Source organism: Triticum aestivum, chromosome 5B (assembly GCF_018294505.1).
Source record: "Triticum aestivum cultivar Chinese Spring chromosome 5B, IWGSC CS RefSeq v2.1, whole genome shotgun sequence".
Lineage (NCBI taxonomy): Eukaryota > Viridiplantae > Streptophyta > Magnoliopsida > Poales > Poaceae > Triticum > Triticum aestivum.
In genome coordinates this window covers 237,441,969-237,730,326 of record NC_057807.1, presented here as the reverse complement: position 1 = coordinate 237,730,326, position 288,358 = coordinate 237,441,969, and the positions used below count along the sequence as shown (strand labels likewise).

Here is a 288,358-nt window from a genome sequence, read left to right as displayed (position 1 = left end):
CTCGATTACATGATGAATCTCATCCCATTCCTCACCGACCTGCGAGCCTACAAAGGAATTACTCATTCCCGGTGGGGAGCATCATGGAACTAGAGATGGAGATGGGTTTGTGATGACGAAGAACAAAGATCCCCCTCTCCAAAGCCCCAAACGGACTCCAGATCAGCCCTCCCGAGGAAGAACAGGGCTTAGCGGCGGCTCCGTCTCGTGGATCGCGATAATTCTTTCTCCCTGATATTTTTTTCTAGAAATATGTGATTTTATAGTACCAGGGGGGTCGTCTGCAGGGCCACCAGGTGGGGACAACCAACCTGGGTGCGCCAGGAGAGGGGGGCGCTCCCGGGTGGATTGTGCTCACCCAGGTGCCCCTCTCCTGCAGGTCTTGGCTCTAGAAATTCTTATTATTGTTATAAAAAAATCCTCGCAAAGTTTCCTTCCATTCTGAGAACTTTTATTTATGCACAAAGACAACACCATGGTAGTTCTGCTGAAAACAACATCAGTTCGGGGTTAGTTTCATTCAAATCATGCAAATTAGAGTCCAAAATAAGAGGAAAAGCGTGAGAAAAAGTCGATACGCTGGAGACGTATCAACTCCCCCAAGCTTAAACCTTTGCTTGTGCTCAAGCAATTCAGTTGATAAACTTAAAGTGAGAAAGAAAAAAAATTACGAACTCTTTTGCTCTTGTTTGCATAAATAAGCTTAAACAGCACCCAGGTTTTCAGCCAACATTATAACTAACCATGTCAACAATAACATTTAAAGATTATAATGACTCATATCAATGACATAATCAGCTAGCGAGCAATAATAAAATATCTCAAATAGCAACACGTTGTCCAAACAACCATGATATAATATGACAATAGTGGTATCTCGCTAGCCCTTTCTGAGATCGCAAAACATAAATGTAGAGCACCTCCAAAGTTCAAGCAGCGAGTAAACATTGTAATTCATGGTAGAAAAGATCCAGACATGATGCACCCAACATTAGCTACACATAATGCATAAATCATGACAGCTGTGCTCTACTCAGTTTCTGGCGCTTGTTTTAGAAGGTGGTGACACAACTTAAAAGTAAATAGGTAGTCCCTTCGCAAAGGGAAACACTGATTTGCAGAGGTGCCAGAGCTCAATTTTTAAAACAGAGATAAATGATATTTTGAGACATGCACCCTTCTTATTCACTTCACGACCATCAGTTATCAACATCTTCCATGCTAAGCACGCTAGTGGAGGTTCCCAAGCGGAAATGTAAAGGTTTTGACTCCATTGGGAGTTTTTGTTTAATTATTTCAAAGATGAACTCTTTTTCATGTTTGCAGTTTGGGACTGGGCATCCCTACGCCCATTTTCTCGTGCGATGGTGAGTGAATAAACACTCGACCTAAGAATAACCCGCTTAGCGTGGAAGATACCAACCACCTCCTGTCATTCCACAAATGATCCAAGCACACAAAAAGGATAATTTTTAGAAGTTTTTAGAGGTGGCACATGCAAATTTACTTAGGATGGCAGGGTAATACCTGATATAGGTAGGTATGGTGGAATCATCTGGAATAACTTTGAGTTCAAGGTTTTTGACGTACAAGTAGAGTTCCCACTTAGTACAGGCAAAGGCTAGCAATTAAGATTGAGAAGCGGCCAGCTAGAGAGCAACAACGATCATAACCATGCATTATGCATAAGTAACATTGGACACTAGCATGAGTAGGATATGAACACCATGAACATAAATATCATAGAGGCTATGTTGGTTTTGATTCAACTACATGCATGAACATGTGCCAAGTCAAGCCACTCGAACATTCAGAGGAGGATACCATATCATCATACTACATCACAATCATTTTAATGCTATGTTGATATCCAAGATAAATCATTATCAACTCTCAGCTACTTATGCATGGCATGAGAAACTATAATCTCTAATTGTCATTGCAAACATGTTTAATCATAATGGGCTGAATCATGGATACTAGGTTAAACATATTTACAAAAATAGAACAAGTCGAGTTCATTCCAGTTTCTCCCTACCACGGCCAGTTCATCAGATGTCATCATTATTGCCTTTCACTTGCACGACCGAATGATATGAAAATAATAATAGTGCAAGAGTGCCATGGACTAAGCTGGAATCTGCAAACATTGTATTCAATAAGAGAAGACATGGTAAAATGTGCTCTTATTAGTTCAACAATTATTCATATGAGAGCCACTCAACATTTTAATCGTGGTCTTCTCCTTGGTAAGACTCGAATAAAAGGAAAAGAAATTTAGATGAACACACTGAAATATTTTTGGAGGTTTTGGTTTTCTAGAACGGGCAAGTAAAAGGGGAAAGCAAAAACGAGAAAAACTATTTACACGGGAAAGCTCCGGACAAGCAAAAGAAGAACAAGGAAATCTTTTTGGATTTTCTTGTTAGTACTACTACTAAGCATGCATAGAAAGTAAATTACTACAACCCGTGTTTTGGTTTTTCTAAAAAAAATCAAACACACAAGAAGAAAGCAAGAAAATAAATCTAAGCATGGATAATACAATGAAAAAGTGTGAACACTGACAAATGAAGTATGTGGACATGAATATAATGTCGGTGGGAACACCAACTCCCCAAAGCTTAGGCTTTTGGCCTAACTTGGTAGTCGATCAGTAGCATGGAGGGTAGTAGGGGTGCCGAGGAGCGGGCATCCACTCATCCCACTGCTGAGTCTCCTCCCGTGCTGCCTCCGCAACAACCTGAGCATTCCAGTAGGCAATGATGTGTGCAGGAATAATCCTGTATCCGCCCCTGGCAACAGGATCAAACAAAGCAGGAGCAGACAATGGAATAATATCACGAGTGTTTACACTAAAAACCAGGTTATAGAGAATAGGGACGTTAGGAGATCTGTCATCAGTAAAATGGTGGTGATCCATGGCTGCACGGTCAAGGTAAATTGTGGTCAGAGGGTAATCATGAGGGTGTATCTCAACCTCGAAGTGAGCCGCCAAACGAGTAGCATAAATCCCACCATGCATTTTGCCCTGAGACTCATTAAGATGGAGGCGACGAGCCACAATAGCTCCCAAGCTATAAGTGTTGTCGCTCTCTAATGCACGACGTAAAACAGCAAGGTCTGGTGAACTAAGTGCACCCACCTTCTCCCTACCCAGCAAGCATTTTGCAATGAAAAGTGCAAAGTAACGAACAACAAGAAAATGTAAGCCAGCGACAGTAATGGCTGACACTCGTCTCTCATTCCCCACCGTCAAAGTGCGATACAAGGCCTCAAACTCGGCCGGCCTAGGCTCAGCCAAGCTCCTATCAGAAGGGATCATGCATATGTTACAAAATTCAATAAGTGGTATCTGATGGTTTTCAGCATATAAATCAAAGCTCACTTCAGGAGGATTATTCCTAGGCAGGAAAGTAAAACTTTGAACAAAGATGTTTGTGGGATTTGGTGCTGATCACACTCATTTGTAATGAAGTTGGTGAGGCTGGCATCAGCAATATATTGCATGAACTCCTCAAAAATTCCATCCTCTTGTAGGAATGGTGTGTGCGGCCATTCGCACGGCTGTACTTCCGCCAACCTCTGAGGGTGGAGAGCACTGTCAGAAGACTCCCCAATAACACCCTCAAAGTTCTTCCTCAAGCCAAACTTCCTGAAGATATTCATGTACGCGTACAATTTTCTGAAAATAAAATTTTTGTGGTGACAAAAATTTGTCAACAAAACTTCACAAGATTGATAGCAACTACTCCTAGGGATACATAGAGGCCATAGCAAGCATTCAAACTACTTAGAACACTAAGAATTCAACATGCAAGTTCATCTACAAAAGCACCAAGAGTAGCTAATTATTCAAAGTATAAACCACTAAAACAAAAACTAATTCGACAAATGGTGGAGTCACATACCAAGCAACAATCCCCTGAAACAGTTTCAGAAACGGAGCTTCGATCTAAATGATCGAAATTCGCGGGTTTGAGCTCAAGAACATGGGATAGAGAGAAGTGGTGATTTTTTTTCTGAAGGTAAGTGATGATGTGGGATAAAGAGATAATTGAAGGGGCCCACGTGGGGACCACAACCCACCAGGGCGCGCCTGGGGGTCCTGGGGCGCCCAGGTGGGTTGTGCCCACCAAGTGCACCTCCCTCTGGTATTATTTGCACCAAAAATTCATAAATATTCAGAAAAAATCCGTATCAGGTTTCCAGAGCATTCTGAGAACTTTTATTTTTGGATCATTTTATATTGCACGGGAAATTCAGAAAACAGACAAAACATGACATTTTATTTTATTTAACTAATACAAGTAGGAAACAAAAAGTAGGGACACAAGGTAGTGCTTACTAAATTCATCAACTTCAAACCGTTCAAAAATGATTCATTAATAAGGTTGATCAGGTCTTATTAACAACCACTTTTGATTAGCATGAAACCGAAGAACTTTTGTAAATCACTAAGTTACCTCAATGGGGATATGCATTTCCCCAACAATAAGCATTTCATATTTCTTTTTGAAAGTAGGTAGAGGTATTTGAAAACTCCCAATAGTGATTGTTAGAGATTTTTTAATAACATTAATACCATTCACTTGGATTTGTTTCTTCAGAAAGTGCATCGTATGCTCATTACCATTAATATGAAAAGTGACCTTGCTTTTATTGCAATCAATAACAGCCCATGCATTATTCAAGAAGGGTCTACCAAGGATAGTCGACATGTTGTCGTCCTCGGGCATCTCAAGTATAACAAAGTCAGTCAACATAGTAACATTAGCAACAACAACGGGCACATCCTCACAGATACCGATAGGTATGGCAGTTGATTTATCAGCCATTTGCACAGATATTTAAGTAGGTGTGAGTTTATTCAAGTCAAGTCTTTTATATAAAGAGAAATGCATAACACTAACACCAGCTCCTAAATCACACAAAGTAGTTTTCACATAATTCTTTTTGATAGAGCGAGGTATAGTTGGTATACCTGGATCTCCAAGTTTTTTAGGTACTCCATATTTAAAATTATAGTTAGCAAGCATAGTAGAGATTTCAGCTTCCAGTATTTTCCTCTTATTTGTTATCATGTCTTTCATATACTTTGCATAAGGAGGCATTTCAAGGATGTTAGTCAAGCGAGTACGCAAAAAGACTGGCCTCAGCATTTCAGCAAAGCGTTCAAATTCTTCATCATATTTCTTTTTAGTTGACTTCGGTGGAAAGGCATAGGTTTTTGAACCCATGGTTCTCTTTCTTTACCGTGTTTTCTAGCAACAAAGTCTCTTTTATCATATCTTTTATTCTTAGGTTGTGGGTTATCAAGATCAACAAGTGGTTCTCTCTCAACATCATTATCTGGTTCCTTATCATTATTTGGTTGAGTGTATTCATGAACCTCATCATTGTCTTTTTCATTATCACTGGGTGGATGTTCATTACCAGATTGAGTTTCAGCATCAGAGATAGAAGTTTCATTTTCATTATCAGGAGGTTTGTTTATTTCAGGTTCACTAGAAGCATGCAAAGTCTTATCATTTTCCTTTTTCTTTTTCTTTTTAGAAGGACTAGGTGCAATAGTGTTATTTCTTTGCGAATTTTATTCAATTCTTTTTGGGTGTCCCTCAGGATAAAGTGGTTCCTGAGTCATTTTACCTCCGCTAGTTGCAAGTCTAATAGCAAAGTCATGTATATTATGATTCATTTCATCAAGTAATTCTCTGTGTGATTTAGCAACTTGTTCTAACTGGGTTTGAACCATAGAAACATGTTTTGCAACACTCCTAACACCATTTGAGATTCTAAGTAACAATTCACTTAAGCAAGCAATCATATCAGAGTTGTATTTCAATTGTTTCATAACATTTGCATTGAAGTGATCTTGCTTTCTAAGGTAATTATCAAACTCATAAAGGCATTGACTAGGATGTTTATTATGAGGATCATCACTATCATTGAATTTCATTAAAGATTTTACCTCTACCACCTTAGGTGGTGGTGGTGCTTCAAGCCCATGTATTTCTTCAATAGGTGGTAGATTTTTAACATCCTCCACTTTAATACCTTTTTCTTTCATAGATTTCTTTGCCTCTTGCATATCTTCAGGACTGAGATATAAGATACCCCTCTTCTTTGGAGTGGGTTTAGGCGGTGGTTCAGGAGTAGCCCAATCATCATAATTTATCAATATGTTATTCAATAATTCCTAAGCTTGAGCAATAGTTCGTTCCCTGAAAACACAACCAGCACAACTATCTAGGAAGTCCCTAGAAGCATCGGTTAGTCCATTATAGAAGATATTAAGTATTTCATTTTTCTTAAGAGGATGATTGGGCAAAGCATTAAGTAGCTGGCAAAGCCTCCCCCAAGCTTGCGGGAGACTCTCTTCTTTAGTTTGAACAAAGTTAAATATTTCATGTAAGGTAGCTTGTTTCTTATGAGCAGGAAAATATTTTTCAGAGAAGTAGTAAATCATATCCTGGGGACTACACACACAACCAGGAGTAAGAGTATTGTACCAAGCTTTAGCATCACCCTTTAATGAGAAAGGAAATAATTTGAGAATAAAGTAGTATCGAGTTTTCTCATCATGAGTAAAACGAGTGGCTATATCATCCAACTTAGTAAGATGTGCCACAACAGTTTCAGTTTCATAACCATGGAAAGGATCAGATTCAACCAAAGTAATTAACTCTGGGTCAACAGAGACTTCATAATCCTTATCAGCAATAACAATAGGTGAAGTAGCAAACTCAGGATCACATTTCCTGCTCGCATTCAGAGATTTTTCTTTATACTTGTGTAATAATTTCTCTAGGTCATCTCTATCCTTACAAGCAAGAATATCTCTAGTTGCCTCTTCACTCATAACATAGCCTTCCGGTACCTTAGGCAATTCATATCTAGGAGGGCTAGCTCTAGAAAGTGTTTCAGGAGTTTCAGTTTCAAGCTCATCATCAGATTCAACAACATCATGTTGTATTACTCTAGCAATTTGTTCATCAAGAAATTCACCAAGTGGCACATCATCATAAGCATCATTCATAGTAGAAGTAGCATCATCAATAACTTGCGACATATCAAAATTAATAGCATGTGGTGGTGTTGCAAGTTTACTCATAACAGAAGGTGAATCTAAAGCAGAACTAGATGGCAGTTCCTTACCTCCCCTCGTCTTTGAGGGAAATATCTTAGTCTTAGCATCCTTCAGATTCTTCATAGTGATAAATTGATAATAATCCCAAGTGACTCAACAAATATAGCTATGCTCCCTGGCAATAGCGCCAGAAAAAGATCTTGATAACCCACTAGTATAGGGGATCACAACAGTTTTCGAGGGTAAGTATTTAACCCAAATTTATAGATTCGACACAAGGGGAGCCAAAGAATATTTGAAGGTATTAGCAGCTGATTTGTCAATTCAACCACACCTGGAGATTAATTATTTGCAGTGAAGTGATCAGTAGCAAAGTAGTTTGATAGTAGTGAAAACAGCAACGGTAACAGTAACAGTGATAGCAGTGTTATTATAGCAGTAACGATAGCAGTAGCAATAGCAGTAACTTACCAAATATATGATAAATTCATAGGCATTGGGTCGGTGACTTGTTGGATGATATTCATCATGTGACAGTTATAACCTAGGGCGATACGTCACTAGCTCCAGTTCATCAATATAATGTAGGCATGTATTCTGTAAATAGTCATGCGTGCTTTATTAAAAGAACTTGCATGACATCTTTTGTCCTACCCTCCTGTGGCAGCGGGGTCCATATTGGAAACTAAGGGATATTAAGGCCTCCTTTTAATAGGGAACTAGAACAAAGCATTAACACATTGTGAATACATGAACTCCTCTACGGTCATCACCGAGAGTGGGCCTGGTTGTTGTCACTCCAGGGTTGTTGGATCATAACCATAGTAGGTGACTATAACTTGCAAGATCGGATCTAAAACATGGATATAATGATGAATTCATAAACGACTCAGATCTGAGTTCATGGCACCCGGGCCCAACGTGACAAGCATTAAGCATAGAAAAGTCATAGCAACATCAATCTAAGAACATAGTGGATACTAGGGATCAGGCCCTAACAAAACTATCTCGATTACATGATGAATCTCATCCAACTCCTCACCGACCAGCAAGCCTACGAAGGATTACTCGCTCCTGGTGGGGAGCATCACGGAATTGGCGATGGATATGGGTTGGTGATGACGAAGAACGAAGATCCCCCTCCCCGGAGCCCCAAACGGAGTCTAGATCTGCCCTCCCGAGGAAGAACAGGGATTGGCGGCGGCTCCGTCTCGTGGATCATGATAATTCTTTCTCCTTGATTTTTTCTAGAAATATGTGATTTTATTGTATCAGGGGGTCGTCTGTGGGGCCACCAGGTGGGGACAACCCACCTGGGCACGCCAGGAGAGGGGTGAGCACCTTGTTGGGTTGTTCCCACCCATGTGCCCCTCTCCTGCAGGTCTTGGCTCTAGAAATTCTTATTATTGATATAAAAAATCCTCGCAAAGTTTCCTTCCATTCCGAGAAAATTTATTTCTGCACAAAAACAACACCATGGTAGTTCTGCTGAAAATAGCGTCAGTCCGGGGTTAGTTTCATTCAAATCATGCAAATTAGAGTCCAAAACAAGAGGAAAAGCGTCAGAAAAAGTCAATACGTTGGAGAGTATCATGCCCTGGAGTGCTTGCTGCTTGTTTTTGGAATAGAAATTTGTATCTGTTGTCTCAAAATAAAGTCGGCCCACCTTGTAGCATGGGAACTTGTTTTTTCGACATGATCTCATCATCGAAGATGCCCCTTCACTTCAAAGGTTGCTCCTTGATTCTATTATAGTACCTCCGCAAATAACTATAGTCTCTGCGCCTAAACTGGAGACCTTGGGTGCAATTCGTGATCCTTTTAGATGGTTCAAGATGGTGTTTGGCTCCACACCTATTGAGGTACTGTATATTATTCACGTAAACATTTGTAATCTACTTTTTTCATTCGTGCGCATAAGTATCATCTTGGAGTACACTTTTGGTACTAATATTGTGTTCTATGCTCAATGAAGTGTCTATCCTATCAGTGGTGGTGGATTCTGTCAAGACCTTACATATCAGTATGTGGTGTTTTGATCTGAACATGATTATTGGCTTGCTGCAATGCTTTCCATGTCTGGAGAATTTGTATATAAAGGTGATGATTTGACGCACATTGAAAGCTCGTATATAATGTACTATAATTAATCGTTCAGCTATCACTCTTTCAACATAATCTTTTTAGACATTAAGTGTTTTCAATCTTCATCTCTATTTAGGCACTAACACAAGGAGAAAAAAGTACAACCAATCAATGGTTCAAGAAGCATTGGGATTTTCTCAGATCTCATGACATTCGTTTGAAGACAGTAACGCTGGAAGGATATGCAACCAACAATGCAAACACTAGCTTTGTCACATTCTTCATGTTGAATGCGAGGGCACTATTGTCCGTGAGGATTAAGTTTTTCGACAAGAAATTTCTTATGGCTACAAGTGTTGAACAACATAAAAAGAAGTTCCAGGAGGACCTAAGGGCTTCTGATCATGCTCGGCTTCTATTTACAACAGATTGTCATCATTGACCAGTAGAATTTCTGGCCCGGGATCTTGGTTTTATGGATCAGACCAATCCATTTTATTGTGACTGTCGAAAACTTTGGTTGAGTTAGATGTCATTGTATTGTTCAATCTAGATTTTGTCTAAACCTGATGAGCAATTAATCGTCGTGATTTTGTACTATTTGTAAGCTGGAGTTAGATATTGTTGCCCTTTTCAACTCGGCTTTGACCCAGATTTTCTTTCATACCGGGCCAATGGCTTTCCATTTCTTTAATTAAGACATAAATATTATAAGAATTCACAACATAGGGAAAGAACCTCACTCTCGCGGGATTCTTGAGATCTTTGTTCATTACAAAACCGCAAGTTCTTAGCGCCCACCAGCACCCACAAACTTATTTTCAGCTAGCACACCAAATAGGCTGTAATTCTTAATAAGAAAAGTAGCATGGTAGTGACAGATTTGGATTTCTCATTTGGGACCCACGAGGAAAAAGCCTATCTAGGGCGGTGTCGACTCGATAGTAAACATCGAGAAACCTGGTTTTAAAATCACTATAAATCGAAAACTAACCTCAAAATCATGAAACTTGGCATGGTGTTACGACATAGCATGAACATGCTATGGTAAACAATTAGTCCAATTTGGGACAAGTTTTGGTACAAACTTCTTACAAACCGGAGCTTCTCTCAAAAAGGCTCATGGTTCCGAGAGGGACCTTGTCACATATGTGTGTGAAACGACATACGCTGTCTCTTCCCGCCTTGATTTATTTTACAGAGGCAACATGCAACTATAGTAGCGTCGTCCTAAAAACATGAAATTATTCATGGTTCGTTTTGCCATTTTATACACTAATTGAGTTTTCTAGGCATTTTGGAACATACTTTGGTGTGTGCAAAAGGTCATGTGTGTACTATCCACATATGTAATTGGATGTTCAATCTATTTATCGAATCAAGTCCTTATAAGTTATAAGTACATATGTTGTTGTTCTGTGTGCAATGACATCGCACACGGACCATACTAGGGAACCCGTCGGTGATGATTTCATCAATCACTGACAATTGTCTACCACCAAGCGTTTGCCCACAACACACGTGGCTTATTAGCAGCAATCGTCTGTCTTATTATAGGTCTTCGCACACATTTCTGATTACAGACATGTTTGCCGTGTATCACACACATCTTGTTAAATTGAACCATTTATGTTCTCTTGGCTCAAAGTAGATAGTTCATCCAAGTGAACCATATGCCGTATATCGCACACACCTTGATATGGTTGACCGTTTCTTTTGTGTTGCCTAATCACAAACAATTCATCCGAGTGAACTATATGGCGTATATCGCACACGCCTTCATCTGGCTACCCGTTTCTTTTGTTCTGCCTCATCGCAAACAGTTCATTAAACTCAACCGTATGCCTAGCATTGCACACGCAACTAAAATCTGAACCGTGTTTGATGTATCCGCCATCGCAAATGTTTTGCACCTTTTTTGACAGGTTTTTTACATCAACATTTGTGATTAATGTATCGCACACAGTTTCGTCGAAGGGTCTCTGATCGTAGTGTCACGTTAGTAGCATCCTGCAGTAGTGTATGTACCTACAAGCAACAAGTCAATATTAGAAGCTAACAAGTGTCCAAGCCTGGATTTATATGCACTGCATTATGGAACGACGGGGGGAGTACAAGCCGAGGGATGAAACTAACCTCGGCGGAAATTGGTGGCCACTCCTGTTGTTGTCCTGCATAAGTAGTGGAAAGGGATGATAAGTACAACAACCTTAACATCAAACAAATATAGCAAAGGTAAACAACATCATCTCCAAATGATAGCTTGAATGTGTTGGTTTCGGCATGGAGTTAAAGCAGATATACAATGGAAGGCAATGTTACAGACAATAGGCTTAACAACCATCAAATATTGCAATACAAACTGGTATTGTTGAAAATGAATAAAACGTAGGTAATTCTTAAACATCACACTGGATAAATGTGTAAAACTGAAATAAAGGGCATGTGTTAACTACACCAGGCATAACTGGAACCAAATATAGCCGTTCAAACTGGTATTGATGTAGTCGAGCAGCACAGTTCTGACTTGCACATAATGAACATCACATTCTGAATAACTAAAATAAACAAGGCATAAATGATAAGTATAACAACCAAATAGCCATTGAAAAATGGAGAGAGTCTCACTGCAACCAACCTAACAAGCAAATACGGATAAACATGGCATATGTTGAAAACTAGACAAATGCTCACTTCAACCAACCTAACAAGTAAATATAGATAAACAAGGCATCTACTTGAAGACTGGACAAATGCTAACTGCAAACAATCTAAGAACCAAATACAGATAAACAAGGCATCTGCTTGATAACTAGACAAATGCTCACTTCAACCAACCTAAGAACCAAATACATATAAACAAGGCATCTGCTTGATAACTAGAAAAATGTTCAATTCAACCAACCTAACAATGAAATACAGATAAACAAGGCATCTACTCACTATAAACAACCAAATATAGCCGTTCATGAAACTGAAGTGGACAATATTCATACTTAAACATCACATAGCCCTATTGAACAATACATTTTTGCATAACTGAAATAATTAAACATGACACAGTTAAAACACCGCACGACAAATGCTACTACAACAAATGGTACGGGTTCGCAAGCTAGAAAGGGTAAGATTTGTTGATAGGATGTTGCCTCACATGTCATGGACGGGATCCTTCCAGTTGGAAGAGCACAGACCCATGGTGTGCTCTCTGATGTCACAGATGGTCTGTTTCACCTTGGAAGAACCTTTGTGGGTGCCCTCCTCGTGGTCGTGGTCAATGAGAACTAACTTGACAATTGAGGATCCCAAGCCGCCGTCGTAGAACGCGTCCTTCAGAAATGACAAAATGGGCTCGATGGCATACAAGGATCGCAAATCCTTGACCATGTGGCGGAGGAAATCAGCGGCAGGGTTGTCGAAGAGATTGACGGTGGTTGAACCAGAGGTGTTGGGGATGGACCACTTAAACTATGACATGGCCCGCGTGAAGCCGTCGTTGTCGACGAGCTTGATGTCGTAGCCAGCTTTCCCGAGAGACAATAATACGCTAGCCCGCTAACATGAAGCCTTTGGCATGCAACATGGTCAACGTCTTCGCCGGCTTCCGCGATGACGTGTTGCTCCGGGATCGACGGGTCGGGGTGAACGGTGGCCACCTTGATGATGTTTGCTAGAGAGGCTATGATAAACCTCTTCTGGGCTGAACGCTTGTCAGGCTGCCCGGGATACGTGGTCGAGCTTAGGCTGCGACATTCTGGAGCAGGGGATGTGGATCTGGCGGGGAGGGACACCACATGCCTCATCTAAAAACTCAGGGGAGTGCGGCGACAGTATGGGAGTCGCTGGGTAACTTGAACTTTATTATCTAAGCTAGGAGGAACGGGCAGACCGATAGGGGTTGGCAGCGGCAGCAAGCTAGGGTTCGAGGGGGGTGGGAGGGGGCGGGTGGGGGACTGTGGAGGGGGGTGGTGTTTGAGGATACGCCTGCCACTAAATTTTTTAGTAATGGTGGGTGGAGATGGTGGTGGACGAGGGAGGGTGATGGTTCAAATGCCTCGGCTCCTGCAATTTTACTATAAGGTCGGTGTTGGAGGAGTGTTGGCGACGGTTGAAGTATGGCAGCTACTAAAATTTGGGTAAAGGAATTGATGCGGGGCGGGAGTACCCAAGATTGCGCACGGTCCAATAAGAATATGTGTGTATGATAATAAGGAAAAGTGGTGGAACCGCCAAGTTTTGCAACGCTCAAGGCGGGTAGTTTTTTTTTAGATTTCTAGCTAGCTGGTCTATCCCACACGGTTCGTCCCAATTTTCAGACGCAGACGTGGAATTCGATCTAAATAAACTACCCACCTTTAGCTTGCACAGGTGGTGATTTTACAGCGCACTTGCATCACACACGATTAAGCTAGTACCTCCACCTTTGCTCACTCTTGCGCAGTTGTGGTCAGTTTACAGTGCACTTGCGTCGCACATGGTTGAGCCAGTACCTCCACCTTTGCTCATGCTTGCGTAGTCGTGGTGATTCATAGCACATTTGCATCGCACATGGTTCATACATTATACCCGTGTCTGTTGAGCGTCATCAGAGTCTTTGCAGCAAAAAAGAGTTAGAGAGAGTCAGAAGACAGCCACACCAGCATGTGGCCCAAATATATATGAGTGAAAAGGGTGGTATGTGATGTTCAAAATTCCAATGCACAACTTTGACCGCGCAGGCCCATGGTTGGGCGCGTCATCGAAGATCGATGAGAGGGGCCAGATTTAAGAACCACCTGTAAGTGGCCAAATATAGGTAGGAATATAGGGTGTGATGTTTAAAACTTTAAATACACAATGCACAACTTTGGTGGCACCTGCCTCACAAACTCGTAAGCACCATTGGATATATCTATAATGACATAATGTCGTAGCTAGCTAGGGTGCTTGACCCACCTCCCACTTCATGTTAGCGGGGCGGATGCACGTAATGATACTTTGGTCATACATGCATGTATCCATGACCTACCATAAGACGGACCAGTGAATATATTGTTTGGTCAAATGACAACTATTGTTGTCGATAAACTGCCTGGTCCAATAGATTGAACCATCATAAAAAATCGCACGAGAGGGAGTGCAAAATGAGCACCTCTTGCATGGGGCCCAAAATGATGTACGTTGGAAGGGGTGATTTGTGTTTTCAATATAGAATAATGTACAATTTAGATGTGGTTCCTAACTCTCGATGCAGACAACAACCATGAAGGCCAGGTAGTTAAGGAGGAGATACGTAGGGTATGGTGTAGGTCGAACCTAGCAATCCGAGCATCTGGGAGGGAATCCTGACAATGCATGAGCTCAAGGTTTGGTTGAACGACATGTGACGGTGACCGACCCTAACACGAACTAGGAGGAATCCATTCATGGCCAACACATACCCCTCGTTATCCATCACAGGTATGATATATATACACTCGGGGAGCCCACAAATATTCGTGTCATCACAAAAAACCGCACAAGGGAGATGTGGTCGATCAGAAGACCCAGTATACACTGCATGCGGCCCAAAAATATGTATGGGTACGGTGGTGTGTGATGTGTTTAAATCCCGAATACTCAACTTCGATGGGCCAGCAACTATATTACAAACCAAACACCGTACCCGACCCCAAGACTGGTTCAATGCATACAATGTCGATTTCCCAACTTCGAGGCGGCGGCGGGGGGGGGGGGGTCGTCCAACTCATGCGCTCAAACTTTATTTGGTCTAACATGGCACACATAGCAATAGGAAACCATCATGGTCAAACCCTTCTCGTTGTTGGGTCAAAGGGATACATTGTGTGGGCCCCCTCATTATCGGTCAAGGATAATACATATACCTCTGGGAGCCCACAGATATGTGCGGCGTCTATAAACCGCACAAGTGAGACATGCTCAATCAGAACACCCGACCCCCAATACCCTGCATGCGACCAGAAAAAATGTTTGGGTCTGGTGTGTGATTTGTTCAAATCCTGAAAGCACAAGTTCGATGAGGCACCAACAACATCAGTAACATTACAAACTGAACATCGTACCCCCGCGGCCAGGTTAAAGACGTACGATGCCGGGAATGCAACTTCGAGACGGATGGGGGGGTAGGAGTCGGTTGCCATCCAACGCATGTGCTGAAACTTGATTTGCTCTAACATAGCACACGGAGCAAAGAGTAAAACCTTCTCGTGCGTTGAGTCAAAGGGATAATTTGTGGGGCCTACAGATGTCGATCATTCTTTGATTTTTAAGAACAAAAAATAACCAATAAAAAATAGTCTACAAATTAGCGAAACTAGGATCCCAATATTTATATAATTGCCATGACATGTCACTATAGAGTCAATCATTCTTCTGATTTTTTAGAGAAAAAAACTAACCAATAAAAACATAGTCTACAAATTAGCATAACAAGGATCCCAAGTGTCGTGGAATTGTCACGGCAGATGTCCTAGTGTGAGGACTTAGTCGTGAAGCCAATGCATCAATGTGGTAGATTGAGAGGGGTTGGGCGGAATTGAGAGATGCAACATAAGACAAGGATTTAGACAGCTTCGGGCCCCGGGAAACATCATCCAGTAATAACCCTACATGCTATTTGTGGCTAGGTCTCATTATGATCAGGAGCGAGTTGCCGGTAAGCTGGATCTTTGTGTCTAGCCCTAGAGATTGTTTCTTCTTGCTTGTCCCTCTTGGGGTGCCCTACCCCTCCTTATATAAGTTGGAGGGGCGGGTTACATATGGAGTCCTAGTAGGACTTGGACTATTCTATAACAAGTGGAATCCTAGTCTGTCCCCTTAAGGGAAAACTCCTTGTGTCTTTCCTCATAAACCGGCCCACCATAGCATGAGCCGGCCTTCTAGGCCTTGGGCCTTGTCATCCGTCTAACCTGCCCGCCGGGTCACCAGTGAGTCCCAATGTTTAGGCGGGTTGCCCATAAACCGCCAGGTCTGGGTGGGTCGCCAGTGAGTCGCCAAGCCTCCGGCGGGTCACCAATGAAACACCAAGTCCGGCCGGGTCATACTTCCGACCGGGTCATACTTCCGCCCGGGTCATACCGCGGGGTATATCCCCGACATTATCCCCTAGTTTAATTTGGGTTTATACATGTTAAACTGATCCTGTAAAATAAACACAAGAACAAATTTGATAGGTTGTGCTCCGGTTTAAATATTTTCCTGAACCGGCACCTGATCACACTTAAGTCCTTGTCATTTCCTCCTGGATGTGTGCTCAAGATCTTATGGCAAATCTCCTTTAACAGATATGTCCAAACTTTGCCAATGCAAAAAATCTAGGCACTTCTTCTGAAAAATCCGGGTCAACAGGCAGCTTTATAACCAATTGGCTGACATTGGCTCTTGTAGAGAAATATCATAAAAAATAATCCATTTGAGTCGGCCTTCAATGCTCTGACTTGACAAAAATATTGGTCTTAAAATATTCAACTGATATTCAGCTGGCTTGTAGATCTTGCTGATTTATGACTGCTAAATTTGTCGGGTTATGAATAAATGATGTCGGGTCATGTAATTGTTGCTGATGTCGGGTCATGATTGTTGCAGACATCGGGTCAATCTAGTCTGCTCAAAACTGAGAATTTAAAGATTTTTGTCCCTTATATGCATATCACCTGTAGCGCCAAGTGTCGGGTTGTCATGCTTGCAGCAACCTGGGACTTGTAATTGTCTTACGCCCATAAAAACTTCAACCAGTGTAGCCCCCAAGGGCCGGGTCATTATGCAATAATGAGCAGGGACTTTTGTATATAATTCATTGATAATAACATTATATAATATAATCTCCACCATGGGGCTTGAACCCACGTCCACAAGGTTAAGAGCTTTGTACTCTATTAACTGAGTAGTGGACCTTTCAATATAATGGATTAATGCTTGTGTACCTTGAATTTTTGATAGGAGCAATTGGTAGCCCCCAAGGGCCGGCTCATTACAATGTGATGAGTCAGGTCTTTAATAATGTTGAGTAAAAAATGTCTTTGCATTAGCCCCCAAGTGCCATGGTGCATGCTGGCAGTGACATGGGACTTGCATATTTGATATGATCTCAATCTAAATAATGTAGCCCCCAAGTGTCGGGTCGTAAGCCTGCTGTGACTCAGGACTATTCCTTCCATTGTACAATAAATCATATCCATTGATAAAATAATAGCCACTGCGCTAAAGAGACTTTGAATACCTTATCTGTTGACAAGTAAATCTGAAGTTTAAATACCCGATGGCTCTTGGCTGATGACGATTTAATACGCCTCCATTGTAAGCCGGAATTTTTATAACCCGGTGTCTCTTAGCCTTTGAGAAAATCCAGAAGGATAATCATTTTGAAGCATCAATTTTAATAATGAGCTTGAACTAAAGCATTTATATAAGTCATAATTCTGCAAATCCTGCATAGAGTTTAAACAACATATGCCCTGGCGACTTAACGTCAAAAGCCAAGGTGGGTAACAACCCAGACATAATATATTATTTATGCAAGTATGGAAAAGACTAGAATTAAGGCCATTCAAGCCTAAACATACTGGCGATTTAATATCAAGAGCCAGGGCGGGTTATCAAACCTCGCATATTTATATAATCAGGAAACCATACCTATGGAAATGGCTCATACTGCCGGCTTACATCGCTGTATCCAATAAGGGCAATAATCCAATGATTGATAAGCACATGATTCCAATGGCGTAATCCAATGGATACCGGCGACTTAAAGTCGATATCCAGGGTCGGTTTAAACATAATCATGTATAAACAACATCATACTTGTGATATTGAATTTGCACTGCCAGTTTATGTGACCTGCGCAGTAAGGGTGATAACCCAATCTTTAGAAGCCAAAACTTCCAAATGTTTATGATTGTCATACGCTGGTAACTTATCATCCAAAGTCAAGCCGGGTTAAATAGAAACCACACATATATGCTTCAGATATGAGCAAAAAGTATCAAGATAAACCCAAAAAACCGTTTCAAAAAACTCAAGTCAAAAAGCGAGAAAAACAAGGCTTCTGATTCGAATACGATCAGTAAGCCGGACCAAAAGGGGTTAAGCTATGATTCGAATATGATTAGGAAGCCCCCTAGTGGGTTTGGCATTGCGCCGATCAAGAGGGTACCGACAGCTATGTTCTCTTTGGTTCGAATACGACCCATGTTTGAACATGAAGCCCCCAAATGACCTTTGAAAGCACAAGTGCTCCCTGTGTGATTTTGGTAATTTATGTCAACATATCTCTTATTGGACTAATACCTTTACCTAGTATGTTTCAGATAAGTTCAACGATGGAGTGGCATGGACTAGAGGAAGTGGATCCCTCAAAATGCTAAGGACAAAAGGATTGGCTCAAGCTCAAAGCTCAAGACTCTACATTTTCTATTTTAGTGATCCAAGATCACATTGAGTCTATAGGAAAAGCCAATACTATCAAGGAGGGATGAGGTGTTGCTTAATGAGGTCCTTGCTCAAAATGCTTAGTGATATGCTCCAAAGCCCTCAACTACCTTCTCACATCCACCTATGACTTAAACCAAAAGTTAAACTCGGCCCCACCGATTCTTTCTATCCGGCGCCACCGAGTTCAGATGTCATAGCCACTGCCACAAACCCTAGGCAAAATGGTCTCACTGATAGGGATCTCGGTCTCACCGAAATGGGATTGTAGTCTCTCTGTTTATCTTATTACCAAAATCGGTCCCACCGAGTTTGAGTAATCGGTCCTTCCGATGTTACTAAACTCTCTGTTCCCTTTTCGTAACATTTCGGTCCCACCGAGATGAGTGAATCATTCACACCGAGTTTGCGTGACGAACTCTCTGGTTAGCTTATTACCAAAGTCGGTCTCACCGAGTTTGTGTAATCGGTCTCACCGAGATTACGTTATTCCCTAACCCTAACCATATCGGTCCTACCGAGTTGCATGTCGGTCCCACCGAAAATCCGAATGGTCACTAGATTTGCTAAATCGGTTCGACCGAGTTTCTCAATTCGGTCCCACCGAGATTGGTAAGTTGTGTGTAAAGGTTAGATTTTGTGTGGAGGCTATATATATACCCCTCCACCCCTCTTCATTCGTGGAGAGAGCTATCAGAACATGCCTACACTTCCAACTTACATTTTCTGAGAGAGAACCACCTACACTTGTGTTGAGGTCAAGATATTCCAATCCTACCATATGAAGCTTGATCTCTAGCCTTCCCCAAGTTGCTTTACACTCAAATCTTCTTTCCACCAAATACAAATCCTGTGAGAGAGAGTTTTTTTTGACAGTGAACGACAGTGGGAGAGGCTCTCACTGACTTTTGTATTACTCATAGGGATACAATTACCTGTGTTTTACCATGGGTTTTCAGCCCCCCAGCCATTTAAGCTAGTACCAGCACTAGTGGCCTAAGTTTACAATGTAGTCAGATAGGAAAGGATGAAGTTCCTCTCTGCAGCTATGGGTCACCAGCTCCAAAAGATGCTTGAATCTAGCCAGCCATGCCCTGAAGGAATGCTGGACCCCTCTGAAGTGCTGGTTGTTTCTCTCCATTCACAAACTCCATGCAGCAAGCAGAAAAATATCCATGAATAGGGGCTGCCTCCAGCGCTCCCTACCCCCATGTAGCAAGGCTAATCTGTTGTCCCCACCGGCCAAGACATTCCAACTCTACTCCAGCACTATTGATTGAAAGGGCACAAAAAGAACAAGTGCTCCACTGTTTCCTCTGGAGGGTTTTGGCAAAGCATGCAAGTGTAGGTGTCTCTGGCGACAGCAAAATGGCTACATTTTAACATGTTTCTGGTATTCAGACAATCCACAAGATGCAGCCACCCAAACAGTTTGAACTTGATCGGGCTCTTGGCCTTCCAGAGCCAACCAAACGCATCATCAGCCACGATCTGTTTGAAACAGTGATCATAGTACTTCGTGGATGAAAAACGCCTGAGCGTGCATTCCCAAAATTCACAACTGCCATCGGCTACTGTGACATGCACCGATCCCTGCTAGATCTCTCTGATCTCCTCCCTGGCCCGGAACAAAAGCGGCAAGCTAAAGATCATGGCTGGGTCAGTTGCAGCGAGCACCTTAGCAATGGAATCATCCTCATTCAAGAAGAAAGAGAAAGGCCGCGGATACATATCCGTTAGCGTAGAGTCATCTCCATGAAACCAGACATCTTTCCAAAACAGAGAGCTAGAACCATCCCCCAGGACAACCTTGGTGATTCCTCGAAAGACCCCGCTGAGTTGCATCACGTCCTTCCACCAGAACGAGCCCACCGCATCTGCTGCATGTGGTACCTTGTTTCTATAATATGCATCCCAAACCAGCTCAACCCAGGGTACATCCTCATGGTTGTAGAACTTGAATGATGTTTTAGGAGGAGGGAAACATTCTGTGTTTTGATATTTATAACACCAAGGCCTCCACAACGCTTTGGGTGACATACAAGCTCCCAGGCTGCAAGAGAGTTGTTTTTGACACCATCTTCAGAATTTTTTGCCCAGAGGCAATATCTTCGCAGTTTGTCCAAATGCTCGATCACTTTGGGATGCAGTTTGATAGTGCACATAGCATATATCAGCATCGAAGTCACAACCGAATTTACCAAGGTTAGCTTGGCCCCGGATGGCATCAGTGACAAGGCAGTGGATGTCTTCCTCCCAATCGTGTGCACCAACGGCATGAGGTCAAGAACACTTGGCCTCGTCGTCCCCATGGGGAGGCCAAGATAGGTGAAAGGCAAGGAACCAACGGAGCAGTCGAACACCCGAGCCAAATCGCAGGCATGCTGATGATCAATGTTAATGGGTATAAGCGTTGATTTATGGAAATTGATCTTCAACCCAACGGAAGCCGCATAGTCCTCCAAGATTGATTTCATACGGGCAGCCTATTGAGGACAAGCCTACATCACCAAAATCGTGTCATCTGTGTATTGGACCACAGGGAAATCACCCGTACTATTGCGAGGAAGAGGAAGCTCAACCAAACCACGAACAAAAGCATCATTGATTGCAGCTTGGAGGAGGTCAGCAGTAAGGACAAAAATCAGCGGCGAGAGAGGATCACCCTGCCGCACGCCACATTTACAGTTGAATTTCCGACCAGGAACTCCATTAAGGAGGACAGAGGAAACCCCCGAGCCAAAGATTGATTCCATCCAGCCGAGCCATTTGTCATCAAAACCCATGTGCTTAATGATCTCTAACATTGGGGCATGCTCAATCGTGTCAAACGCTTTAGTAAAGTCCAGTTTTAGCAGGATTATCTCCCACGCCGAGGTATGGCACTGGTGAATATATTCAAACGACCATGCCAAGCAGTCCTGAATAGTCCTCCCCTTAATGAAACTATATTGGTTTTTGTGGATGATTTTTAGGATGACTTTCTGCAGCTTGTTAGCCAAGATCTTTGTAATGATTTTAAGACAACAATTCAATAGAGTAATTGGTCTATAATCATTGGCAGTTTCTGGGGAAGAGATCTTGGGGATCAAGGTGATGTAGCCCTCACTGATGCTGGTGATATCTAATCCTCCAGCATGAAAAGCATGGCAAAGATCATAAAAATCTGACTTGATGATTTGCCAGCAACTCTTAAGAAAACAACCGTTGAACCCATCAGGGCCAGGAGCTCTGTCATTTGGCATTTCTTTAATAACAGCATCAATTTCTTCATTAGAGAACGGTGCTGACAGTTGATCTAGCCCTTCAATCCGACGAATGATCCTAGATAGATCAAAATGCATGCTAGTGGGTTTAGAAGAACCCAAACGTTCTTTATAGGTTTTGAAAAGCACCCCCTCCTTGCCAACATGATCATGGATTTCCACAACATCATCTCTAAGTACGGCAATAGCATTATGCCTGTATCTCTCCGTGGCCAGAGATTGAAAGAGCTTGGTGTTCTCATCAGCAAACCTGAAGTGTCTGACCGTACATCTTTTCCTCCAATAATCATTCTGATATTTGAGCAAAGTCTGAATATGAGATTTCAGAATCTTCCTGAAGTTTGACTCATGGATGTACAAAGGTCTTTTGTCTTCTAGGTTATCCATCACAGCCAGAGTCTCATTACTGTTTTGGATCATAATTTTAAGCTTCGAGACACCCCTGCTCCATCTCTTGAGATCATATCTCAGTGTTTTAAGCTTTTTACAGATGCGAGAGGCAGCATTCGGGGCATAGCATGGTTTAGACCAGGAGGTAGCAACTACATCAATAAACCCTTCAAGATTAACCCAAAAATTCTCAAAGCGGAAAAGCTTGGACCTGGGAATATTAGACTCAATGGTAACCACACACGGGATATGATTAGACACCGGTTTCCCCAGGGGCAAAACCATCGTGTTTGGGAAAGTGGTAGTCCAACAGGAGGACGAAAAAAACCAATCGAGATGTTCCAGCAGGTGGTCATCCTGCATATTGCTCCAAGTATATGCTCTGCCCTTAACCGGCAGCTCCATCAGAGATTGTGCTCGAATAATTTCATTGAATAACAACATGTCTGCAGCGTCGCCCCCAGGTTTGTTTCTGTTACTCGTGGATTGAATAAAGTTAAAATCCCCTAAAATAAGCCAATTCTCATCATCAGGTATATTCAGGACAAAAAGCCAGTTAGTGAAATCCACCCGACGCTGACCAGAACAGGGACCATAGACATTGACCAGTTTCCAAGAATCATTGGATTGAGTAGCAACAAAAGAGATACCCACAGCAAAAGAGTCCACATACCAAGGCGTGCCCATAAACACAGAGTTGTTCCATATAATAATAAGACCACCCGAGGCCCCTACTGACGGTGCAAACACAAATTTATCGAAATGCTTGGGGCAGAAATTTTTAATAAAGCAAGATCAAAAGATTCGCGCTTAGTTTCTTGAATACATAGCACAGAACAACCGCTAGTATCAATAGCATTCCTAATAGCCAAAAGTTTAGCATCAGAGTTGATGCCTCTGATATTCCACGACAGCACATTCCACAATTTATTCATAAGCAAGATAGAATCCAGTCGCCTGCTCCAGCAGACGAGCACTGATCATCCAACAGCTTCTCGGGGGAGAGAGCATCCTGTGCTATCCCGCAGCGGCTCCCCATCTGTTGAAGATCTTCAATCCATGTTGGAGGGGGCAAACATCAGTCGTAGCCTGCACAGGAGCAGCAGCCAAGGAAACAACAGTGACAAAAGAAGCCTCTCGTGGCTTCACATGCGACTTGGGGCACTTAGTGTCAGAGACATTGTTTGTCTTGAAACCATCATACTTGTTGGATCGATTGCTTCTTCTAACAGCGGTGGTGCCCAGTGGCATTAGTACATTGCGGGGCCAAGGAGCATTAAACAGAGACGAAGAGGCAATCACCTGGAGAGCATTAGAACCTGACATGGGCACCGACTGAAGCGCAACATCTTCAGTGACCAGCTGTGTGATCGCCTTGAGACCAGGAGAGCGAGCAGCCATCTCCCAGTCAGCATCAAGCAGTTCAGCCCTGGGGTCCGCAATCTGGTGCAGCATAGACGAAGGAATAATGGCAGCACCCAACTAGAAAGTTGAACTAAAGACCGTAGACAAAACATCAAATTCAAGAACCATGTTTTCAAGCCAGGCAACATCAGCAATATTCAGTTGGAGCTGCATAAATTTGAAAGGGTTGAGGGGAAACATAACATCCTTGGATCGCTGAAAGGTGATAGTGGGCGTATATATGTGTTTGAGCATCGACCCCATCCAAAGCAATAGCTCATAATCCACAGCAACAAGAAGCTAACCGAGTCCCCTCCAGCTCTGACAAAAGCAAGTCTGGCAGCAGGATCTCCCTGCATAAAACCATGAGTCAGCGCATCCACCACCTGAAACTCAGAGTTAGAGGCCCAAACATCAGACAAGTTGTCCTAAATATTGTGTTCCGGGTCCACTCCATCCATCAGGGAAGGCCCGTCATATTGAAAGGAAGTTTTGAAACTGAATCCTGTGTATGGCGGAGGAACCACAAGTCAGACACCCCAACCATTTTCCTGAATGTGCTCCTGAGCTTCCGGGGCATTCCAAGCCTCATCATTTAGAGCAGCTTGCATAGTCATCTCATTGATTCATGCCTGCTGCATGAGTGTGTAGTATGGAAGCTCATATGGGTGGGGTGATGCATTTAGAAGAGGAGGAACATCTTCATTACCAACCAAGTTTGGGATGGTGTTTCTACCATTCAGAACGTAAACAGGCACAGACCAAGAACGAGCAAGACCTGGCAGCAAACCGACCCTGGTAACCAAAAGGCTGTGTGGCACTTCAGCAACATCTTTGATATGACACTTAACAAGAACGTGAGCTTTGTTGTGTCCCGGGCGTGGCCAGACAAGCAGTTTTCCAAAATTTGAGACAGCCTTATGAATATGATGTTCAGTCTGATAATCCCTTGAAAAAGCAAGAAACATGACCCAAACTTCATATTCAAAAGCAGGCATGCGCATATTGAGACTTTCGTCATGAGGGGTTAGAGAAAAAGTGGAATCCTCTGTCAGGGCGTGAGGCCCCTCTCTAATGGCAACATCTCTACTTTCCATGTCCGCAAAAACCACACATCCAATGCCCAACGGGTAGATAAAATCATCTACCAAATCAAACTCTAAATCGCCAGTAATAATGCGATAGACCACAGCTAGCCAAAACTCCTTTTGATGATGGGACTGGAGGATGGTCTGAAACAATAGCATACCTATCATGGTTGAGGGGCGGAGCATCCACCACCATGACATGGCGCTAAACTCGATGAGCAGGGCCGCGGTCGAAGGTCGATCCCTCCGGAGCGAAGGCAAACGGGCGCACCGGGAAGTTCGCCATAGCTTGAGATGTCGGATGTTGGGTATCCGCCTGGAGAGAGGTCACCGGAGGAGGACCAAGGGGTTCCGAGAGCGGGGGCGATGGTGGCGTGGGTGGTGAGCTCGAGGAAGACGTCGACTGACCCGATTGGGGGTTTTGGCAGGCGGAATTGACTACACCCTGACCAAGGAGGCGTAGCGTCAAGCAATGGGGGTTAGCCACGTCCGAGGAGCGTGGGATTTTCTATTTCTGTTTCCAAATCCAGCGTGCACGCGTATCCCTAACAGCACGGGCCATACCAACAATCATAGAATTACCAACCACAGGCATACCCGCTTCACCCTGAGGCAAGATCCTCTTAGATTTTGTTACTTGTGATCCTTTCATGGCACATGCTCATGGGTGTTTCTACGTGAATCTAAACAAGAGCAATCATCGGAAACATCTCCACAGCATTGGCAAAAGTACCCAGTGCAAGAATCTGCGACATGACCGAGCCGATCACATAAAGAACAATGTTTAAGCCGTTTGTAAATATAGTCTTTCGTAGGGACATATGAAACTTGCACCATAAGCTTGACACTTTCATTATCATAGCCGGCCTGCCAACCATCCAAGATGGAAAGAAGAGTATCATCCGGGATTGAATCTCATGATCCAATATTGAACAATCCACCATGAAAAGAAGGCAACTTGGCCGAGATATTGGAGGAGACAGGTAGAGATATGGATCCATTCTGAAAAACATCCACAGAAACCGGAGCCAAAAAACTACCAAAAGGGATCTGAACTGCAGGGTCACCAGAATGTAAGTCCGTCGGCGGCGGAATCAAACCCAATTTTTGAAATACAGGCAGAGATGCAGGATCCATAGGCACATTAAGTTGTGAATATAACCATTTGGATTTGATAGCCGGACCCGGAGCCGAGGCCAAACTAGTCATCTCAAAGTCCACATGCCATGAGTGCGTCCGAGGGTGAGAAACCGTACCCCAGTGAAGATGAAAATGACATATAAAATCCGACCAAATACGATCACGTAAACCAAAGATGAAATGAACCACACAATTTGGAGCCACTGAGAATCGAAAGTGACGATCACCCAAACGTAAGACCTTGAAACCATCACTGAGCCCGCCAATACATGACTGGAGAGCCAAACCAACCGAGTCCTCCGAGAGGGGAAAAGAGGCCGAGGAGAAGGAGACTTCAAGAAAGAATTCCTTGGAGCCGGAGTTGGGGACGAAGTGGACCGTAGATCCAAACCATGCACACACATGTGCCTCAACCTTAAGGCCGGGGGAGAAGTCCCAATGGAGGAGGCCATCCATTAGGGTCGCCGGAGGGAGATCGTAGGGTTAAACCCTAGAATCGCCATGGGAGTCGCTAGAGGAGGAGAGGCTGGAGGTGGGAGCCATCATTGAGAACCCTGTGAGAGAGAGTTGAGTGTTGGGGAGACTATCATTTGAAGCACAAGAGCAAGGAGTTCATCATCAACACACCATTTGTTACTTCTTGGAGAGTGGTGTCTCCTAGATTGGCTAGGTGTCACTTGGCAGCCTCCGACAAGATTGTGGAGTTGAACCAAGGAGTTTGTATGGGCAAGGAGATCACCTACTTCATGAAGATCTACCCCTAATGAAGCAAGTCCTTCGTGGGCGACGGCCATGGTGGGATAGACAAGGTTGCTTCTTCGTGGACCCTTCGTGGGTGGAGCCCTCCATGGACTCACGCAGCCGTTACCCTTCGTGGGTTGAAGTCTCCATCAACGTGGATGTACGATAGCACCACCTATCGGAACCACGGCTCAAAAATCTCCGTCTCTCCGAATTGCGTTTGCACACTCCAATCCCATCCCTTTACATTCTTGCAAGTTGCATGCTTTATTTTCCGCTGCTCATATACTCTTTGCATGCTTGCTTGATATGTATTGTGATTGTTAAACTTGTGCCAAAACTCCACTCAAACTTAAAGAAATTAAAAATTGCAACTTTTGGTACATAGTGTCTAATCACCCCCCTCTAGACACCTTTCTCGATCCCTTTCAATTGGTATCAGAGCTTTGGTCTCTGATAACCCGAAAGTGTAGGGGATCACAACAACTTTCGAGGGTAGAGTATTCAACCCAAATTTATTCATTCGACACAAGGGGAGCCAAAGAATATTCTTGAGTATTAGCAGTTCAGTTGTCAATTCAACCACACCTGGATAACTTAGTATCTGCAGCAAGGTATTTAGTAGCAAAGTAATATGATAGTAATGGTAACGATAGCAAAAGTAATATTTTTGGGTTTTGTAGTGATTGTAATAATAGCAACGGAATAGTAAATAAGCGAAGAACAGTATATAAAAAGCTCGTAGGCAATGGATCAGTGATGGATAATTATGTCGGATGCGATTCCTCATGTAATAGCTATAACATAGGGTGACACAGAACTAGCTCCAATTCATCAATGTAATGTAGGCATGTACTCCGAATATAGTCATACGTGCTTATGGAAAAGAACTTGCATGACATATTTTGTCCTATCCTCCCGTGGCAGCGGGGTCCTAGCGGAAACTAAGGGATGTTAAGGCCTCTTTTTAATAGAGAACCGGACCAAAGCATTAACACATGGTGAATACATGAACTCCTCAAACTACGGTCATCACCGAGAAGTATCCCGATTATTGAAACTTCGGGGTTGTCGGATCATAACACATAATAGGTGACTATAGACTTGCAAGATAGGATCAAGAACACACATATATTCATGAAAACATAATAGGTTCAGATCTGAAATCATGGCACTCGGGCCCTAGTGACAAGCATTAAGCATAGCAAAGTCATAGCAACATCAATCTTAGAACATAGTGGATACTAGGGATCAAACCCTAACAAAACTAACTTGATTACATGATAAATCTCATCCAACCCATCACCGTCCAACAAGCCTACGATGGAATTACTCACGCACGGAGGTGAGCATCATGAAATTGGTGATGGAGGATGGTTGATGATGACGAGGTCGACGAATCCCCCTCTCCGGAGCCCCGAACGGACTCCAGATCAGCCCTCCCGAGAGAGATTAGGGCTTGGCGGCGGCTCCGTATCGTAAAACGCGATGAAACATCCTCTCTGATTTTTTTCTCCGGGAGATGGGATATATGGAGTTGGAGTTGAGGTCGGCGGAGCTGCAGGGGGCCCATGAGGGGGGGGGCGCCCAGAGGGGGTGGGCTCGCCCCCCACCCTCGTGGACAGGGTGTGGGCCCCCTGGTCTTCATCTTATGCCCGCATTTTTTATATTTTCTGAAACTTGTCTCCGAGGATTTTCAGGTCATTCCGAGAACTTTTGTTTTCTACACATGAAACAACATTATGGTAATTCTGCTGAAAATGCGTCAGTCCGGGTTAGTTTCATTCAAATCATGCAAGTTAGAGTCCAAAACAAGGGCAAAAGTGTTTGGAAAAGTAGATACGTTGGAGACGTATCAACTCCCCCAAGCTTAAAACTTTGCTTGTCTTCAAGCAATTCAGTTGATAAACTGAAAGTGATAAAGAAAAACTTTTACAAACTCTGTTTGCTCTTGTTGTTGTAAACATGTAAAGCCAGCATTCAAGTTTCAACATATATTATGAACTAACCATACTCACAATAACACCTCGGTCTCACAATTACTCATATCAATGGCATAATCAACTAGCGAGCGATAATAATAAAACTCGGATGACAACACTTTCTCAAAACAATCATAACATGATATAGCAAAATGGTATCTCGCTAGCCCTTTCTGAGACCGCAAAACATAAATGCAGAGCACCTTTAAAGATCAAGGACTGGCCAAATATTGTAATTCATGGTAAAAGAGATCCAGTCAAGTCATACCCAATATAAACCAATAGTAATGAATGCAAATGACAGTGTGCTCTCCAGCAGGTGCTTTTTAATAGAAGGTGATGACTCAACATAAAAGTAAATAGATAGGCCCTTCGCAGAGGAAAGCAGGGATTTGTAGAGGTGCCAGAGCTTGATTTAAAATAGAGATTGAATAATATTTTGGGCGGCATACTTTCACTGTCAACACAACAACTATGAGATGGTTGTATCTTCCATACTACATGCATTATAGGCAGTTCCCACGTAGAATGGTAAGAGTTTATACTCCCCCACCACCAACAAGCATCAATCCATGGCTTGCTCGAAACAACGAGTGCCTCCAACTAACAACAATCCTGGGGGAGTTTTGCTTAATTATATTGATTTGCTTTGATCTTTTTGGATCATGGGACTGGGCATCCCGGTTACCGGCCCTTTCTCGTGAATGAGGAGCGGAGTCCACTCCTCTTGAGAATAACCCACCTAGCATGGAAGATATAGGCATCCCTAGCTGAAACATGAGCTGCTCAAGCATACAAAACAAAATTTCATTTGAAGGTTTGGAGTTTGCTACATACAAATTTACTTGGAACGGCAGGTAAATACCGCATATAGGAAGGTATGGTGGACTCATATGGAACAACTTTGGGGTTTAAGGAGTTTGGATGCACAAGCAGTATTCTCGCTTAGTACAGGTGAAGGCTAGCAAAAGACTGGGAAGCGACCAACTGAGAGAGCGACAATAGTCATAAACATGCATTAAAACTAATTCACACCGAGTACAAGCATGAGTAGGATATAGTCCACCATGAACATAAATATCATGAAGGCTATGTTGATTTGTTTCAACTACATGCGTGAACATGTGCCAAGTTGAGTCACTCAATTCATTCAAAGGAGGATACCATCCCACCATACCACATCATAACCATTCTAATAGGATGTTGGCACGCAAGGTAAACCATTATAACTCATAGCTAATCAAGCATGGCAGAAGCAACTATAATCTCTAAATGTCATTGCAAATATGTTTACTTCATAATAAGATGAATCAGGAACGATGAACTCATCATATTTACAAAAACAAAAGAGGTCGAGTTCATACCAGCTTTTCTCATCTCAATTAGTCCATCATATATCGTCATTATTGCCTTCCACTCGCACGACCGAATGATGTGTATAATAATAAGAGTGCACGTGCATTGGACTAAGCTAGAATCTGCAAGCATTCAATTCATGAGAGAAGACAGGGTAATATGGGCTCTAAGTTAAACAATCATGCATATGAGAGCCACTAAACATTTTCAATATGGTCTTCTACTCTCGACCCTCAAAGGAAAGAAACACTACTGGAATCAGGGAATTTGCCATCTGCTTGTTCTTTGCCGTCTGCTAGCTGACGGCAAAGAGGGTCTTTGCCGTCTGCTTTCAAAAAGCAGACGGCAAAGAACTGGCTGATGGCAAATATATAGTTTGCCATCTGCCATTTCTTTGCCGTCGGCCAGCGGACGGGAAAGGACCAGAAGGCAGATGGCAAAGAGTCCAACTGGGCCCCACTGGACCCTGCAGCTGATTAGGGCAGATGGACGAGTCGTTAAGCAGACGGCAAAGAAGCACTCACGCGGATCAATCACCTGGATCGATGAGTTGGCAAGATCTGAGACGCACGCTGATCACTCCGTCGGATGCATACCCAACCCACCCACGATGCACGCGCCCCCAGGGAAACACCCACGCACCCCACGTCTCACCCCACCCCACAGTCTGCCTTATCCACGTCTCACCCCCACCCCACCACGTCTCTCTCTCATCTCTCTCCCTGCTCTCGATCCACTTCCCCCACAAGCGCTCGCCACCACCTCGCCGGAAGTCCCCGGCCTCGCTGGCCGCCATCGCGCCCGCCGGCCATGGCCCGGCCCCGGCCTCGCTGGCTGCCATCACGCCCGCTGGCCATGGCCCGGCCCCGTCGCCCGTCGCTCCCGGCTGATTCCTCTGCGCCCCGTCGCCTCTCGCCCCCGTCGGACTCCTCGCCCCGTCGCCTTTCACCCAGGTGACCTCCGTGCCCCGTCGCCTATCGCCCCCGCAAGCCTCGGCCCCGTCCCCCCCAGGCCTCTGTCGGCCCCGGCGCCGTCACCCTCCCTCGACGCCGCACCATATTCTGCCTCAAGGAGCAGCGGCAGGTCCTCGAGCGTCCATGGTGGCGGTGGATACTGTGGTTTTTGTGCTGATTTTGTGTAGATGGATAATGTGGTATTCATGTAAATAGAGTAATTTCGTGTAGATTGAGCAGATGCAAATCTATTCTATGTAAATAGACTAATTTGGTATTGTGAATTTTGTTCATTCGTCGTCGATTGTTGGAGCAAAGCGTAGATGGGTACTGTGGTGCACTTGGGCTGCTGGTTCACTATATTTTAATAAACAAAATCCTTTTATGTCTCTGATTTTAATAAACGTGTACATGGACATTTTTGCCGTCTGTTATTAGTCGGCAGATGGCAAAACATTAGTTTGGAGGACGGCAAAGCCTCCGTTAGCACCTAACGTGGCTAACACCCACTATTTCCCATCCATTTTCTTTGTCGTCCGCCATTGACGGCAAAGGCCTCTTTGCCGTCCGCTGCAAAAAGCAGACGACAAAGAAGGTGTTTGCCGACCCTCTCTTTGCCGGAGTTGTTTGCCGTCCGCCGCGGACGGCAAAGCTCTTTGCCGTCCGCCGTCCGTGCCTTTGCCGTCCGCCGTGGCAGATGGAAAATACTGGATTCCTGTAGTGAAAAGAAAAGAAAACAATTTACACGGGAAAGCTCCCAACAAATAAAAGAAGAACGAGAAATCTTTTTGGGTTTTCATTTTAATTTCTACTACAAGTATGGAAATTAAACTAACTAATTTTTTTGGTTTTTCTTAATGTTTATCAAACACACAAGAAGAAAACTAAAAAAATAAAATTAAACTAGCATGGATAATACAATGAAACAGTATGAGCACCGACGACTAGAATAGTGTATGAACATGAATGTAAAGTCGGTGAGAAATACGTACTCCCCCAAGCTTAGGCTTTTTGCCTAAGTTGGTCTAATGCCACGGACCGCGGCTACTCTCCCCGGTGTACTGAAAGGTGAAATCAGGATACCATTGGCTGGCCGTCTCCTCCGGATCCCACTGATAAGATGATGCACGATAAGGGTCCGGTGAAGGTTCCGGCTCGGGATCAGGCTCTAGAGTGGATGCTTGGCCTCGATGAGCGTACACCGCTTCCGGCGTGATGAGATAATTATCTGCAGTCAAATCAAACAACAAAGGTGCAGGCAGAATAATAGTCGCATTGTGTTTCTTATTAAATCTCAAGTTATACAGGAGCGTCTTATCATCATTTTGAACAGTAAACTCGTGTGCTACCATGCTCGTGTAATCTAAAATATAAGAAGGCAAAATTGTCTCCTCTTCCTCGTAGTGCCTAATAGGTATCCCAAAATGTCTAGCAAGACGTGCAGCATAGATACCTCCAAAGATGGGGCATTTTGTACGATTCAGGTTTAAAAGTTTAGCAATAACGACGCCCATACTAAAACTATTATCACCAAACAAGGCATGGAATAGAATAATAATATCTGGGACACTGAAGTTTCCACTATTTCCATGACCAATGAAGCATCTACTAGCAAATATGGCAAAGTAGCGTAAAACAGGAAAGTGTATGCTAGAGATTCTCGCATCGGAACCCTTCCTTGGATCCCCTTCAGTGATAGTGTTAACAAAGCCATCCACATCCCTAGGATGTGGTTCCTCTAATTTCCCCTCAAAGGGTATCCTACATACCGCACAAAAATCAAGTAAAGACATTTCCCTGAATTCATCATATAAATGAAATGATACTGAAGGCGGTGACTTCTTAGGATAATAATAAAAGTTTTGCACGAAAGTATTGGTAAGTAAGAGATATTGATCGATCCGGTCGTGGAGGAAATTGGTGAGGCCTGCGTTATCGATCAAAGAATAAAAGTCTTCATGAATTCCTGCTTCGCTCAAGAAATTATCGCATGGCCATTCACACGGCCGTATTTCCGCATGCGAGGAAGATTATATTTGCCCTTTTCCTTCTCTTTAGCTTGTTTTTCCTGGGAGCCTTGGCTAGAAGAGCCCCTAAAAAATCTCTTTAACATTTTCTGAAAATTTCTGAAATTTTAGTAACTTCAAAATAAAAGTAAGTAAAACTAAACAAGATTAATAGCAACTACTCCTACAAGTGCTTAGAGCCTATATCATGCATTAGAATTACTTGGGACCTCATAAATTTAACATGAAACTCAAGAACAGGGTCACCAAGGCAGCAAGGATTTGCAATGAATAAAGAACTAGAACAAAAACTATTTGGACCAATGTAGGAGTCACATACCAAGCAACAATCTCCCAAAGCAGTTTTGTGAATGGAGCTTTGAGCAAGGAGATTGAAAATCGCAGCAAAATGAGCTAGAACTCGTGCTTGGGCTGGATGGGGATTTTTTTGGGAAGAAGATCGAGTGTGTGGGTCCTGGCATAAGTGGAGGGGGGGCACCAGGGGCCCACGAGATAGGGGGCGCGCCCAGGGGGGTGGGCGTGCCCTCCACTCTCGTGGCCTGGTGCTTTCCCCTTTTGCAGTGATTTCAGTGCCTAAAATCCTCAAATATTCCATAAAAAATCATACTAAATTTGCAGGGCATTTGGAGCACTTTTATTTTCGGGATATTTTTAATTGCACGGATAATTCAGAAAACAGACAGATAATATTATTTTTGCTTTATTTATTTTAAATAATAGAAAGTAGAAAGAGGGTACAGAAGGTTGTGCCTTCTACTTTCATCCATCTCATGATTATCAAAATGAATCCACTAACAAGGTTGTGTTTCTGCATTAGGTTCACTAGAAGCTTGCAAAGTCCTATTATTTTTCTTTTTATTCTTCTTAGAAGAACTAGGAGCATCTAGATTATTATTCTGAGAATCTTGTTCAATTCTCTTAGGGTGGCCTTCAGGATACAAAGGTGCTTGAGTCATTTTACCAGTTCTAGTAGCCACTCTAACAACAAAGTCATGTTTATTATTTAGTTCAACTAGCAATTCATTCTGAGCCTTAAGTACTTGCTCAGCTTGAGTAGCAACCATAGAAGCATGTTTACTAGTGAGTTCCAGTTCACCCTTAACTCTAGCCACATAATCATTCAAGCGTCCTATCATATAAGCATTATTCTTTAATTGTCTACTAACATAATCATTGAAACTTGCTTGTCTATCCATGAAATCATCAAATTCATCTAAGCATGGACTATGAAATATAGTAGACGGGATTTCAACTTTATCATATCTATAGAGAATTTACCTTCACTACCTGTGTCGGGTTATCAAGACAATATAGTTCTTCAACAAGCGGTATATTAAGACCATGTATTTCTTCAATAGGAGGTAAATTCTTAACGTCTTCAGCTTTAATACCTTTCTCTTTCATCGATATTCTTTGCCTCTTGCATATCTTCAGGTCTGAGAAATAGAACACCTCTCTTCTTCGGAGTAGGTTTAGGAATAGGCTCAGGAGTTGGCTCAGGAATTGGCTCAGGAAGAGTCCAATTATTTTCATTAGTCAACATATTGTTCAATAATAATTCAGCTTCGTCTACTGTTCTTTCCCTAAAAACACAACCAGCACAACTATCCAAGTGGTCCTTGGAAGCATCGGTTAGTCCATTATAGAAAATATCAAGTATTTATTTTCTTAAGATGATGATCAGTCAAAGCATTAAGTAATTGGAGAAGCCTCCCCCAAGCTTGTGGGAGACTCTCTTCTTCGATTTGCACAAAGTTATATATTTCCCGCAAGGCAGCTTGTTTCTTATGAGCAGGGAAATATTTAGCAGAGAAGTAATAAATCATATCCTGGGGACTACGCACACAACCAGGATCAAGAGAATTAAACCAAGTCTTAGCATCACCCTTTAATGAGAACGGAAATATCTTAAGGATATAATAATAGCGAGACTTCTCATCATTAGTAAATAGGGTGGCTATATCATTTAACTTGGTGAGATGTGCCACAACATTTTCAGATTCAGTGCCATAGAAAGGATCGGATTCAACTAAAGTAATATTCTCAGGATCAACAGAGAATTCATAATCCTTATTAGTAACAAAGATAGGTGAAGTGGCAGAAGCAGGGTCATGTTTCATTCTAGCATTCAGAGTCTTTTGTTTCATCTTAGCTAACAATTTCTGAAGATCTGATCTATCATTGCAAGCAAGAAAATCTCTAGCAGTTTCTTCATCCATAACATAACCCTCAGGAAAAATAGGCAATTCATAATTAGGAGGAGAACCTTCATCATCACTTTCATGAATAACTTCATTTTCAATAATTTCATTCTCCCTAGCCTTAGTAAGTTGTTCATCAAGAAATTCACCTAACGGCACAGTAGTATCAAGCATAGAAGTAGTTTCATCATAAGTATCATGCATAGCAGAAGTGGCATCATCAATAACATGCGACATTTCAGAATTCATAGCAGTAGCAGGTTTAGGTGTCGCAAGCTTATTCATAATAGAAGGAGAATCTAGTGCAGAGCTAGATGGCAGTTCCTTACCTCCCCTCGTAGTTGAGGGATAAATTTTAGTTCTTTGATCTTTCAAGTTCTTCATAGTGATCAGCACATATAAATCCCAAGTGACTCAGAGAATAGAGCTATGCTCCCCAGCAACGGCGCCAGAAATTAGTCTTGATAACCCACAAGTGTAGGGGATCGCAACAGCTTTCGAGGGTAGAGTATTCAACCCAAATTTGTTGATTCGACACAAGGGGAGCCAAAGAATATTCTTGAGTATTACCAGTTGAGTTGTCAATTCAACCACACCTAGATAACTTAGTATCTGCAACAGGGTATTTAGTAGCAAAGTAATATGATAGTAATGGTAACGATAGCAAAAGTAATATTTTTGGGTTTTGTAGTGATTGTAATAATAGCAACAAAAAAGTAAATAAGCGAAGCACAATATATGAAAAGCTCGTAGGCAATGGATCAGTGATGGATAATTATGTCGGATGCGATTCCTCATGTAATAGATATAACATAGGGTGACACAGAACTAGCTCCAATTCATCAATGTAATGTAGGCATGTACTCCGAATATAGTTATACGTCCTTATGGAAAAGAACTTGCATGACATCTTTTGTCCTACCCTCCCGTGGAAGCGGGGTCCTAGCAGAAACTAAGGGATATTAAGGCCTCCTTTTAATAGAGAACCGGACCAAAGCATTAACACATGGTGAATACATGAACTCCCCAAACTACGGTCATCACCGAGAAGTATCCCGATTATTGTCACTTCGGGGTTGTCAGATCATAACACATAATAGGTGACTATAGACTTGTAAGATAGGATCAAGAACACACATATATTCATGAAAAAATAATAGGTTCAGATCTAAAATCATGGCACTCGGGCCCTAGTGACAAGCATTAAGCATAGCAAAGTCATAGCAACATCAATCTTAGAACATAGTGGATACTAGGGATCAAACCCTAACAAAACTAACTTGATTACATGATAAATCTCATCCAAGCCCTAGCGGTGAGCGTCATGAAATTGGTGATGGAGGATGGGTGATGATGACGATGGCGACGAATCCCCCTCTCCGGATCCCCGAATGGACTCCAGATCAGCCCTCCCGAGAGAGATTAGGGCTTGGCGGCGGCTCCGTATCGTAAAACGTGATGAAACTTCCTCTCTGATTTTTTTTCTCCGCGAGACGGAATATATGGAGTTGGAGTTGAGGTCGGCGAAGCTGCAGGGGGCCCATGAGACAGGGGGCGCGCCCAGAGGGGGTGGGCGCGCCCCCCACCCTCGTGGACAGGGTGTGGGCCCCCTGGTCTTCATCTTTTGCCAGCATTTTTTATTTTTTCTGAAACTTGTCTCCGAGGATTTTCAGGTCATTCCGAGAACTTCTGTTTTCTACACATGAAACAAAATCATGGTAATTCTGCTGAAAACGGCGTCAGTCCGGGTTAGTTTCATTCAAATCATGCAAGTTAGAGTCCAAAACAAGGGCAAAAGTGTTTGGAAAAGTAGATACGTTGGAGACGTATCAGTCTCCATTGCTTTGGTTTAATCACCATTGGAGAAAGATGGATGAGTCTACTTTGGGGAGTCTTAGACATAGAATGCCTATACTTGATGGAGAGTACTTTCATGAGTGGAAAAATGAGATGCTTGTGATTTTCAATCAATATCATTTGAACAAGTACATTGCTAGCCCTTGTGCACCTCATGTTGATCCTATGCATCCTACCCTTGATGAGTCAATTGGCATGATTCGCAATCTTAGAACTGTTAATCTTATCACTAGAGGCTTGCCTAGAAATTTGATTGGAAATTTGCCTACTCTTGAGTGTGCCTACACTATATGGAAATTTCTTGAGGAACAATTTCCGAATTATTCCTTGAAAAATCTAGATGAAATTCTCCATAAATCTATTGCCTTGAGTAAGATTATGATTGGTAATTGTCTATTTGAAATTACTAACCTTATGCGTGCCAAAGGAGATGTTCGAATCATTAGCGGTATTATCTTCGAAGCTACTAGAGTTCATAAAGGAAATCATTGTCAAACTCACTCTAACGAATCACCCTCTCTAGGAATTGATCCACCACATGAGGATGTTGAACATGGATACTATGATGAGGATGATGATGATGACTTTGATCTTGATGATGCAATGAGACACTTTGGTCTTATGGCAAATCTTCGGGGATATATGGCAGGTGGAAAGGAATGGGTTCTTGATAGTGGATGTACCGATCACATGACCAAAGATAAAGATATGTTTCGTGAGCTTGCTGAAAATGACGACCCTCGAAAGTTTGTCACTTTTGGTGACAACTCAAAGGGTAAGGTGGTTGGCGTCGGTACGATGGCCATATCACATGATAGCTCCATAAAAAATGTCATGCTTGTTGAATCTCTTGGATACAATTTACTTTCAATATCTAGACTTGCTGATTTCGGCTTCAATGTCCTATTTACTGAAGTATATTGCCAAGTGTTTCAGAGAGATAATCATAAAATGGTCTTTACCGGCATTCGCAGAGGTATCTTTACATTGTTGATTTCACTAAAAAGGCTCAACCTAGAACTTGCTTCATTGCTAAATCTTCTAAAGGTTGGTTATGGCATAGATGATTAGGTCATGTGGGCATGCGAAACCTTGACAAGCTTATTAAAGGTAATTATATCCTTGGCGTTAACAATGTCATATTTGATAAGGATAGACTTTGCAGCGCTTGTCAAGCAGGTAAACAGGTTGGAGGAAGGCATCCCATGAAGAACATAATGACCATGAGTGAGGGAGTCCTGGATTAGGGGGTGTCCGGATGGCCGGACTATGACCTTTGGCCGGACTCCCGGACTATGAAGATACAAGATTGAAGACTCTGTCCCGTGTCCGGATGGGACTTTCCTTGGCGTGGAAGGCAAGCTTGGCGATACGATATGAAGATCTCCTCCCATTGTAACCGACTCTATGTAACCCTAGCCCTCTCCGGTGTCTATATAAACCGGAGAGTTTTAGTCCGTAGACAGACAACAATCATACCATAGGCTAGATTCTAGGGTTTAGCCACTCCGATCTCGTGGTAGATCTACTCTTGTACTACCCATATCATCATATTAATCAAGCAGGAGTAGGGTTTTACCTCCATCGAGAGGGCCCGAACCTGGGTAAAAACATCGTGTCCCTTGTCTCCTGTTACCATCCGCCTAGACGCACAGTTCGGGACCCCCTACCCGAGATCCGCCGGTTTTGACACCGACATTGGTGCTTTCATTGAGAGTTCCTCTGTGTCGTCGCCTTTTAGGCCCGATGGCTTATTCACTCATCAATCGCGATGCGGTCCGGGATGAGACTTTTCTCCCCGGACAGATCTTCGTATTCGGCGGCTTCGCACTGCGGGCTGACTCGTTCGGCCATCTGGAGCAGATCGAGAGCTACGCCCCTGGCCATCAGGTCAGGTTTGGAAGCTTGAACTACACGGCCGACATCCGCGGGGACTTGATCTTCGATGGATTCGAGCCACAACCGGGCGCGCCGCACTGTCATGATGGGCACGATTTAGCTCTGTCATCGGACAACGCCCAGAGCGTCGCTCCGGTGTCCGCTCCGACCATTAACTCGGAGCCCACTACACCAGTCGGGGATGGACGGTTAGACGCCACCCCGGAAGCTGCAATCTCTATGGCGATAGAGCCGGATACCAGCTTAGTCCCTCGCAAAGCCCATGACTCCAAGGTGCCGGACTCCGATCCAGACTCCGTAAATCCCGCACCTCTTCCGATTAAGCCCGATTGGGCTCCGGTCATGGAGTTCACCGCCGCGGATGTCTTTCAGCACTCACCTTTCGGCAACATCCTGAATTCGTTAAAGTCCCTCTCTTTGTCAGGAGAGCCCTGGCCGGACTACGGCCAACACGGTTGGGATACGGACGACGAAGAAATTCGCAGCCCACCCACCACCCACTTCGTAGCCACTATCGACGATTTAACCGACATGCTCGACTTTGACCCGAAGACATCGACGGCATGGACGCCGATGAAGGAGACGATCAAGAACCAGTACCTATAGGGAACTGGAAAGCCACCTCGTCATATGACATATACATGGTGGACACCCCTAAAGCGGGGGATGGCGAGGAGAGAACGGAGGATGACCCCTCCAAGAAGCAACCCAAGCACCGACGTCAGCGGCGCCGCTCTAAGTCCCGCCAAAGCAAAAACGGCGATTCCGGCACCGGAGATAACAATACGCCGGACAGTGCCGAAGACAACCCCTCCAGCAGGATTCAGTACAGGAGGACGAAGGAGCCAGCCCTCATGAGAGAGTGGCCGACAAAGAGGATGAGGACGACAATTACATGCCTCCCTCCGAAGACGAGGCAAGCCTCGACGACGATGAATTCGTCATGCCGGAGGATCTTGTCGAGCAAGAGCGTTTCAAACACAGACTCATAGCCACGACAAGCAGCCTCAAGAAGAAATAGCAGCAGCTTAGAGCTGACCAAGACCTGCTAGCCGACAGATGGACCGAAGTCCTGGCGGCCGAAGAGTATAAACTAGAACGCCCATCCAAGAGCTTCCCGAAGCGCAGGCTGCTTCCCCAACTTGAGGAGGAAGCAACAAAACCTACATCACCAGGGTACGATGCGCCCGATCAGCCACTCCGTGGCCGCGATAGAGAGGCCTTCAGGCCCTCGACCCAAGCCGCACCCCGACACCGCTCAAAACATACTAGGGTACGGGGAGACACAACAGACCTACGAGACATCTTGGAGAATAAGGCAAGGCAAACAAGATCGATCTACGGATCGCATGGGCGCCCCGCTTCACGTGACGCTAGCCATCACGCTGGACATAATAAGTATGGCCCGGCCGAATACAACAGACCAAGCTCGTCCGAGCTGCGTCGCGATATAGCCCAGTACAGGGGCGCCGCACACCCACTATGCTTCACAGACGAAGTAATGGATCATCAAATCCCCGAGGGCTTCAAACCCGTAAACATCGAATCATACGATGGCACAACAGATCCTGCGGTATGGATCGAGGATTATCTCCTTCACATCCACATGGCCCGTGGCGATGATCTACACGCCATCAAATACCTCCCGCTCAAGCTTAAAGGACCAGCACGGCATTGGCTTAATAGCCTGCCAGCAGAGTCAATCAGTTGTTGGGAGGACCTGGAATCCGCATTCCTTGACAACTTCCAGGGCACGTATGTGCGACCACCAGACGCCGATGACCTAAGCCACATAATCCAGCAACCAGAGGAATCGGCCAGACAATTCTGGACACGGTTCCTGACAAAGAAAAACCAAATAGTCGATTGTCCGGACGCCGAGGCCCTCGCAGCCTTCAGGCACAACATCCGAGACGAATGGCTTGCCCGGCACCTAGGACAGGAAAAGCCGAAGTCTATGGCAGCCCTCACGACACTCATGACCCGCTTCTGCGCGGGAGAAGACAGCTGGCTAGCTCGTAGCAATAACATAAGCAAAAGCCCCGGCAATTCGGATAACAAGGATAACAACGGCAGGTCACGCCGCAACAAGCATAAGCGCCGCATTAACGGTGACAATACTGAAGATACGGCAGTCAATGCCGGATTCAGAGGCTCTAAACCGGGTCAGCGGAAGAAGCCATTCAAACGAAACCCTCAGGGCCCATCCAGCTTAGACCGGATACTTGATCGCTCGTGCCAGATACACGGCACCCCCGAACAGCCAGCCAATCACACCAACAGGGATTGTTGGGTGTTCAAGCAGGCAGGCAAGATAAGTGCCGAGACCAGAGACAAGGGGCTACATAGCGATGACGAGGAGGGGCCCCGGCCGCCGAACAACAAAGGACAGAAGGGATTTCCCCCGCAAGTTCGGACGGTGAATATGATATACGCAACCCACATCCCCAAAAGGGAGCGGAAGCGTGCTCTCAAGGACGTCTATGCGCTGGAGCCAGTCGCCCCAAAATTCAACCCATGGTCCTCCTGCCCGATCACTTTCGATCGACGGGACCATCCCACCAGCATCCGTCACGGCGGATTCGCCGCACTGGTCCTAGACCCAATTATCGACGGATTTCACCTTACCAGAGTCCTAATGGACGGCGGCAGTAGCCTGAACCTGCTTTACCAGGACACAGTGCGAAAAATGGGCATCGATCCTTCGAGGATTAAACCCACAAAGACAACCTTCAAAGGTGTCATACCAGGGGTCGAAGCCAGCTGTACAGGCTCGGTCACACTCGAGGTGGTCTTCGGATCACCGGATAACTTCCGGAGCGAGGAGTTAATCTTCGACATAGTCCCATTCCGCAGCGGCTATCACGCCCTGCTCGGACGAACCGCATTTGCAAAATTCAATGCGGTGCCGCACTACGCATATCTCAAGCTCAAGATGCCAGGACCTCGCGGAGTCATCACGGTAAATGGAAACACAGAACGCTCTCTCCGAACGGAGGAGCACACGGCGGCCCTGGCGGCGGAAGTACAGAGTAGCCTCTCAAGGCAGTTCTCCAATCCAGGCGCCAAACGTCCGGACAACGTCAAGCGAGCCCGAGGTAACCTACAACAAATCCGGCTGGCACGTTCCGAGCAAGCATAGCAGTGCGGCCCCGACCCCAGCCCCCGCCAAACGGCAATGCTGGTACCACGCGTACATAATTACGCCTTAGAGATACCATGGGCATAAGGGGAGGGGCACAACAACGGCACGCCTAGAATGCGGCTTAACCGCACTAGGGGGCTCCCTATTTCGCCGTTTTCCTTTTTCACACACTTTCAGGACCCAACTATTCGGAAGGCCTGTCCGGCAATACTATCGCCGAACCAACGATGCAATAGCCAGGGAGGAAGCAAGCTACGTCAAAAGTCAAGGTGGTCTCTATAACGAGTTTAAATACCTGTTTCTCTTACAATACTCCAGCTTGCCCCTGAAGGGGAATATGTCAAATACTCCCATCTCTTGCTTACCGCACTTTTTGTATCGTTCTGCTTTCGCAGCAGCCCTTTTTTAATGAACAATATATAGCCCTTACCTATTATTGTACTTATATATTTTTATATATGCAAATATGTTCAGTCATGACACTATGCAAATGTACACTTTCGTACGGATAATACACCAGGGGCTTACAACACCCCATAACTTGGTGTGAGAAGACCGAACACTCTAACAAGTGCGGCACCCCGAACTTATAGCACTATATGCATCGGCTCCGAATCATGTCTTTGGTCAATAGTTGGGTTTGCCCGGCTCCCATGTTTTGGTACCTTACGTTCCGCATTGTTGGCTAAGGTAGCGCTGGGAGAACTACTGCGATTGTGCCCCAGTTGAGCTGGGTTAACACCTCAGTAGAGAAAGCTAAAACTGACTGTCATGATAGTGCGATAGACCGGTCGCTGTTCGCGAGGTTTCTTCGAGTCCTTAAAGACTTATGCCGCTTCGAGCGAGGAACCGGACTTATCCGGCCTAGGCGTGGATAGCGCCCCGAACTCGGTTTTCCGAATACTAGGGGCTTCGCCGAAATTTAAAATTATAGAATTCTATGGCTAAGTGAGAGTGATAAAGCATTATAAGTCCGACGGCCTGGTTCGTTGTGCTGAACGCCTCCCTAGACAGACCCAAGAATGGGAACAAGAGCGCTCAGGTTTATCCCGAACACCCCAACACTCGTGGCTTGGGGGTCGAAGCCGAAGACTTGCATATCTCAGATTTGATAAACGGCCGCACAGAAGGTAATATTTTAAATTAACAAGTGTTGCTTAACGCATATGAACAAAGCTTCAGCGTATAGGATAACAAATGCGAGTGTACTCAAAAATTACATCTTTGGAGCACTCATCCGCTATGCGGCGGGCACCCTTCAGAACACCGTTATAATACATCTCGGGCATATGATACTCCTTGCCCGGCGGTGGCGCGTCCGTCAACAGCCTGTCCACGTCTAGCTTGCCCCAGTGCACCTTAGCACGGGCAAGGGCCCGGCGGGCACCTTCAATACAAACAGAGCGCTTGATGACCTCAATCCACGGACACGCGTCCACTATCCGCCGCACCAGACCGAAGTAGCTCCCAGGCATGACTTCTCCAGGCCACAGCCGAGCTATGAGGCCCTTCAAGGCCTGTTCGGCCACCTTGTGGAGCTCAACCAGCTGCTTCAGCTGGTCGCTCAGGGGCACCGGATGTCCAGCCTCAGCATACTGAGACCAGAACACTTTTTCCGTCGAGCTCCCCTCTTCGGCTTGGTAGTATGCGGCGGCATCAGACACACTACAGGGCCTCCGGATTCGGGTAAGTAGAAGATAATTAACTTTTACATTTTTGCTTTGCATAAAGAATGCCTTACCCGCCGCTATCTTCTTCATCGCTTCGATCTCCTGAAGGGCCTTCTGGGCTTCGGCCTTAGCGGTCTTGGCACTCTCAAGAGCCAAGGCAAGCTCAGACTCTTGAGTCTTCGAGTCACGCTCCAAACTCTCGTGTTTTTCCACGAGAGCCTGGATCTCTTGCCGCACCTCCGCCACCCGCGCCTCCTGCTTCTCTCGCTCGACGCGCTCCAGGGCCGCACTCTTTTTGGCCTTGGAGACCGCCTCTTTCAGGGTCGCCACCTCGGTCGTGGCTCCTGCAACATTAACGTTGGTCCTGTTATTATTATTATTATGCAACCAAGTATTTCTATATACATTTACAGGAGGTACTACGTACCCTCTTTATCCTCGAGCTGCTTCTTGGCACGGCCGAGCTTGCTCTCGGACCGCTCGAGGCTTTCCTTCAAGGCATTGACCTCCGCAGTCAGTGCGGCAGAGGTCAGCAGCGCAGCCTCCATTCCCATATTGACATATTTCTATTAGACTCCTGCGTATATCTTTTAAGATACTCAGTTCGGCTTTTCTTTCCGAACACCGAACTAAGCATCAGGGGCTACTGTCTATGCGGTAACATTTTTTATATATGTTTTTGAACACATACCTCAAAGCCCGTTAACAGGCTTGTGCAGGCTTCCGTCAGCCCGCTCTTGGCGGACTGAACCTTCTAAATCACCGCACTCATAACAGTGCGGTGTTCTTCGTCGATAGAGGCGCCGTTGAGCGCCTCCAGCAAATTGTCCGGCACCTCTGGGTTGACAGAAGTCGCCGGCGTCGCGGACTTGCCCTTCTTGTGAAGGCGCCGCCTGTCGGACTCTGGAACCACTGATGGTTCCGGACCAGTGTTCGGCCCAGGGACGGACTTAGATCCCTCCGGGGCTTTACCCCCTTTGGGCTGGGAGTCCGGAAGGTCGCCTTGTGGTGCTTCCAGGACCACCTCCTCCTGGTTTTGTCCCCCACGGGACTCCGCCTCAGCATCGTCTGTAGGGAGAGGGGAGGAGGCCGTCGGAAGTGAAGCGCTATTCACATCCGACGAATTCAGAGATCCGCTTGACGAATCGCCGAGCTGAGCTCTGGGTGGACTGCATGATTAGCTTTGGTGTTAGAAGCTATCAAATAATAAAGGAGTACAATAATTCATTCGGGTAACCAGACACTTACGATTTTGCCAGGGGCTTGACCTTGGAAGGCCAGTCCTCCTCGCCGTCTTCGGCGTCGGGGGCATAGTCCAGTAGTAGGGGCTTCCCCTTCTTGGGCCCTCCGGCTTCCCCAGTTGGGGCGGCCTTTCTCTTCTTTCCTGCCCCCGCTAGAGGGGGAAACGCATCTTCTTCTTCCTCCTCCTCATCTTTGGAGGCGGAGGGCGCGTTGGAGCCGTCGGGCAAATCCGACGGCACCGGGCGCCGGGAACTCTTTCGGGTCCCCGTGGCCTTCTCCTTGGCCTTCTTCTCCGGCACCATGTGGGGTGCCGGAACCAGTAGCTTCGCTAAGTCTGCGTCTACTGGGCCTTCGGGCAAAGGGGCCGGAAAGTCAAACTGTCCGGAAGTCCTCTTCCAATCTTGTCAAAGGAACGGGAGTTTAGATGCCACATAAAGTCACACTATGAAATTCGGGTATCCCGTAAGGGATTAAAGGTAAGCTTACTTCAGAGGCTTGACGTTTGGCGCAGAACCCGCAATCTTCGGTGACGGGAGGGGAGACCTCGGAACTCTTGAAAAGCACCTTCTAGGCGTCCTCGTGCTTTGTTTCGAAGAGCCGGGATAGAGTCTGGTGCTGGGCCGGGTCGAACTCCCACAAATTGAAGTCCCGTCGTTGACACGGGAGGATCCGGCGAAAGAGCATGACCTGGACCACGTTGACAAGCTTGACCTTCTTGGTCACCAGGTCTCGGACGCAGGTTTGGAGTCCGGTCACCTCTTCCGGATTGCCCCACAACAGGCCCGTCTCTTTCCAAGATGTGAGCCGGGTGGGGATGCCGGATCGAAATTCAGGGGCCACTGCCATTTAGGGTCGCGCGGCTCGGTAATATAAAACCACCCAGATTGCCACCCTTTGATGGTTTCCACGAAGGCACCCTTGAGCCAGGTGACGTTGGCTATCTTGCCCACCATGGCACCTCCGCATTCTGCCTGTCGGCCTTGCACGACCTTCGGCTTGACGCTGAAGATCTTCAGCCATAGGCTAAAGTGGGGCTGGATGCGGAAGAAGGCCTCGCACACGACGATAAACACCGAGATATTGAGGATGAAGTTCGGGGCCAGGTCACGGAAGTCCAGGCCGTAGTAGAACATGAGCCCCCGGACGAACGGGTGAAGAGGAAAACCCAGTCCGCCAAGGAAATGGGGAAGAAAAACAACCCTCTCATGGGGCCTGGGGGTGGGGATGAGTTGCCCCGCATCTGGGAGCCGGTGCGCGATGTTGTTAGACAAGTATCCGGCCTTCCTTAGGTTTTTGATTTTTCCCTCCGTGACGGAGGAGGCCATCCATCCACCTCCCGCTCCTAACATGGTTGGAGAAGGTTGAGGTGGAAAGTGCGGGCTTGGGCGCTGGAGCTCAAGCGCGCAGGGACGGATTAGTAGAGGAGGAAGAGGGTGTTAATGGAAAGGGTGGATTCTTATCCCCTTATATGGGCGGCCAAAACTACGAGCCCCCACCGGCCTAATAAAACTCGCTTATCCCCCAAGCGCCGCAGTTAATGGCGCGGTTGGGTTACCCACACCCGTATTGATGAGAATCCCGGAATAAGGGGACACGATCTCTGCTTTGACAAGACGTGCCAAGGAAACTGCCTCGCTAAACACGCTGAGGTGGAACAATAAAATAAATAAAGAGCCTGGCTGTGGCATGATGTCACGCCATGGAATGCGTCAGCGGATCCGATTGATACAAATATTATTCTCTCTACGAAGGAATGTGGAACTTATTTTGCAGAGCCGGACACTACCCTGGTGTTCAACATCTTCTATGAAATATTCGGAGGAGGAACCCGCCTTGCAATGCCGAAGACAACTTGCGCGCCGGACTCGTCGTCATTGAAGCCTGGTTCAGGGGCTACTGAGGGAGTCCTGGATTAGGGGGTGTCCGGATGGCCGGACTATGACCTTTGGCCGGACTCCCGGACTATGAAGATACAAGATTGAAGACTACGTCCCGTGTCCGGATGGGACTTTCCTTGGCATGGAAGGCAAGCTTGGCGATACGATATGAAGATCTCCTCCCATTGTAACCGACTCTGTGTAACCCTAGCCCTCTCCGATGTCTATATAAACCGGAGAGTTTTAGTCCATAGACAGACAACAATCATACCATAGGCTAGATTCTAGGGTTTAGCCACTCCGATCTCGTGGTAGATCTACTCTTGTACTACCCATATCATCAATATTAATCAAGCAGGAGTAGGGTTTTACCTCCATCGAGAGGGCCCGAACCTGGGTAAAAACATCGTGTCCCTTGTCTCCTGTTACCATCCGCCTAGACGCACAGTTCGGGACCCCCTACCCGAGATCCGCCGGTTTTGACACCGACAACGAGGAGGCCACTCGAGCTACTTCATATGGATCTTTTTGGTCCCAACGCCTACAAAAGTCTCGGTGGAAATTCTTTTGGTCTAGTTATAGTTGATGATTTTTCAAGATTTACATGGGTGTTCTTTCTCAATGATAAATCGCAGGTCAAAAAGATCTTCAAAAACTTTGCGAGGAAAGCCCAAAATCAGCTTGGAGTGAAGATCAAGAAGGATCGAAGCGACAACGGAACGGAGTTCAAGAACGCAAATGTGGACACCTTTCTTGACGAAGAAGGGATTTCACATGAGTTATCGGCTACGTACACACCTCAAAAAAATGGAGTTGTTGAGAGGAAGAACCGGACGCTCATCGAAATGGCAAGAATGATGCTTGATGAGTACAAGACGCCGAAGCACTTTTGGGCGGAAGCGGTTGAGACAGCTTGTCATGCAACAAATCGCTTGTATCTTCACAAGCTACTCGGCAAGATGGCATACGAGCTCCTCACTGGTAACAAACCCCAAGTTGGATACTTCCGAGTATTCAGCTCAAAGTGCTACATTCTTGATAAACATCGTTGCTCTAAATTTTCTCCTAAGTCTCATGAGGGATTCCTACTTGGTTATGGCTCAAACTCTCACACTTACCGTGTCTAGAATAATTTCACCCGAAAGGTTGAAGAGATGGTAGATGTGAAGTTTGATGAATCTAACGGCTCACAAAGTAGAGAAATTGCCAACTGATGTAGGAGACAAAGATCCTTCGGAACCAATCCAAGACTTGTCTATTGGCAAGGTTCGTCCAACGGAGGTTGTTGGGGATATAACTACTGAGTGTAAAACCGCCCAGGAGGGGCTGGTTCACCCTCAACTATATTGAAGCCCATGAAGACCCAGAAGAAGGCGCTTCACTAAAGAAGCTTAGAGGCCCGTAGCCCAAAGGCGGATTAGGGCCCGTAGTGGTAAACCGCCATGGTTATGTAACTTGCATTGTAAGTTAGGAAAGGAGAGACCGAGCCGGACACTTGTATGAGCCAGCCTCGGTACTCTGCAAACCGGCCGGGCGTCAACCTGTGTATATATAGGGACAACCCGGCGGCGGTTCAGGGACAAGAAACAACAAATCGAGAGCCAGGCATAGCGTGTTTTGCTCCCTGGCAATCGAGACGCCAATAATTCCACGACAAAGGTGAAGGAGAGTACCTCGTCCGTCCAAGTGGAAGCTTCTATCTCACGATAAGGTGAACCAAGAGTTGATACGGAAGCATCCACAAGTGGGACACACCAAGACGAAGAAAATGAGGAAGTGCACCAAGATGAAGATCAACAACCTCCTTCTCCACCACGACAAGAGAATGACAATGTCAACAACAATGAAGAAGGCCAAGAAGAAGAACAAGATGAAGAAGATGTTCCACCAAGATCCAAGCAAAGGCTTTCACGAGTTCTAGCAAGAGTTGCCAGAGACCATCCCGTCGAGCAAATCTACAATGATATCGAAACCGGGAGAATCACTCGCTCTAAAACTTGTTTAGCTAACTTTTCTGAACACTATTCATTAATCTCTAGCATTGAACCTATGAAGGTTGAAGAAGCATTGGAAGATCCGGATTGGATAAACGCCATGCATGAAGAGCTATACAACTTTGAAAGAAACCAAGTTTGGACATTGGTTGAGAAGCCCGACAACAACCACAACATCATCGGTACCAAATGGGTGTTTCGCAACAAGCAAGATGAAGATGGACAAGTAGTTCGCAACAAAGCACGTCTCGTCACCCAAGGCTACATTGAAGTCGAAGGTATGGTCTATGGTGATACATACACCCCCGTTGCTAGACTTGAGTCCATTCGCATCTTACTGGCCTATGCTAATCACCATGATATCACCTTGTACCAAATGGACATTAAAAGTGTTATTCTAAATGGTGAAATAGATATGTTAAGCAACCTCCCGGCTTTGTCAATCCTAAGAAACCTAATCATGTTTACAAACTTTACAAAGATCTTTATGGTCTTAAACAAGATCCTAGAGCTTGGTATAAATGCTTAACCAAGTTCCTTATTGAAAAAGGCTTTGAGATTGGAAAGATTGATTCTACTCTTTTCACTAAAAGGTTTAATGGAGAATTATTTGTGTGCCAAATTTATTTTGATGATATTATATTTGGATCAACTAACCCTCATTTTAGTGAGAAGTTTGGGAAGTTAATGTCGGAGAAGTTTGAGATGTCTATGATGAGTGAACTCAAGTTCTTTCTTGGTTTGCAAATTAAGCAAACTAAGGAAGGCACCTTTGTCTCTCAAATGAAGTACACCAAGGACTTGTTCAAGAAGTTCAATATGCAAGAATGCAAAGGTATGAGTACACCCATGCCTACTAGTGGACATCTTGACTTGACTAAGGACGATAAACCCGTTGATCAAAAAGTTTATCGCTCTATGATTGGTTCATTGTTATACCTATGTGCTTCACATCTCGATATTATGCTAAGTGTGTGCATCTGTGCATGATATCAAGTTGCTCCTAAAGAATGTCATCTTAAGGTTGTGAAAAGGATAGTGAGATACTTAATTCATACACCAAATTTCTGCATTTGGTATCCAAAGAGGTCCTCATTTGATCTTGTTGGCTACTCCGACTCGGACTATGCCGGTGACAAGGTTGATAGAAAGTCCACTTCGGGTACTTATCAATTTCTTGGTAGATCTCTTGTGTCTTGGTCTTCCAAGAAACAAAACTCGATATCCTTATCCACCGCCGAAGCGGAATACATTGCCGTTGGTTCATGTTGTGCCCAATTACTTTGGATGACCCAAACTCTTAAGGATTATGGGGTATATGTGAAACATGTTCCATTACTTTGTGACAATGAAAGTGCTATCAATATTTCTCACAATCATGTGCAACATTCTCAAACTAAGCATATTGAAGTTCGTCATCATTTCATTCGAGATCATGTTGCTAAGGGTGACATTGACCTTAAGCATGTTCACACCGATAAACAATTAGCAGATATATTCACTAAACCACTTGATGAGAAAGTGTTTTGCAGGTTGAGAGGTGAATTGAACATCATTGATGCTTCAAACTTGGAGTAGGAACTCCATTCGTATACATGCAAGGCTTTAGCCTATGACTAATCCTTGATATTTCTCTTATGATGATAATCTTATGTCTTGGATATATTTGCACCTTGCATGTCATCAAACCCTTGTAGGTACTTGGGTGAATCTAAATCTATGAGATTGCAACACACTCACATCTTGAGCAATCTCTACATCACCAAGTCTCTACACAACAGTGGTTGAAGACAAGGAAGCACGAAACCATTCAAACATATCCTTTTGACAAATTCTAGTTTGAACTTTATGATTGTCATTTTGGATACACAAGTGCTCTTCCTTGCAAAACTAACCCATGTAGGTAGATGAACTCACACTCCAAGTGGTGCTCCTAACTCTTGATGAGCTACATCAACCTCGAGCAATCCACACAAGTTCAACTACATGATCCTGATCAACACCACCACCCAAGGTATGTTATTCCATCTTAGAGAAGCTTTACTCCAAGACATGAGTCAAAGCAACTCAACAAGATGTGAATACATCAAAATGCTTAAACGAAAAATGGCAACCCCATTTTGAGCTTAAACGATGAGTATGACCTATGATCAAGTGATCTCACTTGACTCCTATGTCAATATACTCTAACATAGGTGACTTTGTCGCTGACCATTACTAGATGATGTCCTCTCGTGTTCTTTTCTGTGCTCTTGCATTTGTTTCATGCATATTTGTTTCCCCTTTCAAAAAAAACTTCATCTAGATTTCTTTCTTTCTTTTCTTCGGCATTTCTTTGGATCCAACTCCTTGCAAATCTTTGTGAGATCTTAATTGTCTAGTGAGCTGAGGTGACAAGTGTTTTCTCTGTGATGAACTCGGTCACACCGACCTATTGTTTTCGGTCCCACCGAAACCTTTCGGAGCAACCGAAGCATACAACTCGGTGCCACCAATTTCACAACAGGAAAAACATCTTGCCACTTGTTCCTGTGTTCTTTTGATCCAGCTCCACTCAATGTATCTTGTCCTCTACTAGCATCACATTTTACTTGCTGCTTTGTTTTGTGACTCAAGGATCAAACCCATTTGTAACACAAAATTCCAGAAGGACCCTTCTTGGAAATTGATGTCAAAGGGGGAGAGAGATCACATCAAAGCTTAATCATATCTCTAGGGGGAGAGAATACTCAAGGAGAGAGAGTAATCTTGAAGGATCCCAGATGCTTGGTGTTCAAGAGGAGAAAAGTCACATGTCTTTAAGAGAGAAAAAGACATGTTCATATTTGTTTGATTTCTTAGCTCTGTTTCTTTTCTTTGAGCTCTGATTTTCTGTGCCCTATCTTCTCCCAGTATCCCATGCTAGATTCAGGGGGAGCAAGACATCTAAGAGAAGAGAATCCTTGAATTCATTGCACATGTTTACCTTTGGGGACATGTCTATATCAAATGGAGTACTCAGTACTTACTCTCTACATGTCATCCCAGTCTTGGTACTCTTGTGATTCCTTTTTGTTTGCTCTAGCTAGTAGGTGTATCTGTGTTATCTAACCTTATTTTCGTAGGTTCATTCCATCCTAAGCCAACGCAAGACCACAAGGTAAGTATATGCACCACAACCATGTGTATGAGGATCTCTTGCTGATGTACATACTGTTTGCAAGAAGGACTCATGAGCATGAAGGTACTTTTCCCATATTCACATCTCTTGCTCTGATGCATATAGCCAAGATACATGTAACACTTTGCCTTCTCTGTCATGCTTATGCATTCACATGCTCCTATATTCCATATTTACATGATTACATACATGTAGGGGGAGCCTATGCTTGTTACATGTCTTTCCGAAGCTTTACTTGTTATTCTCTATATATTTATCTAAAGCTTTGATGTATGTTGTCATCAATTACCAAAAAGGGGGAGATTGAAAGCACAAGTGCTCCCTGGGCGATTTTGGTAATTTATGTCAACATATCTATTGTTGGACTAATACCTTTACCTAGTATGTTTCAGATAAGTTCAACAATGGAGTGGCATGGACTAGAGGAAGTGGATCCCTCAAAATGCTAAGGACAAAAGGATTGGCTCAAGCTCAAAGCTCAAGACTCTACATTTTCTATTTTAGTGATCCAAGATCACATTGAGTCTATAGGAAAAGACAATACTATCAAGGAGGGATGAGGTGTTGCTTAATGAGGTTCTTGCTCAAAATGCTTAGTGATATGCTCCAAAGCCCTCAACTACCTTCTCACATCCACCTATGACCTAAACCAAAAGTCAAACTCGGCCTCACCGATTCTTTCTATCCGGCGCCACCGAGTTCAGATGTCATAGCCACTACCACAAACCCTAGGTAAATCGGTCTCACCGATAGGGATCTCGGTCTCACCGAGATGGGATTGTAATATCTCTGTTTAGCTTATTACCAAAATCGGTCCTACCAAGATTACAATGTAAAGTCTCTGTTTCCTTTTCGTAACGTTTCAGCCGCACGAGATGAGCGAATCGGTCACACCGAGTTTGCCTGACCAACTCTCTGGTTAGCTTATTACCAAAGTCGGTCTCACCGAGTTTGTGTAATCGGTCTCACCGAGATTACGTTATGCCCTAACTCTAACCATATCGGTCCTACCGAGTTGCATGTCGGTCCCACCGAAAATCCTAATGGTCACTAGATTTGCTAAATCGGTTCGACCGAGTTTCTCAATTCGGTCCCACCGAGATTGGTAAGTTTTGTGTAACGGTTGAATTTTGTGTGGAGGCTATATATACCCCTCCACCTCCTCTTCATTCGTGGAGAGAGCTATCAGAACATGCCTACACTTCCAACTTACATTTTCTGAGAGAGAACCACCTACACTTGTGTTGAGGTCAAGATATTCCAATCCTACCATATGAATCTTGATCTCTAGCCTTCCCCAAGTTGTTTTCCACTCAAATCTTCTTTCCACCAAATCCAAATCCTGTGAGAGAGAGTTGAGTGTTGGGGAGACTATCATTTGAAGCACAAGAGCAAGGAGTTCATCATCAACACACCATTTTTTACTTCTTGGAGAGTGGTGTCTCCTAGATTGGCTAGGTGTCACTTGGGAGCCTTCGACAAGATTGTGGAGTTGAACCAAGGAGTTTGTATAGGCAAGGAGATCGCCTACTTCGTGAAGATCAACCCCTAGTGAGGCAAGTCCTTCGTGGGCGATGGCCATGGTAGGATAGACAAGGTTGCTTCTTCGTGGACCCTTCGTGGGTGGGGCCCTCCGTGGACTCGCGCAGCCGTTACCCTTCGTGGGTTGAAGTCTCCATCAATGTGCATGTACGATAGCACCACCTATCGGAACCATGGCTTAAAAATCTCCGTGTCTCCAGATTGCGTTTGCACACTCCAATCCCATCCCTTTACATTCTTGCAAGTTGCATGCTTTATTTTCCACTGCTCATATACTCTTTGCATGCTTGCTTCATATGTATTGTGATTGTTAAACTTGTGCCAAAACTCCACTCAAACTTAAAGAAATTAAAAACTGCAACTTTTGGTACATAGTGCCTAATCACCCCCCTCTAGACACCTCTTCTCGATACCTTTCAACCTTGAGACTTATTTAACGACTCTGATTCGAATACGATCAAAGTCGGACCCAAAAAGGGGTTAAGCTATGATTTGAATACGATCAAGAAGACCCCTAGTGGGTTTTGCATTGCACCAATCAAGAGGGTACCGACAGCTATGTTCTCTTTGGTTCGAATACGACCTATGTTTGAATAGGAAGCCCCCAAATGACCTTGAAGCGGGGTGTCTATGTCTGAGTTGTGCTTTGCAACAGACTCTCTTTGGTCCCTTTAATTTTTCTGAGAACTCGAACTTGTGAGTAATGAATTCTTCTTGAACCGAGCATTGAACGGATGTTTGAAAGCTTCAAAGCTTTGTGGTAGACAGATTTCCCTTGAGCCGGATTTTAAACCGGATATTGAGTTTCAATGCTTTGTGAGAAACATATTTTTAAACCAAAATCTTCATTTTGAGCCGGAAATTTTTCTGACGGCCTTTAAACTGGCAACATTTACCGAGCCATGTCCACGGAGCCCCTGAGTCTTAAGACGACTCAATAAGTTGGCTCGAAATTCTCCATAGTTGACCGTGATATAGACCGGTTTGAGTCATGCATGGAAGAACTTGCAAGCCAAAGTAACTGCTCTTTTTAAAGGAAATAATATGTAATATAAAATATATAGGACTGATTTCACCTTATATGTTAGTCTAGTGATTATCCACCACGGAGTTGATGATCACCATGGTGAAGCTGAAATCAATCACGGGTGAGCCAGCCGTGGCGTTGTAAGCCAGCACGGACAGGCGAGTTAATCGTAGGACCGATAAACCGTGCACACGGGCGAGTCAACCATGTTGTGTTGATGTAGCGAGGGCGGCGACTTGCACATGTATCCGTCGAGCAGCATGGCATGGACGAGCGCTAGTGCAAAAATAATGTTGGCACATGCCCCTCCGCAACACCTTTGTAATGAATAATGGTCCTCGAAAAAATATCACAGACCAGAGTAACTGTTCCCGGATGAATATGTATTGAAAAATAAATAGGACAAATAGGACCTGGTATTTTTGTCAAACAAACGAGGATGCTGGTGTTGAATGCATTTTCCGGTAGCTTGGCGCGGTACAGATGCTCGCACGGCCTCAACAAGCCTAACATCATCGCTGGGTAATTTTTCTTGAACGAACAGTTGATCTTCTGCTGCAGTACTGCTTTGTATATGCGTAGTACCAGGCCTCCATGTAACCTGTCCTCCTTCATGTTTTTCTTATCTCACATGTTGTTTGTACGTGGAACGCTTTGATTGAACTGCCATCAATGCTTCAACGCATGCACGCACAGGTTGCTAGTCATGATGCCCCCCATGTTGTGACTGTCAAATACGTGGAGGGATAACTTGATCATGTGGAAAACACTGCTTTTAGACCGGAAGAAAAATGACAGAACGTCATCCGCCTCCCTCTGCTGATACATGTCATCTAGACTCCATGTACTGCTTCCTTTCTTTGCACTTTATCTCCTCCGACAAACACACATTTTTTGTTTTTCTTGCTCGCCGCCTGTATTCAGAACCAGAATCCTCCTCCCATTTACATTCGCAGCAACAGCAAAACAACACCGACGACCGGCCACTGGCGGGAAACATAGCGGTAGGATGCAGGCACCACCAGCCGCTGCAACCACTCCACTCGCTTTTTCACCACTGCAGAAGCGGTGGTAAAGTCACAGGAGCAGGTGGCCATGGAGGCGCGGGCCTTGGCAGCGGAGACGGCGCTGGCAAGGGAGGATTGCAGCAGCAGCAGCTTGCAATCGAATCCGCGGGTGTGGTGACCCGGCAGCCATGCACAGGCAAAGTTCACCGTTGGGGGAGCAGAGATGGTCGCGGAGACCCGACGGCCCGGGCAGGTGGAGCCAATCACGGAGACGGAGGGCGGCACCAGCCCTGGACGTGGCGGCTCAAAACATGGCGTGGTGCGCAACAGTAACATCTCCAGGAGGCGAGGCACAATGGCGATACGGATGAAAGACGAATAGGATGGTGACTCGGACGGACACCGAGGTGCGACGGAGACTTGCGGAGTCCTTTGGGCAAAAAAAATAAGCCTGAACTACGGCTGAATCCATGGCAACAGTAGTTTGGCGCAGCTGTAGGTAAGAAAGCGAGGCGGTTCAGGACGTCGCAGGCTCGCGGAAACAACGGGCGACGAGGCTACGACAGGCTGGGCCCGACTCAAAGATGGCGGCTTGGGTGGCACGAGGCGGAGGCACGTCGTCGGAAACTTGAAGGTGGCGGCAAGCAGAACCATGGTGGCGGAGCGGCTCGACGCACGGTGAGATCGCGGGTGGCTCGACGGCTGCCGCAAGGCCACGGCAGTGGCTCGGTGCAGGCGGGCCCGCAACAGAGCGGCGGCTCAGGCAGATGCTGCGGCGAGGGAAGCCATGGCAGGGACCGGCAGCTCAGGATATACGCGAGGGGTGCAGGCAGCTCGAGGCATGGCGAAGCAAAGCCGTATCTGTTCCTGAGTCATGGTCGTATCAAACTCTAGGTCGTGGCCCTTCTTTCTTTTTTTATTTATACATCCCTTTGATTTTCGTGCCTATATTGATACTAGCACTTTGGCACGATTAGCAGACCCCGTAGAAAATTCTTCTGCCGGTCTTGATCGGATTAGCTGCAACCCTAACGCGAACTTCTGTTCGGCCCAAAGGTGTGTGGCAACAGCAGCAGAAATCGAATTTCGATGTACCGCCACCCGCGGCGCCATACACACCGCAACCCTAATCGTCTTCGATCTCAATCTTGTATATGCTTTTTCGACTTGCTCGTCATTGACGCAGATCCTTTTTTCGTCCGGAAAATTATGAACTTTTTGATCCCTGGAAAACATCCCTTCAAGAACTCAACACCACGGTGTGCAAGCCCCACGGTGGGCGCCAACTGTCGTGGAATTGTCACGACAGATGTCCTAGTGTGAGGACTTAGTCGCGAGGCCAATGCATCAATGTGGTAGCTTGAGAGGGGTTGGGTGGAATCGAGAGATGCAACATAAGATAAGGATTTATACAGCTTCGGGCCCCGGGAAACATCACACGGTAATAACCCTACATGTTGTTTGTGGCTAGGTCTCATTATGATCATGAGGGAGTTGTCCGTAAGCCGGATCTTTTTGTCTAGCCCTAGAGATTGTTTCTTCTTGCTTGTCCCTCTTGGGGTGCCCTGCCCCTCCTTATATAAGTTGGAGGGGCGGGTTACATATGGAGTCCTAGTAGGACTTGGACTATTCTATAACAAGTGGAATCCTAGTCTGTCCCCTTAAGGGAAAACTCCTTGTGTCTTTCCTCATAAACCGGCCCACCATAGCATGAGCCGGCCTTCTGGGCCTTGGGCCTTATCATCCGTCTGACCCGCCCGCCGAGTCACTAGTGAGTCACAATGTTCAGGCGGGTTGCCCATAAACCGCTAGGTCCGGGTGGGTCGCCAGTGAGTCGCCAAGCCTCCGGCGGGTCACCAATGAAACGCCAAGTCCAGCCGGGTCATACTTCCGGCCAGGTCATGCCGCGGGGTATATCCCCGACACCAAGGTTTATATAATCGCCATGACAGGTCATTATAGATACATTTATCTCTATAATGACTGTGTCATAGCATTTAAATGAAGCTTGAGATATGCAACTTCCCACCGGGTCACCCATCCTTAGACTACTCCAGCCCGAGCACACTTAACTTCTGCGTTCTATTCGACTAGGCTAGCGGATGGTAAACCACCCCTTGCTGATAGGATTTGCCTCCTTTCCTTTAAGGTGTTTCACGCTGGTCACGCTATGGGACCTACTCCCTCCTATCACACACATTTGTGCTTTTAGAAACTATGTACGATATTTACGTAGCAGGTGTGTCACCGCCTAGCCTTCAATGAGCACTGACACTGGCAGCAAGAAAAACATGGGAGAAGAGGCGGGAAAACGATGAGAGGAGTGGCGGGAAATGGTAGCGTGTTTGGATATATAACAACATTAATATAGAAAACTTAGTAGAGAAGGGAGCATGAGCTAGCACGACGCATGCACACCGTGCTTACCCATATACTGCATGTGCTGTTGGAAGGGATGAGGATTGCCGTTCGATCTGGGATCATCCAACGGTGTAGACATACAATTCATGGGGTTTAGGTTCTGGCCAATCAGAACGCATGACTCAGATCGCGCGCCAGCATGGGGGGCATCAACCACAGTTCGGTAGGTACACGGCTTTCATGAGTGAACGGTGTGCTATTTGAAAACATTTCGTGAGAAGAATCTCAGTTTTAGATCCCCGTAAATCCAAAACTCGCTTGAAAATCATGAAATTTGGTGAAACGGCTAGTTATCAACTAGAGGGGGGGTGAATAGGCGATTTTTATGAAAGTCTTCAAAGCATGGGAGTTTCGAAGACAAACAATAGAAATGACACTATTCGTATGCAGCGAAAGGTAGACTACACTAGACAAGCCATAGTCAAGTATTCAATGAAGTGAAAGCACGAAGACTATTAGCAGCTAGGTAGTAAGGATTGGGATGGAACATAGTATGAAGCCAATCAGGACAAGTAGTCACACAGTGAAGTCAAACAGATAATACAAGCAGGCAACAACTTCACGAAGACAAACTGTAGGTAAAGAGGAGTGAGAGATAGAACCAGTAGCTTCGGGAGGACAGGGGTTTGTTCGACCAGTTCCACTTGCTGTGACAACTGTATGTCTGGTTAGGGAGGCTGAGATTTAACTCAGAAGACTGTGTCTTCACCTTATTCCCCTTGAGCTAAGGACTCTCAGTCCCCGCCCAATCACTCTGGTAAGTCTTCAAGGTAGACTTCCAAACCTTCACAGACTTCGTTCACTGGCAATCCACAATGACTCTTGGATGCTTAGAACGCGACACCTAATCGGATGGAGGATTCACAGTCCTCAAGTGTAACAAGTCTTCAGATCATGCAGACAGAAATACTTCAGTGATGCCAAACACTCTTTGGGCTCTGGGTGGTGTGGGCTTTGTCCTCGCAAGGATTCTCTCTCAAAAGCTTCGGAGGTGGGTTGCTCTCAAACGACAAAAGCCATGTACTAACTCTGAGCAGCCACCAATTTATGGTGTAGGGAGTGGGCTACTTATAGCCACTGGGCAATCTGACCTGATTTGTCCGAAATGAGCCTGGGTCACTAAGGAACTGACACGTGTTCCAACGGTCAGATTTCAAACACATGCGACAGCTTGACTACTTGGGATACAAGTAAAGCTGACTCATCCGACTCTGGATAAGATTTGCTCTCATTGTCTTCGGTCGAAGACATAGGATTTGGTTGAGCATCACTTCAGTCACTCTGACTTTGTTCACTTGGACCCCACTTAACAGTGCGGTGGTTCCTATGGCTCAACAAAGAAGAAAGGAAACAACGAAACAGCTAAGTCTTCACGCTCCATAGTATTCATGCAATGTCTTCTCATGTAATAGTCTTCAAAGCGAATAGCTTCACAGACCACCATTGTCTTCAATGTCTTCACACATATTTAGGGGTCATCTCCGGTAGGTAAACCGAATCAATGAGGGACTACTAGTTGTGTTATCCTGCAATTCTCACAAACACATTAGTCCCTCAACCAGGTTTGTCGTCAATACTCCAAAACCAACTAGGGGTGGCACTAGATGCACTTACAATCTCCCCCTTTTTGGTGATTGATGACAAACTGGTTGAAGTTTTCAACGGGGATAAAAGTATGTGAAATTGTAAAGGATTAAGATATCATCTTCATTGATAGCGAAAAGGCTCCCCCTGAAGATGTGCATATAGCTGTTTTGCGTTGGAATGCAAATCCACATGGCAGGTTGTACTTGTGGAGATCCTCTTCACCATATGAATACAATTCATCATGCATGAATAGATATACAATAATAATGACATGCATAATGAAAAATGGTGTCTGTGGAATGGCTTCATGCGGGATTTATCATCGCATCACAGAATATCAGAAAAAGTAGCAGATGACCATCAAGTTTTAAGTGTTACAACCCAAAGAACCAAATGTATCAAAAACGAGAGTTGTAAACACTTGATAAAAATATAACAACCACCCATATGGACCCGCTTGAAGACTATAAACATATGCTTCTCCCCCTTTTGTCAGTAAGGACCAAAAAGGTTTGAAGACATAGTCTCTACTCGTTCCCATGAGGAGTAGGTGAGGTAGCAGGGTCGTCGTTAAGGTTTGGTGGTGCATAAGAACCATGTGCAGTGTCGATGCGCACCAAAGTTGGAGGTGGTGAAGTAGCATCATTGGTGTCATCAAGGACTCTAGCATTAACAGTTGCCGCGGAGGAGGAGTACTCTGAATCTTCAAGGGCGGGGTTCGACGCAAGACATCATTCCTGGGTGGATTGGTGTCGAACTTGAATCTCTTTGTGAAGCCATCGTCTTGAAGATCAGCTCAGCACTGAGCAATGTCAAACTCTTCCATACCCTCCGACTAGTTTCATGAGTGACAAAGGCATTCATGGTGGCAAGGTTGCGAATGTGATTGATATCCACCAAGTGGCTTTGCATCTGACGCTTTAGCCAGTAATGATGCTTATCTTGTTTCTGATGCAAGGCCACGAGAAGCTCTCGGTCATTGAGTACACGAGATCGCTTTCGATGTCTTGGAGCAATAGTGCTTTCTGTGGCTTCAGTACGAGCACGACGAGTATTTCCAGCAAGCGGATAAACACGAGCAGCAGCTTGAATGCCTTCAACATGCTGAGTGAAACTTTGACGATCAGCATTGTGAAGATATATTGCCTCCTTGGCAGGCTCTGGGTATATGGCTTCGACTAACATATCAACCTCTGGCAGGAATATGAGATGGTTACTTGCAGATGGCTGATAGTTGACAGTGGAGTGAAACTTGATCAGTCGCATAACCCATGGAGCATAGAATTTCATACCAAATATGTCTGAGCCAGATGCAGCAAATTGACGAATGAAGAAATCCTGAGGATTGAATCTTTTGCCATTGAGAATATAGAAGACCAAGGTCTTCATTGTACCTTCAAGCTTTGCTGAGGAAAAATGTCATTTGATGGGCCATAGAGTTCGCCTAATGATGTGATAGATGGTGCGGGGCAGATACTCTAGGGCTTCAACAAAGAATTCCTTGGGATATTCAGCATCTTGTGGCAGTGGCTTCATCATCCTCAGCATTTGGCTCATGTTGTGCTCTGGCTTCTGAAAGATGCTCTCCAATGCATCGCGGTGAAGCTGACAACCAGGTTCATACAGTTCACCGGGAGTGGACAGGCCAGTAAGCTCAATGAGATAAAAAGCTTTGGCTTCATGATGTACATTGTCTGTCATCCACTCAAGGATCCATGTCTTTGGATCCCTGTTGTAGCCGCGAATGTGGAGAGTTGCATAGAATTGTAGCAGAAGCTCTTCATTCCAATTCTCCTTATCAGTGACAAACTGGAGAAGGCTTGCATCTCTGAAACAGTCAAGTGCTTCTTCTAAGGAGGGCAGGCCAGCAATGGCTTCGGAATCCAGACGCATATGAGGAAATATGCGCCCTTGGTTGTATAGAACACAGGAGTAATAGCTGCGTTGCTAATAACTCCAAAACCGATCAGATGATATTCTTGACTTGGAATATGGGTTCTTGGCTCTATCAAAGAAGGTGTTGTGTGCAATGAAGCCATTGACATTGAATGATCCTGGTGCAGATGCAGTACCTGGAAACCTTGGCAACCTTGGCTTTGGCTTCTGAACCTGAGGCATGTGCTCCACATAATAATCAAACTGAGGTCCGGGAGCAGGCGGAGGAACCAGAATTGGCCATCTTATAGTGACCAGCTCGCCTTGATAGAATGCTTGCTCAATGGTATGAGGCCTTGGAGGTAGTACAGGAGCAGAGGCATTTGCAACGGCGTCAGGCTGCACATTAGTGGCAGGTGCATCATTGGCTTCATGTATGGTGTTGACTGTAGGCGCCACATTAGCTTCAGCCATGACAATGTCATTGGTGTCAGTAGTGTTGTTGGTGGCCGCCTCAGGATTTTCAACCTCCACTTGAGTAGCTGGAGGGTCGGGCACACATACGTTCTCCTCGAGGACAACTTCTTGGTTGGTAGGGAGTGTCGCAACACGTTCTTCTTCTTGATGTGGTTCTTGTCTTTCATCGGCTGATGCAGCCGGAATGTCTTCAGTAGCATTAGCTTCTGACACGAGAACCGTCACAGAAGGATTGTCTTCAGGGAACACTTGACGTGCCACTGAGCTGGACTGGTGAGAGTCTTCTTCTGTGATGGTTGTCATGGAAACCGATGGCCTCAGGCCTTTGCGAAGCCGTTGAAACACGGGCGACGCTTTTGGAGATGGTATGGTCTCCATGTAATTGTCATCATTCACCATTGGGCTGGTGACTTGCGCTAGTGGAGGACGGGGTGTACTTGGTGAATCTTGAATTGGGGTTGCTGGTTGGGGGCGATCAGCCCATTAGGCATCTTGAGAGATTGGCGTCAAAGGACGACCAATACTGATGAGTTCACTGTTCATGAGAATAGGCGACGATACCGTCTGGCGCTCGATCTGAGGAAGGACTTCATCATCATGCACATTGTCTTGGGGACCAATGTCTTCAGTTGTGATGGGGTCAACGACTGGAACTTCTTGAGCTTCAGGAGCCTCTGTGGAAGCGGGCTCATGAACTATCACTTGACGCTCTTGGTTTTCGGATGCAGGACGAGCATAATAAAGGGGCTCGACAATGAGGGGCTCTTTGGGAGCAGCCCAATCTTTCTTCTCTATCTTTCTCTTCTTGGCCAATGGAGGGTCATCAGTGGTGTTCTTGAACTTGCGCTTTCTGGCTTCGGCTTCAGTTGCCCTGGTTTTCTTCAGTTCTGAAGTCACTATGGGGACCTTAGGCTTCGAGCATGTCATGCTGGCTGGGAAGACAACGCGGGGTTCTTCCCGCCTTGATGCTTCAGATGGGGCCACAATAGACTTCTTCTAATTGGCAGCTAGCTTGTGGTCGATGCCAGGACGCCCAAGTGCCTTGCGCTTCTCAGCCTCATTGTAAGCTTGAACACACATGGCAGCGGGGTTCTTCATCCATTCCCGAGAGCCTTTGGCTTCTTCACGTTTCTTGCGAAATGCCTCCTTGAGGTCGTTCAGCATCAGCTTGAATTTCTGAACATCAGCCACACTAAGCTTGGACATGTGCTTCTTGAACTGTTCTTTCTCATAGTCAATTTTGTTTTTCAGTTCGACAATCTTCTGAGCCAAAGCCAGCTCAGGAGCAATAGTGCCTTGGAAGGCGACGCTGATGCCAATTGGGAGCTGAAGTTCATCAAAACTGAGATCTGGGTTGTCAAACCACTCATCAATGAAGTTGTCCAGAATGTTCACATCGAAGAGGGGCAGATCATTGAAGATCTCCGCCTCTTGCTTGCTCTTTATAAGCTGCTCAAGAGCATCGTCACAAAACTCGTCATCTAATGACAGATCAATGGCTTCAGATTCATTCCATAGAACGGCAGCTGGTGTTAGTGCTTGACTAGACCTCTGAATAACTTTCTTCTGAGGCTTCTCTTTCCGTTTGGAGACGCGAGATTGATCTTCTGATGATGCTAGTGGCTTCACTCGTGAAGCCTTTGGTGCAGCAGTAGGTTTTGAAGCCTTAGATTTCTTTTGCTTCTGCGGCTTTGGAGGAGCGGGAGCTTCATCTGAATCTGCATCATCAACAGAGTGATCCACATTTGCACCTTGGACAGCAATGTGTGAGAGGAGGCCTTCGAAGTTGTAGAAGGGGCCTATTCTGTTTTCATTGGCTTCACGGGTTCCATCTTCCCGAGGAGCAGAAGGACCAGGGTTGAAGTCAAGTCCAAATGCCTTCTTGTTCTTCACAGCAGAATCTTTAGCAAACTGGAAGTTGCGTTTAAAAACATATTGTCATCACGACACCACATCAGAGAAGAGGGGTCAGCATTCTCTGGTTCTGGGCCGCGTACCATACAAGGATAGAATTCTTGTTTAATGGCTTCAGAACGGGACTGGGGTTGAAGATTTTTGTATAATATATCTCCTCAAGGCTGATTGATAGCATTATTCTGAGCATATTCAGCCATGACATATCTGTACTTGAACCATTCTTCAGCCCAATATCTTCGAATCCATTGGATTCGAGTTTTGTGTTCACCATAGGTTTCCTCAGGGTCTGTCTTGTACATCTCATGCAGATCTGGTGGCAAACCCTTGGAGGTATTCCCACGGTGCTGTCTGCCACCCTTTCTAGCTTATTTTTCAGTAGCCATGAAGCCTAAAGTGAATGGCTTCAGAACGTGCAAAGGCTTCCGACGACTGGTCAGACAAGAACTGGCTTTAGGAGAATTTATGTGACTCTGTAAGAACTCTGCAAATGAATGCAGACTATGAGAACCAAGGGATTCTCCCACATACATGTACCTATGACAACATTAGAGGTGCAAGGGAAGGGGAAGAGGTCATATGCATTCTCAGAAGATTTTGAAGATAAATTAGTTTGAAGACATTGACCTCATAATGCGAAGACATTCACTTAATCATTGAGTGTTTCTAGATTTGTACAAATCCAGGGATAAGTACAAGTGAGGAATCAAACTTGTAGAGAGGCATAAGTGAATAGACTAGGCATAAAATGAGATGCAGAACTGGAAAGACTCAATTTTGAATTATAGAAACCACTTTTGGTAAGGAAGGATGAATCTATCAGATCAAAAAGATAGTAAAAAGTGAGTTTTAATTACCACATGACGAACTGCTAGACGAAGCGAAGTTGGAGGCCGAGAAGTTCGATCTCCCGTGCCCTAACTTGGTGACGGAAGACACCTACGGCGGCGGCGGAGAAGATGAGGTCCGCGGCCGGCGTGAGGACGACATCGGAGAAGTCGTGGCAGCTAAGCACTTCATCGCCGGCGTCGTCGAGAGATAGCAGTGGTGCTAGGGTTTGCGAGAAGTGGTTAGGTGGAAGAAAGATCTTGACCGCGATGGGATTGGTATTTATAAGGAAAGGGACAACACAGCGCAATTACGCAGGTGCCCCTGGCGGTTCACATCTGTAGGACACATGGCAAGCATGCAACACCTTGGAAGTTGTTCCATGTTCCCACGCACGCCTGGATTGTCAGGGTGGTCGTTCCGAATTCTTCGGATTTCACGCAATAAAGATAGAGCATTAAAAGCAGACATAAATGTTTGTCAGATTGACTTCAGCTGACAAGGTCTCAGTGAAGACAATTGACAGTTTTCAATAGAATGCATATGATTTGGATAGATAGAGTTGAGGTAGAAGCATAGATAGGTTAGGGTCTGATCACATTCACTTAGATCAAAAGATTCAGCACGAAACCATAGCTATAAGTGAATGCTGTAGAGGACAGAACACAAGTACGTATATAACTAGTATATGAACAAATGAAGATAAATATGAACTTAAGTCAAGGATGAAGATAAATCAATTACGAAGACTTTGCAAACATAACACCAAGAGAAACACTTCAAACAGAAGTTTGGTGGTGGCTTTACCCACCGTATAGGAAGTATTAGACCCAGATATGGCGCACAATTATCGTGGCGCTCCGAAGTCAAATTCTGCATTAATGTATTCACACTTAGAGTGTATGTCTTCATTGATTGAAGATATACGTTTCTTCATGTGTTGCACATCTAAGTCATCAAAATGCATAAGTGTTAGGATGTGTGTCCAATTCACAGGACATTTGAGGATTCCAAGATATTTAGCTTACACCGCAACTTGCAAAACCTTTTCTCATCCAAGGGCTTTGTGAAGATATCAGCCAATTGTTCTTCAGTGTTGACGTGAATGATATCAATATCTTCCTTCATAACATGATCTCTGAGAAAGTGATGATGAATCTCAATGTGCTTAGTCTTTGAATGCTGAACTGAGTTGTTGGCAATCTTGATGGCACTCTCATTGTCGCAGTAGAGTGGCACATTCTTCAGGTAAATACCATAGTCCTTGGGAGTTTGCTTCATCCAGAGAAGCTGAGCACAACAAGATCCAGCAGCAATGCATTCAGATTCATCTGTGGAGAGACATACATAGTTCTGCTTCTTTGAAGACCAACATACAAGTGATCTTCCCAGAAAGTGACATGTGCCTGATGTGGACTTGTGATCAACCCTGTCACCAACATAATCAGCATCTGAGAATCCAACTAGGTCAAACTTTGGGCCCTTTGGATACCATAATCCTAGTGTTGGGGTGTAAGCCAAATATCGAAGAATTCGCTTCACAGCTATGTGATGTGATTCCTTTGGTGCCACTTGGAATTGTGCACACATGCAAACACTAAGCATTATATCTGGCCTAGATGGACATAAATAAAGCAAAGAACCAATCATGGAGCGGTATTGTCGGCGTTCTGGGAACGGGGGTCCCCAGACTTGCCTGCCTGCGGCCTGCGGCGTGGCTCAAAGGGGGGCCCAGCATGGCCCATCTTCATCAACACAAGCTCAAGACCCTCGCGAGGGGCTAAGCCTCGCGGGGTGGACGACAAGGAGCTTCCTCAGGCACGGCCTTGTCAGGCTAGCTCACGAGGAGGCGGAGAGTTCAAGGCGGGGTACCTCGCGAGGTGCCCATGACGCAAGCCATGACGACCGAGGGCGCCGCCCGGGCGCCAGCCCGCGTAGTGTCCTTCTTTCCTCTTTGGTGCAAGGGGAGCAAGCGCATGCGAGAGCATCAAGCAAAGGCATCCATTTCGGTGCAACAAGACCAAGACCAATCCAACGGCAGGATGGAGGTCACCGTGGAGCCCAAGTCGGCGTCACCACCAGAGCCTTTGACAGGCGAGGACCAACTTTAGTCAGGATAAGTGTACTAGATGTTCCCATTCAAATTGGCCAATTGTTGGCGCCCTTCCCGCTCAATATTTGGGAAGAGGCCCAGGGCCTTCGCCTATAAATAGGACTAGCCACCCACAGGGTAGAGGGATCTAGAGAGGAATCTGGGGATAAGATAGGCATCTAGAATCAATCCTTCCAAAGGGACAACACCACCACAAGAACAGACCCTCACGAGGATGTTCTTCCTTGTATTGTTCATCATCAGCCCAAGAGGCAATCCACCACGCCACACACTGGAGTAGGGTATTACACCACAATGGTGGCCTGAACCAGTATAAACCCTATGTCTCTTGTGTTGTTCTTCTCGTAGTTTAGATCCTAGCGATTCGGCGAGGAACAGGTAGGTAGAAGGCGAAACCTCCGCGCGCACCCCAGTGTTTGAACCTCAAGGGTCTGCCGGAACCCTAAATCCGACAGGTATACCTTTTGATCGAACTCTTTACCATTGGCGTCGGGACCTAGATGACTTTTGGTTGGCATTGGCATCGTATATCCTTTGCAGTCTTGCATTCCAAACTTCTTCAGGCAATCTTAGATATTTTTCTTGAGAGATGAAGATGCTGTTGCATTGCTGACGGATTTGGAGACCCAGAAAGAACTTCAGCTCGCCCATCATGGACATCTGATATTGCTCTTGCATCATCTAACCAAATTCATCATTGTATTTCTTGTTGGTGCAGCCGAAGATAATGTCATCCACATAGATTTGGCACACAAATAGTTCACCATCATATGTCTTCGTGAAGAGTGTAGGATCTAGTGAACCAGGTTTGAAGCCTTTGTTCTTCAGGAAGTCTTTGAGAGTGTCATACCAAGCACGAGGGGCTTGTTTGAGGCCATAGAGTGCCTTGTTGAGCTTGTATACCATATCAGAATGTTTAGAATCTTCAAAGCCAGGAGGTTGTGCAACATACACTTCTTCTTCTTCTTCTTCTATTTTGCCATTGAGAAAAGCACTCTTCACATCCATTCGATACATAATGATGTTGTGATGATTTGCATAGGCTAGCAGTATGCGAATGGCTTCAAGCCTTGCCACCGGAGCAAATGTTTCATCGAAGTCAATTCCTTCCACTTGAGTGTAACGTTGTGCAATGAGACGAGCTTTGTTTCTGACTACTTGACCATGCTCATCTTGCTTATTGCGATGTATCCATTTGGTGCCAATGATATTGTGCTTTCGGGGATCAGGATGCTTGACCAATTCCCACACATTGTTCAGCTTGAACTGTTGAAGCTCTTCTTGCATAGCTTGAATCCATTCAGGTTCCATGAAGGTTTCAGCAATTTCTTCGGTTTTGAGATTGAGACGAATGCAAAATGCCCACAAAAATTTGTTAGTTGTGTTGCTCTTTGAGTAGCTCTTGAATGAGTGAGTGGACCAGGTGCATTGATGCTGTCGATTATCTTCTCAATCTATACTTCATTTGAAACACGAGGATGAACAGGACGAAGATTTTGCTCATTCTGATCAATGTCATCATTTGGGGGATTGTCTTCAGGTTGAGCATTGTCTTCAGGTTTATTAGATGCAGAAATGATCAGTTCTTCTTCCGTCTGATTCTCAGATGGTATGGTCTCTCCAATTCCCATTTTCTTGATTGACTCACTAGGGGGTAATTCATCTAGCACATTTGGCAGGTTCTCTCTTTGCGAGCCGTTAGTCTCATCGAACCGCACATCCACAGTTTCAACCACTTTATAGTGAAAGAGGTTGAAGACTCTGTAGGAGTGCGAATCCTTTTCGTAACCAAGCATAAAACCTTCATGTGCTTTTGGTGCAAATTTTGAAGTGTGATGTGGATCCTTGATCCAGCACTTAGTACCAAATACTCTTAGGTAACTTATGTTTGGCTTCCTACCAGTTAGGAGCTCATAGGAGGTTTTCTTCAGAAGCTTGTGAAGATAAACACGGTTGATGACATGACATGCAGTGTCAATGGCTTCAGGCCAGAACTTCCGTGGAGTCTTGTACTCATCAAGCATCGTTCGGGCCATCTCAATAAGAGTTCTGTTCTTGCACTCCGTGATGCCATTCTGCTGAGGTGTGTAAGGAGCAGAGAACTCATGAGTTATACCCAAAGTATCTAGATACAGGTCGAGGCCGGTGTTCTAGAACTCAGTGCCGTTGTCGCTTCTGATGTGCTTGATCTTGACGCCATAGTTCATCATGGCACGATTGGCAAAGCGTCTGAAGACAACCTTCACTTCAGTCATGTAGAGGATTATATGCACCCAAGTATATCTAGAGTAATCATCAACAATGACAAAGCCATAGAGGCAAGCAATATCATTGAGAGTAGAGTAGTGAGTACGGCCAAATAAGTCCATGTGCAGCAGCTCGAAAGGTTGAGATGTAGTCATGATTGTCTTCGAGGGATGCTTGGCCCTGGTCATCTTTCTAGCTTCACAGGCACCACACAGGTGATCCTTCTTGAACTTGACGCCTTCGACGCCCACGACATGCTTCTTCTTCGTGAGAGTGTGCAAGTTCCTCATATCAGCGTGTCCTAGCCTTCGATGCCAAAGCCAGCACTCTAAAGCTTTTGCTAGAAGACATATGGCCATCTGCAGTCTAGCTAAGAAATCTACCATATACAGATCATCTTTTCGATACCCTTCAAAGATTAGAGACTAGTCAGATTCCATTAGTACAAGGCAATGATATTTTCCAAATAGCACAATCATATTTAAGTCACAAAGCATTGAGACAGACATTAAGTTGAAACCAAGGGATTCAACAAGCATCACGTTATACATGTGTTGATCCCTTGATATTGCAACTCTACCTAGACCCAATACCTTGCTTTTACCAGTGTCAGCAAATGTGATGTGACTCTTGTCTGATGGACATAGTGTTGAATCCATCAGAAAACTTCGATCGCCAGTCATGTGATTAGTGCATCCACTGTCCATAATCCATTTTTAAGCCCGAGGTGTCGTAGCCTACAGTGCATTTTGTAGGATTAGCTTCACCAAGCGAGTTGTGAAGCAGAAACATTTGATGAACAAGTGGAACATGGAAATTCAGGTCTTGGTTAGGATAGATAGGATGAGTGTCAAGGAATCCCAAAACGAAATACATAGTATGATCATTTGGGCATTTTATCTTGCGCCCTACAAGATTTTTAAGGTCTCCAGCATTTGCTTTGGACGCCTTTGATTTCCAGCTGGAGACCTTTCCCTGCAAAAGAGAGTTAAGTTTTCTTAACCACCCACATTTTTAGGGGTGGCTTAGAAGCAATGAGTCTAAGTGCAGCATCTGAGAACTTCGGCTTCGGAGCCCTAGTAAATAGCCTAGCAGGGGGTGAATAATACTCATATAAATAAGCAGAAAAATTATTAGTTCTATGAACATAGTGGTTTGATGAAACACGCTCAAATTCATGGGTCTGAATATGATTTCCTGCAAAACATTGACGTTAGGGTGACTCGGATGAATCCTCGGTCTGTATGAAGCTTTTGGACCATATGAAGCCTTTGATATGGGGTTTGTCTTCTTCACAGTTGGTATCATGATGACATTCACTGGAAGATTCTCAAGACATCTATTGGTTACCCATATCTTCTTCATAGGTGGCCCATTCCTACAGTTAGTACCAATATACCTGGCAAACACTTCTCCATTCTGATTTTTGAACAGTTTATAGTTTGCATCAAAGGATTCATCAATGATAATAGGGTTAGCACAAGTGAAACCAGATAGGGTGGATGGATCCACTGAAGGTTCCTTTGCAGCAACCCATGTGGGGTTGGGGTACTGCTCAGGCTTCTAGTAAGATCTGTCAACATTCATTTTCTTCTCGAACCCAACACCCTCTTTCCTAGGGTTTCGGTTCAGAATCTGCTTTTTAAGGAGATCACATAATGCCTGATGCCCTTTGAGACTTTTGTACATCCCTGTCTCAAGTAGTGTCTTCAACCTGTCATTCTCATCAGCAATAGTAGTGGTATCCTCAACAGAGGGGTTAGTTACCACATCAGCAGTTGAAGATATTTCAACATTAGTAGCAGTAGAACATTCAGCAATAGAGGTAGTGTTATCATGCTCAATACATTTTAGACATGGTAGTTCAAATCCTTCCTGAGCAGAACTGACCTGTTGAGCGCGAAGTGACTCGTTCTCCTTTTGAAGATCTTCATGAGCCGATCTCAATTTCTCAAGTTCCTACTTCCTTTGAAGATAATCATAGGAAAGTTTTTCATGGGAAGTTGAGAGTGATTCATGTTGACCTTCAAGTTCCTGGTACTTAACATGAAGATTTTTTATGTCTTCAATTAAGGACTGAGACTTCGTCATTTCCACGTCCAACATGTCATCGCTTTTGTCTAACAGTTTTTGAGTATGTTCCATAGCTTTCTGGTGTTCAGTTGCAATTTTAGCAAGTGTTTTCTAACTAGGTTTGGATTCACCATCAGAGTCATCTTCACTTGATGTCTGAAAGTAAGCATCACATGAGTTTACCTGTAATTTTCCGGCGAGCCGAACACGACATCTAGTGTGATTTTTCCTGTGTAGCGTACTTCCCGACTAGGATTATTCCTCTAAAGGTTGTGCTGCTTCGCTCAATGCGGCTCCAGTAAATTTCCATTCTTTGGAGGGTTTCCTCGTAGATCAGGTTTAATCCGCTGCCGCCATCCATGAGTACCTTGGTAAGATGAAAGCCGTCCACTATCGGACTGAGGACCAATGCGGCTGGTGCTCGGGCTGTTCGGAATTTAGGTTCGTCGCTGGCATTGAAGGTGTAGCCGTGTCGCTCCATGGATTTGTTGTTGCTACTTGGTAGACTTCGGCGAGGCTGCGGATTGTTCTTTTCCGGATGTTATTTGATGTGAAAGTCTCGAAGACTGTTAATACCGTACTGGTACTGTTGGACTGGTTACCCGGGGCTAGAAAGCCTTCACCACTTTTGGCCACCTGCCGTAGTATCCAACATGCTCGAAGGCTATGTGTTGGAGTGGCGCCTTCTGTACTATGGATTTTACAGGGTCCGTTGAGCCATCCCTCCAGTACGGTTCCGTGCCCTTTAGGGTTTTTTTTGCTTGTTGGCTTTTAACCCAGGTGCTTGAGTATGACGCACCCTTTTATTTCTAACTAGGGTTGTGTTCAGGGCCGGATTGTCCCAAAACCTGGTTTCGGTTTTCCAGGCACTCTCCATCGCACATTATTTTTGTACTATGGTCGCTATGTCGGCGAAGCGTGTAACTTCGCGACGACTTATGGCGTTCATTATTCCCTTGTCCGTGCAATTGTTGCAGAAAATTGAGATTGCGCTTTCCTCACGGCAGTCCTTTATCCTGTCCATAACCAGGAGGAATCTGGCCCAATAATGATGTACTGTTTCATCGGGCTCTTGCCGTATTTGAGATAGATCGCATATGTTTGGGTGGGCGGGCGGAATTAAATTCGGAACCTCGCCCCCTCTAAGGCTCAAAGGCCGAGAAGTTTCCGGATTTGGAAGCTTGGATTGCTGGATGTTGTCCAACAAATCTGGTCCGATGCCTGACTTTAGGTCCAGTACTTGATTGACGTCCGTCCCTCCACGGGAATCCGGCATGGAGGGATCGGGAATCCGGACATAACTAGTTTTTAACATAGAAGAAGAGTCGCCGCGTTGTTCTTCTACCACAACAATATGGTGGGTAGCCTGGGGAGAGTTAATTTCTCTCCGATCGGTTTTAACCCTAATCTGATCGTAGTCTGTGGCGACTCCCAGGGCGGCAATGCGACCCAAGAGCTCATTTACGGAGGAGAGCTCCATCGGGTCTAGCTGCTCGGCGAATTCCGAGTGGACGTGAAGATCACTTTTGATGACCTGAGAGGTCATTGTCGGAGCAGTGGCCGAACAGGCGGTCATAAGAAAACCGCCTAGCCGGATAGTTTGGCCGGTGGCCAAAGCTCCCTTGACGACGGTGCCGTATTTAAAGACAGGAAAAGGCATCCCTCCTGATTGCGACGGCACAGAGGAACTCTCAATGAAAGCACCAATGTCGGTGTCAAAACCGGCGGATCTCGGGTAGGGGGTCCCGAACTGTGCGTCTAGGCGGATGGTAACAGGAGACAAGGGACACGATGTTTTACCCAGGTTCGGGCCCTCTTGATGGAGGTAAAACCCTACGTCCTGCTTGATTGATATTGATGATGTGGGTATTACAAGAGTAGATCTACCACGAGATCAAGGAGGCTAAACCCTAGAAGCTAGCCTATGGTATGATTGTTGTTCGTCCTATGGACTAAAGCCATCCGGTTTATATAGACACCGGAGAGGGCTAGGGTTACACAGAGTCGGTTACAATGGTAGGAGATCTACATATCCGTATTGCCAAGCTTGCCTTCCACGCCAAGGAAAGTCCCATCCGGACACGGGACGAAGTCTTCAATCTTGTATCTTCATAGTCTTGGAGTCCGGCCGATGATGATAGTTCGGCTATCCGGACACCCCCTAATCCAGGACTCCCTCAGTAGCCCCCGAACCAGGCTTCAATGACGACGAGTCCGGCGCGTATATTGTCTTCGGCGTTTGCAAGGCGGGTTCCCCTCCATGTTCCATGTGTTTGCCGAATAGTGTCCGGTTTCTTCATAAATGTTGCGCTCCTTGGCTTCCACGTCCAATAATGGCCCTCTTCCACGTGTTGTATGAATGCGAAAAGCCAGGGTATTTTTACGTTTTACCCCCCTAGCTGCGCGAATAAGCCGCCTATAAGAGAGGCGAGGATCCAGATCCGAATCACACCATCCTCCTTCCGCAAGTACTCATTGAAGCGCATCTGACAAAAATCCATTCCAACATGGACAGTCGATGCGGCTCCTCTTCTCGCGCTCCCAGTCCTCAGCCAGGAGATTGGAGGAGATGCTCAGTCCCGCATAGCGAGTTAGTGACGCTCCAAGCAGAGGGATACCTTCCCCCAGCCTTTATGGTTCCGGTTCGAGCCGGACTGGCCACCTACAAGGGTGGGAAGCAGGCGGAGAGCATCCCCAATCCCTCCAAAGGAGAGCGGGTATGCTTCGTCCCCTACTTAATAAGGGGACTCGGATTTCCCATACATCCGTTTCTCCGGGGGCTCCTGGAGTTCTATGGACTCCAACTTCACCACCTTACACCTGCCTCCATTTTACACATCGCGGGCTTTGTAGCTCTTTGCGAGCTGTTCTTGGGCATCGAGCCCCATTTTGCGCTGTGGAAGAGACTGTTTTGCCTCGTACCCCATTCTCATGAGGGGTCGATATATCAAGTGGGCGGAGCCGAAATATGGCGCATCGCCAGGACCGGATATCTATCCGGAACCCCGAAGAAGGCGTCCGAAGACTGGCCTTCGGAGTGGTTCTATATGGAAGACGCCCCGCTGCCGGATCCAGTTCGGATCGGCCTCCCGGAGTTTAGCAACGCTCCTCTGAAGAAACGCCTGAGTTCGCGCCCGCGGAGCCCTCAACGGGAAGATGATAGGAGCGTCCAATATCTGATGGGCCGGATACGGTTACTGGCCCATTCCGGATTAACCATGATTGGAGTCATGGCCACATGCATTATGCGAGGGGTGCAGCCGCTCCAATATAGGGGCCACCCCATGTGGGATTTCAACTGGGAGAATGACGCCACCCGTCATGGCCGCAAGGGGCCGGGATCGGCCGCCGATCTGGTGAAGATCCTGTCCGGCTTGTACAAGGGGGAGAAGGAGGACTTCCTCCGCACGAGTCCATTGAATGGATTCTCCATGAATAACCCTCGGAGTTGGGTAAGCGGACGTTTATATATCCGATCCGTGCTTTCAAAGATAAGTGTCTTACTTTATGATTTCGATGCAGGAACTGCGTCGGGATGTGGAGGGCATAGAAAGCCCGACTCCACAACCCGAGGATCCGGGAAGATCCCTTGATCCGGCCTCCGGAGAGGATCCGGACATAATGGTGGAACTGATTGACGGGGTGTTCCACCAGCTCAGCATAGACAATGCTCTAGTCGCCATTACGGCTGACTACCCCGGTTTATCTCCGGCTTCCCAGGTGAGTACGACCGAAGTCCTGACACCATTACTTTTTTAATGCTTATTTCTGACCACCATGTACCAACGGTGCTTCGCAGGAGGTGCCTTTACGGCGGGAAGCCGAGCCTGCGGCGACTGACCAACCAGGGTCAGTGCAGCCCAGCAGGCGGAAGAGGAGTGCGGCGCGAATTGAAATGTCGCTGCAAAGGTATGGCACACCATTGTCTTTTAAGGGAAAGACTCCTGGGAGGTATATTAATGCTCATGATTCTTCCAGGAGAAAGGGCGCTCGCTGGACTGAGCCCAGAGAGGTTGCCAACCAAGCCTCCGCCAGCCAGGCTCCAACGCCTGGTCCGGAGGGGGAGGCGAGCGCAAGGCGCGAGCCGGATGCTCCTTCAACGGAGGATGCCGACAGGTTGTCCGCCACCAGGTCTGAGGTGGAGAGCGCCATGAATCACAGGCGCCGTCGGACAGTTCTTCGTGACACGTGTTTCTCCCCAGAGGCGTTGAATGCCTTTAATGCGGGAGACGCGTACCTCCATGCTGCTCAATATGGTTTAACCAGAGCCATGGAGCAGTATGTAAAAGACATACGGGTGAGGAATTTTAATAGTTATATATGCCAGTAGCCCCCGAGACTTAAAATAGTTAAACTAACTGATTTAAGGATCATTTGTTATGCAGGATCTTATAGAGAAGAATACCCACCTGTCCCAGGAGCTTCAAGAATGCAAGGCCCAACTTGAGGCCGCACTAGCCGCTGCCGGGGGAGCCACAGAGACCCCCTCTGGTAATTCATATTTCGAAAGGAGAAGTAGTTTATGAAGTGCGGTGTGTGTGTATAGTCTGACAATAATATTGCAGAGGGTGCCGGACTAGATCCGGACAAGCAACATCTGCTGCGCCAGCTGAAGGCCGGCGAGAAGGTGCTTATGAGGGTGCAGCAGGAGAGGAACAAACTCCAAGATGCCAACACCCAGCTGGGCGAAGAACTAAAAGATGTTCGGGTCCAGCTGTCTAACTCCGTAAAGGAGAATCGGCGGCTTCGTCGCGGCATTTACAGTAAGTGCTTGAGCAAACTCTTTTGAAAAGAAGAGTTCGGCGAGGAAGTCGATTGACAGAAATGTGTCTGTAGGTGTGCTCACGGGTCGTCCGGCGGAGGAGATGCCTGGTTCCACGGGAGACCCTCTTCCCGAGCTGCTGCAACTGCACGAACGTGTTCGGCAGGCGATGAGCGGCGTCGTTCAGGCCTTATGGCCTTCCGTCTCCCTACCCGAGGGTCTTGGAGGGCTTGCTGAGAAGCTTCAGGGAGTACGGCAGCGTTTCCGTCTGTGGAAGATATCGGCCTGCCGTCAAGGCGCCAGGGAGGCCTGGGCCATGGTGAAGACGCGGTACACGAAGGCTGATCCAAACCACATGGCCGAGGTCGGACCTGTGGGGCCCGATGGGAAGGAGATCCCTGTGAGCCTGATGTACGGCCAAGTAGAGTTGGCCGCGAAATATTCCCAACGGGACTGTAAATTAGACAGCCTGTTAGATGGGATTGAAGAGGAGTACAATCAGTCAGTTTGACGATGTAATTTAAAATGACATGTAAAATGCCTTCTAGCCGGATTGTAGATCGTTTGTCTTTGCGGACCTTTTCGCTTCAACCTCGGGACCCAACAGTCCGGAGTGTGTCCGAATACCCTTACGGTTATACAAAAACCGGGGCATGCATGGAGACAAGGCGTAGGGGTCATAAGTGCTTTATCAGACAAGTGCCCAACTAGCTATGTTATATTACATGGTTAGTAAGAAACATCTTCCAGGGAGAATAGTTCCGTTAGGGGTTCCTTTCCCTGGGAGGCATGCCCTAAAGTGCATGTCCGGACTGCAAAAAGAGCAGAAAAAGCATCTGGGGGCAGATAAATAAATAAGTAATAAATCATCTTTCAGGTCACCGACCGAATATTCCCTTAAGAACGCTAGCCTTCGGCTTCACCCAGTCTGAGGTACACATCCGGCTGACCCGGCAGTAACAATCGCAGAGGTGCTCCCTTTACCTCCTAGCCGAACAATCGAGAACGTAGGGGTAAGCACAGGAGCCAGGCAACCCAGCTTGGCCAAAACTTAAGTCATATCGATGCATATAATGGTGAGGAAACGGTACATGCGGAAGTATGACACATGTGTTGGGCATGAAGCCCATGTAAATAAGCTTCTGTTAAAGAAGCCCCCAGGTATAACGAGTGCGAGTAGCACATCAAGTGAGTGCGAACAAAGCGCAGATCAGCCCTCAAGAGGCTTGTACTGAAAGAGGGAGGAAAAAGGAGGGAAAACAAAGACAACGAAAAAATATGAAAGGTGGACGGAGGAAGGAGACGAACTCTGAGTCCGGCGCTAGGCGTAGAATCTTCGGAGACGGGCTGCGTTCCATGGGTTTGGCTCGAGTCGGTTGTTAGATGCGTTGCGTAGACAGTATGCACCAATGGTAAGGACTTGTTCGATGATGAAGGGACCTTCCCATTTGGGCTTAAGTTTGTCCTTTTTCTTGTCCGGCAGGCGTAGAACTAGCTCGCCAACATTGTATGTTTTGGCCCGTACTTCTCTGCTTTGATATCTTCGATCCTGCTGCTGATAGAATGCGGAACAGGATTTTGCCACGTCGCGCTCCTCCTCTAAGGCATCCAAACTGTCCTGCCAATCCAACTCGGCTTCTCTTTCTTCGTACATGCGCACGCGAGGTGAGTCATGAATTATATCGCAGGGCAAAACTGCCTCAGTGTCGTATACCATAAAAAATGGTGTGAATCCGGTAGTGCGGTTTGGCGTGGTCCGCAGCCCCCAAAGTACGGAGTCGAGCTCCTCTACCCAGTGCGTGTTAGATTTCGTGAGGGACCGCACTAATCTGGGTTTAATGCCGCTCATGATTAGACCATTTGCTCGTTCCACTTGACCGTTAGTTTGAGGGTGATAGACTGAAGCGTAGTCGAGCTTGATGCCCATGTTTTTGCACCAGAGTTTAACCTCGTCGGCCATGAAATTCGTGCCGTTATCAGTGATGATGCTGTGGGGGACGCTAAAACGGTGTACTACCCCGGATATGAAGTCTATCACAGGTCCGGATTCTGCCGTTTTAACCGGCTTGGCCTCTATCCATTTGGTGAATTTGTCCACCATGACCAGTAAGTATTTTTGCTTGTGGGTTCCCTCTTTAAGGGGTCCAACCATGTCAAGCCCCCAGACCGCGAACGACCAAGTGATGGGTATAGTTTTGAGGGCGGTGGGTGGCATGTGGCTTTGATTAGCAAAGAGCTGGCAACCGACGCATCGTTGGACTAAGTACTGAGCATCTGCCCGGGCTGTCAGCCAATAAAATCATGTACGGAAGGCCTTGCCTACAAGGGCCCGGGCTGCGGCGTGGTGCCCGTCGAGTCCGGCGTGAATTTCAGCTAGGAGATTTCGCCCTTCCTCTTCGGAGATACACCTTTGAAGGACTCCGGTTGTGCTTTTCTTATAAAGTTCTCCCTCATGGACCTTGTAGGCTTTAGATCGCCAAACTATGCAGCGGGCCTCATTTTGGTCTTCGGGAAGTTCCTGCCTGATTAAGTAGGCTAGGAATGGTTCCGTCCACAGGGCAATTACTGCCATTATTTCGTGGGTTGAAGGTGTTATTTCATTGGCTGAGCCACCGATTGTCTCAGAATGTTCTGTGTTGGGTGGTGCAGTTGGTTCCGGGTTGTTATTTCCGGACTCCTCTTCCCATAATACAGATGGCTTAAAGAGCCGCTCCAGGAAGATGTTTGGAGGGACGGCATCGCATTTTGCGCCGATGCGTGCCAACACGTCTGCTGCGTTGTTGGAGTCTGTGTACATTATTTGAAGTACGTATTGGACTGTGTCTCCAGTTGGGGACGTCAAGACGACGCCAGCCCCCAAGCCAGCCAACATTTTGGAGCCGTCGAAATGCATGATCCAATTGGAATATGCGCCGTACTCTTTAGGGAGTTCGGCTTCGGTCCATTCGGCGATGAAGTCAGCCAAAACTTGCGACTTTATAGATCGCCGTGGTTTGTAGGTTATGTCAAATGGTAAGAGCTCAATGGCCCATTTTCCAATCCTGCCCGTCGCGTCGCGATTGTTTATAATATCGTTGAGAGGTACTTCGGAGGCCACGGTTATGGAACACTCTTGAAAGTAGTGTCGCAGCTTCCGGGATGCCATGAACACCGCATACGCTATCTTTTGATAATGTGGGTACCGGGACTTGCATGGAGTTAAGACAGTGGATACATAGTACACTGGTTTTTGAGGGAATTTGTGCCCTTCCGTTTCTCGTTCAACGACGAGTACGGCGCTGACAACTTGATGTGTTGCCGCGATATATAATAACATAGGTTCGCCCAGGTTGGGCACGGCCAGGACCGGATTTGTTGCCAATATGGCCTTAATTTCTTCGAGTCCGGCCGTGGCAGCATCCGTCCATTCAAAGTGTTCGGTGCACCAGAGGAGGCGATAGAGGGGCAGCGCCTTTTCTCCCAAACGGGAGATGAAGCGGCTTAGAGCCGCCACGCATCCAGTTAGTTTTTGTATTTGTTTGAGGTCTTTGGGATATCCAATTGTGACAGAGCTCGGATCTTGGCTGGGTTTGCTTCAATTCCTCTACCGGATACAATGAAGCCCAAGAGCTTTCTGGCTGGTACGCCGAAAACACATTTTTCTGGGTTGAGCTTAATGTCGTATGCTCAGAGGTTGTCGAATGTAAGCCTCAAATCGTCTACTAGAGTTTCGACGTGTTTGGTCTTAATGACCACATCATCTACGTATGCCTCCACTGTTTTGCCTATCTGGGTAGCCAGACATGTCTGAATCATGCGCTGATATGTTGCGCCTGCGTTTTTGAGTCCGAAGGGCATTGTGTTGAAGCAGAATGGTCCGTATGGAGTAATGAATGCCGTTGCGGCCTGGTCTTTTTCCGCCATCTTGATTTGATGGTATCCGGAGTATGCGTCGAGGAAGCACAATGAATCGTTCCCTGCGGTAGCATCGATGATTTGGTCGATGTGGGGGAGGGGGAAAGGATCCTTTGGACAGGCCTTGTTAAGGTCTTTGAAATCGACACAAAGGCGCCAGGATTTGTCCTTTTTGGTACCATTACCAGGTTTGCTAGCCAGTCCAGATGTTTTATATCTCTGATGAATCCGGCTTCTAGGAGTTTGGCTAGCTCCTCTCCCATTGCCTGTCTTTTGGGTTCGGAAAATCGCCGAAGAGCCTGTTTGACTGGCTTGAATCCTTTTAGGATATTTAGGCTGTGTTCTGCCAGCCTGCGTGGGATTCCTGGCATATCTGGAGGGTGCCAGGCAAAAATGTCCCAATTGTCCTGAAGGAATTCTCGTAGTGTGGCTTCTACATCAGGGTTTATTTGTGCCCCAATGGAGGCCGTCTTTGTGGGGTCCATTGGATGGACCTGGAATTTGACTATTTCGTCTGCTGGTTTGAAAGAGGTGGATTTAGACCTCTTATCGAGTATCACATCGTCCCTATCCACCGTGGAGCGCAGCGCAGTGAGTTCCTCTGCCGCTAGGGCTTTGGATAATGCCTCTAGGGCCAGTGCGGCTGTCTTATTTTCAGCGCGGAGTGCTATATCTGGATCACGGACAAGAGTGATAATTCCATTGGGCCCGGGCATTTTAAGCTTCATGTACCCATAATGGGGTATAGCTTGGAAGATTGTGAATGCCTCTCGCCCTAACAAGGCGTGATATCTGCTGCCAAACGGGGCCACTTGGAACGTGACTTCCTCGGACCTGTAATTGTCCGGCGAGCCGAACACGACATCTAGTGTGATTTTTCCTATGCAGCATACTTCCCGACTAGGGCTTCTTCCTCTAAAGGTTGTGCTGCTTCGCTCAATGCGGCTCCAGTCAATTTCCATTCTTTGGAGGGTTTCCTCGTAGATGAGGTTTAATCCGCTGCCGCCATCCATGAGTACCTTGGTAAGACGAAAGTCGTCCACTATCAGACCGAGGACCAATGCGGCTGGTGCTCGGGCTGTTCGGAATTTAGGTTCGTCGCTGGCATTGAAGGTGATAGCCATGTCGCTCCATGGATTTGTTGTTGCTACTTGGTAGACTTCGGAGAGGCTACGGATTGTTCGTTTCCGCATGTTATTTGATGCGAAAGTCTCGAAGACTGTTAATACCGTACTGGTACTGTTGGGCTGGTTACCCGGGCTAGAAAGCCTTCGCCACTTTTGGCCACCTGCCATAGTATCCAACATGCTCGAAGGCTATGTGTTGGAGTGGCGCCTTCTGTACTATGGATTTTACAGGGTCCATTGAGCCATCCCTCCAGTACGGTTCCGTGCCCTTTAGGGTTTTTTGCTTTTTGGTTTTTAACCCAGGTGCTTGAGTATGACGCACCCTTTTATTTTGAACTAGGGTTGTGTTCAGGGCCGGATTGTCCCAAAACCTGGTTTCGGTTTTCCAGGCACTCTCCATGGCACAGTATTTTTGTACTATGGACGCTAGGTCGGCGAAGCGTGTAACTTCACGACGACTTATGGCGTTCATTATTCCCTTGTCCGTGCAATTGTTGTAGAAAAATGAGATTAAGCTTTCCTCACGGCAATCCTTTATCCCGTCCATAACCAGGAGGAATCTGGCCCAATAATGATGTACTGTTTCATCGGGCTCTTGCCGTATTTGAGATAGATCGCTTATGTTTGGGTGGGCGGGCGGAATTAAATTCGGAACCTTGCCCCCTCTGAGGCTCAAAGGCTGAGAAGTTTCCGGATTTGGAAGCTTGGATTGCTGGATGTTGTCCAACAAATCTGGTCCGATGCCTGACTTTAGGTTCAGTACTTGATTGACGTCCGTCCCTCCGCGGGAATCCGGCATGGAGGGATCGGGAATCCGGACATAACTAGTTTTTAACATAGAAGAAGAGTCACCGCGTTGTTCTTCTACCACAACAACGTGGTGGGTAGCCTGGGGAGAGTTAATTTCACTTTGATCGGTTTTAAGCCCAATCTGATCGTAGTCTGTGGCGACTCCCAGGGCGGCGATGCGACCCAAGAGCTCATTTACGGAGGAGAGCTCCATCGGGTCTAGCTGCTCGGCGAATTCCGAGTTGACGTGAAGATCGCTTTTGATGACCTGAGAGGTCATTGTCGGAGCAGTGGCCAAACAGGCGGTCATAAGAAAACCACCTAGCCGGATAGTTTGGCCGGTGGCCAAAGCTCCCTTGACGACGGTGCCGTCTTTAAAGACGGGAAAAGGCATCCCTCCTGATTGCGACGGCACAGAGGAACTCTCAATGAAAGAACCAATGTCGGTGTCAAAACCGGCGGATCTTGGGTAGGGGGTCCCGAACTGTGCGTCTAGGCGGATGGTAAGAGGATACAAGGGACACGATGTTTTACCCAGGTTCGGGCCCTCTTGATGGAGGTAAAACCCTACGTCCTGATTGATTGATATTGATGATGTGGGTATTACAAGAGTAGATCTACCACGAGATCAAGGAGGCTAAACCCTAGAAGCTAGCCTATGGTATGATTGTTGTTCGTCCTATGGACTAAAGCCATCCTGTTTATATAGACACCGGAGAGGGCTAGGGTTACACAGAGTCGGTTACAATGGTAGGAGATCTACATATCCATATTGCCAAGCTTGCCTTCCACGCCAAGGAAAGTCCCATCCGGACACGAGACGAAGTCTTCAATCGTGTATCTTCATAGTCTTGGAGTCCGGCCGATGATCATAGTTCGGCTATCCGGACACCCCCTAATCCAGGACTCCCTCAATGACCACAGATGATGTCCCAGACTAGCTTTGAACTTCTTGACATCAGCAGGGGTGACACCTTCACCAGTCTTGGGAACGCCATTCTTGACGACATACCATAGATCAACATCAATGGCTTCAAGATGCATGCGCATCCTATTCTTCTAGTAGGGATACTCAGTGCCATCGAAGATGGGGCACGCAGCGGAGACTTTGATTATCCCTGCAGTCAACATAGCTAAAACACCAGGTGGTTACACCAAATCACACAGAACAAGGGAGTACCTTGCTCTGATACCAATTGAAAGGGCTAGTTATCGACTAGAGGTGGGTGAATAGGCAATTTTCATGGAAGTCTTCAAAACATGGGAGTTTCAAAGACAAACAATAGAAATGACACTATTTGTATGCAGCGGAAGGTAGACTACACTAGACAAGCCATAGTCAAGTATTCAATGAAGTGAAAGCATGAAGACTATTAGCAGCTAGGTAGTAAGGATCGGGATGGAAGATAGTATGAAGCCAATCAGGACAAGTAGTCACACAATGAAGTCAAACAGATAATGCAAGCAGGCAATGACTTCACGAAGACACACTGTAAATAAAGAGAAGTGAGAGATAGAACTAGTAGCTTCGGGAGGAAAGGGTTTGTTCGACCAGTTACAGTTGCTGTGACAACTGTACGTCTGGTTAGGGAGGCTGAGATTTAACTCATAAGACTGTTTCTTCACCGTATTCCCCTTGATTTAAAGACTCTCAGTCCCCGCCCAATCACTCTGGTAAGTCTTCAAGGTAGACTTCCAAACCTTCACAGACTTCGTTCACTGGCAATCCACAATGACTCTTGGATGCTTAGAAGGCGACGCCTAACCGGCTGGAGGATTCACAGTCCTCAAGTGTAACAAGTCTTCAGATCATGCGGACAGAAAGATTTCAGTGATGCCAAACACTCTTTGGGCTCTGGGTGGTTTGGGCTTTGTCCTTGCAAGGATTCTCTCTCAAAAGCTTCGAAGGTGAGTTGCTCTCAAACGACAAAAGCCGTGTACTAACTCTGAGCAGCCACCAATTTATGGTGTAGGGGGTGGGCTATTTATAGCCACTGGGCAATCCGACCTGATTTGTCCGAAATGACCCTGGGTCACTAAGGAACTGACACGTGTTCCAACGGTCAGATTTCAAACACACGTGGCAGCTTGACTTGGGCTACAAGTAAAGCTGACTCATCCGACTCTGGATAATATTTGCTCTCATTGTCTTCGCTCGAATACATAGGATTTGGTTGAGCATCACTTCAGTCACTCTGACTTTGTTCACTTGGACACCACTTAACAGTGCGGTGGTTCCTATGACTCAACAAAGAAGAAAGGAAACAACGAAACAGCTAAGTCTTCGCGCTCCATAGTCTTCATGTGATGTCTTCCCATGTCATAGTCTTCAACGTGAATAGCTTCACAGACCACCTTTGTCTTCAATGTCTTCACACATTTTTAGGGGTCATCTCCGGTAGGTAAACCGAATCAATGAGGGACTACTACCTGTGTTATCCTGCAATTCTCACAAACACATTAGTCCCTCAACCAGGTTTTTCGTCAATACTCCAAAACCAACTAGGGGTGGCACTAGATGCACTTACACTTGGCATGGTGTCACGACATGGCACATATATGTCAAGGAATTTTTTTTGTCCATTTTGGCGCAAGTTTTATTACAAGCCTCTTACAATCCGTTGCTTCGCTCAAAGAAGCCTCGTGGTCCCGATAGGGAAACGTGCCCCCCTTGTGGGTGAAACGATAATCACTACCTCTTTTCGCCTTGTATTTTCTTCTACGGGCAACATGGAACGACATGATATCTGTGCTGAAATTTAAACTTATTCATGGTTCGTTTGGCCTTTTTATACACTAATTGAGTTTCCTAGGCATTTAATGTCCATAATTCAAATCTGAACTACAAATACATGCTCTAGTTCACCAAAATGGCTAGAAAAATTATACAAGTGTCCTTGGGTGCATGTTTAGGTCCCATGCCAGGAACGGGAATGAATTACAACCGTACCGGCGTCCTGGCTCGTCCTCAAACATTTGGAATCTTGGTTTTTAAATCCCCATAAATCCAAAACTCACTGAAAAGTCATGCAAGTTGGCATGGTGTCATGTCATGGTATATATGTTGTGGTAAAAACATTGTCCAATTTGAGCCAAACTTTATTACAAACCTCTTACAAACCGGAGCTTCTCTCAAAGAAGCCTCGTGATTTCGATAGGGAAATGTGTCCCCCATGTAGGCAAAACGGTAATCTCTGCCTCTTTTCGCCTTGTATTTTCTTCTATGGGCAACATGGAACGACTGGATATCTGTGCTGAAATTTAAACTTATTTAGGGTTCGTTTGGCCTTTTTATACACTAATTGAGTTTCCTAGGCATTTAATGTCCATAATTCAACTCTGAATTACAAATACATGCTCTAGTTCACCAAAATGGCTAGAAAAAATATACATGTGTCCTTGGGTGCATGTTTAGGTCCCATACCAGGAATGGGAATGAATTACATCCGCACCGACATCCTCGCTTGTCCTCAATCATTTGGAATCTCGATTTTTATATCCCCACAAATCCAAAACTCACCAGAAAGTCATCAAAGGTGTCATGATGTCATGTCATGGCACATATATTTCATGGTAAAAACATTGTCCAATTTGTGCCAAGCTTTATTACAAACCTCTTCCAAGCCGGAACTTGTCGCAAGAACCCTCGTGGTTTTGATAGGGAAATGTGCCCCCTTGTAGGTGAAATGATAATCGGTCCCTCTTCTAGCCTTGTATTTTCTTCTACACGCAACATGGAACAAAGAGAGATTCGCCCGGAACTTTGAAATTATTCAGGGTCTGTTTGACCTTTTTTATTCATTAATTGAGTTTTCTAGGCATTTAATGTCCATAATTCAAATCCAAACTACAAATGCATGCTCCAGTGCACCAAAATGGCTAGAGAAAGCGTACATGTGTCCTTAGGGTGCATGTTTAGGCCCATGGAAGGAATGGGAATAAATTCAACTGTCTCGGCGTCCTGTCTTGGCCACAAACATTGTGAATCTTGGTTTTTAAATCTCTGTAAATCCAAAACTCACCAGGAAATTATGAAACTTGGCATGGTGTCACTACATGGCACATATATGTCGTGGTAAAATAATTGTCCAATTTGGGCCAAGCTATATTACAAGCCTCTTACAAACTAAAGCTTCTCGCAACCCTTGTGGTTCTGGTAGGGAAACATGCCCCCTCTTGTGGGCGAAACGATAATCGCTGCCTCTTCTTGCCTTGAACTTTGTTTTCTATAGGAAACATAGAATAAAAGGAGTGTGGTGCTGAAATTTTAAACTGTTCAGGGTTTGTCTGACCATTTTATATATTAATTAAGTTTTTTAGGCATTTAATGTAGTCCATAACTCAAATTTGAACTACAAGCACGTGCTCCAGTGAAGCAAAATGGGTGGAAAATAGTACATGTCTCATTGGGTGCGTGTTTAGGTCTCATTGAAGGAATGGGAATGAATTACAAACTTCTCGTCGTCCTGAAACATTGAGAATCTCGGTTTTTAATTCCCAGTAAATCGAAATCTCACCCAAACATGAAACTTGGCATGGTTTCATGACATGGCACATATATACCGTGGTAAAAAAATCGTCCAGTTTGCGACAAGGCGCACACATCAATAGCCAACGACGTCCTTGTGAATCAAATAGTTGACATGTTAATATCGCAAATAACTGTATATATGAACCGTGTGTTCCCGTAACCATTTAAGTGCGGCCACGCATCCCTGTTTTCCTATGGGATAGTACTACCTCCTTCCTCGTTCATTGGCCATCTTTGTATTTGTGCTAAAATGTAACCATACTCGATGGCGTCCGTGCAGTTGTTTGATTAGACAGGACGAGCGCGAGTAGTTCGCCGTGCAGGCTCGATAGGACGCGTGCGAGCAGTCCGCCGCGCAGGCTCAATGGGACACGTCCAGCCTGTCCACCTTGCAGGATCGACTGTACACGTGCGAGTAGCAAGGCCGCCCATGCTCACCGGGAAGCGAGCTCTTTGACCTTCATCCACCAGCCGCCTGCCCCGCTCACAAATTCTCCATTTATGGCGGCCGAGCCGCTGTTTAACACACGGTTAATTAAAGCACCTGGACGGAGGGTGTTTTCTTGTGATCACATGGCCCCGCTCAACGTAAGCATTTGCTTTGTTCATGTTTTCAACTCGTATTCCAGCCTAATTTAAAATGCCACATAGGGCAACGGATAATACGACGACAAATAAAATGGCATTGGATAATAAGATCACAAATTTATTATGGCACTGATAATAATTGTCTTACATATTCCGGATAATTTAAAATTCCACATGCGGCAAAGCCCGGAAGACACGGGGGCAAGAGAGGAAGGAAATCGTAGACAATGATCTGGGTCGCTACTGTCTCTACTCCTCGATGGATCATCGGGCAACGATATCCTGCAGCTCCTTCTTCAATTCCTCACGACTTTACTTGAAAGCAGCCATGGATTCCTCCACCTCCTGCTCGCACTCGATCCAGAGCTTCCTCAAGTCACCCATCAGTTCCTAGATGACCGCTGTTAGCGTCATCCCCGAGGCACTGCTCTGCTCATGCAGCATCTTCCAGCCAGCGGCCTCCTCCTTCTCGGCGAGCGCCTTGAGGAGCTTCGCATTGTCACCCATGAGTTGCTCGACGAGGTCGGTCGCCTTCTCAACCAAGGAATTGGTTATCTCAAGAAGCTTCATCAATCCGTCGACCAACTCCTGCTGCTTAATGAGGCCAGCGAGAATGTCGTCGTCGCCGGCCAAGGACTTCAGCAACGCCATCTTGTCGCGATCGCCGATGTGGCGAGTGCGCTTGTGAGAGCCCTCATGTGCCCGTGAGAGCTCGTTCAAGGGCTCCACGATGCGCCGGGACATCTTTGTTGCGGCTGCCGCTTGGCGGCGGGACCTCTCTAGTGCTTCCGCGTCCTTGGTCTTTGCTGTCTCGTTATATGTCCACCCGAAACTCCTCTACCGGTCATGGCAGAACGACTTCATAGGAAAGACCAGTTTTGTGGAGGAGAGGAACTGTGAAGTGATTTTTGAGTGGGTAGTTTTTATAGCATGGTGGTAAGTGTGAACACATATTAGTTTGATCGGTGTGAGCGGATTTGCAATTACTTATTGCGTTGTAATCTGCAATGTGATGAGAAACAAGGTCAAAATTATTTGATGGTTCTGGGCCTACAAAGCCCATTTCTGATGTTCTGGCTCATCGCAAATAGTTCTTATGGATCAACCGTATGCCACACATCGTAAGGCCGAAATGTGGGCCCGTGTTCTCAGATGTACGCGTACATGTCTGCCCACTATCACACACGGTCAAGATATCACCATCGTATCCGATGTATGCACCGTAACGCCTCCCATGGTGTGCCAGAAGGTTGACCATGCAGTGCTCGCCGTTGAGGCGGCCGCGACATGCTATGCTCGCGTCCGTCCATGTGTTTTGCTCACCATTGAGGCGGCCATGGCGCGCTTCGCTCTGGCATCCCTGCGCATGCTCTGCTCTCCGTTGAGGCAAATTTACAATGGCAATGGTTAATAATTATGTTGCATATTTAGGATAATTGAAAATGCCACAGGTAGCAACGCCCAAAACACTCATGACCAACATATACATACAATTTACAATTACAATAAAATATATGCTAAAAGGCTGAGATGGAGGCCTTTTGATGACGGTCTTCTCGGACTCGATGATTAGCATAGCACCCTTGCGGCCGTTCATTCCAAGTGTCCCGACCCGCCTCCGCCTATAGAGCTACTGGCACTGGGAGGCTCTTGGGGCTGCTTGGCCTCTTCTAGAAGAGTGTGCAATCGCACACATGATATGTTTGCGAAAAACCGCTCCATTTCCTTGCCTCTGGCCTGCTAGCAAATTTTGTCCATCACTTGCAGCCTCAAGATATCACGTTGGTGATGTTCTACTTTGTTGGAGACGTCAACTCTACCAAGGATCAGCTCGAGCCTAGCCACCACATCATCGTGATCGAGGTTGACACGGCCACCGCGGGCAATGATGAAGCCGCAGGCTGGCTATGTCTTGACTGAATCGCAGAGGTCCTCTGCCCATTCCTTGTGGGGCATCGGGCTTTCGATGAGAACTGGTGATGGCGACTCTTCGGGTGAGTCATCGATCATTCCGCCGAGCAGCTCTGGATCTTTTGCATGGTGGATGGTGATAAGCCACAAGTATAGGGGATCATTTGTAGCCTTCTTCGATAAATAAGAGTGTCGAACCCAATGCTACCTCTTGAGCTTGCGTTGGTTTTCCCTTGAAGAGGAATGGGTGATGCAGCAAAGTAGCGTAAGTATTTCCCTCAGTTTTGAGAACCAAGGTATCAATCCAGTAAGAGACGACACACAAGTCACCGAATACCTGCACAAACAATCAAGAACCTTGCAACCAACGCGATAAAGGGGTTGTCAATCCCTTCATGGTCACTCGCAAAAGTGAGATCTGATAGAGATAATAAATTAAATATTTTTGGTATTTTTGTTGTATAGATTTGAAAGTAAAGATTGCAAAATAGTAAATGGGATTCAACAATATGGAAAACAGATGCAATATAATGGAAAAGAAACCCAGGGCCCATAGCTTTCACTAGTGGCTTCCCTCGAGATAACATGTATTACGGTGGGTTAACAAATTACTGCCGAGCAATTGATAGAAAAGCGCATAATTATGAAGACATCTAAGGCAATGATCATGAACATAGGCATCACGTCCGTGTCAATAGACCGAAACAATTCTGCATCTACTACTATTACTCCACAAATTGACCGCTATCCAGCATGCATCTAGAGTATTAAGTTCATAAGAACGGAGTAACGCATTAAGCAAGATGACGTGATTTAGAGGGATAAACTCAAGCAATATGATATAAACCCCATCTTTTTATCCTCGATGGCAACAATACAATACGTGCCTTTGCTGCCCCTACTGTCACTAGGAAAACACTTCTCCCATGGAAAGAAAGATAAATCTAGTAGGCCAAACTAAAGCAATAATTTGAAGAGACTTGCAAATATATCAAATCATGCATATAAGAATTCAGAGAAGAACCAGATAATATTCATAGATAATCTTGTTCATAAATCAACAATTCATCAGATCTTGGCAAACACACCACAAAAGAGTATTACATCGAATAGATCTCCAAGAACATCGAGGAGAACTTTGTATTGAGAATCAAAGAGAGAGAAGAAGCCATCTAGCTAATAACTATGGACCCGAAGGTCTATGGTACTCACGCTTCATCGGAGAGGTAATGGTGTTGATGTAGAAGCCCTCCATGATCGATTCGCCCTCCGGCAGATCACCGAAAAAGGCCCTAAGATGGGATCTCACGGGTACAGAAGGTTGCAGTGGTGGAAAAGTAGTTTCGTGGCTCCCCCTGATGTTTTTAGGGTATAAGAGTATATATATAGGAGAAAGAACTAGGTCGGTGGAGTTACGAGGGGCCCATGAGGGTGGGGGCGCGCCAACCGCCCTGGGCACGCCCTCCTACCTCGTGGACGCCTTGTTGTGTCTTTGACTTCAACTCCAAGTCTTATGGTTTGCTTTCGGTCCAAGAAAGATCATCGCGAAGGTTTCATTCCGTTTGGACACCGTTTGGTATTCCTTTTCTACAAAACTCTAAAATAGGCAAAAAAACAGAAACTGGCACTGGGCCTCCGGTTAATACGTTCGTCCCAAAAATAATATAAAATAGCAAATTAAAGCCCATTAAACGTCCAAAACAGATAATATAATAGCATGGAACAATAAAAAATTATAGATACATTGGAGACGTATCAAGCATCCCCAAGCTTAATTCCTGCTCGTCCTTGAGTAGGTAAATGATAAAAACATAATTTTTGATGTGGAATGCTACCTAACATATTTATCAATGTAATTTTCTTTATTGTGGCATGAATGTTCAGATCCGAAAGATTCAAGACAAAAGTTTAATATTAACATAAAAATAATAATACTTCAAGCATACTAACAAAGCAATCATGTCTTCTCAAAATAACATGGCCAAAGAAAGCTATCCCTACAAAATCATATAGTCTGGTTATGCTCTATCTTCATCACACAAAGTATTTGATCATGCACAACCCCGATGACAAGCCAAGCAATTGTTTCATACTTTTGATGTTCTCAAACTTTTTCAATCTTCTCGCAATAAATGAGCGTGAGCCATGGACATAGCACTATAGGTGGAATAGAATGGTGGTTGTCGTGAAGACAAAAAAGAGAAGATAGTCTCACATCAACTAGGCGTATCAACGGGCTATGGAGATGCCCATCAATAGATATCAATGTGAGTGAGTAGGGATTCCCATGCAACGGATGCACTAGAGCTATAAGTGTATGAAAGCTCAACAAAAGAAACTAAGTGGGTGTGCATCCAACTTGCTTGCTCACGAAGACCTAGGGCACTTTTGGGGAAGCCCATCATTGGAATATACAAGCCAAGTTCTATAATGAAAAAATCCCACTAGTATATCAAAGTGACAACATAGGAGACTCTCTATCATGAAGATCATGGTGCTACTTTGAAGCACAAGTGTGGAAAAAGGATAGTAGCATTGCCCCTTCTCTCTTTTTCTCTCATTTTTTTATTTTTTTTATTTGAGCCTTTTCTCTTTCTTTATGGCCTCTTTTTTTCTCTTTTTTTTTAATTTTTCGTCTGAAGTCTCATCCCGACTTGTGGGGGAATCATCGTCTCCATCATCCTTTCCTCACTGAAATAATTCTCTAATAATGAAGATCATCACACTTTTATTTACTTACAACTCAATACTTAGAACAAAATATGACTATGTGAATGCCTCCAGTGGTGTACCGGGACGTACAATGATTCAAGAGTGACATGTATGAAAAATTATGAATGGTGGCTTTGCCACAAATACTATGTCAACTACATGATCATGCAAGGCAATATGACAATGATGGAGCGTGTCGTAATAAATGGAACAGTGGAAAGTTGCATGGTAATATATCTCGGAATGGCTATGGAAATGCCATAATAGGTAGGTATGGTGGCTGTTTTGAGGAAGGTATATGGTGGGTGTATGGTACCGGCGAAAGTTGCACGGTACTATAGAGGCTAGCAATAGTGGAAGGGTGAGAATGCGTATAATCCATGGACTCAACATTAGTCAAAAAGAACTCACATACTTATTGCAAAAATTTATTAGTAATCTAAACAAAGTACTACGCGCATGCTCCTAGGGGATATATTGGTAGGAAAAGACCATCGCTCGTCCCCGACTGCCACTCATAAGGAAGACAATCAAGAAATAAATCATGCTCCAACTTCATCACATAACGGTTCACCATACGTGCATGCTACGGGAATCATAAACTTTAAAAAAAGTATCTCTCAAATTCACAACTACTCTACTAGAATGACTCTAATATCGCCATCTTCATATCTCAAACAATCATAAAGAATCAAACTTCTCATAGTATTCAATGCACTTTATATGGAAGTTTCTATTATACCCATCTTGGATGCCCATCATATTAGGACTAATTTTATAACCAAAGAAAATTACCATGTTGTTCTAAAAGACTCTCAAAACAATATAAGTGAAGAATTAGAGATCAACAATTTCTATAAAATAAAACCACCGCCGCGCTCTAAAAAGATATAAGTGAAGCACTAGAGCAATAATGTCTAACTCAAAAGATATAAGTGAAGCGCATAGAGTATTCTAATAAATTCCGATTCATGCGTGTTTCTCCAAAAAGGTATGTACATCAAGGATGATTGTGGTAAACTAAAAAGCAAAGACTAAAATCATACAAGATGCTCCAAGCAAAACACATATCATGTGGTGAATAAAAATATAGCCTCAAGTAAAGTTACCGATAGACGAAGACGAAAGAGGGGATGCCTTCCGGGGCATCCCCAAGCTTAGGCTTTTGGTTGTCCTTGAATTTTACCTTGGGGTGCCTTGGGAATCCACAATCTTAGGCTCTTGCCACTCCTTATTCCAAAATCCATCAAATCCTTAACCAAAACTTGAAAAGTTCACAACACAAAACTTCAACAGAAAATCTCATGAGCTCCGTTAGTATAAGAAAATAAACCACCACTTTAAGGTAATGTAATGAACTCATTATTTATTTATATTGGTGTTAAACCTACTGTATTTCAACTTCTCTATGGTTCACACCCCCCGATACTACTCATATCTTCATCAAAATAAGCAAACATCACACGAAAAACAGAATCTTTCAAAAACAGAAAAAGTCTGTAGCAATCTGTAACTTTCGAATACTTCTGTAACTCTAAAAATTCTGAAATAAATTTGTGGATGTTAAGAATTTGTCTATTAATCATCTTCAAAAAGAATCAACCTAAAATCACTCTTATGTAAAAAATGAGGGCTATTCTCGCGAGCGCAAAAGTTTCTGTATTTTACAGCAAGATCGCAAAGACTTCACCCAAGTCTTCCCAAAGGTTCTACTTGGCACAAACACTAATTAAAACATAAAACCACATCTAAACAAAATCTATATGAATTATTTATTACTAAACAGGAGCAAAAAGCAAAGAACAAAAATAAAATTGGGTTGCCTCCCAACAAGCGCTATCGTTTAACGCCCCTAGCTAGGCATAAAAACATGAATAGATCTAAGTATTGCCATCTTTGGTATGCAATCCATAAGTGGCTCTCATAATAGATTCATAAGGAAATTTAATTTTCTTCCTAGGAAAGTGTTCCATGATATTCCTTAAGGGAAATTAGAATCTAATGTTTCCTTCTCTCATATCAATAATTGCACCAATTGTTCTAAGGAAAGGTCTACCAAGAATATTAGGACATGTAGGATTGCAATCTATATCAAGAACAATGAATTCTACGGGCACGTAATTCCTATTTGCAACAATAAGAACATAATTTATCCTTCCCATGGGTTTCTTAATGGTGGAATCCGCAAGATGCAAATTTAAAGAACAATCATCAAATTCACGGAAACCTAGCACATCACACAAAGTTTTTGGAATCATGGAAATACTAGCACCCAAATCACACAAAGCATAACATTCATAATCTTTAATCTTAATCTTAATAGTAGGTTCCCACTCAACATAAAGTTTTCTAGGGATAGAAACTTCTAGTTCAAGCTTTTCTTCATAAGATTGCATCAAAGCATCAACGATATGTTTAGTAAAAGCTTTATTTTGATTATAAGAATGGGGAGAATTTAACACGGATTGCAACAAGGAAATACAATCTATTAAAGAACAATTATCATAATTAAATTCCTTGAAATCCAAAATAGTGGGTTCATTGTTATTTAAAGTTTTGACCTCTTCAACCCCACTTTTATCAATTTTTGCATCTAGATCTAAAAACTCTGAATCATTGGGACACCTTTTAACTAAAGTTGACTCATCGCCAGTCCCATCTTTATCAAGATTCATATTGGAAAACAAAGATTTAATAGGAGTCACATCAATCACTTTTAGATATTCATCATTATTATCATGAAAACTAGAAGAACACGCTTTCATAAACGAATCTATTTTAGCACGCATCCTAGCAGTTCTTTCTTTGCACTCATCAATGGAAATTATCATGGCTTTGAGAGACTCATTGGTATCACGCTTAGGTGGAATAGATCTAAGACTCAAAGAATCAACATCAATATAAATTCTATCAATGTTCCTAGCCAACTCATCAATCTTAAGCAATTTTTATTCAATCAAAGCATTGAAATTCTTTTGCGAACTCATAAATTCTTTAACACTATTCTCAAAATCAGAGGGCATCTTATTAAAATTTCCATCAGAGTTGTTCTCAGAATTACCATAATTATTAGAGGAATTACTAGGAAACGGCCTAGGATTAATATTTCCTCTATACGCATTGTTACAAAAATTGTTCCTACCAAAAAAATTCACATCCATAGATTCATTATTATTCTCAATCAAAGTGGACAAAGGCATATCATTAGGATCAGAAGAAACACTTTTATTAGCAAACAATTTCATAAGTTCATCCATCTTTCCACTGAAAACATTAATCTCTTCTATCGCATGAACTTTTTTACTAGTGGATCTTTCGGTGTGCCATTGAGAATATTTAACCATAATATTATCTAGGATCTTAGTAGCTTCTCCTAAAGTTATTTCCATAAAAGTGCCTCCTGCGGCCGAATCTAAGAGATTTCTAGAAGCAAAATTCAATCCGGCATAAAAAATTTGTAGGGCAATTACGTATCATTAATTTCATCCTCTCCCAAGCTTGTGCAACATGCTCATGATCAAGTTGCTTAAAATTCATAATATCGTTCCTAAGGGAGATGATCTTAGTGGGAAGAAAATACTTAGAGATAAAAGCATCTTTAAACTTATGCCATGAATCAATACTATTTTTAGGCAAAGATGAGAACCAAGTTTTAGCACGATTTCTAAGCAAAAACGGAAATAGCTTCAATTTAATGATATAATTATCCACATCTTTGTTCTTTTGCATATCACACAAATCAACAAAGTTGTTTAGATGGGTTGCGGCATCTTCACTAGGAAGGCCAGAAAATTGATCTTTCATAACAAGATTCAACAAAGTGGTATTAATTTCACAAGATTCAGCATCGGTAGTAGGAGCAATCGGAGTGCTAATAAAATCATTGTTGTTGGTATTGTAGAAGTCACACAATTTAGTATTATCTTGATCCATCGAGACAAGCAATCAATCCAACACACAAGCACCCAAGAAGCAAGCGAAAAGAGATGAACTGACGAGGGGCAAAGAAAAGGCAAAGGTTTTCGAAAATCATTTTAGAAGTGGAGGTGAGGAAAACGAGAGGCGAATGGCAAATAATGTAAGGCAAGGGAGAAGAGTTTATGATGGGTACTTGGTATGGATTGACTTGGCATAGATCTCCCCGACAACGACGCCAGAAATCCTTCTTGCTACCTCTTGAGCTTGCGTTGGTTTTCCCTTAAGAGGAAAGGGTGATGCAGCAAAGTAACATAAGTTTTGAGAACCAAGGTATCAATATAGTAGGAGCCAACGCACAAGTCACCGAATGCCTGCACAAATAATGAAGAACCTTGCAACCAACATGATAAAGGGGTTGTCAATCCCTTCACGATCACTTGCAAAAGTGAGATCTGATAGAGATAATAAAGTAAATATTTTTGGTATTTTTGTTGTATAGATTGGAAAGTAAAGATTGCAAAATAGTAAACGAGATTCAACAATATGGAAAAGAGATGCAATATAATGGAAGAGAGACCCGGGGGCCATAGGTTTCACCAGTGGCATCTCTCGAGATAGCATGTATTACGATGGGTGAACAAATTACCGCCGAGCAATTGATAGAACAACACATAATTATGAAGACATCTAAGGCAATGATCATCGACATAGGCATCACGTCTGTGTCAAGTAGACCAAAACGATTCTGCATCTACTACTATTACTCCACACATCGACCGCTATCCAACATGCATCTAGAGTATTAAGTTCATAAGAATGGAGTAACGCATTAAATAAGATGACATGATGTAGAGGGATAAACTCAAGCAATATTATATAAACCCCATATTTTTTATCCTTGATGGAAACAACACAATACGTGCCTTGCTGCCCCTACTGTCACTAGGAAAGGACACAGCTAGATTGAACCCAAAGCTAAGCACTTTTCCCATGGCAAGAAAGATCAATCTAGTAGGTCAAACTAAACTGATAATTCAAAGAAACTTGCAAAGATATCAAATCATGCATATAAGAATTCAGAGAAGAACCAAATAATATTCCTAGATAATCTTGTTCATAAATCCACAATTCATCGGATCTCGGCAAACACACTGCAAAAGAGTATTACATCGAATAGATCTCCAAGAACATCGAGGAGAATTTGTATTGAGAATCAAAGAGAGAGAATAAGCCATCTAGCTAATAACTATGGACTCGAAGGTATGTGGTAAACTACTCACACTTCATCGGAGAGGTAATGGTGTTGATGTAGAAGCCATTCGTGATCGATTCCCCCTCTGGCAGATCGCCGGAAAAGGCCCCAAGATGGGATCTCACGGGTATAGAAGGTTGTGACGGTGGAAAAGTGGTTTCGTGGCTCCCCCTGATGCTTTTAGGGTATAAGAGTACATATAGGCGAAAGAACTAGGTCGTTGGAGCTACGAGGGGCCCACGAGGGTGGGGGTACGCCTACCCCCTGGGCGCGCCCTCCTGCCTCGTGGACGCCTTGTTGCGTCTTTGACTTCAACTCCAAGTCTTCTGGTTTGCTTTCGGTCCTAGAATAGGCAAAACTCTAAAATAGGCAAAAAAAACAAAAACTAGCACTGGGCCTCCGGTTAATAGGTTACAACTCAAAGAAATAACAATTACAACTCGATACCTATAACAAAATATGACTCTATATGAATTCCTCTCGCAGTGTACCAGGATGTGCAATGATCTAGCATAACATGTATAAAAATGATGCACGGTGGCTGATCCAAAACTACTATGTTAGCTATATGATCATGCAAAGCAATATGACAATGAATGTTCAAGTCATCAAACGGAAGCGGTGGAAGTTTCATGGCAATATATCTCAGAATGGCCATGGAAAAGCCATAATAGGTAGGTATGGTGGTTGTTTTGAGGAAGATATAATAAGGCCTATGTGTGATAGAGCGTATGATATCACGGGGTTTGGTTGCACCGGCGAAGTTTGCACCACGTCTCGAGGTGATAAAGGGAAATGCACGGTACCGTAGATGCTATAAAATTGCGGAAAGGTAAGAGTGTGTATAATCCATGGACTCTCATTAGTCATAAAGAACTCATATACTTATTGCAAAAGTTTATTAGCCCTCGAAGCAAAGTACTACTACACAAGCTCCTAGGGGGGAGGTTGGTAGGAGTTAACCATCACATGCCCCCGACCTTCACACAAAGATAGACAATCAAGGATATATTATGCTCCAACTTCCCGGCATAACGAGAGACTATACATGCATTCTTCGGGAATCACAAACCTTAACACCAATATTCTTACTAACCACCACCGTTTACTAGTACCTCCCACATATTATCATCTCTATATCGCAAAACTATTGCAAGGAATCAAACATATCATATTCAGTGATCCATAAGTTTTATGTAGGATTTTATGACTAACCATGCAATTGAACAATTCCATTTGTCTCTCTAAATAGATATAAGTAAAGCATGAGAGTTTAATTCTTTCTACAAAATATCATGCTGTAACAAATATAAGTGAAGCAATAGAGCATTCTACGAACATCGATTTTCTATGTGAAGAGAAACACGCAATCCAAACTTTAAATGATATAAGTGAAGCACATGAAGCATTCTATAAAACCATACTCAAAACATATAAGTGAAGTGCAATGAGCAGTCTATAAATCAACCAGGGCCTATCTCATACCAGCATGGTGCATAAAATAAAAATGAAAACTAACTGCAAAAGATGCTCCAAGATTAGCACATATCACATGAACGAAACGAAGACGAAAACATACCGATACTTGTTGAAGAATGATGGGATGCCTTCAGGGGCATCCCTAAGTTTAGAAGCTTGAGTCTACTTGAATATTTAGTTGGGGTGCCTTGGGAATCCCCAATCTTGAGCTCTTGCATCTCCTCCTTCTCCTCATATCGAGACCTCCTCGATCTTTAATCACTTCATCCACACAAAACTCAACAAAAAGCTTGGTAAGGTCTGTTAGTATAATAAAGCAAATCACTACTCTAAGTACTATTCCATACCAATTCATATTTTGTTTTTGCATTGTAGATACTGTAATATAACTTTTCCATGACTTATGCTACCGATAGAATCGATAGTTTCATCAAAACAAGCAAAACAATGCATCAAAAACAGAATCTGTCTTAAACAGGACAATCTGTAGTAATCTAAACATTCATGATACTTCTAATACTCCAAAAGTTCTGAAAAAATTATGAAAAAAATAAACAATTTGTATAGCAAGACCGTGCAAAAAAATGCAGAACCTTTCGTTGTTCTAGTAAAATAATGTAAAATCATGCGCTACAGCCAAAGTTTCAGTTTTTGCACTACACATACCAACAAGCAATCTACCCATCCTAAAGGCAAATCTTGGCACATTATTTTTATAATACAACAGAATTGTACAAGGGGATAATTATTTTTGCGAGAATCTTCATGAAAAATTCTACATTGTTTACATACCATGAACACAACTGTTCAAAGGTCGACCCTCACTTCTCCAATGCATAACTTCCAATCGCTTCTCTTTTGTTAAAAAGTTTTAAGTTCCCCTCATATTTTTTGTTTTTAAACTTTATAAAAGCACTCAACAGAAATAAATGACTCTCTAAAACTTACGGGTTGTCTCCCTAGCAGCGCTTTCTTTAAAGCCATTAAGCTAGGCATGAAGTGCTCCAGTAATGGATCCACCCGGATCCCAAGGTATATCAAAGCCAATATGAATTAACAATGATTTGGCATTTAGTAGTGAGCACAAAGCAACATATATCAAGAAATGACGAAGTCTAACTCTCTTCATATGCATCGGCATGTCATACAAGAACTGAAAGGGCTAGTTATCGACTAGAGGGGGGTGAATAGGCGATTTTTATGAAAGTCTTCAAAACATGGGAGTTCCGAAGACAAACGATAGAAATGACACTATTCGTATGCAGCGGAAGGTAGACTACACTAGACAAGCCATAGTCAAGTATTCAATGAAGTGAAAGCACGAAGACTATCAGCAGCTAGGTAGTAAGGATCAAGATTGAAGATAGTATGAAGCCAATTAGACCAAGTAGTCATGCAGTGAAGTCAAACAGATAATGCAAGCAGGCAATGACTTCACAAAGACAAACTGTAAGTAAAGAGAAGTAAGAGATAGAACCAGTCGCGTGGAGGAGACAGAGATTTGTTCGACCAATTCCAGTTGCTGTGAAAACTGTACGTCTGGTTAGGGACGCTGAGATTCAACTAAAAATACCGCGTCTTCACCTTATTCCCCTTGAGATAAGGACACCTAGTCCCCGCCCAATCACTCTGGTAAGTCTTCAAGGTAGACTTCCAAACCTTCATAGACTTCATGCACCGGCAAGCCACAATGACTCTTGGATGCTCAGAACGTGACGCCTAACCGGCTGGAGGATTCACAGTCCTCGAGTGTAAGAAGTCTTCAGATCCCGCGGATAGGAAGACTATAGTGATGCCAAACACTCTTTGGGCTCTGGGTGGTTTGGGCTTTGTCCTTGCAAGGATTCTCTCTCAAAAGCTTCGGAGGTGGGTTGCTCTCAAACGACAAATGCCGTGTACTAACTCTGAGCAGCCACTAATTTCTGGTGTAGGGGGTGGGCTATTTATAGCCATTGGGCAACCCGACGTGATTTGTCCAAAATGACCCTGGGTCACTAAGGAACTGACACATGTTCCAACGGTCAGATTTCAAACACACGCAGCAGCTTGACTTGGGCTACAAGTAAAGCTGAGTCATCTGACTCTGGATAAGATTTGCTCTCATTGTCTTCGCTCGAAGACTTAGGATTTGGTTGAGCATCACTTCAGTCACTCTGACTTTGTTCACTTGGACCCTACTTAACAGTGCGGTGGTTCCTATGACTCAACAAAGAGGAAAAGGAAACAACAAAACAACTAAGTCTTCGCGCTCCATAGTCTTCATGCGATGTCTTCTCATGTCATAGACTTTAACGTGAATAGCTTCACAGACCACCATTGTCTTCAATGTCTTCACACATTTTTAGGGGTCATCTCCGGTAGGTAAATCGAATCAATGAGGGACTACTACCTATATTATCTTGCAATTTTCCCAAACACATTAGTCCCTCAACCAGGTTTGTCGTTAATACTCCAAAACCAACTAGGGGTGGCACTAGATGCACTTACAGTATCCCCCTTTTTGTGATTGATGGACAAACAGTGAGTTTTCCAACGGGGATAAAAGTATGTGGAATTGTAAAAGGATTAAGAATTGTCATTCATTGATAGTGAAAAAGGCTCCCTGAAGAGTGCATGTAACTGTTTGCATGGGAATGCAAATGCACATGGCAGGTTGTGCTGTGAGATCCTCTTCACCATTTGAAAGAAATAAAATCAATGCATGAACAGATATAGTAGTTAGACGACCATCAAGTTTAAGTGTTACAACCCAAGAACCAAATGTATCAAAAGCGAGAGTTGAGTAAAAAACTTGTCAAAAGTATATAGCACCACCCATATGGACCCGCATTGAAGACTATCAACATATGCGGTCTCCCCATTTGTCAGGAATGACCCAAAAAGGTTTTGAAGACATAGTCTCTACTCGTTCCCATGAGGAGTAGGTGAGGTAGCAGAGTCATCGTCGAGGTTTGGTGGTGCAGACGAACTTGGTGCATTGTCGATACGTGCCAAAGGTGGAGATGGTGAAGTAGCACCATTGGCATCATCAAGAACTCTGGCATTTACTGTTGCCGCGGAGGAGGAATAGTCAGAATCTTCAAGAGATGGAGTTCATCGTAAGACAACATTCCTGGGAGGAGTGGTATCGAACTTTTATCTCTCTGTGAAGCCATCATCTTGAAGATCAGCTTCAGCACTGAGCAATGTCAGACTCTTCCATGCCCTCCGACTGGTTTCATGAGTGACAAAATCATTCTTGATGGCAAGATTGCGAATGCGATTGATATCCATCAAGATGCTTTGTGTCTGACGCTTTTTCCAGTAATGATGCTTATCGTGTTTCTGATGCAAGGCCACAAGAAGCTCTCGGTCATTGAGCACGTGAGATCTCCTTCAAGGCCTTGGAGCAATAGTGCTGTCAGTGGCTTCAGTGCAAGCACGACGAGTGTTGCCAGCCAACGGATAAACACGAGCAGCAGCTTGAATGCCTTCAACATGCTGAGAGAAACTTTGACAATTGGCATAGTGAAGATATATTGCCTCCTTGGTAGGCTCTGGGTTTATGGCTTCGACTGACATATCAACCTCTGGTAGGAATATTAGATGGTTGCGTGCAGAGGGCTGATAGTTGACGGCGGAGTGAAGCTTGATCAGACGCATTACCCATGGAGCATAGAATTTCAGACCAAATATGTCTGAGCCAGATGCAGCAAATTGGCGAATGAAGAAATCCTCAGCATTGAAGCTGATGCCATGGAGAATATAGAAGACCAATGTCTTCATTGCACCTTCAAGCTTTGCTGAGGAAGAATGTCCTTTGTTGAGCCATAGAGTTTTCCTGATAATGTGATAGATGGTGCAGGGCAGATACTCTAGGTCTTCAACAAAGAATTCCTTGGGATACTCAGCATCCTGTGGCAATGGCTTCATCATACTCGGCATTTGGCTCATATTGGGCTCTGGCTTCTGGAAGATGCTTTCCACAGCATTGCGGTGAAGTTGACAACCAGGTTCATATAGTTCACCTGGAGTGGACAGACCAGTAAACTCAATAAGATCGAGAGCTTTGGCTTCATGGTGTACATTTCCTGTCATCCACTCAAGGACCCATGTCTTCGGATCCCTGTTGTAGCCGGGAATTTGTAGAGTTGCATAGAATTGTAGCAGAAGCTCTTCATTCCAATTCTTCATATCAGTGACAAACTGGAGAAGGCCTGCATCTCTGAAACAGCCAAGTGCTTCTTCTAAGCAGGGTAGGCCAGCAATGGCTTCGCAGTCCAGACGCATATGGGGAAATATGCGCCCTTGATTGTATAGAACACAAGAGTAATAGCTGCACTGCTGATAACTCCAGAACCGATCAGATGATATTCTTGGCTTGGAATATGGGTTCTTGGCTCTATCAAAGAAGGTGTTGTGTGCAATGAAGCCATTGACATTGAATGATCCTGGTGCAGATGCAGTACCTGGGAACCTTGGCAACCTTGGCTTTGGCTTCTCAACCTGAGGCCTATGCTCCACATGATAATCAAACTGAGGTCCGGGAGCAGGCGGAGGAACCCGAATTGGACATCTTACAGTGACCAGCTCGCCTTGATAGAATGCTTGCTCAATGGTATGAGGCCTTGGAGGCGGTACAGGAGCAGAGGCCTTTGCAATGGCGTCAGGCTGCACATTAGTGGCAGGTGCATCATTGGCTTCATGCATGGTGTTGACTAGAGGCGCCACATTGGCTTCAGTCATGACAATGTCATTGACGTCAGTAGTGTTATTGGCGGCTGCCTCAGGATTTTCAACCTCCACTTGAGTAGCTGGAGGGTCGGGCACAGGCACGTTCTCCTCGAGAACAACTTCTTGGTTGGTAGGGGGTTTGGCAACACGTTCTTCTTCTAGATGGGGTTCTTGTCTTGCATCGGTTGATGCAGCCGGGATGTCTTCAGTAGCATTGGATTTAGACACGGGAACCATCACAGAAGGATTCTCTCCAGGGAACACTTGACGTGCCAATGAGCTGGATTGGTGAGAATCTTCTTCTGTGATGGTTGTCATGGATACCGATGGCCTTAGGCCTTTGTGAAGCTGTTGGAACATGGGCGATGCCTTTGATGATGGTGTGGTCTCCATGGAACTGTCATCATTCACCATTGGGCTGGTGACTTGCGCTGGTGGAGGACGGGGTGTACTTGGTGAGTCTTGACTTGGGGTTGCTGGTTGGGGGCGATCAGCCCATGAGGCATCCTGAGAGATTGGCGTTAAGGGACGACCAATACTGATGAGTTCGTTGTTCATGAGAACAGTCGATGATACCGTTTGGCACTTGATCTGAGGAAGGACTTCATCCTCATGTACATTGTCTTGGGGACCAATGTCTTCAGTCGTGATGGGCTCAATGACTGGAACTTCTTCAGCTTCAGGAGCCTCTATGGAAGTAGGCTCGTGAACTATCAACTAACGTTCTTGGTTTTCAGATGCAGGACAAGCAATAGTGAGGGGCTCGACAATGAGGGGCTCTTTGGGAGCATCCCGATCTTTCTTCTTGATCTTTCTCTTCTTGGGCAATGGAGTGTCAATAGTGGTGTTCTTGAACTTGCACTTTCTGGCTTCAGCTTTAGCTGCCCTGGTTTTCTTCAGTTCTGAAGCCACTATGGGGACCTTAGGCTTAGAGCCTGTCATGCTGGCAGGGAAGACAATGCGAGGTTCTTCCCGCCTTGATGCTTCAGATGGGGCCACAATAGACTTCTTCTTCTTGGCAGCCAGCTTGGGGTCAATGCCAGGACGCCCAAGTGCCTTGCGCTTCTCAGATTCACTGTAAGCTTGAACACACTTGGCAGTGAGGTTCTTCATCCGTTCCCGAGAGCCTTTGGCTTCTTCACCTTTGTTGCGAAATGTCTCCTTGAGGTCACAACATCAGCTTGAATCTGAACATCAGCCACACTGAGCTTGGCCATGTGCTTCTTGAACTGTTCTTTCTCATAGTCAATTTTCTTTTTCAGTTCGACAATCTTCTGAGCCAGAGCCAGCTCAGGAGCAATGTCGCCTTGAAAGGCGACGCTGATGCCAACTGGGAGCTGAAGATCATCAAAGCTGAGATTTGGGTTGTCAAACCACTCATCAATGAAGTTGTCCAGAATGTTCACATTGAAGAGGGGAAGATCCTTGAAGATCTCCGCCTCTTGCTTGCTCTTAATAAGCTGCTCAAGAGCATCATCACCAAACTCATTATCTGATGACAGATCAATGGCTTCGGTCTCGTTCCTTAGAACGGCAGCTGGTGTCAGTGCTTGACTAGAACTCTGAACATTTTTCTTCTGGGGCTTCTCTTTCCGCTTGGAGACACGGGATTGATCTTCAGAATAACTTGGTGCTAGAGGAGCAGTTGCTAGTGGCTTCACTCGTGAATCTTTTGGTGCATCAGTAGGTTTTGAAGCCATATACTTCTTTTGCTTCTGCGGCTTAGGAGGAGCTGGAGCTTCATCAGAATCTGCATCATCAGCAGAGTGATCCACATTTGCACCTTGGACAGCAATGTTTGAGAGGAGGCCTTTGAAGTTGTAGAAAGGGCCGATTCTGTTCTCATTGGCTTCACGTGTGCCATCTTCCCGAAAAGCAGAAGGACCTGAGTTGAAGTCAGTCCAAATGCTTTCTTGTTCTTAACAGCAGAGTCCTTGGCAAACTTGAAGTTGCACTTGAACAGATTGTCTTCGTGACACCACAGCAGAGAAGATGGGTCAGCATTCTCTGGTTGTGGGCCGTGAACCATGCACGAATAGAATTCTTGATCAACAGCTTCAGACAGGGACTGGGGTTGAAGATTTTTGTATAATATATCTCCCCAAGGCTGCTTGATGGCATTCTTCTCTGCATACTCAGCCGTGACAAATCTTTATTTGAACCACTCTTCAGCCCAATATCTTCGAATCCATTGGATTCGAGTTTTGCATTCACTATAGGTTTCTTCAGGGTCTGTCTTGTACATTTCATGCAGATCTTGTGGCAAATCCTTGGATGTATTCCCATGGTGTTGTCTTCCACCCTTTCTAGCTGACTTTTCAGTAGCCATGAAGATTAAACTGAATGGCTTCAGAACGTGCAAAGGCTTTCGACGACTGGTCAGACAAGAACTGGCTTCAGGAGAATTTATGTGACTCTATAAGAATTCTGCAAATGAATGCAGACTATGAGAACCAAGGTATTCTCCCACGGACATGTACCTATGACAGCATTAGAGGTGCGAAGGAAGGGGAAGAGGTCATATGCATTCTCAGAAGATTTTGAAGATAAATCAGTTTGAAGACATTAACCTCATAACGCGAAGACATTCACTTATATGTTGTGAGTCGGTTCCAGATTTGTACGAATCCAAGAATAAGTACAAGTGAGGAATCTAACTTGTAGAGAAGCATAAGTGAAGAGACTAGACTTAATATGAGATGCAGAACGTGATAGATTCAACTTGGAAGTGTAGAAACCACTTTTTGTAAATAAGGATAAATCTATCGGATTGAAAAGATGGTAAAAAGTAGGTTTTAATTACCACATGAGGAACTGCTAGACGGAGCGAAGTAGGCGGCCGAGCAGTTCAATCTCCCATGCCATAACTTGGCGATGGAAGACACCTACGGCGGCGGCGGAGAAGACGAGGTCTGCGGCCGGCGTGAGGACGGCGTCGGTGAGGTCGCGGCAGCTAAGCGCTTCGTCGCCGGCGTCGTCGAGAGCTACCGATGGCGGTAGGGTTTGCGAGAGGTGGCAAGGTGAAAGAAAGATTTTGACCGCGATGGGATGGGTATTTATAAGGAAAGGGACGACACATCGCAATTATGCAGGTGCCCCTGGCGGTTCACATCTGAAGGGCACGTGACAAGCATGCAACACCTTGGAAGTTGTTCCATGATCCCACGCATGCCTGGATTGTCGGGGTGGTCGTTCCGAATTCTTTGGATTTCAGGCAATAAAGATATAGCATTAAAAGCAGATATAAATGTTTGTCAGATTGACTTCAGCTGACAAGGTCTCAGTGAAGACAATCGACAGTTTTCAATAGAATGCATATGATTTGGACAGATAGAGTTGAGGTAGAAGCATAGATAGGTTAGGGTCCGATCACATTCACTTAGATCAAAAGATTCAGCAAGAAGCCATAGCTATAAGTGAATGTTGTAGAGGACAGAACACTAATATGTATATAATCAGTATGAGACCAAATCAACAAGATGAAGATAAGTCAAATATGAACTCAATTTCAAACCTGAAGACAAATCAAGTACGAAGACTTTGCAATCATAACGCCAAGAGAAACACTTCAAATAAAAGTTTGGTGGTGGCGTTACCCACCGTATAGGAAGTATTAGACCCAGACACGGCGCACAATTATCATGGCGCTCCGAAGTAAAATTCTGCATTAATGTATTCACACTTAGAGTGTATGTCTTCATTGATTGAAGATATACATTACTTCATGTGTTGCACATCTAAGTCATCAAAATGCATAAGTGTTAGGATGTGTGTCCAATCACAGGACATTTGAGGATTCCAAGATAGTTAGCTCACACCACAACTTGCAAAACCTTTTCTCATCCAAGGGCTTTGTGAAGATATCAGCCAATTGCTCTTCAGTGTTGACGTGAATGATATCAATATCTTCCTTCATGACATGATCTCTGAGAAAGTGATGACGAATCTCAATGTGCTTTGTCTTCAAGTGCTGAACTGGGTTGTTGGCAATCTTGATGGCGCTTTCATTATCACAGTAGAGTGGCACATTCTTCAGGTGGATACCATAGTCCTTGAGAGTTTGCTTCATCCAGAGAAGCTGAGCACAACAAGATCCAGCAGCAATGTATTCGGATTCAACAGTGGGGAGAGATACATAGTTCTGCTTCTTTGAAGACCAACAGACAAGTGATCATCCCAGAAAGTGACATGTGCCTGATGTGGACTTGCGATCAACCTTGTCACCAGCATAATTAGCATCTGAGAATCCTACTAGATCAAACTCTGAGCCCTTTGGATACCATAATCCTAGTGTTGGGGTGTAAGCCAAATATCGAAGAATTCGCTTCACGGCTAAGTGATATGATTCCTTTGGTGCCGCTTGGAATCGGGCACACATGCAAACACTAAGCATTATATCTGGCCTAGATGTACATAAATAAAGCAAAGAACCAATCATGGAGCGGTATACCTTTTGATCGAACTCTTTACCATTGGCGTCGGGACCCAGATGACTTTTGGTTGGCATTGGCGTGGTGTATCCTTTGCAGTCTTGCATTCCAAACTTCTTCAGGCAATCTTTGAGATATTTTTCTTGAGAGATGAAGATGTTGTTGCGTTGCTTACGGATTTGGAGACCCAGGAATAACTTCATCTCACCCATCATGGACATCTGATATTGCTCTTGCATCATGTGACCAAACTCATCACTATATTTCTTATTTGTGCAGCCGAAGATAATGTCATCCACATAGATTTGGCACACAGACAGTTCACCATCATATGTCTTCGTGAAGAGAGTAGGATCTAGTGAACCAGGTTTGAAGCCTTTGCTCTTCAGGAAGTCTTTGAGTGTGTCATACCAAGCACGAGGGGCTTGTTTGAGGCCATACAGTGCCTTGTTGAGCTTGTATACCATATCAGGATGTTTTGGATCTTCAAAGCCAGGAGGTTGTGCAACATATACTTCTTCTTCAATCTTTCCATTAAGAAAAGCACTCTTCATGTCCATTTGATACAGAAGGATGTTGTGATGATTTGCATAGGCTAGCCGTATGCGAATGGCTTCAAGCCTAGCCACCGGAGCAAATGTTTCATCAAAGTCAATCCCTTCCACTTGAGTGTATCCTTGTGCAACGAGGCGAGGCTTGTTTCTGACAACTTGACCATGCTCATCTTGCTTGTTGTGTTATATCCATTTTGTCCCAATGATATTGTGCTTATGAGGATCAGGACGCTTGACCAGTTACCACACATTGTTCAGCTCGAACTGTTGAAGCTCTTCTTGCATGGCTTGAATCCATTCAGATTCCATGAAGGCTTCAACAACTTTCTTGGGTTCAGAGATTGAGACGAATGCAAAATGCCCACAGAAGTTTGTTAGCTAAGTTGCTCTTTGTGTTGCCCTTGAACGAGTGAGTGGACCAGGTGCATTGATGCTGTCAATTATCTTCTCAATCTGTACTTCATTAGCAACTCGGGGATGTACTGGACAAAGATTTTGCCCTTGCGGATCATTATCTTCAGCTTCAGTATTGACTTTAGGCTGAGCATTGTCTTCTTCTTGACTTGGTGAAATGATGAGTTGATCTTCAGCCTGAGGTTCAGACGGTATGATCTCTCCAGTACCCATGAGCTTGATAGATTCACTAGGATGAACTTCATCTAGCACATTTGGTAGGTGCTCTCTTTGCGAGCCATTAGTCTCATTGAACCGCACATCCACAGTTTCAACCACTTTATAGTGAAAGAGGTTGAAGACTCTGTAGGAGTGTGAATCCTTTCCATAACCAAGCATAAAACCTTATGTGCTTTTGGTGCAAATTTTGAAGTGTGATGTGGATCCATGATCCAGCGCCTAGCAGCAAATACTCTGAAGTAACTGACATTTCATTTCTTACGAGTTAGGAGTTCATAGGATATTTTCTTTAGGAGCTTGTGAAGATAAACACGGTTTATGACGTGGCACGCAGTATCAATGGCTTCAGGCCAGAATTTCCGTGGAGTCTTGTACTCATCAAGCATCGTTCGGGCCATCTCAATAAGGGTTCTGTTCTTGCACTCTGTGGTACCATTCTGCTGAGGTGTGTAAGGAGAAGAGAACTCAGGAGTGATACCCAAGGTATCCAGGTAAAGGTCGAGGCTGGTGTTCTTGAACTCAGTGCCATTGTCGCTTCTGATCTGCTTGATCTTGACGCCATAGTTCGTCATGGCACGATTGGCAAAGCGTCTGAAGACATCCTGCACTTCAGTCTTGTAGAGGATTATATGCACCCAAGTATATCAAGAGTAGTCATCAATAATGACGAAGCCATAGAGGCAAGTAGTAGCATTGAGAGTAGAGTAGTGAGTAGGGCCAAATAAGTCCATGTGTAGCAGCTCCAAGGGTTGAGATGTAGTCATGATTGTCTTCGAGGGGTGATTTGCTCTTGTCATCTTTCCAGCTTCACAGGCACCACACAGATGATCCTTCTTGAACTTGATGCCTTCGATACCCACAACATGCTTCTTCTTCGCGAGAGTGTGCAAGTTTCTCATGCCAGCATACCCTAGCCTTCAATGCCAAAGCCAACACTCTGAAGCTTTTGCTAGAAGACATACGGCCATCTCCGGTCCTGCTGAGAAATCTACCATATACAGATCATCTTTTTGATACCCTTCAAAGACTAGAGACTTATCAGATTCCATCAGTACAAGGCAACTATATTTTCCAAATAACACAATCATGTTTAAGTCACAAAGCATTGAGACAAACATTAAGTTGAAACCAAGGGATTCAACAAGCATCACTTTATCCATGTGCTGATCCCTTGAAATTGCAACTCTACCTAGACCCAATACCTTGGTTTTACCAGTGTCAGCAAATGTGATGTGACTCTTGTCTGATGGATGTAGTGTTGAATCCATCAGAAGACTTCGATCACCAGTCATGTGATTAGTGCATCCACTGTCCATAATCCATTCTGAAGCACGAGGTGTCATAGCCTACAGTGCAGTTTGGGGGATAGGCTTCACCAAGCGAGTTGTGAAGCAGAAACATTTGACGAACAAGTGGAACATAGAAATTCAGGTCTTGGTTAGGATAGATAGGATGAGTGTCAAGGAATCCCGAAACGAAATACATGGTAAGACCATTTGGGAATTTTATCTTGCGCCCCACAAGATTTTTAAGGTCTCTAGCATTAGCTTTGGACGCCTTTGATTTCCGGCTGGAGACCTTTCCCTACAAAAGAGAGTCAAGTTTTCTTAACCACCCACATTTTCAGGGGTGGCTTAGAAGCAATGAGTCTAAGTGCAGCATCTGAGAACTTCGGCTTTGAAGCCCTAGTAAATAGCCTTGCAGGAGGTGAATAATACTCATATGAATAAGCAAAAAAGTTCTTAGTTCTATGAACATAGCGGTTTGATGAAACACGCTCATATTCATGGGTCTAAGTATGATTTCCCTGCAAAACATTGACGTTAGGGCGACTCAGATGAATCCTCGGTCTGTATGAAGCTTTTGGACCATATGAAGCCTTTGATGTGGGATTTGTCTTCTTCACAGTTGGTATCATGATGACCTTCACTGGAAGGTTCTTAATACATATTTTGGGTACCCATATCTTCTTCATTGGGGGCCCATTCCTACAGTTAGTACCAATATACCTGGCAAACAATTCACCATTCTGATTTTTGAACAGATTATAGTTTGCATCAAAGGATTCATCAATGATAATAGGGTTAGCACAAGTGAAACCAGATAGGGTGGATGGATCCACTGAAGGTTCCTTTGCAGCAACCCATGTGGTTTTTGGGTACTACTCAGGCTTCCAGTAATATCCGTCAACATTCATTTTCCTCTCGAACCCAACACCCTCTTTCCTAGGGTTTCGATTCAGAATTTGCTTTTTAAGGAGATCACATAATGTCTGATGCCCTTTGAGACTTTTGTACATCCCTGTCTCAAGCAGTGTCTTCAACCTAGCATTCTCATCAGCAATAGTAGTGGTGTCCTCCGCAGAGGGGTCCATTACCACATTAGCAGTTGAAGATATTGCAACAGGGGTAGTAGTAGAACATTCAGCAATAGCGGCAGCGTTATCACGCTCAATGCATTTTAAACATGGTGGTTCAAATCCTTCCTAAGCGCGGAGTGACTCGTTTTCCTTTTGAAGATCTTCATGTGTCGATCTCAATTTCTCATGTTCCTGCTTCCTTTGAAGATAATCGTAGGAAAGCTTTTCATGAGAGGTTGAGAGCGATTCATGTCGACCTTCAAGTTCCTGGTACTTAACATGAAGATTTTTTATGTCTTCAATTAAGGACCGAGTCTTAGTCATTTCCGCATCCAACAGGTCATCGCTTTTGTCTAACAGTTTTTGAATATGTGCCATAGCTTTCTGTTGTTCAGTTGCAATTTTAGCAAGTGTTTTGTAACTAGGTTTGGATTCACCATCAGAGTCATCTTCACTTGATGTTCGAAAATAAGCATCGCGTGAGTTTACCTTGGCACCACGTGCCATGAAGTAGTAGGTGGGAGCCGAGTCATCCTTGCCATTATCATTAGTGTTGGTGACGGAGCCATTGTCTTCAGTGTTGAAGATGGACTTGGTGACGTAAGATGTAGCTAGATCCAGACTCGCAACACCAGAGTCGGACTCCTCCTCAGACTCCACCTCCGCCTCCCCAGAAGCAGACTCCTCCTCTGAATCCATCTCCTTGCCAACAAAAGCATGAGCCTTGCCAGATGAGCTCTTCTTGTGTGATGAAGACTTGGAAGAAGACTTTGAGGATTTCTTCTTCTTCTTGTCATCAGAATGATATTCTTTGCTCTTCTTCTTCTTATTCTTCTCATTGTCCCACTTTGGACACTCAGAGATGTAGTGACCAGGTTTCTTGCACTTGTGACAGGTTCTCTTCTTGCTGTCTTGGGTGGAAACTTCATCGTTTCTTGAGCTGGATCATGAAGACCTTCTGAAGCCTTTCTTCTTGGTGAATTTCTGGAACTTCTTCACAAGTATAGCAAGTTCCTTTCCAATGTCTCCAGGATCACCAGAACTGCAGTCAAATTCTTCTTCAGATGAGGAAACAACCTTTGCCTTCAAAGCGCGAGTTTGGCTATAGTTGGGGCCATAGATATCTCGTTTCTCAAATAGCTGAAACTCATGTGTGTTTAGCTTCTTTAGTATGTCAAACGGATTGAGAGTCTTGTAGTCAGGGCGTTCTTGTGTCATCAGGGCTAAGGTGTCAAATGAGTTGTCAAGTGATCTCAGTAGTGTCTTGACTATTTCATGCTTCGTGATCTCAGTGGCACCGAGTGCTTGGAGCTCATTTGTGATATCAGTGAGGTGATCAAATGTGAGCTGGACGTTTTCATTGTCATGTCGCTTGAAGTGGTTGAAGAGGTTGCGGAAGACACTGATCCTTTGATCTTGCTGAATTGAGACGCCTTCATTGACCTTGGAGAGCCAGTCCCAGACTAGCTTCGAGGTTTCCAGAGCACTCACACGACCATACTGTCCTTTGGTCAGATGACCACAGATAATGTTCTTGGCGGTGGAGTCCAGTTGAATGAACCTCTTGACATCAGCAGGGTGACACCTTCACCGGTCCTGGGAACGCCGTTCTTGACAACATACCACAGATCAACATCAATGGCTTCAAGATGCATGTGCATCTTATTCTTCCAGTAGGGATATTCGGTGCCATCGAAGAGGGGGCACACAGCGGAGACCTTGATTATCCCTGCATTTGACATAGCTAAAACTCTAGGTGGTTAAATCGAATCACACAGAATAAGGGAGTACCTCGCTCTGATACCAATTGAAAGGGCTAGTTATCGACTAGACGGGGGTTGAATAGGTGATTTTTATCAAAGTCTTCAAAACATGGGAGTTCCAAAGACAAACGATAGAAATGAAGTCACAAAGACTGTCAGTAGCTAGGTAGTAAGGATCAAGATGGAAGAAAGTATGAAGCCAACCAGACCAAGTAGTCACGCAGTGAAGTCAAACAGATAATGCAAGCAGGCAATGACTTCACGAAGAAAAACTGTAAGTAAAGAGAAGTGAGAGATAGAACCAGTCGCGTGGAGGAGACAGATATTTGTTTGACCAGTTCCAGTTGCTGTGACAACTGTATGTCTGGTTAGGGAGGCTGTGATTCAACTCAGAAAACCGTGTCTTCACCTTATTCGCCTTGAGCTAAGGACACCTAGTCCCCGCCCAATCACTCTAGTAAGTCTTCAAGGTAGACTTCCAAATCTTCACAGACTTTGTTCACCGGCAATCCACAATGACTCTTGGATGCTCAGAACGTGACGCCTAACCAGCTAGAGGATTCACAGACCTCAAGTGTAACAAGTCTTCAGATCCCGCGGATAAAAAGACTGTAGTGATGCCAAACACTCTTTGGGCTCTGGGTGGTTTGGGCTTTGTCCTCGTAAGGATTCTCTCTCAAAAGCTTTGGAGGTGGGTTGCTCTCAAATGACAAAAGCCGTGTACTAACTCTGAGCAGCCTCCAATTTCTGGTGTAGGGGGTGGGCTATTTATAGCCACTAGGCACCCTGACCTGATTTGTCCGAAATGACCCTGGGTCACTAAGGAACTGACACGTGTTCCAACGGTCAGATTTCAAACACACGCGACAACTTGACTTGGGCTACAAGTAAAGCTGACTCATCCGACTCCGGATAAGATTTGCTCTCATTGTCTTCGCTCGAAGACATATGATTTGGTTGAGCATCACTTCAGTCACTCTGACTTTGTTCACTTGGACCCTACTTAACAGTGCGGTGGTTCCTATGACTCAACAAAGAGGAAAAGGAAACAACGAAACAGCTAAGTCTTCGCGCTCCATAGTCTTCATGTGATGTCTTCTCATGTCATAGACTTCAACGTGAATAGCTTCACAGACCACCATTGTCTTCAATGTCTTCACACATTTTTAGGAGTCATCTCCGGTAGGTAAACCCAATCAATGAGGGACTACTACCTATGTTATCCTGCAGTTCTCACAAACACATTAGTCCCTCAACCAGGTTTGTTGTCAATACCCCAAAATCAACTAGGGGTGGCACTAGATGCACTTACAAGAACAATTCATGCACATCAAGTAAAGGCCAATACATGGCATAAGTAGTTTCTTGCAATTTTTTCGTGTTGGAAACATAGAGAGGTGGAGATGTAGTTCCTCTCACATAATAATTGCAAGTAGGAGCAGCAAGCACATGCATATTATATTCATCAAAACCATCATGTTCAACAGTAAAAGGCAACCCATCAAAATAATCCTTAATAAGAATAAACTTCTCCGATATAGTGTAGTTTGGAGAATTCAAAAAGTTAATAGGACTATCATGCATGGGTGCAATAGCAACAATTTCATTCTTAATATAAGGAACTATAGCAAGTTCATCTCCATAAGCATTATTCATATTGGCATCATGGCCACAAGCATCAAGTTCATCAAAAAATGATATTTCAAAAGAATCAACGGGATCATAGCAATTATCATAGCATTCATCCTTCGGTAAGAACGAAGGGACATTAAACAATGTTCGAGTTGAAGAGTTACTCTCATTAGAAGGTGGGCACAGGTGATCAATCCGCTCTTCCTCCTTTTGTTCTTCAGTCTCCTCATCATCTTTTTCAACCAATGAGCTCACAGTTTCATCAATTCCTTCTTCCATAGACTCCTGCAAAATATTAGTCTCTTCTCAGACAGGGGAGATTTTCTCAATAAACACATCAATATCAGAATTGTTTTTATAATTATCATAGCAATATTTAAGGATAGCAAAATGTTTAGGTCTATAAATTGAATCATCAAAATCTTCAAACTTTTCAAACAAAGATTCAATTTCATAAGCACCCTTAAAAGCAACAAATTATTCTATTCGTTCCACATCATAAAAATCATATATACCATTAGCATAAGAAGCCAAGGTTTCATTATCATTAAATATGCATGTAAAGGGTGTGGAGCATTCATCTTAGAGAAACAAATAAAATCACATCTCTGGCATAAATTCCAAGCATACCAATGCAACATATCATTTTATCCCATAACAGTTCCCCTTTTTGTGTCAAGCGATAATCCCTAAAGTATTCATGTTGATCCAGCGTGTCTCCCATTATCATGTTGAATGGAGTTTTCTCAGGATTATCAAAGTTGTGCATAATATTTTTCACATAACGAGCATCGAGGGTTTTAGGAGGCTTCCATCTCCATGAGTAGCAAGTACAACTATTTTTTTGGCGTTTCGTGTTCCATATCCATAACTAAAGCTAGATAACAACTTAGAACTGAAAATAAAAACTACTTGATAAAGCAAACAATCACACATGAGAATATTCACCCCACTCTATTGCTCCCCGGCAACGGCGCCAGAAAAAGGTCTTGATAACCCACAAGTATAGGGGATTGTCTGTAGCCTTCTTCGATAAATAATAGTGTCGAACCCAACGAGGAGCTAAAGGCAGAACAAATATGCCCTCAAGTTCTATCGACCACCCATACAACTCTACGCACACTTGACATTTGCTTTACCTAAAACAAGTATGAAACTATTTTGCAAGAATAAAACTATGAGTACTTTGCGAGAATAAAACTACGAATAAATTGCGAGGTAACAAAAGTGGATAGCTTTTATCAACAAGAAAGTCATTTGTCCCTAGGCAATCGATAACAAGTACCGATAATCATTCTTGCAATTTTATATGAGGGAGAGGCATGAGCTAACATACTTTGTCTACTTGGATCATATGCACTTATGATTGGAACTCTAGCAAGCATCCACAACCACTAAACATCATTAAGGTCGTGAAACCCAACCATAGCATTAAGTATCAAGTCCTCTGTACTCCCATACACCATGACCCACTTATCCGTGTTTAGGCTGTTGTCATCCCCCGCAACAGTGACAATGAGCAAACCATGAAATATTGCAACACCCTACAGCGGGGGGCCCCTCACGTTTGCGCGAGAGGGAGGGCACCGTAGTACAAAACCATAAATAAAATATACAATCATCCCAACCAAGATCACGATTAACCCATAGGACAAAACGGATCTACTCAAACATCATAAGATAACCATAGATCATTTGGGAAATAATATATGGAGTTGAGCACCATGTTTAAGTAGATATTATAGCGGGGAGAAGGGGTAATACACCGCTGCATAGAGGGGGGAGAGTTGGTGTTGATGGTAGCAAGAATGTTGGTGTAGATCGCCGTCACAATCCTAGCCCCGGCGGCACTCCGGTGCCACTGGGAGAGAGGGGGGAGAGCCCCCCTCCTCCTTCTTCTTCTGCCTTGGCCTCCGCCCTAGATGGGAGGAGGGTTCCCCCTCTCGTCCATGGCCTCCATGGCAGCGGAGGGGCGGGAGCCCCTCCGAGATTGGATCTCCCTCTCTGTTCTCATCTGTTTCGCGCTCCCCAGATCTGGCCCTTCACGGTTTCTTAAATTCCCGGAGATCCCTAACTCCAATTGTGCTGAAATTTTTACATGATTTTTTTACATAAATTATCTTTCTTGCGCCAGAAGAAGGGCTCCAACTGATATTTGAGGAGGGCACGATACACCAGGGCGCGCCTGGGCCCTGGTGGCATGCCCTGGTGGGTTATGGTGGCCTCTGGCCTCCGTTCACGTTGATTCCACCTAATAAAATTCACATATATTCCAAAATAATTCTCCATAGATTTTTATTGCATTTGGACTTCGTTTGATATGGATTTTCTGTGAAACAAAAAGATGCAACAAACACGAACTGGCACTTGGCACTGGATAAGTAAGTTAGTCCAAATAAATCATATAAAAAGTTGCCAAAAGTATGTAAAAATTGAATAATATTGGCATGAAACAATCAAAAATTATAGATATGACAGAGACATATCAGATGGCAAACTGCTCATCACACCTCCTCTGCAATATGTCGATTGTGCGCCCAAGGACTGTCATGCCGATATCGCTGCCGATGGGCCATGGTGCATGCACCGGCCGATGAAGCTCTTGCTCCCTACCTACTCCAGCTCGTTCTCCCTGCCGAAGATGTAACACAGGTAGGGGTCGACGTCAAAGCTTTGGTTGTTGCCTGGCATGCTTGGAATAACTAATGCTTGATGGGTGAGGACAAGATCTGCGCAGAGTGTCCTGACAGCGCGTTGCCACCTGGGTTATATGCAGCAAGCCATTAGCTGGCGGCGGGAAACCGATGAGGGAAGGGGCGTGGATTTTACAATTCACCCATGTGGAGCGCGCGAAGCATACGCTGGAGCGCGGAGACTCAGTGGAGCACACACACGACCTGAATACAGTATGCGGTACCACGTGTTATTTATCAGACATGTGTTAACATAAGGAAACACATGTATAACTTACTAATCATCGCACATGAGTACTTGCAGACACATCGTGTGTGATACTCCTAGCAACCGCAAGCAACTAGTTTGCATTTTCAGAGTTTTTATACAAACAGAATCACACACAAACTAACTATAGTAACTGATGTGTTGTAATTTCTCATCGCAATCAATTCATCTGAGTGGGTTGTTTGCTGCGTATCACACACATCTTATTTACATGAATCGACTGTGTTCTTTTGGCTCATCGCAAACAGTTCATCCATGTGAACTGTATGCCGCATATCACACACATTTGTTAAGTTGAACCGTTTTTGTTCTCTTCCCTAATCGCTAACAGTTCGCCCGAGTGAACTGTATATCGTATATCACACACACCTTGATATGGCCGTTCGTTTATGTTGCATTCCCTAATAGAAAACAGTTCATCAGAGCAAACTGTATGTCATATATCGCACACACATTGATATGGTTGCTCGTTTATGTTGTTCTGTCTAATCGTAAATAGTTCGTATGCATCAACCATATGCCCCGCATAGCACACGTAACTAAAATCTGAACCGTGTTTGATTTCTCCGCCATCGCAAATGTTTTGCATCTTTTTTGACGGTTTTTTTACATCCCCGTTTGCGATTAATGCATCACACATAGTTTCTTTAAAGGGTCTCTAATCGTAGTGTCGCGTTAGCAGCATCCTGCAGTAGTGATTGTAACCCCTCACATGAGGTATCCCCCCACCATGCATAACAAACACGAGTAGGATGTAGGGTATTACTCTTCGGAGGCTTGAACCTGGGTAAAAAACCCGTGCGACCTTCACTCTGAGACATCTAGCTACGCCAGGACCACTACCGAGGGATCTAATGATTTTCTGTGCTAGCAGGTATGATGACCCGCAAGTATAGGGGATCAACCATAGTCATTTAGATAAGTAAGAGTGACGAATCCAATGAGGAGCAGAAGGAATCGATAAGCGTTTTTCATCAAGGTATTCTCTACAAGTGTTGTAAGATAGTTTTGATATGTAATTTGATCGCAAGATAATTAGTAGCAAGTAACAAGTACACCCTCCGTTTTTATTTAGTCTGCATATTAGCTTTGGTCAAAGTCAATCTTTGTAAACTTTGATAAAGTTTCTAAACAAAAATATTAACCTATACAATAACAAATCAACACTATTAGATTTATTATAGAATGTACTTTCACATAATATAGATTTGTTACGATAAATGTCTATATTGTTTTCTATATACTGGGTCAAACTTTATTAAGTTTGACTTCGGTCAACTCTAATATGCAAAGTAAATAAAAACAGAGGGAGTAGTGCTTATTGTTGTTGGCAAGCCGAAGGTACTTCTTATAGTGATTAAAACGCTCTTGAGGACACACATGTATTTCTTCTAGTTACTTTCACCACAATTTATTGACTTACGTTCATTGCTTTCATAAGTTGTTATGTGGGTGGACCGGAGCTAAGGTGTTGTTCTTACTTGAACAAACACCTACTTATGATTATACTCCATGCAAGCATCCTCAAATACAAGAGAAGTGAAGGTGCAAGTAATCCCCATGTGGTTTGGTAATTCAATAACATATATGTCATTGAACTAATGTTTATTCAAGTTAGATTTCAAAAAAGTTCAATGATTGGCATGGCAAGGACATGAGAATGTGGACTCCTCAATTTCTAAGGACATGGGCTGGCAAAGCTTCAAGACTCTACATTTTTGGTTAAGTGATCCAAGATCACATTGAGTCCATAGGAAAGTCAATACTATTTGTCGTGGAATTATCATGTCAGATATCCTAGTGTGAGGACTTAGTCGTGGAGCCATCACAATGAGATTAGCTTAGACGGGTTAAACCGGACAAAGGACACGGGGAGTTTATACTGGTTCAGCCCCTTGCGGTGAAGGTAAAATCCTACGATCCAGTTGTGGTGGAATTGATGGGGTTTCGATGACCAGGGAGCGAATCCGCTTTGCCTGGCTCTAGAGTTGTTGTTTCTTGTCCCTAAACCGCCATCGGGTCGTCCCTTTATATACGCAGGTTAACGCCCGTCGGTCTACAGAATCCCGAGGCCGGTTCATAAACGTGTCCGGCTCGGTATCTACTCTTTCCTATCTTACATTACAAGTTACACGCCTATGGTGGTTTATGTCTATGGGCCCTAACCCGCCTCTGGGCTTTGGGCTCCCTTATTATGTTTCCTTCATAAGTCGTCGTCTTCTATAACTTCACGGGCTTCAATATTGGCAGCCTTTCTGTGGATAAACCGGCCCCTCCTGGGCGGTTTATACCCACCAGTTATATCCCCAACATTAGGCCCCAGGTTGATTTGAACTTGTTCATGTCAATCTTCAACACTTAGGAAAATCCCTTCTTTATTACCTTCGTGAAAACTGTAACTCGTCGTGACATCATCTTCTGAAATCGTGATAACCCGCCATGACATCACCTGTCATTAAATTTATACGAATCCAAAATCATATATATATATATGCATCCTCCTTTTTTATGAACTCCCGAGAATCGAAGCGTCGGCCTTGTCACATATCCAATTTGGAACTCCTCGATTCCCGCACCTACCACTTATCCATTCGCCTTATAAATAGGGTTGGAGAGTCCCTTTCTCTTTTCCCCCTCCGTGCCTCTTCGTCTCACCGTCAACCTCGCGACGCCCGAGCCCTGGATGTCCGCCGCCACCATCGACCTTCAACCGCCGCACCATCCTTGGCCGCTGCATCGACCTGAGCGCACCAGAGTTTGTCCGCGCTTCTCCGCTGTTCAACAGCTTCAGTGAGTCAGTCCTTTCTCTTACCCTAGATCTGCATTAGGGTGTTCTCAAGTTCCTCGGTACTTCATCCCCATTCCTTTTTTGCTTCCCCTATCTTGTAGTTTGTTGATGCAAGGCCTAGTGATTATTGCGCGCGGTACTGATCTTAGTACTCATTTTTTATATTTGAAGGCCTCCACTTTTGCAAGAGATCCCATTTGAATCCATGAATTGCTCTAATATCACAACTTAGGGTTTCAGAATTTTCTCCCTTTTTGAACTACGTTTGATCCAAAATGATAGCCTCAATCTGTAAAACCTGTTTCTGCAACACTTAGTCACTTTTCACTCATAGATCTAAAACTTGGCAGTTGTGCGAGCGGTTTAACTTTTGAATCATAACCCGCCAGGTACCATTAGTCCCCTCTTAAACCGCCAACTGGTTATCTCTGCAAGCTGATAAAGTATATCTCCGGTTTATAACTCTTTCATACTTGAATACTTCCTGCCCCTTTTACTTTTTGCAATTGATCATGACTTCTTAAACCGGCACCAATCTTCCTTCAGGTCTTGTTTAACAAATGGCCAAACAATTTTATGCTTGCAACTGGGTTCCTTCCCGGGTTACGAAAGAGCAGCTGAACGGATGTGTTGCAACTGGCGCTTTAGCGAGTGAGGAAATCATCCACTGGAGGGTCCCCGGTCCAGAAAATCCTCCTGAACCCAAGGATGGAGAGGTGATTGTATTTACTGATCATCTGGGTCGGGGGTTTAGCCCTCCCGGATCAAAATTCTTCCGTGGCGTGCTTGCTAGCTTCCAAATCCGCCCTCAAGATATTGGACCGAACTCCGTGTCCAATATTTGCAATTTTCAAGTATTTTGCGAGGCTTATCTGCAAGAAGAACCTACCGTTGAGTTATTCAGAGACTTCTTTTACTTAAACCGCCATACTGAATTTATGGATGGGCCCAATACTGAACTTGGCGGAGTTTCAATTCAGAAAATGAAGGATGTCAGTTTCCCTCACCCCAAACATCATAGCCACCCCAAAGACTAGAATCAAACGTGGTTTTATCATCAAAACACAGCTCCAGCTGACGAAAATCATTTGCCGGGTTATCGTGCTCACCGGCTTACCAATACACATCCATTTCCCCAACGACTTACTGCAAAGGAATGAGCTAAGTATGCACCACAGCTTTCAAAACTCCGAGCCTTTATGGCGAATGGTTTAACTGGCATCAACTTTGTTCGTTGTTGGGTCTCTTGGAGTATCTTGCCCTTAAGTCGCCACCCCGGTTTAATGTGCGAGTACACAGGGGATGTCAAAGACCCTCAACGACACATTGAAATTTAGCTAACTAACGACGAGATTACTGAAGCTGTCGAAAAGATGTTGGATGAACCGGTATCTGAGTGCAGCAAGACGGGGCTTAGTCCCTTCTGTGTTTCCAATAAACCACCAGCTGTAAGAATTGCATTCTTCTTGTCTTAATTTGCCCCCTTTTAAATATTTCCTTATAATTTTTTGTTCATCTTTGCAGGGTGATGATCCATTTTGGAAAAAGAAGCCGTAGGATAAACCGGCGAAACAGTAGGACAAACCGGTGAAGACGCCTCGCCTTAAAACCAAAGTTACAAAGAAACCTGCGAAGAAGAAAACTTCCGAATCCCCTGATCCGACCAATGATGAAGACCTTGATGATCCAGAGTCAGAGGTAGAACTTGATTCTCGTGGTTCTTTTTTCATACGCCTTATTGACAATGATCATTATTAGGATGATGCGGAGGCTAGCCGTGCTAATGATGTAGAGGTAATTATCCTTTATTCCGACTTAGATCCTCTGCCAACACCAAAAATCCGTCAAGCAGTCCAGAAAGTAAGATTTTCACATGCTCTAGCTTATTTGGATCCGCACTTTCTTTTGAGGACACAACAACATGAAGCTCGCCGGACAACCCGGCATAGCGGCCAAGTGGTTACTTCCTCCGGTTTATCGAACACTCCGGTTCATAAACGCCGCCAAGAGGTCTCTTGTACTTCTGATACACCTTGTCCCAAGGCGGGTTATTTCCGATATCCTCTTAATCTGTCTGACTCGAATTACCAGGGAACCTCCCATTCATCTTCTGGCGAATCAACAGGGATGAAGCTTCCAACCCTTAAAATGGTTCCTGGGTGAGCAAATTTTACTAACCCATCATTCCTTTATATTTTCGATCCTTGCACTATTCTGATGCATACTTATTATTTTCCAGGGCCAAAGCCAGAGCCAGAAAGAAGGCCAAAGTGAACAAAACGGCTGAAGACCCCATTCGGGATGAACCGGAAAAACCCCCTGAACCGTCACACCCAGATATTGACAACATTCCTGATGGCCCATCGTTGCCAGATCATGCCATGGAAGCTGAGCACATGGATATTGATCCATCGGCTCACGCTAATGACCCGCCAAGCACGGCTACGTTACTGGCACTGGTTACACCTCTCCTGGCAACCCCATCGCCTTGTCCAAACACAGTGCCAAAGAGGAAAAAACTGTTGTTGATAAGGGCAAGTGGAAATCAAATTTGGATAGCTATGCTCGCCTCAGCGCCCAAGACATTCATTCTGGGATTTTGAACCGTGTGTACACAAACCGTGACTATGAAGCCGGTCTAGTGAACATGATGAAGGAGCGGTATGAGGTAAATCTCGTTGAACTCTTCGTAAGTATTCCTCCCTTCTGATCCATTTATAATATTGACTCCAATAGCCCCTAAGGGCCGGTTTGACAATACCCATTCAAACCGGGACTTCATAAAAAAATGATTCTTCAACTTTTGCTTCTGTAGCCCTCAAGGGCCGGTTTATCTCTTCAGGATAAACCGGGACTTCATATAATAATAATAATTCAATTTCACCTGTGTAGCCCTCAAGGGCCGGCTTATATCTTCAAGATGAACCGGGACTTCATGTTGTAAGGCTCACACTTCTTGTTGAATATCTTTAAAAACCGGTTTACCATCAAAGGAAAAAATTCACAACTGTGTTGTTGAGCAAATATGCATTAGCCCCCAAGTGCCAAGATTAATACTTGTATTGAGCTTTGAGACTTTACCATATTGTTGATAAGAAGCGATAGGCATTAGCCCCCAAGTGCCAAGTGTATAACTTGTTATGTGCTTGGGACTTCAAATTTGTTCTGCCAACTCATAAAATACCTCTTGCAGGCTGAGCTGGACAAAAAAGAATCCCAAATCGTCGACCTTGAGGAAAATATCAAGACCCAGCAAGGAGAAACCTCCAAGGCAAAGGGGATGGCTATCCAAGCATCAAAGAGGACGGCTTGCTCCTTGATCCGGCTGACATAGGGGATGGCTATCCAAGCATCAAAGAGGACGGATCAGAATTTAACAATGAAGATCTTTGGGCTTTGACAAAAGAGATGCGCCCGTTGGCTAGTAAGTTGACTGAAGAGACCGATCTTTCGTTTCATCAATCAATTTATGATGCTCACAACAAGAGGGTCAATACGCCAAGCTATGAAACTCCCACTCTTATCCCGCCAATTTGTAAGCATACTTATGCCCCTGAAGTTGACCCGTCCAATATTATAAGCGATGAAGATGTGTTCAGAGCCTTAACTAGGATCGATTGGTCAACCATTGACTTCCAGCCACTGGATAGAGAGGAGGAAGATGATCTAGCACAAGATGATCCGTAACCATCAAGCCAGCCCGCCGCTGATGCATAAACTGGAGGCCGGTTTACCTTCTTCGTTTTGCAAGACATATGCTTTTGGGTATGAAAATGCCATGTAATAGGCTAGTTGAAAACTTCTTGGATCTGATGTGCCATCGTGCACTTTGCATCATACTATTAATCTGTCATGATTATGCTATGTCTGCTTATGATCCTTAGCAGCTTTATTCAATCCTGCATGCAACAAGTTTAAAGTGTCCCGGCGGTTTATCGTAGGACGGGTCGTAACACCCAACATAAACCATGGTTTATAACCAAGGTTTTACTTTTAAGAAAATATGAAATATATCATACCTGTGACATCGAATCACATCGTTGGTTTACCAGCTTATTGTGGGAAGGGTAATAACCCAAATTTGGAGTACTGATAACTCCCCCATATTTTCCGGTTTATAATGAAACCGTGCCGGGTTGTAATAAACACCGGATTATAACTGATCTTGCCTTGACAACTTATAGTTAAAAGCCAAGTCGGGTCAATTGACGCCGGTTTGATCATAAACCTCATCAAAATAAACTGCTAACAGAAAGATTGAGAAGAAAACATGCAAAAAAAGACGAGGCTTTTCATGGGGCTGCCAGGCCACTTAGTTAAACCATTTTAAAAAGCCTTTTAAGATGGACCTCACATTAACCAATCATCCTTTTAACTATGACAAGTTCAAGGTCTTTATAAGATTGACTTGTCAAACGTTCGACGGGTCGTACCAGGATTACCTGGGTGGAGTGGCTTACTTAAAAAGGCAGGATAACCCAGCGTTTTAGGTGAATACACCTGGCTTCCAAGCCTGGCTTCTATAGCCTATTACAAGGTTATAGACTCTTTGTTCTTGTAGAAGCAAAGAGCCCCCAAGAAATATTTTGAGCTGTGCTCAACGGGCGCCTATGTTTGAGTTGTGCTTTGCAACAAACTCTCTTTGGCTCCTTATGATTTTTGGGTATGAAGCCCCCAAGCTTTTTTTGTGGCTTTATAAGCCGAATTAATGGACAATCAGAACTCCGCTTTATAAACAAAAGCCCCCATGTAACCAAGAAACTTTCAAGGAAGAACGAAAGAGGCCCCGCTTTAGCAAGGATGTCGGTTTATTATATTGATCATAATGTATACATTGTCAAGAATATGTACATAATAGGAGCCTATGGTTCAGGTGTAGTAAGGCCAAAGATGAGCAATATTCCACGGCCGGCGGGTCTCCTCCTCCGATTTGCGTGAGTCTTTGTGCTCTCGAACATCGATAAGGTAGTATGACCCGTTGTTCAGATTCTTGCTGACCACAAAGGGTCCTTCCCAAGGTGGGGATAACTTGTGCATATCGGTCTGATCCTGGATAAGCCGGAGCACTAAGTCGCCTTCTTGAAAAACTCTAGTTTTAACTCGGCGGCTGTGATAACACCGCAGATCTTGCTGATAAATCGTCGAACGAGCTGTCGCTATGTCCCGTTTTCATCTAACAGGTCAAGTGCTTCCTGTTGTGCCTTCTCATTGTCAGCTTCGACATAAGCCGCCACGAGCGGCGAATCATGGCGGATGTCACTAGGCAGAACCGCCTCTGCTCCGTAAACCATGAAGAAAGGTATGTAACCCGTAGATTTGTTGGGCGTGGTATTGATACTCCATAACATAGAAGGTAACTCCTCCACCCAACAACCCGGCATTCGTTGTAAAGGAACAAAAGTCGGGGCTTGATGCCTTTCAGGATTTCTTGACTATCTCTCTCATCTTGACCATTAGACTGGGGGTGAGCCATTGATGACACATCAAGCCGGATGTGCTCACATTGACAAAAGTCCTCCATGGCACCCTTAGAGAGGTTCGTGCCATTATCTGTTATGATGCTATGTGGAAAACCAAAATGGAAAATCACCTTCTTCATGAATTGAACCAACGTGGTTACATCACACTTGCTGACTGGCTCTGCCTCTACCCACTTAGTTAACTTATCAACCGCCACCAGAAGGTGGGTCTTCTTATCCTTGGACCCCTTAAAAGGTCCTACCATATCAAGCCCCCAAGTTGCAAACGGCCAAGTGATTGGAATCATTCTCAATTCTTGAGCCAAAAATGAGCTCGGCGTGAAAACTTCTGACAACCATCACACCTTTTCACCAAGTCCTCGGCATCAGCATGAGCCGTCAGCCAATAGAAACTGTGACGAAAATCTTTAGCTACCAAGGACTTTGAACCGGCGTGGTGACTACAATCTCCTTCGTGGATCTCATGCAAAATCTCACGACCTTCTTCAGGAGAAACGCAATTCTGAAACGGCTCCGAGACACTGCAGTGATGTAACTCACCGTTGAAAATAGTCATGGACTTGGATCGCCGGATTATCTGCCTGGCCAAAATTTCGTCCTCCGGTAACTCGCCCCAGTTCATATGCCAAATATGGGACCGTCCAATCTGGGAAAATATGAAGAGCCGCCACCAACTGAGCCTTCGGATCAGGAACAGCTAAATCCTCCTCTGTAGGTAGCTTGACCGACGGGTTATGCAAAACGTCAAGAAAGATATTGGGCGGCACCGGATTACATTGAGACCCCAATCGGCTTAAAGCGTCTGCCACTTCATTTTTTCACCGATCAATGTGCTCAACCTAGTAACCCTTGAAGTGACCAGCAACAACATCCACCTCACGTCGATAAGCCGCCATGAGTGGATCCTTAGAATCCCAAGTACCAGAAACTTGCTGAGCCACCAAATCAGAGTCCCCATAGCATCGTACCCGGCTTAAGTTCATTTCCTTAGCCATCCAAAGATCGTGGAGCAGGGCCTCATACTCAGCTGCATTGTTAGTGCAAGGAAACATTAAGTGGAGAACATAACAAATTTCTCACCTCGAGGGAAAGTAAGAACAACTCCAGCCCCCGAGCCCTCCAATTTCCTGGACCCATCGAAGTGAATAGTCCAGTTCGTGTTATCCGGCTTACCTGGTTTATCCTCCGGTGCCTGTAACTCTGTCCAGTCATTGATGAAATCCACGAGCGCCTGGGACTTGATAGCCGTTCGAGGCATATATTTTAACCCATGAGGTCCAAGCTCAATAGCCCACTTAGCAACTCAGCCAGTTGCCTCCCTGTTTTGGATGATATCTCCCAAAGGAGCAGATCTGACCACAGTGATGGGATGGCCCTAAAAGTATTGCTTAAGCTACCACTCGCCATAAAAACTACATACACAAGCTTCTGCCAATGTGGATATCTCTGCTTCAACTCAATGAGCACCTCACTAATATAATAAACTGGCCGCTGAACCGGATACTCCTTACCTGCCTCCTTGCGCTCCACCACAATAGCCACACTGACAGCCCGGGCATTGGCAGCCACATATAACAATAGCGGCTCTTTATCGACCGGAGCAGCAAGGATAAGTGGCTCGGCTAACTGCTTCTTCAAGTCCTCAAACGTCGCATTAGTAGCATCACTCCAGACAAAGTTGTATGTCTTTTTCATCATCTGATATAGAGGGATAGCCTTCTCTCGCAACCGGCTGATAAACCGGCTCACTGCTCCAATACGACCCGCTAGACATTGAACATTGTTGATACACGCCGGTTTAGCCAGAGACGTAATAGCCTTGATCTTTTCCAGATTAGCTTCAATGCCCCTGTTAGACACCAGAAAACGCAAAAGTTTGAGTGCCGGAACACCGAAGACGCACTTGGTCGGGTTAAGCATCATTTTATAAACCCGGAGGTTATCAAATGTTTCCTTCAAATCATCTATCAGTGTCTCCTTATTCCTTGACTTTACCACAATATCATCCACATAAGCATGAACATTGCGCCCAATTTGATCATGAAGACAATTCTGCACACATCGCTGATAAGTCGCCTGGGCACTCTTGAGCCCAAAAGGCATAGATACATAGTAGAAGGCTCCAAAGGGAGTTATAAAAGTTGTTTTCTCCTGGTCCTTAACTGCCATCTTGATCTGATGATAACCAAAATAAGCATCCAAAAACTCAAGCGCTCACAACCCGCCATAGCATCAATGATCTGAGCAATACGAGGGAGAGCAAAAGGATCAGCTGGACAAGCCTTGTTCAAATCCGTGTAATCCACACACATGCGCCAAGTGCCATTCTTCTTAAGCACCAGCACCGGGTTAGCCAGCCACTCCGGATGAAAAACTTCAATGATAAACCCAGCCATCAAAAGCCGGGCTACCTCCTCACCAATAGCCTTGCGAATTTCTTCATTGAAGCTGCGAAGAAACTGCTTGACCGGTTTAAACTTGGAATCAATATTGAGAGTGTGCTCAGCGAGTTCCCTCGGTACACCTGGCATGTTAGAAGGTTTTCATGCAAAGATGTCCCAGTTCTCACGGATGAGCTCGATGAGCACGCTTTCCTATTTTGGATCCAGATTAGTACTGATACTGAACTGCTTGGACGAATCGCCAGGAACAAAATCAACCAATTTAGTCTCATCAGCCGATTTAAACTTCAAAGTTGGATCATGCTCTATAGTTGGGTTTTTCAATGATGTCATATCCGCCGGATCAACATTGTCCTTGTAAAAATTTAACTCCTCAGCTGCACAAACCGACTCGGCGTAAGCTGCATCACCCTCTTCACACTCCAAAGCTATCTTTCGGCTCCCATGTACTGTGATGGTCCCATGGTGACCCGGCATCTTGAGTTGTAGATAAACATAACAGGGCCGAACCATGAACTTAGCATAAGCCGGCCGTCCGAACAGAGCACGATAAGGGCAATGAATCTTCACCACTTCAAAGGTTAAGGTTTCTGATCTGGAATCATGATCATCTCCAAACACAACCTCCAAAGCTATCTTACCAACTGGGTATGCCGATTTACCAGGTACCACACCATGAAAAACATTGTTTGACGGTTTGAGATTTTTATCTATCAGTCCCATGAGACGGAAGGTTTTCATAATACAAGATGTTGATACTACTCCCTCCATCCATGAGCACCTTGGTGAACTTATAACCTCCAACCTGAGGCGCCACCACGAACGCCAGATGACCCAGATTATCAACCCGGGCTGGATGATCCTCTCGACTCCACACAATGGGTTGTTCAGACCAGCGCAAGTAGCGGGGCACCACCGGTTCAATGGAGTTCACTGCCCTTTTATGAAGCTTCTGATCGCGCTTGCACAAGCTAGTGGTGAAAACATGATACTTCCCACTATTCAACTGCTTCGGGTTGCTCTGTTAACCTGACTATTGCTACTGCTGACTCCCCTGCTGATTATAACTGCCCTGGTTGCCCTGACTACCTTGATTTCCATGTCCGCTTTGATTACCCTGAAATCCTGAGCCAAAACTGCCTCCACCGTAACCCGGCCCATGAGACCCGGGTCCTGAACCGCCGGACGGTCCTTGATCATATCGGAAAAGATCCGAGTTTTTGAACTCCCGCATAATAAAGCAATCCTTCCAGAGGTGCGTAGCTGGCCTTTCTCGCGTCCCGTGCCTTGGGCAAGGCTAGTTTAACAGGCGCTCAAGATTGACACCTGATCCTCCACTCCGCGGGGGCGGTTTACCCTTACGACACTGACCATTATCCTGTGCATTGGTGTTAGCCACAAAATCTAAACTATTCTCCACTTTACGCTTACCATTGTTTCCATGGCCCGCCGGGTTATGATGCTGCCGTTTGGTGCTGCCGCTCTTCTTTCCCTTCCCCGGCTTTTCATCGTCAGACTCGGGATCCTTGGTACTATCAGAGTCAGCATACTTAACCAGACCTGCCATAAGTGTTCCCATGTCATTGCAGTGACGCTTGAGCGTCCCAACTTCAGCTTCAGAGGCTTGAATCAGCAATTGCCCTCCAATGTCAAAACTGTTGTATCGGCATTGATGCGATCTGAAGAATGCAAGATTTCTGAAACCTGGCGCACCCAATGGGTTGTCGATTCACCTTCTTCTTGGACACAGGAAGCTAAGTCCACAATCAACATAGGCTGCTTGCATGTGTCCTTGAAATTCTGGATAAACCGGGCCTTTTACTCGGCCCATGACCCAATGGAGTTAGCTGGCAAACCTTTTAGCCAAGTGCGAGCTATTCCTTCTAGCATCATGGTGAAGTATTTAGCACATGCCGCTTCATCCACATGTAGCATCCCCATCGCCATCTCATAGCTTTCGACCCATGACTCGAGGTGTAAGTCTGCAGTGTAACTGGGCACTTTACGAGGACCCCTGAAATCCTTGGGCAGCCGCACATTGCATAGAGCCGAGGTAAGACACGATACCCCCAAAGAACTGAAAGCAACCCCTGGTTCCACTGAAGTTGTTGCACGAACCGGAGTAAGCTGACGTACCGCATACTTCGCAGTTAACTCGGCTTCTCAACGTGCTCTGCCCTGGTCCACTATGTTCTGAGCATCAGCTCCCCCTCGTGCCGGGTCAGGCCCACAGGGCGGATTATGGTTCTGTCCACTGCTTGACACAGCCGGTTCTTCAATATACCTGATGTAGCTCCGGCTCGGGCGAGGGGTGGAGTGAATCCTGTCCCGACTATACGAATAAGCCTGCTGCTGAACCATTGCTGTTTTAAGGAGATCTCTGGCCTGCCGTGTCTCAACCGCTGCCGGAGAGTCGCCTTCCATCAGAATAGCTGCCAATCGCGATGTCGTAGCGATCATGTTATCCAAAGGGGTAGGAAAATGACCCGATGGTCCTAGCATGTACTGAGGCGGGTCACGGTTCTGTCGAGGCGGGTCTGTCGTCCGTGGATAATCCGGCGCTCCTGTCACAGGTGCTTCAACCCGGTTTACCGCTGCCGGGTTACTGGTTCCCGCTCCTGGCATGCTAAAGAGATTCCTTGCTTCATAAACCGGTGGCAGACGAGACTAAAGCCTCCTCCTCATTATGTTGTTTGAAGCGTTCTGATCCAGCATGAGCCGGTAAGATTCTGCATGAATCCACTGTGCCTGAGCATCCAGAGCGGCCTGCTCCTCAGCCATCCTGGTTTCCTCAACAGCCATGTCCTTCTTGGCCTGAGCTATCTGATCTCGCAATTTCCTGACCTCCGTGTTATGCTGATCTCGATTATCCGGGTTAACCTCTATGGTCAATAATGTCGCCAAGGCATCCAACAAACCGGACAGGATTTGAGCCGGCGGGCGCGCGGGGCCTCCTACCCCGGCTGCCGATCCGGAAATCATTGTCGCCGCGGCTAAGGAGTGTTGCGTGGGCTATATACCGGCCATGAAGATCGCAACCCGGTTTATCGGCTCAAGGGGGTCCGGAATACTGTCGCCATCAGAACAACCCCCAAACTGGCCATCTAGTAGTTGGTATAGCGACTCGGTCTTGCCGGTGGATGATTCACCGTCTGAATGGACAATAGTCCCATCATCGGATATCGGCTCAGATTCTGCACCATTGATGAATCCTATGAGCACATGTTTCATGGCAAGCTGAACTCGGGCGGAGCTTGCACACTGAGCCGTCTCAATGAGGTCAGTGCAGGTGTCCGGCTCAGGGCCCGGTTCGCCAATCTTGCCAATGAAGACATGAATTCCTCCGAAGGGGACCCGGTACCCGTACTCGATTGAGCCGGCATCGGGGGCCCAGCCTGCATCGTCCATGTAGAGCTTGTTGCGACGACTCTTGGTCATCTGGCCCATTGCATATCCCTTGAGTCCTTCGAAATTGACCTCTAAGAACTTGAAACCATCGTGCGATAGCCCCACGGTGGGCGCCAACTATCGTGGAATTATCACGTGAGATGTCCTAGTGTGAGGACTTAGTCGTGGAGCCATCGCAACGAGATTAGCTTAGAGGGGTTAAACCGGACAAAGGACACGGGGAGTTTATACTAGTTCGGCCCATTGCGGTGAAGGTAAAAGCCTACGATCCAGTTGTGGCAGAATTGATGGGGTTTCGATGACCAGGGAGCGAATCCGCTTTTCCTGGCTCTCGAGTTGTTGTTTCTTGTCCCTAAACTGCTGTCGGGTCGTCCCTTTATATACACAGGTTGACGCCCGTCGGTCTACAGAATCCCGAGGCCGGTTCATAAACATGTCCGGCTCGGTATCTACTCTTTGCTATCTTACATTACAAGTTACACGCCTATGGCGGTTTATGTCTATGGGCCCTAACCCGCCTCTGGGCTTTGGGCTTCCTTATTATGTTTCCTTCATAAGTCACCGTCTTCTATAACTTCATGGGATTCAATATTGGCAGCCTTTCTGTGGATAAACCGGCCCCTCCTGGGCGGTTTATACCCACCAGTTATATCCCCAACACTATTAAAAGGAGATGAGGTTTTGGTCATGACTCAATTGCTCAAGTGATTGAAGATATTGCTCCAAAAACTCTCAACCATTTTCTCCAAATCACTTCTGTCCAAACCTTAAATATTCAACTCAGTCCCATTGAAATATCCACGTCCAGACCCACCGAGTTGATCTTGTACTATGCCAGAGCCAAACCCTAGAGTTTCGGTCTCATCGAGATGATGATCGGTCCCACAGATTTGCACTCACCAAGTTTCTGTAACATTGTCGCTTCACTTCGGAATTATCGAGTTGAAACGGTCGAAATTACCGAAATGCAATCTTTCTTAGGTCATCACATATCGGTCTCACTGAGATTCTCACTTCGGTCCCACCAAAAAAGCCCAACGTTCAAATCTTTTACGTAGGTCAGTCTCACCAATATTTTAGATCGTTGTCACCGAATTGAGTCAAAAGGCTTGTAGCAGTTGGATTTTGGGTGAAGGCTATTTATACCCCTGCACCCCCACCTACTCTCTAAGAGAGCCATCAAAACGAAACTACACTTACACCATTCATTTCCTGAGAGAGAACCACATACTCATGTGTTGAGATCAAGTCATTCCAATCCATTCATTTGAACCTTGATTTCTGGCCCCCTCAAGTTGATTTCCACTCCAATTCTTCTCCTACCAAAGCCAAACATGTGAGAGAGTGACTAAGTGTTGAGGAGACTATCTTTGAAGCACAAGAGTAAGGAGTTCATCAACAGCAACACCATCTATTTACCATTTGGAGAGTGGTATATCCTAGATTGGTTAGGTGTCACTTGGGAGCCTCGAAGAGATTGTGGAGTTGAACCAAGGAGTTTGTACGGGAAAGGAGAGCGCCTATTTCGTGAAGATCTACCCCGAGCGAGGCTAGTCCTTCGTGGACATAAGACATGGTGGAATAAACAAGGTTGCTTCTTCATGGACCCTTCGTGGGTGTAGCCCTCCGTGGACTCGCACGGTCGTTACCCTCCGTGGGTTGATGTCTCCCTAAAAGTCGATGTACGATAGCACAATGATAAGCCACAAGTATAGGGGATCGCAACAGTTTTCAAGGGTAGAGTATTCAACCCAAATTTATTGATTCGACACAAGGGGAGCCAAAGAATATTCTCAAGTATTGGCAGCTGAGTTGTCAATTCAACCACACTTGAAAGACTTAATATCTGCAGCAAAGTATTTACTAGCAAATTAGTATGGAAGTAACGGTAATGGTGGCAAAAGGAAGAGTAACAGTTTTGTAGCAATCATAACAGTACTGGCAACAGAGAAGTAACTTAGCAAAGATTAATATGAAACGAGCTCATGGGTAATGGATCAATGATGGATAATTATGTCGGATGGCATTCATCATGCAACAGTTATAACATAGGGTGATACAGAACCAGCTCCAATTCATCAATATAATGTAGGCATGTATTCTGAATATAGTCATACGTGCTTATGGAAAAGAACTTGCATGACATCTTTTGTCCTACCCTCCCGTGGCAGCGGGGTCCTAATGGAAACTAAGGGATATTAAGGCATCCTTTTAATAGAGTACCGGAAAAAAGCATTAGCACTTAGTTAATACATGAACACCTCCAACTACGATCATCACCGGGAAGTGTGCCGACTATTGTCACTCCGGGTTTCCCATATCATAACACGTAGTAGGTCACTATAACTTGCAAGATAGGATCAAGAACACTCATATATTTATGAAAACATAATAGGTTTAGATCCGAAATCATGGCACTCAGGCCCTAGTGACAAGCATTAAGCATGGCAAAGTTATAGCAACATCAATCTTAGAACATAATGGATACTAGCTAGGGCTCAAACCCTAACAAAATTAACTCGATTACATGGTAAATCTCATACAACCCATCACCGTCCAGCAAGCCTACGATGGAATTACTCATGCACGGTGGTGAGCATCAGGAAATTGGTGATGGAGGATGGTTGATGATGATGATGATGGCGATGGATTCCCCTCTCTGGAGCGCCGAATTTACTCCAGACCAGCCCTCCCGAGGAAGAATAGGGCTTGGCGGCGGCTCCATATCGTAAAACGCGATGAGCTCTTCTCTCTATTCTTTCTCCCCAAACGTGAATATATGGAGCTGGAGTTGAGGTCGATTGAGGTCCAGGGGCCCACAAGACAGGGGCGCCCCCCCCCCACCCTCGGGGCCAGGGTATGGGCCCCTTCGGCTGATTCTTTCACCAGTATTTTTTATTAATTCCAAAAGGTCATTCCGAGAACTTTTATTTCTACACAAAAATAACACCATGGAAATTCTGCTGAAAACAACATTAGTCTGGGTTAGTTCCATCCAAATCATGCAAATCAGTGTCCAAAACAAGGGCAAAAGAGTTTGTAAAAGTAGATACATTGGAGACGTATCAACTCCCCCAAGCTTAACCCATAGCTTGTCCTCAAGCAATTCAGTTGACAAACAGAAAGTGATAAAGAAAAACTTCTACAAACGTTGTTTGATCTTCTTGTTGCAAATATGTAAAGCCAGCATTCAAGTTTTCAGCAAAGATTATGAACTAACCATATTCACAATAACATTTAGGTCTCACGTTTACTCATATCAATGGCATAATCAACTAGCGAGTAATAATAATAAATCTTGGATGACAACACTTTCTCAAAACAATCATGATATGATATAACAAGATGGTATCTCGCTAGCCCTTTCTAAGACCGCAAGACATAAATGCAGAGCAACCCTGAAGATCAAGGACTGACTAGACATTGTAATTCATGGTGAAAGAGATCCGGTCACAGTCATACTCAATATCAATTAATAACAATACATAAAAATGACGGTGGTGCTCTCTAACTGGTGCCTTTTATAAGAGGATGATGACTCAGCATAAAAGTAAATAGATAGGCCCTTCATAGAGGGAAGCAGAGATTTGCAGAGGTGCCAGAGCTTGAGTTTTTGAAATGGAGATAAATAATATTTTGAGCGGTATACTTTCATTATCAACATAACAACCAAGAGATCTTGGTATCTTCCATGCTACATACATTATAGGCGATTCCCAAAGAGAATGGTAAAGTTTATACTCCCCCACCACCAACAAGCACCATTCCACGGCTGGTCCGAAACAACGAGTACCGTCCAACTAATAACAATCCTGGGGGAGTTCTGTTTGCAATTATTTTGATTTCATTTGAGCATGGGACTGGGCATCCCGGTTACTGGCCATTTTCTCATCAATGATGAGCGGTGTCCACTCATCGTGAGAATAACCCACCTAGCATGGAAGATATAGACAACTCTAGTTGCTACATGAGTGATTCAAGCATACAAAACAGAATTTCATTTGAAGGTTTAGAGTTTGGCACATGCAATTTTACTTGGAACGGCGGGTAAATACCGCATATAGGTAGGTATGGTGGTATCATATGGAACAACTTTGGGGTTTATGTAAGTGGATGCACAAGCAGTATTCCCGCTTAGTACAGGTGAAGGCTAGAAAGAGACTGGGAAGCGACCAACTAGAGAGAGACACAGTCAGAAACATGCATTAGGATTAACCAACAATGAGTGTAAGCATGAGTAGGATATAAATCACCATGAACATAAATATCATGGAGGCTATGTTGATTTTGTTTCAACTACATGCCTGAACATGTGCCAAGCCAAGTCACTCGAATCATTCAAAGGAGGATACCATCCTATCATACTACATCACAACCATTTTAATAGCATGTTGGCATGCAAGGTAAACCATTATAAACTCCTAGCTAATTAAGCACGGCATGAGTAACTATAATCTCTAATTGTCATTGCAAACATGTTTCATTCATAATAGGCTGAATCAGGAACGATGAACTAATCATATTTACAAAACCAAGATAGGTCGAGTTCATACCAGCTTTTCTTGATCTCAATCATTTCATCATATATCGTCATTATTGCCTTCCACTTGCACGACTGAACAGTGTGGATAACAATAATAGTGCACGTGCATTGGACTAAGCTGGAATCTGCAAACATTTATTCAAAGGAGAAGAGAAGGTAATATGGGCTCTTTGTTAGATCAACAATAATGTATATGAGAGCCACTCATCATTTTCATCATGGTCTTCTCCTCTCAACCCCCAAAGAAGAGAAAATAAATTCAAAGAAACACATTGAAATATTTTTGGAGTTTTTGTTTTTCTGAAGAAAGTTAAACTAGAACGAGAAAAACTATTTACACGGGAAAGGTCCCAACAAGCAAAAGAAGCACGAGAAATCTTTTTGCGTTTTCCTTTTAATACTATTACTAAGCATGCATGAAAAGTAAACTAGCTAGAAGCTACAAGTAATTATTTTTTGGTTTTTCTAAAAGTTTTTCAAACACACAAGAAGAAAGCAAGAAAAGAAAATAAACTAGCATGGATAATACAATGAAAAAGTATGAACTCCGACAACTAGAATAAATGTGTGAACATGAATGTAATGTCGGTGAGAAATACGTACTCCCCCAAGCTTAGGCTTTTGGCCTAAGTTGGTCTAAGCCCATGGATCAAAGTAGCCCTCTCTGATGTACTGAGGAGGATCCTCGCGGTTCCACTGGTTAGCGAGCTCCTGCGGATCCCATTGATAAATAGACTCCTAATATGGATCAGGTGATGGCTCTGGCTCAGGATCTGGAGATCGTGCCCCCTCCAATACGTGAATATCCACGGGCAACACAAAGTGCCTGCCTGAATGAAGATCGAACAAAGTAGGTGCAGGCAAGGTAACAATCTAGAAATTTTCCTTGTCAAATACCAGGTTATAAATGAGTCTCTTTTCCTTACCACAACGGAGAAAATCATGTGCTACCATACTTTGATAATCTAAGTAAATAGTGGGCAGCAAATTTTCCTCTTTCTCATAGTGTCTAATAGGTATCTCAAAATATTTAGCAAGACGAGAAGTATAGATACCTCCAAAAATGGGGCCCTTAGTACGGTTTAAACTCAACCATTTAGCAACTACAGCGCCTAAACTGGAAGTTTTATCATGAAGTAAAGCTTGGTGCAAGGAGAACTAAGGCCCCCACTGTTCCCGTGAAAAATTAAACATCTACTAGCAAATATTGAATAGTAGCGCAGGATAGGAAAATGTATACTAGTAGCTCTTGCATTCGACACTTTTCTATTTTCCCCTACAGTAATTTCTTTAATAAAATCTTCCACATCACTAGCATGTGGTTCCTCGACACTGCCGTCAAAAGGTAATTTGCAAACCTCACAAAAATCATAAAGCGACATCTCCTTAAACTCATCATATAAATAAAAATCTACAGAGGGTGGTGATCTCCTAGCATGAAAATGAAAATTTTGCACGAACATATTAGTGATTAGGAGATACTGATCACACTTATCATGGATAAAGTTGGTGAGGCATGCATTCTTAGCCAAGTAATAGAAATCCTCATAAATTCCAGCTGCCTTTAAGAATGCATCACATGGCCATTCACACGGTCCGACCTCCGCGGTGTGAGGAAGGTTGTACTTGGGCTTTTCATTATCTTCATTCTCCTTTTCCTTCGAACCCCAGCTCGAGGAGCCTCTCAACAATCTCCTCAAAAAAATTCTTCCTCTGAAAATTTCTAAAAAATTTAGTTTCTCAAAATAAAAGTGAACCAAACTCAACAAGATTTATAGCAACTACTCCCACAAGTGCCTAGAGACTATATCATGCATTAAAACTACCTTGGACCATATAAATTTGACATGCAAGCTTAAGAACAGGGTCACCACAGCAGCAAAAATTTGCAATAATAAAGCATTAGAACAAAAAACTAATTGGACCATTGGAGGAGTCACATACCGAAGAACAAACCCTCAAAGCAGTTTTGTGAATGGAGCTTTGAGAAAGGACATCGAAAATGGCAGCAAAATGAGCAAGAACACGAGTTTGAGCTATGGGATGATTTTTTCTGGAGGAAGACGAAGTGGATTGGTGCTGGAATAGGTGGAGGGGGCCACGTGGGGCCCACAAGGCAGGGGGCGCGCCCAGGGGGGTAGGGCGCGCCCTCCACCCTCATGGCTCACTGGTGCATCCCCCTGGCGTGTTCTTAGTGCCAGAAATTCTGAAATATTCTATAAAAAATCATACTAAAATTTCAGGGCATTTGGAGAACTTCTATTTTTGGGGTATTTATTATTGCAAGGATAATTCAGAAAACAGATAGAAAATACTATTTTTGTTTTATTTAAACTAAATAACAGAAAGTGAAAGGAGGGTAGAGAGTGTTGTCCTTTCTAAATTCATCAATCTCATGCATCAAAAGGAATCCATTAACAAGGTTGATCAAGTCTTATTAACAAACTTCTTTCGAATAACATGAAACAGGAGACTTTTCGAATAACACTAGGTTACCTCAACGGGGATATGCATGTTGTAACATCCCAAATTTTTAATTTGGAATGTTATACATAGATCATCATTGCATATCATATTTTGTTGCATTTTTTGGTTGATCCTAGAAATTCTAAGCAACTCAAGGACCCACAGAGAGAGTTGGGGATTTTGTTATTTTTATATTTGAGTTTTCTCAAATTTTGAAAAGAGGATAATTTGGTTTTAATTATTTTTATCTCCAAATATTTCCAATATGAAAATAAAAGAGAGGGGATAAAATGACTTCTCCAAATAAAAGAAATATTAGAGGAAAAATATTAAAATCAAATAAGTATTTTATTGGGACTTTTGTTGCTATTTTATTTAAATTAGGAAAAATGTGTTTTTCAAAATTGCATTAGAGGCCCAAATAAATGTTCACTTTGTCCGCAATATTATTAGAAGACTGTAAAAATTTATTTCAGGATTTTTGGAGTCCGTTTATTATTTCTTTTATTAATTTTTCTGCGTTAGGATTTATTTAAAAGAAAATGAACCGACCTTACCGGGCAGTGTCCGACCTGGCACTGTACCCGGCCGGCCCTTATAAGCCGAGGCCCCGCCTCGCCAGCCCACCCGACCCCGCCGCCGCCCAAACCCTAGCCACCGCCCGCCGCCGCCGCCAGCCCGCACCGCCGCACCTCCCGTGCCGCCGCCACGACACCGTCGCACCGCCCGCGCCGCCGCCCCCGCCCGCCGCCGAGGTAGCCGCCGCCGTACGGTTTTTCCCGGAAAACCATCGATTTTTCTTTCGAAACCCTAGATCTGTTTTTTTAAATCGGTTCGGGTTTTTCGGTTTAGTTAAATAGCGAACATTCGTCCGTACGTTCGTTTTTACGAACATTGTTCGTCAGTTAGCCGCAGACAGCGAACGTTTGTTCGTTAGCCTGTTCATCTGTTTTTCTTTTTCCAGGATTTTCCATGATTATTTTCGATCACGATTTCTGCCTGATCTGCGTTTTAGTTTATCTTTTCGCTCGTTTATCGGAATCAGGTGAAACAAGCGCCTAGATCTTTGTGTTGAAGTCCTCTTTCTGTTTAACCAACTTGAACAAGATTTTGGTGCTGTAAAATTTGACTTTAGTCCAGATTAGTAACTGGATCTTGTTTCTTTCGTAGTTTGAGTTTTGTTGCTGTTTTGATTCTTTTTGCAAACCGGAAATCTTAAGTTGAACTTTCTGGTTAGATTTTCTTATTTGAGTTTTACCCGTGCTTCTAGTTGAGTGCTCATTTTATGTTATTGTTTGTTTGCGATAGAACACCCGGAATGCGAAGCACGCTACTATGAGTCCCTAGGTTTTGCAGATCATCAGCAAGGCAAGTAACACTTTGATCATATCCCTTTATTACCCAGTTTTTATGCAATAGTTTCAACCCTCAAACATTGCATGAGTAGGATCTCTTAACATGTGGGTTTTGGGAAGTAGATAATGAGGTTGAACCTATTGTCTTTTTATTATTCCAACCTTTGGGAGTTACTTCTACATTATGCTTAGGATTACTATGCTATGCTCGTAGACATAGATTGGGTGAGTGTATCCATGACAGATGTGAGTATTGTTAATTAATGGTTAACTTAAGGTGGCTACTTAAATACACATCTGGGTGCATTGGTTGAGGCACCCTGGAGTACCCAGCGGTTGTCAGGGCACCTGGAGAATCCAATGTTGTCCTAGGATATCCCATAGTACCCATGTGATCATCCTACGGTTCGCCACCCAGGCTCAAAGGGATCATAAGATTATTTCATACTAGAAACTTTCGTGTGCAGCCACAAACCATTATGGGCTCTGGCGTAGTTGAGTAAGTTGCGTGAGCTCTTGAAGAGGTAGGCTAGCAGATGTAGTGGGTTGTAGGTGGTACTGTGTACCCAGAGTAGAGAGTTAATGCTTCAAAAAGGTTATGTCTCGATCCTCCGATCATGGATGTGTTTGAGTCTTGTGGGGAAAAGTGCACAAACCTCTGCAGAGTGTATAAACTAATCATGGTTAGCCATGTCCCCGGTTATGGACATCTTGAGTATCTGGATCTTGGATTATCATGTTGATCTCATCACTCTAAATTAATTTGATTGGGTTACTGATGATGTTTAATTGGGATTGAGTTGGCGGAACCTTCTCAATGTTTAACAACTACCATGATAGTTAAATGAAATTTATTCCTTTGTTGTAGGAAAAATGTCTTTATGCAAAACTGTAACCATAGAGCTTTCCACCAGCCATATATGCATGTAGTGATAGCATTTATCTGTTCATTACTCTATGTGTTGCATTGCCAGCATATTCCATTTGGTGACCCATTTCAGGCTACAACATATCATGTTGCAGAATTCCCAGACGACGAGTAAGGTGCCATAGGTCGTTGACGTTCACTCAGCTATGCCGTTGGAGTTGATGGACTCACTTTTCTTCCAAGCCTTCTAATGTTATCGTTTTTAGATGGCCTTAAGCCATATTATTGTAATAAGTTCTCTTTTGAGACATTCGTTGTAATAAGTGTGTGATTGCAACTCTGTTATAAATCCTCAAGTACTATGCGTGTCAGCATTACCAACCCAAGGATGACACTAATGCACAAAGACTAGACTATTTGAGGTCTGGTCACTATAAGATGGTATCAGAGCACACGCCGACTGTAGGACACGACCACTAAGCTAAAACCATAGGTCACTCTTCTCTACTCATTTGTGATTCCTCTCCCTTTTCTACTCTATAGGATGGTGGACTCAAGGAACAAATTTACACAACTGGATGAAGATACACCTTTTGGACGACACTTGAAGGAAGTCACTAGGTACCTGAACATCGGAATACCAAGCTTCACCGGGACCTACATCGCCACTTTACCAGAAGAGGAGCATTGGATGATTCGAGTTCAAGTTCCAAGAAGGAGGATCATGCCAGTCACTGAGCCCATAGAGTTTTCCTTTGATGCACCAACCTGGAGTTTAGGAAAGAACATGGCAGCCCACATCACTATGGGACGCATTGGAGAAGATTACCACAAGGATCTTAAGGACACCATCTACCAGATATGTGGGCGCCGAGATGAGAAATGGGAGATGATGAACACCAGGAGGGACCGGTCCATTGTAGCTTTCATCCAGGAGTTAAACCAGCACATTCGTCGCTAGGAGAACCAGATGTGCGTAGGCATGATAGATCTGAAGAAGGCAATGATCAGGATCACGGAGCTGGAGGAAGAACTCAAGTCTACACGCGATGGATATGAGGAGTAAATGATGATACTCGTGGAGAAGAATGACGATCTAACAAGGAAGCTAGGAGTATTCATGGGAGACCCCACACCAGGAGGAGATGACAACAATTCCAAGGACTTTCGTTCGGAGGACAACATCATCATCGACGACACCGACTCAGACCCCGATGACAGCGATGATGACTATGTTGATGAAGCTGGAGCGGATATCATGGAGTCTTCTACAGATTAAAACTTCTAGTCGACCACCATATCAGTAGTAGTATTCCCCCATGTATATAGTATAGTCTAAGCATTTTTGTAACGATAGTTAGACCGATTGTATGCCCTTGTTTGAATTGATTGAAGTGAATTGATTGTGTTTGTCTCATGTGCATATGTGATATCTACTACACAACCTTCTTCGTGTAGACGTTGTTGGGCCTCCAAGTGCAGAGGTTTGTAGGACAGTAGCAAATTTCCCTCAAGTGGATGACCTATGGTTTATCAATCCGTGGGAGGTGTAGGATGAATATGGTCTCTCTCAAGCAACCCTGCAACCAAATAACAAAGAGTCTCTTGTGTCCCCAACACACCCAATACAATGGTAAATTGTATAGGTGCACTAGTTCGGCGAAGAGATGGTGATACAAGTGCAATATGGATGGTAGATAAAGGTATTTGTAATCTGAAATTATAAAAACAGCAAGGTAGCAAGCGATAAAAGTGAGCGTAAACGGTATTGCAGTGGTAGGAAACAAGGCCTAAGTTTCATACTTTCACTAGTGCAAGCTCTCTCAACAATAATAACATAACTGGATCACATAACTATCCCTCAACATGCAACAAAGAGTCACTCAAAGTCACTAATAGCGGAGAACAAACGAAGAGATTATTGTATGGTATGAAACCACCTCAAAGTTATCCTTTCTGATCGATCTATTCAAGAGTCTGTAGTAAAATAACACGAAGCCATTCTTTCCATTTGATCTATCATAGAGTTCATACTAGAATAACACCTTAAGACACAAATCAACCAAAACCCTAATGTCACATAGATACTCCAATGTCACCTCAAGTATCTGTGGGCATGATTATACGATATGCATCACACAATCTCAGATTCATCTATTCAACCAACACAAAGTACTTCAAAGAGTGCCCCAAAGTTTTTATCGGAGAGTCAAGACGAAAACATGTGCCAACCCCTTTGCATAAGTCCATTGAACCCGCAAGTTGATCACCAAAACATACATCAAGTAGATCACGTGAATATCCCATTGTCACCACAGATAAGCACAACAAGACATACATCAAGTGTTCTCAAATCCTTAAAGACTCAATCCGACAAGATAACTTCAAAGGAAAACTCAATCCATTACAAGAGAGTAGAGGGGGAGAAACATCATAAGATCCAACTATAATAGAAAAGCTCGCGATACATCAAGATCGTGCTAAATCAAGAACACGAGAGAGAGAGAGAGAGAGAGAGAGAGATCAAACACATAGCTACTTGTACATACCCTTAGCCCTAAGGGTGAACTACTCCCTCCACGTCATGGAGAGCGTTGGGATGATTAAGATGGCTACCGGTGAGGGATCCCCCCTCTAGCAGGGTGCCGGAACAGGGTCCCAGTAGGTTTTTGGTGGCTACGGAGGCTTGCGGCGGCGGAACTCTCAATCTATTATGTTCCTCGATGTTTTTAGGGTATATGGATATATATAGGCGAAAGAAGTCGGTCAAGGGAGCCACGAGGGGCCCACGAGGGTGGGGGCGCGCCCAGGGGGTAGGGCGTGCCTCCCTGCCTTGTGGCCACCTCGAAGCTTCCCTGACGTCTACTCCAAGTCTCCTGGATTGCTTCCATTCCAAAAATAACTCTCCCGAAGGTTTCATTCTGTTTGGACTCCGTTTGATATTCCTTTTCTGTGAAACACTGAAATAGGCAAAAAAACAGCAATATGGGCTGGGCCTCCGGTTAACAGTTAGTCCCAAAAAAAATATAAAAGTGTATAATAAAGCCCATTAAACATCTAAAACAGATAATATAATAGCATGAATACTTCATAAATTATAGATACGTTGGAGACGTATCAATACGGGTAGTGTTTTCCCCTTAGACCTCATTCTATTCTGTTTTCTTATCTTTTCTAAACCCATTAGATGCCTCCGAGACGTGACAATGGATTTGCATTCTCACCGGAGCTCACCCAGTTGATCTAGCAGCAGAATACCCTGATGCAGCTACTAGTTCAGAATAAGAATCAAGGGAACAACAACAACAACCCACCACCACCACATGTTGATCACTTAGCCCGTTTCCTAAGGCTGAATCCACCGGTGTTCTCTAGTAGCTCCGAGCCGATTGTTGCAGATGATTGGCTCCGCAATATTGGAAGGGAGCTGACCACTACAGGATGCACAGATGCGGAGAAAGTGCGTTTTTCCGCACACCAGCTTGATGGACCCGCAACATCATGGTGGGAGAATTTCAGAACCACTTACCCCATTGACACTGTTACATGGGATCAGTTTCAGCAGGCTTTCCGCACTGCCCATGTTTCAGCAGGAGCTATGGCCATGAAGAAGCGCGAGTTCCGCAACTTGCACCAAGGAGGACGCTCAGTGGGCCAGTATGTGGATGATTTTAGTAAGTTAGCACGTTATGCCCGAGATGACGTCGCTATAGATGCCGCTAAGCAGGAGAAGTTTCTGGAAGGACTGAATGATGAGCTGAGCATGCAGTTGATGGTGGTAACCTCCAGCAACTACCAGGAGTTGGTAGATAGAGCTCTCATGATTGAAGGGAAGCAGCAACAGATAGACAACTGCAAGAGGAAGTATGGACAAGGGAAGTACAATTCAGGAGCTCAGCAGAGACCTTGTTTTACCCGGAACTCGGGAGGACATATTCACCATAACCATGGAGGCCATAATTCCAATGGAGGGAGTTCGCATAACCATAGTGGCCCCAAGAATGGGAATGGGAATGGAGGAAGCAACGGCCAGAACCGTTCCAACCCAGCAATGCCCGCCAAGAAGGATCTAAGTCACATTACTTGTTTCAAGTGCGGGAAGAATGGACATTATGCCACGGAGTGTTCTGAAGCAAAGAATGGAAATGGCAGTGGACGCTCTGGGAAGAAGCCCAACCCTTTCAATAGGGGACAAGTGAACCACTTTAGCATGGAGGAGGTTGAAGCGCAACCCGATGCAGTAATAGGTAAGTTTTTGGTTAAGTCATTTACTGCAATCATTCTTTTGGATACTGGTGCATCACATTCATACATATCAAGGGGATTTGTGGATAAATAGCACCTGCCAACCCAAGCCCTTAGGTCACCCATGTTAGTAACCTCGCCAGGAGCAGAGTATATGGCCATACTATGGTGTGATCGGTTACCTTTAAGGATTGGTAACTACGTGTTTCTCTCAGACCTAATAGTATTGGAATCATAAGGATTGGATGTAAGATTAGGCATGGATTGGTTATCGAAGTATGGAGGGAACATTGACTGCACCAGTAAGTCGATTATGCTCACCACCCCAGAAGTAAGAAGGATTAAATATGTATCCCGGCATGTGCCGAAGAGGACTCAAGTAAATTCCTTATCAGGAGTTGTACACGAGGAAGTACCAGTGATGAAGGATTTCCTTGATGTATTTCCAGAGGAGTTTCCAGGCATGCCACCGGATAGAGACATTGAGTTTTTGATTGAGCTTTTGCCAGGCACCGTGCTAATATTAAAGAGACCATATCGGATGCCCGCAAAGGATTTGGAGGAGATTAAGAAGCAGATTAAGGAGTTACTGGATAAAGGGTACATTCATCCAAGCTCATCACCTTGGGGATGTCCAGTACTTCTAGTGGAGAATAAGGATGGATCGTTAAGGATGGTGGTTGATTATCGTGCGTTGAATGAAGTAACAATCAAGAACAAGTACCCACTGCCGATGATCAATGATTTTCTTTACCAATTTCAAGGAGCTAAGGTATTTTCCAAGATCGATCTGCGATCAGGATACCATTAGCTGAAGATTCGTGAGTAGGATATACCTAAGAAAGCTTTTACAACAAGGTACGAGCTATATGAGTATACCGTTATGTCATTTGGTCTGACTAGCGTGCCTGCCTATTTCATGAACATGATGAACAAGGTGTTTATGGAGTTTTTGGATAAGTTCGTCGTGGTGTTCATTGATGATATATTGGTCTACTCGAGGAATGAAGAGGAGCATAAGGAGCATTTACGTTTGGTTCTTGAGAAGCTCAGGGAACATCAGTTATATGCCAAATTCAGCAAGTGTGAGTTTTGGTTGAAGGAAGTTGGATTTCTCGGGCATGTTATATCCGGAGAAGGTATAGCAGTAGACCCTACCAAGGTTGTTTCTGTGACTACATGGGTAGCACCCATGTCAGTTGGAGAAATCAGGAGTTTTCTTGGACTCACAGGATATTACTGGAGGTTCATTGAGAATTTCTCCAAGATTGCAAAGCCCATGACAAAGTTGTTCAAGAAGGACACCAAGTTCAAATGGACTGAGGAGTGTGAAGCCAGTTTTCAGGAATTGAAGAAACGTTTGGTTAAAACCCCAGTGCTGATTCTTCCAGACCAACGTAAGGATTATCAAGTGTATTGCGATGCTTCTTGTCAAGGATTTGGAGCGGTGCTTATGTAGGAAGGAAGAGTTGTTTCATATGCCTCACGATAGCTTAAACCTCATGATAAAAATTATGCTACACATGATTTGGAGTTATCAGCCATAGTGCATGCGTTGAAGACATGGAGACATTGCCTTATCGGTAATCATTGTGAGGTGTACACGGATCACAAGAGTTTGAAGTACATCTTCACGCAGAAGGAGTTGAATCTCAGGCAAAGGAGATGGTTGGAGCTCATTAAGGATTATGATACGAAGTTGCATTATCATCCCGGAAAGGCTAACGTAGTAGCCGATGAGTTGAGTCGCAAGAGTTATGTCAATACGCTCATGACCGGAGAATTACCCAAGGAGTTAGCAGAGGATCTTCGAGATATATGTTTGGAAATAGTTCCAAGAGGTTATGTAGCAGCATTGGAAATTCAGTCTACCTTGTTGGATAAGATCAGAGAAGCTCAGAAGACTGACAAGGAGATTGCTGAGATAAAGGAAAGGATGAGCAAAGGAAAGGCCAAAGGATTTCGTGAGGATGAGTATGATACCTTATGGTTTGAGGATCGCGTATATGTGCCTAATGACCCCGTGATCAGGAAGTTGATTCTACAGGAGGCCCATGATTCACCATATTCAATTCACCCCGGAAACACTAAGATGTATTTGGATTTGAAGGAAAGTTTCTGGTGGACAGGAATGAAGAAGGATATTGCTGAGTATGTAGCAGTATGTGATGTATGTCAGAGAGTTAAGGCAGAGAATCAGAAGCCAGCATGATTGCTACAGCCATTGCCGATACCTGAATGGAAGTGGGACAAGCTAGACATGGATTTTATCACGGGATTGCCCAGGACTCGTTCAGGCTATGAATCGATATGGGTTGTAGTTGATCGATTGACGAAGGTAGCTCATTTCATCCCAGTGAAGACCACTTACACGAGTGCTAAGTTGGCAAAGATATACATGACCATGATCGTATGTCTGCATGGAGTTCTGAGGACCATTGTATCAGTTAGAGGAACCCAGTTTACCTCAAAGTTCTAGAATCAGTTGCATGAGACTTTGGGTACAAGGCTAGAGTTCAGTACAACCTTTAATCCACAGACAGATGGACAGACCGAGAGAGTCAATCCGATTCTAGAGGACATGTTGAGAGCTTGTGCGCTAGATTATGGATCTAGTTGGGACGATAACTTGCTGTATGCAGAGTTCTCTTACAACAACAACTATCAAGCTAGTTTGAAGATGGCCCCTTTTGAAGCCTTGTACGGAAGGAGGTGCATGACGCTGTTATTGTGGGATGAAGTTGGAGATCGTCAGTTGTTTGGACCAGATTTGATTAAGGAGTCTGAAGAGAAGGTTAAGTTGATTCACGACAGACTCAAGGTAGTCCAATCCAGGCAGAAGAGCTATGCAGATTCTAAATGCAAGGAGACAGTTTACGAAGTCGGAAACAGAGTATATCTTCGTGTGTCCCACTTCGACGAGTTAAGCATTTTGGAGTTAAGGGAAAGTTAGCACGACGTTTTGTGGGACCATACAAAGTTTTGGAACCTATGGGAGAAGTTGCTTACAAGCTGGAGTTGCCAGAAGGATCGTCAGGAGTTCACGATGTGTTCCACATTTCCTAGTTGAAGAAGTGCCACGCAGAGATGGCTGATGTTCCCCTGAGAGATACAGTGCCACTGGAAGTGATTCAGCTGGATAGTGATTTGACTTATGAGGAGAAACCGGAGAAGATTCTCGAGTTTGCCACCCGAGTCACACGGAACAAGTTTATCAAGTTTTGCAAAGTTCAGTGGAGCCACCATACCAAGGATGAAGCAACCTGGGAACAAGAGGAAGACCTACGGAAGGACCACCCGCACCTATTCTCTAGCCAACCCGAATCTCGAGGGCGAGATTCATCTTAAGGGGGGGTAGGTTTGTAACATCCCAAATTTCTGATTTGAAATGTTATACATAGATCGTCATTGCATATCATATTTTATTGCATTTTTTGGTTGATCCTAGAAATTCTAAGCAACTCAAGGACCCATAGAGAGAGTTGGGGATTTCGTTATTTTCATATTTGAATTTTCTCAAATTTTGAAAAGAGGATCATTTGGTTTTAATTATTTTTATCTCCAAATATTTCCAATATGACAATAAAAGAGAGGGGATAAAATGACTTCTCCAAATAAAATAAATATTGGAGGAAAATTTTTAAAATCAAATAAGTATTTTATTTGGACTTTTATTGCTATTTTATTTGAATTAGGAAAAATGCATTTTTCAAAATTGCATTAGAGGCCCAAATAAATGTTCACTTTGTCCGCAATATTATTAGAGGAGCGCAAAAAATTATTTCAGGATTTTTGGACTCTGTTTAGTATTTCTTTTATTAGTTTTTTTGTGTCAAGATTTACTTAAAAAATGAAGCGACCTTACCGGGCCATGTCCGACTTGGACACTATACCCGGCGGGCCATTATAAGCCGAGGCCCCGCCCCGCCAGCCCACCCGACCCCGCCGCCGCCGCCAGCCCACGCCGCCGCCGCGAAACCGCCGCCCACACCGCCGCACCACCCGCGCCGCCGCCCGTCCCGCCGTCGCCCCGCCGCCACCACCGCCGCCGTACGGTATTCCTCGGAAAACCGTCGGTTTTTCTTTCGAAACCCTAGATCCGTTTTGTTTCAGATCGGTTCGGTTTTTTCGGTTTAGTTAAATAACGAGCGTTCGTCCGTATGTTCATTTTTATGAACGTTGTTCGTCAGTTAGCCGCAGACAGGGAACGTTCATTCCTTAGCCTGTTCATCTGTTTTTCTTTTTTCAGGGTTTTCCGCGATTATTTTCGATCGCGATTTCTGCCTTGATCTTCGTTTTAGTTTATCTTTTAGCTCGTTTATTGGAATCAGGTGAAACAAGCGCCTAGATCTTTGTCTTCAAGCCATCTTTCTGTTTAACCAACTTGAACAAGATTTTGGTACTGCAAAATTTGACTTTAGTCTAGATTAGTAACCGGATCTTGTTTCTTTCGTAGTTTGAGTTTCGTTGCTCGGTTTGTTTTGATTCTTTTTGCAAACCGCGGTTCTTAAGTTGAACTTTTTGGTTAGATTTTCTTATTTGAGTTTTACCCGTGCTTCTAGTTGAGTGCTCATTGTATGTTATTGGTTGTTTGCGATAGAACACCCAGAGTGTGAAGCATGCTACTACGAGTCCCTAGGTTTTGCAGATCATCAGCAAGGCAAGTAACACTTTGATCATATCCCTTTAATACCCAGTTTTTATGCATTAGTTTCAACCCTCAAACATTGCATGAGTAGGATCTCTTAACATGTGGGTTTTGGGAAGTAGATGATGAGGTAGAACCTATTGTCTTTTTATTATTCCAACCTTTGGGAGTTACTTCTACATTATGCTTAGGATTGCTATGTTATGCTCGTAGACGTCGATTGGGTGAGTGTATCCATGACAGATGTGAGTATTGTTTAATTAATGGTTAACTTATGGTGGCTACTTAAATACATATCTCGGTGGATTGATTGAGGCACCTTGGAGTACCCAGCAGTTGTCACGGCACCTGGAGAATCCAATGTTGTCCTAGGATATCCCAGAGTACCCATGTGATCATCCTACAGTTTGCCACCCAGGCTCAAAGGGATCATAAGATTATTTCATGCCGGAAACTTCCGTGTGCAGCCACAAGCCATTATGGGCTATGGCGTAGTTGAGTAAGTTGCGTGAGCTCTTGAAGAGCTAGACTACCAGATGTAGTGGGTTGTAGGTGGTACTGTCTACCCAGAGTAGAGAGTTAATGCTTCAAAAAGGCTATGTCTCGATCCTCCGATCATGGATGCGTTCGAGTCTTGTGGGGAAAAGTGTGCAAACATCTGCAGAGTATATAAACTGATCATGGTTAGCCGTGTCCCCGGTTATGGACATCTTGAGTATCTAGATCTTGGATTATCATGTTGATCTCATCACTCTAAATTAATTTGATTGGGTTATTGATGATGTTTAATTGGGATTGAGTTGGAGGAACCTTCTCAATGTTTAACAACTACCATGATAGTTAAATGAAATTTATTCCTTTGTTGTAGGGAAAAATTGGCTTTATGCAAAACTGTAACCATAGAGCTTTCCACCAGCCATATATGCATGTGGTGATAGCATTTATCTTTTCATTACTCTATGTGTTAGATTGCCACCATATTCCATGTGTTGACCCGTTTCAGGCTGCAACATATCATGTTGCAGAGTTTCCAGACGATGAGTAAGGTGCCATAGGTCGTTGTCGTTCACTCAGCTATGCCATTGGAGTTGATGGACTCACTTTATCTTCCAATCCTTTCGCTATTATTGTTTTTAGATGGCCTTAATTCATATTATTGTAATAAGTTCTCTTTTGAGACATTCGTTGTAATAAGTGTGCGATTGCAACTCTGTTATAAATCCTCAAGTACTGTGCATGTTAGAATTACCGATCCAGGGATGACATTAATGCACAGAGACTAGACTCTTTGAGATCTGGTTGCTACACATGTCCCCAACCATAAGGATATCATATTTCTTTTTGACAGTAGGAAGAGGGAATTCAAAACCTCCAATAGTGATAGTTGAAAATTTTCCAGTAGAGTTGATGCTATGAACTTGAGGTTGTTTCTTTGAAAAGTCTAATGTATGCTCATTACCATTAACATGACAAGTGACATTGCCTTTGTTGCAATCAATAACAGCCCCTACAGTATTCTGAAAGGGTCTACCAAGGATAATCGACATACTGTCGTCCTCGGGAATATCAAGAATAACAAAGTCCGTTAAAATAGTAACATTTGCAACCACAATAGACACATCCGCAAAAATACCGATGGGTATAGCATTCAATTTATCAGCCATTTAGAAAGAGATTTTAGTAGGTGTCAACTTATTCAAATCAAGTCTACGATATAAAGAGAAAGTCATAACACTAACATCGGCTCCAATATCACATAAAGCATTTTTAACATAGTTTCTTCTAATGGAGCATGGTATAGTTGGTACTCCTAGATCTCCAAGTTTCTTTGGTATTCCACCCTTAAAAGTATAATTAGCAAGCATGGTGGAAATTTGAGCTTCCGGTATCATTCTTTTATTGGTAATGATATCTTTCATATACTTAGCATAAGGATGCATTTTAAGCATATCAGTCAAACGCATACGCAAAAATATAGGTCTAATCATTTCAACAAAGCGCTCAAAATCCTGACCATCCTTTTTTTGTTGGATGGCTTAGGAGGAAAAGGCATGGGTTTCTGAACCCATGGTTCTCTTTCTTTACCGTGCTTCCTAGCAACGAAATCTCTCTTATCACTGGTATGCGTCGGTGCTATACAAACTGTTTTAAACCCCTTTCCACGACGACATTCGGAATCGTCGCCTAGTGAGTGTGGGTGATTAGGGGGTCCTTCGCACACGACCCAGAAACCATTGGGGATATGCCCTCCTGGCATACATGCTCAGCAAAATGAGGTCGTGTGCGACCAGCGAGCGAGCAAATACGGTTATATGTATAGTAGTGCTAAAAATACAATTATACATGCAGAATCATTTCCAGTCGTAAGTTCATCCCACACAGTCAGTCCCCGCAAAACGTTTATGTTCATACATACATCCCACACAGTCGATGCAAGGAAAACGTTTCCGTTCGTAGGTACATCACACACAATTTTCCCCGTTAAATCGTTTGTGATGGACTTCCCATCGCACACAATATTAATAATTTTATCGTTTGCATTATTGAATGCATCACACATGGTGCGTAGAAGAAACTGTGTGCGTTGCCTTAGGTCATCACCCACGGTATTTTCTCAATAACCGTTTGCAATAGCAAAAACCAATTAGCAGGCAAATTGCCCTATTATTAATAATCCATTTATTAATCTAATTGACATTCATATTAAACACATAATAGATTTCATTCCCATATTAAGGAAGCAGGATTTCATAATTGAAATACATCAGAGTACAACATGATATAGCTTCAGCACCCAGCTACGCCATTACACAACTGCACCAGCACCAAGTTTCACGTGCAACATCTAGAACATTTCGAAATTAGCATCATAGACGGTACATAGACAGATACATCTCATCGGGAAAACTACTGAATCGGAAGGCGAATATTGATCATTCATTGATGTTGAAGGTCTTTGCAACTTTAGGACAGTGCCTGTGGATGATTGACCATCCATCCTTCGTCCTCTTCAGGAACACTTCAATATTGAACCGTGGGTGTTGTATGAAAACCTTCCTCGCCTCCTATCCATACAGGTGGTTTGAGAGGTAATCATCAGTGAACTGTTTTGGAAAGGCCTGAAAACAAGGATGTGCATGAATATCTTATCTATACTGGAAATGGGAAAACGAATAAAAAAGACAAGCTATAATAGTATACAATAACGGGATGCAGCCACAACAATTGAACACCGCATTGCAGAATTGAACCAAGCAGTTAACTAAACACCACAACAAATGAACCAACCATTAACTAAGCACCACGTTGCACAAATATAACATACTCCTAATAGAAGATCAGACAGTTAACCATACCAAGAATGCTTAACAACTTGGAAATATAGCAATTGTATTTGTTTCTCATGTATTTAGTACAGCCAAATTCGATTAATATCTCACATGGTATACAATAACAGAATGCAGCCACAACAATTGAACATCGCATTGCAGAATTGAACCAAGCAGTTAACTAAACACCACAACAAATGAACCAACCGTTAACTGAGCACCACATTGCACAAATATAACATACTCCTAAGAAGATCGGACAGTTAGCCAAACCAAGCATGCTTAACAACTTGGAAATATAGCAATTGTATTTGTTTCACATGTATTTAGTACAGCCAAATTCGATTTATTTCTCACATGGTATACAATAACAGAATGCAGCCACAACAATTGAATATCGCATTGCAGAATTGAACCAAGCAGTTAACGAAACACCACAACAAATGAACCGACCGTTAATTGAGCACCACATTGCACAAATATAACATACTCCTAATAAAAGATCGAATAGTTAACCAAACCAAGCATGCTTAACAACTTAGAAATACAACAATTGTATTTGTTTCTCATGTATTTAGTACAGCCAAATTCGATTTATTTCTCACATGGTATACAATAATAGAATGCACACACAACAATTGAACATCGCAATGCAGAATTGAACAAAATAGTTAACTAAACACCACAACAAATGAACCAAACGTTAATTCAGCACCACATTGCACAATATAACATACACCTAATAGAAGATCAGACAGTCAACCAAACCATGCATGCTTGACAACTTGGAAAATTGCACCCTAAAGAATTGAACATCACATTTGTAGACTTGAACCTAACAGTTAACTGACCACCAAATCGCACGACATATATAACATATACACTATAGCAGAAGATTGCATGGTAAAAGTAGATAGCACAATTCACTAAAATTTGTTAAGGAAATGCAGTAGCTAGCAAACTGAACATGGGTCCTTATAGTGAGCTAATAAGACAAGCTACTCATTGTCGGAGATATAGATGATGATTGGCTCCTTGGACATGGAAGAGGGCAAGGCCTCCGCATCGTGGGTGCCCTCATCATAGTGGTGAGTTGCCTGAGCTGCTTCGGGCACAAACCAGCTGGCTCTCGAGATGAGGTAAGCACGTGCACGCTGAGAAAACACCTCGTAGTCTTTGTCGAAGGCACTGACGCTGGCCTTGAGAAAACGTCACGAACTGTCGTTTAAAGCAACCAACCATGTTGTGACGTTGGTGCGCGAAGCATCGACAGTGGCCTCGACAGTGAGGTGCTCCTCCAAGATCTAGGGGTCGGCACGAATGGCAGCCATCGCAACCTCATCCGCGCGTGCGGCTGCGATTAGCTTCTTCGCTGCCAAATGCTCCTTGAGATCCTGGCTATACTGTGTGCACCATGGCTTAGGATGACACTTATTTGGTGGAGGGGTCGGTGATTTGGGTGGAAGGTGTCGAGCTTGCACCGGCGGTCGGGGCATATGGGATGTGGAAGGAGAAGGCGGACGGGGTTCGGGTGTGGATTACCTGCCTGGATAGGCGAGGCCGAGCAATGTGAAGGAGGGTCACCGGCGAGGAGGCGGCACTGCAAGCAAGGAGTGAAGGTTTCAACTTGGAAAAGAAGGCGGAAATAGGGGAAATGTGGCTTTTGGTAAGGGGGAGGGGCGGGGAGGTAGATATTTCCGCGCAAGCCAAAAATTTGGAATTGCTTCAGCGAAAAAACTGGCATGCAAAGTGTCATCAGACACGGTCCCTTATTCAGAGCGGGTTGTGGAGTGTAGCCGACAAACCTTCTCGAGTAAGCCATAGGCGTACTATACACTGACGGTGCTCCAGGATATTTTGTACTGCATATCACACGGTTGGTGATAATAAACCGTGTGGGTTCTATTTGATGTTTCATCTTGATTTGAATTACATAATGGGGTCACAGCTACAAAGGATGGTGTTTGAATTGCTAGAACTTCTATCTGTAGTGAACATGCAACTATAGGTGTGTCGTAAATTTTTTTGGAATTATTCAGGGTTCATTTGGACATTTTTATACAGTAACTTGGTTTTCTAGTAATTTCAGGTGCAGAATTCAAAATTAAACCACATGCACATGCTCTGGTGCACCAAAATGGGTTGTAAAATGATATATGTGTCCATGGATTGATGCTTACGTCCCATTCAAGAAATGGGGATGAATTTCAAACACCACGACATCGTGGCTCTCCGGAAAATGTTGAGGTGCTTGCTTTTGTAATTCTAGTAAATACAAAACTCGTCTGAAATTCATGAACCTTGGCATGCTATCATGGAGCGGCATCAAGATGTTAGGGTAAAAAATGTTGTCCCATTTGGGCCAGATTATGGTATAAGCTTCTCGCAAACTAGAGCCTCTCTCACAACAAGCATGATGGTTTCCGTAGGGAACATTTCACCTTTCTGGACGAAACAATATCCGTTGCATCTTCTCGATTTCCATTTTTTTTCCTAGTGTCAACATAGAACAACACGGGTGTTGTGTCAATTTTTTGGATTTTTTGGGGTTCGCTTGGACCTTTTTATACATTAACTGAGTTTTCTATGCATTCATGTGCATAATTCAAATTTGAACTACATGCACATGCTCTAATGCTTATAAATTAGTTGAAAATTCAAATATGTGTCCTTGGCTGCATGCTTAATTAGGTCCCATGCAAGAAATGAGAATGAATATCAAACACCCTACCACTGTCACTCGGCCACAAACATTAAGATATATACCTGGTTTTTAAATTCTAGTAAATCCAAAGCTCGTTTGAAATTCATGAAACTTGGCATGCTGTCATGGAGCGGCATCAACATGCCGTGGTAAATTTTTTGTCCCATTTGGGGCTGGTTTGGGGATATGCTTCTCACAAATCAGAGCTTCTCACAACAAGCCCGATGGTTTCCGTAGGGAACATTTCACCTTTGTGCATGAAACGATATGCATTGTGTTGGGGATATAACTATTAGGTATGACCTACCCAGGAGGGGCCGGGTTATACCTATGGCGATTCAAGATATGAAGCCCAAGATGTCACTTGAAGATGGCGGTTCAGTTAAGGGCCCAAAGCCGAAAGGTGACTCAAGGACCATAGAGATATACCGCCATATGTATGTAACATGTATTGTAAGGCAGGAATAGAGAGAGACCGAGCCGGACACTGTTTATGAGCCGTCCGGGACTGTGTGAGCCGCTGGGCGTCAACCTCTGTATATAAAGGGACGACCCGGCAGTGGTTCAGGACAAGAAAGACCAGATCGAAAGCTAGGTCAGGCGATTTCGCTCCCTGGTAATCGAGACATAAGCAATCCCACCTCAAACTGGATTAAGCCATTACCTTCACCGCAAGAGGCCAAACCAGTATAAACTCCCGTATCCTTTGTCCCGTTTTAACCCCTTTAAGCTTCCTAGTTGCGATGGCTCCACGACTAAGTCCTTTCACTAGGACATCTGACGTGACAATTCCACGACAGTTGGTGCCCATCGTGGGGCCAGTGCACGGTGGATTTGAGTTCTTAAAGGGCAGCTTCAAAGGGCTCAAGGGATACACTCCGGGCCGGATGACCAAGAGTCATTGTGGCAAGCTCTACATCGATGACGCGGGCTGGGGCCCTGACGCTGGCTCAATTGAGTATGGGTACCGGGTCCCCTTCGGCAGAATCCACATCTTCATCGGCAAGATCGGCGAGCCGGGCCCTAAGCCGGACATCCGCACCGACATCATCGAGATGGCTCAGCGTGCGACACCCGCCCGAGCTCAGCCCGCCATTAAGCGTGCCTTCATGGGATGCGTCCATGGAGGGGAACTTTCTGAAGGATCTGTGTGTGACAGTGAGACGGCCATCTACTCTGATGGTGAGTCGTCCACGGGTGAGACGGATTCATTGTATCAATTGCAAGACGGCGGGCTTGGGGCTGTTCCGATGGCAGCATTATTCCAGACCCCTTTGAGCCGCCGAGCAGAGTTGGGATCTTCATGGCAGGCACGCAACCCGGGTAAAACTCTACGGCTGCAGCAACAATGACTTCTGGGTCAGCAGCGGTGACGACAGCCAGGGTAGGTGGCCCCGCACGCCTGCCGGCTCAAGTTCTGATGGCTTTGATGGATAAGATGACGGCTCTGTTAACTGCCGTGGCCAGTCTGGCGTATCAAGCTCAACATGATGCGGAAGTGGCAAACTACGTGAGGAGGTAGCACAAGCCAAGGAAAACATAGCAGCAGAGGACGTCCGGATGGCCGCAGAGCGGGCGGCTTTGGATGCTCGAGCCCAGCAGATTCAATCAGAGGCTCTTCATCTTACGATGGATCTGAATGTGTCAAATGAGGTCATGAGAAGAAGGCACCAGAAGGCTCAATCCCGTCTGCCTCCGGTTTATGATCCTAGAAACCTCTTCCGCACACCCGGAGCAGGGCTCAGTAACCCGCCGGAGGTAAACCGGGTGGCAACGCCCGGGGCTGGGATGCCGGTCTAGCCACGTGTGACAGAACCCCCTCGTCTGAATACTACTCCACCTCACTATGTACCAACACCACTGGGTCATTATTCTAACCCTCTGGAGAACATGATCGTTGCAGCGACACGATTGGCGGCTCTCCCGGTGGATGGAAACTCTCCGACAGCGGTTGAAACATGAAGGGTCAGAGAACTTCTTCAGACGATTTTGGCGTAGTAGGAGGCATACTCTTATAGTCGAGATAGGATTCATTCGACCCCTCGCCCAAGCCGGAGCCTGAGTTATAGCAGGCACATGGATTCAGCAGCCGTTTCAAGAAATGCCCGGCGCCGTGACCAGCCGCGCGGGCATGACCCAGTGCATGATGGAGTTCCTAACTTGGTTGATCAGGACATGATATGTGAAGACACTGAGCGGGCGGTTCAGCAGGCAGCTGATTAGGCGGCTCAGCGGGCGGCTTACCAGTCCTTTCCGGTTTATCCGACGACTTCAATTGAGGCAGGCATGACCAATAGGACTGGAGGTGTGCCCTGTTTGGTGCCGGCTCTGCGTAATGAGCGTTTGCCCAAAGATTTCAAGGGACCTCGAAAGGTGCCTAATTACACGGCCGACTTATGACCAGGGGCATGGATCGAAAGCTTCGAGATAACCATGGAACTTCTGGAAGTCAGCAACGCCGCAATGGCCAAGTACTTCACCATGATGCTGGATGGGACGGCCCGTACTTGGTTGAAGGGGCTCCCACCTAACTCCATCGGTTCATGGGCAGAATTGAAGCCTGGTTTATTCAGAACTTTAAGGATACATGCAAGCATCCCATGTCGATTGTGGACTTGACTAATTGCAGGCAAGAGGAGGGTGAGTCCACAACCCATTGGGTGCGTCGGGTCAAGGCCATAATACATTCATCTGATAAGATGGATGCCGGCTCTAATGTTGGAGAAAAATTGTCGTTTTGAGCCTCTGAAACAGAAGCTGTGCGGCTCAAGCGCGATTGTAACGACATGGGCCAGCTGATGGCAGCTCTAGTCAAGTATGCCGACTCTGATAGTACCAAGGATCACGAGTCTGAAAATCAGAAGACAGGAAAGGGAAAGAAGAGCGGCAACGCCAAGGGTCCTCAGCATAACCCGACAAATCAAGGAGGCAATAATAAATGTAAGGCTTGGTGTAGCTCGGAGTTTGTGGCTAACACCAATGCACATGGCAACAATCAACGATGTAAGGGGAGACCACCTCCTCGGTCTGGTGGGCCAGGTCCCACTCTTGAGGAGTTGTTAAATGAGCCATGTCCAAGGCATGGCACTCAGCAAAAACCGTCCACTCACCTGTGGAAAGATTGTACGATCATGAAGGCTTTCAAGAATTCTAACATGTTTGACAGCAATCATGGACCGGGCGGTGGTTCAGGCGGCGGCGGTTTTCATGGCCCGGGTGGCGGTTCTAGTTCCAACTTTCAAGGCCCTCAAGGTAGTCAGGGCGGTTATCTGGCCAGGGGGTCAGCACCAGCAGCAATCTGGATATCAGAGTAATCCCAAGGAGCTTAATAGTGGATAATATCATGTGTCTACCACCAGTTTGTGCAAACAAGACCAGAAACTTCATAAGAGGGCTGTGAACGCTATTGAGCCAGCAGTTCCTCGTTATTTGAGATGGTCTGAGCAGCCTATTTTGTGGAGTAGGGAGGATCACCCTCCCTGGGTTGACAATCCGAGTCACTTGGCTCTGGTGGTGGCACCTCAGGTTGGTGGATATAAATTCACTAGAGTGCTTGTGGATGGAGACAGCAGCATCAACATCCTTTATTATGAGACTTTTCGTCGCATGGGGTTGACTGATAAAAACCTTAAGACATCCAACATAGTTTTCCATGGAGTGGTGCATGGTAAGTCGGCGTACCCAGTGGGTAAGATTGAACTGGAAGTGGCCTTTGGAGATGAGCATGATTCCAGGGCCGAGAAGTTAACCTTTGAGGTGGTCAAAATCAAAAGCCCGTATCACGCTCTGTTTGGATGGCCAGCTTATGCAAAGCTCATGGCGCAGCCGTGTTATGTTTATCTACAGCTCAAGATGTCGGGTCATAAGGGTACAATCATAGTGCATGGCAGTCAGAAGATATCCCTGTAATGTGAGGAAGGCGATGCTGCTTACGCTGAGTCTGTCTGTGCAACAGAGGAGTTGAAGTTTTACAAGGACCATGTTGACCCGGCGGACATGACGTCTTTGAAGAAGCCAACCACCGAGCATGAGCCGGTAATGAAGTTTAAGTCGGCCAACGACACCAAGCTTGTTGATTTTGTTTCGGGCGACTCATCTAAGCAGTTCAGCATTAGTGCTAACCTGGATCCCAAATAGGAAAGCGCACTCATCAAGTTCATCCATGGGAACCGGGACATCTTTGCATGGAAACTTTCTGACATGCCGGGTGTACCGAGAGAACTCGCTGAGCACACTCTCAATATTGATCCAAAATTTAAGCCGGTCAAGCAGTTTCTTCGGCGGTTCAGTGAGGAGAGACGTAAGGCCATTGGTGAGGAAGTGGCCCAGCTCTTGGCGGCTAGGTTTATTGTTGAAGTTTTTCATCCAGAGTGGTTGGCTAACCCGGTGCTAGTGCTTAAGAAGAACGGCACTTGGCGGATGTGTGTGGATTACACGGACTTAAACAAGGCTTGTCCGGCTGATCCTTTTGTTCTCCCTCGTATTAATCAAATCATTGATGCTACGGCGGCTTGTGAGCGCTTGAGCTTTTTGGATGCTTATTCTGGTTATCATCAGATCAAGATGGCAGTTAAGGACCAGGAGAAGACGGCTTTTATTACTCCTTTTGGATCCTTCTGCTATGTGTCATGCCTTTTGGGCTCAGGAGTGCCTAGGCGACTTATCAGTGATGTGTGCAGAACTGTCTTCACAATCACATTGGGCGCAATGTTCATGCTTATGTGGACGACATTGTGCTGAAGTCCAGAGAGAAGGAGACCTTGATAGATGATTTGAAGGAAACCTTTGACAATCTCTAGGTCTACAAGATGATGCTTAACCCAGCGAAGTGCGTTTTTGGTGTGCCAGCAGGAAAGCTTTTGGGTTTTCTAGTTTCTAATAGAGGCATTGAGGCTAACCCGGAAAAGATCAAGGCCATCACCTCTTTGGCTAAGCCAGCATGTATCAATGATGTTCAATGTTTGGCGGGTCGTATTGCTGCCTTAAGCCGGTTCATAAGCCGGTTAGGTGAGAAGGCTATACCGCTGTATCAGATGATAAAGAAAACAGACGACTTTGTCTGGAGTGATGCTGCTAATGCTTCCTTTGAAGATTTGAAGAGACAGCTAGCTGAGCCTCCGGTCCTTGCTGCTCCCATTGATAAGGAGCCATTGTTGTTATACGTGGCTGCTAACACATGTGCATTTAGTGTGGCCATTGTGGTGGAGCGCAAGGAGGCTGGTAAGGAATATCCGGTTCAACGGTCGGTTTACTACATCAGCGAGGTGCTTATTGAGTCCAAGCAGAGATATCCGCATTGGCAGAAGCTTGTTTGTGGGGTGTTCATGGCCAGCCGGAAGCTTAAGCAATATTTTCTGGGTCACCCCATCACTGTGGTCAGTTCTGCTCCTTTACGAGATATCATTCAGAACAGAGAAGCCACATGACGAGTCGCCAAGTGGGTTATTGAGCTTGGGCCTCATGGTTTAAATGTTGGAAATATGCCCTAGAGGCAATAATAAAAGGGTTATTATTATATTTCTTGGTTCATGATAGTTGTCTTTTATTCATGCTATAATTGTATTATCCGGAAATCGTAATACAAGTGTGAATACTTAGACCACAACATGTCCCTAGTGAGCCTCTAGTTGACTAGCTCGTTGATCAACAGATAGTCATGGTTTCCTGACTACGGACATTGGATGTCGTTGATAACGGGATCACATCATTAGGAGAATGATGTGATGGACAAGACCCAATCCTAAGCATAACACAAGATCGTGTAGTTCGTTTTGCTAGAGCTTTTCCAATGTCAAGTATCTCTTCCTTAGACCATGAGATCGTGTAACTCCCGGATACCGTAGAAGTGCTTTGGGTGTACCAAACGTCACAACGTAACTGGGTGACTATAAAGGTGCACTACAGGTATCTCCGAAAGTGTTTGTTGGTTTGACACGGATCGAGACTGGGATTTGTCACTCCGTATTACAGAGAGGTATCACTGGGCCCACTCGGTAGTGCATCATCATAATGAGCTCAAAGTGACCAAGTGTCTTGTCACGAGATCATGCATTACGGTACGAGTAAAGTTACTTGCCGGCAACGAGATTGAACGAGGTATTGGGATACCGACGATCGAATCTCGGGCAAGTAACATACCGTCTGACAAAGGGAATAGTATACGGGGTTGCTTGAATCCTCGACATCGTGGTTCATGCGATGAGATCATCGAGGAGTATGTGGGAGCCAACATGGGTATCCAGATCCCGCTGTTGGTTATTGACCGGAGAGCCGTCTCGTTCATGTCTGCATGTCTCCCAAACCCGTAGGGTCTACACACTTAAGGTTCGGTGATGCTAGGGTTGTATGAATATGAGTATGCAGCAAAACGAATGTTGTTCGGAGTCCCGGATGAGATCCCGGACGTCATGAGGAGTTCCGGAATGGTCCGGAGGTAAAGAATTATATATAGGAAGTGCTGTCTCGGCCATCGAGAAAGTTTCGGGGTCACCCGGTATTGTACCGGGACCATCGGAAGGGTCCCGGGGGTCCACCGGGTGGGGCCACCTATCCCGGAGGGCCCCGTGGGCTGAAGTGGGGAGGGAACCAGCCCCTTGTGGGCTGGTGCGCCCCCCACTTGGGCCCACCTGCGCCTAGGGTTGGAAACCCTAGGGTGGGGGGGGGCGCACCACTTGCCTTGGGGGCACTCCACCCCCCTGGCCACCGCCCCCCTTGGGAAATTCAATCTCCAGGGCCGGCGCCCCCCCCCCTGGGGGCCTATATAAAGGAGGGGGAGGGAGGGCAGCCGCACCCTAATTCTTGGCGCCTCCCTCCCCCTGCTACACCTCTTCCTCCTCCCGCAGTTGCTTGGCGAAGCCCTGATGGAGTCCTGCTGCATCCACCACCACGCCATTGTGCTGCTGGATCCTCATCAACCTCTCCTTTCCCCTTGCTGGATCAAGACGGAGGAGACGTCACGCTGACCGTACGTGTGTTGAACACGGAGGTGCCGTCGGTTCGGCGCTAGGATCTCCGGTGATAGGATCACGACGAGAACGACTACCTCAACCCCGTTCTCTTGAACGCTTCCGCACGCGATCTACAAGGGTATGTAGATGCATCTCTCTCTCTCGCTGCTAGATGAACTCATAGATGGATCTTGGTGAACGTAGGAAATTTTTTATTTTATGCAACGTTCCCCAACAGTGGCATCATGAGCTAGGTCTATGCGTAGTTCTCCATTGTACGAGTAGAACACAAATCTGTTGTGGGCGTAGATCTTGTCAACTTGCTTGCCACTACTAGTATTTCCTTGCTTCAGCGGTATTGTGGGATGAAGCGGCCCGGACCGACCTTACACGTACGCTTACGTGAGACAGGTTCCACCGACTGACATGCACTAGTTGTATAAGGTGGCTAGCGGGTGTCTATCTCTCCTACTTTAGTTTGAGCGGATTCGATGAAAAGGGTCCTTATGAAGGGTAAATAGAAGTTGACAAAATCACGTTGTGGTTATTCGTAGGTAAGAAAACGTTCTTGCTAGAACCCAATTGCAGCCACGTAAAAGATGCAACAACAATTAGAGGACGTCTAACTTGTTTTTGCAGCAATTGTCATGTGATGTGATATGGCCAGAAGTTGTGATGAATGATGAATGATATATTGTGATGTATGAGATCATGTTCTTGTAGTAGGAATCATGACTTGCATGTCGATGAGTATGACAACCGGCAGGAGCCATAGGAGTTGTCTTAATTATTGTATGACCTGCGTGTCAATGATTTAACGCCATGTAATTACTTTACTTTATTGCTAAACCGTTAGCTATAGTAGTAGAAGTAATAGTTGGCGAGCAACTTCATGGAGGCACGATGATGGAGATCATGATGATGGAGATCATGGTGTCATGACGGTGACGAAGATGATCATGGAGCCCTGAGGATGGAGATCGAAGGAGCTATATGATATTGGCCATATCATGTCACTACTTTATATAATTGCATGTGATGTTTATTATGTTTTATGCATCTTGTTTACTTAGAACGGCGGTAGTAAATAAGATGATCCCTTATAACAATTTCAAGAAAGTGTTCCCCCTAACTGTGCACTGTTGCTAAAGTTCGTCGTTTCGAAGCACCACATGATGATCGGGTGTGATAGATCCTTACGTTCACATACAATGGGTGTAAGACAGTTTTACACATGCAAAACACTTAGGGTTAACTTGACGAGCCTAGCATGTACAGACATGGCCTCAGAACACAAGAGACCGAAAGGTCGAACATGAGTCGTATGGAAGATACGATCAACATGGAGATGTTCACCGATGATGACTAGTCCGTCTCATGTGATGATCGGACACGGCCTAGTCGACTCGGATCGTGTAACACTTAGATGACTAGAGGGATGTCAAATCTGAGTGGGAGTTCATTAAATAATTTGATTAGATGAACTTAATTATCATGAACTTAGTCTAAAATCTTTGCAAAATATGTCTTGTAGATCAAATGGCCAACGCTCATGTCAACATGAACTTCAACGCATTCCTAGAGAAAACCAAGCTGAAAGATGATGGCAGCAACTATTCGCACTGGGTCCGGAACCTGAGGATCATCCTCATAGCAGCCAAGAAAGCATATGTCCTAGAAGAACAGCTAGGTGAAGCACCCATCCCAGAGAACCAAGACGTTATGAACGCTTGGCAGTCACGTGCTGATGATTCCTCCCTCGTTCAGTGCGGCATGCTTTACAGCTTAGAACCGGGGCTCCAAAAGCGTTTTGAGCGACACGGAGCATATGAGATGTTTGAGGAGCTGAAAATGGTTTTTCAAGCTCATGCCCGGGTCGAGAGATATGAAGTCTCCGACAAGTTCTATAGTTGTAAGATGGAGGAAAACAGTTCTGTCAGTGAGCACATACTCAAAATGTCTGGGTTGCACAACCGCATGTCCCAGCTGGAGATCAACCTCCCGGACGAGGCGGTCATTGACAGAATCCTTCAGTCGCTCCCACCGAGCTACAAGAGCTTTGTGATGAACTACAACATGCAGGGGATGGTGAAGACCATTCCTGAAGTATTTTCAATGCTAAAGTCAGCAGAGGTTGAAATCAAGAAAGAACATCAAGTGTTGATGGTCAATAAGACCACTAAGTTCAAGAAGGGCAAGGGTAAGAAGAACTTCAAGAAGGACGGCAAAGATGTTGCCGTGCCCGGTAAGCCAGTTGCCAGGAAGAAGTCAAAGAATGGACCCAAGCCTGAGACTGAGTGCTTTTATTGCAAAGGGAAGGGTCACTGGAAGCGGAACTGCCCCAAATACTTAGCGGACAAGAAGGCCGGCGACACTAAAGGTATATGTGATATACATGTAATTGATGTGTACCTTACCAGTACTCGTAGTAACTCTTGGATATTTGATACCGGTGCCGTTGCTCATATTTGTAACTCACAGCAGGAGCTGTGGAATAAACGGAGACTGGCGAAGGACGAGGTGACGATGCGTGTCGGGAATGGTCGCCGTCGGCACGCTACCTCTACATTTACCCATGGGATTAGTTATGAACCTCAATAATTGTTATTTAGTGCCAAGTTTGAGCATGAACATTGTATCTGGATCTCGTTTAATACGAGATGGATACTCATTTAAATCCGAGAATAATGGTTGTTCTATTTATATGAGACATATGTTTTATGGTCATGCCCCAATGGTCAATGGTTTGTTCTTAATGAATCTCGAATGTAATGTTACACATATTCATAGTGTGAATACCAAGAGATGTAAAGTTGATAACGATAGTCCCACATACTTGTGGCACTACCGCCTTGGTCACATTGGTGTCAAGCGCATGAAGAAGCTCCATGCTGATGGACTTTTAGAGTCTCTCGATTATGAATCATTTGACACATGCGAACCATGCCTCATGGGCAAAATGACCAAGACTCCGTTCTCCGGAACAATGGAGCGAGCAACCAACTTATTGGAAATCATACATACTGATGTGTGTGGTCCAATGAGCATTGAGGCTCGCGGAGGATATCGTTATGTTCTCACTGTCGCTGATGACTTGAGTAGATATGGGTATTTCTACTTGATGAAACACAAGTCTGAGACCTTTGAAAAGTTCAAGGAATTTCAGAATGAGGTAGAGAATCAACGTGACCGAAAGATAAAATTCTTACGATCAGATCATGGAGGAGAATATTTAAGTCACGAATTTGGTACACACTTAAGAAAATGTGGAATCGTTTCACAACTCACGCCGCCTAGAACACCTCAGCGTAATGGTGTGTCCGAACGTCGTAATCGCACTCTATTGGATATGGTGCAATCTATGATGTCTCTTACCGATTTACCGCTATCATTTTGGGGATACGCTCTAGAGACAGCTACATTCACTTTAAATAGGGCACCGTCTAAATCTGTTGAGACGACACCATATGAATTATGGTTTGGGAAGAAACCTAAGCTATCGTTTCTAAAAGTTTGGGGATGCGATGCTTATGTCAAGAAACTTCAACCTGAAAAGCTCGAACCCAAGTCGGAAAAATGCGTCTTCATAGGATACCCTAAGGAAACCATTGGGTATACCTTCTACCTTAGATCCGAAGGCAAGATCTTTATTGCCAAGAACGGATCCTTTCTGGAAAAGGAGTTTCTCTCGAAAGGAGTAAGTGGGAGGAAAGTAGAACTCGATGAAGTACTGCCTCTTGAACCGGAAAGTAGTGCAGCTCAAGAAAATGTTCCTATCGTGCCTACACTGACCGGAGAGGAAATTAATGATGATGATCAACGTACTTCGGATCAAGTTGCTACTGAACTTCGTAGGTCCACAAGGACACGTTCCACACCAGAGTGTTATGGCAACCCTGTCCTGGAAATCATGTTGTTAGACAACGGTGAACCTTCGAACTATGAAGAAGCGATGGTGGGCCCAGATTCCAACAAATGGCTAGAAGCCATGCAATCCGAGATAGAATCCATGTATGAAAACAAAGTATGGACTTTGACTGACTTGCCCGATGATCGGCGAGCGATAGAAAAGAAATGGATCTTTAAGAAGAAGACGGACGCGGATGGTAATGTCACCATCTATAATGCTCGACTTGTTGCTAAGGGTTATCAACAAGTTCAAGGGGTTGACTACGATGAGACTTTCTCTCTCGTAGCGAAGCTTAAGTCTGTCCGAATCATGTTAGCAATTGCCGCATACTATGATTATGAGATATGGCAGATGGACGTCAAAACGTCATTCCTTAACGGTTATCTTAAGGAAGAGCTGTATATGATGCAGCCGGAAGGTTTTGTCGATCCTAAGAATGCTAACAAAGTATGCAAGCTCCAGCGATCCATTTATGGGCTGGTGCAAGCATCTCGGAGTTGGAACATTCGCTTTGATGAAATGATCAAAGCGTTTGGGTTTACGCAGACTTATGGAGAAGCCTGTGTTTACAAGAAAGTGAGTGGGAGCTCTGTAGCATTTCTCTTATTATATGTAGATGACATACTTTTTATGGGAAATGATATAGAATTCTTGGACAGCATTAAGGCCTACTTGAATAAGTGTTTTTCAATGAAGGACCTTGGAGAAGCTGCTTACATATTAGGCATCAAAATCTATAGGGATAGATCGAGACGCCTCATAGGTCTTTCACAAAGCACATACCTTGATAAGATTTTGAAGAAGTTCAAAATGGATCAGTCCAAGAAAGGGTTCTTGCTTGTATTGCAAGGTGTGAGATTGAGCTTGGCTCAATGCCCGACCACGGCAAAAGATAAAGAAGAGATGAGTGTCATCCCCTATGCCTCAGCCATAGGATCTATTATGTATGCCATGCTGTGTACTAGACCTGATGTAAACCTTGCCGTAAGTTTGGTAGGAAGGTACCAAAGTAATCCCGGCAAGGAACACTGGACATCGGTCAAGAATATCCTGAAGTACCTGAAAAGGACAAAGGACATGTTTCTCGTTTATGGAGGTGACGAAGAGCTCGTCGTAAAGGGTTACGTTGACACTAGCTTCGACACAGATTTGGATGACTCTAAGTCACAAACCGGATACGTGCATATGTTGAATGGTGGGGAAGTAAGCTAGTGCAGCTGCAAGCAGAGCGTCGTGGCGGGATCTACATGTGAAGCGGAATACATGGCAGCCTCGAAGGCAGCACATGAAGCAATTTGGGTGAAGGAGTTCATCACCGACCTAGGAGTCATACCCAATGCGTCGGGGCCGATCATACTCTTCTGTGACAGCACTGGAGCTATTGCACTTGCCAAGGAGCCCAGGTTTCACAAAAGGACCAGGCACATCAAGCGTCGCTTCAACTCCATTCGTGAAAATGTTCAAGATGGAGACATAGAAATTTGCAAAGTACACACGGATCTGAATGTCACAGATCCGACTCTTCCGCGAGCAAAACATGATCAACACCAGAACTGTATGGGTGTTTGATTCATCACAATGTAACTAGATTATTGACTCTAGTGCAAGTGGGAGACTGTTGGAAATATGCCCTAGAGGCAATAATAAAAGGGTTATTATTATATTTCTTTGTTCATGATAGTTGTCTTTTATTCATGCTATAATTGTATTATCCGGAAATCGTAATACACATGTGAATACTTAGACCACAACATGTCCCTAGTGAGCCTCTAGTTGACTAGCTCGTTGATCAACAGATAGTCATGGTTTCCTGACTATGGACATTGGATGTCGTTGATAACGGGATCACATCATTAGGAGAATGATGTGATGGACAAGACCCAATCCTAAGCATAGCACAAGATCGTGTAGTTTGTTTTGCTAGAGCTTTTCCAATGTCAAGTATCTCTTCCTTAGACCATGAGATCGTGTAACTCCCGGATACCGTAGAAGTGCTTTGGGTGTACCAAACGTCACAACGTAATTGGGTGACTATAAAGGTGCACTACACGTATCTCCGAAAGTGTCTGTTGGGTTGACACGGATCGAGACTGGGATTTGTCACTCCGTATTACGGAGAGGTATCACTGGGCCCACTCAGTAGTGCATCATCATAATGAGCTCAAAGTGACCAAGTGTCTGGTCACGGGATCATGCATTATGGTATGAGTAAAGTGACTTGCCGGCAACGAGATTGAACGAGGTATTGGGATACCGACGATCGAATCTCGGGCAAGTAACATACCGTCTGACAAAGGGAATAGTATACGGGGTTGCTTGAATCCTCGACATCGTGGTTCACCCGATGAGATCATCGAGGAGTATGTGGGAGCCAACATGGGTATCCAGATCCCGCTGTTGGTTATTGACCGGAGAGCCGTCTCGGTCATGTCTGCATGTCTCCTAAACCCGTAGGGTCTACACACTTAAGGTTCAGTGATGCTAGGGTTGTATGAATATGAGTATGCAGCAAACCGAATGTTGTTCGGAGTCCCAGATGAGATCCCGGACGTCACGAGGAGTTCCGGAATGGTCCGGAGGTAAAGAATTATATATAGGAAGTGTTGTTTCGGCCATCGGGAAAGTTTCGGGGTCACCCGGTATTGTACCGGGACCAACGGAAGGGTCCCGGGGGTCCACCGGGTGGGGCCACCTATCCCGGAGGGCCCCGTGGGCTGAAGTGGGGAGGGAACCATCCCCTGGTGTGCTGGTGCGCCCCCCACTTGGCCCCCCCTGCGCCTAGGGTTGGAAACCCTAGGGTGGGGGGCGCACCACTTGCCTTGGGGGGCACTCCACCCCCCTGGCCGCTGCCCCCCTTGGGAGATTCAATCTCCAGGGCCGGCGCCCCCCTAGGGGCCTATATAAAGGAGGGGGGAGGGAGGGCAGCCGCACCCTAAGTCTTGGCGCCTCCCTCCCCCTGCTACACCTCTTCCTCCTCCCGCAGTTGCTTGGCGAAGCCCTGCCGGAGTCCTGCTGGATCCACCACCTGGCCGTTGTGCTGCTGGATCTTCATCAACCTCTCCTTTACCCTTGCTGGATCAAGACAGAGGAGACGTCACGCTGACCGTACGTGTGTTGAACGCGGAGGTGTCGTCCGTTCGGCGCTAGGATCTCCGGTGATAGGATCACGACGAGAACGACTACCTCAACCCCGTTCTCTTGAACGCTTCCGCATGCGATCTACAAGGGTATGTAGATGCATCTCTCTCTCGTTGCTAGATGAACTCATAGATGGATCTTGGTGAACGTAGGAAAAATTTTATTTTATGCAACGTTCCCCAACATTAAAGTATGTACCACACACTGCTATCAAGTCTCAAGCACTGGTGGATTTCATCAACGATTGGACAGAGCTGCAGACGCCTGAAGAGAAGCCGGATAACACATATTGGACTATTCACTTTGATGGGTCCAGGCAATTGGAGGGCTTGGGGGCTAGAGTTGTTTTAGCTTCCCCTCGAGGTGACAAATTTTGTTATGTGCTCAGGTTGATGTTTCCTTGTACTAACAATGCAGCTGAGTAAGAGGCCTTGCTCCACGGTCTTCAGATGGTTAAGGAGATGAGCTTAAGCCGGGTGAGGTGCGTTGGCGACTCAGATTTGGTGGCTCAACAAGTCTCAGGCAAGTGGGATTCCAAGGATCCCCTCATGGCGGCTTATCATCGCAAAGTTGATGCTATTGCTGGACACTTCAAGGGTTATCAAGTGGAACACATTGATCGAAGAAAGAATGAGGCGGCTGATGCTTTAAGCCGGCTGGGATCTCAGCTTAAGACGGTGCCACCTAACACTTTCTTGGATATTCTGCATAACCCTTCTATCAAGTTACCTACAAAGGAAGACTTGGTTCTTCCTGACCCGGAAGCGCAACTGGTGGCGGCTCTTCATGTCATCCCAGATTGGACAGTGCCATATTTGGCTTACATGACCCGGGGCGAGTTGCCTGAGGATGAAACCTTGGCCAAGCAGATAACCCGGCGGTCTATGTCAATGACAATTTCCTATGGTGAGTTGCATCATCACAGTGTCACTGGGGCGTTTCAGTGTTGTGTCTCTCCTGAGGAAGGTCAAGAAATTCTTTGTGAGATTCATGAAGGAGATTGTGGCCACCATGCCGATTCAAAGTCCCTTGTGGCTAAAGCTTTTTGCCAAGGATTTTATTGGCTAACGGCTCACGATGATGCGGAGGATCTGGTCAGTAAATGTGATGGTTGTCAGAAATTCTCACGACGTGCTCACGTGCCGGCTTAAGAATTGAGGATGATTCCAATTACTTGGTCGTTTGCAGTCTGGGGACTTGACATGGTTGGGCCTTTCAAAAGGACCAAAGATAAAAAGACTCACCTCTTGGTGGCAGTTGATAAATTCACAAAGTGGGTTGAGGCAGAGCCAGTTAGTAAGTGTGACGCAGCCACGGCAGTCCAATTCATGAAAAAGGTGATCTTTTGTTTTGGCTTTCCACACACTATTATAACTGATAATGGTACTAATATGTCCAAAGCTGCCATGGAGGAATTTTGTCAACATGAGCATATTCAGCTTGACGTTTCATCAAGCTCACCCCCAATCCAATGGACAAGCTGAAAGAGCCAATCAGGAAATTTTGAAAGGCATCAAGCCCTGGCTCATGGTTCCTTTGCAACGGATGCCGAGTTGTTGGGTAGAGGAGTTACCTTCTGTGATATGGAGCATCAATAGTACCCCCAACAGGTCTACGAGTTACACACCTTTCTTCATGGTTTACGGAGCTGAGACGGTTCTCCCTAGTGACATCCGTCATGACATGCCCCGCGTGGCGGCTTATGTTGAAGCTGATAACGAACAAGCGCGTCAGGATGCACTTGACCTGTTAGATGAAAAGCGTGACTTGGCAGCAGCTCGCTTGGCAATTTACCAACAGGACCTGCGCTGCTATCATAGCAGCCTGGTTAAGTCTAGAACCATTCAAGAAGGTGGCTTGGTGCTCTGGCTCATCCAGGATCAAACTGATGCGCACAAGTTATCCCCACCTTGGGAAGGGTCCTTTGTGGTCAGCAAGAACTTGAACAACGGGTCATATTACCTTATCGATGTTCGAGAGCACAAAGACTCACGTAAGTCGAAGGAGGAGACCCGCCGGCCGTGGAATATCGCTCATCTTCGGCCTTACTACACTTGAGCCACCGGCTCTCATGATGTGCATATTTTGATGATGTATATATTATGATAAGTAATAAAGCAGGACCTCCGTCCTTTTCATCCTCAATGTTCATGTGTCTTCATCATGATAATTCCAAAGACCAATTGGGGGCTGATCGTATTCGAATCTAGCTTAGGCCCTCTTGGTACGGCTCATGATCGTATTCGAATCATAGCCGTTAAACCTCATGATCACTTGGGGGCTTCCTGTTCAAACATAGGTCGTATTCGAACCAAAGAGAACATAGCTGTCGGTACCCTCTTGATCGACACAATGCCAAACCCACTAGGGGGCTTCTTGATCGTATTAGAATCATAGCTTAACATATATTAGGGTCCGACTTTGATCGTATTCGAATCAGAGTTGTTAAAAAACTCTCAAGGTCATTAGGGGGCTTCCTATTCAAGCATAGGTCATATTCGAACCAAAGAGAACATAGCTGTCGGTACCCTCTTGATCGGCGCAACACCAAAACCACTAGGGGGCTTCATGATCGTATTCGAATCTTAGCTTAACCCCCTTTGGCCCGGTTTACTGATCGTATTCAAATCAGAAGCCTCGATTTTTTCTATTTCGGCTTAAGTTTTTTGAAAACAATTTTTTGCTTCTGTCTTGAGACTTTTTTGTTCAGATTTAAGTATATGTGTGGTTTCTATTTAACCCGGCTTGGCTTTGGACGATAAATCGCCAGCAGATGACAATCATCAAACATTTGGAAGTGTTGGCTTCCAAAGATTGGGTTATCACCCTTACTGTTCATGTCACATAAACCGGCAGTGCAATTTCAAAATCACAAGTATGATATTATAGTTGTGTTTTAAAGTTATGATACATAACAGGCTTATCTGTGACTCCTTTTTTCCATATTAGTGGTTGTATGTAAGATATTATGACCCGCCCTACGGTAAGCCTCCAAGGGTTCTTGTGATCTATTTCTTTGTGCAGGACAGTTTAAGGACTTTCTCATACATAAGGAAAATAGATGATAAGTATAATAAGGGCGAATATAAGATGGCGGCTTAACAGTGTTAAGCACCAAAACATGCACGATGGCACGACAGAGCAAAGTCATTTCTACCCTATTACATGACTCCCCGAGTCCAAATGATTCAATTGTTTTTTTCAAAAGGCTACAAATATGAGCCGCCCGGCAGATCAATTCTCTTGTTGGCCTGAAGCTTCTGGATCAACCCTCTCCGCTCCTTCATCCTGTTCCCTGTCCTGGAAGGTTGATGATGACCAGTCAATGCCATTCAAAGCTTCAAATTCAGCTTCATCATCAATTAGCCCGGCCAGGTCAACTTCAGGGGCGAAGGTATGCTTACGGATTGGGGGGATCAGGCTTGTCACTTTATAACACGACGTCAGCACTCTCTGATTCCCCACATCATAACCCGGATGGTACTTGGTGAGGTCTGCCTCATCGGCAATCAGGGTGGCCACAAGGCGTATTTCCTTCACACAAGCAGCGAAATCCTCCTGTTCAAATGAAGTGTCATCCTCCTTAAGGCTTGGATACCCAATGGCAATGTGGGCCGGGTTTAATTTCTGTAGCCAAGCTTTGGCCCGGCTCAAGGCAGCCACAGCTCCGGCTCTCGCAGACGATTGCCTGAATTCATTGAATCGCTGGGGCAGCACAGAAAGCTTCTTTAGCACATCCACCATGAGTGTGGGGACTTCGTTTGACAGCGCAACTGTGGCTAAGGCACACTGAGATCCAGTGTAAAGTTGTTCCACGAGCATGTAAACCGCCTTCAGCTTTATCAGCATGTCCTGATTGAGATTTGTGCTCCTGGGGCCTGCATAGCAATAGCAGATGAGTTAAAACAACAATTCATATGATCAGCAGAAAGGTTCAATACTTGACACTTGCAGGACGACTTACCAAAGATTGCTGACACCATCTGAGATACATGGCATTTTAAGCCGGACAATTCAGTGGTTACCTCTTCAAGAGCCGCCTCTGCTTTCTCAGCTTGATGGGTTAAGGCGATCTTTTCCCCAGCCCAGGCCTTTTTCTCCACTTCAAAGTCTGTTTTTAGTTTCTGTTGTTCAGCCCCACTGAATTCAAATTTGGAATTGGCTCTTCGGGTTTCAATCTACTGTGCCTCCAGGCGGTTCTTCAATTCAGACAGTTCTGATTGAAGTTGAGTAGTGGTGTCCTGTACAAATACCGGGTCAAAATCATGAATATTAGCATACAATATTAAGTCCCACGCCTTTTGCAAGCAACAACACTTGGCACTTGGGGTTAATGTCTACCAAAGGATTCTATCTAAGTGGCGGTTCATGAGAGTAAGTCCCAAGCACTTTGCAAGTAAGAGTACTTGGCACTTGGGGGCTAATGCATATTGATGTTAAATCTACACAAGTACTATATTCTACACAAGCATGTGAAGGACCGGTTCATTCATGTTGATTAAACCGGCCCTTGGGGACTACGGATTAAGCCGGATTTTTACAGGTTTGACCAAAGGATATTACTGATGCTTATACGTTTGTTCTAAGTCTACAACATATTCATCATAAGCAATAGACTTGGGGGCTGGCATAGTAAGGATAATTCAGTGAAGGGAAGAGTTTATACCTCAAATTTCTGGTGTATTTGCTTCACCATGTCAACTTCAAGGTCACGGCTGTTGTGCACTTGGCTAAGATAGCCAGAAAAAACTTCCCCGATGCTCATGTGAGTATAATCAGCAACATCAAATCTGACCTTATGGTGTTCCAGGTGCTCCTCCTTGGCAGAACACTTGGTTAGCACAGTAGGTCTTCTGGGCTCAGTGTAGCCGGTCTTGGTAATTTCAACATCAGCATCTTGTGGGTTGTCTGACTTGGCCGGGCTAGAAGCTTCAGGGTTTACAGAGCCGCAGGCGGCTTGATCAGCAGGCGGGTCAGTGGTTGACGTTGGCATGTCATGAGCCGGTTCAAGCAGCGGCTTAGGAACAAAGGTCTCAGGCGCGGCCGTTTGGAGTTCTGGCTCGTTGAAGGTTGGCTCCTCGGTCGTCTTGTTCTTCTACAACCTCTTGCTGGCTTGGCTTTTCCGCTGCATAAGATCAAAAAGGTCAGTACAAATATAAAGAATTGAAGTGAATACAGGATAAGTAAATCATCATTACCCTCGAGCGGTCTTAAAAGCAGGCATGTTGGACTGGATTGAGTCGCCGGAGGAAGGTGAAGTTTTCTGATAATTTGAATCAGAAGAGTTGAGTGGTAGATGAGTGAGACCCGCCAAAGGATAAAAAGGATTTAAGTCGGAGGTGACCTGGTTCCGGTGCTTCCATGGTGTGTTAGGTAAGCCGGAGGAGAGTTACACGTCCTTGCTGGTCCGGGTCTGCCACCGGCTCTCATGAATCTGTCGCTTCAAAAGAAATTGAGGATCCTGATAAGCTAAGGGATGTGAAAATCTTACTTTCCGGGTTACTCTTCAGACTTTCTGTCTTGGCAAAGGCTCAGAGTCGGAGGAAATAATAGTTACCTCTTCATCCACTTCGCGACTTGTTCCCGTGTCACCCTGATGATAATCAGTGTCAATAAGGTGGTTAAAAAGGAGCCAAGAGAGTCAAGAGCTACCTCCAACTTAGAGGACTCTTCTAGTCGAAGCAAGTCAGAGGCGCTGGCCTTCTTTCCTTTCTTCTTGGCGACGACTTTCCTGGCTGCTCTCTTGGCCTTCCTGGCTCTCTTTGCAGCCTCATGATCATACTTTTTCTTCCAAAATTGGTCGTCAGCCTGTGAAAATCAGCAAAGGTTTGAGTAAAGACAAAACATCAAAGATGAAGGTAAATTTACTCAATCTGGCGGCTTACCGCTGGAGCCGGGTTAGCTTTGCAGAAAGGGCTTAAGCCCACCTTGCCACAATCTTCTAGGCTTTCGTTCAAGAGTGACTTTGTCATATCATTGATGACGTCGTCAGGTAAATCGTCAAGGCTGTGCCGTAGAGGATCATTCTTCTCGCCCGTGTAGGCGCACATCAAACCGGAGCGGCGGCTCAACGGAATGATCCGCCAAACAACCCAAACCCGGACAAAGTCAATACCATTTAAACCATTCCCCAAAAGAGCCTTGACTTTAGCCATGGTGGGGGCGAGTTTTTGGCGATCAGCAGCTCATAGCTTGTATGGAAGAGGATGATTAGACTCGAGGCACAGGGTGCGAAAGCCGGGCAGAGGGTTCTCATCAGCCGGAGAATTGTCTCGGCAGTAGAACCATGTCTGGTTCTAGTCTTGGGGGTGACTTCGTGGATTCGCATAAGGGAAAATGGCGTCTCTCCGTCGTTGGATTGAGACCTCACTGAGCTCCAAACTGGGTCCGTTGGCACATTCATTTTGACGGTTCAAATAAAACAACTCTCTGAAGAGTAACAAGCTAGGCTCTTCTTCAAGATACACCTCACAGAATACTTGAAAATTGCAGATATTAGACACGAAATTGGGTCCGATGTCTTGAGGACGGAGGTCAAAGAAGTGCAGAACATCTCTGAAGAATTTTGAGCTGGGTGGCGAAAAGCCCTGGTTCATGTGATCAGTGAAAACGACTTCCCCCTCTTTGGGCTGAGGCTTTTCCTCTGTTGGGTCAGGAGCACGGTATGACATGACTTCCTTCTTTGGTAGATAGCCAATTTTCACAAAGTCATCAAGGTACTATCCGTGACGATGGACTTGACCTAGTTGCATGAAGTGCTTGTTTTGGGTGGCATTGTGGAGAAGGAAGCCAAACAAAGAGTAAAAATTGTCGTTCAAATTTAAGCCGGAGAGAAAGTTTTATAGTACATATTCAAAATGGCGGCTTATGAAGGGGCCTAATGGTATATGGCTAATTACGTCAGGTTATTTAAAACCGCCATAAGCAGTCAAGTTATTTAAGCCGCCATGAATGGTTGATATTATCTATTGAGCATTGTTGTTAAGCCGGCGGTTTGAGCCGCCACGGCTAGGTGGATCTAACAAAATGCAGTTTTTGGCTAAGTGTTACACAAACAAGTTCCACAGGCTGCAGCTATTATTTTGGATCAATAGGTGGTCAGGAAAAAGAAATTAATCTAGACCTAAAAACCACTACAGATGAGTTTGTAAGCTATAATGAGATCTCTTTCCAGAGAAAGGGGATCCGCTGGTATTAAAAGTGGAGGCAAAACAACCGCCGCATAAGTTCTATATTGCTTTTGGATCAAAAGAGGCTACGGTGGAGGGACTATGGAGAAACCATGAAGAACACGATGAACAGTCAGGAACCCTAATGTGATCTAACGCATGGAATAAGAAGCACTTACAGGTGCAGATTCAACTGCGGCGGAGCACCAGCGTACTCTGGTCCAACTCAGTTTGATGCAGCGGCCGAGGTTGAGGAGGACGAGGTGCTCTGCGACGGCGGCGGAGCTCGAGCTACAGAAGGGTTGCGAGAGGAAGAAGGCGATGGAAAGGAGGAGACTAAGAAAAGACGGGGTCATGGCTATTTATAAGGGAAAGACTGATTAATGGGTGCGAAAAACGAGGAGGCCGAAAATATGGTTATCCAGCTGCTAGAACGCCTCGATTCTCGGGATGGTCATTAAGATAAGGATCCGTTGAGATATGTTGGATAAAGTGTGAAATAATGGCAGATGACGTCATGGCGGGCTATTGTAAATCCAGAAGATGACGTCATGGCGGGTTATATATTCTCGCACAATGAAGAGCAGAAGATTTTTCTAAGTGTTTAAGATTGACATGAACCAGTTCAAATCAATCTGGGCCCTAATGTTGGGGATATAACTATTAGGTATGACCCGCCCAGGAGGGGCCGGGTTATACCTATGGCGATTCAAGATATGAAGCCCAAGACGACACTTGAAGATGGTGGTTTAGTTAAGGGCCCAAAGCCCAAAGGTGACTCAAGGCCCGTAGAGATAAACCGTCATATGTATGTAACTTGTATTGTAAGGCAGGAATAGAGAGAGACCGAGCCGGACACTGTTTATGAGCCGGCCGGGACTCTGTGAGCCGCTGGGTGTCGACCTTTGTATATAAAGGGATGACCCGAGGGCGGTTCAGGACAAGAAAGACCAGATCGAAAGCTAGGTCAAGCGATTTCGCTCGCTGGTGATCGAGACATAAGCAATCCCACCTCAAACTGAATTAATCCATTACCTTCACCGCAAGGGGCCAAACTAGTATAAATTCACGTGTCCTTTGTCCCGTTTTAACCCCTTTAAGCTTCCTAGTTGCGATGGCTCCATGACTAAGTCCTTTCACTAGGACATCTACCGTGACAATTCCACAACACATTGCCTCTTCTTGATTTCAATTTTTTTTCCTAGTGTCAACATAGATCAATAGGGGTGTTGTGTCAATTTTTGGGATTTTTGGGGGTTTGCTTGGACATTATTATACATTAACTTAGTTTTCTATGCATTCATGTGCATAATTCAAATTTGAACTACATGCACACATATGCTTAATGCATATAAATTAGTTGAAAATTCAAATCTATGTCCTTGGTTGCATGCTTAATTAGATCACATGCAATAAATGAGAATGAATGTCAAACACCCTACCACCGTCACTCGGCCGCAAACATTAAGATATATACCTGGTTTTTAAATTCTAGTAAATCCAAAGCTCGTCTGAAATTCATGAAACTTGGCATGCTGTCATGGGGCGGCACGAACATGCCATGGTAAATTTTTTGTCCCATTTGGGATAGGTTTTGGATATGCTTCTCACAAACCAGAGCTTCTCACAACAAGCCCGATGGTTTCGTTACAGAATGTTTCACCTTTCTGGATGAAACGAGATGCATTGCCTCTTCTCGATTCAATTTTTTTCCTAGTGTCAGCATAGAACAACATGGGTGTTGTGTCAATTTTTGGGATTTTTGGGGGTTCGCTTGGACATTTTTATACATTAACTGAGTTTTCTATGCATTCATGTGCATAATTCAAATTTGAACTACATGCACACATATGCTCTAATGCATATAAATTGGTTGAAAATTCAAATATGTGTCCTTGGTTGCATGCTTAATTAGGTCCCATGCAAGAAATGTGAATGAATGTCAAACACCCTTCCACTGTCACTCGGCTGCAAACATTGAGATATATATACATGGTTTTTAAATTCTAGTAAATCCAAAGCTCTTTCTGAAATTCATGAACTTGGCATGCTGTGATGGAGCGGCATCAACATGACATGGTAAATTTTTTGTCCCATTTGAGGCAGGTTTGGGGATATCGTTCTCACAAACCAGAGCTTCTCACAACAAGCCTGATGGTTTCGGTACGGATGTTTCACCTTTCTGTACGAAATGATATGCATTGCCTCTTCTCGATTTCAATTTTTTTCCTAGTGTCAACATAGAACAACAGTGGTGTTATGTCAATTTTTGGGATTTTTGGGGGTTCGCTGGGATATTTTTATACATTAACTAAGTTTTCTATGCATTCATGTGCATAATTCAAATTTTAACTATACATGCACACATATGCTCTAATGCATATAAATTGGTTCAAAATTCAAATCTATGTCCTTGGTTGCATGCTTAATTAGGTCCCATGCAAGAAATGAGAATGTATGTTGTCAAACACCCTGCCACCGTCACTCAGCCGCAAATATTGAGATACCTGGTTTTTAAATTCTAGTATAAATCCAAAGCTCGTCTGAAATTCATGAAACTTGGCATGCATGCTATCATGGAGCGGCATCAACATGTCGTTGTAAAAAAATTGTCCCATTTGGGGCAGGTTTGGGAATATGCTTCTCACAAACCAGATCTTCTCACAACAAGCCTGATGGTTTCGATAGGGAACGTCCCACCTTTGGGGACAAAACGATATCCATTGCCTCTTATTGCTTTGAAAAAAATTCTCGTGTCAACATAGAACAATAGGAGTGTTATGTCAATTTTGGGGATTTTTCAGGGTTCGTTTGGACATTTTTATGCATTAATTGAGTTTTTCAATGCATTTATGTGTATAATTCAAATTTTAACCATTCACGTGACACCACGTGTCTTGGTTTTAATGGCTATAAGTTTTAATCGCTCTTGATTGCAAATGTTTTAGAAAGAACACCCATATGCAAAGTGAGAGTAGGATTTGTGCATCTCTTCAACGGAAACGGTTGTTTTGGATGACCCGTGTGCATCCACTTTACAAGCAATTTGGTAAGATTTGCATTTGTCATATTGGGTATGTTGCCATTTATCAAACTAGAAAGATTGACATTTGTTGATCTAGTAACATTGCCATTTGTCAACCTTGTAAAACAGCGATTTGTCAAAATATGAAGCGAAAAATCACTAGCAGTATCTAATTTTTGCAACTAAAATCCAGCAATTAAGCATAGATGGAGGCGAGGAGGCGTGTTCAGCGAGGCGTGCAGCGGGCTGCGTGGTACTATTCGATTTGACAGCGGGTGGCGCAGTTCCCGATATGGCTTTAATGCAGACGAGGGAGAGGGTAGTGGTTCTCGAAATGTTTAACGGCCAATGATGCATCCTCCTTCAGTTAGCATCATGAATGCATGAGGGTATTAATGGGAGGAGGACCGAGAAAAGAGGCAAGACAATGTGAATGCAACGTAGTTCACACTCATATAAAGGCGCCCCTGCATTCCAATGCATCTACCACATCGTATGCACCTAAGCATTTGCCTAAGCACCTACACTAAGCACAAAAGTGCTCACTCCAGACCCATGGCGGCGATGCGCATGAGCGGCCAACGGATGTGCTAGACGGTTCACGACGCCGGCCTGCGGCATGGCACCGAGGATCATCTCCAGACGGTGTTGGCGACCGGCTGGTGGATGGCCGCCGTCGATGCCAGCTACGACTCTCAGTTGGACCATATGATCGTTGCCACCACCAACAAGTTCTCCATCGTCAAGAAGCTCGCGGACGACATTGCCGGACTCCTCCAGCCCGCGCGCCCGGGCTCCTCATTGCCTGCCACCCTAATCGGCCTCCATGGTCGGAAAGTATTGGTTCTCCTGCGACTGCCCACCGATGCCATGAAGAATGTCCACCTGGAGGTCGCGCTCGCCGAGAGGCGCCTCGCCCTGCAAGAATTCGTCGACCTACACATCCACGTGTACGAGCAAATCATGTACATAGGTATCTACAAGGCCAGTGAGGACGCTACGACGTTGGCCTTCTTCAACCGGCTGGAAGCCTTGGATGCCTTTGTTGAGAAGCACCTTGACCTCGCCACAAAAGCCGTTGATCCTTAGCCGCCGGTCGGTAGCCCGGCGCACTGAGTTGAGGAGGAGGAGGTCGTACGTTGATGGATGCATCTTTATTCTTGCCTCCTTAATTGTTATTCTGCTATTGCATTCTCATTCCAGTCAATACAGACATGTGTGATCCCTTTGCTTAATTATATGCATCACTGTAACTAGTACTCCATCCTGTCAATTTATAAGTTGTGCTACCAATGTTTGGGACTGGCGTACAACACAATAAGCACACCCACGACGACACATATAGAGAGGACATTCAGCGGTTCCAATGGCGATTTGTTAAAATATGCAGCTAAAAATCACTAGCACTATCTAATTTTTGCAACTAAAATTCAGTAATTAAGCATATATTTCATTCATAGATTAAGCAGTCATGCTTAATCTATACAAACAATTCAACCGTTAGGCGCCGCGGCGCACTCTGCTCGCTTCCAACGGCGCGGTCGGGTTGTGGACAGCTTTTCCTTGCGTGTTCAACTGCTATATGCATATATATGGTTCTCGCCGTTGAGGCGACCGCGGAGCGCTCTGCTCGCGTCCCTCCGCGCACGCTTTGCCAGTGGTTGGGCCTACACATGATCACGTCAGGGGCCCCATATGCATGCGTTTGCGCCGCAGGCGTTGCCACGCGATGTAGTTACTTGCGACACGATGGAGTTACGCGCTGCGAATTAGAACTGCCATCAGGACGTGCCATCCGGCCTCCCCTTAATTCCCGCGGCCATTATAGCCTTAGTCTCTTCAACCTTTCGATCGCGCCCCACAACACCTCAAGCACACCCACGACGACACATAGAGAGGGGATGTCTAGCGACGCTCCAATGGAGTTCGGCAAGCAAAAAGTGGATACCCACGCGAGGGAGACGGATCTCTCGGTGGTGTACACCATCGACCCGGCCGTGGTGGATGACTACATCAACACCATTGGGCAGTTGCTTGCTGGAGACAAGTACAAGGTGGTCGGCATCGACCTCCAGTACACCATCGGTCGTCCCGGCATAGATCAGAAGGTTGTCATCGCCTAGTTGTGCATGCGCCATCATGTCCTCAGCTACCACTACTGAATGGCCAGAGAGCCTTGCGACCGTTTCAACAGGTTTGTCAACAACACCGACTACAAGTTCACCACGGTGGAAACCACCGACGATGTAAAAGCGCTTACTGTTACGGGCTTGGCTTGCCAGGACATGTCGAAATCCGTGACAACTACAAGGTCTGGGGCAGCATGAAGAAGGACTCCCAGGTCGAACTCGCATCGGCCATCATCGACCCCTACTACTAAAAGATGAAGCAAGATGCCCAGAGAACAAGTGCCGTATCCTGGCATAGGGCCTGGATGTGGCGACTGGATGAACCTCATCTCAGTTTCGCGGCCAAGAGCGTGTACACATGCTACGAGATGCACAGGCAGATCATTGACATGAGGAAGTGCCTCGTTACCCAGATCGATGAGCCCGAATCGAGCCACAAACAGAGCAAGCGTCACAAGAAGTAGATGATGATCAGATGATCGTTTATGCTAGTCAATCATGCATGTAATATATAGTTTACTTTATTTGTGTGTGGAAGTGTCATGTGTGTAGTATCCACCTATGAAATTATGCATGTAATAGTTTACTTTGGTGTGTGCAAATGACATGGTTGTAGTAGCCACCTATCTAATTGGATGTTTAATTTCGTTATGCAACCATGTCCTTATAAGTGTGTGTGTGTGTGTGTGTATATATATATATGTTGTTGTTCTGTATGCAATCCCATCGCACAACACGCACGTCTTATTAGAAGCAATCGTTTGTCTTATTATCGGTGTTCGCACACATTTCTGATTACACACCTGTTTGACGCATATCACACACATCTTGTTATATTGAACCGTTTATGTTCTCTTGTCTCAACACAAACAGTTCATTTGCATGAATCGCATGCCATATATCGCACACACCTTGATTTGGTTGACCATTTCTTTTGTGTTGCCTAATCACAAACAGTTCATCCTAGTAAACCGTATGTTGTTTATCGCACACACCTTCATCTGGTTGCCCGTTTCTTTTGTTGCTCCTCATCCCAAACGGTTAATCGCACTGAACCATATGCCCGACATCACACACGGAACTAAAAATTGAACCATGTTTGATGCATCTATCATCGCAAACATTTTGCACCTTTCTTGACAGGTTTTTAGACCACCGTTTGTGATTAATGCATCACACACAATTTTTTCAAAGGGTCTCTGATTGTAGTGTCGCATTAGCAGGATCCTGCAGTAGTGTATCATAACGTTGATTCTTTGATTGTGGGTTATCAAGATCAATAGTAGGTTCAATCTCTACATCATTATAATTACTAGGTTGAGCATCATCATGAACATCATCATTAACATTATCACTAGGTTCATGTTCATCACCAGATTGTGTTTCAGCATCATAAACAGAAATATCATTGGGATTTGTAGGTGTGTCAATAACAAGTTCACTAAGCATGCAAAGTCCTATCAGTATTCTTTTTATTTTTATTAGAAGGACTAGGTGTATCAGTATTAATTCTTTGAGAATCTTGCTCAATTCTCTTAGGATGGCCCTCAGGATACGAAGGTTCCTGGGTCATTTTGCCACCTCTAGTCATAACTCTAATAGCATTATCATTGTTCTTATTATTCAACTCATTGAGTAAATCATATTGTGCCTTAAGTACTTGTTCTACTTGAGTGGTAACCATGGAAGCAATTTTACTAGTAAGATTAAGATCACTTTTAACTCTAAACATATAATCACTCAAGTGTTCAACCATATAAGCATTATGTTTCAATTGTCTACCAACATAAGCATTAAAGTTTTGTTGTTTAACAATAAAGTTGTCAAACTCATCGAAGCATTGACTAGCAGACTTATTATGAGGGATATCACCTTCATCAAATCTATAGAGAGAATTTACCTTTACTACCTGTGTCGGGTTATCAAGACCATGTATTTCTTTAATAGGCAGTAAATTCTTAACATCTTCAGCTTTAATACCTTTTTATTTCATAGATTTCTTTGCCTCTTGCATATCTTCAGGACTGAGAAATAGAATACCCATTTTCTTCGGAGTTGGTTCAGGAAGTGTCCAGTCATTATCATTACTCAATATATTATTCGATAGCAATTTAGCTTGCTCAATAGTTCTTTCCCTGATAACACAACCAGCACAATTGTCCAGGTGGTCTCTGGAAGCATCGGTTAGTCCATTATTAAGGATATCAAGTATTTCATTTTTTTGAGAGGATGATCAGGCAAAGCATTAAGTAATTAGAGACTCTCTTCTTGAATTTGCACAGAATTAAATATTTCCCGCAAGGCAGCTTGTTTCTTATGAGCGGGAAAATATTTTGCAGAGAAGTAATAAATCATATCCTAGGGACTACACACACAACCAGGAGCAAGAGAATTAAACCATATTTTAGCATCACCCTTTAACGAGAAAGGTAACAATTTAAGAATATAGTAATAGCGATTTTTTTCCTCATGAGTAAATAGGGTGGCTATATCATTCAATTTAGTAAGATGTGCCACAACAGTTTCAGATTCATAACCATAGAAAGGATCAGATTCAACCAACGTAATTAACTCAGGATTGAAAGAGAATTCATAATCCTTATCAGTAACACAGATAGGTGACCCCGATGACCGTGAAACCGATGCTATAAAATCACATATTTCCAAAAGAATAAGGGAGAAATAATTATCGCATTTCACAAGACGGAACCGCCGCCGTCTCTTGTTCTTCATCGGAGGCCAGATCTGGAGTCTGTTTGGGGCTCCGAAGAGGGGGACCTTCGATCTTCGTCATCACCAACCCTTCTCCATCGCCAATTCTATGATGCTCCCCACCGGGAGTGAGTAACTTCTTCGTACGCTCACTGGTCAGTGAGGAGTTGGATGAGATTCATCATGTAATTGAGTTCGTTTTGTTAGGGCCTGATCCCTAGTATCCACTATGTTCTAAGATTGATGTTGCTATGACTTTCCCATGCCTAATGCTTGTCACTTTGGGCCCGGGTGCCATGATTTCAAATCTCAACTATTTATGTTATCACCATTATATCCATGTTCTAGATCCGATCTTGCAAGTTATAGTCACCTACTACGTGTTATGATCCGGCAACCCACAATACTCGGGACCACTCCCGGTGATGACCGTAGTTTGAGGAGTTCATGTATTCACTGTGTGCTAATGCTTTGTTCCGGTTCTCTATTAAAAGGAGGCATTAATATCCCTTAGTTTCCAATAGGACCCCGCTGCCACGGGAGGGTAGGACAAAAGATGTCATGCAAGTTCTTTCCATAAGCATGTATGACTATTTACGGAATACATGCCTACATTATATATATGAATTGGAGCTAGTGTTGTATCACCCTAGGTTATTACTGTCTCATGATGAATATCACCCAACGAGTCACTGATCCAATGCCTACGAATTTACCTTATATTGTTCTTGCTAAGTTACTACTGTTGCTACTGCTATCGTTACTGCTACCAAATCACTGCTATCACTGTTACCGTTACTATTGTTGTTGCTACTATTATCAAAACAATCATACTACTTTGCTACTGATCACTTTGCTGCAGATAATTATTCTCCAGGTGTGGTTGAATTGACAACTCCGCTACTAATACTTGCAAATATTCTTTGGCTCCCCTTGTGTCGAATCAATAAATTTGGGTTGAATACTCTACCCTCGAAAACTGTTGCGATCCCCTATACTTGTGGGTTATCAAGACCTTTTGTTGGCGCCGTTTCCGGGGAGCATAGCTATATTTGTTGAGTCACTTGGGATTATTATCATATTATCATTATGAAGAATCTGAAGGATGCTAAGACTAAGATTTTTTTTCCTCTAAGACGAGGGGAAGTAAGGAACTGCCATCCAGCTCCGCTTGAGATTCACTTTTTGTTATAAGTAAACTTGCAACACCACCACATGCTATTAATTTTGATATGTCGCAAGTTGTTGATGATGCTACTTATGCTATGAATGCTACTCTTGATGGTGCTAGTACCTTGCTTGCTGATGATGTGCCACTAGGTGAATTTCTTGATGAACAAATTGCTAGAGTAAGACATCATGATATTGTTGAATCTGATGATGAGCTTGATACTGAAGATCTTGAAACACCTACTAGAACTAGTCCTCCTAGATATGAATTGCCAAAGGTACCAGAAGGTTATGCTATGAGTGAGGAGGCAACTAGAGATATTCTTGCTACTTCACCTATCTTTATTGATGATAAGGATTATGAATTCTCTGTTGGTCCAGATTTAATTACTTTGGTTGAATATGATTGTTTCCATGGTTATGAAACTGAAACTGTTGTGGCACATATTACTAAGTTGAATGATATAGCCACCCTTTTTTCTCATGATGAGAAGATTCGCTATTATTATATTCTCTAGTTATTTCTGTTCTCATTAAAGGGTGATGCTAAAGCTTGGTACAATACTCTAGCTCCTGTTGTGTGCGTAGTCCCCAGGATATTATTTATTACTTCTCTGAAAAATATTTCCCTGCTCATAAGAAACAAGTTGCCTTGCAGGAAATATTTAACTTTGTGCAAATTGAATAAGAGAGTCTCCCACAAGCTTGGGGGAGGCTTCTCCAATTGCTTAATGATTTGCCTGATCATCCTCTTAAAAAATGAAATACTTGATATCTTCTATAATGGACTAACCGATGCTTCTAGGGATTTCCTAGATAGTTGTGTTGGTTGTGTTTTCATGGAACGAACTATTGGGAAAGCTGAAGAATTATTGAATAACATATTGAAAAATTATGATGATTGGACTCCTCCTAAAACACTGATTAAACCCACTCCGAAGAAGAGAGGTGTCTAATATGCAAGAGGCAAAGAAATCTATGAAGGAAAAAGGTATTAAAGCCGAGGATGTTAAAAATTTACCACCTATTGAAGAAATACATGGGCTTAAAGCACCACCACCACCTAAGGTGGTAGAGGTAAAATCTTTAATGAAATTCAATGATAGTGATGATCCTCGTAATAAACATCCTAGTCAATGCCTTTATGAGTTTGATAATTACATTAGAAAGCAAGATCACTTCAATGCAAATGTTATGAAACAATTTAAATACAACTCTGATATGATTGCTCGCTTAAGTGACTTCTTATTCAAAATCTCAAATGATGTTAGAGGTGTAGGAAAGCATGCCTCTATGGTTCAAACTCAACTAGAACAAGTTGATAAATCTCAAAGATAGTTGCTTGATGAAATGAACAATAATATAAGTGACTTTGATGTTAGAGTAGCAACTAGAGGAGGTAAAATGACTCAGGAACCACTTTATCCGGAGGGACACCCAAAGAGAATTGAACAAGATTATCAAAGAATTAACACGGATGCACCTAGTCCTTCTAGAAAGAAAAAGAAGAACAAAAATAATAGGACTTTGCATGCCTCTAGTGAACCTGAAATAGAAAAACCTCTTGACAATGATAATGAAGTTTCTATATATGATGTTGAAGCTCAATCTAGTTAACACTCACCTCCTGATAATGAAAAAGATAATGATGAGGTTCATGAAGACACTTAACCAAATAATAAAGAACCAGACAATGATGTTGAGATAGAACCAGTTGTTGATCTTGATAACCCACAACCAAAGAATCAAATATATGATAAAAGAAACTTTGTTGCTAGAAAACATGGAAAGGAAGTGAACCATGGGTTCAAACGCTTATGTCCTTTCCACCTAAGTCAACTAAAAAGAAAGATGATAAAGAATTTGAACACTTTGCTAAAATGATTAGGCCAGTCTTTTTGCGTACTCGCTATACTGATATCTTAAAAATGCCTCCTTATGCAAAGTACATGAAAGACATCATCACCAATAAGAGAAAAATACTAGAAGCTGAAATCTCTACTATGCTTGCTAATTATACTTTTAAAGATGGAGTACCTAAAAAACTTGGAGATCCAGGAATACCAACTATACCTTGCTCTATTAAAAGAAACTATGTGAAAACTGCTTTATGTGATTTGGGAGCTGGTGTTAGTGTTATGCCTTTCTCTTTGTATAAAAGACTTGATTGGAATAAACTCACACCTACTGAAATATCTTTGCAAATGGCTGACAAATCAACTGCCATACCTATCGGTATTTGTGAGGATGTGACCGTTGTTGTTGCTAATGTTACTATGTTAACTGACTTTGTTATACTTGAGATGATCGAGGACGACAACATGTCGATTATCCTTGGTAGACCCTTCTTGAATACTGGAGGGGCTATTATTGATTGCAATAAAAGCAAGATCACTTTTCATATCAATGGAAATGAGCATACAGTTCACTTTTCGAAGAAACAATTCCAAGTGAATGGTATTAATGTAATTGAAAAATCTCCGACAATCACTATTGGAAGTTTTCAACTACCTCTACCTACTGTTAAAAAGAAATATGAAATGCTTACTCTTGGGGACATTCATATCCCCATTGAGGTAACTTAGTGATTTACGAAAGTTCTTCGGTTTCATACTAATCGAAAGTGGTTATTAATAAGACATGATCAACCTTATTAATGGATCATTTTTGAGAGGTATGAAGTTGATGAATTTAGTGAGCACTACCTTCTGTCCCTACCTTTTGTTTTCTGTTTTTACTAGTTAAATAAACTAAAATGCCATGCTTTGCCTATTTTCTGAGTTTTCCGTGCAATAAAAAATGACCCAAAAATAAAAGTTCTCAGAATGCCCTGAAAATTTAATACAATTTTTTTCTAAATATTTCTGAATTTCTGGTGAAAATAACATCAGAGGGAGGTGCAGGTGGGAACAACCCACCTGGGCTCGCCAGGACCCCCAAGCGCGCCCTGGAGGGTTGTGGTCCCCACGTGGGCCCCTCACTTACTTCTTCTTCCCACATCATCACATTCACCCAGCAAAAAATCACCATTGCTCTCTCTCTCTCATGTTCTTGCTCCCGAAACCGCGGATTTCGATCTCTTTGCTCGAAGCTCTGTTTCCGAAGCTGTTTCGGGGAATTGTTGCTTGGTATGTAACTCCTCCATGTGTCCAATTAGTTTTTGTTTTAGTGGTTTATATTTTTAATAATTAGCTACTCTTGGTGCTGCTGTAGATGAGCTTGCATGTTGAATTATTAGAGTTCTAAGTAGTTTGAATGCTTGCTATGTCCTCTATACATCCCTATGAGTAGTTGCTACCATTCTTATGAAGTTTTGTTAACAAATCTTTGTGACCAAAATTTTTCAGGAATTGTACATGAATATGATGAACCTTTTTGGAAGGAGTTCTTCGAGGAGGAGATCCTTGGAGGCATCTTCTAGCAGCAGCTCTGCTCGTCGGTCTTATGTTGAACCAAGTGAAAGTTCCATTCGAAGTGCCACCACCAAAGCATGCTTATGGTCATGCAACAATTATATGGTGAGCGTGGGCATTAAGGAGGAATTTGAGCAATATGTTCACAATGCCGACCTCGTTCCCTACATTTCAGATAACTGCGACCAACACCTCATCCTCACTGAATCATTTGTCAAAGGATTTAAATTTCTTTCTCGTGAGTCTAGGGTGTCATTTAAACTGTATGAAAATCCATTTACCATATCTTTAGAAAGGTTTGCTCACCTCTGCAAACACTACTACAAAAATGGCTATAGATGGAATGGCGCACCAGACATGTGGTGCGCCATTACTATATTCTAATGGCACACCATGTCTCGGTGCGCCATTAGTAATATATTACTAATGGCGCACCTCTTGTGTGGTGCGCCATTAGTAGTTTTGAAAAAAAACATAATTTTTTTGTTACTAATGGCGCACCATGTCCGCCGTGCGCCATTAGTAGTTGACATACTAGTGGCGCACCACATCCCCCGTGCGCCATTAGTAGTTTTGGTAAAAAAGTAAAAAAAATAAAAAAATATTTGTTACTAATGGCGCACCATATCTCGGTGCGCCATTACTAGTTTTAACTAGTAATGGCGCACCACCCCACGGTGCGCCATTAATAACTTGCCCAACACCGAATGCACCCCCCCCCCTCGTGGATCGCCTTTTCAGTTTTAAAAAAATAAAAGAAAATGACGGAAATGTCAAAAAAATAAAAGAAAATAAGTTTCCCATGTAATATGTGGTCTAGTTGTTGGGAAAATTTACAAATATGAATTTCGACTTTGTTTGCAAAATCTCTGTGGAAATTTGTAAAATGGGCATAACTTTTGCATACGAACTCGGATGAAAAAGTTTTTTATATGAAAAATCATCTACTCGAAAAGTTACGGGACTTTCAAGATCTAGAGGCAAAAAAATTTCAAAATCCCCAAAAACCTAACAGAAAAAAAGTTACAGGGCTCTCAAGATCTAGAGGCAAAAAAATTCAAAAAAAGTCAAACTTACTAATGGAGCACCTGCCCATGATGCGCCATTACTATCTTCCCGCCTTCAAAATTCAAAAAAAATAAAAATAAATAAAAAAATAAGTTACTAATGGCGCACCTGCCCGTGGTGCGCCATTAGTATCTTCCCGCCTTCAAAATTCAAAATAAATTAAAAAAAGTTACTAATGGCAACCTGCCCATGGTGCGCCATTAGTATCTTCCCGCCTTCACAATTCAAAATAAATCAAAAAAATAAAAAAAATTACTAATGGCGCACCTGCCCGCGGTGCGCCATTACTATGCCGTATATATGGCTGGGCGTGTCCTCTGCTCCTTACCTCTTCATTCTTCTCCTCCACTCCACCTCTCCTCCACTCCACCTCTCCTCCACTCCTCCACTCCATCTTCCCTTCTCTCCTCCACCATACTACCCTCCTCCTCTCCGGCGACCTCCTCCTCCTCTCCGGCGACCTCCTCCACCTCTCCTCTCCACCCCTCCCCTCCCCTCATGGTTTCTCCTCCCTCCTCTCCGGTGAGCTCCTCCTCCCTCCTCTCCGGTGAGCTCCTCCTCCCTCCTCTCCGGTGAGCTCCTCCTCCCTCATCTTCGGGGAGCTCCTCCTGCCTCCTCTCCGGTGAGCTCCTCCTCCCTCCTCTCCTCCCATCCCCTCATGGTTTCTCCTTCCTCCTCTCCGATGCTCCGGTGAACTCCTCTCCGGCGACCTCGTTCTCCTCTCCGGCGATGTAGGCGAGCGCCTCTGCGGTCACCTCCTCCTCCTCTCCGGCAAAAGAACACGGCAAAAGAACGTACAAGATCCAAAAATGGGAACATAATTTGAAATAATATCATGCAAAAAAACAAGCAAAAAAACGAGCAAAAAAGGGCAAAAAAATCGTGATCCAGATCCAAATTCAAAATTCAAAAATAGCAATGGCGCACGGTGGGGGTTAGACGGTGCGCCACTACTATTTTCCCGCCTTCAAAATTCAAAAATACTAATGGCGCACCGTGGCCTATACTAGTGGCGCACCAGTGGCTTATACTAATGGCGCACCAGCTGGTGCGCCATTAGTATACCAGATACTAATGGCACACCAGTGGTGCGCCATTTGTAAAATATACTAATAGCGTGGCACTAATGGCGCACCACTAATGCGCCATTAATGGCCAAATTAGGTGCGCCATTAGTAGGCCTTTTCCTAGTAGTGAAAATCCCATTCTTGGGTACGCTCGATGAGCCGCCGAGGTCTGAGTTCAAAATATTTTTGACTAGTCTTTGCTATGGTGAAACTAGGGGAGTGACGCAAGGTAGAATAAAAGGCATTCATTTTTATGCAATTCAGTACTTCCCATTATTTAATGGAAAATGTATTGTAGGCAAACAAGATTGTAGTACACTTTGTGCTCCTGATCTGAGCCTCATACACACCGCTCTCAACGGTGATAGAAGTTATAATCTTGGAGCAACTGTTGCACGTTGTTTACAACACAACGCTGGTAGTGGATATTTTTATGGTGGAATTTATACCACATGCTTAGCAAGAGGGCTAGGTGTTTCACCTTTTGACCTATGATCCTATTTTACCCACGCAATACCTAGACTTTGATGCTATGAAACGTCATAAGATCCTGAGAGGTGATCCCCAAAATTTCACTTATAATTTGATGTTTAACAAGGACTCCGTGGTAGACACATATTTGCATGCACCTGCTCTCTTTAATGTTCATACCAGGGGAAGATATTATATTCTTGAGAGCGAGGCCCAAGCTCATAAGGCAAGGTTGTGGCTGCACAGCGGACTGAGGCATCCGCACCAAGAGCCTTCGTGAGCTACCTCTCCGACCATCACGCAGGCTACTGACTGATTACCAAGTTAGGCCAAAAGTCTAAGCTTGGGGAAGTACGTATTCCCATCGACATTACATTCACGTTCACACATTTCATTCCAGTTGTTGGTGTTCATACCTTTTCATTGTATTATCCATGTTAGATTTATTTTCTCGCTTTCTTCTTGTGTGTTTGAAAAACTTTGAGAAAATCCAAAAATATGTTTCTTGCTTCTTTTTGATTTTTCTTCCTAGTTAAATTGTTGTAGCACTAAAAAGAAAACCCAAAAAGATTTCCTTGTTCTTCTTTTACTTGTTTGGAGCTTTCCCGTGTAAATAGATTTTCTCGTTTTTGCTTTTCTCTTTTCATTTTTTTGTCTATGAAAAGCAAAAAAACTTCAAAAATATTTCAGTGTGTTTCTCTGAATTTCTTTTATTTTTGTTGAGTCATACCGAGGAGAAGACCACGATGAAAATGTTGAGTGGCTCTCTTTTGCATTATTGATATGACAAAGAGCCCATGTTACCTTGTCTTCAATTTCTGAATAAAATGCTTGCAGATTCCAGCTTAGTCCACAACACTCTTGCACTATTACTATTTTCAAATCGTTCGGTCGTGCAAGTGAAAGGCAATGATGACGATATTAGATGAACTGGCCGTGGGAGAGATAAACGGGTATGAACTCGACTTGTTCTATTTCTGTAAATATGTTTAACCTAGTATACATGATTCAACCTATTATGATCAAACATGTTTGCAATGACAATTAGAGATTATAGTTTCTCATGCCATGCATAAGTAGCTAGGAGTGAATAATGACTTATCTTGAATGTCAACATTGTGTTAAAATGATTGTCATGTACTATGATGATATGGTATCCTCCTCTGAATGTTCGAGTGGCTTGACTGTGCACATGTTCATGCATGTAGTTGAATCAAAACCAACATACCGTATATGATATTTATGTTCATGGTGTTCATATCTGAAAGTGCGTTAAGTCAACTAGAGGGGGGTGAATAGGCAATTTTTACAAATTCGTCACTGAGGAATTTCAGGGTGAGGAAATTCCTAAGTCACGAACAACTAGCGGAGGAATAAGTACTCAAGTGTAAGCATAATAGAGTAACAGCATAGTCATCATGATGATATGAAAAACAAACACAAAGCACAAGTAGCGTAAACACAGGATAAGCAGGCTAAAGACAGTTTGACTGAAGAAATTGGATTTAGGAAATAGAGAAAGTCTTCAGTCAAAGTCTTCAAATAGTAATGATCAAGTTCATCATTACAGGCATGAGGAAATGAAGGGGTTGAAGAAATAGAACCAGTAGGCTCGGTGAAGACATTGATTTGGTAGTCCAGTTCCAACTGTTGTGATAGTTGTATGTGTGGTTGGAGCAGCTGAGTATTTGAACTCGAGGACACACAGTCCCAGACACACAATCCTCGATGTATTCTCCTTGAGATAAGGTCACACAGACCTCGCCCAACACTCTTGGTAAGTCTACACAGGTGACTTCCAAACCTTCACAGACTTGGTCACTCAACGATCCACAATTCCTCTTGGATGCTCAGACCATGATGCCTAACCGTCTGGAGGATACACAGACCTCAAAGGTAACAAGCGTCGGTTCCACACAGGAACAATCTCTTCAGTGATGCTCATTCACTTTGGGTTTGTAGGTCTTTGGGTTTGGGTTTTGGGTTTTCCTCACTTGATGATTTTCGCTCAAAGTCCTCAGAGGATGGGATGCTCTCAATTGACAAGTGTCAGTTTCTCTCGGAGCAGCCAACCAGCTATTGGTTGAAGGGGGCGGCTATTTATAGCCTAGGGAGCAGCCCGACATGATAAGACATAAATGCCCTTCAATGATATGAACGTTAGGTGGTAGGATATTTTGGACAGCTGGCGCGTAGCACAACAATGGTCGGATTTGAGGTTCGAATTCCTCGGGGCTATCATGTTCCTCACTGTGTAGGCAATATGCACTGGAGAATTCCTAACTCCTCAGTCAGAACAAATTCCTCAGAGACCAGAAGATCTTCGTCCCTGTCACTGAAGAAATTGACTGAACTGATATGAGGTTTCCAATGGCTTCACTCGAAAGGATTGGGTAGGTGTAGGATTTTGAGATGAGCATCACTTGGAAATTAGTTTCCTTAGTATTACCTCGACCCCCTTTAACAGTACGGTGTTTCCTATGACTCAAGATAGAGAAACTGAAACTACGAAAACAAAAGTCTTCACGCTTCATAATCCTCGCATGAATATCCAAGTCTTCAAGGTCACACCAATTTCTTCACTTTCAAAGTCTTCAGGAGAACCAAAGTCTTCAGCTGAAGACATTCATTTTTAGGGGTCGACTTTCACTATAAATATTAAACTCCTCATCGACTTATAGAGCCTGTATACACTCACAAACATATTTGTCCCTTAACATATAAGTCTTCAATACACCAAAATCATTAAGGGCACTAGATGCACTTAGAATCTCCCCCTTTTTGGTGATTGATGACAATATAGGTTTCAACGAGGTTAAACATATGAAGTGTAAATACTCATATTGAGGAATTTGATTACGAGATATAGACGAACTCCCCTTAAGATGTGCATAGTGAGGAATTTTCTTTTAAAGCACTGCACATTTGAAGAGTAGAATCATGGAGATTTCCCCTATATCTTGTAACTCATACATGCATTTAGCATATCGGATGAAGAATTTGAAATGCATGATCAAATATAGTGACTGATATAATTCAGCATGCGTGCATAACATATATGAGGAAATAGCATGTAGAAGAACATAGCGAAAGTATCAGACCACCATCGGGTTTAAGTTTACAACTCGATCCAACAAAATCTTCAGAAGAACGAGAGTTGCAACTTAACAAAAAAATGCCCATATAGATAGACCTGCTTGAAGACTAACTCAAATTTCTCCCCCTTTGTCATCAAATGACCAAAAGGGACAAAAAGTGAGGACTAACGCCCTTGAAGAATATCATCATGAAGTTGATGGAGGAGCGCCAACGTTGTTCGGGTCGGTTGTTGGAGTGGGGCCTGCCGCAGTGTCGTCCAAATCTTCATTTTCATCAGTGTCGCGTGATGAAGAAAACGAGCTGGCCACCAAAGAAGGAACTTCGACCTTCTTGAATTTCTTCGCCGGTTGCTTAGACCAGTTGAAGTCCTGCTTGAAGACCATCTGCTTGAGATCTTCTTCACCATAGAGATGAGACAGAACAACCCAGGTGTGATCAAATACTTCATGGAGGTAGTAATGGTTCTTCGTCACTGAATTGTGCGTAGCAGTCATGTTGTGAAGAATTGAACCAAACTGACGCTTGGCTCATTTGTGGTTGCGATCGACCTTCTGATGAAGAAAGAGGAGTAGCTCACGATCACTCATCACCCTTGGAGTTGTGCCTTGAGGATTTTGCTTTGAAGCATTGGCGGCAGAGTCATGAGTGGCAGAGTCACCATTGGTGGAGTAGGATGCAGGTTTGCGGAATTTCCCATCCAATGGATGAATGCCTTCATCGATAACAACAGTGGCCTTGCCCTTTTCGTCAGCTGAGGAAAACGTTCGCTTGAGGACTTCAACGGGGGGCAAGTAGCTGCCATGGTTGAGTGTGTCAGCCTTGTAATTGATTGAAGACCTTGATATGAGGAATCTCATAATCCAGGGAGCGTAAGGCTTCAATTCAAAAGGAAACAATGCAACATTTTCCATAGTCCTCATGAAGAAGTCATGGTAGTTGATTGGAATACCATGCATGATATTGAATAGCAGATTCTTCATGATGCCAACGACTTCTTCTTCATTCGAGTCGTGGCCTTTGATTGGACTCAGTGTCTTGGTCAGAATACGATAGACAGTCTGTGGCACATATAGCAATTCCTTCATGAGGAATTTGGTCCTTGGGGCTTGACCAGACTTCAACGGCTTCATCAACACTTGCATGTAGTGATCTGTGAGTTTAGGTTCATGATACATAAGACGTGCACCTTCAAGGGGAGGACTGACAGGCAGGGCATGAAGCAATTCAAAGGCCAGTGCTTTGAAGTGAGTGTTCTTTGTCATCCAGTCCAACACCCAAGACTTTATATCATCATAGTTTCTAATGATGTGCAGCGTCGCGTAGAACTGAAGAATTAGCTCTTCATTCCAATCACACATATCGGTGCAGAAGTTGAGCAGTCTAGCGTCATGAAGAACACTGAGGGCTGGTGTGAAGCACGACAGCGATTCCATGTCCACATGAGGAATATGCTCATGGTCAAAGACTTTGTCCTTATCAAAAAGCAGTGGAGAATAGAAGTTTGCTTGGCTGGCGGTCCAGAAACGCTTCCTTCAAAGACGAGCAGAGTCATATGGGTTGTATTTTGTGAAGAACACATGCTTGTGGAAGAAGTCATCAGCCCTGAACTTCGGCGTCTTCGAGAACAGATTATTTGGCTTGGGTTGAGGAGTATCTGTCAATGTCTTCACAGCCTCAGGAATCACAGTCTCAAGAGCCGCGGGCTGAGGAATTTCAGTTTCTGCTTCAGTAGCAGCCTAGGTCTCCTTTTCTTCAGCAGCTTTATCATCAGCACTAGTGGCTGGAATTTCTTCAGGCATGGTAAGAATAGGTGCTTGAGGTTCATCAGAGCCCGTGTGAATTTCTTCAGTCTGGGATGGGGACTGAGGAATCTGTTGCAGTGGGGTGAACATGTGGGAATTGGGGTGATGATTTTCCCAATAGTCATCATTCAACACTGGATTGGTGTACCCAATGTCCACGTCTTCTTCTTCATCATCAATTTCTTCAACACCTGCCTCTTCATTCGTGAACTGAGGCATGGGCGATGATACCATAGGGGTTAAAGTGATATTGTCCACTTCAATTTCTTCATCCATCTGCTCTATCGAAGTAGCATAAGGATCTTCTTCATCTGATTCGCTCGGAATCTCATAATCTTCACCAAAAGGAATGATTTCCTTTGATGGCATGCTTGAAAGAGGAACAACCTCTATTGGGTTTGCAAATGAGCTGGTCAAAATCTTCGCTTTCTTGGGAGCATAAGACTCCGAGGAAGCAGATGCTTTCCTTTTTTTCACTGCAGCTCACTTTGCAGCCTTGGTTTTCTTCACTTCTAATGCGGAAGGAAGAATAGGACTTAGTGTTGGCGTTGGTGTAAGAGGAGCAGAGGAAATTGGTGCAGTTTATTCAGGCACAACTGATGTAGTTGTCCTGACTTGTTCAGTTTCTTCAAGGGCAGCGTCATATGCTTCAGTTGGCCTGTCTTGTTCTTCAGGTGCAACACTAGACACTGCCCTGGCAATTTCTTCAGCTGATGGAATTGCTCCATCAGCCCTGGTGCTTTCAGTTTCATCAGCAGCCTGATTTTCATCAGTGGTGCTGGCTTGTTCTTCAGTAGGTTGAGCAGATGCTTCAGCCTGAGGAATTTCAATGTGCATTGGAGTAGCAACATTGGGTCTCCCTTCGCCCTTTTGACGAACCTGACTTTGGCTCCTAGCCATTCTGCCTTGTAGGCGTCAAATTCATCACTGAGTTTCTTGATCTCAGATTGCAAAGCAACAAGTTCATCAGGCGATAGCCTTAGAACTTTTCCTTCAAAAAGTGTTGTTTCTTGTACTGGGCTTTCTTCGCAGACCTGGCTTTCTCAAATTTCCATTTTTCTTCAGAAATGAAAGATGTCAACATATGACTTTGACCAGGTGTGAGGTTTAATTCTGGAAAGGGAGTGTTTGGGTCCATGTGCTAGAGGTCAATGAAGTCCAGGATCTTCTTTGGATCCAACATGAGGGGCACAATACTGCCCTTGGCTCTAGCGGCCCTTTGCTGTCTGTCTCTGATGATTTTGGCTAATTCTTCATCATCAGCCGACAGCGCTTTGAAGGCAACTTGCTTCTTGTGAGGACTTGGTCTGGTGCCTTGTCCAGCAGTGGCCTTGGTTTTCAGCAAAGTGGGGCCTATTGAAGACTGAGGAGGAGCCGAAGAACTTGCAGATGCTCCTGAGGCAATTGAGATGCCTGTGGTCCTTTGGCAAGAGGCGAGATGCACAGGTGCCAAGGACTTTGCTGGAGGAGCTGAGGGTTTTGCAACGTGAGGAACTGGAGCAGCTTGAGGAATAGGCTGTGAGGGCATAGATGAGCTTGCCCGTGAGGGCATTGCTTAGGAATGTGGTTTTTGAGCAGGTTTCTTAGGCATACCTTCTTGCTAGTGGTGGCCTCAGCAGCAGCAGCAGCTAAGTCTTTGTTGAATTTTCTCACTGCTTCTTTGGCCTGTTTGGCCAACTTGGCTTGCCGCTTGGCCCATTCATCAGCATAGTACTCACCGCGCTTGATGCTAGTGGGATCAGCAATTTTACCAGGTGCCAATGGAGGTCTTGGGCAAGGAGGGTTTAGAGGGAATTTCTTCATGTACTTTGGAGTGACATATTTGTATTCCCTCCATTCCCATGCCCATCTTCGTTCAATTTTCTGAATGCGCACCTTGTGCTCATTCTTCGTTTCCTTTCCATGAGTTGCCTCATCCGGAGTGCAATACCATGGATAGATGTCTTCAAGGATTTCAAAAGCAGTATTCACTTCCAGTTTCCTTCCTCCCTTCTGAGGTCTCTTGTCATCTACCATTTTCTTCAACTGAGGATTTTGAACTATTGAGTTCTCTGAAGAAGTATGCAGCTTTTCTTCGAGGAACGTTGCAAATGAGTTAAGTTGATGAGAACCTAGTGATTCAGCAGTAGACATGTGTACCTGTGAACAGAGTATAGGTGCGAAGAATTTGGAGAGGTCATATGCGTTCTCAGAAGTTTTTGCAAAACAGAACAAGTTTGAGGAAATTGACCAGATATGTCTTGAAGAATTTCACTAAGCGTTCTTTGACTTAGGTTCCAGAGTTGTATGGATTGTGAAATTCACACAATTGAGGAATCTTGAGGAAAAATGTCACTTAGAGAAATAGATCAAGAACATATGAGTGTGTGAGGTGTTTAAAGTGTGGAAGTTGAAGAATGAACACCTTTTGAAGATTTTATGGAAATCATCAGAATCAACAAAGGCAGTAAAAGTAACTTTTAATTACCCTTGACGAAGAACACGATGAACTGGGAGTGTTAGATTGGAAGTTCGTCACTCCAGATCTTCCACGCCCTAACTTGGCAGAGGAAGACAGCTACAGCCGCGGCGGAGTGAAGATATCCGCGGCCGGCGCGAGTACGACGGTAACGAGGTCGAGGCAGTGCAGCTCTTCCTCACCAACGACGATGAAGGTAGCGGCGGCGCTAGGGCTTGAGAGCTCGAGCGAGGGGAGTGAGTTCGAGTGGGGTAAATGTTGCCTGAGGAGGGTGAGGGGTATTTATAGCCAAGGTGAAAAACCGCTCGCCCGAGGAAAATGGACGAATGTGCCCTTGACCCTTCTCATCCTAGCAACATGTGTCACCCACGTACAATGTGGTGGAGATCGTGTGAGATCGTGGGTGAATAGATAAATCTTATCGTGGGATGTGGAACGGTTTGAGCGGCAAAAGTCGAAAATTCAGATAAGAATAATTTAATGTTTCGTTCGCAAATTCTTCAGCTGACAAGGACACAGTGAAGATTTTGAACGGGTTTCAAATAGAACGCGCATGAAGAATTTGTGAACAGACTAGGTTGAGTTTAGCATAGAGGGGAAAAGTGGTCCGATCACATTCACTTGGCAGAAAAAGCAACTTGAAGAATTAGCAATAAGTGAATGTTGTAGAGGACACAAAAACTCAAGTATATATATAGTCAATGAAGAACAACAATGGAAAGGGTGAAGACAATGAAAAGTTGAAGAAATTGAAAAACTGAGGAATTTCAAAAATGAAGAAAAACTCAAATTGAAGATTTTTCAACTTTGCTTGGTGGCGTAACCCACCATATAAGAATGATGATTTTAGACACCGCGTACAATTGTCGTAGGGTTCTGAGAATCAAATTCTTCATTAATTTATTCACACTTAGAGGTTTAGTATTCATTGATTGAAGAAAAACGTTACTTCGTGTGTTGCACATCTAAGTCATCAAATTTGCATAAGTGTTAGGATGTGTGTCCTTTTCAAAGAACATTCAAAGATTCTAAGATATTTAGCTCACACCGCAACTTGCTAAATATCTTCTCATCCAAGGGCTTTATGAAGATATCGGCCAGCTGGTCTTCATTATTTGCGTGGTTGATGGAGATGTCGCCCTTCAACACATGGTCACGAAGAAAATGATGATGAATCTGGATGTGCTTTGTCTTTGAGTGCTGAACTCGGTTGTGAGCAATCTTGATAGCACTCTCATTGTCGCAATAGAGTGGCACATTCTTCACATTGATGCCATAGTCCTTGAGGGTTTGCTTCATCCATAGCAATTGAGCACAGCAGGATCCAGCAGCAATATACTCAGCTTCAGCTGTAGAGAGTGATACGCAGTTCTGCTTCTTCGAGGACCAACATACCAAGGATCGTCCAAGGAAATGACATGTGCCTGATGTTGACTTGTGGTCCACCCGATCACCAGCATACTCAGAGTCAGAATATCCAATGAGATCAAAGGAAGAGCCCTTGGGATACCATAATCCAAGTGCTGGAGTGTGAGCTAGATATCGAAGAATATGCTTCACAGCCTTATGGTGTGATTCCTTCGGTGTAGCTTGAAATCGGGCACACATGCAAACACTAAGCATAATATCCGGCCTAGATGCACATAGGTACAATAAAGAGCCAATCATGGAGCGGTATACCTTTTGATCAAAGTCTTTACCATTTTCATCAGTGCATAGATGGCCATTTGTGGGCATAGGGATTTTGATGCCTTTGCAATCTTGCATGCCGAATTTCCTCAACACATCCTTGAGGTATTTCTCCTGAGATATGAATATGCCATTGTGTTGTTGACGAATTTGAAGACCTAAGAAGAATTTCAACTCTCCCATCATAGACATTTGATATTCCTCACTCATCATATAGGAAAATTCGTCACTGTAATGTTGGTTAGTACAACCAAAGATAATATCATCAACATATATTTGGCACACGAATAATTCATGATCATATGCTTTGGTGAAAAGAGTTGGGTCAAGTGAACCGGGTTTGAAGCCTTTGTTCATGAGGAATTCCTTCAATGTGTCATACCACGCCCGAGGTGGTTGCTTGAGGCCATAGAGTGCCTTGTTGAGTCTGTAGACGTGATCTGGAAATTTTGGAACCTCAAAACCTGATGGTTGAGCAACATATACTTCTTCCTCAAGCTTACCATTGAGGAATGCACTTTTCACATCCATTTGATGTAAGATGATATTATGATGGTTAGCGTAAGGAAGCAATATGCGAATAGCTTCAAGTCTAGCAACAGGTGCAAAAGTTTCATCGAAATCAATTCCTTCAGCCTGTGTGTAGCCTTGAGCTACAAGACGAGCCTTATTCCTCACCACAAGGCCATTTTAATCTTGTTTGTTGCGGTAGATCCATTTGGTACCGATGATGTTGTGCTTGCGTGGGTCTGGTCGCTTGACAAGCTCCCACACATTGTTGAGCTCGAATTGATGCAATTCATCTTGCATGGCTTGAATCCACTTAGATTCCATGAATGCTTCATCAACTTTAGTGGGCTCTGTGATAGAGACAAACGCAAAATGCCCACAAATGTTAGACAAGTGTGAAGCTTTTGAGCGCGTGAGAGGACGTGGTGCGTTGATGTCGCTGATGATTTTCTCGATCTGCACTTCGTTTGCAATGCGAGGACGTGCAGGTTGATGACTCTGCTTAGGTCCAGCAATTTCTTCAGGACCATTTTCTTCAGCAACACCAGTGTGATTTTCTTCACGATCCGGAATGACTTCTTCAGCAGATTCTTCGGTAGGGATGATATCCTCAGTAGCTTTGAGCTTGATGGATTCCTTAGGTGACATTTCATCTAGCACAGGAGGTAGGTGCTCTCTTTATGAGCCATTAGTTTCATCGAACCGCACATCTATAGTTTCAACAATCTTGTGATGATTGATGTTGAAGACTCTGTAGGTGTGTGAGTCCTTTCCGTAACCAAGCATAAAACCCTCATGTGCTTTCGGTGCAAATTTAGAGTGATGGTGAGGATCTCTAATCCAGCATTTAGCATCGAAGACTTTGAAATAACTTACATTGGGTTTCTTGTCAGTGAGGAGTTCATATGAGGTCTTTTTGAAGAATTTGTGAAGATATACTCTGTTGATGATGTGGCATGCACTATCAATAGCTTCAGGCCAAAAGCGTTGTGGTGTCTTGTATTCATCAAGCATGGTGCGAGCCATCTCAACAAGAGTTCTGTTCTTGCGCTCCACGACACCATTCTGCTGAGGAGTATAGGGAGCAGATAACTCGTGAGTAATACCAAGTATATCAAGATATTCATCGAGACCAGTGTTCTTGAACTCGGTTCCATTATCACTCCTGATATGCTTGATCTTCACACCAAAGTTAGTAGAAGCTCTTGAGGAAAATCGCCTGAAGACTTCATGTACTTCATTTTTGTAAGTGATGATATGCACCCATGTATAACGAGAATAATCACCAACTATGACAAAGCCACATAACGATGCAGAACTAGAGAACGTGGCATAATGAGTAGGGCCAAAGAGATCCATATGAAGTAATTCAAAGGGACGAGAAGTGGTCATGATAGTTTTCAAGGGATGCTTGGCTCTGGTGATCTTTCCAGCCTCACAAGCCCCACAAAGATGATCTTTGAGGAATTTGACACCCGCGATGCCAATGACATGCTTCTTCTTTGCGATTGTATGCAAGTTCCTCATCCCAGCATGACCAAGTCATTGATGCCATAGCCAGCATTCTGAAGCTTTTGCAAGTATACATGTGGCAGGCTGTGGTCCTGCAGAGAAATCAACAATATACAAGTCTCCTTTCCTAAAGCCTTAGAAGACTTTGGAATTGTCAGATTCCATTAGCACAATGCAATGATATTTGCCAAAGACGACAACCATATCAAGATCAAAAAGCATTGACACAGATATGAGGTTGAATCCTAAGGACTCGACAAGCATGACTTTGTCCATGTGTCTATCCTTTGAGATCGCAACCTTACCTAGACCCAATACCTTGCTTTTGCCTTTGTCAGCGTAGGTGATATGCTTCAGATGAGATGGAGATAAATCAGTGTCCATCAATAAGTTCCTGTCACCGGTCATGTGATTTGTACATCCACTATCGAGGACCCACTTAGTAGCTTTAGGTTGTTCATCCTGCAGATGAATTAGTGCAACTTACGAACCCATATACTTCATTAGTGAAGAATATGATATCAATTTCATCAACAGTAACAGATATAGCAATATGAGGAATATGAAGAACCCATATACTTCAAATGACTCATTAGAGGAACATATGAAGAATCACAAGTAAAGCCAGATAGAGTGCATGGATCTACAGGAGGTCCTTTGGCAGCAACCCATGAGGTTTTGGGATACTGCTTAGGTTTCTAGTAGCTCCCATCAACATTGAGTTTCCTCTCAAAGGCAATACCCTCTTTCTTATGATTCCTGATCAAGATCTGCTTTTTGAGCACATCACAAAAAGTCTGATGCCCTTTAAGGATTTTGTATATGCCTGTCACATACAATTCCTTCAGCCCTGCATTATTGTCAGTGATACTTGTGGTATCCTTAGATGAGGAATTTGTGACCACACAGACGGATGAAGAATTTGCAGCAATAGAAGCATTTGAACATCTAGGTGAAGAATTAGCAGATTCACGCTCAATGCATTTCAGACATGGTGGAATAAATTCTTCCTGAGCGGAACTGATTTGTTGAGCAAGCAATGAATCGTTTTCCTTCTAAAGATCTTCATAACTCACTTTTAACTTCTCAAGATCTTGCTTTCTCTGAAGAAATTCATAAGAAAGCTTCTCATGATCAGTTAAGAGAGTGTTATGATGATTTTGAAGGTTGTCAAACCTAGACTGAAGACTCTAAAGACTATCAGTCAAGGCCTTAGTTCGATTCAATTCCTCACTCAACATATCATCACTTTCATCAAGCATGTTATGAAATTTTTCAAGAGCTCTTTGTTGTTTAGTGGCAAGGGAAGCAAGTTTAGTGTAGCTGGGTGCAAATTCATCACTCAATTCATCATCACTAGATTCGGAAAGGTAGAATTCAGTTACCTTGGCACCCTTTGCCATAAGGCATGCTGCAGTGGATGATGATTCTGGGGCAAAAGTCATCTCCTTGAGAAATTCCTTGAAATCCTCAAACCAAGGATCATGACGAGTACGATGACCTTCATACACCTCAGAGAGTCGGTCCGAGATAAGCTTCGCATGGTTGAGATGCATGATGTTCCTGAACTGATCTTGGGACAAACAGGAGCAGATGATATCCTTCACCGTGAGGTTGAGTAGAGTGTACTTGTGAATATCATCAGCCTCCGACATCTTGCATAGATCGGTAAGACCAATCTCAGCGACGGTCCACAGTTTGCTGTTCATCGCCATGAGTCGCTTCTTCATCATGGCCTTCCACTTGGGATACTCATGACCGTCAAAGATGGGGCATGTCACTTTCTTCATTCCTGCAGTCGACATAACTAAAACTCCAGGCGGTTAAACCAAAATCACACAGAACAAGGGAGTACCTTGCTCTGATACCAATTGAAAGTGCGTTAAGTCGACTAGAGGGGGGTGAATAGGCCATTTTTACAAATTCGTCACTGAGGAATTTCAGGGTGAGGAAATCCCTAGGTCATGAACAACTAGCAGCGGAATAAGTACTCAAGTGTAAGCATAATAGAGTAACAACATAGTCATCATGATGATATGAAAAACAAACACAGAGCACAAGTAGCGTAAACACAGGATAAGCAGGTTGAAGACAGTGTGACTGAAGAAATTGGATTGAGGAAATAGAGAAAGTCTTCAATCAAAGTCTTCAAACACTAATGATCAGGTTCATCAACACATGAATGAGGAAATGAAGGGGTGAAGAAATAGAACCAGTAGGCTTGGTGAAGATAATGATTTGGTAGACCAGTTCCAACTGTTGTGGCAATTGTACATCTAGTTGGAGTGGCTGAGTATTTAAACTCGAGGACACGCAGTCCCGGACATACAGTCCTCACCGTATTCTCCTTGAGCTAAGGTCACACAGACCTCGCCCAACACTCGTGGTAAGTATTCACAGGTGACTTCAAAACCTTCACAGACTTGGTCACTCAGCGATCCACAATTCCTCTTGGATGCTCAGACCATGACGCCTAACCGTCTAGAGGATACACAGTCCTCAAAGGTAACAAGCATCGGTTCCACACAGGAACAATCTCTTCAGTGATGCTCAATCACTTTGGGTTTGTAGGTGTTTGGGTTTGGGTTTTGGGTTTTCCTCACTTGATGATTTTCGCTCAAAGTCCTCAGAGGATGGGATGCTCTCAATTGACAAGTGTTAGTTTCTCTCGGAGTAGCCAACCAGCTAGTAGTTGAAGGGGGCGGCTATTTATAGCCTAGGGAGCATCCTGACATGATAAGACATAAATGCCCTTCAATGATATGACCATTAGGTGGTAGGATATTTTGGACAGCTGGCGCGTAGCACAGCAACGGTCGGATTTGAGGTTCGAATTCCTCAGGGCTATCATGTTACTCACTGTGTAGGCAATCCACACTGGCGAATTCCTAACTCCTCAGTCAGAACAAATTCCTTAGAGACTAGAAGATTTTCGTCTCTGTCACTGAAGAAATTGATTGAACTGATATGAGATTTCCAATGGCTTCACTCGAAAGGATTGGGTAGGTGTAGGATTTTGAGACGAGCATCACTTGGAAATCATTTCCTTAGTATTACCTCGACCCCCTTTAACAGTACAGTGTTTCCTATGACTCAAGAAAAGAGAAAATGAAACTACGAAAACAAAAGACTTCGCGCTTCATAATCCTTGCATGAATATCCAAGTCTTCAAGGTCACACCAATTTCTTCACTTTCAAAGTCCTCAGGAGAACCAAAGTCTTCAGCTGAAGACATTCATTTTTAGGGGTCGACTTTCACTGTAAATATCAAACTCGTCATCGACTTATAGAGCCTATGTACACTCACAAACATATTAGTCCCTTAACCTATAAGTCTTCAATACACCAAAATCACTAAGGCGCACTAGACGCACTTACAATATCCTAGTCATGCTAGTATCCAATGTTACTTATGCATAATGCATGTTCATGACTGTTGTTGATCTCTAGCTGGCCGCTTCTCAACCTATTTGCTAGCCTTCGCCTGTACTAAGTTGGGACTCTGCTTCTATGTCAAAAACCTTGAACCCAAGTTATTCCAGATGAGTTCACCATACCTACCTATATGAAGTATTACCCCGTCGTCCTAAGTAAATTTGCATGTGCCATCTCTAAAAACTTCAAATAAATATCCTTTTTGTGTGTCTGGATCGTTCATGGAACCACATGAGGCATTCGATATCTTCCATGCTAAGCGGGTTATTCTCAGGCCGAGTATTTATTCACTCGCCATCGCACGAGAAAAGGGCGGTAATAGGGATGCCCGGTCCCAAACGGCAAAAAGAATTGATCTCTCAAATAATCAAACAAAAACTCCCAATGGAGTCATAACCTTTACTTTACCGCTTGGGAACCGCCACTAGCTTGTTTAGCATGGAAGGTATTGATAACTGATAGTCATGAAGTAAATGATAAGGGTGCATGTCCCAAAATTCCATTTACCTCTGTTTTAAAAACTTGAGCTCTAGCACCTCTACAAATCACTGCTTCCCTCTGCAAAGGGACTATCTATTTACTTTTATGTTGTGTCATCACCTTCTCAAATAAGCACAGAACCTGAGAGCACTACTATCATGTTGATGCATTGTGTGTAGCTAATGTTGGGTGTATCATGACTGGATCTTTTCTACCATGAATTACAATGTTTAGTCGCTGCTTGAACTTTGGGGGTGCTCTGCATTTATGTTTTGTGGTCTCAGAAAGGGCTGGCGAGATACCACTATTGTCATATGATATCATGGTTGTTTTGATAACATGTTATTGTCTGAGATATCTTATTATTGCCCGCTAGTTCATTATGTCATTGATATGAGTTAATATAATTTTTAAGAGTTATTGTGGACATGGTTAGTTATAATCTTTGCTGAAAACCTGGGTGCTGTTTAAGCTTATTTAGGAAACAAGAGCAAAAGAGTTCGTAAAAGTTTTTCTTTTTCACTGTCAGTTTATCAACTAAATTGCTTGAGGACAAGCAAAGGTTTAAGCTTGGGGAGTTGATACGTCTCCAACGTATCTACTTTTCCTAATGTTGTTCCTCTTGTTTTGGACTCTAATTTGCATGATTTGAATGAAACTAACCCGGACTGACGCTGTTTTCAGTAGAACTACCATGGTGTTGTTTTTGTGTAGAAATAAAAGTTCTCGGAATGGAATGGAACTTTGCAAGGATTTTTTATACAACAAAAGAAAATATCTAGAGCCAAGAACCACCGGAGGGGGGCACTTGGGTGGGCACAACCCACCAGGGCATGCCACCCCCTCCAGGCGCGCCCTGGTGGGTTGTTCCAACCTGGTGGCCCCGATGACCCTGAAACTGACGCTATAAAATCACATATTTCCACAAAAGAAAATAAGGGAGAAAGAACTATCGCGTTTCACGAGAAGGAGCCGCCGTTGTCTCTTGTTCTTCATTGGGAGGCCAGATCTAGAGTCCGTTTGGGGCTCCGGAGAGATGGATCTTCGATCTTCGTCATCACCAACCCTTATCCATCGCCAATTCCATGATGCTCCCCACCAAGAGTGAGTAATTCCTTCATAGGCTCGCTGGTCGATGAGGAGTTGGATGAGATTCATCATGTAATCGAGTTAGTTTTGTTAGGGCATGATCCCTGTATCCACTATGTTCTGAGATTGATGTTGCTATGACTTTGCCATGCTTAATGCTTGTCACTTTGTGCCGGGGTGCCATGATTTCAGATCTGAACCATTTATGTTATCACCATTATATCCATGTTCTAGATCCGATCTTGCAAGTTATAGTCACCTATTACGTGTAATGATCCGGTAACTGCGGAGTGACAACAGTCGGGACCACTCCCGGTGATGACCGTAGTTTGAGGAGTTCATGTATTCACCTTGTGTTAATGCTTTGTTCCGGTTCTCTATTAAAAGGAGGCCTTAATATCCCATAGTTTCCAATTGGACTCCGCTGCCACGGGAGGGTAGGACAAAAGATGTCATGCAAGTTCTTTCCATAAGCACGTATGACTACTTACGGAATACATGCCTACATTATATTTATGACTATCTCATGATGAATATCATCCTACGAGTCACCGATCCAATGCCTACGGATTTACCTTATATTCTTCTTGCTAGGTCACTACTGCTGCTACTGCTATCGTTACTGCTACCAAATCACTGTTATCACTGTTACTGTTACTATTGTTGTTGCTACTATTATCAAAACTATCATACTACTTTGCTACTCATCACTTTGCTGTATATAATTAATCTCCAGGTGTGGTTGAATGGACAACTTAGCTGCTAATACTTGCAAATATTCTTTGGCTCCCCTTGTGTCGAATCTATAAATTTGGGTTGAATACTCTACCCTCAAAAACTGTCGTGATCTCCTATACTTGTGGGTTATCAGAACCACGCCAAAAATCATAGTGTTGTCATTGCATTTGATTTGATCCCTCCTTTACGTTCATATGCAAAGTCTTTACTCTCCGCTGCTCAACTCTTAGACTCGCATGTGTAGGGTTTTACTTGACTTGGTAGAATTGCTAAAACTTGCCTACACCTAAAATTAGGAAAAATGATAGTTTTATTTGGTCAAGTAGTCTGATCACCCCCCTCTAGACATACTTTTGATCCTACATGTGGTATCAGAGTTTTGGTCTCCATTGCATTTGTTTCACATTATAATGCAACTATTTTGATGAATTATTATTATTTTATTGCTTTTATCCTACAAGTTATATTTCACATTATGACACGAAAACATCTGAGGTTGGATACAAAGATTGAGCATAAGAGATGAACTAGGGTTTTGAGATGAGATGACGATGGGGAAGATGATGAAGATGAGGCCTCCCATGATGAGAGGAGCTTAGTGATGACAATGGATTTGATTTCCCCTCCCAGAGGGAAGTTTCCCGGGCGGAATCGCTCCGCTGGCGAGCAAAAGTGCTCCTGCCTAGGTTCTGCCTTGAGACGGCAACGGCTTGTCCCAAAAGTCTTCTCTTTTTAAGGTAAAATGGATTCACATAGGAGAAGATCACCAGCAATGGGCCTTCATGGGACCCACAAGCCACTAGCGTGCTCCCTCGGGGTAGGGCGCACCCCTTGCTTGTGGGCCCACCGAGGGTCTTCTCCGGTACTTATTTCTTCTAGTACTTTTTATATATTCCTAAATAAATCTTTGTAAATTTTCACGGGGAAATGTTTGCCTTTAGGCCGATCCCGTACGAGCGTCCGCCGTCTACTTCTTGTGACACGTGTCTTGTATGGGTCCATCTAGCACTTTTTTAACGGTTACACGCGTCGCGTGTGTGCCTCGCAGACAAACCAAAAAGTTTTCTACAACAACATCTATGTTGCAAGAATTTATTTCGCAACAACTTCCATGTTGCAAAAAAGTGAAAAAAATGCAACATCACCAGCAAAAACCCATGTCGACCGTGCCGCCGCACACCGATGAATTTCTGCAACCATGACGTAGTTGCAAAACGGCGACGACAACGACGACGGTGCTACTGCGACATCATTTTTTATTCGAAAAATCCTGCAACAGCATCCATGTTGCAGAAGTCCTTTTGCAACATTATCTATGTCACAAAAAAAGTGAAGACGGGTTTTTTTTGCAACACAATCTCTGTTGTAGATGGTTCTGCAACATGATCTCTATTGCAAAGAAGATTAAAACAAAGCCTTTGTTGCAATGGTGAGGAAGGGCTAGTCATTGGATTGTCTTAGATCTAGTGTCTGCTGAGGCAGAGATCTTTTAAAAAGATTTGCCGGCTGACACATAGCACGGTCCATTTTCACGTCCTTTTGAGCTCCGGAGAATTGTTATCTCCGTTGTAGCTTTTTCGGCCAGAATTTCATGTTGGGAATATGGCCTAGAGGCAATAATATTGTATTATTATATTCCCATTATTCATAATTAAGAGTTTATATTTCATGCTATAACTGTTATGATCCTAGAATATGTGGTTTAGTGGAAAACTCATATGCACGTGTGAAATGATAAACAGTCGGACAATAGGTTCCCGGTCCAGCCTCTAGGACTGGCTCAAGTGTTGTGGGTGATCACATTTTCTAGATCTTAAGATATCATCAGCTGTAATGATAGTCCTAAAAGAACATTGAGGGTATGACATTAGAAGAACTATCATATTGAATCGACCCAATCTTGTAAGTTATACATAGTGATCATATTGTCTGAAATCATCTGTTATAACACGAAGTGTTAGCATGTGTTCTTTAGTTCCTCAGACCATGAGAGTGTCTCGGTCACTTGCTACCAGACGATGGACTTTAGGGTTGCTCAAACATCATCTGTAACAAGGTGATCATAACGACAACTTCCAGGCTCACCGAAAGTTTGACAAGTGAACAAACAGCTCAAGAGTGGCATTTGCTCCTTCGACGATGGAGAGATATTCTTAGGGCCCTCTCAGTGTGACGGCATCCATCAATGTCTGGCCAGACACAAGTGACTTCATCACGGGGATGCCGAAACACGTCAACAAGAAAGAAGAACAAAACTGGTAATGGGAGTGACGGTATAGTGAGCATGGTGATGACTCTGGAGGATACCGATGCACACCGTGTTTTGTAAAGTATCACTAAGCAAAGGGAATGTCACATGATAAGCAAAGGTTCACTCAATATCATTCATGTAATCATAGGGACTGATATGAATGTCCATGGTGTCGCTATCGTTCATTGAATGAAGGGGGTTCATTCATGTCTATGATTTACCAAACGTACAGGGTCAAAAGCTTAAGGTAATCACGATCTGCTGAGAGCTAGTGCAATGGGAGTGATTAGAATATATTTTCTTGAAATAGTTTCATTAATATCCAGAATAGTTCCAAGAGGTTCCGTAAGCGTTTCGGGGTCACCGGAAGAGTTTCGGTGAATATGGGTAATACTGAGCCTTACCTATTAATTATATATAGGTGGGAAATGTTTTCAAAGATGTTAAATTATATATATATAACAATCTGAAAATATTTAAAGTGTTCTATATATAAATTAATATCAACGGGCCTTAAAAGGCAAGAGGTGGAAGGAGACTTGGGCCCTAAAGGCCCAAGTGGAGGTGGTGCCCCCCTTTCCTTGGGGGGGGGCGAATCCTACTAGGGGTGGGAGTTGGATCCCCCTAGGCCAACGCTTGATACGTCTCCAATGTATCTATAATTTTTTATTGTTCCATGCTATTATATTATTTGTTTTGGATGTTTTATATGCATTAAATGCTATTTTATATTATTTTTGGGACTAACTTATTGACCTAGTGCCCAGTGCCAGTTTCTGTTTTTTCCTTGTTTTTGAGTTTTACAGAAAAGGAATATCAAATGGAGTCCAAACGGAATAAAACTTTCGCAATGTTTTTCTTGGACCAGTAGACACCCGTAGGACTTGGAGTTGAAGTCAGAGGAGTCCCGATGAGGCGACAAGCCTCAGAGGCGCGCCCTAAGGGGCTCCTAGAGGGCTTGTGGGCCCCTCGAAGCTCCTCCAACCCTAATCTTTGGCCTATAAATTCCCAAATATTCCCAAACGACCAGAAGCGTCCACAAAAATACTTTTCTGCCACCGTAACCTTCTATACCCGTGAGATCCCATCTTGGGGCCTTTTCCGGCACCCTATCGGAGGGGGATCAATCATGGAGGGCTTCTACATCAACCCTATTGCCCTTCTGATGAAATGTGAGTAGCTTACCATAGACCTACAGTTCCATAGCTAGTAGCTAGATGGCTTCTTCTCTCTCTTTGATCTTCAATACAATGTTCTCCTCGATGTTGTTGGAGATCTATCCGATGTAATATTCTTTTGCAGTCTATATGTCGAGATCCGGTGAATTATGGATTTATGATTAGATTGACTATGAATATTATTTGAGTCTTCTCTAAATTCTTATATACATGATTTGATATCTTTGTATTTCTCTTTGAATTATCAGTATGGTTTGGCCAACTAGATTGGTTCTTCTTGCAATGGGAGAGGTGCTTAGTTTTGGGTTCAATCTTGCGGTGTCCTCAACCAGTGACAAAGTAGGGGTAGCGAGGCACGTATTGTATTGTTGCCATCAAGGGTAAAAAGATGGGGTCTTCATCATATTGCTTGAGTTTATCCCTCTTCATCATGTCATCTTACTTAAAGCTTTACTCTGTTCTCTTGAACTTAATACTCTAGATGCAGGCAGGAGTCGGTAGATGTGTGAGTAATAGTACTAGATGCAGGCAGGATTGGTCTACTTGACACGGACGTGATGCCTATATTCATAATCATTGCCTTGGATATCATAATAACTTTGCGCTTTTCTGTCAATTGCTCGATAGTAATTTGTTCACCCACCATATTTTTTCTTTCAAGAGAGAAAAAAAGAAGCCTCTAGTGAAACCTATGGCCCCCGGATCTTTTTTCCATCATTTATTTTCAGATCTATAAACCAAAAACCCAAAAATACCTCGCTGAGTTTTATTTACTTTTATTTTGTTTTATGTTTTAGTAATCTTTTATATCTATCTCTACCAGATCTCATCCTTGCAAGTGTCCATGAAGGGATTGACAACCCCTTTATCACGTTGGGTGCAAGTGTTTGATTGTTTGTGTAGGTGCATAGATTGGAGACTTGCATGTACCTCCTACTGCATTGATACCTTGGTTCTCAAATGAGGGAAATACTTATATCTACTTTGTTGCATCACCCTTTCCTCTTCAACGGAAAAACCAACGCAAGCTCAAGAAGTAGCAACGCTCCAAGGGAGGACTTTCCTCCCTTGGTGGCTTCCCTCTCCTCCCCCCTAAACCTATATATACTAGAGGTTTTCCACCTTATTGAACACAAGTTTTTGGGTGCCTCTTCTAGTTGATCTAGTTCTAGTTCTAGTTGGTCCTAAACTAATTAGAGATAGCCCTAGCCACCTCTAATCCTCATAATTAGAGGCCCGGTGTGGTTCTTATCTCCTTCCTCTAATTCTCCGGCGATGATTAGCTCAGGACGGTGAAGCACTGCCGGATCAAGAAGACCGTACGCTTTCAACCAAGTAGAGAGGTCATGCTTTTGGTCTTCGGTTCGAGGGATCGTTCGAGGACGGTTCGCGGGATCGTCATCAATGTTCGAGGGACTTCAAGCATGATCTACACTAACTCTTCTTCTTACGCTGCACTGCGGAGTTGGTACCGATCGTTGATCCTAACCCATTATGCATCTTCATATTGATCTTGGTGATCGTAGGTACGAATTTTTTTGTTTTCTACTACATTTCCCAACAGTGGCATCATGAATTGGTTTATGAGTAGATGTAGGTTGCGATCTAGATCACATCTGATATGTGAGGGTTGATGTTCTTGCTATGCTTCCCACGAGTGTTGCTTTGGTTCAGTTCATCCGCAGAATGATGTAGTTTTCCTACGAGGTTCTGACAATCGATCGGCTCTGGCTGTCGATGATCTGCTAACAGTTCCTTGGGCTACATCACAGTCAGGAATAGTGAACCATCACGTACACAAGAGGGTGTTGAAGATGGATTATCTTCTAGGGGGTCACGCGTATTGATGAAGTTTAGTGTGGGGGATGAGACTTTTTATCAAGTCTCTCTTTCACACACCCCAAAACTTAATCTAGCATCAAGAACATCGCCTTGTTGTGCTTGCGTAGGTAGCTAGTCCTAATTGCTAAAACTGGTTAACCTCATAACAAAAATTTGCTAAAACCGATCAGAGGACGTCTAACTTGGTTTTGTAGGGTTTGCATATGATGTGGTATAGCCTTTGTCATGATAATGAGTTTATGTATGAGATGGTTATATGTTGTAATGTTAAGTGGCCTGCATGTCACGGCATGATGGTCGGAGCCACAGGATTGCCACCTTAATGTAAAGATCATAGAGATAGATTATAGGTGATGGTGACAAACATACAAGGAGGACCCCGACGAGGAGAAGTTGTACCAGGCACGGGACGAGGAGCTATAATTTTGTGTCACGATGAAATTTCAGATTTTGGCAATGTTTTCTGAAATGATCGCCATGACAACATTTTATGAAATCGTCATCATGGCAATGTTTTTTAAACAATTGCCTAGGTATCAAAATGGTGGCCGTCATGTCGCTTCAACTGGAGATTGAAGACGATCATGGAGGATTCCCGGTGCCCAGGTCTATACCATGTTATGCTATTATAAATTGCCTGAGATGTTTATCCCTTTATTGTTTGCACCCTTCTGATTGCGCAGTAATCAATTATTAGGGTGATCGCTGATAGTAAATATCAAGTTAAAAGGTGCTCTTCCCCGTGTAGCAACCGTCTATAACACTTAACGGTCATAGTGCGTCATGTCCACATGAGTAAAAATGGGTTGCGAGGTGTAAGGCGAAGATGGTCATACCATAGATGCAGATTGCACTCGGTTGTGTTGAAGTTCTAGCAGAATAGTCTTGAGCTTGGAGCACAAAGCAAGAAAAAGGGTCATATGGAGATATGATTGGCAAAAGATTGCCTACCGGTCAAAATTCTCGTCATCAGTGATGCACACATCAATGGCTGAGAACTAGACTTGGATCTTGAATTACTCACTATTAATTATGAGAGAAATTAATCTGAGTGGGAGTGCACTATAAATTAAAACTTGTTTAACACTAGTGCTATAATAAATTATGAATTGTGTCAAAGACTATTTGTGTGTTTGTCGTTGAAGATGGCTCGCAATATGTTCAACTTAGCCCCTATGCTCGAGAAAGAAAAGTTGGATGCAGATGGTGGAAACTATGCAGCTTGGATCCAAAAGCAGAGATTTGTTCTCAGGAGTGCTAAAAAGGAGTACGTGTTGGATCAACCCCTAGGTGATGCTCCTTCAAGGATTCTACACCAGAAGAATATGATGCTTATGCTACTCGTAGCGATGACTGATACGTCCATTTTTGCATCTTGTTTACCTACTGTTATTTATGTTGTTTTATTGCATAATAATGCTTTTAGGAGTATTTCTAATGCATTTTCTCTCATAATATGCAAGGTACACGCAAAGGGGGAGAATTCCGGCAGCTAGAAATCTGGACCTGAAAAAGCTACGTCAGGCTACCTATTCTGCGCAACTCCAAATGAGCTAAAACTTCACGAGGATTTTTATGGAATAATGAGAATTATTGGAGCCAATAAGTACCAGAGGGGGCCCACCAGGTAGGCACAACCCACCTGGGTGCGCCAGGGAGCCCAGGCACGCCCTGGTGGGTTGTGCTCCCCTCGGCCCACCTCGGGTGCCCCTCTTCTGGTATACAAGTAATTTTGACCTAGAAAAAATAAAGAGAGGAGTTTCGGGATGAAGCGCCGCCGTCTCGAGGCGGGACCTGGGCAGGAGTAATAACCCACAAATATAGGGGATCGCAACAGTTTTTGAGGGTAGAGTATTCAACCCAAATTTATTGATTCGACACTAGGGGAGCCAAAGAATATTCTCAAGTATTAGCAGCTAAGTTGTCAATTCAACCACACCTAAAATACTTAATATCTACAGCAAAGTAATTAGTAGCAAAGTAGTATGGAAGTAGCGGTAACGGTGGCAAAAGTAACAGTAGCAGTGTTGTAGCAATCGTAATAGTGGCAACGGAAAAGTAACTTCGCAAAGATCAATATGAAATGAGCTCGTAGGAAATGGATCAATGATGGATAATTATGTCGGATAGCATTCATCATGCAACAGTTATAACATAGGGTGACAAAGAACTAGCTCCAGTTCATCAATATAATGTAGGCATGTATTACAAATATAGTTATACGTGCTTATGGAAAAGAACTTGCATGACATCTTTTGTCCTATCCTCCCGTGGCAGTGGGGTCCTATTGGAAACTAAGGGATATTAAGGTCTCCTTTTAATAGAGAACCAGACTAAAGCATTAGCACTTAGTGAATACATGAACTCCTCAAACTAGGTCATCACCGGGAAGTGTCCCGACTATTGTCACTCCGGGGTTGCCGGATCATAACACATAGTAGATGACTATAACTTGCAAGATGGGATCAAGAACACTCATATATTCATGAAAATATAATAGGTTCGGATCTGAAATCATAGCACTAGGCCCTAGTGACAAGCATTAAGCATTGCAAAGTCATAGCAACATCAATCTTAGAACATAATGGATAGTAGGGATCAAACCCTAAAAAAACTAACTCGATTACATGGTAAATCTCATCCAACCCATCACCGTCCAGCAAGCCTACGATGGGATTACACACGCACGGCGGTGAGCATCATGAAATTGGTGATGGAGGATAGTTGATGATGACGATGGTGATGGATTCCCCTCTCCGGAGCCCCAAGCGGACTCCAGATCAGCCCTCCCGAGGAAGAACAGGGCTCGGCGGCGACTCTTTATCGTAAAACGTGATGTATCCTTCACTCTGATTTTTTCTCCCTGAACGTGAATATATGGAGTTGGAGTTGAGGTCGGTGGAGGTCCGGGGGGCCACGAGGCAGGGGGAGCGCCCACACCCTCGTGGACAGGGTGTGGGCCTCCTTCGGTTGATTCTTTCACTAGTATTTTTTATTAATTCCAAAAAGTGTATCCGTGAAGTTTCAGGTCATTCCGAGAACTTCTATTTCTGCACAAAAATAACACCATGGCAATTCTGCTGAAAACAGCGTCAGTTCGGGTTAGTTCCATCCAAATCACGCAAATTAGAGTCCAAAACAAGGGTAAAAGAGTTTGGAAAAGTAGATACATTGGAGACGTATGAACTCCCCCAAGCTTAACCCATTGCTTGTCCTCAAGCAATTCAGTTGACAAACTGAAAGTGATAAAGAAAAACTTTTACAAACTCTGTTTGCTCTTGTTGTATCAAATATGTAAAGCCAGCATTCAAGTTTTCAGCAAAGATCACGAACTAACCATATTCACAATAACATTTAGGTCTCATGTTTACTCATATCAATGGCATAATCAACTAGCAAGTAATAATAATAAATCTCGGATGACAACACTTTCTCAAAACAATCATGATATGGTATAACAAGATGGTATCTCGTTAGCCCTTTCTGAGACTACAAAACATAAATGCAGAGCACCCTTGAAGATCAAGGACTGGCTAGACATTCTAATTCATGGTGAAAGAGATCCAGTCACAGTCATACTCAATATCAATTAATAACAATGCATACAAATGAAAGTGGTGCTCTCTAACAGGTGCTTTTTATAAGAGGATAATAACTCAGTATAAAAGTATATAGATAGGCCCTTCGTAGAGGGAAGCAGGGATTTGCAGAGGTGCCAGAGCTCGATTTTTGAAACAGAGATAAATAATATTTTGAGTGGTATACTTTCATTGTCAATGTAACAACCAAGAGATCTCGATATCTTCCATGCTACATACATTATAGGCGGTTCCCAAACAGAATGGTAAAGTTTATACTCCCCCACCACCAACAAGCACATTCCACGGCTGGTCCGAAACAACGGGTACCGTCCAACTAACAACAATTCTGAGGGAGTTTTGTTTGCAATTATTTTGATTTGATTTGAGTATGGGACTGGGCATCCCGGTTACTGGCCATTTTCTCGTGAATGATGAGCGGAGTCCACTCATCGTGAAAATAACCCACCTAGCATGGAAGATGTAGATAGCCCTAGTTGATACATGAGTGATTCAAGCATACAAAACAGAATTTCATTTGAAGGTTTAGAGTTTGGTACATGCAAATTTACTTGGAACGGCAGGTAAATACCGCATATAGGTAGGTACGGTAGACTCATATGGAACAACTTTGGGGTTTATGGAAGTGGATGCACAAGCAGTATTCCCGCTTAGTACAGGTGAAGGCTAGAAATAGACTAGGAAGCGACCAACTAGAGAGCGACACAGTCATAAACATGCATTAGGATTGACCAATAATGAGTGCAAGCATGAGTAGGATATAAATCACCATGAACATAAATATTGTGGAGACTATGTTGATTTTGTTTCAACTACATGTGCGAACATGTGCCAAGTCAAGTCACTCGAATCATTCAAAGGGGGATACCATACTATCATACTATATCACAACCATTTTAATAGCATGTTGGCATGCAAGGTAAACCATTATAAACTCCTAGCTAATTAAGCATGGCATGACTAACTATAATCTCTAATGGTCATTGCAAACATGTTTCATTCATAATAGGTTGAATTAGGAACGATGAACTAATCAAATTTACAAAAACAAGATAGGTCGAGTTCATACCAACGTTTCCTCATCTCAATCATTTCATCATATATCGTCATTATTGCCTTTCACTTGCACGGCCGAACGGTGTGGATAATACTAATCGTGCACGTGCATTGGACAAAGCTGGAATCTGCAAACATTTATTCAAAGGAGAAGACAAGGTAATATGGGCTCTTTGTTAGATCACCAATAATGAATATGAGAGCCACTCAACATTTTCATCGTGGTCTCCTCCTCTCGACCCCCAAAGAAAACAAAAGAATTTCAAAGAGAAAAACTATTTACACGGGAAAGCTCCCAACAAGCAAAAGAAGAACGAGAAATCTTTTTGGGTTTTCTTTAATAGTACTACTAAGCAAGCATGGAAAATAAACTACCTAGAAGCTACAACTGATTTTTTTGGTTTTTTCTCAAAGTTTTTTTCAAACACACAAGAAGAAAGCGGGAAAAGAAATTAAACTAGCATGGATAATACAATGAAAAAGTATGAACACCGACAACTAGAAAGAGTGTGTGAACAAGAATGTAATGTCGGTGAGAAATACGTACTCCCCCAAGCTTAAGATTTTGGCCTAACTTGGTCTAAGTCCACCACTGGCCCGAATGATATCCGACATCATAGTTGGGGTCGTACTGTGCTGCGGCAGCTGCCGCCTGACGAGCTGCTTCCTGTAGACGAGCGGCCTCCGCTGATCTCTCATACTCGTTTGCCTCCTCTTTGGTTATAACACATCTCCCATTTTCTTGAAAGTTAAAGAAGGCAGGAGCAGGCAGGGTAATAATGACAGCATGCCGTCTGGCAAAGATTAGTCGGTACTGGAGGGACTGACCATTCCTCCCAAGAAATTGGTAACAAACCATAGCATTATAGTCTAGAAAAGCAGGTGGCAACTCAATATAATTTTCTCTTATGGATACACCAAGATAATCAGCTAAACGAGTTGCATAAATCCCACCAAATAAATCTCCATATTTAGCATTAAGATGTAACCTCCTCGCAACAATGGCCCCCCAAGTTATATCACTTATCACCTAATACTGCACTCTTGAGGACACTAAGATCTGGGACACAAATCTCCATCTTTAGCATGTCATCTTTGAAGTCCCGATTCAGCCGTAAAGCATGGCACAGTGAACTATTGAGTAGTCATCAAATCGACCTTGCCGGACCTTCATAACGTCAGCACCTGCTCCTGTAGCAGGCCTTTCACCTAGAGGTGCATCAAGGACACAATTATTTTGTGCAGCAATGAGGATAATCTTCAAGTTATGGACCTAGTCTGTGTAGTTGCTACCATCATCTTTCAACTTAGCTTTCTCTAGGAACGCATTAAAATTCAAGGGAATGGTAGCACGGGCCATTGATCTACAACATAGATATGCAAAAACTATCAGGACTAAGTTCATGATAAATTAAGTTCAATTAATCATATTACTTAAGAACTCCCACTTACATAGACATCCTCAAGTCATCTAAATGATACGTGATCCAAATCAACTAAACCATGTTCGATCATCACGTGAGATGGAGTAATCATCAATGGTGAACATCTCTATGTTGCTCATATCTACTATATGATTCATGTTCAACCTTTCGGTCCCCAGTGTTCCAAGGCCATGTCTGTACATGCTAGGCTTGTCAAGTTTAACCGAGTATTCCACATGTGTGAAACTGGCTTGTACCCATTGTATGTGAACGTAGAGCCTATCACACCCGATCATCACGTGGTGTCTCAGCACGAAGAACTTTCGCAACGGTGCATACTCGGGGAGAACGCTTATACCTTGAAATTTATTTAAGGGACCATCTTATAATGCTACCATCGTACTAAGCAAAATTAGATGCATAAAGATAAACATCACATGCAATCAAAATATGTGACATGATATGGCCATCATCATCTTGTGCTTTTGATCTCCATCTCCAAAGCAACGTCATGATATCCACCGTCACCGGCTCGGCACCTTGATCTCCATCGTTGCGTCATGGTCGTCTTTCCAACTATTGCTTCTACAACTATCGCTACCGCTTAGTGATAAAGTAAAGCAATTACATAGCTTTTGCATTTCATACAATAAAGCGACAACCATAAGGCTCCTTCCAGTTGCCGATAACTTCTACAAAACATGATTATATCATACAACAATGTATATCACATCATGTCTTGACCATATCACATCACAACATGCCCTACAAAAACAAGTTAGACGTCCTCTACTTTGTTGTTGCAAGTTTTACGTGGCTGCTACGGGCTTCTAGCAAGAACCGTTCTTACCTAGGGCACAAAACCACAACAGTGATTTATCAAGTTTGCTGTTTTAACCTTCAATAAGGACCGGCCGCAGTTAAATTTGATTCAACTAAAGTAGGAGAAACAGACACCCGCCAGCCACCTTTATGCAAAACTAGTCGCATTTCTGTCGGTGGAACCGGTCTCATGAACGTGGTCATGTAAGGTTAGTCCGGGCCACTTCATCCAACAATACCGCTGAATCAAAATAAGACATTGGTGGTCTGCAGTATCACGATCACCACCCACAACTCTTTGTGTTCTACTCATGCATATCATCTACACATAAACATGGCTCTAATACCACTGTTGGGAAACGTATCATGCAATTTCAAAAAAAATCCTACGCTCACGTAAGATCTATCTAGGAGATGCATAGAAATGAGAGGGGGAGAGTGTGTCCACGTACCCTCGTAGACCGAAAGCGGAAGCATTTGCCAACATGGTTGATGTAGTTGAATTTCTTCTCGTTCCGATTGATCAAGTACCAAATGTACGGCACCTCTGAGTTCTGCACATGTTTAGCTCGATGACGTCCCTCGAACTCTTGATCCAGCAGAGTGACGAGGAAGTAGAAGAGTTCTGTCAGCACAACGATGTGGTGACGATGATGGTGCAGTTATCCGCGCAGGGCTTTGCCTAAGCACTACGTGAATATGACCGGAGGCGTAAACTGTGGAGGGGGCGCTGCACACGGCTAACAAATGTTGGTCTGTGTTCAAGGCGCCGCTTCCCGTGTATATAAAGGAGGGAGGGGAGAGAGGCAGCCTAGGGCACGCCCAAGTAGGAGGAATCCTACTTGGGCCCCTAGTCCAATTCGGCCTCTCCCCTTTCCTTTTATCGGAAGGGGGGAAAGAGGGAAGAGGGAAGGAGAAAGGAAGGGGGGCACACCCCCACCTCCTTATCCTATTCGGACTCCTTCCATAAGGGGGGCGCGCCACCCCTTGTGGGCTGGTGTGCTCCCGTCCAATGGCCCATATCTTCCCCCGAGGAGTTCCGGTAACCCCCCCCCCCCCCCCCGGTACTCCGATATGTACCTGATACATCTCAGAACACTTCCGGTGTCTGAATACTATCATCCTATAATCAATGTTTACCTCTTTACCATTTCAAGACTCCTCATCATGTACGTGATCTCATCCGAGACTCCGAACAACATTTGGTCACCAAATCACATAACTCATATAATACAAATCGTCATCGAACGTTAAGCGTGCGGACCCTATGGGTTCGGGAACTATGTAGACATGACCGAGACACCTCTCCGGTCAATAACCAACAGCGGAACCTGGATGCTCATATTGGCTCCCACATATTCTACGAAGATCTTTAACGGTCGAACCGTTATGACAACATATGTTCTTCCCTTTGTCCATCGGTATGTTACTTGCCCGAGATTCGATCGTCGGTATATTCATACCTAGTTCAATCTCGTTACCGGCAAGTCTCCTTACTCGTTCCGTAATGCATCATCCTTCAACTAACTCATTAGTTACTTTGTTTGCAAGTCTTCTTATGATGTGGATTACCGAGAGGGCCCAAAGATACCTCTCTAATACTCAGAGTAACAAATCCTAATCTTAATCTATGCCAACCAAACAAACACCTTCGGAGATACCTATAGAGCATCTTTATAATCACCTAGTTACGTTGTGACATTTGATGGCACGCAAGGCATTCCTCCGGTATCCGGGAGTTGCATAATATCATAGTCGGAGGAATATGTATTTGACATGAAGAAAGCAATAGAAATAAAACTAAACGATCATTATGCTAAGCTAACGGATGGGTCTTGTCCATCACATCATTCTCCTAATGATGTGATCCCGTTAATCAAATGACAAGACATGTCTATGGTTAGGAAACTTAACCATGTTTGATTAACGAGCTAGTCAAGTAGAGGCATACTAGGGACACGGTGTTTTGTCTATGTATCCACACGTATCAAGTTTCTGGTTAATACAATTCTAGCATGAATAATAAACATTTATAGTGAATAAGGATATATAAAATAAGAACTTTATTATTGCCTTTAGGGCATATTTCCTTCAATTCGGACACCGGAAGTGTTTCGGGGGGTACCGGGAACTTATCGGGTCACCGGAAGGGGTTCCGGGTACCCCCAGCAAAAAATATGGGCCTTATGGGCCAAGAGGGGAAACGCACTAGCCACAAGGGGCTGGTGCGCCCCCCACATGGGCCAGCCTAAGGAGGAGAAGGAAAGGGTAGAAGGGAAAGGAAAGTGTGGATTAGGATTCCCACTTCCTTCCCTCACCCCCTCTTTCCTTCCGACTTGGGGAAACATGGCAGGGGGCGCAGGGCAAGGCAGGGGCCCAGCGGCCAGCCCTAGGGCGTGCCCTGGCCTCTCCCCTCCCCCTTTCACCTATATATATGTGGGAGGGGGCTCCTAGCACACCCCAAATCAATTGTTATCCATGTTTGGCGCCCCCCCCCTCCACCGTTTACACCCCCATGTCATATTTTTGTAGTGCTTAGGCAAAGCCCTGCGGAGATCACTTCACCATTAGCGTCACCACGCTGTCGTGCTGACGGAACTCATCTACTACTTCGACATTTTGCTGGATCAAGAAGGCGAGGGACGTCACCGAGCTGAACGTGTGCAGAACACTGAGGTGTCGTGCATTCGGTACTTGATCGGTTGAAGAACGAAGAAGTTCGACTACATCAACCGCATTGTGAAACGCTTCCGCTTATGGTCTACGAGGGTACGTAGACACACTCTCCCCCTCGTTGCTATGCATCTCCATGGATAGATTATTGCGTGTGCGTAGAATTTTTTTGTTTTCCATGCAATGATTCCCAACAGTAGAGAGGTCGTGCTTCCGGTCTTCAGTTTGAGGGATCGTTCGAGGACGGTTCGCGGGATAGTCATCAACATTTGAGAGACTTCGAGCATGATCTACACCGACTCTTCTTCTTCAGCTGAAATCCGGAGTCGGTAACGATCGTTGGTCCAAACCCGTTATGCATCTTCACATTGATCTTGGTGATCGTAGGTGCATTTTTTTTTCTACTACGTTTCCCAACATTCCAGCTGCTAGCAATCTCCCTATTTTTATGAATCTTGCAATTTAAGAGAGAAAAATCATTAGAGTTGCATAACAATATGAAATATAAATTCAAAACAATAAAAATAATAGTAGGAGAACATAATACAAAATGGGCGTATCAAGGTACATCGCACATCTTGCTCGTATCTCACGTATCCATAAAATAACAACCATTTAGAAAAAAGTTGGACAAAAAATTATTTTCAGCCGTTTCATTAAAGACACAAAAAAAATACTGGATCTCAGAATTCTCATAAACTCCCCCTCCATCTATGAGAAGATGGTCTTCCTGTAACATTTGGTGAAGCCAATCACGCTGAACATTCAGGATGTCCACCTCGTCATGCTACCCCCCCCCCCCTCCCGTTCACAGCCGCACTATGTCATCCTGCACCGGTCATATCCGGTATGCCGCATCCCCATGCAACTACGGCGCATGCACCGCCCTGCGCCATGCTGCCTGCTGATACGTCTACGTCGTATCTACTTTTTGAAACACTTTTGCTCTTGTTTTGGACTCTAATTTGCACAATTTGAACAAAACTAACCCGGACTGATGTTGTTTTCAGTAGAACTACTATTGTGTTGTTTTTTGTGCAGAAATAAAAGTTTTCAGAATTGGACAAAACATTTTGGAGATTTTTCATGGAATAAAAGAAAAATACTAGAACAAAGATCCACTGGAGGCGGGCCACATGTTGCCCACAAGGCAACAGGGCGCGGCTACCCCCTAGGCGCGCCCTATTACCTTGTGGGGCCCAGAGGATCCGCTGACCCTAATCTCAACTCCATAAATACCGTCTTCCCGAGAAAAAATAAGAGAAGAAGTTTCATCGCATTTTGCGATACGGAGCCGCCGCCACCTCCTGTTCTTCATCGGGAGGGTTGATCTGGAGTCCGTTCAGGGCTCCGGAGAGGGGGATTCGTCGCCATCATCATCACCAACATTTCTTCATCAACAACTCCATGATGCTCACCACCGTGAGTGAGTAATTCCTTCGTAGGCTTGCTAGACGGTGATGGAGTTGGATGAGATTTGTCATGTAAATAAGTCAATTTGTTATGGCTTGATCACTAGTGTCCACTACGTTCTGAGATTGATGATGTTGTGACTTTGCTATGCTTAATGCTTGTCACTAGGGCCCAAGTGTCATGATTTCAGATCTGAACCTATTGTGTTTCAATATAAGTTTATTTTGGATCCTATATTGCAAGTTGTATGCACCTATTACGTGTTATGATCCGCATACCCCAATGTGACAATAATTGGGATTCTTTCGGGTGATGACCGTGGTATGAGGAGTTCATGTATTCACTATCTGTTAATGCTTTGTCCTGGTTCTCTATTAAAATGAGACCTTAATATCAATTAGATTTCCTTTTCGATCCTGCAGCCACGGGAGGGTAGGACAAAAGATGACACGCAAGTTCTTATTATAAGCACATATGACTATATACGAAATACATGTCTACATTACATTGATGAATTGGAGCTATTGTGTATCTCTCTAGGCTGTGACTATTATATGATGAATGTCATCCAACACAAATATCAATCACTGATCCAATGCCTACGCTTTTAGCATATTGGTCTTTGCTAAGTTACTTCCGTTTTTGTTGTTGTTACAATCACTACAAAACTACTTCTCTTTCTCTTACCGTTATTATTGCTATTGTTACTACTACTATTGCTATGATAATACTGTGCCACTAAACACTTTGCTGCATATATTTAGTTCTTTAGGTATGGCTGAATTGACAACTCAACTACGAATACTCATAAATATTCTTTGGCTCCCCTTGTATCGAATCAATAAATTTGGGTGAGATACTACCCTCAAAGACTGTCGAGATCCCCTATAGTTGTGGATTATCACATGCATCGCTCAGCTGCCCCCTCTCCTTGCACCATGGAGCCTCATACCGACCTTCATTATTCCATCACATCCCCTCGTAGCCGCATTGCCCCACGCCAGTAGGAGCAGCCGGCAGCGCCCGTCGTCCAGCCGCCACTACCTGTCTTGTCGGGCGCAAAAAGGAAGCCGACGGCGGCCTGTTTGACCCTGGCAAGTGGGCCCATCCTGTCAGCCTCTCTTTCTTTTTCATTTTTTCTGGGGTCTCCTCATATTTTACGGAACCGAGAAAAAATATCGACTGTCAACTTCTCCTAAATTTAATAAGACCACATAAAAGTGGTTTTGAGAACTTTTTCTTTACCGAAGTTGCTCCTTTTTTCAAAATAAACTTTTGGTCTATTCATCATACCATGATGGTACAAGAACACACAAAAAAATTACATCCATGCTCATAGACCACCTAGTGACAACTACAAGGCGTGCCACCATCGTCGTCCCTCCCTCGACAAGGCCGGGTCAAACTTATTGTAGTAGACTGTTGGGAAGTCGTCGTGCTACTATAGGACCAGCGCACCAGAACAACAACCGCCGCCAACGAAGAGAATTATAGACCAAAAGGATCTAACCTATAGACACACAAACGGAAACGAGCAAATACTCGATTCAAGCAGATCCACCGAATACCATCATCGATCGAATCCTGTGAGATCCGCCGGAGAAAAACTTCCACATGCCCTCCGATGACACTAGACGCATCATCGGAGTGGAGGCTATCGGGATGAACCTTATTCCATCTTCACGGAGTCGTCACCGCCTCATCTTTTTGAGTAGCACGCAAACTTTAAACAAACTCACAAAACACATAAAAACAAAGCAAAATTCTTTCCGCCGGCAAGTCCCAGGGTGCACCATGCCTCCCACCGGATATGAGGAGGACCGGTGGCGGCAGTAGGCAGAGAAATCACGGTCAAATAATCATCCCGACCAGGTCCAATAAAACGGAGGCGGCTGTTGTGTTTTCCTCTTCAGTACCGAAGTTGTTCTTTGAGCAACTCTAGCATATCTGTCATTTTACGGAATCGGGGTCAAATAATCATCCCGATCAGGTCCAGTAAAACGGCTCGTCCCATAATTTTTTTTGCATGGACCTGCATATTTCGGCCCGCACCCGGCAAATCTAGAGCCCCCCGCCCGGCAAACTAAGTCATAGTCTAGTGGTGGAAATGAGTTGATGTCTTCCCACCTACCCAGGTTCAAGGCATGGTACTAACAATTGGGATTTTTGCTCCAATTATGTTGTAGGGGCCTACCTTAGAGTCTTTTTATCAAAAAAATCTGGAGCTCCCTCTATCCCACACGCGATTTGGAGGGAGGAAAACTTGCTCCCCTTCCAAGCCGCCAGTGCAGCCGATTTGCCCGACCCCGCACCGTCTCGCCTCACCACTCCTTCAAACGCCTGCATGGGCCTCCTGCGGCCATCGATTGGTGCATTTCATGCGCCCCCGGCCCCATGGGCGATGCCTCGTCCTCCCGTGCCTCTGGCGGCCGATGCACCAACTCCTTATGCCGCCGACGTGAAGCGGAAGCAACAAGGGAACCATGTCATCCATGGAACCTCACCACGCCATCTTCTTCCATCACGGCCATGCTCCCTCTCGTTGTGGTCGCCGGCTCGAGGACGGCCGCCTCCTCCACCCCCTCTCGTGGTCGGTCGAAGTTGCAAGCAAAGGGCCCGAGGAAGAAGGTGCCCACGGCGCGAGGACGAGCGCCTCCTCCACCCCCTACGTCGGTCGGTCGAAGTCGCAAGCGAAGGGCCCGAGGAAGAAGGTGGATGCGGCCCGAGGGCGGGCACCTCCTCCACCCCCTCCAACGGACCATGTACCCCGCGATCCCGTCGACTCCACCGGCACCCACAACGTGGTCGATCAAATGCTAGAGGTAAAAAAATCCCTTTGCTCTGGTCAACTTTGTTTCACCTTTGCATTGGTTCCTTAGTGTTTCAGTCGTCGGATTTTGTAACTACAACGTCCATAAATCATATGCCGACTTGTTATCTCTTTATATTGCGCATGTTTTTGGATGTGAATTATTACGGCAATGTCTATTTTATATGAATTTCGTGCATCTATATGAACTCAAGTTCATGTCAATATCCTGTAAATAAGTTTACATGATTTGTTTCGCGCTGGAGCCCTCATGGTACCACAAATAATTTTGCCGACGGCCCTTAAAGCAATTTTGTGGGACGGGGTTAAAATGGATCTGGTAGAGTTGCTCTTACGTGAGAAGAGATTAGCAGTAGAGATTGAAAGAATTATGAAGCGTCTCAAACTCCCATACATGGGAGCCCGCGTTATTTATATTGATTGAGCGAGAAGGATCTCGCGGTCATGTACATGGTTCGGTTGATGAGAATAATCTCCAACCGTATTACAACGAGAGGGATAGAGATAGAAAGATAAACATAAGAGTTACATGACTTGCGATACAAGACTATCTCTATCTACTATTCTGTTACAATATTTCTAACACTCCCCCTTAATCACAACTGCACCAAGTTGAGATTACGTCGAAACTCTTCAAAACCTTTTATGGGTAAGGCCTTTGTAAACCCATCCGCAAGCTGATCCTTTGAAGGAATGAACCGGACATCTAATTGTTTGTTTGCAACTCGTTCTCTGACAAAGTGAAAATCTATCTCGATATGCTTGGTCCTGGCATGAAAAACTGGATTAGCAGTAAGATAAGTTGCTCCAAGATTGTCACACCACAAACAAGGAGGATGCACTTCTGGGATGTTGAGTTCTTTCAACATGGACTGAATCCAAATAACTTCAGCCGTTGCATTTGCCAAAGCTTTATATTCTGCCTCTGTACTTGACCTAGAGACTGTTGCCTGTTTCTTTGCACACCATGATATTAAATTTGGACCATATAATATAGCAAACCCACCAGTCGACCTTCTATCATCTAGACAGACAGCCCAATCAGCATCAGAAAATGCACTTATAAGGGTAGATGACGACTTTATGAATGTGAGCCCAACAGTCAACGTATTCTTGATATATCTCAAGATTCTCTTAGCTGCTGTCCAATGAGTGGTAGTAGGTGCATGAAGAAATTGACAAATTTTGTTAACTGCAAAGGAGATGTCAGGTCGAGTAAGAGTCAAGTACTGAAGACCACCAACTAAACTCCTATAACTGGTGATATCCTCATGATGCAGAGGTTCTCCATCTGTCAAAGACAAGCACTCCGAACTAGAGAGTGGTGTTGGTGAGGGTTTACAGTTTTGCATGCCAATTCTATTCAACAACTCAGTTGCATACTTAGCTTGAGATAGATGAAGACCATCACTGTTTTTCTTTACTTCAATGCCCAAAAAGAAATGCAAGTCTCCCAAATCCTTGAGAGCAAACTCAGAACTCAAATTCTTTAGCAATTTGGTTATTGCACTATCAGATGAGCTAGTGACAATGATATCATCCACATATATAAGAGCAAACACAGATATTTGTGACTTGGTAAAGATAAACAGTGAGGTGTCAGATTTTGATGGAACAAACCCAAGTGCTTGAAGTTTCATGCTGAGCCTGAAGTACCATGCTCTGGGAGCTTGCTTCAGACCATATAATGCTTTATCCAGCTTGCATGTGTGAAAGGGTTTATTTTTGTCTTCAAAACCAGGAGGTTGTTTCATGTATACCTCTTCTTCCAGAACACCATGGAGGAACGCGTTCTGAACATCTAACTGTCTAAGGCTCCATCCCCTAGAGACAGCAATTGACAACACAAGGCGAATGGTTGCAGCTTTAACAACAGGACTAAACGTGTCCTCATAATCTAACCCATACCTTTGCTTGAACCCTTTTGCAACAAGTCTGGCCTTGTAGCGATCTATAGTGCCATCAGACTTCCTTTTAATCCGATACACCCACTTGCAATCAATTAAGTTTCTGCCTTGTTGTGGTGGAACCAAGTGCCACGTCTTGTTGTTCTGCAAAGCCATAAATTCATCATTCATAGCCACCTTCCAACTATCATCACCAAGGTCATCCATTAGAGTTTTAGGTTCTCCTGTCATACAGGATAATCCATACTTGGAGAAATTTTTATAATTAACTCGTGTAGAAACTCCCTTTTGTAGACGTGTGCGGGGTCCCATAGGAGATGCTGCAGGCTGATCCGTTGTAGAAGATCCTGGCGTGGAGGAGTCAGCCGCCGTTTCCCCCACAGCATCCGCGCCAGGAGATTCCACGCCCGATCCCGAGGTGGTCAGGAACTGCACAGGCGAGGCAGCACCCGATCCCGAGACACGTGCAGGCGAGGCAGTGTCGGGTACAGGCGAGGCAGTATCGGGCGCAGGCGATGCGGTGGGCCCAGACGACGTGGCGGGCCCTGGCGCAGGCGATGTGGCGGGCCCTGGGGAGGCAGGCGCGGGGCCGGGTGGGACAGGTGCACGCACCCGCCCAGGGGATTGGTGCGGCGCGACTGCCCGGTCGCTTTCACCGGCCAGGCGCATGCCAGGAGCCGATCCCGAGGTGGATTGAGCTTCCATCTGCAGCGGAACAGATCCCGAGAAAGATCCACCTCGTGGCGCATGGTTTCCTGGAGGGGAACACATAAAATGACCCGTCGTTGTAGTGTTTTGCACTCTGTTTTGATCATCATTAATTGTTCCTGCAGCAATAGACTTTGGCATAATATGATGATTAGTCACAAAAGAGTCAGAACTATTATTTGTACCCTCGTGATCAATACCAGTAAGGGATGGAGGTAAGAGAAGTATCTCTTGACAAAGGAGAGCACCGGCATTGGGATGAAGACTGTCGAATGGAAATTTGGTCTCATCAAAGACAACATCTCTTGAGATATAGACACGGCCAGTAGTAACATCAAGGCACTTCACTCCTTTGTGTTGGGCGTTGTAGCCAATAAAAACGCATTGCTTGGAGCGAAACATTAGCTTGCGGTTATTGTAAGGTCGTAGGTTTGGCCAACACGTGCAACCAAAAACACGAAGAGGAGCATAGTCTGGTTTGGCATGAAGAAGACGTTCTGTAGGGGTTTCATTGTTGATGACACGACTTGGTAAGATATTGATGAGATGAACTGCGGTTAGGAAGGCTTCATCCCAGAATTTTAGTGGCATAGATGCAGCGGCAAGAAGCGAGAGACCAACATCAACGATGTGGCGATGCTTGCGTTCAGCGGACCCGTTTTGTTGGTGTGCGTGAGGGCATGAGACATGGTGGGAAATTCCTATCTTTTGAAAGAAAGAGTTGAGTTTCTCATACTCACTCCCCCCCCAGTCTGATTGCATGGCTATGATTTTGCAGTCAAATTTTCTTTCAACAAGAGCTTGAAAATTAAGAAAAACTTGGAACACATCAGATCGCTTTTTAAGGAGATAGATCCAAGTATATTTACTGTAGTCATCGATGAAGCTCACATAGTAAGTGTGTCTACCAACAGAGGAAGGAGCTGGCCCCCATACATCAGAAAAGATTAATTGCAATGGTTTAACAGACACACTTGTTGAAACAGGATATGGCAACTGATGACTTTTTGCTCTTTGACAAGAGTCACAAATAGTTTCACAATTATGCTCACCAACAAACGGGAGATTATTCTTACTAAGAATTTGAGAAAAAATAGAAAATGAAGGGTGACCTAGGCGATTATGCCACCTTTCTGAAGAGACTCTAATGGCTCCGAAGGCTCTTTTATTGAACTTGCAAAGTGTAGGAACTAATGGATAGAGACCGTCCACGCATCTACCGCGATAGAGAACCCTCCTCGTGGCTTGATCCTTTATCAAAAAGAAAAACGGATGAAACTCAATGAAGACACCATTGTCAAGAGTAATTCTATGGACTGAGGCAAGATGTTTTGATGCATGAGGAACAAGTAGAACATCATTGAGACGAATATCACGATGAGGGGTTTTAATAATAGATTGACCAATGTGACTTATCATCATACCTGGACCATTTGTTGCGGTGTTGATTTGATCATGGCCATGATACTTCTCTTGCATGGTCATCCTTTCCATGTCCGGGGTGATATGCTCGGTGGCGCCCGTATCTGCATACCAATTTGTGTCCACTCCATAGGACGTGTTTGCGGCTGCTGCAACTTTCTTCTTCTTTTCTTCATAGCGCCAGCGACAATCTTTTGCTATGTGGTTAGTTTTTTTACAGATTTGACATTTTCCCTCATACTCATCACACCCTTGAAAATTGTTGCCGCCGCCATAGTTGCCACCGTAGCCACCATTGTACCCACGCTGACGCCCCTGATTGTTGTTGTAGAAGGGACGTCCATGGTTGTTGATGTTGTTGTAGAAGGGACCGCCGCCACCATGGTTGTAGTTGTTGTTGGCGTTGCCGCCGCCATTGTTGTTGCTGCCACCACCGTGATACCCGCCACCACCACCATTGGTGGGTTTGGGCGAGCCACGGTTGTTGCCCTTGCCGCCGCCGCCGTGATTTCTTGCAACCATGTTGGCTGAGGATTTGAAGCCTCCTGCTCCAAAGCCGTGGAAGAGCTTGACACGCTGGTCGAAGTTCGCCACCATGGCAAACAGCTCGTCGACGGAGACAGGGTCGGTGCGGACGTCGAGGGCAGATATGATGGGCTGATAGTCCATATCCAGCCCTGCAATGATGAAGGAGAGCAGCTCTTCTTCTCCGATGCCCCTCCCTGCAGCTGCAAGTTCATCTGAAAGCGATCTCATATAGCCAAAGTAATCAGCGGCAGATTGGGAGCCTTTGTGGGCATTGGTTAGGGAGATTCTGAGATTGTTTGCACGGGATTTGGATTGGGAGGCAAACATGGTGGAGAGTGCTGTCCAGATCGCACGAGATGTATCCATCGAGGCGACTTGCACAAGGATTTCTTTGGAGAGGTTTCTCAGCAGATAGGCTACAATCTGCTGGTCTTGGATTAACCAAGGGGTGTAGGCAGGATTCGGAACAAGCTGTTCCTTACCTTCAGAGTTTTTTGCTGTAATTGTTTTGGAGGGCTCGGGGTTTGTTTCATCTAGGTACCCATACAGGCCAGTCCCCATGATCTGAGAGCGAGCCTGGGCACGCCATAGGATGTAGTTGGTGCAGCTCAAGGGTTCGGCGGTGTTGTTGTTTAGGCCAGAGAAGGAACTCGAGCTGGAGGAGGACATGGTTGCGACTTGGTTTTGATCTGAAGGGATTTGTGTGGTGGCGGCTAGGATTAATCTGATAGAGAGCTAGATGTAGAGGAAGAAGAAGGCTCTGATACCATGAAAGAATTATGAAGCGTCTCAAACTCCCATACATGGGAGCCCGCGTTATTTAATTGCTTGAGAGAGAAGGATCTCGCAGTCATGTACATGGTTCAGTTGATGAGAATAATCTCCAACCGTATTACAACGAGAGGGATAGAGATAGAAAGATAAACATAAGAGTTACATGACTTGCGATACAAGACTATCTCTATCTACTATTCTGTTACAATATTTCTAACAGAGATTTCATCGACCATCTCATATTCCTTTCTCACGAGGACCGGCGGGCGGCGCTAAGCCTTAATCTGTTTCCGCTACACAGCAAGAATTAATGAGTAACGCTACTGGTTTCTTCTCCGTGCCATAGGTGTTTTTAAGTCGTCCTCCTTACTATGGGTTAGTATTTGTGCATACAACCTAGGGTTCTTCGTTGAACATTTGATTGCGAGAGGAACAACTAAATAAATATACTTGTGAGTTTCGCTTGGGATAACAAAGGGGGTGTTTGGTTCAGGAACTTTTTAGTCCCATAGACTAGAAAAAGTGCCTAAAAAGTTCCTAGGAACCAAACGGGGGGGCTTTTTCTACACGGACTAGAAAAAGACTCTACTAAAGAGTCTTTTTTGATTAGTCCCTGGGACTAGAAAAAGTCCTGGGACTTCTGAACCAAACACCTCCAAAGACCTATTCTTGCCGACAGAGGAAGATCAGGCTTCCTGCAGCGGCCTTTTAAATGCAGTGTTATTGCCCCAGTTGTAACTTCTAGTACTATTGAGCTGGAGGATTTAGCAGTGGAATCTTTATTTGGTAGCTGTAGATATATGTGACGGTTGACGACTCAGTTGCCTTGAGTTGCCCACATGATTAGCTGGTAAACACTGTATACGGAGTACAACAATGTGCTGAAAGATGAATTATCTACAAAATATATTTTGCATTGATTCTAAAATGTAGCATACTCCTCCAAACTCTGCAAACCTTTATTGTGGTAAACACTGTATCCGAAGTGATTTTGATGTGCTGAAGGATGAACTATCTACAAAATATTCTGCATTCTGTTGTTCATTCTAAATAGCACACTCCTCCAAACTCCTGCCTACACTACAGCTCTGAAGATGTGTAGTTTTCTTGTCTCAATACTACAGAAGAAGAAGCATCATGCCCAAGTTAAAGACGAGCGGTGTTGTAGTATCTGGATGGGGAGGCCAGTTTCATTGGTCGTCAGGAGTCTCATTGGAGTCTATGTACTGTTGAGATGTCAATGGTAAATAATGGGGTTGTCATGGATGTGTCGCGGTGCAGCTAAGAATGATCCGCACGATGGGAAGAGGAACTATGAGGCGTTGTGGCCTATCTTCAAGATCAATCAACAGAGGAGCAGATACTTGTATCGTATGACCTCTACTACAACAGGAAGGTCTCTCGGGCGTTGTACGAGTTCTGCCTTGATCCAGGTCATGCTGGCCCTAACCTCTTGCCGAGTGGAAGAAGGTATTTATTTTTCACTTAGTTCGTAATTTTGTCTTGAGATAACCCATGTCTCCTATGTTAACTTCTAGGGTTTTTCTAGTACAAATGCGTGAAAGGCAAAAAGAAGAAGAAGAAATGGTGGATTATCTCTCTCTGAACATCCATTGTAAAGTGGGAGAATTTGCTCATTGTGTTGCTGTAAGTTACAGTCCGACTTAGTCCAAGTCTATGATCGTTGATTTGTTGTAGAAGCAAATCAGCTGTCATTATCCTTCATCACTGTACTTGTCATTCCTCTTTTCTGGTATATAATTAAAGTGTCACCGTCTTGCCTGTTCTTAGATTATTATTAACATGCACTACCAACTACAACAATAACGACGACAAAGCCTTTAGTCCCAAACACGTTGGGTAGGCTAAAGGTGAAACTTATAAGATCTCGCGATCAACTCATGGCTCTGGTACATGGATAGCAAGCTTCCACGCACCCCTGTTCGTAGCTAGTTCTTTGGTGATACTCCAATTCTTCAGGTCTCTCTTAACGGACTCCTCCCATATCAAATTCGGTCTACCCCGACCTCTCTTAACATTCTTCGCACGCTTTAGCCGTCCGCTATGCACTGGGGCTTCTGTAGGCTTGCGCTGAATATGCCCAAACCATCTCAGACAATGTTGGACAAGCTTCTCTTCAATTGGTGCAGTTATATCTTAATCGGTAAGCATCAGTGGCGACATCACTTGTTCGAACACTTCTCACAACATTATCGTACATGTCCTTGATGAGGATAATGTACTTTGCTGGGACTTTGTGTTTCTCTAAGGCCCACCACATGACATCCGCGGTATTTTATCATAGGCCTTCTCCAAGTCAATGAACACCATATGCAAGTCCTTCTTTTGCTCCCTGTATCTCTCCATAAGTTGTCGTACCAAGAAAATGGCTTCCATGGTCGACCTCCCAGGCATAACCAAACTGATTTGTTGGTCACCCTTGTCATTCTTCTTAAGCGGTGTTCAATGACTCTCTCCCATAGCTTTATTGTGCGGTAATATTCAGCTTAATTCTACGGTAATTAGTACAACTTTGAACATCCCCCTTATTCTTGGAGATTGGTACTAATATACTCCGTCTCCATTCTTCTAGCATCTTGTTTGCCCGAAAAATGAGGTTGAAAAGCTTGGTTAGCCATACTATCGCTATGTCCGCGAGGCCTTTCCACACCTCAATGGGGATACAATCAGGGCCCATCGCCTTGCCTCCTTTCATCCTTTTTAAAACCTCGTTGACCTCCACCCCTGGATTCGCCGCACAAAACGCATGATGGTCTCATCAAAGGAGTCATCTAGTTCAATGGTAGAACTCTCATCCTCCCCATTGAACAGCTTGTCGAAGTACTCCTGCCATCTATGCTTACTCTCTTCGTCCTTCACTAAGAGTTGGTTTACTCCGTCCTTGATGCATTTGACTTGGCCAATATTCCTCTCTCGGATCTCGGCCATCTTATAGATGTCCCTTTCGCCTTCCTTCGTGCCTAACCGTTGGTAGAGGTCCTCATAGGCCCGCCCTTTGCTTCACTGACAGCTCGTTTTGCGACCTTCTTCACCATCTTGTACTTCTCTATGTTGTCTACACTCCTATCCAGGTATAGGCGTCTGAAACAATCTTTCTTCTCTTTCATCGCCTTTTGGACATCATCATTCCACCACCAGATATCCTTATCTCCGTTTCTCCTTCCCCTGGACACTCCAAACTCCTCCGAGGCCACCTTTCGAATGCAAGTCACCATCTTCATCCACACATTGTCCGCATCCCCTCCTTCCTCCCAAGGGCCCTCCTTAATGACCCTCTTCTTGAATGCCTGAGCTACCTCCCCCTTGAGCTTCCACCACTTCGTTCTAGCGACTTTGGCACGCTTATCCCGCTAGACACAAATCCGAAAGCGGAAGTCAACAACAACCAGCTTATGCTGAGGTACAACACTCTCTTCAGGTATCACCTTATAGTCTAGGCATGCACGTGTATCTTCTCTTCTCGAGAGGATCAAATCAATCTTGCTAGAGTGTTGGCCACTACTAAAAGTCACTAGATGTGAGTCTCTCTTTCTAAAGAGGGTGTTAGCTACAATCATGTCGTCGGCTAGAGAAAAGCTTAAGACATCTTCTCCTTCTTGATTCCTGATGCCATAGCCAAAGCCCCCAATGCACCCCTTCAAAACCTGTATTAGATTGCCCATGTGGCCATTGAGGTCTCCTTCTATGAAGAGCTTCTCGTCAATCGGTACACTCCTAACCATGTCTTCTAGGCCTTCCGAGAACTCCCTCTTGGTGTTCTCATTGTGTCCTACTTGCGGGGCATAAGCGCTGATAACATTGAGAACTAAGTCTCCAACTACCAGCTTGACCAGGATAATCCGGTCACCGCGTCTCTTGACGTCTACCACCCCATACTTGAGGCTCTTGTTGATCAAGATGCCTACACCATTTCTATTTGCAGCCGTCCCCGTGTACCACAACTTGAAGCTGGTATCCTCCACCTCCTTCGCCTTATGTCCCCTCCATTTGGTTTCTTGGACGCAAAGGATATCAACACCTCTCCTCACCGCTGCATCAACTAGCTCCCAAAGCTTCCTTGTGAGGGACCCTACGTTCCAGCTACCTAAGCGAATCCCCCTAGACTCGGCTAGCTTTTTTACCCTTCACATCCGTCGAGTCAACTTGCACTGCCAAGTGATGTTGAATTTTCATTGGAACGTCTCTGCTGCGTGCACTGCATCGAGACACGACATCACAACTTTGCAACCACATGTGTCTGCAGTCCTAAGCATCTGAGGGAAGAACAGGTCATAGAGTGTGCTCACTGTGGATGCCTGGCTGCGCCAGTGGTGACTAAGTAGTACTGATGACAGTATATTCACACATAATACCGGGTGAACTGAAGGTGGATGAATTTAAAAAGTTGTGTTGAATCGGTGATATCGCCGATTTTGACTTGTTCATCCTCATCGCTGATACTGCCTTCTGCAATTCTGATGTACAGTTTGTAAATGTCAGTGAGGATACTGAGACATTTCTAATGCACCTCTTTTCGGTCGAAGATTCTCCTTGAATTTGATCATGGTTTGCAGGCTTTGACCCTGAATGTTTTCTGATTGCCGTAAGCAAGCATACTATCGTATTATGACATATGAAACAGAAAACTCTGCTGAAGCTATTTCTGCAACAGTGACATTTGGCGGGAAAAAGGCGCAGTGGAACATTGTTAGATCAATTCAACCAAATTGGAGCGCATACAATTCTCACCAGATCCTTCTGAGCTACAAACGGGTTCACGGAAGATAGGTAAAACAGCAAGCACAAACTTCTGACCTTCGCAGCACCCACAGCTAATATGAAGCAGCAGAGCTACACAGCTATTGCCTAACTTGGCTGGGGCAGGGAGGCCTGCAATGGCACAAGCGGCGGCATTGGCAAGGTGGGGGAGAGGCATGATGGCATCCTCCACGAGGCCGGAGGAGTCGATGCCCTCGGCGAGAGTTGTACCATCTCCAGCGCTTGCATTCTGAGCTCTATCGGATAATCCTTCACACACCCAATTCTTGGACCATTTCCAGTGCTCCATTTCAGGGATAGCCTGTGACCGAGCTGATAGGATTTTGACTTGCTCTTGGAATTCACCCTCTCAAGAATTGCATCCTGCGAGACGACGGCATCTCTAGGGCTTTGCAGGCCACCTGATAAGGTTCTTTGGTAGGTTGGCCTTGCTTGCTCCACACGGACATTATCGTCCTCGTCAGCTTCAGTCTGTGAAGATGGCCCAGATGCCTTGTCCTCGTCTACCATATTGGAAGGCAGAATCAATTGTGGAGTATTGGATGACATCATAGCAGCAGCAGCAGGGTTCTCTTTGATATTAGGCACTGGATCTTCATAGTAGTCTTCCTTGGTGGATGAGCGCACCTGAATATGCCAAAATAAGTTGATTAAGTGAATCATCTTACATTTGGTAACACATAGGAGTGTGATTAGATTTAGCTGGACCAAAGATAGTATACCTCAACTTCTTTCAGATCAACTCCATTTTCTTCTAGAAAGCTCATGAAGTTGCTAAGGTTCTCCGCACTCGGTTTGTAATGTCCACTATAGGCCCAGATGGACTGAAATGAAAAGAGATCACCAAAGCATCATATTAGCACAATGCATCCAATGAGAAAGCACAAGAACAAAATTGTGAGTACGCTATTATATCTTTTGGGATACAGATACAATATTTAAGTAGCAATTCACCAAGTGTAAAATCTATGTGTAAATAGTACTCCCTCCGTCCGGAAAAACTTGTCCCAAGCTTGTCCATCAAATAGATGAATCTAGCACTAACTTGATGCTAGATACATCAATTTGAGGGACAAGCTTTTTCGGACGGAGGGAGTAGCACTGAAAGAGGATGGTGGTTCTCGACAATACCTTGATAACTCCATTTTCTGCAGTAAACCTTCCAGCAGCTATGGTCGCACCCCCTGCTAAAAAGCTGGAGTGCTGGAATACACCTCTCTCTTTCTGGATATAGAAATAAGCATACAAGTTGAAACGTTTAGTGAAGCTAATCTTCCAAAAGGATTATATAACGGTGCTCAGCAGCTATAAAATTCTGTGAGTTATCAAACTACCTGCCCAGCATAAAGTTTCTTTGCTGTGCTCATAACAAAAATCCATTTCGTCCCTTTAGGGCCCTGGCTTGTATCAAGTGATTCTCCAGATATCTTGTTGATAATTTTTCCGTCTTCAATGATGTATTCATAGTACTCACGCTCTTGCTGCAAAACATTAGACAACTGTTACAGAGTTCATGCTCAACAATCTTCTTCCAAACTTTAATGTGGCAATTTGTTATGACTAATATGAACATGTTGGGTGTGCTGTGGTTAAGATGAACAATCGAAGAGAAGTATAAATGGCACAGGCCAGGGAGTTCTATGACCTCATACGTATAAAGTATTAAAAATAAGTCAAGACTACTGGTACTTTTGCAGTAAAATTTATCTTCGATAACTCTGTCCAGAAATATAAGGCATGCACCTTTCCAAGATGTAACTTTGACCAACTATGTGGATTGTCTCGTACAAATTGATGCCACTGATGTCAAGGGCCTCAGTGCCCAAGACAGCGGGGCCTCGACTACGTAGTTCGTAGTCTCGGTGGATAGGAGCGCTAGGGTTTTTGCCTGGCTGCTCAATGGTGCGGGAGGAGAGGATAGGAGACAGAGGAAGAGGTAGGAGATAATAACTTTATTGCTTGCCCTCAAAGGGTGCTGATTATACGATATATAAAGGCCCCATGGGCTGCTAACAAACTAGAAACCTATACGTAACAAACTAGTCTTTTATTCTAGGAACTAATGTATCAGGACCAGGACTCCTGCCCAGCCTATGCCTCGCCTGATGCGGCCGACGGCTGCTGCTCCTGGCCGCGTGGCCCACGCCTGTAGGACGTGCCCCACATGACATCTCTCCCCCCCTCGACGAGCAGCTCGTCCTCGAGCTGAAAAGCGGGGTAGCGCTCGACGAAACTGTCAAGATCCTCCCATGTAGCTGATGATGCTGCTTCACCCTTCCAGTGGACGAGTAGCTGGCGAACGCCGCGTGCTAGGCGCGCACGAGTCACGTGCTCCGGTTCTGGAACAGCCGCCCCGTTGTGGATCGGAGGCAAACCCGGCGGTGCAGTTGGAGGCGTGCCGAAGAACTTCTTGAGGAGGCCCACGTGGAACACGTCATGGAGGCGCGAGCGTGCCGGAAGCTCAAGGCGGTAAGCCACGTCGTTGACGACCTCTGAAATGCGGTACGGCCCATAGAAGCGTGGCTTGAGCTTGCCCCTGGTTGGCAAGTTGAGAGAGGACGCGGCGCGCTGGCGAAGGCGAAGCCAGACCCAATCGCCCACGTCATGCCGAATGTCCCGATGGCGTCTGTCGTAGTAGGACTTGTAGACCGCCTGTGCCTGTTGTAGACGATAGCGGACGTCCTCGAGAAGCTCGTCGCGCTCCGCCATGCTCCTGGCCACTGCGGCTACCCTCGTGTCGCCCGGCTCGTAAGAGCGAATAGTGGGAGGGTCACGGCCATACACAAGCTTGAACGGAGTTTCTTGGGTCGCTGTCTGGTAGGCGGTGTTGTAGATGTACTCGGCCCAGGGAAGCCACCGGAGCCACTGCCTGGGACGATCCCCGGTGAGACAACGTAGGTACATCACAATGATCTTGTTAGCAGCCTCCGTTTGGCCATCCGACTGTGGATGAAACGCTGACGTCATGTGCAGCTTTGTCCCGGTGAGGCGCATGAGCTCCCGCCAAAAAGCCGAGGTGAAGACGGGGTCGCGGTCAGAGACCATGGACTGCGGCACGCCATGGAGACGAACAATCTCAGCGAAGAACACCTGCGCCACTGATTCTGCCGTGTACGGGTGGGCCAGCGCCACAAAGTGGCAATACTTGCTGAAGCGATCCACCACGGTGAGGATGACAGACTTCCCGCCCACGCGAGGGAACGCTTCCACGAAGTCGATGCCGACGTCAGTCCACACGCCCGTGGGCACCGGCAGCGGCAGCAGCAGCCCAGTGGGGTGCAAGTGCTCGGACTTGTACCTCTGGCAAGTACTGCAAGTGCGGATGTACTCTTGCACCGTCTTGCGAAGGTTAGGTGCGTGGAAGTCGCGGCGGAGACGATGCAAGGTGCGCAGGACGCCTTCATGCCCATCATCATGCACGGCACTGAGAATCTCCTGGAGTAGCGGGGACGACGGCGGAATGTAGAGGCGGCCGTTGAAAGTGACAAGGCCGTCGGAGAGAGCCCACGGCTGCTGCCGCGTACCCGCCGTGATATCCTCACGCAGCATGACGAGCGCCGGATCTGTGGACGTCGCTTGCCGGAGGCGATCGATGAAGTCGAAGCGAGGACCCGAGATCGCCATGATCAACGTCTCCTCCGTGTCGCGGCGGGAAAGGGCATCCGCCACCGTGTTTGTACTCCCGGCCTTGTACTCCACGGTAAAGTCGAACCCCAGTAGTTTGCCGACCCAATGATGCTGCGGGATGGTTGCCAACCGCTGGTCAAGTAGAAATTTGAGACTGTAGTGATCCGTTTTTACCACAAATTGGCGCCCCCAGAGGTACGGTCTCCAGTGACGAATCGCGAGCACCAGGCCGATGAGTTCCCGTTCATATGCTGCCAGGGAACGGTGACGTGGCGCGGCTGGCCGGCTAAAGAAAGCCACCGGGTGTTGCTCCTGAAGAAGGACGGCCCCGAAGCCGTATGTCGAGGCGTCACACTCGACGATGAACGGCCGCGTGAAATCCGGTAACGCGAGGACGGGAGCCGTGGTGACTGTCGTCTTGAGGGCGTTAAAGTTGTTGCCGCCTCCGGCGACCAGGAGAAACCATCCTTGCGAAGGAGGGCCGTTAGTGGCGCGGCAACCACGCCAAACTCCTTGACAAACTTGCGGTAGTACCCCGCAAGGCCGAGAAACCACCGAACCGCGCGCGCCGAGCGTGGTTGCGGCCATTCGGCCACTGCCTGCACCTTTTTCGGATCCATGGCCACTCCTGCAGCGGAGATGGTGTGACCCAGGTATGAGATCGACTCGACGGCGAATGCGCATTTGGATCGCTTGACAAAGAGCCGGTGCTGGTGCAGGACGGTGAAGACGGTGCGCACATGTCGGAGATGGTCAGCCCATGTCTCGCTGAAAATGAGGATGTCGTCAAAGAAGACGAGAACAAAACGGCGCAGGTACGGCCGCAACAGATCGTTCATGAGGGCCTGGAACGTTGCCGGCGCGTTGCAGAGGCCGAACGGCATCACCAGGAACTCGTAGAGGCCGTCATGAGTACGGAAGGCGTTCTTCGGGATGTCCTCCGCACGCATCCGCACCTGGTGGTAGCCGGAGCGCAAGTCGAGCTTGGTGAAGAAACGAGCGTGCCGGAGCTCGTCGAGGAGTTCGTCCACCACCGGGATCGGAAACGCATTCTTGACAGTAATGGCGTTCAGGGCGCGATAGTCGATGCAGAAGCGCCAGGACCCGTCGGCCTTGCGGACCAGCAGTACCGGGGACAAGAATGCGGAACAACTTGCTCGGATGATGCCCTGGGTGAGCATGGCGGCGCATTGACGCTCCAGCTCGTCCTTGTGCGCGGCCGGGTAGCGATACGGACGGACGGCCACCGGGGCGGAACCGGGCAGCAGGGTGATGCCGTGGTCGCGGCTGCGGGGCGGTGGCACGCCGGAGGGTTCGGCGAAGATGCCGTCGAACTCGGTGATGATGGCGTCGAGGAAGTCGCGGCCGCTGCATGATTTCAGGGCTGGCCCATCCGGTCCTGCAATGCCGCGCCAGCACACCCGATGGCCCCTCCGCCAGAATGTCATGGAGAGGGCGCGGAAATCCCACAGGATCGGTCCGAGCGTCGCCAGCCACTGCGTGCCCAGGACGATGTCGTAGCGCGCGAGCGGCAAGGCGAGGAAATCCTCCGAGAACTCCTCTTGGCCGATGCGGAAGGGCACGACGCGGTACGCGCCCTGGCACGGAACGCGCTCGCCGTTGGCCACCATGACGCGCATCTTCTCGGTGGTGGGGGATGGCAGCGTAGCACGAGCGGCCGCCTCCTCGGCAATGAAGTTGTGGGTGGAGCCTGAGTCGATCAAGGCGAGGAGGGAGACACCCCCGAGAGTAATATGCATCTGCATGGTTTCACTCGTGCGCACCCCGGAGATTGCGTGGAGCGAGATCTGACGGTCGGCCCGCGATGCATCATCAGTAGCGGAGGCCGTGTCGTCGTCGTCGTCGTCCGGCGCTAAGTCGAGGAGAAAGATGCGCTGGCACACGCGGTTGTGGCCCCTGCCAAACTTCTCGTTACAGTTGAAGCATAGGCCCAGGCGACGGCGTTCCTCCATCTCTGTCTAGGAGAGACGTTTGATTGGGCGCCCGTCCGGCAGACTGTGGCCATGCTGGGGTGCGGCTGGTGGGGCCGGTGCGGGGGCGCGAGGCGTGGTCCTGGCGTCGGCAGAATGCCCTTCTGCGGAAAACGCACCTGTGGCGCGGCGGGAAGCGCGCACTGGTCGCGCAGCTCCAATTTGCGGGCGAGGCTCATGGCGACGGCGAGGGACTGCGGGTTATGGATTTCCACGTCGAGGCTGAGGGGTGGCTGGAGGCCTGCGGTGAAGATCTGAACTTTCTGCGTTTCCGACAAGGAGCCTGCCCGGGGAAGGAGCGCCTCAAACCGCTCCTGGAAGTCGACGACGGATGTCGTGCGCTTGCACGCCATCAGTTCGCCCAGCGGGTTTGCGCGCAGAGGAGGCCCGAAGCGGAGGTTGAGCAGCTCGGAGAAGCGGCGCCACGGCGGAGTGCCCTCGTCACGCTGGACCTGCATGTACCACAGCTGGGCAGAACCCTCGAGGTTGTATGACGCCATCCAGACTTTCTCCTCCTCGGCGATCCATTGTTGATGGAAGAAGGACTCGCATCTGTTGAGGAAAGCGAGCGGGTCGGACTTGCCGTCGAACTTGGGGAAGTCCATCTTCTGAAACCGCGGGGGCCGATCGTTGTGGTGCTGTCCGTCGTGGCTGACATCGGCGGCTGATGAGGAGGCCGACTTCTCCTTCTGGAGGGCTGCCACGGACGACTGCAGGGATGTCACGGTTGCAGTCAGGGCTTCGATCATCTTGGCCAAATCAGCGGTGGTGGGTTCCGACATGGCGGAAGAAACCGAGGCGGCGGCGGATGGCGGCGATGGAGGTGGGCGGGGCGGCGGGTGCAGCGTGGAGGAGGCCGAGGAGCGTCTGGAACCTGATACCAAGTTGTCAAGGGCCTCAGTGCCCAAGACAGCGGGGCCTCGACTACGTAGTTCGTAGTCTCGGTGGATAGGAGCGCTAGGGTTTTTGCCTGGCTGCTCAATGGTGCGGGAGGAGAGGATAGGAGACAGAGGAAGAGGTAGGAGATAATAACTTTATTGCTTGCCCTCAAAGGGTGCTGATTATACGATATATAAAGGCCCCATGGGCTGCTAACAAACTAGAAACCTATACGTAACAAACTAGTCTTTTATTCTAGGAACTAATGTATCAGGACCAGGACTCCTGCCCAGCCTACGCCTCGCCTGATGCGGCCGACGGCTGCTGCTCCTGGCCGCGTGGCCCACGCCTGTAGGACGTGCCCCACATGACAACTGAAAAGTGCTTTTAGGATGAATCCAACGATACCAATTTTTGTATTAACGTAATCCACATACTATTGACCAATAAGTTTGAGAAGTGTGTGTGTGTGTGCGCGCGCCTTACAATTATGGGCGGAGGGAGTATTTATTTATTTACAATGGCATTAAGATCCTTCTACGGACCCTCTGAAAGCGGGAGCTACATGCACCAGGCTGCCCTTTTTTTCTTACAATAGCATTAAGACGTATGTCATGTGCACAGTGCAGCGGATCGCAGAAGTCCAGAGACCGAGGAGAGGGCACTCGCCCTCATGTAGATGCCGGCACAGCCCAATCCCTGGCGAAGTTAGGCAGGCTCTTTGGCTTAGTTTTGTCTTTACACCTGAGATATCCTTACCAACTAAATGACATATCTCTTGCCTAACTAAATATCATTCCCAGCAATCCCTATCAACATCTTCCTATTTTAACTTGTCTCTTTCCTAACTAGATAGATATACTTACAAACTAAATAATGTATTAGCTATTGTTCTTAACTCCTTTATCAATTGATCCACATATTATTTAGCACTCCGAAGTTCTAATGCAGCTCTCAGTGAAATATTTTCAGTAAGAATGGTATCGTTTCAAATAAAGATAGCATCCATTATGCAAATGATCTTACTGGACCAAGATATCTTATGCATTGCTTTTTCAGCAGAGCCCTCGAACATTCTGGAAGCTCTACATCTTTTCCCTCACCAATATCGAGCCTGAATATGCAAAAAGAAAAAGACTTATCAATTTTCGTGCAAAATCCATCAGACTTATCTTGTAGGAAAATGACAGCTACATATTGATTTTATCATTTCGTTTGAACAGCAAAATTTTGATATACACAGTGGCAGTCATTTTCTTACCAGTAGAAGAAGGGCTGGCCAGCCTGGGTTTGGCACCAGGCATCATAGTAGAAATGCAGGTTGTGCCCGTACCTATGTCTTGGATCAATCTACAAGATGGCACATGGATTTCAAAATTTTGCAAGTAGAGGTCCAAGTCAACAGTACAAGCTGTAGAACTTTTATCATGGATGTTCACAGCTAGCTGAAAGTCCAAGTCAACTGATATTGCGAAGCTGATTCTTTTCACACTCATTTGTGGAGCATAGAAAGGCAGCAGATGCAATAATACTAAAATTGGATTAAAAACAGTAGTTGATGTGTACGATTTTTGTACTCACAGCCTCGATCCAGTGCTGGAAAGCCAGCTTAAGAGCCTTAGCATCCTTGGATAAACCCTGACCCACCTGCATCATGCTCATGAACATGAGTTGGAGTTCAAATCAAGGAGAATTCCAATCAAAAGAAACACTTTCTTGTGGGGAAAAGGCCATGGTGAGCTGCCTTGCGCTGGCGATTGATGGGGGGAAAGGGAAAGCGGCAAGACCTTGGATGCATTGAGGCTGACGCGGTTCCAGCGCGAGGCGGCGGTCTCCGGCTCCGGGTCGTCGTAGAAGGAGACGGTGCTGTGGTTTAGGCGCGCGAAGTCCAGCGCTTGCCACCTTCATTCAATCCAAACAAAATATATAAAAAAAATAGATTGATTTACAGCGCCCGTAACCATCAAGGCAAATCAATGATGCAAAGGCTGGAGGCTATCCTCCTTTTAAAAACAAAAACAAAAAATATCATCAAGACAAAGCAAATCAGGCATTGCCGACACCAAAATCTCCGGCTCACGGGAGGGCAACAAGCAAAGGAAAGGGCAGCGATAAGCGCAGAATCCCAAGAAAGGCGGGTTTGGGCGATTTTGTTTGCCAAAATTATGAGACGACCAAATGGAGGAAAAGAAACACGGTAGTAATGTTATCTTTTTGCGTAGGATCTGGTTACCAGAGCTCCTCCACGACGACGGCGGAGTCGGCGAGCTTGCGCCTGGTCCGGTAGCTCCGGTAGACCTTCTGCACCTTGGTGGCCGCGCCATTCGTGCCGCCTCCAGGCGCCGGCGGCGGCGAGGAGGCCTCCGTGTCGTTCGGCTCCCGCACGGCAGAGTCCAGCCCGGGCGCCGGAGGAGGCATCGCAGTCTCCACCTCCATCTACCTATGTCAAGGTAATGGACTAATGGTTGTAGTCTTGTCGAGGAGGAGGAAGGGGGGCAAGGCCAAGGAGGAGGAGGCAGCAGCAGGAATTTAAGCGGAATTTATGCTTGCCCTGGGCCTGGTGTAACACGAGCGTTTGTTGGACAATAATTTAATTTAATTTGCGCTTATTGAGTTAGTACCACTATTCTGTAATGCTGGCGGGAACTACGTGTAGTGTACAGAAAGATTTCCCGGCAACAACAGAAAGAAAAAGAGAGCGCAGAAATGTTATTCAGTGCCGACCGAGTACGCGTGGCATGGGATTACCTGTATGCCAACGTCCATGGTGACGTGGATTGCCGGTGGTGACGGGCTGCATGTGGACGCGGTCGCAGATCGTGTGTCGACCGCCCGGGTCGTGTCCACCGTGCCCGTGCGTTTCGTCCAGGACCGGGCACATAGATACGATGTGTTGACTCGGAATTGCTGTGCATACACCTCTCAGGTGCACGGTGGATGCAAATGCTCCTGCTACCTACCTCTTGCACGGTTTATGTATGTGATTCTAGAGCAGCACATAGTACGTCTATGTCCAAACGCATTTATTGTCAGCTGGTACTGGTAGCTTTCCTGGACAGAAATTCACATTGTTATTACTGTTTGAGCGTCGAAATTCAAATTATTGCTTTACCTACTCCCCCGTGGTACCCATGGCAGGTGGCTCCATGACTGCGTCCTTGCCATGGCCCAGCGTCACAGTACGGGCCGGTAAACCTGGGAATGGTGTGGACTCAAACTATGTATATTGGGCGGCTTTTGGATTAGATGAAATGGGTTAAGTGTCTAAACTAGTTTGGTTTGGTATGGGCTTTAATTATTGTTGGACTTGAAGCTCACAATCTACTCAAAAATGCTTGTAATTTAGGAGTCGCACAATGTGTTTGGTTGTGTAATTCTAATGACCCAATTCCTGTATCTATGAACATTATTTCGAATCAATAAAGTCGGCGAGATTTCTCAAAAAACAAAAGTTGGACTGAGTTTGTTTGGTCTAGGCAGGAAACGAATGGCCTCGGACCATTTCAACCCATAACCTAAAACCAAATCGACACGGGCAGGCGACCTAGATGAGGAGCACCTCTACGGTCGCCGGCCGCCGGCCGCTGCTAAGGTTAGGGACCTTTCGATGTCGCTGTCATTGCTACTGACTGGAGCTTGGTCGCCGCCTTCCCCTTCATCTGACACCATCCTGCTCCAGCCGGTGGACCGATGTATTCCCCTTCCTTGGCTAGAGTTTGGTTGCCACCTCCCCTACCTTTCACACCATCCGGCCCGTGGATCGCCGTCTTTCCCTTCCTTGGCTGGAGATTGGCCTCCGCTCGCCGCTACGGTTAGGGCTAGCCAGTTACTGTTGTCGTTGCCGCTAGCTGGAGCTCGGCAGGTCAGTGCATCCTCACCCTTCTATCCCACCCTCTTTCTCCTCTCTCTCTCTCTCTCTGAACCCCACTCGTCTCGGCGGGTGAGAGTGAGACGCCGCCCTTTTGTCCATTCCTTTCTTATACTTTGAACTGTTTGTATCCCGAAATTTGTATTCTACAGTACATGTATTGTGTAATCTGATGGGACATGTTGATCCAATATGAGCTCCTATCAGTCGCTTAGTCCATCTATGTTGTGTTGTCAAAGAAAAAGGAGCAACTTAACAATGGAGCTGATGTTGGAGCCTGGAGTAAACTAGGCTACCCTCTTTACTTGTTATGTAAAGCTAGTGTTTGGTCCTTATTTGGTTGCTTTGTAATGAAAATCAGTGTTCTTTTGGTCATTCTCCAACTTCGAATGTTGAATCACGCTGGAATAGTTGATATCCTTTTATGGCAGAGAACCATTGATGCCCTTTTATGGCATAGAAAGTATCATCAAATTATCATTCTATTCTTGCTTGCATGAGTGATATTTTATAATAGATGAGTTGCAGCTTTTGAATTTATTTGTATGCATGCAACACTTAATGGAATTCTTCTACAATTCATACTGAGCATTCATTGATGATAAGAGTGTTCAGTGCATGCATCAAGAGCTATGTATGTGCACATGTCCACATTTTCAAACTTTGGGCTCGAACCGATTCTAGGGAATGGACTGGTTTGGTTTGGCTTGAAAACACCAGCAGTTCTGTTTGGTTTGGATTGATTTGTTTTGATTGTTGGACTTATACATGTATGGGTTGGCCTGGGTTTGGTTTGGCTTACAAATTATTCCCATATTTAATAGTCGGGCTCCTTAAATGCCTTCTATATCTTAGGACGGATGACCCGATCGACCGGTGACCGGTCAGAAAAATCGTGACCCAACTCTTATCAAATCGGCCATGTACGTTCGGGCTAACCAGCACCCCATATCCAACAAATATATGAGATGGATATGAGGAGGACCAGATAGGACCAGGTGCGTCCGCCACGTCGGATCCGACACACAAGACCTACCACAATTTTCATCAAACCCCTCCCCACGACCTAGCGGTCCAGCCCTTTTCCTCTTCTCTCTTCTCACTCGTCCGCATCGGCCCTCCCCTAGCCCCTGCCCTGACGTCGTCCTGACCCCTCAGAATTGCCAACATCACCAGAAAACTCCACGCTGGAAGTCTCGTCGTTGCGGTACGTCCGCCTCTTCTTAGATTACACCTTGCTCTCTATGTGTTCGACAAAATGTCTGATCTATTTTTTTGGATTCTTTTGTAGGCAAAATGATGGATTCAGAGGGTTGGTCAGATGGGATCACATTCTGAAGTTCAAGGGTTCGATCAAAGGGAGAGTTTTGAGCCGGGATAGGGTTGCTAGTGCGCGACTGCACATACCCTTATTCATTTTTTTCGTCGACGCTTCCGTATGCGCGGACCGGTGGCAATGCCAGCCTAAAAAATTTGTGGGGTCAATGGAATTTTTTTGAGTTTTTTCTCCACGATGAACAATAGTTCTAGGTTGTTTTCCCAAAAAAGCTATGGGGTCGGCTAGCCCCAAAGCTTACATGTAGGTTCGCCGTTGGCGCAGACCCTTATTGTTGCGCGTGGTGGAGGGAGTGGAGGCACATGATCCCTACTTTAGGCTCAAGAGGGATTGTTGTAGACAACTCTCGTTCCCTCCTTTGCGGAAATGCATGGCTGCACAGATGATGCTTGCTTTAGGTACCATCGTTGATCTTGTTGGTGAGATGGTCCAGATGGGGGAGAGCACATACCTTGATACCACTTTGAGATTTGTGCGTGCCACAGTGAAAGTGTTTGGAGCGAAGTATCTGAGAGAATGAATTGTGCAAGATATAGAAAGATTAATGGCTATTGGAGCGGCAAGAGGTGTTCCTAGTACACTCAGTTCAGTTGATTGTATGCATTGGAAATGGAAGAACTGCCTCCAAAGGTTTGTGCGGGATGTACTAAAGTCACATGAAAGAGGTGAGCATCATACTAGAAGTAGTGGCATCAATGGACTTGTGGATTTGACATGCTTTTCTTTGGCATGCCTGATTCTCACAACGACATCAATGTGCTCCAGTGATCGTTGTTCTTCAAGAGACTTTGTGATGGGGAAGCACTACTGTGCAACTACATCGTCAACGGGCACATCTACAACATGGGGTACTGCCTTGCTAATGATACCTATCCTCAGTGGGCGGCGTTCGTGAAGACCATATCCGATTCCCATGGCAACAAACAAAGCCACTTTATAACAATGCAAGAAGCAATTAGGAAGGATGTGGAGATGGCATTCAGAATGCTCTAAACTCGTTGGGGTATTGTTCGTGGGGCTGCAATGACGTGGGAATCGAAGACTTTGGGGCAGCTGATGACATGTTGTGTCATTTTGCACAAAATAAATGTCGGGGACAAGGGTGAAGGGGCATCTCGAACCCATGATTTTGAGAAGCCCGGGGTATAAGTACACATCTTGGGACAAGATGCAGAGCATATTATGATTTTTTTGGAGATGCAGTCGAATCTTTGAGATCAACACGTGGACATACAACTACTCAACGATCTTGTGGAGCATATGTGGACCCATAATGAAAACCAATGAGTCTAATGTTTGAATTCTGCACTTCAAAAAATGTTTGAAATGTGTGTTTTTTACTACAAGCAAATGTTATTTACGTGTGATATTCATGTGTATGAGCGACGTGCATAGATTTTTGTGTATTTGAGATTTTGATATGATAGGTGTGGTTGTACCGTAGGACACTTGAGGGGCCATTCGGCGCTACCCCTGGTCATGGACGGGCGCGTCAGTAGATGTTTTGTGGACCCGATTTGCCAATTCCAAATATAGATGCTATGCCGCATGGTTTGTGCGCATGGGCTAGTAGGCGACTAAAGGCAACTCTAATGCAGATCGAACGGCCTGCACATTTTTTGCCAACCAATGGTGGTTAAAATCATCCAAACTTATTCAAATGTCCAAAATTCCAACAAACCAAAACCAAATTAGGGAAGGTTTGGGGTAATTCAGACGTTTGCCACGATCGACAATGCGAATCCACCTTAAACCCTCGTCGAAACGTCTGCTCTAAAACTCTTCGCCCGCTTTCATGCTGCTCAGGGCGGACGCGGCATGACGGGTGTCTACAAGCATTCATGTTGATCAGACCGAAGATTACTGGATGGCTAACTGTCGCGGCAATTACACCAACACGGCGACTGAGAAGCCTAGTTTGGTTGTTGTCGACACTGAAGCGGCCGGTCAGTTTGCCATGGCTATTTAAGTCAGTCACTCGTCGACGCAAGCCCTACCATGGCACCGCCACTTCTCCTCCACTCCCCTCTTTCAAACATGCACGCCTCTAGCACCGGCCACGATGATGGGCAAATCTGACGCCTCGACGTGGTTCTCCTTGCGCCCCTCTAGATCCACTAGGAGCTCTGAATCCTAGAGTCGACGGCTCCGTGCGACGTAAAGCCGGACGGAAGAGAAGACGAGGAGCAAAAGCCCTCCCTCCTCACCGAGGTCACCGTAGACAATGAGTTTGCGCGGTAGATCGAGATGGTGCTTGCACGGTCGATCATCGACTACTGTCCGAGAGCCAATGGCGCCCGCTCGTCATAAAGAAGGAGGAGTCGTCCTCCCCAATGACATCCATGGTACGTGTGCGTCTCGGCTGCTATCTCGATGGCGGTCGCTCGTCCTCCTCACTGAGAGTCTTCAAACAATGCCTCTCTGAGGCAGAGCACCGACAGCATGCAATGTGACGCGTCGGGAGCCGTTTGTGAAAACTAATGTCGCGGACAGGGTGTTTGTGGAGGCATGGGCGATTAGTCGGTCCAGGACCACCGTGCACACTGCCTCCCACCGTCGGCGCAATGTGACGCGTTGGGAGGCGTTCGTGAAGACTAATTTCGCACGCGGACAGGGTGCTTGCGGAGGCATGGGTCATTAGTCGGTCCAGGTACAAAGTGCACACTACCTCCCACCATCGGCGCCGGATCAATGACTAGATCCTCAAAGCGGGTTTGGCGTAGTCCGAGCACTTGGCCCAGCTGCAAGGCAACAGCAGGCGGCGCCAACGAGAGACCACGGTCGTCCGGAGCCGCCAGGCGGAGGCGGTCAAGCGGCTACGCCAACGGGATGTGGAGGCAGTCAAGCGGCTTCGTCTCGAGCGTGTAGTGCCTACAGACCCGGGATGCCGCGATGAATGGCGAGCCCTTTGCTAGTGGAAGGCCGACGGTTGCAGACGACGACGGAGGTATCAGTGGATTTTGAGGACATGCCTACGGGGTCACTGTCTCATAACTCGCCTAGTTTAGTTGAGGATTAGTTTGATTTTTGTTCAGTTTAGTTATAACTTTGTTAAATTTTGGCTTTTGGTTGCAATGCATCGATATTTATCAAATATTGTCTTGTTAACATGATTTTTTCGTGAATGACCTGTTTGAAATGGGTCGAGCATTTGGAGCATGTGGTTGGATGACCTCCACCCCGAAAGTTGTCCATGGATGGGTCCTGTCGGTGTCAAAACTGGCGGATCTCGGGTAGGGGGTCCCGAACTGTGCGTCTAAGGTTGATGGTAACAGGAGACGGGGGACACGATGTTTACCCAGGTTCAGGCCCTCTCTATGGAGGTAACACCCTACTTCCTGCTTGATTGATCTTGATGAATATGAGTATTACAAGAGTTGATCTACCTCGAGATCGATATGGCTAAACCCTAGAAGTCTAGCCTATGGGATTATGATTGTGCCCTATGGACTAAACCCTCTGGTTTATATAGACACCAGAGGAAACTAGGGTTACACAAAGTCGGTTACAGAGAAAGGAATCTACATATCTGAATCGCCAAGCTTGCCTTCCACGCCCAGGTGAGTCCCATCCAGACACGGGAAGAAATCGTCTATCTTGTATCTTCATAGCCCAATAGTCCGGCCCATGTATATAGTCCGGTTGTCCGAGGACCCCATAATCCAGGACTCCCTCCAATATGTAGATTCCTTTCTTTGTAAAACTTGGCAACAAACAGCTCGGGGATGCACATATGACCTGCGGCACGACCTGGAAAACAGAGCAAGTCAGACCAGATCAATCTATGGATCACGGGGGCGTGCCCCAATGCACGACGATGGCCATCCGGCTGGACGTGACAAACATAACCACGTCCGGGTCGAAAACCGTAGACGAACTCCATCCGAGCTACGTCACAACTTGGCTCGATATAGAGGCGCCGCACACCCCCTTTGCTTCACTGATGAAGTAATGGAACATGAATTCCCAGAAGGGTTTAAACCCGTGAACATCGAATCATACGATGGCACAACAGACCCAGCAGTATGGATTGAGGATTTCCTTCTCCACATTCATATGGCCCGCGGTGATGATCTTCACGCCATCAAATACCTCCCGCTTAAACTCAAGGGACCAGCCAGGTACTGGTTGAATAGCCTGCCCGAATACTCCATTGGCAGCTGAGAGGACTTGGAGGATGCCTTCCTCGACAACTTTCAAGGCACATATGTCCAACCTCCGGGTGCCGATGACTTAAGTCACATAATTCAACAACCCGGAGAGTCAGCCAGAAAGTCCTGGACTAGGTTCTTAACTAAAAAGAACCAGATCGTCGACTATCCGGATGCCGAAGCCCTAGCGGACTTTAAGCATAGCATCCGGGACGAATGGCTCACCCGACACCTCAGCCAAGAAAATTCGAAGACCATGGCAGCCCTCACGGCACTCATGACCCGCTTTTGTGCGAGCGAAGATAGCTGGCTAGCCCGTAGCAATAACAACACAAGCGAACCTGGAATTTCTGAAGCCAGAAATAGCAACGGCAAGCCCTGACGCAACAGACACAAGTGTCGAAACAACGGTGACAACACTGAAGACACAGCGGTCAACGCCGGATTTAGTGGCTCTAAGTCCGGTCAACGGAAGAAGCCATACAAAATAAACAACCCGGGCCCGTCCAGTTTAGACAGCATACTCGATCATCCATGTCAAATCCACGGCACCCCTGGTAAACCAGCCAATCATATCAACAGAGAGTTTTGGGTCTTCAAACAGGTCGGCAAGTTAAATGCCGAAAACAAGGAGAAGGGGTCCCAAAGCAAGGACGATGATGAGGAGCCCCGGCCACCGAATACAGGGGGACAGAACAAGTTTCCCCCTCAAGTCAAAACGGTGAACATGATATATGCTACCCATATCCCCAAGAGGGAGCGCAAGCGGGCACTCGGGGACGTCTACGCGATAGAGCCAGTCGCCTCAAAGTTCAATCCATGGTCATCCTACCCGATCACCTTTGATCGCAGGGATCATCCGACCAGTATCCGTCATGGCGGTTCAGCCGCACTGGTCCTTGATCCAATTATTGATGGGTTCCATTTGACGCGAGTCCTCATGGATGGTGGCAGCAGCCTGAACCTGCTTTATCAAGATAATGTGTGCAAAATGGGTATTGATCCTTGAAGGATCAAACCCACCAAAACCACCTTTAAAGGTGTCATACCAGGTGTAGAGGCCTGCTGTACGGGCTCAATCACACTGGAAGTGGTCTTCGGATCTCTGGATAATTTCCGAAGCGAAGAATTGATCTCCGATATAGTCCCATTCTGCAGTGGCTATCGCACACTTCTCGGACGAACCGCATTCGCTCGATTCAATGTGGTGCCACACTATGCCTATCTCAAGCTCAAGATGCTCGGACCACGCGGTGTTATAATAGTCAATGGAAACACAGAACACTCCCTCCACACTAAGCAGCACACCGCCGCCCTTACAGCAGAAGTATAGAGCAGCCTTTTTAGGAAGAACCTCAATTTGGCAGCCAAGCTCCCGGACACCGTCAAGCGAGTCTGAATTACTCTGCAGCGGGACAGTCCAGCTCGTCCAGAGCTCGACTAGCAATTTGGCCTCCGTCCCAGTCCCGACCAAGCAACGACACTCGTGTCGCGCGTACATAACTACGCACTCAAAATACCATGGGCATAGACGGAGGCATAACTAGATCACAGTCCATAATACGGCTCAACCGCTCCAGGATCCGCATACTTTTACTTTTCCTTTTTCTTTTCAGGTCTCTTTTCTTTCTCAAGTAGTTCCTGGTGACCTGATCGACGGACCTATAGAGGGACGAATACACCAAGACGGCAAGAAGCATCAACGCACGACGAAATTTCTAGGTGGTTTCTTTAAATAATCATTATACATGTCTTGAGGACCTGCACGCAGCTCTCCCTTGGTTGGGGCATGTTAAACAGCCCTGGTGCTTATCGCATTACTTGTACAAAATACGCATCGTATTAATCAAACCATAATGAAAAATAGTCTGCGGCTCAATTTTTGCAGCATTAGCCTATTATTTCATTTTTTTCCTTGTCTTGGTATTCTTATCAAATCGCACCCATACACTATGTTACATCTTAATTCGCCAGGGGCTTCATTATGCTCCATAATACGGCAACAAAGTCCGAACACTTTTTTCATAGTACTGTTCGGCACCCCGAACTTATAGCATTATATGCATCGGCTCTGAATCATGTCTTTGGTCAATTGTTGGGTTGCCCGGCTCCTGTGCTTACTACCTTACGTTCCACTATATCGGCTAGGGTAGTAAAGGGAGAACTACTGCGATTGTGTCCTGGTTCATCCGGATGAGCACCTCAGTAGAGAAAGCCGAAAACTAACTGTCATGATGAGGCAAGAGCCGGTTAGCTGTTCGAGAGGTCTCAAATCTTTAGGGATTTTTTCCGCATTATGCAAGGAATCGGTTTTTTATCCGATCAGGTGTTTACAGCATCGCAAGTTCGGACTTCCAAACACTAGGGGCTGCGCCTAAATTTTTTGTTGTCAAACTCCTATGGCTAAGTGAGGGTGATAAAGCCGTATAGTCGGATTGCCTTGTTCGTTGCGCTAAACACCGCCTTTAAGGACCAAACTCTGGAGTAAATAGTGTTTAGATTTATCCCGAACACCCCTGTACTATCTACGTGGGGGCACAAGCCGACGACTGGCCAACTCTCAGATTTCACAATACGGCCGCACCTGAGGTAAAATTTTAAATAACAAGCATCATATTACATAACGATCTTGTTTCATAATACATGAAAGGATAACGTGAATGCATTCACGGAAATATAACATCCTTTGCACACTGCTCCGCTACAATGCGGGATCCCTCCAGGACACTGTCAAAATACAGTTCGGGTGTGCGGTGCTCCTTGCCCACGGGCGATCCCTCAATCATCAGCTTCGTGGCGTCCATCTTTGCCCAGTGCATCTTGGCGCAGGCAAAGGCTATTTGCGCGCCTTCGATACAGACCGACCGCTTGATGGCATCAACCCGAGGGCAGGCACTGACAAGCCGCTTCACGAGTCTGAAGTAGTTGCTAGGAATGGCTTCGGCAGGCCACAGCCGGATTATTAAATCCTTCATGGCTAGTTCGGCCGCCCTATGCAGCTCGACCAGCTGTTTCAGCTGATCGCTAAAGGGCACCGGATGTTCTGGCGCAAGGTGTTGCGACCAAAACAGCTTCTCCGTAGAGTTCCCCTCTTTGGCTCGGTAGAATTCCACAGCATCTGACACGCTGCACGGCAGATCCGCAAATGCCCCTGGAGAACTCCAAATCTGGGTCAGTAAGAGGAGCCTTTCCTTCACATATCTGCTCTGCATAATAAAAGCCTTACCCGCCGTGATTTTCTTGGCTGCCTGGATTTCCTGGAGGGCGCACTGGGCTTCGGCTCAGGCATCATGTGTGCTCTGGCGGGCCTTGGCAAGTTCAGACTCTTGATCCTTAAAGTCGCGCTCCAAGGACTCGCACTTCTTGACGGCGTCCTAGAGCTCTTGCTGGACCTCATTGACCCGTGCCTCATGCTTTTTGCGTACGGCCTGTTCCTTGACTGCTTTGTCCTCGGCCTCGGCCAGCGCCTTCTTGAGGGCCTCTACTTCGGTCGTTGCCCCTAATAAAGAATCATGGCACTTTAGTCAACATGAATCATTCATTCTTCCTGAATATATACAAGGTTACCACATACCTTGACTGTCCTCCAACTGCTTCTTTACACGTCCGAGCTCCTCCTCGGGCCGCCCCAGACTTTGCTTTAGTCCGGCGACTTCCGCAGTATGCGAGGTCGCAGCCAGCAGCGATGCCTGCTTATTCACATAGACATATTAAGTTAGACTCCTGCGCAAATTATTTGATCCTCTGTTCGGCTTTTCTTTCTGAACACTGGACAGAGTATCAGGGGCTACTATCTATACTTTGGCATTCTTTTTATAGATGTGTTTCTTACCTCAAAGCCTGTTAGAAGGCTCACGCACGCTTTGTTCAGTCCGCTTTTCATGGACTGGATCCTCTCAATCACTGTACCCATAAGGGTATGGTGTTCGTCCACAATGGAAGCGCCTTGCAGTGCTTCCAGCAAATTGTCCGGTGCCTCTGGATGGATAGAGGCCACCGGCGGAATAGGCACACCGCCTTCTTTTGAAAGAGACGGCTGGCCTGATTCCGGAGCCGTATACGTCTCCAGAACTGTATTCAGTTGGGGGCCGAACTGGATACGGCCCCCATCGTCAGTATCCATGGGGGTTTGCTTCCCCATGTGTCCGACAGCCGAGGCCTCACCCTCCGGCGCTTCCCTGAGGGCCTCCTGAATCTCTCCCGGGCCCAGGATCCGAAGATAAGGATTGCTCGAGGTTGGACCGAGTCGGACTTCAAATGCATAATTCAGCACATTAAAACGATGAAGTAAAGAGGTCGGATATATGAACGTGTACGGATACTTACGATTTGGTCAAGGGCTTGTCCCTGGGCTCCCACTCCCAGCTGATGTCCGTGGCCGCTGCGGAGTTGTCCGGAAGGGAAGCTTTCCCCTTCTTGGACGCCTCGGCCTCCAGATGTGTGGAGGACAACCTCTTCTTTCTCCCCCCTGCAGGGGGGACGACTTTCTTCTTCTTCCTCCTCCTCCTCATCATCATCTATAGCGTCGAAGAAGTGAGTATCGACGTCTTCGGACGTCGCGTCCGAAGTGCCCTTGCGACGGAGACCACCTCTGGTCCCATTGGCCTTCTTCTCCAGCACCTGATAAGGCGCCGGAACCAGCATCTTCGTCAGAAGTGGAACTTCTGGGTCTTCGGGCAGCGGGGCCGGATATTTAATCCGCTCCGCCATCTCTGTCCAGGCCTGAAAAAATTAATGGGGAGGCTTAGATGCCTTCCTCGAGTATGAAAGTAAAGAGCATACCTTGAAAGCATGAAAGAACTTACTGGACTAGCAGGGTGCGTCAAGTCATACCCGCGATCCTCGGTCGTGGGCAGCGGCGCCTCGTTGGCCTTGAAGAGCACCTTCCAGATATCTTCGTGTGTCGTGCCGAAGAGCTCTAGTAGGGTCTGGTGCTTGGCCGGATCGAACTCCCATAGATGGCAAGTCCGGCGTTGGCACGGAAGGATCCGGCGAACAAGCATCACCTGGATCATGTTGACGAGCTTGATTCTCTTGTTTATCATGTTCTGGACGACCGTCTGGAGCCCTATCAGCTCGGCCGGGGAAGACCAGGTCAGGCCTTTCTCTTGCCAGGAGGTAAGCCACATCGGGACTCCGGACCGGAATGCGGGAGCCGCTGCCCAGTTGGTGCCGTGTGGCTCTGTGATGTAGAACCACCCCGACTGCCACCCTTTGACAGTCTCCACAAAGGAGCCTTCGGGCCAGGTGACATTGGGCATCTTACCCATCATGGCGCCTCCGCACTCTGCTTGTTGACCGCTCACCACCTTTGGCTTCACATTGAAGGTCCTTAGCCATAGGCCAAAGTAAGTGTTGGAAATATGCCCTAGAGGCAATAATAAATTAGTTATTATTATTATATGTCCTTGTTCATGATAATCGTTTATTATCCATGCTATAATTGTATTGATAGGAAACTCAGATACATGTGTGGGTACATAGACAACACCATGTCCCTAGTAAGCCTCTAGTTGACTAGCTCGTTGATTAATAGATGGTTACGGTTTCCTGACCATGGACATTGGATGTCGTTGATAACGGGATCACATCATTAGGAGAATGATGTGATGGACAAGACCCAATCCTAAGCCTAGCAGTCAAGTATCATTTCCTTAGACCATGAGATTGTGCAACTCTCGGATACCGTAGGAATGCTTTGGGTGTACCAAACGTCACAACGTAACTGGGTGGCTATAAAGGTGCACTACGGGTATCTCCGAAAGTGTCTGTTGGGTTGGCACGAATCGAGACCGGGATTTGTCACTCCGTGTGACAGAGAGGTATCTCTGGGCCCACTCGGTAGGACATCATCATAATGTGCACAATGTGACCAAGGGGTTGATCACGGGATGATGTGTTACGGAATGAGTAAAGAGACTTGCCGGTAACGAGATTGAACAAGGTATCGGGATACCGACGATCAAATCTCGGGCAAGTACTATACCGCTAGACAAAGGGAATGGTATACGGGATTGATTGAATCCTCGACATCGTGGTTCATCCGATGAGATCATCGTGGAACATGTGGGAGACAACATGGGTATCCAGATCCCGCTGTTGGTTATTGACCGGAGAACATCTCGGTCATGTCTGCATGGTTCCCGAACCCGTAGGGTCTACACACTTAAGGTTCGATGACGCTAGGGTTATAGGGAATAGATATATGTGGTTACCGAATGTTGTTCGGAGTCCCGGATGAGATCCCGAACGTCACGAGGAGTTCTGGAATGGTCTGGAGGTAAATATTTATATATGGGAAGTCCTATTTTGGTCACCGGAAAAGTTTTGGGTGCTATCGGTAACATACCGGGACCACCGGGAGGGTCCCGGGGGTCCACCAGGTGGGGCCACCGGCCCCAGAGGGCTGCATGGGCCAAGTGTGGGAGGGGACCAGCCCCAGGTGGGCTGGTGCTCCCCCCACCAGGGCCCAAGGAGCCTAGGGTTTGGGGAGGGGGGGCCTCCACCTTGCTTGGGGGGCAAGTTTCCCCTCTCCCCCCCTTGGTCGCACCCTAGATGGGTTTTGGGGCTGCCGCCACCCCTAGGGAGGGAACCCTAGATGGGGGCGCAGCCCTTCCCCTTCCCCTATATATACTTGAGGTATTGTGCGCTGCAAACACATGAGTTTTTCCTCTCCTTGGCGCAACCCTACCTCTCTCCCTCCTCGTCTCTTGCGGTGCTTGGCGAAGCCCTGCTGGAGTGCCATGCTCCTCCACCACCACCATGCTGTTGTGCTGCTGCTGGACGGAGTCTTCCCCAACCTCTCCCTCTCTCCTTGCTGGATCAAGGTGTGGGAGACGTCACCGAGCTGCACGTGTGTTGAACGCGGAGGTGTCGTCCGTTCGGCACTAGGATCTCCGGTGATTTGGATCACAACGAGTACGACTCCCTCAACCCCGTTCTCTTGAATGCTTCCGCTTAGCGATCTACAAGGGTATGTAGATGCACTCTCCTCTCTCTCGTTTCTAGTCTCTCCATAGATAGATCTTGGTGACTCGTAGGAAAATTTTGAATTTCTGCTACGTTCCCCAACAGTGGTATCAGAGCCAGGTTTATTGCGTAGATTCTATGCACGAGTAGAACACAAAGTAGTTGTGGGCGTTGATTTTGTTCAATATGCTTACTGTTACTAGTCCAATCTTGTTTCGACGGTATTGTGGGATGAAGCGGCCCGAACCGACCTTACACGTACTCTTACGTGAGACAGGTTCCACCGACTGACGTGCACTTGTTGCATAAGGTGGCTAGCCTTTGCCAGTCTCTCCCTCTTTAGTCGGATTGGATTTGATGAAAAGGGTCCTTATGAAGGGAAAATAGCAATTGACATATCATGTTGTGGCTTTTACGTAGGTAAGAAAACGTTCTTGCTAGAACCCTATTGCAGCCACGTAAAAAACATGCAACAACAATTAGAGGACGTCTAACTTGTTTTTGCAGCATGTGCCTTGTGACGTGATATAGCCAAAAGTTGTGATGAATGATATATATGTGATGTATGAGATCATGTTCTTGTAATAGGAATCACGACTTGCATGTCTATGAGTATGACAACCGGCAGGAGCCATAGGAGTTGTCTTAATTATTGTATGACCTGCGTGTCAATGATTCAACACCATGTAATTACTTTACTTTATTGCTAAAACGTTAGCCATAGTAGTAGAAGTAATAGTTGGCGAGACAACTTCATGGAGACACGATGATGGAGATCATGATGATGGAGATCATGGTGTCATGCCGGTGACGATGATGATCATGGAGCCCCGAAGATGGAGATCAAAAGGAGCAAAATGATATTGGCTATATCATGTCACTATTTGATTGCCTATGATGTTTATCATGTTTATGCATCTTATTTGCTTAGAATGACGGTATTAAATAAGATGATCCCTCATTAAAAATTTCAAGAAAGTGTTCCCCCTAATTGTGCACCGTTGCGAAAGTTCATTGTTTCGAAGCACCATGTGATGATCGGGTGTGATAGATTCTAACGTTCACATACAACGGGTGTAAGCCAGATTTACACACGCGAAACACTTAGGTTGACTTGACGAGCCTAGCATGTACAGACATGGCCTCGGAACACAAGAGACCGAAAGGTCGAGCATGAGTCATATGGTAGATACGATCAACATGAAGATGTTCACCGATGATGACTAGTCCGTCTCACGTGATGATCGGACACGGCCTAGTTGACTCGGATCATGTAATCACTTAGATGACTAGAGGGATGTCTATCTGAGTGGGAGTTCATAAGATGAACTTAATTATCTTGAACATAGTCAAAAGGTTTTTGCAAATTATGTCATAGCTCGCGCTTTAGTTCTACTGTTTTAAATATGTTCCTAGAGAAAATTTAGTTGAAAGTTGATAGTAGCAATTATGCGGACTGGGTCCGTAAACTGAGGATTGTCCTCGTTGCTTCGTAGAAGGCTTATGTCCTTAATGCACCGCTCGGTGTGCTGAACCTCGAACGTCGTCTGTGGATGTTGCGAACATTTGACATACATGTTTTGATAACTACGTGATAGTTCAGTTAAACGGTTTAGAGTTGAGGCACCAAAGACGATTTCGAAACGTCGCGGAACATATGAGATGTTTCGAGGGCTGAAATTGGGATTTCAGGCTCGTGCCCACGTCAGAGGTATAAGACCTCCAACGAGCTTCTTGGCCTACAAACTAAGGGAGAAAATCTCAATCGTTGAGCTTGTACTCAGATTGTCTTGGTAGAACAATCACTTGAATCGAGTGGGAGTTAATCTTCCAGATGAGATAGTGATGTTTCTCCAAAGTCATTGCCACCAAGCTACTAGAGCTTTGTGATGAACTATAACATATCAGGGATAGATATGATGATCCTTGAAGTATTCGCGATGTTTGAAACCGCGAAAGTAGAAGTCAAGTAGGAGCATCAATTGTTGATGGTTAGTAAAACCACTAGTTTCAAGAAGGGCAAGGGCAAGAAGGGATACTTCATGAAATGGCAAAACAGTTGCTGCTCTAGTGAAAACCCAAGGTTGAACCCAAACCTGAGACTAAGTGCTTCTGTAATGAGAGGAACGGACACTAAAGCAGAACCACCCTAGATACTTGGTAGATAAGAAGGCAGGCAAGGTCGACGGAAGTATATTGGATATACATTATGTTAATGTGTACTTTACTAGTACTCCTAGTAGCACCAGGGTATTAGATACCGGTTCGGTTGCTAAGTGTTAGTAACTCGAAATAAAAGCTACGGAATAAACGGAGACTAACTAAAGGTGAGCTGACGATATGTGTTGGAAGTGTTTCCAAGGTTGATATGATCAAGCATCGCACACTCCCTCTACCACCGAGATTGGTGTTAAACCTAAATAATTGTTATTGGTGTTTGCGTTGAGCATAGACATGATTGGATTATGTCTATCACAATACAGTTATTCATTTAAGGAGAATAATGGTTACTCTGTTTATTTGAATAATACCTTCAATGGTCTTGCACCTAAAATGAATGGTTTATTAAATCTCGATCGTAGTGATACACATGTTCATGCCAAAAGATATAAGATAGTAATGATAGTACCACCTACTTATGGCACTGCCATGTAAGTCATATTGGTATGAAGAAGCTCCATGTTGATGGATCTTTGGACTCACTCGTTTTTTGAAAAGTTTGAGACATGCGAACCATGTCTATTGGTATGTACGCATAAAGAAACTCCATGCAGATGAATCGTTTGGACTCACTTATTTTTGAATCACTTGAGACGTGCAAATCATACCACATGGGCAAGATGACTGAAAAGCCTCATTTTCAGTAATATAGAACAAGAAAGCAACTTGTTGGAAGTAACACATTTTGATGTGTGCAGTCCAATGAGTGCTGAGGCATGAAGTGGATATCGTTAGGTTCTTACTTCGCAGATGATTTGAGTAGATGTTGAGTATATTTGCTTGATGAAACACAAGTCTGAATTATTGAAAGGTTCAAGTAATTTCAGAGTGAAGTTGAAGATCTTCGTGACAAGAGGATAAAATGTCTATGATATGATCATAGAGATGAATATCTGAGTTGCGAGTTTGGCACACAACTGAGACATTGTGGAAATTGTTTCACAACTAACACCGCCTGGAACACCATAGTGTGATGGTGTGTCCGAACATCATAGCTGCACCCTATTGGACATGGTGCATACCATGATGTCTCTTATCGAATTACCACTATCGTTCATGGGTCAAGCATTAGAGACAACCACATTCACTTTAAATAGGGCACCACGTAATTCCGTTGAGATGACATCGTATGAACTATGGTTTAGAGAGACCTAAGCTGTCGTTTCTTAAAAGTTTGGGGCTGCGACGCTTATGTGAAAAGGTTTCAGCCAGATAAGCTCGAACCCAAAGCGGATAAATACATCTTCATAGGACACCCAAAAACAGTTGGGTATACCTCCTATTTCAGATCCGGAAGCAAAAGTGATTGTTTCTTGAATCGGGTCCTTTCTCGAGGAAAAGTTTGTCTCGAAAATTGAGTGGGAGGATGTGTCACGCCCAATATGCGACCCTATCCAAAAGGAACTCGAAGGTCCCACCAAAGGATAGACCCGCATATTGAAATGCTTTTGCAAGGTGGATATCATTACATCAACATTACATAATAGATGGGGATACATACAAGAGGCATACAATGCCACACGAATACAACATCATCTTACATAAGAGCAACATCCGACTACGGATGAAACACAAACAGAAACTCAAACGACATCCACCCTGCTAGCCCAGGCTGCCGACCTGGAACCTATCCCCTGATCGAAGAAGAAGCAGAAGAAGAACTCTAAAACAAGCAAACATCGCTCTCGCGTCATGATCATCGCATAACCTGTACCTGCAACTGTTGTTGTAGTAATCTGTGAGCCACGAGGACTCAGCAATCCCATTACCATGGGTATCAAGACTAGCAAAGCTTAAAGGGAAAGGAAGGGGTAAAGTGGTGAGGTTGTCTCAGCGACTAAGCATATATGGTGGCTAACATACGCAAATAAGAGCGGGAAGAGAAGCAAAGGAACGGTCGTGAAGCTAGCAATGATCAAGAGGTGATCCAGAACTCCTACTTACGTCAAACATAACCCAAAAACCGTGTTCACATCCCGGGCTCCGCCGAGAAGAGACCATCACAGCTACACACGCGGTTGATGCATTTTAATTCGGATCTGGTGTCAAGTTATCTACAACCGGACATTAACAAATTCCCATCTGCCCATAACCGCGGGCACGGCTTTCGAAAGTTTAAACCCTGCAGGGGTGTCCCAACTTAGCCCATGATAAGCTCACGTGATCAACGAAGGATATACCTTCTCCCAGGAAAACCCGATCAGTCTCAGAATCCCGGTTTACAAGACATTTCGACAATGGTAAAACAAGACCAGCAAAGCCACCCGATGCGCCGACAATCCCGATAGGAGCTGCACATATCTCGTTCTCAGGGCAACACCGGACCCTACGAGTAAAACCAACCCTCGAGTTGCCCCGAGGTGGCCTCGCGTAAGGAACGCAAAATCCGGGAACATAACACCGGTATGACGGAAACTAGGGCGGCAAGAGTGGAACAAAACACCAGGCATAAGGCCAAGCATTCCACCATTTTACCAAATATATAGATGCATTAATAATATAAGAGATATTGTGATATCCCAACATAATCATGTCCATCGTGGAGCAATCTTCAACTTCACCTGCAACTAACAACGCTATAAGAGGGGCTAGGCAAAGCAATAACATAGCCAAACAACGGTTTGCTAGGAAGGGTGAAAAAGGTTAGAGGCTGACATGGCAAACTGGGAGGCTTGAAGAAAAGATGATAGGTAGCGCAGCATAGCCATAGAACAAAGCAACTAGCATAGCAACGATAGTAGTGAGATCCAGGGTAGCGGTCATCTTGCCTGAAATCCCGCTAGGAAGAAGAACGAGTCCATGAAGAAGACAGACGAATGTAGTCGAACGAATCCTCACAACTCTAGAACGAAACTGAACCTAACGAGAGAAGCAAACCGGAAAGAAGCAAACAACATGGTAAACACACAAGCATAATCATGGCATGATACACAATCAAGTACGATGCATGACCGGTTTAATGAGGCATGACATGGCAAAGTGCAACAAACAATACTTCGAGTTAAGTGGAGCTCAATATGCAACGAGTTGCATATTGACAAAACACCACATTGACATATTGAGTTTAATCTCGTTCAAGCTACCCAACAATATTAAATGTTGTTAAACATGGTAAGATGTGAAGCATAATTAAACTACCTATCTAGGCAAGTTTAAATGAGGGTGGAACAACAAATAACAATTCCGGAAAAATCCCCATATGCAAATTATGAATTTTGGTACTATTCTGCTCTAAACACAATTTTAATGTTGTTAAACAGGAAAATAAGGTCCACCATGTTAAACTAGGCATTTTTCCACCCCATTTACATATAAAGTTTATTAGAAACCGAGCTACGGTTATTTAGTTATGAAATTATCTATTTGAACATGCTATTTATGCAAATTAATTCAAACAGCACATTTAAACATTTTAACATGGATGAAAGTGGCAAATTATTAAAATAGATGAAATTCTAAGCATTTAACATGTTTAAAACATTTTAATATGATGCACGGTTGAGGAGTTATTATATGCATGAACAACAGGGGGTTTTCTGCAATTATGTAAATCCTGGGATAATTAGACAAATTCGCAGGCAGGAAAAAAACGTGCACTGGGCTGAATCTGGATCTGGGCAAGGGCTTTGGTTGGCTCACCATGGGCCCAATAGGCAGAGGAGAGGGGGAGGCCGGCAGGGCGCGTTGGGCCGGCCTGCTTGCGATGCCCAGGAGGAGCGCGACCAGGGGTCAACGCGCAGAGGGTGCATCGTCCTCCCGAACCAGAGGACGAACGAGGCGGCGGTGGCTGACGGGGCTCCGGCGACAAGGGAGGAACGGCGGGGCGGCGGGATCCACCAAATCCGGCGAGGAGGAGGCCGGGGCGGCCGGAGACGCTAGGGCGAAGCTGGGTCGCGGTTGCTGGAGCTCCTCGAGCAGAGACGAACGGCCGGTTGCAGGGGACTTGCGGCGGAGCTCGGTGCCTCGCCTCGCTGGAAGATGAACGGGATGGCGGCGACCGGCGCTGGTTCATTAACAGCAGAGAGAGAGAGATGGTTAGAGGAGGAGAACCTGAGAAAGGGGGAGAAGGGGCGCGAGGAGACGGCGACCTGCTTGGGAAAGGATCAAGGAGGCTTGCGAGGTTGGGGATGAGGTCTAGCGTGGGAGGCCGAGCGTAGGGTGGACTGCTGCCGGTGCTAGGGTGCTCGGGCGCCATGAGCAGGGGAGCCTTGCTCCGGTCGAGGCAGACGAGAAGCAAGGAGGTGGATGCGGGATTGGATGGATCGAAGGGAGGAGGAAGGTGGCTGTGGTTGGCTCGATGTAGAATTCGAGGAGGATTTTGGAGAGAGTGGCGGCAGCGGACAGGGAATGGAGGATGGGACAACTTCCTAGGTTTTAGGGTTGGGGACTAGTTTAAATAGTAAGGGAATTAGGGCAGGGGTTAACCCCGTCCGTCCGATTGAAATCGGCGGTCGAGAAAAATATAGGTTAGGAAGTCCAATTAAGAAAACAGAGATATTTTATAGATGTTAGGGGATGATCCGGACTCAATGGTAACGTCAGAGCGGGTCGTGTTCGGGACAACTTTTCGGATGCGCGCAAGAGGGGGTGGTGGTTGTGCAGATAAGCTCAAACAGCCGGACAACAAATGAACGGTTGGTGTCGAAAGGGATAACAAAGGCAAGGGGGAAACGCGGCAACTACGAGCGGATGCAAGCTTTAAAAACAATGACGGCAACGAGTGCCGATGCAATGCCAAAGATGACATGACGAATGCAACAAACAAATAAAACACACGGCGGTCACACAAAACATGGAAGGCATCTGGAGCGTCGGTCTTGGGGCATTACAACACTCCACCACTACAAGAGGATCTCGTCCCGAGATCTAGGATGGCACCGGAGGGAAACGGAAGAGGAAGAGAAGAGGTAAAACTGAGTTGCTTCTTTGACGAACGAGTGAAAACACGAACCTTGAGAGGTTGAGCAAAAAGAAAGAAAGAAAACAACGAAGATGAACAAAGTTGAAAACACTCCGTTAGGAAAGAGGAACAAGGGATACGACGAGAACCAAGAGGTTTAGTGATAAGATAGATATTGAAACCACTCCGGTTAAAACTAGATAGAGAAGCAATAAGATTGATATAATTTGGGCAGCACTCCGACTGAAAGAAGAAGGAAAACTTGATAAGATGAAAAGCACTTGAAGAGATGACACAACACTCCGGCTAAATGGATAAGCATGAAAAGAACACGATCCTCACAATTCGAGATGATGAGTGAAGAGAGCAACATCACCATGCCTCCGGAAGAAAGAATAGAAGATAGATCATTGGAATAACATAATGTAGGAGAAAATGCCAACTTCTGCGACAAATGAGCTTGGAAAGCACCCTTCCAAGAAGGTTACAACGGAGTTGTTGCAAAACCAACAACGAAAAGAATAAGCTTGTAGTGGTCTTATGGAAAACATCTCAAGACTATGAGGTGACAACCGGCCACTAATGGAAACCACTAATTTGATTGAGAGCACCAAAGAGATGAAAACTTCTTCCACCAAGAGGATAAAGAGCAAGCTTGGGTCATGTATAATCACCACAAATAGCAACAACCCTTAAGGAAGAGCTTTAGGTGAAATCTGACACAAGATAACTCCAACGAAGAAGTTGATTGGTCGATAAGATCTCTTGAACAAAGAGAAAATGATGGATTTAAAATACCTCATTCTTGACAATATATGAATCATGAAACATGAAGGAAATTGTCAAGAGTGACATAACACCACCTCAAAAGATAAGGTAGAAAGAATTGTACTTCGAAATGCAAGAAGAAGAATACTTGAACTCCTCAGAAAAAACATGTGTTGGGCACCATGTTTAATTTTGAGTATAGCTTGGCGGATCATAACTTCAAGAGAGATCTTGAAGAACAATTGAAGAATGAAAAGAATTCTTGATGAACCACCATGTAGAGCCTCTATGAAGAACTTCGGTAATAAAAGGATGACAAGAAAAGGAGAAGTTGAAAACAAAAGGTGGAGCCTTGCGATGATTTAGATGGAGCTTGCGACGAGATAATGCGGAAAACTTGGAACTCCGGAAAAGAAAAGATGAACCATCTAGAACCGAGAATTACTTCATCTTGAACAATCTCCGGAAGAAAGGAATTGAATCACCTCGAGGAAATAGGAATACGATTTATTGTATGCTTATCCTTCATCAAATTAAATTGATGACAAGCAATGGATTTGGCATACTACTTATTCTCGTAGAAAGGATTGAAGAGAGATATAGCGCCAACTTGAAGAAGTCTTCGACGACTCACCGGGAGGATTGGAAAGAACGAATGAAATTATACGGAAACAAAGGAAGATGAATCTCGAACGAACCACCGTAAGAATTGAAAATGAAAGTAGCAAAGGCACAATTCACCAGGAAGAATTTGAAAACGATTGAAGATACTTAAAGGGATTTAGATACATGAGAACGAAGAGAACATGAACTGATTAGAGGATATTTGAATGATTCACCGGTAAGATTTGGAGAACGATAGCTACACACTGAGAATGAAGAATTATGACATGATGGCCTTCGGAGGAAAGAAATGGAAACAACTCATGAAATGCTCTCGATGGTAAGAAAAGAATTGTCACAATCAAAACAATTATGAGGATAGCATGAAGCTAGAACCATGAATATTCAAGAGAATGGACCAAGATTTAAGAGAAATCCTTCTTTGGTCTTCAAATGTTGAGAATGATGATGAGAACCACCATGAATTGTTGAGATGCTCCAGGAGAATGAAAAACAAAGAGGTTGAGCCAACACTAAAAAATAAATTGAAATCGATCTTGGAAAAGATCTGACTGATGAGATTCATTCTTACGTCAAACTTCGAAAAGAATTTGGGAATGGCCCCGGGAAAATTAGAAGAGTCAGGTAAGATCCTGGGAAAAGACCTGTGGGTTAGGGCCCACTCGAAAGAACCATCGTTGAAGGATTGCTTGAAATAAAGATTACACCGGTAAAATTAAATGGCTTGAATGAGATAACAACCTCGAAATATCTTGAATGGATTGAGAATGGAAACACAAGTCTTGTGAGATATCTTCAGCACTACAGAACAAATGAATAGGAAGAAGTGAATGATTAAGAGGTACACCGGCATGAGAAAACATTTGAAACGAGGAAAAGATATGATCGACAAAGCTTGAATTGGATCCACCGGAGAAGAAACAACAACGAAGGGTGATGAACTTGAATCTGTTGAGCATCTTCATGGGAAATCACCGGGTAAGAACATTGATAGGAAAAGAATGAAGAGACTTCCCACAAATAAAAGGGTACATGATTAAGAAATATTAGTCCTTAAAGAAAAAGGGTGGGAGGGCGGGAAAACAAAGGCAACTTGGGGCAGATGGAATGGATACCATTGAAGAAAACTTAGAATTGATCTTGCGGATGTTGAAAATGATCGGATCCACTTGAAGAGAAGCACACCGGTTGGAAAAGAGTTGACATGACAACCTCAGTGATCAAGAAGGATTAGTACTCCCATAGAAATATGAGAACACTGCTTGAAAGGTATGGAATCAACACTTGACTTTGAAGCAACTCGAATACCACAAATAAAACAAAACAAAGGATTTGGCTTGCAGAATAAGCCGGAAACAAACATATGATAGAGATTTACCCAATCCCGTATCATGCATTTGTCGGAAAGATATTCTAGGAGCTACTTGAATTCCCACCTATAAACTTCCGAAACTTTCTGGTTATGCAATCTGGTGTTGGGGATACAGGGGAAGCAATATATATCTCACCCAAACTAACAATCACTACATCCAGTTGTATCCATCCGTCAACACATAACCAACAAAACTCCAGAAATCGTGTACCTCAACCTTCGAAAAGCATCTGTTATACGAGTTATGTCAATACTCCCGAACTCCCCAGTACTGGGTGGCGTCGAGGTTATCTCACCAACAACTGCATAAAAGAGATTTTCGATGTCGGCAAAACTCAGGTATTCCAGAACTGCAAAGATAAAATTATGACGACAACACCTCGGAGCTCAACTCCCCGGGTCACTGCCACATAAAAGACAGGAGGCACCAAGAACAATGTTCTCGTCACAAGACTATCGGAACGATTCCAAGATACCCGCGTGATCCTAAAAAAATTAGTGAAATTTGAGGAGAGGAAAGACAAAACATCTACGTCGAGAGTCCTCACCAGAGCGACGAAGGGACTGAGGAGTAAAAAGAATCCTACTCTCCGATATATATAATCCTAAGACTCAAAATAATTTTTGTCTAGACTCAACAACGGCCAACAATCAAGGGGGCTCCTATGGTCGGTCGAGGCTCTGATACCAACTTGTCACGCCCAATATGTGACCCTATCCAAAAGGAACTCGAAGGTCCCACCAAAGGATAGACCCGCATATTGAAACGCTTTTGCAAGGTGTATATCATTACATCAACATTACATAATAGATGGGGATACATACAAGAGGCATACAATGCCACACGAATACAACATCATCTTACATAAGAGCAACATCCAACTACGGATGAAACACAAACAGAAACTCAAACGACATCCACCCTGCTAGCCCAGGCTGCCGACCTGGAACCTATCCCCTGATCAAAGAAGAAGCAGAAGAAGAACTCCAAAACAAGCAAACATCGCTCTCGCGTCATGATCATCGCGTAACCTGTACCTGCAATTGTTGTTGTAGTAATCTGTGAGCCACGAGGACTCAGCAATCCCATTACCATGGGTATCAAGACTAGCAAAGCTTAATGGGAAAGGAAGGGGTAAAGTGGTGAGGTTGCCACAGCGACTAAGCATATATGGTGGCTAACATACGCAAATAAGAGCGGGAAGAGAAGCAAAGGAACGGTCGTGAAGCTAGCAATGATCAAGAGGTGATCCAGAACTCCTACTTACGTCAAACATAACCCAAAAACCGTGTTCACTTCCCAGACTCCGCCGAGAAGAGACCATCACGGCTACACACATGGTTGATGCGTTTTAATTCGGATCTGGTGTCAAGTTATCTACAACTAGACATTAACAAATTCCCATCTTCCCATAACCGCGGGCACGGCTTTCGAACGTTTAAACCCTGCAGGGGTGTCCCAACTTAGCCCATGATAAGCTCTCGCGATCAACGAAGGATATACCTTCTCCCAGGAAGACCCGATCAGTCTCGAAATCCCGGTTTACAAGACATTTCGACAATGGTAAAACAAGACCAGCAAAGCCGCCCGATGCGCCGACAATCCCGATAGGAGCTGCACATATCTCGTTCTCAGGGCAACACCGGATAGGTCAGCCTACGAGTAAAACCAACCCTCAAGTTGCCCCGCAGTCTACCCGGTTCGAACTAGCACTTAGAGAAGCACTGGCCCAGGGGGGGGCTAAAATAAAGATGACCCTCAGGTTGGCCGACCCAAGGGAAAGGTATAGGTGGTGGTGAGGCAAATGGTAAAACCAAGGTTGGGCCTTGCTGGAGGAGTTTTATTCAAAGCGAACTGTCAAGGGGGTCCCATAAATCACCCAACCGCGTAAGGAACGCAAAATCCGGGAACATAACACCGGTATGACGGAAACTAGGGCGGCAAGAGTGGAACAAAACACCAGGCATAAGGCCAAGCCTTCCACCATTTTACCAAATATATAGATGCATTAATAATATAAGAGATATTGTGATATCCCAACATAATCATGTCCATCATGGAGCAATCTTCAACTTCACCTGCAACTAACAATGCTATAAGAGGGGTTGAGCAAAGTGGTAACATAGCCAAACAACGGTTTGCTAGGAAGGGTGAAAAAGGTTAGAGGCTGACATGGCAAACTGGGAGGCTTGAAGAACAGATGATAGGTAGCGCAACATAGCCATAGAACGAAGCAACTAGCATAGCAATGATAGTACTGAGATCCAGGGTAGCGGTCATCTTGCCTGAAATCCCGCTAGGAAGAAGAACGAGTCCATGAAGAAGACAGACGAACGTAGTCGAACGAATCCTCACAACTCCGAAACGAAACCGAACCTAACGAGAGAAGCAAACCGGAAAGAAGCAAACAACATGGTAAACACACAAGCATAATCATGACATGATGCACAATCAAGTATGATGCATGACCAGTTTAATGAGGCATGGCATGGCAAAGTGCAACAAACAATACTTCGAGTTAAGTGGAGCTCAATATGCAATGAGTTGCATATTGACAAAACACCACATTGACATATTGAGTTTAATCTCGTTTAAGCTACCCAACAATATTAAATGTTTTTAAACATGGTAAGATGTGAAGCATAATTAAACTACCTATCTAGGCAAGTTTAAATGAGGCCGGAACAACAAACAACAATTCTGAAAAATCCCCATATGCAAATTATGAATTTTGGTACTATTCTGCCCTAAACACAATTTTAATGTTGTTAAACAGGAAAATAAGGTCCACCATGTTAAACTAGGCATTTTTCCACCCCATTTTCATATAAAGTTTATTAGAAACCGAGCTACGGTTATTTAGTTATGAAATAAATCATTTGAACATGCTATTTATGCAAATTAATTCAAACATCACATTTAAACATTTTAACATGGATGAAAGTGGAAAATTATTAAACTAGATGAAATTCTAAGCATTTAACATGTTTAAAACATTTTAATATGATGCACGGTTGAGGAGTTATTATATGCATGAACAACAGGGGGTTTTCTGCAATTATGTAAATCCTGGGATAATTAGACAAATTCGCAGGCAGGAAAAAAACGTGCACTGGGCTGAATCTGGATCTGGGCGAGGGCTTTGGGTGGCTCACCATGGGCCAAGGCCCAATAGGCAGAGGAGAGGGGGGGGGGCAGGGCGCGCTGGGTCGGCCTGCTTGTGATGCCCAGGAGGAGCGCGACCAGTGGTCAACGCGCGGAGGGCGCGTCGTCCTCCCGAACCCGAGGACGAACGAGGCAGCGGTGGCTGACGGGGCTCCGGCGACAAGGGAGGAACGGCGGGGCGGCGGGATCCACCAGATCCGGCGAGGAGGAGGCCGGGGCGGCTGGAGACGCTAGGGCGAAGCTGGGTCGCGGTTGCTGGAGCTCCTCGAGCAGAGACGAACGGCCGGTTGCAGGGGACTTGCGGCGGAGCTTGGTGCCTCGCCTCGCTGGAAGATGAACGGGATGGCAGCGACCGGCGCTGGTTCATTAAGAGCAGAGAGAGAGAGATGGTTAGAGGAGGAGAACCTGAGAAAGGGGAAGAAGGGGCGCGAGGAGACGACGACCTTCTTGGGAAAGGATCAAGGAGGCTTGCGAGGTTGGGGATGAGGTCCAACGCGGGAGGCCGGACGTAGGGTGGACTGCTGCCGGTGCTGGGGTGCTCGGGCGCCATGAGTAGGGGAGCCTTGCTCCGGTTGAGGCAGATGAGAAGCGAGGAGGTGGATGCGGGATTGGATGGATCGAGGGGAGGAGGAAGGTGGCTGTGGTTGGATCGATGTGGAATTGGAGGAGGATTTTGGAGAGAGTGGCGGCGGCGGACAGGGAATGGAGGATGGGACAGCTTTATTTTATAGATGACAGAGAGCGGGTCATGTTAACTTTTCGGATGCGCGCAAGAGGGGGTGGTGGTTGTGCAGATAAGCTCAAACAACCGGACAAAAAATGAACGGTTGGTCTTGAAAGGGATAACAAAGGCAAGGGGGAAACGCGACAACTACGAGCGGATGCAAGCTGTAAAAACAATGACGGCAACGAGTGCCGATGCAATGCAAAAGATGACATGACGAATGCAACAAACAAATAAAACACACGGCGGTCATGCAAAACATGGAAGGCATCTGGAGCGTCGGTCTTGGGGCATTACAGGATGGTGGAGACTTGATGAGGTTATTGAACTGTTACTTCAACTAGTGTGTAGCAGGGCATAGGAAGTTGTTCCTGTGGCGCCTACACCAATTGAAGTGGAAGCTGATGATATTGATCATGAAACTTCGGATCAAGTCACTACCAAAACTCGTAGGCTGACAAGGATACATACTACTTCAGAGTGGTACGTAATCCTGTCTTGGAGGTCATGTTGCTAGACAACAATGAACCTATGGTGGGCCCGGATTCCGACAAATGGCTCGAGGCCATAAAATCCGAGAGAGGATCCATGTATGAAAACAAAGTGTAGACTTTGACAGAACTACTTGATGGTCGTAAGGCTATTGGGTACAGATGGATTTTAAAAGGAAGACGAACAATGATGGTAAGTATCACCATTAAGAAAGCTCGACTTGTCGTTAAAGATGTTTTCCGACAAGTTCAAGGAGTTGACTACGGTGAGGCTTTCTCGCTCGTAGCGGTGCTAAGAGTCTATTGGAATTGGATTAGCAGTTACTGCATTATTTATGAAATCTTGCAGATAGGATGTCAAAAGCATTGTTTCCTCGACAATTTTCTTGAGGAAAGGTTGTATGTGATACAACCAGAAGGTTTTGACAATCCTGAAAGACGCTAACAAGCATGCAAAGCTCTAGCAATCCTTCTAAGGACTGGAGTAAGCATCTCGGAGTTGGAATGTGCGCTTTGACAAGATGATCAAAGATTTTGGGTTTATACAAAGTTTATGAGAAACTTGTATTTCCAAAGAAGTGAGTGGGAGCACTATAGAATTTCTGATGAGTATATGTTGTTGACATATTGTTGATCGGAAATGATGTAGAATTTCTGGAAAGCATATAGGGTTGTTTGAAAGGTGTTTTTCAATAGAAAACCTGGATTAAGTTGCTTGAACATTGAGCATCAAGATCTATGAGGATAGATCAAAAACCGATAAATGGTACTTTCAAATGAGCACATACCTTGACATGATCTTGAAGGTGTTCAAGATGGATCAGTCAAAGAAGGAGTTCTTGCCTGAGTTGTAAGGTATGAAGTTAAGACTTAAAGCTCGACCATGGCAGAAGAGAGAGAAAGGACGAAGGTCGTCCCCTATGCTTCAGACGTAGGCTATATAGTATGCTATGTTGTGTACCACACTAGAAGTGTGCCTTGCCATGAGTCAGTCAAGGGGTACAAGAATGATCCAGGAATGGATCATTGGACAGCGGTCAAAATTGTCCTTGGAGTAAATAAGGACATGTTTCTCGATTATGGAGGTGATAAAGAGTTCGGCGTAAAGGGTTACGTCGATGCAAACTTTAACACCTATCCGAGTGACTCTAAGTAGCAAACCGGATACGTATAGTGGAGCAACCATTTGGAATAGCTCCAAGTGGAGCGTGGAAGCAGCATTTACAATATGACCTAGAGATTTGCGAAGTACATACGGATCTGAATGTTGCAGACCCGTTGACTAAAACCTCTCTCACAAGCAAAACATGATCAAACCCCAGAACTCATTGAGTCTTAATCACATGATGATGTGAACTAGGTTAGTGACACTAGTAAACTCTTTGGATGTTGGTCACATGGCGATATGACCTGTGAGTGTTAATCACATGGCGATGTGAACTAGATTATTGACTCTAGTGCAAGTGGGAGACTGTTGGAAATATGCCCTAGAAGCAAATAATCAATTAGTTATTATTATTATATTTCCTTCTTCATGATAATTGTTTATTATCCATGCTATAATTGTATTGATAGGAAACTCAGATACATGTCTGGGTACATAGACAACTCCATGTCCCTAGTAAGCCTCTAGTTGACTAGCTCATTGATCAATAGATGGTTACGGTTTCCTGACCATGGACATTGGATGTCGTTGATAACGGGATCACATCATTAGGAGAATGATGTGATGGAAAAGACCCAATCCTAAGCCTAGCACAAAGATCGTGTAGTTCGTATGCTAAAGCTTTTCTAAATGTCAAGTATCATTTCCTTAGATCATGAGATTGTGCAACTCCCGGATACCATAGGAATTCTTTGGGTGTACCAAACGTCACAACGTAACTGGGTGTCTATAAAGGTGCACTATGGGTATCTCTGATAGTGTCTGTTGGGTTGGCATGAATCGAGACTGGGATTTGTCACTCCGTGTGACGGAGAGGTATCTCTGGGCCCACTAGGTAGGACATCATCATAATGTGCATAATGTGACCAAGGGGTTGATCACGGGATGATGTGTTACAGAACGAGTAAAGAGACTTGCTGGTAACGAGATTGAACAAGGTATCGGGATACCGACGATCGAATCTCGGGCAAGTACTATACCGCTAGACAAAGGGAATTGTATACGGGATTGATTGAATCCTCGACATCGTGGTTCATCTGATGAGATCATCGTGGAACATGTGGGAGCCAACATGGGTATCCAGATCCCGTTGTTGGTTATTGACCGGAGAACGTCCCGGCCATGTCTGCAAGGTTCCTGAACCCGTAGGGTCTACACACTTAAGGTTCGATGACACTAGGGTTATAGGGAATAGATATACGTGGTTACCGAATGTTGTTCGTGTTGGGGAACGTTGCAGAAAATAAAAAATTTCCTACGGTTTCACCAAGATCCATCTATGAGTTCATCTAAGCAACGAGTGAAAGGGGAGATGCATCTACATACCACTTTGTAGATCGCGAGCGGAAGCGCTCAAAAGAACGGGGTTGAAGTAGTCGTTCTCGTCGTGATCCTATCACTGGAGATCCTGGTGCCGAACGGACGGCACCTCTGCGTTCAACACACGTATGGTCAGCATGATGTCTCCTCCGTCTTGATCCAGCAAGGGGGAAGGAGAGGTTGATGATGATCCAGCAGCACGACGGCGTGGTGGTGGATGCAGCAGAACTCCGCAGGGCTTCTCCAAGCTGCTGCGGGAGGAGGACGAGGTGTAGCAGGGGGAGGGAGGCGCCAAGACTTGGGTGCGGCTGCCCTCTCCCTTGCCCTCCTTTATATAGGCCCCCAGGGGGGGCGCCGGCCCTGGGAGATCAATCTCCCAAGGGGGGGCGGCGGCCAAGGGGGTGGAGTGCCCCCCAAGGCAAGTGGTGCGCCCCCCACCTAGGGTTTCCATCCCTAGGCGCAGGGGGGCCCAAGGGGGGCGCACCAGCCCACTAGGGGCTGGTTGCCGTCCCACTTCAGCCCACGGGGCCCTCCGGGATAGGTGGCCCCACCCGGTGGACCCCCGGGACCCTTCCGGTGGTCCCGGTACAATACCGGGTGACCCCGAAACTTTCCCGATGGCTGAAATAGCACTTCCTATATAGTTTTCTTTACCTCCGGACCATTCCGGAGCTCCTCGTGACGTCCGGGATCTCATCCGGGACTCCGAACAACATTCGGTTTGCTGCATACTCATATTCATACAACCCTAGCATCACCGAACCTTAAGTGTGTAGACCCTACGGGTTCGGGAGACATGCAGACATGACCGAGACGGCTCTCCGGTCAATAACCAACAGCGGGATCTGGATACCCATGTTGTCTCCCACATACTCCTCGATGATCTCATCGGATGAACCACGATGTCGAGGGTTCAAGCAACCCCGTATACTATTCCCTTTGTCAGACGGTATGTTACTTGCCCGAGACTCGATCGTTGGTATCCCAATACCTCGTTCAGTCTCGTTACCGGCAAGTCACTTTACTCGTACCATAATGCATGATCCCGTGACCAGACACTTGGTCACTTTGAGCTCATTATGATGATGCACTACCGAGTGGGCCCAGTGATACCTCTCCGTCATACGGAGTGACAAATCCCAGTCTCGATCCGTGTCAACCCAACAGACACTTTCGGAGATACCTGTAGTGCACCTTTATAGTCACCCAGTTATGTTGTGACGTTTGGTACACCCAAAGCACTCCTACGGTATCCGGGAGTTACACGATCTCATGGTCTAAGGAAGAGATACTTGACATTGGAAAAGCTCTAGCAAAACGAACTACACGATCTTGTGCTATGCTTAGGAATGGGTCTTGTCCATCACATCATTCTCCTAATGATGTGATCCCGTTGTCAACGACATCTAATGTTCACAGTCAGGAAACCATGACTATCTGTTGACCAACGAGCTAGTCAACTAGAGGCTTACTAGGGACGTATTGTGGTCTATGTATTCACACGTGTATTACGATTTCCGGATAATACAATTATAGCATGAATAAAAGACAATTATCATGAACAAGGAAATATAATAATAATACTTTTATTATTGCCTCTAGGGCATATTTCCAACAGTCTCCCACTTGCACTAGAGTCAATAATCTAGTTACATTGTGATGAATCGAACACCCATAGAGTTCTGGTGTTGATCATGTTTTGCTCGCGAGAGAGGTTTAGTCAACGGATCTGCGACATTCAGATCCGTATGTACTTTGCAAATATCTATGTCTCCATCTTGAACATTTTCATGGATGGAGTTGAAGCGACGCTTGATGTGCCTAGTCTTCTTGTGAAACCTGGGCTCCTTGGTAAGGGCAATAGCTCCAGTGTTGTCACAGAAGAGTTTGATCGGCCCCGATGCATTGGGTATGACTCCTAGGTCGGTGATGAACTCCTTCATCCAAATTGCTTCATGCGCTGCCTCTGAGGCTGCCATGTACTCCGCTTCACATGTAGATCCCGCCACAACGCTCTGCTTGCAGCTGCACCAGCTTACTGCTCCACCATTCAACATATACACGTATCTGGTTTGTGACTTAGAGTCATCCAGATTTGTGTCGAAGCTAGCGTCGACGTAACCCTTTACGACGAGCTCTTCGTCACCTCCATAAACGAGAAACATGTCCTTTGTCCTTTTCAGGTACTTCAGGATATTCTTGACCGCTGTCCAGTGTTCCTTGCCGGGATTACTTTGGTACCTACCTACCAAACTTACGGCAAGGTTTACATCAGGTCTAGTACACAGCATGGCATACATAATAGATCCTATGGCTGAGGCATAGGGGATGACGCTCATCTCTTCTTTATCTTTTGCCGTGGTCGGGCATTGAACCGAGCTCAATCTCACACCTTGCAGTACAGGCAAGAACCCTTTCTTGGACTGATCCATTTTGAACTTCTTCAAAATCTTATCAAGGTATGTGCTTTGTGAAAGACCTATGAGGCGTCTCGATCTATCCCTATATATCTTGATGCCTAATATGTAAGCAGCTTCTCCAAGGTCCTTCATTGAAAAACACTTATTCAAGTAGGCCTTAATGCTGTCCAAGAATTCTATATCATTTCCCATCAAAAGTATGTCATCTACATATAATATGAGAAATGCTACAGAGCTCCCACTCACTTTCTTGTAAACGCAAGCTTCTCCATAAGTCTGCATAAACCCAAACGCTTTGATCATCTCATCAAAGCGAATGTTCCAACTCCGAGATGCTTGCACCAGCCCATAAATGGATCGCTGGAGCTTGCACACTTTGTTAGCATTTTTAGGATCGACAAAACCTTCCAGCTGCATCATATACAGTTCTTCCTTAAGATGCCCGTTAAGGAATGCCGTTTTGACGTCCATCTGCCATATCTCATAATCATAGTATGCGGCAATTGCTAACATGATTCGGACGGACTTAAGCTTCGCTACTGGAGAGAAAGTCTCATCATAGTCAATCCCTTGAACTTGCCGATAACCCTTAGTGACAAGTCGAGCTTTATAGATGGTTACATTACCATCAGCATCCGTATTCTTCTTAAAGATCCATTTGTTTTCTATCGCTCGCTGATCATCGGGCAAGTCAGTCAAAGTCCATACTTTGTTTTCATACATGGATTCTATCTCAGATTGCATGGCTTCAAGCCATTTGTTGGAATCTAGGCCCGCCATCGCTTCTTCATAGTTCAAAGGTTCACCATTGTCTAACAACATGATTTCCAGGACAGGGTTGCCATACCACTCTGGTGTGGAATGTGTCCTTGTGGAACTATGAAGTTCAGTAGCAACTTGATCAGAAGTACCTTGATCATCATCATTAATTTGCTCTCCAGTCGGTGTAGGCACCACAGGAACATTTTCCTGAGCTGCACTACTTTCCGGTTCAAGAGGTAGTACTTCATCGAGTTCTACTTTCCTCCCACTTACTCCTTTCGAGAGAAACTCTTTTTCCAGAAAGGATCCGTTCTTGGCAACAAAGATCTTGCCCTCGGATCTTAAGTAGAAGGTATACCCAATGGTTTCCTTAGGGTATCCTATGAAGACGCATTTTTTCGACTTGGGTTCGAGCTTTTCAGGTTGAAGTTTCTTGACATAAGCATCGCATCCCCAAACTTTTAGAAACGACAGCTTAGGTTTCTTCCCAAACCATAATTCATACGGTGTCGTCTCAACAGATTTAGACGGTGCCCTATTTAAAGTGAATGTAGCTGTCTCTAGAGCGTATCCCCAAAATGATAGCGGTAAATTGGTAAGAGACATCATAGATCGCACCATATCCAATAGAGTGCGATTACGACATTCGGACACACCGTTACGCTGAGGTGTTCCAGGCGGCATGAGTTGTGAAACGATTGCACATTTTCTTAAGTGTGTACCAAATTCGTGACTTAAATATTCTCCTCCATGATCCAATCGTAAGAATTTTATCTTTCGGTCACGTTGATTCTCTACTTCATTCTGAAATTCCTTGAACTTTTCAAAGGTCTCAGACTTGTGTTTCATCAAGTAGACATACCCATATCTACTCAAGTCATCAGTGAGAGTGAGAACATAACGATATCCTCCGCGAGCCTCAATGCTCATTGGACCGCACACATCGGTATGTATGATTTCCAACAAGTTGGTTGCTCGCTCCATTGTTCCGGAGAACGGAATCTTGGTCATTTTGCCCATGAGGCATGGTTCGCATGTGTCAAATGATTCATAATTGAGAGACTCTAAAAGTCCATCAGCATGGAGCTTCTTCATGCGCTTGACACCAATGTGACCAAGGCGGCAGTGCCACAAGTATGTGGGACTATCGTTATCAACTTTACATCTTTTGGTATTCACGCTATGAATATGTGTAACATTACGTTCGAGATTCATTAAGAATAAACCATTGACCATCGGGGCATGACCATAAAACATATCTCTCATATAAATAGAACAACCATTATTCTCAGATTTAAATGAGTAGCCATCTCGTATCAGACAAGATCCAGATACAATGTTCATGCTCAAACTTGGCACTAAATAACAATTATTGAGGTTCATAACTAATCCCGTGGGTAAATGTAGAGGTAGCGTGCCGACGGCGATCACATCGACCTTGGAACCATTCCTGACGCGCAGCGTCACCTCGTCCTTCGCCAGTCTCCGCTTATTCCACAGCTCCTGCTGTAAGTTACAAATGTGAGCAACGGCACCGGTATCAAATACCCAGGAGTTACTACGAGTACTGGTAAGGTACACATCAATTACATGTATATCAAATATACCTTTAGTGTTGCCGGCATTCTTGTCCGCTAAGTATTTGGGGCAGTTCCGCTTCCAATGACCCTTCCCCTTGCAATAAAAGCACTCTGTCTCAGGCTTGGGTCCATTCTTTGACTTCTTCCCGGCAACTGGCTTACCGGGCGTGGCAACATCTTTGCCGTCCTTCTTGAAGTTCTTCTTACCCTTGCCCTTCTTGAACTTAGTGGTCTTATTGACCATCAACACTTGATGTTCTTTCTTGATTTCAACCTCTGCTGACTTCAGCATTGAGAATACTTCAGGAATGGTCTTCACCATCCCCTGCATATTGTAGTTCAACACAAAGCTCTTGTCGCTCGGTGGGAGCGACTGAAGGATTCTGTCAATGACCGCCTCGTCCGGGAGGTTGATCTCCAGCTGGGACAGGCGGTTGTGCAACCCAGACATTTTGAGTATGTGCTCACTGACAGAACTGTTTTCCTCCATCTTACAACTATAGAACTTGTCGGAGACTTCATATCTCTCGACCCGGGCATGAGCTTGGAAAACCATTTTCAGCTCCTCGAACATCTCATATGCTCCGTGCTTCTCAAAACGCTTTTGGAGCCCCGGTTCTAAGCTGTAAAGCATGCCGCACTGAACGAGGGAGTAATCATCAGCATGTGATTGCCAAGTGTTCATAACGTCTTGGTTCTCTGGGATGGGTGCTTCACCTAGCGGTGCATCTAGGACATAATCTTTCTTGGCTGATATGAGGATGATCCTCAGGTTCCGGACCCAGTCCGAATAGTTGCTGCCATAATCTTTCAGCTTGGTTTTCTCTAGGAACGCGTTGAAGTTCATGTTGACATGAGCATTGGCCATTTGATCTACAAGACATATTTTGCAAAAGTTTTTAGACTAAGTTCATGATAATTAAGTTCATCTAATCAAATTATTTAATGAACTCCCACTCAGATTAGACATCCCTCTAGTCATCTAAGTGTTACACGATCCGAGTCGACTAGGCCGTGTCCGATCATCACGTGAGACAGACTAGTCATCATCGGTGAACATCTCCATGTTGATCATATCTTCCATACGACTCATGTTCGACCTTTCGGTCTCTGTGTTCCGAGGCCATGTCTGTACATGCTAGGCTCGTCAAGTTAACCCTAAGTGTTGTGCATGTGTAAATCTGTCTTACACCCGTTGTATGTGAACGTAAGGATCTATCACACCCGATCATCACGTGGTGCTTCGAAACGACGAACTTTAGCAATAGTGCACAGTTAGGGGGAACACTTTCTTGAAATTATTACAAGGGATCATCTTATTTACTACCGTCGTTCTAAGTAAACAAGATGCATAAACATAATAAACATCACATGCAATTATATAAAGTAGTGACATGATATGGCCAATATCATATAGCTCCTTCGATCTCCATCTTCGGGGCTCCATGATCATCTTCGTCACCGGCATGACACCATGATCTCCATCATCATGATCTCCATCATTGTGTCTTCATGAAGTTGTCATGCCAACGACTACTTCTACTTCTATGGCTAACGCGTTTAGCAATAAAGTAAAGTAATTTACATGGCGTTCTTCAATGACACGCAGGCCATACAAAATAAAGACAACTCATATGGCTCCTGCCGCTTGTCATACTCATCGACATGCAAGTCGTGATTCCTATTACAAGAACATGATCTCATACATCACAATATATCATTCATCATTCATCACAACTTCTGGCCATATCACATCACATGACAATTACTGCAAAAACAAGTTAGACGTCCTCTAATTGTTGTTGCATCTTTTACGTGGCTGCAATTGGGTTCTAGCAAGAACGTTTTCTTACCTACGAATAACCACAATGTAATTTTGTCAACTTCTATTTACCCTTCATAAGGACCCTTTTCATCTAATCCGCTCCAACTAAAGTAGGAGAGACAGACACCCGCTAGCCACCTTATGCAACTAGTGCATGTCAGTCAGTGGAACTTGTCTCATGTAAGCGTACGTGTAAGGTCGGTCCGGGCCGCTTCATCCCACAATACCGCTGAAGCAAGGAAAGACTAGTAGTGGCAAACAAGTTGACAAGATCTACGCCCACAACAGATTTTTGTTCTACTCGTGCAATAGAGAACTACGCATAGACCTAGCTCATGATGCCACTGTTGGGGAACGTTGCATAAAATAAAAAAATTCCTACGTTCACCAAGATCCATCTATGAGTTCATCTAGCAACGAGAGAGAGAGAGATGCATCTACATACCCTTGTAGATCGCGTGCGGAAGCGTTCAAGAGAACGGGGTTGAGGTAGTCATTCTCGTCGTGATCCTATCACCGGAGATCCTAGCGCCGAACCGACGGCACCTCCGTGTTCAACACACGTACGGTCAGCGTGACGTCTCCTCCGTCTTGATCCATCAAGGGGAAAGGAGAGGTTGATGATGATCCAGCAGCACGACGGCGTGGTGGTGGATGCAGCAGAACTCCGCAGGGCTTCGCCAAGCTGCTGCGGGAGGAGGACGAGGTGTAGCAGGGGGAGGGAGGCGCCAAGACTTGGGTGCGGCTGCCCTCCCCCTTGACCTCCTTTATATAGGCCCCCAGGGGGGGCGCCGGCCCTAGGAGATCAATCTCCCAAGGGGGGGGGGCAGCGGCCAAGGGGGTGGAGTGCCCCCCAAGGCAAGTGGTGCGCCCCCCCCCCCCACCTAGGGTTTCCAACCCTAGGCGCAGGGGGGCCAAGGGGGGGCGCACCAGCCCACTAGTGGCTGGTTCCCCTCCCAGTTCAGCCCACGGGGCCCTCCGGGATAGGTGGCCCCACCCGGTGGACCCCTGGGACCCTTCCGGTGGTCCCGGTACAATACCGGGTGACCCCAAAACTTTCCCGATGGCCGAAACAACACTTCCTATATAGTTTTCTTTACCTCCGGACCATTCTGGAACTCCTCGTGACGTCCGAGTTCTCATCCGGGATTCTGAACAACATTCGGTTTGCTGCATACTCATATTCATACAACCCTAGCGTCACCGAACCTTAAGTGTGTAGACCCTACGGGTTCGGCAGACATGCAGACATGACCGAGACGGCTCTCCGGTCAATAACCAACAGCGGGATCTGGATACCCATGTTGGCTCCCACATACTCCTCGATGATCTCATCGGATGAACCACGATGTCGAGGGTTCAAGCAACCCCGTATACTATTCCCTTTGTCAGACGGTATGTTACTTGCCCGAGACTCGATCGTTGGTATCCCAATACCTCGTTCAGTCTCATTACCGGCAAGTCACTTTACTCGTACCGTAATGCATGATCCCGTGACCAGACACTTGGTCACTTTGAGCTCATTATGATGATGCACTACCGAGTGGGCCCAGTGATACCTCTCCGTCATACGGAGTGACAAATCCCAGTCTCGATCCGTGTCAACCCAATAGACACTTTCGGAGATACCTGTAGTGCACCTTTATAGTCACCCAGTTACGTTGTGACGTTTGGTACACCCAAAGCACTCCTACGGTATCCGGGAGTTACAGGATCTCATGGTCTAAGGAAGATATACTTGACATTGGAAAAGCTCTAGCAAAACGAACTACACGATCTTGTGCTATGCTTAGGAATGGGTCTTGTCCATCACATCATTCTCCTAATGATGTGATCCCATTGTCAACGACATCTAATGTCCATAGTTAGGAAACCATGACTATCTATTGACCAACGAGCTAGTTAACTAGAGGCTTACTAGGGACGTATTGTGGTCTATGTATTCACACGTGTATTACGATTTCCAGATAATACAATTATAGCATGAATAAAAGACAATTATCATGAACAAGGAAATATAATAATAATACTTTTATTATTGCCTCTAGGGCATATTTCCAACCGTTCGGAGTCCTGGATGAGATCCCGGACGTCACGAGGAGTTCCGGAATGGTCCGGAGGTAAAGATTTATATATGGGAAGTCCTATTTTGGTCACCAGAAAAGTTTCGGGTGCTCTCGGTAACATAGCGGGACCACTGGGAGGGTCTCGGGGGTCCACCAGGTGGGGCCACCGGCCCCAGAGGGCTGCATGGGCCAAGTATGGGACGGGACCAGCCCCAGGTGGGCTGCTGCGCCCCCCCCCCCACCAGGGCCCAAGGCGCCTAGGGATTGGGGAGGGGGCGCATCCACCTTGCTTCGGGGCAAGTTTCCCCTCTCCTCCCCTTGGCCACACCCTAGATGGGTTTTGGGGCTGCCGCCACCCCTAGGGAGGGAACCCTAGATGGGGGCGCAGCCCCTCCCCTTCCCCTGTATATACTTGAGGTATTGGGGGCTGCAAACACATGAGTTTTTCCTCTCCTTGGCACAGCCCTACCTCTCTCCCTCCTCGTCTCTTGCGGTGCTTGGCGAAGCCCTGCTGGAGTGCCACGCTCCTCCACCACCACCACGCCGTTGTGCTGCTGCTGGACGGAGTCTTCCCCAACCTCTCCCTCTCTCCTTGCTGGATCAAGGCGTGGGGACGTCACCGGGCTGCACGTGTGTTGAACGCGGAGGTGCCGTCCATTCGGCACTAGGATCTCCGGTGATTTGGATCACGACAAGTATGACTCCCTCAACCCCGTTCTCTTGAACACTTCTGCTTAGCGATCTACAAGGGTATGTAGATGCACTCTCCTCTCTCTTGTTGCTAGTCTCTCCATAGATAGATCTTGGTGACTCGTAGGAAAATTTTGAATTTCTGCTACGTTCCCCAACAGTAATGTGGGATGCGGAGGAAGGCCTCGCACACGATGATAAATGCCGAGATGTTGAGGATAGAGTTGGAGGCTAGATCGTGGAAGTCTAGCCCGTAGTAGAACATAAGTCCACGGACGAACAAGTGGAGGGGGAATCCCAGCCCGCGGACGAAGTGTGAGGCGAACACCACCCTCTCCTAGGGCTCCGGGGTGGGGACGATCTATCCCTTGGCCGGAAGTCGATGGGTGATTTCCTTGGCCAAGTACCCGGCCTCCCGGAGCTTTGTGGTGTCCTTCTCCTTGACAGAGGAGGCCATCCACTTGCTTCCTGCTCCAGATCCAGACATGGTGGGAGTGCTTTTTTTGGACTGAAAAGGTGAGAGCTTGGGCGCTGGAGCTCGAGAATGGATGGGCAGAGGAAGAAGAAGGCGTGTGTCGTGGTGGGCGCACAACAGATGCCATGGGATGGCTAACAAGAGGAGGAGGCTCGAGGGCACTGGTGGGCTCCAGAGGCGGGGTTGGCATGAGCGAGCGTGGAACGCAAGACATACCCAGGTTCGGCGCTTTCCGGAGAGATAACACCCCTAGTCCTGCCGAGTGTAGTTTGATATGCGACAGTACAAGGTTGCTCCTAGAGCTGTATGGAGGGAGAAGGAAGGCTGGCCAAGGCTTAGGCTGCTCCTTCTCCTCGGGTGGATTCTGCTGTCTGGTGGCTAATTTCTCTATGCTATCATGCTTGCTTACTTCTCTACTTGCCCGTGTATGCGAGGGCTCCTGGGGGGGTTTTATAGGCCAACCCCCCAGGGGTACCATGGTAATGTTACAAGTTGGTGGGTCCAGGTCGTTAGCGTCTGAGGTCCCGGGCTGGGACCCGCCGGGGGCATGTGGTTCGTCGGGTTCCCCTAGGTGCGGGCAGATACGTCTCCAACGTATCTATAATTTTTGATTGTTCCATGCTATTATATTACCCGTTTTAGATTTTTATGGGCTTTACTTTACACTTTTATATCATTTTTGGGACTAACCTACTAACCGGAGGCCCAGCCCGAACTGTTTTTTTGTGTGCCTATTTCAGTGTTTTGAAGAAAAGGAATATCAAACGGAGTCCAGACGAAATGAAACCTTCGGGAGCGATCTTTTTGGAACAAACGCAATCCACGAGACTTGGAGTGGACGTCAAGCAATGAACGGGGCGGCCACGAGGGTGCCCGGCGCGCCCCCTGGGGGTGGGCGCGCCCCCACCCTCGTGGGCCCTCATTGCTCCACCGACCTACTTCTTCCTCCTATATATATCCACGTACCCTGAAAACATCCAGGAGCACCACGAAAAACTATTTCCATTGCCGCAACCTTCTATATCCGCGAGATCCCATCTTGAAGCCTTCACTCGTGCTCCGCCGAAGGGGGAATCGACCACAGAGGGCCTCTACATCATCTCCAAGGCCTCTCCGATGAGTTGTGAGTAGTTTACCATAGACCTTCGGGTCCATAGTTATTAGTTAGATGGCTTCTTCTCTCTCTTTGAATCTCAATACCAAGTTCTCCTCGATCTTCTTGGAGATCTATTCGATGTAACTCCTTTTGTGGTGTGTTTGTCGAGATCCGATGAATTGTGGGTTTATGATCAAGTTTATCTATGAGAAATATTTGAATCTCCTCTGAATTCTTTTATGTATGATTGGTTATCTTTGCAAGTCTCTTTGAATTATCAGTTTGGTT

At 45.0% G+C, this 288,358-nt stretch overlaps 1 protein-coding gene and 1 pseudogene across 1 annotated transcript; both read right to left on the bottom strand.

The window, feature by feature from the left end:
- Positions 1-232,082: 232,082 nt before the first annotated feature.
- LOC123118161 (uncharacterized) lies at positions 232,083-232,221 on the bottom strand (annotated as a pseudogene).
- Positions 232,222-237,497: 5,276 nt separating this feature from the next.
- LOC123111161 (IQ domain-containing protein IQM3) lies at positions 237,498-246,608 on the bottom strand. Its single transcript, XM_044531852.1, has 9 exons — positions 246,316-246,608; positions 245,870-245,984; positions 245,664-245,729; positions 245,344-245,432; positions 245,109-245,196; positions 238,920-239,066; positions 238,717-238,809; positions 238,308-238,409; positions 237,498-238,212 (listed from the first exon to the last, which is right to left on the bottom strand). Exons 1-9 carry the CDS (start codon positions 246,516-246,518, stop codon positions 237,673-237,675), a joined length of 1,443 nt encoding a protein of 480 aa, XP_044387787.1. The 5' UTR covers positions 246,519-246,608; the 3' UTR covers positions 237,498-237,672.
- Between the last annotated feature and the right edge of the window lie 41,750 nt (positions 246,609-288,358).

Bases quoted from the DNA above. Each gene is read 5' to 3' on its own strand.
- LOC123111161 (XM_044531852.1), bottom strand. From the start codon at position 246,518: ATGGAGGTGGAGACTGCGATGCCTCCTCCGGCGCCCGGGCTGGACTCT. The intron at 238,410-238,716 runs GTATTGTCGAGA...TTTTCATTTCAG, and splicing joins CAGAAAATGGAGTTATCAAG to TCCATCTGGGCCTATAGTGG. The intron at 238,213-238,307 runs GTATACTATCTT...TGGCATATTCAG, and splicing joins TTGATCTGAAAGAAGTTGAG to GTGCGCTCATCCACCAAGGA.